Source organism: Homo sapiens, chromosome 1 (genome assembly GCF_000001405.40).
Source record: "Homo sapiens chromosome 1, GRCh38.p14 Primary Assembly".
Lineage (NCBI taxonomy): Eukaryota > Metazoa > Chordata > Mammalia > Primates > Hominidae > Homo > Homo sapiens.
The window spans coordinates 100,312,715-100,601,072 of record NC_000001.11 but is presented as its reverse complement, the minus strand read 5'-3'; the positions used below and the strand labels follow the sequence as shown (position 1 = coordinate 100,601,072).

Here is a 288,358-nt window from a genome sequence, read left to right as displayed (position 1 = left end):
ATTCCACAGAAATACAAACTACCATCAGAGAATACTATAAATACCTCCACACAAATAAACTAGAAAATCTAGAAGAAATGGATAAATTCCTCGACACATACATCCTCCCAAGACTAAACCAGGAAGAAGTTGAATCCCTGAATAGAACAATAACAGGCTCTGAAATTGAGGCAATATTTAATAGCCTACCAACCAAAAAAAGTCCAGGACCAGATGGATTCACAGCCGAATTCTACCAGAGGTACAAAGAGGAGCTGGTACCATTCCTTCTGAAACTATTCCAATCAATAGAAAAAGAGGGAATCCCCCCTAACTCATTTTATGAGGCCAGCATCATCCTGATACCAAAGCCTGGCAGAGACACAATAAAAAAAGAGAATTTTAGACCAATATCCCTGATGAACATCGATGCAAAAATCCTCAATAAAATACTGGCAAACCAAAACCAGCAGCACATCAAAAAGCTTATCCACCATGATCAAGTCAGCTTCATCCCTGGAATGCAAGGCTGGTTCAACGTATGCAAATCAATAAACATAATCCATCATATAAACAGAACCAAAGACAAAAACCACATGATTATCTCAATAGATGCAGAAAAGGCCTTCACAAAATTCAACAGCCTTCATGCTAAAAACTCTCAATAAACTAGGTATTGATGGGATGTATCTCAAAATAATAAGAGCTATTTATGACAAACCCACAGCCAATATCATACTGAATGTTCAAAAACTGGAAGCTTTCCTTTTGAAAACTGGCACAAGACAGGGATGCCCTCTCTCACCACTCCTATTCAACATAGTGTTGGAAGTTCTGACCAGGGCAATCAGGCAGGAGAAAGAAATAAAGGGTATTCAATTAGGAAAAGAGGAAGTCAAATTGTCCCTGTTTGCAGTTGACATGATTGTGTATTTAGAAAACCCCATCATCTTAGCCCGAAATCTCCTTAAGCTGATAAGCAACTTCAGCAAAGTCTCAGGATACAAAATCAATGTGCAAAAATCACAAGCATTCCTACACACCAATAACAGACAAACAGAGAGCCAAATCATGAGTGAACTCCCATTCACAATTGCTACAAAGAGAATAAAATACCTAGGAATCCAACTTACAAGGGTTGTGAAGGACCTCTTCAAGGAGAACTACAAACCACTGCTCAATGAAATAAAAGAGGACACAAACAAATGGAAGAACATTCCATGCTCATGGGTAGGAAGAATCAATATCGTGAAAATGGCCATACTGCCCAAGGTAATTTATAGATTCAATGCCATCCCCATCAAGCTACCAATGACTTTCTTCCCAGAATTGGAAAAAACTACTTTAAAGTTCATATGGAACCAAAAAAGAGCCCGCATTGCCAAGACAATCCTATGCCAAAAGAACAAAACTGGAGACATCACACTACTGACTTCAAATTATACTACAAGGCTACAGTAACCAAAACAACATGGTACTGGTACCAAAACAGATATATAGACCAGTGGAACAGAACAGAGGCCTCAGAATAATATCACACATCTACAACCATCTCATTTTTGACAAACCCAACAAAAACAAGAAATGGGGAAAAGATTCCCTATTTAATAAATGGTGCTGGGAAAACTGACTAGTCATATGGAGAAAGCTGAAACTGGATCCCTTCCTTACACCTTATACAAAAATTAATTCAAGATGGATTAAAGACTTACATGTTAGACCTAAAACCATAAAAACCTTAGAAGAAAACCTACGCAATACCATTCAGGACATAGGCATGGGCAAGGACTTCATGACTAAAACACCAAAAGCAATGGCAACAAAAGCCAAAATAGACAAATGGGATCTAATTAAACTAAAGAGCTTCTGCACAGCAAAAGAAACTACCATCAGAGTGAACAGGCAACCTACAGAATGGGAGAAAATGTTTACAATCTATCCATCTGACAAAGGGCTAATATCCAGAATCTACAAAGAACTTAAACAAATTTACAAGAAAAAATCAGACAACCCCATCAAAAAGTGGGCAAAGGATATGAACAGACATTTCTCAAAAGAAGACATTTATTCAGCCAACAGACACATGAAAAAATGCTCATCATCACTGGCCATCAGAGAAATGCAAATCAAAACCACAATGAGATACCATCTCACACCAGTTAGAATGGTGATCATTAAAAAGTCAGGAAACAACAGGTGCCGGAGAGGATGTGGAGAAATAGGAACACTTTTACACTGTTGGTGGGACTGTAAACTAGTTCAACCATTGTGGAAGACAGTGTGGTGATTCCTCAAGGATCTGGAACTAGAAATACCATTTGACCCAGCCATCCCGTTACTGGGTATATACCCAAAGGATTATAAATCATGCTGCTATAAAGACACATGCACATGTATGTTTATTGGGGCACTATTCACAATAGCAAAGACTTGGAACCAACCTAAATGTCCATCAATGATAGACTGGATTAAGAAAATGTGGCACATATGCACCATGGAATACTATGCAGCCATAAAAAAAGATGAGTTCATGTCCTTTGTAGGGACATGGATGAAGCTGGAAACCACCATTCTGAGCAAACTATCACAAGGACAGAAAACCAAACACCGCATGTTCTCACTCATTGGTGGGAATTGAACAATAAGAACACTTGGACACAGGGTGAGGAACATCACACACAGGGGCCTGTTGTTGGGTGGGGGGAGTGGGGAGGGATAGCATTAGGAGATATACCTAATGTAAATGATGAGTTAACGGGTGCAGCACACCAACATGGCACATGTACACACATGTAGCAAACCTGCACATTGTGCACATGTACCCTAGAACTTAAAGTATAAAAAAAAATAAAAAATAAAAAAGACATACCTGAGACAAGGCAATTTACAAAAAAAAAAAAAAGTCACTCAGCTGCTCACTATCTTCCAGTGCCTCTCCCCCAACTTCTGAAAGAGTAAAACCCTAGGCCCTTCAAGTTTTTCTGTAACCTGAGACTACTTCCCTGAACTCCCTCTTGCCTCTTTCCTTCTCATTCACTACGCTCCTGCCATATCAGTGTTCTTGCTCTTCTTCATGCTATTAATAGTCCTAATATAAAACAGCGACACTATTTTCTGCATCTGTTTCTTAACTCTTTCTATTCCCTGCCTAGTTCTCAAACTACATACAGCTTATCTCTCACTTCACATTCAGAGCCTGTTCAACGTAACATCATCAGAAGAGCCTTCTCTGATGCGTTATAAAAAAAATACCCCTCACCCTCCATCCTCCATCCCCTTATCCAGCCTTATCTCACTTGACAGCACTTATCATTGATTAAAGTTACATTTTATGGTTTTATTATTTATTAGCTGTCTTGGCCACCAGAATATGAATTTTAGGAGGAAGAAAACTTTCACTTTTTCATTTAGATAAATAAACCAGTCCTAGATCTGGGCCTGAGAATAAGGGTGCTTTATTCACATATAACTTTTTCAGAGTGGTAGGGACTTTGGAGGAAAAGGGACACCAAAGGAAGTGTATTAGTCATTGTGGGCTAACTGCTACAACAAACTCTAAACACTATGTAAGGAGACTAAACACAATGTAAGTTTACTCCTTGCTCATGCTGTAGTCCAGTGTGCATGTGCCTAGTCAGAGGGCCCAAGGGGTTACCAGGCTTTTCAGTCTAGTGTCTTTACCACTCACTAGGATCTTAAAGTCCTCCAGGATCCATTATATCTGCCCTGAAGATGAGGAACTGGAGAGGACATAGAGTATTCTATGGAATGTTTTCAGAGGCAGGTCTGGAAGTGATATAAATCACTTTCACTCACATTCACCAGAACTGAGTCACTAGGCCATATCTAACTTTGAGGGAGCCTAGGAAAGCAGTCTAATTGTAATTCCAGGGGAAAGAGGAAGTGGCACTCGGTGGACACATAGCATACAGTGTCTGTCATGAAACATGACCATTAGATGATGCAAAAGCTGATTTATAAAGGATGAAAAGTTACCCTGGAAAAGGAGGGTAAGTGTGTTCTAAGGGAAGGAAAAGGCAGATGCAAAAGCAAAAAGGCACAATAAATAATAACATATGTTAGGAACTTCCGTTGTAGATATGGCTGAATGTTTAATGTGAAATAAAAAGGCATAAGGTTGGGGAGATAAGAAGAATCTGGATCATGAAAGACCCTGTGTACCATAACAAAAAGTTTAGACTCATCCTAAAGGTATTGCGGAGGCACTGAAAGATATTAAGGGAAAAGATTGAAGGACAATACGATCAAATGTCTGTTACTAAAAGAATATAATTCTTATGGTTATATAGGGGGTAAATTTGGGATACAGAAAATGGAGACAAGATAATTAGATAGGTAACCATTGCAGAAGTACAAGAAACAACGTTGACAAATGGAAGCCAAGACTAAGGTAGTAGTTACATAGTGCTTAAGTTCTTTCTTCCCTCTGAAAAGTATCATGAGCATACTTACTGTCTTTGATGAGCTGAAGACTCTAATACTACTGAGGTCAGAAATCCATCTCATAGAGAGGTTAGCAAAGTCAAATTCTAATTGAATTTCTAATTGGATTTCTATTATTTATTAAAAAATACAAGTTGATATAAATGAATAAAGCTATTTTTTAATCACTGCTAAGAGATTACTGGGGGTGGAGTGGGCAGGGGGAACAGAATAAGGGGTATATATGAATTCTCACATTGATAGTGTGTGTAAAAGAGAAGAAAATGATGAACACCTCTTCAATATCCTTTGTGATAATATAACTTTAGTCAGAGAACAGATGAGAAGGGATAGATTGCTCATCATAACACTGTATTTAACTCCATCAGATAAATTAATATTATGTTTCAATTAAATAAATCATTAGGTATTTCCATAGCCACAACTATCAACATTTTCCAATTTTTCTCTTTATAAACTTTTCTTTTACCTGAATCATTGCTGATCTATCATAATTTTAATTTACAATAACTGGATGTACAGTCTAGATATTTTAAGGCTATGGGAAAAAAGGAGCAAGAAAAAACAATTTGCTTGTTTATTTTCTGCCCTGAAAAAACAAAAGCAAAAACAAAAACAGAAGGTTCCTAGAATGTAGAGGACAAATTAAAGCATCAGCAACACTTTTTTTTTTTTTTTGAGATGGAATCTCACACTGTCACCCAGGCTGGAGTGCAATGGCGCAATTTTGGCTCACTGCAATCTCTGCCTCCCAGGTTCAAGCAATTCTCCTGCCTCAGCCTCTGAGTAGCTGGGATTACAGGTCCCCACCACCACACCCGGCTAATTTTTTGTATTTTTATTAGAGATGGGTTTTCGCCATGTTGGTCAGGCTGGTCTTGAACTCCTGACCTCAGGTGATCCACCCTCCCTGGCCTCCCAAAGTGCTGGGATTACAGGTGTGAGCCACCACACCTGACCAGCAATACTTTTTAAAGCAAACTTTATAAATCTAAAATCACATTGAACAATGATACCTATTATATTGAAATGGTAGAATTATGGGTGATTGACTTGTTTTTCCTTATCAAGCTTCCTGTGTAAGAACATTTTTGTATAATATATAAAATATATACAGAATCACCTTGACAAACTGATTTTCAAAATTATCAGGACTCCTGGATTAAATTTTAGCATCACTGCTTTTGTGACATTGGGCAAGTTAATATCATTATTATCATTATTACTATCATTACCAGTAGTATTATTAGATAGCACTCAGCACATATTATGTACCAGTCATTTGATTAAGAATGTAATATATATTATCTCATGTTATTGAATATTTCAATTACTATCATTACCAGTAGTATTAGTAGATAGAATTCAGCACATATTATGTGCTAGTCATTCTATTAAGCAGATTATATATATAATCTCATGTTATTGATTATTTCAAAATATTTTTCTTAACCTATTTTTAAAAATGATAGGAGGTAACTTTAGCAAGATGGCAGAGTAGGAAGCCCTGAATATTTCCCCTCCCACTAGCAACTAATTTAGCAACAATTCACAAATTCCTTTCATGAGAAATTAAGAAACTAATTGAAAGTCTCTTGCAACCTGGGCAAACATGAAACCAGACTCATGGAAGCTAGTAGGGAGAGTCAAGACACCCTGTCACCAGATCCCTGCTCCTAGCACAACACCACATAATCAGGAAGATTCCCCCTAGCTCCCAGCTTCTTCCAAGGGAAGGAATGAGTTAATACATATCCTGTACCCCCAACTTTCTGAGGGGGCTTCCAAGAGGCCTAGTTTGTGTCTTTCTAGTCTTGGATTTATGACAGGACTGGCACAGTCTAGTGAGTTGAGGGAGGCATACAGTGGCTGAGTGGATTAAAAATCAAAACACAACTATATGCGGTCTACAAGAAACTCACTTTAGATTTAAGGACCTACATAGGCTGAAAGTGAAAGGAAGAAAAAAGATATTTCTTATAAATGGTAACCAAAGAGAGCAAGCATTGTCATATCAGAAAAAAAAAATTAGACATTAAGCCAAAAACTGTCAGGAGAGAAAAAAGGACATTACATAATGATAAAAGGGTCAATCTGCCAGGAATATATAACAATTATAAATGTATATGTACCCAACTTCAGAGAACCTAAATATATAAAGCTAACATTGACTGAGCTGAAAGGAGAAATAGATAGCAATAAAATAATAGGATACTTCAAAAATCCCACTTTCAGTAATGGATAAAACATCTAGATAGAAGATAAATAAGGAAACAAAAGATTTGAACAACACTATAGGCTAAATGTACCTAACAGATATATATAGTTCATACCACCTAACAGCAGCAGAATACACATTCTTCTCAAGTCACATGGAACTTTCTCCAGCATAGATCACATGTTAGGTCACAAATTAGATCTTAAAATTGTTAAGAAGACTGAAATAATACCAAGTATCTTTATTAATAGAGTGAAACTAGGTATTAATAGTGGAAAGAAAACCTGAAAATTTCACAAATATGTGGAAGTCAAACAAACACACATCTTGAACACCACTGGGGTCAAAGAAGAAATAAAAAAGAAAATCGGGGGGCAAAGAAAGATGATGGAATAGAAGCCTACACCATCCATCCCCCACTGGAACACCAAATTTTAACAACTATCTGCACATAGAAAAGCACTGTCACAAGAACCAAAAATAGAGTACCATCTCGGCCACAGTAAGGTAGAGCAAACAAGCAGGCACTTGGGGCCCCCAAGTTGAGACCTAGGCTCTTGGTCAGCATTTCTAGACCTGCCTTGGGCCAGAAGGGTGAGTCCCAAGCCTGGCACCATTTACTACAAGCTGACAGAAGAGACAATGGACTTTAAACAAACATCAGCACTGGTCCGACAGAACCTTCCAGGGACCAGTGGTGATGGTGGCCACAGGGACAGGCTACTCTGCCTGTGGAAAGGAAAGGCAAAGGCAGAAAGGACATCGTATTGTGGTTTGAATGTCAACTTAGCCACAGTAAAATAGAATATCAGGTAAAATGCTATTTTTTTTTATTCTAATCCCTGGCCACCAGATAGTATCTCTGGACACACCTGGGGCCTGGGAGAACTCACCACCCTGAAGGGAAGGTCCTTTGCTGTGCTGGCTTCAGATCTGACCCAGCCCAGTTCTAGTGCTGGTCGTACATCAATCAAACGTACGTTTGGTCTTTTCACATAGTCCCATATTTCTTGGCAGCTTTGTTCATTCCTTTTCATTCTTTTTTCATTCATTTCATTAGAGAAAATGAATAAAGTTTATAAAGTTTCATAAAATGAAACTTTATTTCATTAAGTCGATCTTCAATCTCTGATATCCTTTCTTCTGCTTGGTCGGTTTGGCTATTAATACTTGTTTATGCTTCATGAAGTTCTCGTGCTGTGTTTTTCAGCTCCACAGGTCATTTATGTTCTTCTCTAAACTGGTTATTCTAGTTAGCAATTCCTCTAACCTTTTTTCAAGGTTCTCAGCTTCCTTACATTGGGTTAGAACATACTCCTTTAGCTCAGTGGGGTTTGTTATTACCCACCTTCTGAAGCCTACTTCTGTCAATTTATCAAACTCATTCTCCGTCCAGTTTTGTTCACTTGTTGGTGAGGGGTTGTGATCCTTTGGAGGAGAAGAGGCATTCTGGTTTTTGGAATTTTCAGCCTTTTTGTGCTGATTTTTTGTCAACTTCATGGATTTATCTACCTTTGGTCTTTGATGTTGGTGACCTTCAGATGGGGTTTTTCAGTGATGTCCTTTTTGTTGATGTTGATGCTATTCCTTTCTATTTGTTAGTTTTCCTTCTAACAGTCAGGCCCCTCTGCTGCAGGTCTGCTGGAGTTTGCTGGAGGTCCACTCCAGACCCTGTTTGCCTGGAGCAGAGGCTGCAGAACAGCAAAGATTGACACCTGTTCCTTCCTCTGGAAGCTTTGTCCCAGAGGGGCCCCTTCCAGATGCCACCCATAGCTCTTCTGTATGAGGTGTCTGTCAACCCCTGCTGGGGGTGTCTCCCAGTCAATAGGCATGGGGGTCAGGGATCCACTTGAGGAGGCAGTCTGTCCTTTAGCAGAGCTCAAGCACTGTGCTGGGATATCTGCTGCTCTCTTCAGAGCCAAAAAGCAGGAACGTTTAAGTCTGCTAAAGCTGGGCCCACAGCTGCTCCTTCCCCCAAGTGCTCTGTCCCAGGGAGATGGGAGTTTTATCTATGAGCCCCTGACTTGGGCTGCTGACTTTCCCTGCCCAGAAAGGAGGAATCTAGCACAAAGTGCAGTCTGCAAAGTACACAAGCTGTGGGGATATGGCTGCCTCCCTAGGTTTGGAAGGATGTCCCAGAGAGCAGCAGGGCCCAGGCACAGAATGGCCTGCCACAGGAGTGGGTCATTACTGATAGCCCCTATTAGGACAACGCCTAATGAGGGCAGGACAACCTCCAACACCATAGACTGTTAAAGCCACCAGCATGCAACTCCAGCCTAAGAGAACCAAAGGCACCAGACTTCTACCCATGACAACTGCAGCATGGGCTGTACCCAGCAAAGCTATGGATGCTACTGGAAATTTAAGCACCCAACCCCAGCCAGTGTGTCTGGAAGATGGGAATTCCAGTCAAAGAAGATTATTTTGAAGCCTTAAGATGTAACATTTGCCCTCTTCAGTTTTAGACTTGGTCAGGACCTATTATCCATTTTCTTTCCTGTTTTTTCCTTTTGCAATGGGAATGTCTGTCCTAGGCCTGTCATAACATTATATTTTGAAAGCACCTAACTTGTTTGATTTCATAAACTCATAGCTGGAGGAGATTTGCCTTAGGATGAATCACACCTTTGAGTCTCACCCATATCTGATTTAAATGATATTCGCATGAGACTTTGGACTTGAACTATTGATGCTGGAATGAGTTAAGATTTGGGGGCCTATTGGGATGGAATGAATGTACTTTTTATGGGAAAATGATAAAATTTTAGGGGCCTACAGGTGGGATGCTATGGTCTGCATGTTTATATTCCCCCAAAATTCATATGGTCAAACTGAATCCCCAATGCAATAGTATTAAGAGGTGAGGCCTTCATAAAAATAGGTGAGTTTAAGTCCTTTGCAGGAACATGGATGAGGCTGGAAACCATCATTCTCAGCAAGCTAACACAAGAACAGAAAACCAAACACTACATGTTCTCACTCATAAGTAGGAGTTGAGCAATGAGAACACATGGACACAGGGAGGGGAACATCACATACCAGAGCCTGTCATGGGGTGGGGGTCTAGAGAAGGGATAGCATTAGGAGAAATACCTAATGTAGGTGACAGGTCGATGGGTGCAGCAAACCACCATGGCACATGTATACCTATGTAATAAAACTGCACATTCTGCACATGTACCCCAGAACTTAAAGTATAATAAAAAAATTTTTAAAAAATTAAAAAAGAGGTGGGGCCTTTATGAAGTGGTTAGGGTTGAGTCCCCATGCATGGGATTAGTGCCTTTATGAAAGAGGCCTCAGAGAACTACCTCATCCTTTCTACCATGTGAGGGCACAGAGAAAACGAGTCACCTATGAACAAGAAAGGAGGCCCTCACTGGACATTGAGTCTGCCGATGTTTTCTTGGACTTCCCAGCATCTAGAACTGTGAGAAATTTCTGTTGTTTTTAAGTTACGCAGTCTAAAGTATTTTGTTATAGTAGCCCCAATAGACTAAAATACTGGCCTTCCACTTAAAATTTTCTTCCCCTGTACCTGTCTTCCAGCCTACTCCCTCACTCCTGACAGGTCTCTGATTAAAGAACATTTCTCCTTGAGGCTACCCCCTTATGTCAAAACTATCTATAACCTTATCCTGCCTTATTTTTCATGAAAATAATAATCCTGCCTTATGTTTTCATGAAACATATCACCATCTAACATATCACTATCTAACATAATATGTACACATTTTTGTCTGTCTCCTCCATTAAATTATAAACTCCACGAGAGAAGAGATTTTTATTTACACATAGTAGATATTTACCACCTACTATGTAATGAGATAGTAATGAACAGTGAATGAGTGAATGAGTAAATGGATAGATAAACAAATGAATGAATAAAGTGCTACAGGAGTTCAAAGGAAGGGTAGGTTACTTCCTGACAAAGAAATAAAGCAAGGTTTATGGTGGAGGCAGCACGTGAGTTGGTTCTGGAAGAACAGGTAGAATTTGGACAATAAGAAATGGTGCATGGAGGCTTACCAAACCTAAGAGAGCTCATTATTTCCAAATGTAACTAAAACACTGTATAATCACATTACAAAATATATAAAAATTATATCATTTGAATATTAATCTTAATATCATAATAATAATGTGAATTACTAGCTAAGTCAAACATATTTTAAAATTGTTTTTAAAATGTGAAAAAGTGTTTGAATGCATGAGAGAGGAAGAAGTGGATAGAGACTTTTATAGAAGTTGTTAGCAGGGCCCTGGGCACACTCAAGGGCTTTGGAGATGAGTGGGACAGAAGTTGTGGAAAATGTGCCTTCCCTTTCTTGGTAAAATTATAACCCAATAATCCTTATCTAACAGGACTGGGGATATTTTTTCTTAATAAATTGATAGAAGAGAGGATTTTCTAGGAAACAAGGCAAGAATAAAAGCTTAGAGTTAAAGAAAATGTGTGTTTGTATGACTGCATACACGTGTGTGTATCTGTCTTTGTGTGTGTGTGTGTGTGTAGTGAAATATTGCTTAAATTGTGAGCTGTGCAAACAAAGAAAAAGTAGAGGAGCTGCATTTAGGCAAGGTAACAGTGGGCATGACTCCAGAGAGCACACAGGGATCAATAAATAATTATCTAATGGATAAATTCTCACGTATTTAAAATACTCTAAGGAGAATCTATCCTAGCATCTGTGGATGATTTCTTAATTCTCCTAAAATTCATTTATCTCCAACGTGAGAACCAAATTATGTGCTGATTTTATCTTCTCTATGGAGAAATGTTGCATCCAGAACAAATGTTATGCTGGAGGGAACCTTAGGGGTTGCTTATTTCAACCACTTTCATTCTCCAGTGAGAGAGTGAGTTTCTGAGATGTGTTGAGCCTGTTCAAGGTCACAAAGATGGTTAGTATCAGATCCTGGACAAAGAGCCCAGGACTTCTGTCTCCATATTCAGAATTTCTCCTCTACTAGGCTGACAACTACCACCATATTGCTTGTTTTACCAAATACCAAAGCAACTCAGGTGGCCAGTACTTGTTCGTGTATTATTTGGTACATCCTGCAGAGCTTAAATTCTGGCTTATACTTGACTTTCTTCTGGAAGTCAAGACTGGCCTAGCAATTGTTCATTTCATTCATTCAGTAAATATTTATGAGCACTTATGTGCAATGCACTGTGTTAGGTACCAGTGATCCAACAATGAGCACAATATTCATGCCACTGGATTCACAGAACTTGCATTTTGGTGAGGATGACAGAAAACAACAACAAATGAAATTACTAAATAACATAGTAAGTGATATGAACAAAACAAAATAGCTCTAGTACAAAAGAAGGCAACCTGCCTTAAATAACATGGCCAGAGAAAGTTGCTAACAAGATGTGTTATTTAGGCTGAATCTGAAATAGGCAAAGGAATCAGGAATTGGAGGAGGTTCTAGGTAGATGGAATAGAAAGAGAGAAGCCTTTGAGACAGCAAAGAGCTTAGCATGTCTGGGAAGCTGAGAGAAGCCCTGTGTGTCTGGAGTACAATGAGAGAGGGAGAGTGAACAGAGTTGAGGTCAGGGTGGAGGCAGGGCCAGGTCACATGGGACCTAGAGGTTCTGATTTGAAGCTTGAATTTTATGTCAAGTACATGAGAAGCCACTAAAGGGTTTTAAGCACTGAATAACATGATTTTATTTACATATTAATAAGAGTTTTCTATGTTAGGCACAATTCTTCTCATTTAAAAAACTAATTTAATCAAATGGAAAAAATACACTTAATATTAAGGCAGGTGCTATTATTCTCATCATTTTGTAGCTGAAGCAATTGCAGCACAGAAAACTTAAGTAACTTGCTTAAATTCACATATTTAGTAATAGGCAGAGGCAGGATTCAAACCTAGGTTGTATCTCTCCAGAGTATTCACTCTAAACCACTACACTTTTGCTTTTTATATAATCTTATTTGGTGTAATAAGGAAGGCGGCTATTGCAGAGGTCTAGGGGAGAAACAACAGTGGCATAAATTAGGATGGTGGCAATGGAGACAGAGAAAAGCTGCTGGATTTCAGATGTACTTTGGTAGTAGAATTTAGGACTTGATGATTGTATTAGTCCATTTTCATACTGCTAAGAAAAAATACCTGAGACTAGGTATTTTATAAAGAAAAAGAGGTTTAATGGACTCATAGTTCAACATGGCTGGAGAGGCCTCACAATCATGGCAGAAGGCAAAGGAGGAGCAAAGGCACATCTTACATGGTAGCAGGCAAGAGAGAATGAGAGCCAAGTGGAAGGGGAAACCCCTTATAAAAACCATCAAATCTCATGAGACTCATTCACTACCACAAGAACAGTATGGGTGAAATCACCTCTATGATTCAATTATCCCCCACTCGGTCCCTCCCACAACACGTGGGAATTATGGAAGCTACATTTCTAGATGAGATTTGGGTGGGGACACAGCCAAACCATATCAATTATGCAGCAGATATAGCCGGTGAGGAAAAGAGAGGAATGAAAGATGGCTCTTAATAACAAACCAGGTGGGTGGCACTGACATTTATTAAGCTAAGGAAGACTGGTAGAGACGAGAAATTAGTTGTAAGAGTAAAAAAAATAAAGAGTTTTGACTTAGCTGTTTTAACTTGGACATGTCAAGTAAACTTTTAGGTAAGTCTGGAGCTCAGAGGGATGGATATAAAAATTTGGAAGACATCTGCATAAAGAAGGTGTTTAAAGCCTTGATAATAGACAAGGCAACCTAGGGGGAGAGTTTAGAGAAAGAAATAAAGAGGGCCTGAGAATAATCCCTTAGGAACAGCAATATTTAAAGCTGTTTAGAGAAGAACAAAGAGATATGAGATGCTTTGGACAGTGAAATGGAGGGAGCAGGAAAGGATGATGACAGAAAATCCAAGACAGGAGAGGGCTTCTTAAAAAAGGCAGTTGTCACCCTGTCCTCCAACTGCCTAAGGTGCTGAAAGGAAAGGAGGCCAAGGGGAAGAAAGTGGCACCCACCCCTGCTGTCATGAAGAAGCAGGAGGCCAAGAAGGTGGGAAGTCCCTGTTTGAGAAAAGGCCTAAGAATTTTGGCACTGGACAGGATATCCCGCACGAAAGGGACCTCACCTGCTTTGTCAAATGGCCCCGCTACATGCAGTTGCGGCGGCAAAGGGCTATCCTCCATGAGCGGCCGAAAGTTCCTCCTGCCATTAACCAGCTCACTCAGGCCTTGGACTGCCAGTTACTCAACTGCTTAAGCTGGCCCACAAGTGCAATCCAGAGACAAAGCAAGGGAAGAAGCAGAGACTGTTGGCCTGGGCTGAGAAGAGAGCTGACAGCAAAGGGGCTCTCCCCATTAAGAGACCACCTGTCCTTCAAGCAATTTCAATACTATCACCACCGTGGTAGAGAACAAGAAGTCTCAACTGGTGGTGACTGAACACGATGAGGATCCCATCAAGCTGGTTGTCTTTCTGCCTGCCCTGTGTTGTAAAATATGGGTCCCTTACTGCCTTATCAAGGGGAAGGCAAGACTGGGACGTCTAGTCCACAGGAAGACCTGCACCACTGTCGCCTTCACACAGTTTAACTGGGAAGACAGAGGAGTTTTGATGAAGCTGATGGAAGCTATCAGGACCAATGACAATGACAGATATGATGAGATCTGCCACCACTGGGAAAGCAATGTCCTGGGTCCTAAATCTGTGGCTTACATTGCCAAGCAGGAAAAGGCAAAAGCTGAAACACTTGCTACTAAACTTGGTTAACCATACACTGTTGAGTTTTCTGTACAGAAAAATAAGAATAATTCTCCCAGGCAACATAATGAGATCCATCTCTATAAAACAAATAAATTAGCCAGGCATGGTGGTGTGTGCCTGTAGCCCCAGCTACTCTGGAGGCTGAGGTAGGAGAATCACTTGAGCCTGGGAGGTCAAGGCTGCAGTGAGCCATGATCAAGCCACTGCACTCCAGCCTGGGCAACATTAAATAAATAAATAAATAAGTAAATATAATTTTAAAAAAAATAAAAATTTGCCTTCAAAAACAGGGAGGTTGTCAACATGTCATATGCTGCTGAGAAGTCTAACAGGGTAAATTAAATCACCTATATCACTTGACTCCAGTGTCTCCACAAAGCTCTCATCCCTTAAGACACTTCCACTCAGCTCCCAGATGTATAAAAGTCCATATTTAGACCTCCATCCTTTTTTTATTACATTCAATGTCTCATGAGTGAAATATCAAATTGAGTCACTTCTAGCCCCTAGAGGGAATACATTTCAGATCATGTCTGGATATTGGAGATTTGATAAAGAAAAAGAGAGACAGAGAGGGAGAGAGAGATGAGTATGGGCTAGTGACAGTACTGTTAAAGTTGGAATGAGAGAAAGGCAGAAACAAGGAGCATGGAAGATATCAAAAGGCAACCGCAGCTATTTTACACATTTGTCTGGGGCCTGCTCACTCCACTGAGTCATTCCTGTTTCATGCTGGTATTCTGGCTGACATTTGGTTTGATACATGAGTATAAAATCTCCCTTATCCCCTTCAGGGGATGCTCTCTTTCTACCTGATACACCATTGGTAATGAAGTTCTTGATGAACCCTCTTCACAGTCTTTATTACATCTAGGATATTATATATCCTAATCTACTTGAGGTAGGATTAATGACATAATAAGGAACAAAACTTTTATTAATATATAAACACTATATGATGCTATCATTTGATTGATGGAGACATAGAGACTGAGAAAGATGTCCCAGGTGACTTGTATCTTCAGACCCACCCACAACCCAAACTAGACCAATCCACAGCCTTCAGAAGAGTGAGTTTGCCAGAAGGAGACTCTATTCCTAGTGGATACCAGATAGAGGTGGATTCCAGCTGCACACATGGACCTGAACCATTGGTGTTTAAATTCTCTAAATTCCTCTTTGATCTTTCACGGGTCTTGAGGGAAGAGTTAAGATTAAAACTGGTTCACCTTTAGTGTCAAAAATTTCCACAGTAAATGGGTTCCAACCACTTGATTGGGGTAAGGGGGCAAAAAATGCCATTTGTCAAAGTACTTAATTTTTTAGAAACCCTATTTTCATGTGTCTTTGTAGGAACAAAACAAAGGCAGCTAGTATCCTCTTTATGACTCATAGTTAGGAAAACATTGATGTTATGTAACAAGTGTTTCTTAACAATAGAAAATTCTCCTAAAATGAATGAACAAACTAACAAATTAATGAATGAAGGAAGAAGTTACACCACATATTGGCTTCTTATAGGAGTCACTTCCAATGACTGTGACTCTCTCTAGACTCAGAACAGGGTATAAGATTGGGACAGACAGGACAGGAATGCAGGAAAAGCTACAAGAGGTATAAACAAAGAGACCTTGGCCTCTGGGTAATGGGGGTGACTGTGCTCTGGACATTTGTCCTTGTGGAGTCTTTTAGGCAACCACAGCCAACTGTTCTCAAATCCCTTACCAGAGGATAAAATTTCCCTGACTGTGCAAAAATGAAGCAGCTGATAGCCTCCCTAAGGATGTATTTTTGAAAGGCAAGCATTTCGCCTCTTCAGAGCAACCCCCTTCAGAGAAGGTTAGCATTCCTGGAGAAGCTCCAGATTGCCCAGAAACTCTGTGTCCCTGGAGTCTGAACAGAGCAACAATATGGAGACAATTCAACAAGATTTCTTTAAAAAAAAAAAAAAAGCCTTTCATTTGATGCCTAGATGACTACAAAGAGGAAGGTAGCTGAGACACGTGAGGACAGTCGCTATTCCTAGAGCCTTGGAACTGCAGGAAGTCAATGGCAGAGCCAGAATTGGGATTTGGCTTTCAGGTGACTGTACCAAGCAGAAGTCCTCTCCATTTTTGTAATTAATCAGTGGCATTTCTATATAAGCCCTACATTGCTCCTAAATTGCCCTCATGGTACAATACATCTAATTGTTTGATGGATCTGCCTCATGGAAATACTGCTTTGAAAAGATCACATAGCCAAAAGTGAGAATAAATTGTCCTGCTTCAGGACTTTCTTCATGTTCTTCCCTCACCTGCAAAAGAAAGAACCCTCTTCCATCTCCACCTATGAACAGTGGTCATTTTGTCTAGAATTATCTTTTGTCCCTAATACTTTGAAGCAATGTGGGATAGGGAAAAAGAGTTAAGAAGTCAGATAACTGGTTTAGAGCCCCAACTCTACCATTTACTAATTACTTGATCTCAGATAAGTTCCTTAACTTAGCCTCGATTTCCTAACATGTAAAATGAATCTAAGAATGTGTACTACACAGAATTGCTGTGAGTATTGCATAAGATCATACACGCATGCTCTTCATCACGCTGTCGGCACTTGAGAAGCACTGTTAGTGCTGCTTCCATTCTGTTCCCAACACCACGATGAATCCAACCAGAAATGACTTTACATTTCCTACCCGTTCCCAGAGTGCTTCTTATTTACCAGTTTATAGAACCCTTATCTAATCTTGTCTCAGCCTCTCTACTACTCTAAAAACTCCTTGAGGGCATCAAATGTATAATGTACAATTTCATCATTTCCCTACTGCCCAGCATGCACATTCACATGAAAAGGGCTCAGTGAACATTTATTAAATAAATCTTTCTCTTTTATCGGGACAAATCAGTAGGTAGACCTTCCTCATATCATTCTTACTTCCTTTCCACCTGTCAGTCTTTACCTAGAGAAAGGAATAAAGAAGTCAGCCAATAAATGAGATGGAGAGAGGAAGGCACTAGCACTTATGGCATGCCTACTATGTGTCAGGGTTTTTACAGTCAGATCTTATTTATTTCTCACATCAAGGCTCCTTTAGCCCCGATTTACAGAAAGGAAACTGACTAAGAAATATAAATAATTTGCCCAGGCTTTCACAAATTATAATAGCCTTTTAATTACCTTAATTGAAATGGGCTCTGTGAAAAATGAAAAGAAATTGAGGGAGAGACACCAGGTTGGTTCCAGAGTCCCTAGCAATCATTAGTTCTTACCAGCTCTCTATTTTGCCAGACACTATCTACAAGTGACAATAATAACTGATTATCTGCTAGCAAGTTGGCCAATTTATAAACTGTCAATTTTTCTCCTTTAAAAAAAAAAAGCCCCAAAAAAGCAGCTTCCCAGAACCCACAATCCCCCTCTCTTTGCTCAAGTTCAAAATCCCATGGTTACCTTTTGTCTCATTCCAAAGTGCAAGGCCCTTTGCCCAGTTGAGAGATAGAGATGTTATTTTTAAGGCTGAACTTTGCACTCTCAGCAGTCCTGCCTTAGAATCAAGAACAGTCTGTTCAGAAGCCCCTGGGGCTTCACAATCCAAACAAACGTGAGGCTCAGGTTCACCTCCCCCATCTCAGAGGAAAGGGTCCAGAGAAGCACAGAAATGAAGCAGTCCTTCCCCAACACGAAAACTTCAGATTTCCCTCCAATGTTTCTTTATTTCCAATTTTTTACTTACTTAATAAGAAAACCTTATTTAGGTCCTAATGGTCTTTGGCATCCTCCTAAACAGAGGCAAGCACAGATTGTATGTGACATGAGGCAACTGTAGTAGCCTGGGCCCAGGGATCAGTGGGGTGAGGTAAGAGAAGGAGCCCAGTATCAGGGAGTAAGTGCCCAAGATTATTTTGAAATAAAAATCTAGAATCCACACACCTAGATATGGAGATTCTCTCAGGTTATATAGTCATGATGTCTAGGGTTTTTTTACACGGAGTCGAAGCCAAGTGGTTGATGTAGAAGCTGGCTCAAGTTGTGGAGTACTTACTACCCCTTCCATTCTCTTCTGTGGCCTGAACTTGTGGCTGGTTCCCAGCCCCTCACAGCCTCACAATCTTGGCTTGTCTCCTCAGAACCTCTCTGCTCCTCTCCTCCCTTTTCCATTTGGGGATTTCATTCAACACCACATTTATATTTTATCTCATAACATTTTCTTTCTCTCATAAAAAAAATGTTTATTTGAGGGTTCTGCTTCACTTCACCATTTGTTTCTACCTGTGAACCACATGAAATTCACCCTACATCCTTATATTTTCATGATTTTGTATGCCTATTTGAATTTCAAATTGCAAAATTTGATTTTACAAACACAAGATTTTACATCTTGGTTCCCAGTCCATGGGAAATCTGTCCCAAATCTCAACTATGTTTTTGGGAAACTGGGCCATGTTTCTATAGATCACTCTGAATTTAACCTCTGGACCAATAGGCAGGGTTTAGAGATCAGAAAATAGAAAAACAGAAAAATAGAAAAATAGCTCTAGCTTGATACACCTGGGGGAGCCTACCGAGTCCATCAAGATGAGGAGAGGCCACTGCACTTCCATTTCTATTGTTGAAATGAGTTTTATAATTGCATGAAGGAAGCCACACCATGGTTAAGTTCAGTGTAAGTTAATTAGTGGATAATAAATCCATAACAGGGTATTTTTTTAAAAAACCCAGAAGTATCCTGAATCATTATGTTCAGTGGCCAAAAGCAATTTCACCAACATATCCCTTGCTACTGCTAAAAAAGACCACTTTTCATAGAAGAATATAAGGCTAAAGAGATAAATGTGGCATCACTTATTTCATATGAGATGAAATGGTCCAAGGAAGAGACCAATCTATCTCCACAGAAGTGACCAGAGTCACTGAGAAACATTAGGGCTTTTTGCAAGAGACAGTAAAGAGGACACATTCTAAAATACTTTTTCTTTCTCTCTTTGTAAAAGATGAATGATATTTTTAACAAGTATTTGGGACCCAGGAATTAAAACTGTGGGATAAACTTGAAGGAGAGAGGGATGGGAGGCACATGCTCAACCTGAGAATGGGTGATGGGAGGAGTGGATAGAGAACCAAGAGCTTGCTGGGACTGTGGTTGATTTTCAGAGGAGATGGGGACTCTTGGGAGCAACTTTGGCTTGAGTCATCTTGATATTCTCTGACCTAGTTCTGGGGAAACTTGTACTGGATTTTAAAAAACTGAAAGACAAAGAGCAACTTCAAAAGAACCCCAAAGCATTGTGACACCTGTGGGAGAAAGATTCTCTCCAGACTTTATGAAAGAAACTATATCAACCACTAAGGATGAGGTGGCTGTAGGTGGCAGTCAGTCAGCTTCCTTTCACAAGTGGTAGCCACCTCAACCAATTAAGGCCATGAGGAAAGAGGAGTTCCTGTCAGCCAATTTGATCACTTCCTCAGACACTCTATCTTCCCCAGTAAGACTTTTCTAGTCAAAATTTCTCCACGTATGCAAAGTTCTCATTTGCAGTAAGCTTTGGAAACCCAGTGTGTTTTGGTTTCTAAGAGAGTTTCAGAGCTAGTTGGGCTCTAAGTCAAGCAAATTGTATTCATCCCTAAATTACCTGCTATTGTCATGCACAACCCTTGATTCAATTTTTTTAATTAATAGACTTTCTTTTTTGAGAAGTTTTAGGTTTACAGAAAAATTGAGCAGAAATACAGAGTTCTCATTTACTCCCTCTACCCTCCTCCCCACACATAGTTTCCCTATTACTACATTTTGCATTAGTGTGGTAAATTTATTACAATTGATGAACCAATATTGATACATTATTATTAACTGAAGTCCATAGTTAATATTAGGGTTCACTTTTGTATTATACAATTCTATGAATTTTGACAAATGTATGACATGTGTTCATCATTACTGTATTACACAGAATAGTTTCACTGCCCTAAAAATCCTCTGTGCTTATTCATTCCTCTTATTCATTCCTCCCTCTGTATCCCAAACCCAAACGCTGGCAACCACTACTCTTTTTATATTCTCTATAGTTTTGCCTTTTCCAGGATGTTACATAGTTGGAGTCATACAATGTGCAGCATTTTTCAGATTGGCTTTTAATGCTAGCAACATGCAATTAAGATTCATCCACTTCTTTTCCTGGCTTCTTTTTAGCACTGAATAATATTCTATTGTATGAAGGGATCACAGATTGTTTATCCATTAACCTATTAAAAGCATCTTGTTTGCTTCCAAGTGTTGGCGATTATGAATATGGCTGCTATAAACATCCATGTGCTGGTTTTTGGGTGCACATAAGTTTTCAATTCATTTTGAAGAATGCCAAGGAAGTATTCCATTCTGCATTGTATGGTAAGAGTATATTAGTTTTGTAAGAAACTGCCAAACTGTCTTCCAAAATCGCTGTTTCATTTTGCATGAATGAGAGTTCCTATAGCTCCACATCCTCACTAGCATTTGGTGTTGTTGGTGTTTTGGACTTTCCTCATTCTAATATGTGTGTAGTGGTATCTCCTTGTTGTTTTAATTTATAATTCCTTAATGACATATGATATGTGATGTTGAGCATTGTTTCATATGTTTATTTGGTGTCTATATATCCTCTTTGCTGAGGTGTCTGTTTAGAAGGTCTCTTGCTCATTTTTTAAAGGAAGTTTATTGGTCTTTAAATGGCTCAAATTGCAAGTAAACAAATCAGGTAGTGGCATCAGCCTATGACACATAATGCATCTTTATCAGCTGCCTTTATAGCATCTCGGTACCCAGAAGAGGAAAAGTCACAAAGCAAAGTCACAATGTCAGTGGTTAAATACGACTGCAATGAGTACATGTGGAGATTGCTGGGCCCCCTGGCCAATGTTACGTTGGTGACTTGAATTCTGCACATCTTTTTCCCATTTTTAAATTCAGTTGTTTATTTTCTTATTGAGTTTTAAGCATTCTTTGTATATTTTGGATATAAGTCCTTTATTAGATATGCATTTTGCAAATTTTTGTGGAATTTTTTCCATTATTTAACAGTGTCTTTCATAGACAGAATTTTCTAATTTTAATAAAGTTCTTCTCACAAATTTTTTCTTTCGTGGATCATACTTTTGGTGTTGAATCTAAAAACTTACTGCCAAACCTAAAGTATAACCTGGGAGTTCTCTGATGTTATCTTCTAGAAATGTTATAGTTTTGTGTTTTACATTTAGGTCTATGATCCATTTTCAGTTAATTTTTGTGAAGGGTGTAAGGTCTGTGTCTACACTTTTTTTTTTACATGTGGATATCCAGTTATTTCACCACCATTCATTGAAAAGACCACCCCTTCTCCATTGAATTGCCTTTGCTATTTTGTCAAAGATCAGTTGACTATATTTCTGCAGATCTATTCCTGTGCTCTCTATTCAGTTTTATTGATTTATTTGCCTGTTATTTTTCCAGTACCACACTGTCTTGATTACTGTAGCTTTATAGTAAGTCTTGAAGTTGAGTACTGTCAATGCTCCAACTTTGTTCTTCTTTTTCAATAATGGGTTGGCTATTCTGGGTCTTTTGACTCTTCATGTAAGCTTTGGAATTCATTTGCCAATATTCACAAAAGAACTTGCTGTGTTGTGAAGAATGACATCTTGATAATATTGCCTTTCTATCCATGAACATGGAATATTTCTTTATTTATTTAGATCTTGTTTGATTTCTTTCATCAAAGTTTTATTGTTTTCTTTATAAATATTCGTATTTGTTAGGTTTATATCCAAGTATTTAAGTAACTTCCTAAGCATTTTATTTTTTGGTATAAATCGTGTTGTGTTTTTAATTTCAAATTATAGTTGTTCATTGTTTGTATGTAGGAAAGCAATTGATTTTTGTAGATTAACCTTGTATCCTGCAGCTTTGTTATAATTGGTAATTCATTCTGGGGTTTTTTTGGTCAATTATTTGAGATTTTGTATATAAAAAATTATGTCATCTGCAAAGATAGTTTAATTTCTTCCTTTTCAATCTATATATCTTTTATTTCCTTTACTTGTCTTATTGCATTTTATGCTCTTCTCATGTTTGCTTCCTTCTGAACATTTTTTTCTAATGGCCATATTTTTATTGTTGACCATTAGCTACTAACTATGGACAATTTTCTTTCACTTGATTTAACATGCCTATAAAGCTCCTCTTATACTTTAGTTACAAAGTTCCAACAGGTGTGGTAAACCAGCATCTCTGGGGGCGAGTGATGTGTCAGGGAAATGACAAACTGAAATCCCTGCATTCCTGTGGTTTACGATTGGCCCAAACAATGGCTGAGGAGGCGTATTTGTAAGGGAGATCCAGCTCTGTGAAAAAGCATTTATGCTTTATCTAGATAAATAATTGTTTGTTTATTTATTCTAAATAGACACTTGATAATGTCCATTTTGTGGATCATGCAGGTGAAAATCCTAAAACACAATATCTCTCCTTTAAAAACAATTGAAAAATTCACTTTCACTTACATGGTAAAGCTTACCAAAATTGTGTTCATGTGAATGAAATATCACATGTCCACAGGCAACAATTAAAAAATTCAGCATTTCCATATTAGAAGAGAGTGTTCTCACATCTAGCAAGATCTGATATAGAAAATTGCTTAATTTGTTTTAACCTAGGACTGATGTGTGTGTGTGTGCATCTGTGCACGCGTGTGTATAGCCATTTTATAGTTTTCAGAATAGGGCTCTTCGTCTATACAGAGAATTTGATTAAACTTCTGCATCCTTCAACACTACAAGCTAATGCCTATTTTTATATGCCAATGAAATGCACAAATTATCTCTTTTTTAAGTGTAAATACTAATTAAGTCACATTATTATTATTGCTAAGGTAATATGCCAGATAGGATTTGCCGTAAACAGCACAGTTGAAAAACTTCATGTAATCATTAAGAAGGGTACAGCTACACTGGAAGTTTTAAAAAAAGGAAATAAACTGTGATTCTTTCTCAAAGGGATAGATCTGGAGACCTCTACTGCCAGCTCAATAATCTACTTGCAAATTGCAAAACAAAAGATATAAGGAAATTACAGGCTATCACTTTTATTTACAACCTCCTTTCAACCAGAGCCTATACTTACACTGCTACATCCAAAACAAATCTGAGGCTACTGATGCCACAGCCTCTAATGGGTGTATGACCCTGGTCAAGAAGCTCATGGCCTCTACCTCAAAGAATTATTGTGCAGAAGTCAGGGAGCTGGGGATGGGTGATGCTGGGAGCAAGAGAAGGATAGGAAAAAATTATGGAAATCCTTTTTGAAGATTCAAAATGCAATTGAAATTTCAATCGTAATCAAAAGCAGTAATAGGCTCTGCTAAATACCTAGGAAGGCCTGCTAAAAATACGTGAAGTTCATCGGCAGTTCAAATCTCAGAATTATTTTTATTTCCCAGCTTAGGCCTATCAGAACTGCCACGAAACCTTCAGTGGTTGCACTGAGAAGATAGTCTTGTCCGTGCAAGTGGACAAACATGTTCTTAAATCACAAAATGAAGCCAGAGGTGAAAGCAACTTGACAAATCTTTCATTGTATTCAAGGTTAAAATTACACAGTGTGGTGTTAATTGAACCTGAATTGGAACTTAACTAGCTTCATAATGACCTCTCTGAGTATCAGTCTCTTAACCTTTGAAATGGATTGTTTGTGAGGAATAAATGATATGAAATACATATATGTAGATATAGATAGATGGATGGATGGATAGATAGATAGACAGACAGACAGACAGATGGCATAGATGCACTATACTGTATACTGCCTGGCAAAGAGTCAATTCATTAATTGCTTTCTTCCCACTGTTCATACTACTGCTTTGGGTCATGTGTAAGTTCTCTCAATGGTTATTTACTTACAATGTAGCTGAACAAAGCTGCTTCCCACTGACCCACAGACACATGAAGATAAGACATTGACTGAAGAGAGGGAAGAATTTAATTTGGAAACCAAATATCTTCGAAATCTGTAATGCAGATGTAAGGTGAAATCATCCTGCCCTCTGGGATTGATTTAAACTATGCTGAGCCCGACCCCTCATTCAATAGAAGTTCAGTGCTCTGCCTAAAATTTCTACACAATTCCAGGGCTTATGTTTTCATGGTTACTTCTGGCTTCAAGTCCATGCTTCTGTTGTACTTTCAAACTAATTTGAGGAGTCTCCTCACTTAATATTTGCAGAAGTTTCTCCTTCTACTCCCTAAATGGCACTGAGCCTTCTTTGGCATATCCAGAGACACACCGATGTGCTATGCTGAGCAGACAGCCATTCATGTGGCATCTCAAAGGAACTAGCAGAGCCTGTGAGATATTAATCTTTCCTTCAGTTTCTATAAGTAGAAGGAAATAGTATAGAGATCTATCTTCCCACTAATATGTATTTCCTACCTCAAACTCCTAAGACGACAGAACCGACAATATAAGGTTTAAAATCAATGCTTAATTATTCTGGCAGTTTGAGTTTACAGAGAAAGTGATCCAAGTGCACAGAGCTTTCACATACCCCTGCATCCTAGCCTCACACATACTTTCCCCTGTTATTAACATCTTGCACTAGTAAGATAAAAAGGTAAATTTGGTACAATGGATAAACCAATATTGATACATTATTATTAACTAAAGTCTATAGTTACATTAGGGTTCGCCCCTTTTTTTGGTACATGCTATGGGTTTTGACAAATATATAAAGACGTGTCCATCATTACTGTATTATACAGAATAGTTTCACTGTCCTCAAAACCCCCTGTGCTCCACCAACTAATTTGCTGGAAAGTTCTTCTTAGCTCTGCTATTGCTACACCCTTTCCACATTCCTTGTCCTTCCCCACAACAATTTCTCACCCACTGCTTACAGGCAATTTGAAGTTTGCAGCTTTTCTCTGTCTCTTAATTTCACTGAAAAATAGCATGTAGGGTTTTTTTTTTTTTTTTTTTTTTTGCCTCTGTTCTTATTGCTTTGTGTGTTTTCTAACAAGAGAAGTGAGAAGACTTATCAGTAAGCTGCCACCATATTCCTCAAGGGGGCATGATTTCTGACCTCAAGGAATTATGCAATGACATTTCAAGGGGACATATAAATAAACAAGTGAGAGTGTACTAAACACAATTCAAGTCACTGAAAATTGCTCTTTTCTATTGCTATACATGGCAGTGGAGCATGATCAGGGGTAATTCGAGGATTTAATTTTGGAGGCAGTGGGAGCCCAGAAAAGGGCAGTTTCAAAAACATCAACAAAATACACCTTCTAAAAGTGAGTGCATCACCTGGGTAGACAAAGGTTGCCCCTAGGTAACAGTGGTTTATAAAAAATTGGAGAAGCCCAGGACTAAATATAGAACCACCCTCCAACTAGGTTAAAATCTGAGAGGAAAAGGAGGCATTCCAGGCCTGATAAAGAAACAAAAGAGGGAGTCCCTGAGCAGTGAAGCCTGGAAAGGTACCCCACCCTCTACCCCCATCCACAGGAATCTCCTAAAACGGTGCAAGAAAACTGAATTTGTTCCAATAGGAGAAAAAAGAAAAGAAATGTGATCACCATACACCAAGAAAACCAAGTAGAAAATACCAGTACAACTTTCCTACAGAAAATTAGAACTTACCAGAAAAATGTTACCATAAAACAAATTGAAAATTATAATCTGGCATTCCAACATAAGTTTTAAAAACTTAATGAAGCAATCACAAGTCTAAGGGTAGACCACAAAGAAGAAATACAAGAACTCAAGGATAAAAGGACCAAATATGACAAGAGTATATTACAGAAATTGGCAGGACTCAAGAAGGAAATGGAAGGAAAAAACAAAAGATAATTACAGAAATACAAGCTAAAATACAAGGAGCACAATGGAGAATAAACACCACATTAAGGGCCACAGATGATAGAAATAGGAAAAGCATACAGAATAATGCAGAAATAAGGAGATAAGAGATATTAAAAAAACTATAAAAGACAAACAAAAAGATTCAACCTGCTCATAATTGGAGTTCCCAAAGAAAACTCAAAAAATAAAGCAAAAAGTAAATAAATTTTTTTTAACTTTACAGTTTTTTTCCCCTTTTTTCTCATTCCTTTTTTTTTTTAACCTTTTATTTTAAGTTAGGGGTCCTTGTGCATGTTTGTTATATAGTTAAACTTGTGTCACAGAGTTTTGTTGTATGGATTATTTCGTCACCCAGGTATTAAGCCTAGTACTCATTAGTTATTTTTCCTGATTCTCTCCCTCTTCCCACCCTTCACTCTCAGGTAGACCCCAGTGTCTGTTCTTTCCCTCTTTGTGTCTGTGTTCTTATCATTTAGATCCCACTTATAAGAGATAACATGTAGTATTTAATTTTCTGTTCATCCATTAGTTTGCTAAGGATAATGGCCTCTAGCTCCACCCATCTTCCACAAAAGACATGATCTCATTCTTTTTTATGGCATGGTAGCTGAAGTCAGGTATCATGATGCCTTCAGCTTTGTTGTTTTTTTTTTTTTAACTACAGATTGCCTTGGCTATTCAGGCTGCATAGTATTCCGTGGCATATATGTACATTTTCTTTATCCAGTCTATCATTGACGGGCATTTAGATTGACTCCATGTCTTTGATATTGCAAACAGTACTGCAATGAACATACATGGGCATGTGTCTTTATAATGGAACAATTTATATTCCTTTGGGTATATACCCAGTAATAAGATTTCTGGGTCAAATGGTAGTTCTGTTTTCAACTCTTTGAGGAATCGCCACATTGCTTTCCAGATGGTTGAACTAATTCATATTTTCACCACAGTGTATAAGCATTTCTTTTACTCCACAACCCCATCAGCATCTGTTATTTTTTGACTTTTTGATAATAGCCATCTGCCTGGTGTGAGATGGTATCTCATTGTGGTTTTGATTTGCATTTCTCTAATAATCAATGATTCTGAGCTTTTTAAAAATATGTTTGTAGGCTGCATTTATGTCTTCTTTTGAGAAGTGTCTTTTCGTATCCTTTGCCCACTTTTTAATGGGAATTGTTTGTTTTTCTCTTGTAAATTTAAGGTCCTTACAGATGATGGATATTAGACCTTTGTCAGATGCATAGTTTGCAAATATTTTCTCCCATTCTGTAGGTTGTCTGTTCACACTGTTGATACTGTTAATAGTTTCTTTTGCTGTGAAGAAGCTCTTTAGTTTAATTAGATCCCATTTGTCAATTTTTGCTTTTGTTGCAATTGCTTCTGGTGTCTTTGTCATGAAATCTTTGCCCATTCCTACATCCCGAATGGTATTGCCTAGGTTGTCTTCCAGGATTTTTATAGTTTTGGGTTTCGCATTTAAGTATTTATTCCATCTTGAGTTGATTTTTGTACATGGGGTGAGGAAGTGGTCCAGTTTTAATCTTCTGTGTATGGCTAGCCAGTTATCCCAGCGTCTTTTATTGAATAGGGAGTCCTTTCCCCATTGCTTGTTTTTGTCAGCTTTGTTCAAGATAAGGTGATTGTAGATATGCAGCCTTATTTCTGGGCTCTTTATTCTGTTCCATTGGTCTATGTGTCTGTTTTTGCACCAGTACCATGCTGCTTTGGTTATTGTAGCCCTGTGGTCTCATTTGAAGTCAGATACCATGATGCCCCCAGCCTTGTTCTTTTTACTGAGGATTGCCTTAGCTATTCATGCTCTGTTTTGGTTCCATATGAATTTTAAAGTAGTTCTTCCTAGTTCTGTGAAGAGTATCATTGGTAGTTTGATAGGGAGAGCATTGAATCTATAAATTGCTTTGGGCAATATGGCCATTTTAATGATATTGATTCCTCCTATCCATGAGCATGGGATGTTTTCCCATTTGTTTGTATCTTCTTTGATTTATTTGAACAGTGTTTTGTGATGCTCATTGTAGAGATCGTTCACCTCCCTGGTTAGCTGTATTCCTAGATATTTAATTCTTTGTGTGGCAATTGTGAATGGGTTTGCATTCCTGATTTGCCTCTTGGCTTGACTGTTCTTGGTGTATAGGAATGCAAGTGATTTTTGTACATTGATTTTATATCCTGAAACTTTGCTGAAGTCATTTGAACGAGCTTTTGGGCTGAGACTATGGAGTTTTCTAGATACACAAAAATCAATAAATTTTTTATGACTGCATAGTATTTCATGGTGTATATGTACCACATTTTCTTTTTTTCTTTTTTCTTTTTTTTTTTTTTGAGACAGAGTCTAGCTCTGTCGCCCAGGCTGGAGTACAGTAGCTCAATCTCGGCTCACTGCAAGCTCCGCCTCCCAGGTTCACGCCTTTCTCCTGCCTCAGAGTTCCAAGTAGCTGGGACTCCAGGCGCCCGCCACTACGCCCAGCTAATTTTTTGTATTTTTAGTAGAGATGGGGTTTCACCACGTTAGCCAGGATGGTCTCATCTCCTGACCTCATGATCCGCCCACCTGGGCCTCCCAAAGTGCTGGGATCACAGGCGTGAGCTACAGCGCCCGGCCCACATTTTCTTTATTCAATCTGTCATTGATGGGCATTTAGGTTGATTCCATGTCTTATGCAAAAACAGATAGTTTGACTTCCTCTCTTCCTATTTGCCCTTTATCTCTTTCTCTTGCCTGATTGCTCTGGCCAGGACTTTTAATAACTATGTTGAGTAGGAGTGGTGAGAAAGGGCATCTTTTCCTTGTGCCATTTTTCAAGGGAAATGCTTCCAACTTTTGCCCATTCAGTATGATGTTGGCTGTGGGTTTATCATAGATGGCTCTTATTACTTTGAGGTATGTTCCCTCAATACCTGGTTTATTGAGATTTTTTAACATGAAGGGGTGTTGAATATTTTTTAGCTTTTAGTTTAAGTTTAGGGGTACGTGTGAAGGTTTGTTACATAGGTAAACACATGTCATCGGGGTTTGTTGTACAGATTATTTTATCACACAGGTATTAAACCCAGTATATAATAGTTATCTTTTCTGTTCCTCTCCCTCTTTCCATCATCCCCCCTGAAGTAGCCCGCAACGTCTGTTTTTTTTCTTTTTTTGTGTTCATAAGTTCTTATAATTTTGCTCCTACTTATAAGTGAGAACATGCAGTATTTGGTTTTCTGTTCCTGCATTAGTTCGGTAAGGATAACAGCCTCCAGCTCCATCCACGTTCCTGCAAAAGACATTATCTCATTTTTAATGGGTGCATAGTATTCCACAGTGTGTATGCACCACATTTTCTTTACCCAATCTGTCATTGATGGGCATATAGGTTGATTCCATGTCTTTGCTATTGTGAATGGTACTGCAGTGAACATTTGTGTGCATGTGTCTTTATGGTACAATGATTTATATTCATCTTGGTGTATAACCAGTAATGGGACTGGGGGGTTTAATTTTTATCAAAGGCCTTTTCTGCATCTATTTGAGATAATATGTGGTTTTTGTCTTTAGTTCTGTTTCTGTGATCAATCACATTTATTGATTTGTGTGTGTTGAACCAACCTTGCATCCCAGGGATAAAGCCTACTTGACTGTGATGGATAAGCTTTTTAATGTGCTGGGTTTGGCTTTCCAGTATTTTGCTGAGGATTTTTGCATCAATGTTCATCAAGAATATTGGCCTAAAGTTTTTGTTGTTGTTGTTGTTGTGTCTCTGCCAGCTTTTGTTACCAGGATGATACTGGCCTTATAGAATGAATTGGGGAGGAGTCCCTCCTCCTCAATTTTTTGGAATAGTTTTAGCAGGAATAGTGCTAGCTCTTCTTAGTACGTGTAGTAGAATTTATGTGTGAATCCATTTGATCCTGGTCCATTTTTGGTCAGTAGGCTATTTGTTACTGATTCAATTTTGGAGCTCATTACTAGTCTGTTCAGGGATTCAATTTCTTCTTGGTTCAGTCTGGGGAGGGTATGTGTCCAGAAATGTATCTATTTCTTCTAGAACTTCTAGTTTGTGTGCATAGAAGTGTTATTAATGTTCTCCGATGGTTATTTGTATTTCTGTAGAGTCACTGGTAATATCCTCTTTGTCACTTATAATTGTGTTTATTTAGATCTTCTCTATTTTCTTCTTTATTAGTCTAGCTAGCTGTCAATCTATTTTATTAATTTTTTCAAAAAAAACAGCTCCTATATTTCCTGATCTTTTGATTGGCTTTTCTTGTCTAAATTTCCTTCCATTCAGCTCTGATTTTGGTTATTCCTTGTTCTTCTGCTAGCATTGGGGTTCATTTGCACTTGGTTCTCTAGTTCTTTTCTAGTTCTTTTAGTTTTGATGTTAGGTTGTTAAGTTGATATATTTCTGACTATTCAATGTGGATGTTAGTGCTATAAGTTTCCCTCTTATCACTGCCTTAGCTGTGTTCCACAGGTTCTGGTATGTTATCTTTGTTCTCATTAGTTTCAAAAAATTTTTTACTTCTGCCGTAATTTCATTATTTACCCAAAAGTCATTCAAAAGCTGGTTATTTAATTTCCATGTAATTGTATGATTTTGAGCAATTATCTTTTTTCATTTTTTTAAATATCTATAGCATCTTTATTTGTAAAGCCTCAAACTGAAAACAACACAAATGTTTATCAACAGCTAAATGGTGAAACAAACTGTGGTATATCCGTACAATAGAATGGATAATATAAAAAAGACAGAGAAAAAAATGAAAAAGTACAAACTATTGATATGTGCAACAACATAGATGAATTTCAGAATAATTATGCTGAGTGTAGGAAGCCAGATTTTTTTTTAAGTCATTATGATGGTCATTTATTTACCCTTTTACAATGCTTCTGTTACTTTATAAAGAAAACTATTTACAAAGACAGACAAATTAACAGTTAATTCTTTAGCAGTTTTCAAATGTGTCTCATCACCAAAAGATTATTTTTAAGAGTACTATATAATTCCATTTATATAAAATTCTAAAAATTAAAAAAAAATCTAACATATAGTGGGAAAAAAGGGAGATTAGTGGTTTCCTAGGGATAAGCAGGAAGGTAAAGGGCATAGGGAATCTTTTACAGGTGATGGAAATATTCACTATCTTGATGTAGTAATAGGTTCAATGGTGTATAAATATGTTAAGATGCACCTACTTGTATACTTTAAATGTGCACAGTTTATTATATTTCAATTACACCTCAATAAAGCTATTAGACAAACAAAGACCTTTCTTTGTTTTTTAAAACCATCTTGAAAAGAGTGGTGTAGAGAAAATAGAAATAATGGTCATCTAGCAAATAATGAATATTCTAAACACCTGAGCTCTGCACCAGCTGCTATGGTGATACATATAAAGTAGAAAACTATAGATATAGATATAAATATAGATATAGATACTTTAAGTTCTGGGATGCATGTGCAGAATGTGCAGGTGTGCTACATAGGTATACATGTGCCATGGTTTTTTGCTGCACCCATCAACCAGTCATCTACATTAGGTACTTCTCCTAATGCTATCCCTCCCCTAGCCCCCCACCCCCTGATAGGCCCTGGTGTGTGATGTTCCCCTCCCTGTGCCCATGTGTTCTCATTGTTCAGCTCCCACTTACGAGTGCAAACATGCGGTCTTTGGTTTTCTGTTCCTGTGTTAGTTTGCTGAGAATGATGGTTTCCAGCTTCATCCATGTCCCTGCAAACGACATGAACTCACCCTTTTTATGGCTGCATAGTATTCCATGGTGTATATGTGCCACATTTTCTTTATCCAATCTATCATTGATGGGCATCCAGGTCTGTGCTGTTGTGAATACTGCAGCAATAAACATATGTGTACATGTGTCTTTATAAAAGAATGATTTATAATCCTTTGGGTATAAACCCAGTAATGGGATTGCTGGGTCAAATGGTATTTCTGGTTCTAGATCCTTGAGGAATCGTTGCACTGTCTTCCACAATGGTCGAACGAATTTACACTCCCACCAACATTGTAAAAACATTTCCATTTCTCCACATCCTCTCCAGCATCTGTTGTTTCCTGACTTTTAACAATAGACACCTGGCAAGGCTGTGCATGCTCCTTTCATTGCAGATCATTTGCTCACAAGATAAGAGCTTGTGTCTGTTTTTCCACAGTTTCAGCTCTTTCTCTACAGGAGATAAGACTCTCACCCAGGGCAATCTTAGCAGGTTTGAGCCTCAATATCTGCTTCTGAAGCTAGGCGATAGAATCCCTGAGTTCATCATGTTCCTTCATCACTTTGTCCACTGAACTTAGGAATACCCAACCAGCTTCATTATGTTCCTTGGTTCTCCACATATGGTCAAAGGTACAATGTCTAGAGTCACTAAACTCCTTGCCTCTCACAAACGATGAATCAGGAGTGTCAAATGCATTTATTTTGCATAACTCTCTAAACAGTTCATGCCAAGGACTATCAGTGTTCTCCATACTTTTAGTAGAGTCCTTAGCATTTTGGGGTCTAATCATATTAAGCAGCCAACTCCAGAAACCCCAAAACCAATTAAAGAACTCCATCCTTAATATTCTGTTCCTCTAGAACTCCACTCCTGGTACCAAAATCTGTATTAGTCAGGGTTCTCTAGAGGGACAGAACTAATGGAATAGATGAGATAGAGATAGAGATAGAGATAGATAGAGATAGAGATAGATGGAGATAGAAATAGAGATAGACATAGATATACACATAGACATAGACATAGACATAGACATAGACATAGACATAGACATAGGCATAGACATAGACATAGACACAGATATACGGGACTTTATTAAGTATTAACTCACATGATCACAAGGTCCCACAATAGGCCGTCTGCAGCCTGAGGAGCAAGGAGAGCCAGTCTGAGTTCCAAAACTGAAGAATTTGGAGTCCTATGTTTGAGGGCAGGAAGCATCCAGCACAGGAGAAAGATGTAGCCTGGGTGGCTAGGCCAGTCTCTCTTTTCACATTTTCCTGCCTGCTTATATTCTAGCCATGCTGGCAGCTGATTAGACTGTGCCCACCCAGATTAAGGGTGGGTCTGCCTTTCCCAACCCACTGACTCAAATGTTAATCTCCTTTGGCAACACCCTCACAGACACACCCAGGGTCAATACTTTGTATCCTTCAATCCAATCAAGTTGACACTCAGTATTAACCATCACAATTGTATAAAAGGGAAAACTGATCCAGAATATTCAACAATAAAATATCCCAATAAAATTATTACACTTTAAAGATTTAAAAGAATATAGAAAAAGAATCCTTTGGAAGTCAGGCAAAGAAAACAAAAGTCAAGTCACTTATAAGAAACAGAAATCCATTTGGCATTATATCTCTCATCTGTCACCGGAATACAGAGTAACAAAACCTATAAGACTCTCAAAAGAAACAAACTGTACATCAAAATTGTATATCCAGCCATGTTGTCCTTCAGCCATAAAGGCTATAAACAAATAGTTTTGAATTTTCAAAACTCAGCATTTATTGTTCATATAACTCTTTCCTGAAAAACTTGTAATGACTTTTTTTACTTTTTTTCTTTTTCTTTTTACTTTTTTACTTTTTCTTTTTCTTTTTACTTTTTTAAGGTGGTGTTTTAAATATTTTAAATTCCCATGTGGCTCACATTTGTGACTTGCATTACATTTCTTTTGGACAGCATTAATATAAGACAGCACCATGTACAATTAATAAATATAACTGTGCAAGACAAAAAAAATTCTGTTAGACAAAAACAAATAACAAATTCAGGAAAATATAGTTTCAGACCATATCACAGACAAGGGTTTATTACCTTGATATAAAAAGAGTTCCTAGAAATTGAGAGGAATTGAAAAATAATCCTAAAGTTAAAATGGGTAAAAGGTATAGACATTGAGAAAAAATATGGCCCCTAACAACCTAAGCATAATGTATTAATTATCACTTATAATGATGGAAATACAAATAAATTTACATTGTGAATTCATATATTATAATTTAGGTAGACACAATTCAAGAGTGACTGTACACTTTGTTGTTGATGTATGTGGAAAAACATATATTGCCTCACACATTGCAGATGAGAAGAACAATTTGGCAATATTTATCTAAATTACAAACACATTTACCCTTTGACCAAAGAATTCCCATAACTATCTTACAGGTATACCTTCACACATATTAAAACGTATCTGTACAAAGTTATTGCATCAATGTTTGTATTAAAACCTATTAGAAAACAGTTCAAGAGTTCACCAACAGGGGACTTATAAAATAAATTATGGTACATTTACTTGTTCAATGAAATACAAGTCATCTGTAAAAGAAAGAAGTTCTTTGTACACTGATATGAACAGATCTACCAGACTAATTAAGACCAAGGTGCAGAGAAGTCTATATGGTATATATTTTTGTTTGAGAAAGAGAAGAAAATAAGAATTATATAAGCTCGTATTTGTAAAAGAAACACAGAAAAGATATACAGACGGTAATAAAAGTACTTACTTGTACACGTCAGGGGAGTGGTGAGAGTGCACCTCAAAGACAAGCAGCAAGGAAGCCAGTGTGGAGTGGAGAAACAAAGGAGGAGGATAATAAGAGATGAGATCAGCAAGATTAATAGTGGCCGCATCACATGGTGTCATGTAGGTCCTAAAGAGGAAATTAGCTTTTAAAGTAAGATGCAATTCCATTAGAGAATTTTAAGCTAAGGCATGACATGATCTACCTTGTAGGTTAAAAGAAGCATTTTATGTGCTACATTGATAATGGATTGTAAAAGGATTAAGGGAAATAGCAGGAAACCCAATTAAGAGGCTTTTGTGGTGGTAAATGAGAGTGGCTTCGTCTAGGATGGAAGCAGTAAAAGTGGTAAAAATGGTGTATTAGTCCATTCTCACACTGCTATAAAGATACTACCTGAGACTGGGTAATATATAAACAAAGGAAGTTTAATTGACTCACAGTTCTGCATGACTGGGGAAGCCTCACGAAACTTACAATCATGACAGAAGGTGAAGAGGAAGCAAGGCAAGTCTTACCGTCTTACATGGTGGCAGGTGAGAGAAAGACCAAGAGCCAGGAAGTGCAACACTTGAAAACCATCAGCTCTCATGAAAACTCCCTCATGAGAACAGCATGGGGGAAACCTTCTCCATGATCCAATCACCTCCCATTTATCTTTCTGGGGTCTGGAGGACAGTGGCCCTCTTCTCACAGCTCCACTAGGCAATGCCTCAGTGGGGACTCTGTGAGGGGACTCCAACCCCGCATTTCCTTTCCACAGTGCCCTAACATAGGTTCTGCATGAGGCTCTACCCCTGCAGCAGACATCTGCCTTGACATCCAGGCATTTCCATACATCCTCTGAAATCTAGGCAGAGGTTCCCAAAACTCAACTCTTATTTTCTGCACACCCACAGACCCAACACCACATGGTAGCCAACAAGGCTTGGGGCTTGCATCCTCTGAAGCAATGGATGAGCTGTACCTTGTCCCCTTTTAGCCACAGCTGCAGCTGGAGCCGCTGGAACACAGGGCCCCAAGTCCCAAGGCTGCATAGAACAGCTGGGTCCTAGGCCTGGCCCATAAAACCATTTTTCCCTCCTAGGCGTCTCAGCCTGTGATAGGAGGAACTGCTGCAAAGATCTCTGACATGCCCTGGAGACATTTTCCCTATTGTTTTGGCTATCAACATTCAGTTCCTTGTTACTTATACAAATTTCTGAAGCCAGCTTGAATTTCTCCCCAGAAAAAAATGGGTTTTTCTTTTCTACCACATGGTTAGGCTGCAAATTTTCCAAACCCTTATGCTCTGCTTCCCTTTTAAATATAAGTTCCAATTTCAAACCATCTCTTTGTGAGCACCTAAAACTGAATACATTCAGAATAATCCAGGTCACATCTTGAATGCTTTGCTGCTTAGAAATTTCTTTGCCGGATACCCTAAATCATCTCTCTCAAGTTCAAAATTCCACAGATCTCTAGGGCAGGGGCAAAATGACACCAGTCTCTTTGCTAAAGCAAAATGCCACCACTCTCTGCATTTGAGCTTTCTGTTGTACATAAAAGGGTTATTTTGATTGTTTCTGTTGGTTTGTCTGAACTGGGGTAAGTTGCTCTCTTCTGTTCAAAAAGTGAGGTCAGGGATTTTTGTTTCCCTGGGTCCTAGAACAGTAGCTCCTTTGTCTAGCCCCTCCAGGGTTTACTTGACATCTTAAGGACTACAAAGGTTAGGATGAGTTCCTCTCAGTCCACAGCACCTGGAAATCTTCCAGCTACTTACATGTTTAAGAACTATAGGCTGAGATTTTGTGTCTTTTCAGAAAAATGGGTGAACTTTTCTAAGGGTAATTTAGAATTGCCGAAGCCACTTGGAGAACCTTTAACTTAGATAAAATAAGCTTATCTTAGAGGCACCTTGAAAAAAGGAGAATATGAAACCTCCCCAAAACAATGGGATACATTCTTCAATTGGTATAAAGAGGCTTCTGAAAGACAAAATGACTCTAGAATCACCTCTCTAAAAAATCCTTACAGCATGCTAATAAGAAAGTAAAGACCAAAATTCAGATTGACTGTACTGATGCAACAGAACCGCCTGTTAAATCTCTCTGCTTCTCTATATCATCTATTCCCTAATTATTCTGAAACTACTAACTGTTGATCCTTTGCTGTTTCCTCCAAACCGTTTCACCATAAAATGCCCTTTAAAATAAGACTTTCTAATGAACCTGGGGTACCAATCTCAGCAGAATTTAAACTTTTATCTCTAGCTGAACTCCAAGCCACATAATTTTCCAGACCTTAAAAGAGACTAAACTAAATTTAAACAAGAATTTTAAATTCCTTTGGGTGCTTATGATCCAGGAATCCCTGATTTATATCAATTTGTTTACGTGGTACTCAGCCCTGGAGGTATTCAAAAATGGCTTCAAGAAATGGATTGGAAGAATCCCATTAAAGATTTTGAAGATTCTGTTAAGCATGCTTCTAAGAGTAGACTAAAAAGAAACCATGTCTGAGGCTTTTTCTAAGAGAACAGATTGGTCCATGTCTTAGTCCATTTTCTGCTGCTGTAACTGAATACCTTAGACTGAGTAATTTATAAAATATAAATATTCCTAACAGTTCTAGAAGCTTGGAAGTCCAAGGTCTAGGGAGTGTACCTTGAGAGAGTCTTCTTGCTGTTGGAAACTGCAGTGTCAGGAGTTGGCACAAGGCATTACATGGTGAAGAGTTCATTAGAGATGGCCAAACTGGCTTTTATAACAAACCCACTCTTGTAATAACTAACCCACTTCCATGATAACCTATTAATCCATTAACCTATCAATCAATTCATGAGGGCAGAGCCCACATAACCCAATCACCTATTAAACCTCCTGCCTCTCAGTACTGTTTAATAGCAGGTTAAGATGAAACATGAGTTTCAGAGGGGACAAACTATATTCAAACCATAGCAAGGCCATAAACCAATCTTGCAAACAGAAAAAAGACGAATCTGCTGTGGATTATTGTTTCTGCTTAGAAAAAAATACTTAAACAGTACAAAATATTTAAACATTTTGGCCATAGTGGCCAAAATGATGAAGTGGCTATGTCAGCCCATTTTGTTAATGGGCTGCACATACAGATAAGTGACGTATGAAAGAAACATAAAGTAGAAAGCGAAGTGACTCCCATGACAGTATTACAATATTTAGCAAAACATTTTGGGAAAAACTTAGAACAAATAAAGTAACCACCAGACAAATAAATTGATGATTTTGTAATTACAGTCATTGCAGGGGCCTCAGCCTAACTTTAAAATACCTTTATCCAACAACTCTTTCAATAAAGACATTTTTCATTATTGTAAACAAATAGGACATTGGAAGAATTACCCATTAAACCCCTTAACACAGCAATCTAGACTATCAGACTGGAAACAAAAGGGAGATTCTGAACTTTCTGACTCCTATGATAACTGTCAATACTAATGGGGCTCCAAGGAATGGCAAGGTAAACCACTTCCAATAATTTCTTTAAATCAACAAACGGAAACTAAATTTTAAAAATAGAGAAATTTGTTCTGTGTAAGTAGACACTGAAGCAACTCTCTCCACTTTGAACTCCACCATGATAAATCAAGAACTTCTTCAGAATAATAAAAAAAAAAACTCAATGGTGGAAACTCTCTGAAATTCAAAGGTTTTTTTATTGGAACTCATAACTATCACCCTCTGCCCCTTCTCTGAAAATTATGCTTTTCTGTTAGGTAATAATACTGCCCTAGGTAGAGACCTGCTTTCTAAACTGAGAGGTCAAATTCAATTTTCCTTAGGAGAAACAACATTAGAAAGTCAAGATTTATTAGACACTGAAATATTATGTGTTTTCTAAACCCAAATTGTGCTGAGGAAACTACTAAATTTCATTAAAATATAGATATTATAGATGTCTCTGAAATTCCTGACACTCTATGGATATCTTCTTCTACAGATGTGAGAAAAATCAAAAGTGCTAAACCTATTAAAATTCAGATTAATCCTCCAAAATTGCTTCCTAAGTTGCCTCAATACTGTTTAAAACCTAAAGCCATAAAAGGGCTTACTCCTATAATAGAGGAGTTAATAAAAAAGGTTTGTTATTCCTTGTACCAATCCTTGCACTACTCCCATCTTATCTGTCAAAAAACTGCACAGATAAGAATGAAGACTTGTACAAGATCTTAGAGATATAAATACAATTGTTATTCCAAGATTTCCTGTAGTATCTAACCCAAACTCCCTACTGGCAAATGTACTCACTAAATCCAAATGGTTCACAGAAATGGAATAGACAAAGAGAATTGTTTACCTTTATTGTATTGTTGGAAAAATCAACAATGTATTTTGACAGTAATGCCTCAGTGATTTACCAGTTGATGAAATTTACCTTTAATCAATTCATGAGGGCAGAACCCACATAACCCAATCACCTATTAAAGGTCCTGCCTCTTCATACTTCTTACCAGTTTTACATCAGGATTTAAAAACCAACCCTGCAATTTCCCAGAAATTCCACTTGGTTTAATATGTAGATGATTTCCTTCTTTGCTCTTCATTCAAAGAGGACTCAGAAATTCATTTAATGTACAGTTGTCCCCAGTATTCCTGAGAAAGCTGTTCCAAGACCTCCCTCTGGCACCAAAATCGGAGGCTTAAGTCTCTTATATAAAATGGCATAGTATTGCCATATAATCTACACACATCCTCCTATATACTTTAAATCATCTCTAGATTACTTATAATACCTAATACAATGTAAATGCTATGTAAATAGTTGTTATATTGTATTATTTAGAGAAAAATAACAATTAAGAAGTTTGCACATGTTTACTACAGATGCAAATTTTTCTGTACATTTTTTATCTGTAGTTGGCTAAATCCATGGATGTGGAACCCAAGGATACCAAGAGCTGACTGTATTAGCTGAAACAATTAGCTTGTAAGGGTTATAAAGCCTCCCAAAATAAATTCCAACTCTTACAAGGAGTAGTACTTTCCCTCAGTCATGATTTATCTGCAAAAGGAATTTTTCTATCTCCAGAAATAATAAAAAAAAACTATCCAAAATTATCCTAAACCAGTGACTAAAAAGAAACTCAGAGTATTCCTTGAACTTTCAATATCTTGCGAGTCATGGGTTCCCAATTTTTCTTTCTTGGCCTCTTCACCCTATGAGCTGACCAAAAACAGTGCTCAGAGACCTATTCTTTGTGAAACAAACATTAAAAGGTTTTTACTGAACTTACATAGGTTTTACAAAATCCTCCCTCCTTAAGACTTCCCGGTTACTCTTCACGTTGTTTGTCCATGAATGAAACAATCAGGCTTTAAGTGTCCTTGCTTAGGAACATGGAAGAAAAAGTAGACCTTTGGCTTATTACAGCCTACAGTTGGACCCAATAGCTCAGGCATATCCAAATTGTTGAATAGCAATAGCTACAGCCACTAGAATTACAGAATCTTCTTCAGAATTGTTCAAGGAAATTACTATGTATGCAAGTTCCTCATTTTATAAAAAGTTTATTAAATACTAAATATACTCATGATTTTTCAGCTAGCAGTCTAATATCTTATAAGATCCTGCTTCTAGCTCCTTCAAACCTACTTATTATTTGATGTAACTCTCTGAACTCTCCCACCCTATTACCTTTACCTGACAAATAAGAGATTCACTATTGCGTTGAATTGGTTTTCCAAAATTTTACTCCTGAATTAGATTTACAAGACCCACTATTGAATAATCTACAGTTGATAATCTATGTTGATGGCTACTATGCCGTAAATTCTAAAAGAAAGTACTGAATTGTATATGCTGTTACAATCTGACACAAATTATTAGAAAGAAGAGTACTTCCTAAATTTAGTTACGCCCAACCTGTGGAATTAATTGCCCTCACTCAAGACTGTGAATTAACCAAAGATAAACTGTAAATATATATACTCATGTGCTTTTGGAGTAGTCCATTATTTTTGTATGTATTATTTTTGTATGGTATGGAAATGGGATTTCTTACATCTAATGGTATGCCCATAAAAAAGATCAGGTTGCTAATTTTCTTTCTGCACTATTGCTGTCTCTACTAGTTGATATTTGTTCCCTCAAAATATCATGTTGAAATGCGATCCCCAGTGTTGGTAGTGGGGCCTAGTGGGAAGTGTTTGGGTCATGGGGATGGATCCCCCATGAATGACTTGGCACCCTCCCAGTGGTAATGAGTTACTGTGAGATCTGGTTGTTTAAAATTAAAGTCTGGGACCTCCCTCCTCTCCTGCTTCCCCTCCTGCCGTGTGACACACTGACTCCCCCTTTGCCTTCTTCCACAATTGTAAGCTTCCTGAGGCCTTACCAGAAGTAGATGCTGGTGTCACGCTTGTACAGCCTATAGAACTGTGAGCCAAATAAACCTCTTTTCTTTATAAATACCCAGTATCAGGTATTCCTTTATAGCAATGCAAAACAAACTAACATGCCCAGATAGTGATTTATATTTTATTTTGTTTTATTGTATGACAATAAAATGTTTAAATTTTCCTAATTTTATTTGATTTTACTTTGGACAGAAAGGTTTTTCTGACACTTCAAACTAATTTAGTTGTCCATTTTGTAAATTTTCACAACACATCACACTTTTGCATTTTGTCATTTATCTGAATTGTAATGAAAGAACTGTGTTTGTAATTATTTGTTTCATGTTTCTCTCCCCTACTAGACCTAAGTCCCCTGAAGACAGCGACAGTGACTGTATAGTATACATAGGTACATAATAGGCTTGTTATAAACAACTATAACAAAAATATATTATGCCTCCTCCTGTCTCTGTGGGAAAGTCTAGTGGAGAAATCTTTAAAATGTATTTGACTTACAAGGAAAGCTCATTAAAACCAACTGTATATGAATCTTGCCTGCAGACTCTGATGAGATATCTTTATTTGCAGATGAAGCCTGGACACACTGTTAACAACACATGTGATGGAAATGCATCAGGATGGGGTATATTTTTAGCTACAGCAAATCATCATTCCTTTATGCGTTCAGATTTTCATCTCTGCAGATTAATTATCTGGTTCTTACATTTTTCAGAGTAAATTGAAACTGATTTTTCCTAATAAAGAAGGAAGATAGACTCTAAGACAAAGAGTATTTATCCTTCAATCTTCACCACAGCTCAGAGATTCAAAGAGCCTTTGTTGGGAGGCTTTTTTTTTTTTTCCTCAGAATAAGGATGGTCCTCCATGTTTTTTGTAACAACACTCTGGACTCGAACTTGTGTAGGGGAAACTCAGTCCAAAAAGAACAAAACAGAATTTGACTGTGAGATTAGTCAAGGACATGATGTTTTTCAATAACAAAATTGGTTAATAAGAAACTGGCATTGTACAGTTATAGGTTTTTTTTACTATATTTGTAAATATGGTTGCATTCTATAAAAATGAGTTATAGGCTCCCACAAATCAATGCAATTTATGTAACGGCCTGAAGATGACAAAGGGTTCAAAGCCAACTTAGAGAGCTTTCTGGGTTAACAAATGGTGTCAACAAAAGAGCTGAAATGTGATGTTAGCACAGAGGAAGTATTTCACAGAAAGAATCTCTATTTCATGGTGGTGGGGAGACTCCCAGGAGTGGGGAGTTAAAAAGATAATAGGAGGTTTATATTCTAGCTTCTCCAGGATGCAGGCAGACTGGGATTGGAGAGGGAATATGTAGCTTTTTCAATATACATTTTATATTTTTTAAAATATTGTTTGGTAATACAAACACTAAAGAGTAAAACTTGGTGTACATTTCTTAACTAATAGTGATATGAAGAAAAAGTTTCACAATCTCTAAGAAATTCTAAGATTTTTATGGTTAGTCAAAGAAAGCATAGGTCTAAAAATCCCAGTCATAAAATTGGCCTGAGAATGGAATAAGTATAAGGAATGTGGCTGGATCAGTGCAATCTTACCTTCTACCCCTTTTTTCCATATAATTATTTTAATTTCCAGTCAAACAAAACATTTACCATTTTGCTTCCATGTCTGTGGTAGGCAGAATATTGGCTCCCCCAAAAAAAAATCTCATCCCTATCCCCAGAACCTATGAATGTTACTTTACATGACAAAAAGGACCTTGTATTAATGTTACTTTACATGACAAAAAGGACCTTGTATTAATGTTACTTTACATGACAAAATGGACCTTGTATTAAGATTAAGGTTAAAGATTGTGGAGGTAGAGCAAGATGGCCAAATAGAACTCTCCAGTGAATGACCCCTTGCAGGAACACCAAATTAAACAACTAATTAAAGCACCTTCATAGGAACAAAAAAACAGGGTAGCAATCACAGTACCTAGTTTTAACATAATAACAAAGAAAGAGATATTGAGTGGATAGGAAAGATAGCCTCACATTGTCTACACTGTCCCTTCCCCAACTGCAGGCAGTGCAGCCCAGAGAGAATCTACATGGTTAGGGAAGGGAGAGCAAAGTGAGTGTTGAACTTTGCATTGGAACTAAGTGCTGCCCTGTCACAACAAAACATAACATAGGGCAGAATTCTGCCAGTGTCCACAAAGGGAATATTTATAGCAGCCCTGGACCCAAGGGGAATTCTCCACTCCAGTGGGAGAAACCCACATCCTGGTCAGCTTCACCACTGGCTGACTAAAGTGGTCTGAGCCCCCAGATAAATTTGAATGGAAGTCAGGAAACAAGGACTGCTGTCCTTGGGCAAGCCCCGGTGCTGCACTGGTCTTAGATGCAGGAAGCTTGGGATGCAACCCAGTGTGATACCAGTTCCAGTGGCCATAGGAATGCCTGTGTGCATCACGCTTTCCCCAACTCCAAGCAGTACAGCTCAGGGAGAGACTCATTCCACTTGGGGGAAGGAGAGGAAAGAATACAGAGAACTGTGTCTTGAAACTTGGATACCAGCTAAGCCTCAGTAAAATAAAGTACCAGGCAGATTCCTGAAGCCACCAATTCCAGGCCTTTGCTCCCAGATGGCATTTCGGGACCCACCCTGAGCTGGAAAGGAATCCACAGCTCTGATGGGACAGACCCAGTCCTGGAAGGATTCACCACCTGCTGACTAAAATGGCCTTGGGCCTTGAATAAACATCAGCAGCAGCCAGACAGTAATGGCCACAGGCTTTGGACAACCCCCAGTACTGTGCTGATCTGGAAGGCCATGGGCATCAGCTGTGACCCAGCAATGTGCCAGCTGTGGTAGCCATGGAAGTGCCCAATCACCTATCCTCAACTCCAGGCAGTCCAGTGCTGAGAAAAATTCCTTCAGATTGGGGGAAAGAGGGAAAAGAGCAAGAGACTTTGCCAGGTAGCCCGGGGAATTATTTCTTATCTTCACCAAGTCCGCAAAGGCTGTGTATGTAGGAATCTGCAAGAATCACAGCATTCTTGGGCTTAGGGCACTTCCTATTACTACAATGATTACAGTGACCATAGGCTTAGGTCACAGTACTCAATCCCATTTGAATTCTTGGAAAATCCTTTTAAAAAGGAAGGGTATAAACAAGCCCAGACTGCAAAGATTGGAATAAATACTAACTCTTCAATTCCTAGATATTGAAAAATGTCCATAACCATCAAACATCCAGGAAAATATGTCCTCACAAAGCAAAGTTAGTGCCAGAGATATGTGAACCCTCAGGCAGAGAATTCAAAAAAGATGTCTTGAGGAAATGTAACGAATTTTAACATAAGGAAGATAAGAGAAGGAATTCAGAATTTCATCAGAGAAATTTAACAAAGAGATTGAAATAATTTTTTAAAAATCAAGCAGAAATTCTGGAGCTAAAAAACTCAATTGGCAAACTGAAAAGTTCACCAGAGTCTCTCAATAGCAGAAGTGACCAAGCAGAAGAAAGAACTAGTGAAGTAAAAGACAGGCTATGTGAAAATACACAGTCAAAGGAGAGTGAAGCACTCCTACAAGATCTAAAATTAGCCTCAGTAAGGCAAATATAAGAGTTATTGGCCTTAAAGAAGATGCAGAGAGAGAGATTGGAGTAGAAAGTTTATTCAAAGAAATAATAACAGAGAGTTTTTCAAACCTAGAGAAAGATATGAATATTCAGGTACAAGAAGGTCAAAGAACACCAAGAAAATTCAACCCAAGTAGGGCTACTCTTGAAGGTCAAGGATAAATACAGCATTCTAAAAGCAGCAAGAGAAAAGAAGGATAACACACAAAGGATCTCTGATATGTGTGGCAGTGGACCTCCCGGTGGAAATCTTACAGGCCAGGAGGGAATGTGATGACATATTCAAAGTGCTGAAGGACAAAAATGTCCAACATGGAATATTATGTCCAGCAAAATTATCCTTAAAAAATAAAAGAAAAATAAAGACTCTCCCAGATGAACAAAAGCTGAGAATTTCATCAACACCAGACCTGTCTTACAAGAAATGCTAATGAAAGATCTTCAGTCTGAAAGAAAAATATGTTAACAAGCAACAAGAAATCATCTGAAGGTACAAAACTCACTGGGAAAAGTGAGTACATAGACAAATACAGACTAATCCAACACTGTGATTATGATGTATAAATCATTCATATCTTTAGTAGGAAATCTATAGACAAACCTATCAAAAATAATTACAATACTTTTTAAAGAAGTAGGCAATATAAAAAGTTATAAAGAGAAAAAACATAATGTCCAAATGTTGAGGGGATAAAGTTAAAATATAGATTATGTCATTTTTTTAGTTTTACCTTTACTAGTTTGAGATTTTTTCCTTCTTTTTTTGATGACAGTAGAGTTGTCATCAGTTTAAATTCATTTACTATAAGATATTATTTGTAAATCTCATGATAATCACAAAATAGAAGGCTGTAATAGATACACATAGACTGAAAAACAAGAAATTAAACATACTACCAAATACAATCACTTTAACACAAAGGAAGACAAGAAGGAAAGAATCAAGGAAAAGGGGACCAACAAAACAACTGGAAAACAAATAATAAAACAGCAGTAATAAGTCCTTACCTATCAATAATAGCATTGAATGTAAAAGGGCTGAATCCTTCAATCAAAAAACAGAGTGGTTACATGGATAAAAAATAAGACCTGTTTACTCTGCTGACTGTTCCTTTCGCTGTACAGAATCTCTTCAGTTTAATTAAATCCCACCTATTTATCTTAGTTTTTGTTGCATTTACTTTTGGGTTCTTAGTCATGAAGTCTTTGCCTAAGCCAATGTCTAGAAGGGGTTTTCCAATGTTATCTTCCAGAATTTTTATAGTTTCAGGTCTTAGATTTAAGTCCTTGATCCATCTTGAGTTGTTTTTTTTATAAGGTGAGAGATGAGGACCCAGTGGGAGATAATCTTCACAGTCAATATATCCGACAAAGGGCTAATATCCAGAATCTGCAAGGAACTCAAACAAATTAGCAAGAAAAAAAAAATAATCCCATCAAAAAGTGGGCTAATAACATTAATAAACAATTCTCAAAAGAAGATATACAAATGGCCAACAAATATATGATGCTCAGCAACACTAATGATCAGAGAAATGCAGATCAAAACCACAATGTGATACCACCTTACTCCTGCAAGAATGACCATAATCAAAAGTCAAAAAATAACAGATATTGGCAAGGTTGCAGTAAAAAGGGAACACTTATACACTGCTGATGGGAATGTAAACTAGTACAACCACCACGAAAAACAGTGTGGAGTTTCCTTAAAGATCTAAAAGTAGAACTACCATCTGATCCAGTAATCCCTCTACTGTGTGTCTACCCAGAGGAAAAGAAGTCATTATACAAAAAAGATACTTGCATATGCATGTTTATAGCAGCACAATTTGCAATTGCAAAAATATGGAACCAATCCAAATGCCCATTTCAATGAGTGGATAAAGAAATAGTGATAGATAGATATATAGATAGATAGATGGGTAGATAGATAGAGATAGATGATGATAGATAGATGATAGATAGATAGATAGATAGATAGATAGATAGATAGATAGATAATAGATAGATGATAGAATACTACTCATCCGTAAAAAGGAACAAATTAATGGCATTTGCAGCAACTTGCATGGAACTAGAGACTATTATTCTAAGTGAAGTAACTCAGGAATGGAAAACCAAACATCTTATGTTCTCACTCATAAGTGGGAGCAAGTTATGAGGCTGCAAAGGCATAGGAATGGTATAATGGACTTTGTGGACTCTGGGGAAAGGGTGGGAGGGGGGTGAGGGATACAAGACTACAAACTGAGTTCAGTGTATACTGCTTGGGTGATGGTTGCACCAAAATTTCAGAAATCACCACTAAAGAACTTACTCATGTAACCAAATACCACCTGTTCCTCAAAAACCTATGGAAATAAAAAATTTAAAAAAAAAAAGACCTAACTATGTGCTGCTTACAAGAAACACTTCACCTGTAAAGACACACATACACTGAAAAAGAAGAAATGGAAAAACATATTTCATGCAAAATGAGCAGGAGTAGCTGTATTTATATCATATAAAACAGATTTTGACACAAAACTATAAAAAGAGACAAAGAAGGCTATTTTATAATGATAAAATAAAAAGTGGTTAATTTAGCACAAATATATGACAATTGTAAATATATATGCACCCAATAATGGAGCACCCAAATATATTTAGAGCTAATGAGAGAGATAGATGCCAATAACAATAGCTAGGGACTTCGACACCCCACTTTTATCATCAGACAGATCATCTAGATAGAAAATCAACAAAGAAACATCAGACTTAATCTGCTCTATAGACCAAATGGACCAAACAGACATTTACAGAATATCCAACAGCTGCAAAATACACATTCTTCTGCTCAGCACATGAAATATTCCCAAGGATAGACCATATGCTAGGCCAGAAAACAAGTCTCAAAAAACAAAAAAAAAATTGAAATTGTATCAAGTATTTTTTCTGACGATAGTGGAATAAAAACAAGTGGAAACTTGTTTTTATAGTGGAACAAAAACAACTGGAAACAAGTGGAATAAAATATAGTGGAAATCAAAAACAAGAGGAACTTTGGAAACTATACAAACACATGGAGAATTAAATAATATGCTCCTGAATGGCTAAAAAGTCAATGACGTAATTAAGAAGGAAATGTAAGAATTTCTTGAAACAAAAGAACATGATAACACAACATACCAAAATCTATGGGATACAGCTAAAGTAGCACTAAGAGGGAAGTTTATAGCAATAATCACCTACATCAAAAAGGTAGAAAAACTTCAAATAAACAACTTAATGATACATCTTAAAGAATTTGAAAAGCAAGAGCAAATGAAACCCAACATTAGTAGAAAAGAAATAATAAAGATCAGTCATATATAAATGAAACTAAGACTACAAAAACATGACAAAAGATTAATGAAACAAAAGTTGTTTTTTTGAAAAGATAAACAAAATTGACAACTTTAGCCAGGCTAACTAAGAAAAAAAAGAGAGAGAGAAAACCCAAAAAAATAAAATAAGAGATGAAAAAGGAGACATTACAACTGATACCACAGAAATTTAAAGGCTCATTAGAGACTATTATGAGCAATTCTATGCCAATAAATTGGAAAACCTAGAAGAAATTGATAAATTCCTAGATACATATAACATAACATGACTGAATCATGAAGTAATCCAAACCCTTAATAGACCAATAACAAGTAACAAGATAGAAGCAATAATAAAAAGCCTCCAATTAAAGAAAAGCCTGGGACATGATGGCCTCACTGCTGAATTCTATCAAACATTTAAAGAAAAACTAATACCAATCCCAACTCAACTCAAACCAATCCAACAAATCAAGGAGGAGAGGATGCTTCCAAACCCAGTCTACAAGGCCAGTATTACCTTGATACCAAAACAAGACAGACACAACAAAAAAAGAAAACCACAGACCAATATCTCTAATGAACTTAGCTTCAAAAATCATCCACAAAAATACTAGCAAACCGAATTCAACAACATATTTTAAAGACCATTCATCATGACCAAGTGAGATTTATTCCAGGCATGCAAGGATGGTTCAACATATGCAAATCATAAATGTGATACATCACATCAATAGAAAGAAGAACATAAACCATATTATTTTAATAGATGCTGAAAAAGCATTTGATAAAATTTAACATCCCTTCGTAATAAAAAATCTCATCAAACTGGGTATAAAAGGAACATACCTCAACATAATAAAAGCCATATACAGCAAACTCACAGCTGGCACCATACTGAATGGGGAAAAACTGAAAGCTTTTCCTCTAAGATCTGGAGCAAGACAATGATGCCCACTTTCACTGCTTTTATTCAACATAGTACTTGAAGTCCTAGCCAGACCATTTATACAAGAGAAAGAAATAAAGGGCATCCAAATTGGAAAATAAGATATAAAATTATCCTTGTTTACAGATGACATGACCTTATATTTAGAAAAACCTCAAGACTCCACCAAAAAACTATGAGAACTGATAAAGTCAGTAAAGTTGCAAGATACAAAATCAACACACAGAAATCAGTAGCACTTCCATATGCCAAGAGCAAACAATCTGGAAAAGAAACTCAGAAAGTAATCCCATTTAGAATATCAACAAATAAACTATTTATAAATAAACTTATTTAACTTTTTTTCATTTACCCTGAGAATACTTGCTGGTGGTGTATGTGGCTGCAGTGTTTACCCTGAGATAACTTTGCCACAAAATGTCTCTTTTATTATTATTTTTGCATCACTCTAGTATACCAAATTTGGAAACAAAAGACATCATTCTATTTATAGCATTCTGGTTTTAGTAGTGGTATATCCATTTACAAAAGATAGTAATTCTCGATTGCTGCAAATGTCAAATCCCAGAAAAACTTAGCATTCCTACCACATGATGTTAACACTGTTCTCGAACAGTTGTTGGTTGAAGATTCATTTGATGAATCTGATTTTTTCAAAATAGACAATTCTGATGTTAGTTATGTTTAGAAATAACTCCAAGAACAGTTTTTATATTTTATTTTCACATTGAAAATCAGTCCAATTTGCTTCAGCCTCAAAGAGAGTGTTTATGTAAAATTAAGTGAGTGCTGGCAGCAAGCTGCACTTTTTTTCTAAACAGAAAAGAGTTAAAGAGTGAAAGATCTGTATAAGAAAAACTATAAGATACTGATTAAAGAAATTGAAGAGGCTGGGTGCAGTGGCTCATGCCTATAATCTCAACACTTTAGTAGGCCAAGTCAGGAAGATCAACTGAGCCCAGAAGTTCAAGACCAGCCTAGGCAATATAATGAAACTGCATCTCTACAAAAAATTTAAGATTAAGCAAGTGTAGTGGCATGCACCTTTAGTCCCAGCTACTCAGCATGTTGAAGTTGGGGGATTGCTTGAGCCCAGGAGGTCTAGGCTGCAGTGAGCCATGATCCTGCCATTGCACTCCAGCCTGGGTGACAGAGTGAGACCCTATCTAAGAAAAAGAGAGAAAAGAAGAAAGGAAGAAAGAAAAGAAAAGAAAAGAAGAAGGAAGGAAGAAAGGAAGGAAGGAAGGAGAGAGAGAGAGAGAAAGAAAGAAGGAAGGAAAGAAAGAAAGAAAAACAAAGAAAGAAAGAAAGAAAGAAAGAAAGAAAGAAAGAAAGAAAGAAAGAAAGAAAGAAAGAAAGAAAAGAAAGAAAGAAAAAGAAAAAGAGAAGACTGAAGAGGACACATCAGTGGAAAGATATCTCATGTTCATGGATTGGCTGAATCAGTATTGTTAACATGTTCATACTACCCAAAGCAATCTACAGACTTAATGCAATCCCTATCAAATGCCAATGACATTCTTCACAGAAGTAGAAAAAATTATCCTAAAATGTTTATGGAACCACAAAAGACCTAGAACAGCCAAAGCAGTCCTAACCAAAAAACAAAACTGATCACATTACCTGACTTCAAATTATACTGCAAAGCTATAGTAACCAAAACAGTTTGGTACTGGCATGAAAACAGACACATACACCAATGGATCGGAATAGAGAACCCAGAAATAAATTTATGCAGTTACAGCCAACTCATTTTTGACAAAGGCATCAAAAACATACATTGGGAAAAGGGAAGTCTTTTTTTTTTTTTTGAGATGGAGTTTCACTCTTGTCACCCAGGTTGGAGTGCAATGGCACGATCTTGGCTCACTGCAACCTCTGCCTCCTGGGTTCAAGTGATTCTCCTACCTCAGCCTCCCAAGTAGCTGGGATTAGAGGTATGTGCCACCATGCCCAGTTAATTTTTGTATTTTTAATAGAGACGGCATTTCACCATGTTGGCCAGGATGGTCTCAATCTCTTGACCTTGTGATCGCCTGCCTCAGCCTCCCAAAGTGCTGGGATTACAGGTGTGAGCCACCATGACCAGCCAAGGGCAGTCTTATATGGTGCTGGGGAAACTGGATATCCATATGCAGAAGGATAAAACTAGACCCCATCTCTTGCTACATGTAACAATCACATCAAAATGGATTAAATGATGAAATCTAAGACCTCAAACTATGAAACTACTAGAAGAAAACATTGGTAAAACACTCTAGGACATTGGTCTGAGCAAAGATTTTTTTTAGTAAGATCTCAAAAGCACAGTAATTAAAGCACCGCTAGAGCTGGGAATGGTTCTCAGTTTATAGTCAGCAAAAAAAAAACCATAGACCTGAGTCCTACAGTTGCAAGGGGATAAATTCTCAACTCAAATGAAGAAGCAATGGATTCACCACTTTAGCCTCCAGAAAGGAACCTAGCCTTCCAAAATTTTTATTTTAGCTTTCTGATCTACTGAACTGTAAAATAATAAATTGGTGTTATTTTAAGCCATGAAGTTCCTGGCAATTTGTTATGCCAGCAATAGAAAATTGATATAGTATCTCTGCTCCTTTCTCTGTGTTTACAATGCTCTTCCCTCTTCTATATTAAATCCCACATTCTCTGTGAAGCAATTCAGACTTCACTGATCTCTTCCTACTTTCTACCTTATAGGCACAAATACTTAGGGCAGCTAGTTATCTGTTCATACCTCTGTTCTATCTCCATAATGATATTGTAAGACCCGTAAGGACAAGGACGTAAAAATGGCCAAAAATCCTTTCCCTCCCTGAATCCGCCCTTGCAATGTGACTTTGAAGATATTCTTACCAAAAGGTGGAGTATATTTTTCTATCCCTCAAATCTGGGTTGGCCCTGTGACTTGCTTTTGCCAAGTCACATTAGCAAATGCAGCAGAAGGAGAAACTTGACTATGAGACCACCATCACGTAAGTAAGCCTGATCTAGCACAGTCATTCAAGTGCTAGTCCAGTCAACAGCCAGTGAAATGCCAGGCAGGTATGTGGACCATGGACCACCAGCTGAGTGCAAAATCACGAATGGGTTCAGATGAGACCAGTGGAAGAATCACCCATATGACCCCATTCAAATTGCTAACCCATACAACCATGAGCTAATCAATTTTGTTATTTTAAGTCAATGTTTTGGGATACTTTGTTAAGCAGCAAAAGCCAACTTATATATAACAGTGAGCTGTTTGTGAACATTTTTGATGATGACGATGATGATAATGACAATGACAATAACAATGATAAAGATAATAAAGAAGGCTGTACTCACTTCTAGTAAAAGAAGGTCAGTGGCATCATTTCCATATCCTAATGCCAGGATATTTTTGTTCTTATAAATTGATGGGTTTCAAAATTTTTGTTCAAGTAAATTGGAAAATGCAGAGACTAAAGATTTTAGGTTTATATACACTAGACTCAATTATAGGTCTTCAACAAATCCAAAATATCTCTGCGCTAAGCTTTTGTATTGGTAACTTGTAGTATATCAATCTAGCTCTCATGTGTCAAAACACTGGGAAGAGCCAGATTGTCACAGTGCTCTACCATTTCTGAACGTACAAATAAGTAGGCTTTGGCTTAGATCTGCTTGGGACTTTATCGCACCAGAAAAACTTAGCCAGGAACAATTTTCATAAAGGGTAACATTCACATGGAAGCCAGCCAGAGCTTATTTCTCATCTAAGCAGCGTTCTCTGAAATCTGTTCAACTCCATCAATGTCATCAAAAGTGTTGTACTTATAAAAAGTTTTAAGTTAATCAGGTAGCACAGCAGTCCTCAATATTTAGCCTGAGAAAATCTAAGCAAAATGGACTTCTTTCAGCCTATATTCCATTAAAGGTTTGAGGATGAGGTAGGAACAAAAGGGATATTAACAGGGATAAGTAGAAAGGGGGAAACAGCACTAAGAATATGGTATATTTATATTCCTATGCCCAAGGAGGGACATCCCTAGTCACCTAGGCTTGCTTTCCTATTGCTTGGTATCGGTGAGGTTTTTGCCAAGAGTAATTCTGGCTAATCATTTGAAGTGTTATAGCCCCTGGGCAAGAAAGATTTTGTCACCTCCAAGCAGAAGAAATATTTTACAATCATAGAAATTAGACTTGAAAGACATCTCAGAATTAATCTGGTGAAACTTCCACATAATATAGACATCCTTTCCAGAGATAATCCTCCACATCCTACTTAAATTTCTTAAACATTAAGGAAGTCACAATCTCCTGAGACAGCCCATAGTATTTTCAGCATCTATAAAGTTATTTCTCAAATTAAGCTGAAATCTGTCTCCTGCCCACTGAGTTAAAAAATTGCTTTTATTATTATTATTATTTTAAGAGACTGGATCTTACTCTGTCACTCAGGCTGGAGTGCAATGAGGTGATTATAGCTCACAGCAACTTCGAACTCGTGGGCTCAAGCAATCCTCCCACCTCAGCCTCCTGATAGCTAGGAATACAGGGTACGCCACCACACTTAGCTAATTTTTGTATTTTTTTTTTGTAAAGATGGGGTCTCACTATGTTGCTCAGGCTGGTCTTGAACCCCTGGCCTCAAATAATCCTTCCACCTTGACCTCCCAAAGTGCTGGGATTATAGGCATGAACCACTGTGCCTGGCCAAATTTTGCTTTTTGAACCTCATACCACACCTTTCCCCCGTCTTCTGTAGTCTGATGTGTTCACAAGCCTGGGCTTTTGAGTCAGCTGGACTTGAGCTCGACTATCATCTCTTTCCCTTGCCAGTGACATTGGGCAAGTCTAGCTTCAAAAAAACAGGATTTTTGACTATAAAACTGAAATCATAATATCTCTCTTATAGGGTTGTTGTACAATTTGATGAGGTAATGTACATAAAGTGCACAGCCCAGTGTCTGACACATAGTATGTTATCAATAAATGGAAGCCAGCATTATTATTCCACTTGCCAGTCTTCCAGGTATTTGAAAATAACTTCATTTTTCCATTTAGTCTTCTCTTCTCCAAACTAATTATCTCCTTCTTCAATTACACTTTAAATATGACCAAAATTATTCTTTCCCAGATCTGGAGACTACACTTGTCTATTTTAAATGATACCTGGGTAAAGCTCCCTGATACAACTGGCAGTTTACCTATGGCCAAAAACTGAGAGGAATTTCCTCTGATAAAACTGGATAGAAAAGCAGGTCCATGGCTCATTTGAGTCCCTTCCCCATAAGTCAGCCTGCCACTCCTGACTGCATCCTGGTTCAAAATCACAGCGTCTGTCCTTTGAGAGGAAAATGACATTTCCTCACTTCTCTGGTCTCCACGAAGAGGAATTTTTGCTTCGCACCCCTGGCTTCTTGCCCCATGGTTTTTTGTTTTTGTTTTTGATTGTTTATTTTTGTTTTTGTTTTTGAGACAGAGTCTCACTCTGTTTCCCACGCTGGAGTGCAGTGGCGGGATCTCAGCTCACTGCAACCTCCACCACCCGAGTTCAAGCGATTCACCTGCCTCAGCCTTCTGAGTAGCTGGGATTACAGGCATGCACCACCACACTCCGCTAATTTTTTGTATTTTTAGTACAGATGGGACTTCACCGTGTTGGCCAGGCTGGTTTTGAACTCCTGACCTCAACAGATCCGCCCACCTCGGCCTCCAAAAGTGCTAGGATTACAGGTGTGAGCTACTGCACCCAGTCTTGCCCCATGTTTACCCCTTGGAGGTAAAGTGAGTTACCTGGTAAATAGGCAGTAGCTACTAGTACAAGTCTTTCAACAGGGTGGAGCTAATTTAACAAGGTTTTAAAGGCAAGAGATGTGGTCTTTCCCTCCTCCCCTCTCCACTTGGACTAGTGACAGCTACTTGTTACTAGTAGGCTACTTGTTGCTACTGTTAGGCTACTTGTTGCTAGTCATTATGCTACTAATCAAATTCTGAAAGCATCTACCTCCAGACTTCTCTTGCATTATGCTTAAATGTCATCGGTGTTTAAAGCATTTTCAGTTAGGTAGTTTGTTACTTATAGTTGAACATATTCTAATTTTTATAAGCACTAATGGCAAATACCATCTGTCCCTAGGCCCCACTTTGTAACATCTTTCATTAGCTTACACTGTTTTTACATAGGTGAGTATGCATACACACATAAAAATACATATGTCAGTATATACTTTCTGATTATAATTATGTACAATTAAGTTTACATAGGAAAGAGTAGAAAGAGTAGATGAATACAGCAAAATGTCAAAGGTGATTATCTTTGGGAAGTGGAACTTTGGACGATATCTTTTAATGTTTCTGTACCTTACAACTTTTCTAGGAAAACAGACATTAATATTCAGGTAGAAAAAATAATGTCACTTTAAAAATAAAACTTTTCTAGGAAAACAGACATTAATCTTCAGGTAGAAAAACTAATGTCACTTTAAAAATAAAAATTTTTGTGCTAATTGCAGATTCAACCATGCTAATATTTCATAGAACTTTCATTTGGCTAAAAGCAGAGTATCTGTTACAGCATTACTATATGAAGGATGCTACATAGTTTTCTACTCCCTGAAAATAGAAAAATGGTAAAGGAGCCTAATTTATACCAGGAAAGATTAAAAATTAAAGCACTTTCTATCTAATAAAAATAGCAAGAAGCCATCCTAGATGATGTCTAGTACTTTTTTCAGGCCTGTTAGGCTTTGAAGTGACAAGGAGTCGTAAAGACATTCCCATAGTTATTTCTCCTAGCATTCCGGCAAAATTGCATGGCTATTGAATAGCAATGTTTAAGGCTTTTACAAACAAAAAAATACACAGTTTTTCTATGCAAGGCCCTGAGAAATAATTGCACATCTTAAGTAATTTGGCTTTGAATTTAAAGTAGTCATTAGGACCAAGACTTTCTATTGTTGCATTAGTCAGTGCGAACAGCGCTTGGATATGACAGGTGTATAAATCACCCTCGCTGACAGCACCAACAGCATGTGACTTACAATGCTGATAATCCCACAAGGTATTACTCTGGAATATCTTTTGGTAAGATATAAGGTGGGACCTAGGATTTATTCTTGGGTCTAGTTCATTAAGAGAACAATAAACATTCAAGGGAAAGGACCAAACCTTTTTTCTTTTAAAATTACTGTCTTCAACTATAAACATGTATTAAATATACGGTATATTTCAGAGAACTGGTTACAAAAAGATAGAAGACAGTATTTGCCCTTAAAAGTCAAAGGAATTGAAAAATAAAAACAAAACAAAACCAAAAACCTTTTCCTATCTGTTTTTGAAGACAAGACATGCACATTGAGAAAGAGACAATAGGAGAAGGGGATATGTGGTCAGAACAAAGTGGTACAGGCGGTTCTTTGGAGACAGAGCTTATGGCTGTGGTGGGAGCTCTAAGGAGGAGACAGAAACTAAATGAGTCTTCTTGGAAGGCAGGATGGAGGCTAGATAAGTGATGAAAAGTTAGGACATCCCAGAAATGTCTTTGGATACACCAAGTCTCAGACACAGAACATGGGCCATGTTTCAAAGGTAGTGTATACATCAACCAGGCAACAGCCAAGGATGCAAGTATGGGAGAGATAGGTTTGGGAAGTTAGGGAATGGCCACATCATGGAGAGAATTTTACTCTTGACTTTAAAATTCTTATTTTATCCTACAGCCCAGTATTTACAACCTCATGCTCTGCAGTCAAAGACTTGAATCCCAGCCCATCCATTTAATCATTCTGTGACCGTAGGAATGTTACTTTTCTTTCTTTACTTTTCTCCTTTTTTCTTTATTTTTTTAGTTTAGTTTCACTTTTTTTAACTTGTCATTATGAAAAATTTCAAAGATACAGCACAAAAGTAGAGAAAACTGTGCAATGAATGCCTCCCCATGTACCCATCACTCCCCTTCCACAATCATCAATATCCAACCTCTTGTTTTATATAAATCCATCCTACTCCCTCCTCACCATCCTCCTCACCTATTGCACCAGGCAGGATATGATTAAGTATCTGGGCACTCTGTGTGTGGCACCTGTTTAAAAAGTCCCTGAAGATGGGAGGGGCTAGGAAAGGATGCCTCTAGAGGGCGTATGTGCAAGCTGTATTGGAAGCAGTATTGCCCTTAGAGAATGTGGGAACCCAGCCTGGGTCTCAGGCCTTAAAAGCTCTGCTTCTGCCCTTTTCTGGCTACCCTTCCCAAAGGGAAAGAAGTCCCAATGAAATGTGCCCACTCAGAGCCTGTGCCTCCCGCAACAGGAGCTGGTACTTGGAACCCAGGAATTCCATGCCCAAATGGCTCGAGGCCACTCCCAGGGGATGCTCTGGCCCCTGCTTGTGTTCCACCATTAGGTCCCAGTAGTGGCAAGGTGGCTAGTGAGGGAATGGTTGTAGGCAGAACTGGGAATTGTGGGCTGAGTCATACACCTATGTATGAGGACCCTTGAGATGTTAAAATGGAGGGGGGAAGAAAGGGTCCTCCCACCTTGTTCCTGAAGACTGAGAGCTCCATCTGGAGCTCCACTCTTGCCCAGCAACCCACAAACTTTAAGGACAGGCCTCAAAAGTAAGGGATATCTACAATTTTTCTCAGTGTTCTTGAATTTAACTTATGCTACTGATGTCTTTTGTCAAGTCAGCTCCTAGGACTACTAAAGAGCCAGATGAGCATTGTCTGAATGCTGGGAGACAGAAGAAAGGTCACACATGAGACAGTGAAGTTGACCAATGTGGTTATTATCAGAAAAACAAGCTTGCACTGCCCATTAGTTTAAAGCAAGCTGACATTCCATTGGTAAGCAGGTCTTTTCAAGGACTTTCTCTATGTGAGGATTAAAATAAGCCCCTTCCCCCTTCCTCAGCCCCACTCTATCCTCCAACTGGGTCCTCCTGAAAAAAAAACAATACCCCCATTGTAGAAATTTTCTCCCTAATTCTGAGACACAGGAAAACTTGTCTGATCTTGGAACCCTCCCTGTCTTGTTTAAAACAAAGATCACCTGTGGATGCTTTTGTGAAAAACAATTCTTGTTTATTCACATACTACAATTTGGAAGAAGGGAAGTGCTAGGGGTAATATGTAATTCTATTACATCCTAGAATTTAGCTATTTAAAATGCAAGGGGAAGAGAGGCAGGTGCTATATGTCTTAACAGGCATATATCTAAAGGGAGAAAAAAGTAGAAAAGGCAAAATAGGGAAGCCCACAACAGCAATTAGGATTTTTTTTATTCCTGAGTGGATAATACGTGGTTTCATTTAAATAAAAACATGATCTCTGTTAATTTGTAAATCCAACAACTCCAACACTCACAGCTAGTGCCCTGGTAAGCCATTTTCAGACACATCATTACTACCTTGAAATTAAAAGTGAATCAGTCCTGTGGAGTTAATTACCAGTAAATTAAGCTAAAGTAGGTCTCCCATTGGCATGGAGCCAGTATAAGATGATTCTCAGTGCTAGCCAGAAACATTGCAAGATATCAAGATACCACTTGGAAAGCTGACTTCATATGCGTGGCAGATGTTTATAGGAATAGCGGGGGAAGTCATTCACAGCCATTTACAGTGAGAAACAGAGATAAAGTTCTAATTAAAAGAAGACCTTTTTGACAGAGACTTAGAAAAGCATCCCCCCTCCAGCCCCACCCCAAAAGGAAAATTCTCAGCTCTCTGTTGTTGTAACTTATTCCCCAACACTTACAGAAAGGAAATTTTACCTATTTCTCTTTGATGCTGGTATGTGGGCCTTATTTAATTATATAAAGTAGAAATAACTGTACAAACTAAAATTAGATAAAGCCAGCAAGAAGAAGTTACTTTCATCACTAGTGCTTTGGAATACCATATCCTCTGTTACAACGTTCTCAAGGAGGTATGCAAGGAAACCAGAGACAGAAGAAAAAAAACTCAGAATAGTTGTCTGAACTTTAATATTTGAATCAAGGAAAATGTGAACAGATGAAACTGTTAGTAAGAGAGAAATGGTGCATGCACAAAAGGGATAGATTAATAAAATGACAGCTGATTGTTGGTGATGAACATATTTGTTTTCCTTAACATGTCCCAACTTCCATAATTATTCAGATGTACAACAAGTGGTCCTAATGTCCTGGCTGAAATTGCCCAGGCGTGCAACAAAGCAAGCTGGTTTTGTTCCTGAATTATGCAGTTAACTGAGGCTGTTTGGGCCCAGATTTGATGTGGTAAGTAGTCAGAATGCTGACATATGATTATTAAAAATTATTAAAATTACTTTCTTCCCATTTTAATTTGATAAGGTGATTTCACACAATTTTGCATTTCAAATATTTCTAAGTAAATTTAGTAAACCAAAGATGAATATGACAAATCTCAAATAATATGTTTTAGAACACTTTCCCATTTGAACTGTTCACTATATATGACTGAGTTTATTATACCTCCTTCAACATATACGATATTGATGTTAAATGTCATGGTAATATATATGAACTACATAAAAACAGTGTTGCTTTCTAACGTGTGGCTTGTTTAAACCCTAAAAGAGCACAGCTGGCTTTGCTGAGCCAAACCATATTATTGATCCGTCTTGACTGTGATTCCACTTGTGAGATAAAGTCCCAACTGGGAGCTTTCTCATAAATTGGGTCAAGACAGGAAGAACTCTAGGTAGCCAGAGGTGTCTCTGTGTCTCTTTTCAAATAATTGAAGGCCATTTCTTCTGGTGTCTGGAAGAAGTAAAATATCCTTGTCTAACGGGTATTGCTTCAGTATACCACATGCCCAATAAGTTCTAGCATCTAGGAGCATGCAATAGCAGCTAATATTAGCTATGCAGTCATGGTATTATTAGTGTTTAATTATATCATGTGCATTGAGATATTTTAAATGTTAAAGAGAAAACAGAAGGACTTATTCTTCTTAGCAACCATTATAGTACAGAATGTTCAAAGCTGCAATCACATTCATAAGGCAAATAAATTGGTTACAAAATGAGGGTAGCAACAAGTGTGCATGCTATAGAAAATGTGAAACGGTACCTAAAATAGATAATCACCTTATTTGTTTTCAAAATTCCAGTGCTGGCTCTGACCATCAATTATCAAACTGGAAAATTTTCACTATAACACTCAACGCCAATTTTCAGTCTTAAGAGTGCGAAAAAAAAGGAGCATAAAATAATTTTTTTTCTCACTGGCTAAGATTCTACCTCATTTGAGAAAGACTTTATTAAAAACCCTTTTAAGAATAAAGGGCTTGAGGTCTTAATGGCAACTCATACTGGTGGGCACACCTAGGGCTTCACTGCCCCAGGGTAATATACAAAAACTAAATGGTAAGAGAAGCATCATCAAAGACAGGTTACTTTCTAAAATACTTTCTACATATTGTTTTCCTTCTTCAATGTTATTTCCTTTGGTTCATGCACACTCAAGGCGCTTCATATATAAGACGATGAAAGTGGAAAGGGTTATACATTATGAAAGCTCTTTTTCAAAAACAAACTGTGTGGAAATAAATTAACCGGTTATTTTAAAACGCCAGTTTGCAAGTTCTTCAAGTCTCTGGTGTTTTGACTTTAGGATTCCTCTAAAACACAGAAACAAAGGGTAAAAATCAGGTGGCCGTCCAAAATGACTTCGGGCGCCCCACTTAAAGAGACGCCTTGGTTCAGGTAGCCCGCTGGGGTCGAAGGCCCCATTTTCCCCCGATCTATCGGGCTTCGCGGCGGAAGTCTTCGTTCAGGCAGGGGATGCCCTAGGAGGGAAGGAGGCGACGGTGCCCAAGGACGTCGGAAGCCGGGGATCTCCGCTTCCCTCGGGCCCCGGCTAGGTTACCAGTGCTGGCCCGCGGCGCGGGTGCCCAGTTGCGCCTGGGACACTGCGGGCACGGCTGTGGCGGCAACGGCAGCGGCCGCCGCGTCGCCGACGCCCGGCAGGACTGAGCGCACGGAGCGGCGGAACTCCTCGTTCCTCCACGTGTAGAGCAGCGGATTGAGCGCGGACAGGGCGCAGCACAGGAGCCAGCTGGCCGCCTGCACTCCCCAGGGCACCGGCAGCGAGAAGCCGCTGGCCAGGCTCACCCACACCAGTGGCTGCGTGGCCAGCAGGAAGACGCAGCAGAGCAGCAGCACCGACAGGCCGCTGAGACGCCGCTGTGCCCGCCGCGGGTGCAGCGCGGGCGGCAGGGGCTGGGCCTGCGCCGGGTGCGCGGCGCCACCGGGGCCCGGCGCGTGCTGGGCGCCCGGGAAGGCGGCGGCGGCGGCGGCGCAGCCGGGCAACTGGTGCAGCAGGTGGAAGTTGAGCACGCTGACCCGCTTGACGCTGACACGCACGCGGCGCACGATGCCCAGGTAGCAGTGCAGCAGCAGAGCTGTCTGCGCCAGCAGCGCCGCGGCGGCCAGCAGCGCCGGGTAGTGGACTCGCGGTGGCGCGGCGCCGGGCCGCGGTGCCCAGGGCGGGAGCAGCAGCACGAGGCCCAGGGCGAGCGCCCAGGACAGCGCCAGCATGCCCGCCGTGTGGCGCCTCTGGTACAGCGCCTGGTAGGTGGCGGGCGCCCGGGTGATGAGCAGGTAGCGGTTCAGGGCCACGAGGCAGTGGGAGAGGAGGGACACCGTGAGTCCGAGGCCCAGCAGCCCACCCCGTAGCAGGCGGTAGCTGCCCCCAGCGCCGTCCCAGTCTGCGGGGGGCTCCGCAGAGCCGGTGGGCAGGAGCCCGAGCACCGCCTCCTGCGGCATCCAGAGGGCGCAGACGCTGAGGTCGGCGGCGCAGCCGTTCACGATGAAGGCGTTGCTGGTGGTCTGCAGCTTTCGGAAGGACGACACGAGATAGATGACCATGCCGTTGGCCAGCGTGCCCCCGATGGCCAGGCCCGAATACAGGAGTGACACCGGGATGCGCCGGCCCGCCCACGACTCCTCTTCCTCGCAGAGCAGCAGCAGCGAGCCACCGGTGGTGGAGGAGGTGGATGTGGAGGAGGAGTTGGTCATTCTGGCCAACTCTTCACACCTCCCTCGCTAGCGTCGGCTTCTGGCAGCGCGGTCCATCCTGACACTGTCCTGCCTGCCAGAAGGGCAAAGACATCCCTTCAGCCCTCTGCCACTGACACAAAAGGCTGAAGCAGAATAATGGGCTGGGGGAGGGGGAGAAAGGGAGCTCGAGGAGGAGGACGGGGGTGGCAGATGACAGGTGCCTGCCTCGGAAATGTCTCCAGAGCCAGGGGAAAGGCCACTTTGCATTGGATTCAGCAGGTATCGGGGAAGCCCTAGGACAGAGCAATACCTAAAACAGTCTCCTCTTCTCCCCCAACACACACACACACACACAGAGAGAGAGAGAGAGAGAGAGAGAGAGAGAGAGAGAGAGATATGTTGCCAGCTGGAGGACCTAGTTCCAGGAGAAAGCAGAGATATCCCAGCTGGGGAAAATCCCATGGGAAAGAGGTGAAGGTTACCTTGCGTTTAGGCTGGTCCTTAGCCGGTGTCTCAGGGGGAGGGATGCCGGGAAATACCTCCTCAGCAACAGCATCAGTGGTCCAGAAATCAACAGGAGAAACTCAGCTGGGATCAGTGCCAGGAGCAAGTGCCCGCTTCTCCCAAGCAGCATCCACACACATGGTCCTGGGCAGGAACTAGCAGCTGCAGGGAGACTTCTCAGCTGGTATCAGGGCTGGAGAAAGTAAAGTGGCGGGCTGCAAGCCCAGGCGGGTGGGCAGGCAGGCAGCAGCAGCAAGAATGCTTGGCTGCAAAAGCAGAAGCTGAGCTCAAGAGGAGAGCACCCTGTGCTCAGAAGCAGGAGTGGTGGCTGATGTGGTGAACCCACTCGAAGCTCTCTCCTGCTTAGTTATACATCATCCAGGGAAAAGACAGCCTTTCCACGCTTGGCATGAATTATTCAATAGCTTCCAACTTGTAAAAGGAAGAAAAATATCTTGCTCAGAAAGTCCTGTCGTTAACAAGTTTCTCTGTCTTTTCTCTCTCCCAATCACCTTATTTTTCATCCTGTTTCATTTTTCTTTCCGTCCTTTTTTTCCCTCCCTTCAATATTAGAATAAAATTTAATATACCCTAGAGTATTTCATCTCAGTCTGATGCATTTTGTGGGCAAGATTTTTCTGTGAGATAAATATATTCCCAGTACCCAGGACTGATCTCTTTATTCCCACATTTTTTAACGAGAATTACTTTATGCACTACTTGAAATTCATTTTTCTTTGGTAAAGTGGAACATAGACAATTATCCACAGAAAATCTCCATTCCTCAATTTAAATCGTACTTTCAGTGTTTTCTCATCAACAAACTCCTTTCCGGAGTTTGTTTTGTGTTTTAGTAATGAAATGGTTAGAGGGTAAAAATGAAATGGGCAAAAGATTTAAAGCAGATGTCAGTGGTACATCTAGACAATGGAATATTATTCAGTGCTAAAAAGAAATGAGCTGTCCAGCCATGAAAAGACATGAAGGAACCTTAAGTGTGTATCACTAAGTGACAGAAGCCAACTGGAAAGGACTACATACTGTATGCTACCAACTATGACATTCTTGAGAAGGCAAAACTATGGAGACAGTTAAAAAGACCAGTGGTTGCCCGAGTTAGGGGGAAAGGAGGAATGAATAGATGATCACGGAAGATTCTTAGGACAGTGGAACTACTCTGTATGATACCATAATAGTGGATCTGTGTACTTATAAATTTGCCCAAAGTGGCAGAATGTGAAACATCAGTGTAAGCCATGGACTTTGGGGAATGATGTGTCAACGTACATTCAATTGTAACAGACGAACCACTCTGGTGGGGGATTTTGATAATGGGAGAGGCTATGTATGCGAGGGGCAGGGAGTACATGGGAAATCTCTGTATCTTTCACTCAAATTTGCCATGAATCTAAAATTGCTCTAAAAAAATAAAGTCAATTTTAAAAAAATGTGTGTCAGGGGGAAAGCAAGAAACCTGAATAATCCACAGTGTGAACAAAGATGACTTTTCACTTCAGAACTTTTTGTCTTGTCTGTCTTGGAGATTTGCAGTCTGATGTTGGCATCTTCTTTGGTGCAAGTGTTCATTTATCCATTCCATGTGGGAATTTTTTCAGAAAAGGAGTTCTCTCAATTATTCACTGGAAAAGTCATGTATTTGAAAATGTAACTCAATATGGGAATATGGTAACATGGCATAATAGAAAAAAATGTTAGGTGGGGTTGCAGCACACCCAGATACTAAGCCGAGCATCCATCATGTAGCCTTGCGATGGATTATTTTCATCTTGTCAAATAAGTTCACAGTCAGTCACTTCAAAGGCCCTTTCTGTTAAAACTTTCTGTGAATCCCTATTCATGAATTTAGCATTTCTTCTCTCTAATTATGACACATGGCATATACCTCTTCTATCTAACATGCATTGCAGTTGTAGTTCTGGGTCATATGTCCCTAAGAGCAATGTTTCAGGAGAGAGGTCAAAACACAGCTTCTCTGCTTTTCTTTTTCTATTTCAAAATCAATATGGTTAGTTGATGACTTCAAGAACTCTGATGAGGATTAAGGATAAGCATGACTTGATAGATTTGGTCCAGCTAAGCTATATCTGAATGAAATTGGTTGGGGCAGGGGCAGGGGCCGGAGGGGGAAGTGAAAGAAAAGAACCAGTGACTTGCTATTCAGAGGGTTGAAGGTTTCGATATCAAGTTTACTGATGTAAATGAGATGAGTATTTGTCATCATCTTTTTGCCTATTGCCATTTGTCCTTATTGAGGTTTTGAGTGCATTAAGCACAGCAAGCCTGCATTTCTCCTTTCTAGTTATGACACATGGCGTATACCTCTTCTCTGTAACATGCATTGTAGTTCTGGCCCATATGTCCAGGAGTCTTTTCCACTCTGTCCCTAAGAGCAATGTTTCAGGAGAAAGGAGACTCTCCTAATCATTCATAGTTAAAACTTGCCATTGAAGTAAAGTTTTTTCTCTCACATTAACATAGTCCTAAAGGACTCTCTGATAGAATGTGGTGGGAGGGTATTCAAATTCTGGATCCCTGGTCCCAGCTGCCACTTTGTGTTGCCTTTGAGACGAGCAGCATTCCTGCTGAGGGACTCCAGTGCCTGGCAGTCACACACACTTCCTCCAAGACCATGCCTCCCTTAGCGCTGGCCTGACAGGGGCCAAATTTTTGTTTGTTTCTGGATTTGGTTTTCCTTTTGTTTTAAGTTAATGAACTTACATAATATAGGGTGGGAATTTTTTCTATCTTATTTCCAGCACCAGGTCAGTGCCTGGGACATAGTAGAAACTTAATCAATACTTACTGAATTAATAAGTGAATGGCAGTGTAAATGATTTCATTTATGTTTTCTCCACGGTGAAACAGTAATTCACTTTTATGAGCATCTCTTTCCTCCCACCTTCAGCAGGAACTTGCCCCATCAGTCATCTGCTTTCTGCTGTCTCTTGTCAGTCTCTCTGCTCTCCACTGCTTGCTCCCCTTCAGACTTACAAAAATGCTGATTTCACCACAACCTCATAAAACTCCCCTGGAACTTCACCTCCTTCTCATGGTGCCTACACACAGCTCACTTCCCCTTCCTGATGGAAGTGCTCATTTTCTCCTTCTACTTCTGATTTTACCATTGAATACCCACCCACACGGCCCTTAGCTCTCCCTGCTCCACAGAAACAGCTTTGGCCAAGGTTAACAGTAGCCTCTCAGTAGCAAATCGTGACTCCTAAATCCTTGCCCTCTACTTTGACTCTGTGAAGAACACCCTCCTCCTCAGTGCCATTTCCCTCCAGGTTTCCCTTTGCTTCTGTTCCTCTGTCTGCTCCCTTCCAGACTCAGTCTCTGGCTCCCCAGTGTCATGGCTCCTTTAAGATAGTGTTCCTGGCTTCTCTTCTTGGTTCTCTTCTCACCCTACTCTCTCTCCCTAATTGATCTCATCTGATTCCTGCCTTCCACTCTCGCCTATGGGTCACCCACAGATTCTTTCCCACCAAGCTTACTTCTTTCCAGAGTTGCAGACGTGTTGGAACTCTCCATTCGGCTGGCCTCTCTCCCTCCTCATCCCACTCATTCTCCTATGGTCACTGATTTGGTTAATAGTCCCCATTGTTACCCTAGTGTTTCTAATAATTCACTATCAAATATGGTGTTTGTTATAGTTTTCTGATATATTGTTTATAAGTTAGAGACATTTCTATCTATTTCTAGTATGACTTTTATATGAAGTGAATTTTTTTTTAGCTGTTGATGTAGTAGGTTACATTTGATATATTTTTAAAAGTTGAATCATCTTTGCATTCCTCTGATAAACCCTGTTTGGTTACAATATATTATCCTTTTAAAGATAGACTGTAGGATTCTATTTGGTAGTATTTTATTTAAGAGTTTTGCATCATAAGTAAAGCCCACTTGGTTTATTTTTCTTGTGCCATCTTGTCCTTTCTTAGTGTCAAGGTTAAGATAAAATTCCCCCCAGGAGTTATTTCACCACTGCTACATCCACATCCACATTCCAGCCCACAGAGATGGAGAAAGATGAAGGGAGGGCAGCCAGCTTCCTTTTTAAGATTTCAGGAGAATCATAAACATCATTATTTTCAATGCCGTCGAGTACATACCATATGTGCCAAGCCATGCTTTGAGTATTTTTTATCTGTTGTTACATTTATTCCTCATGCCAGGGTGACAAGGTACCCAGTCTCCCCCACCCCCCCCACCTAAATTTGCAGGGCAGAGCAGGTGTTCAAAAGGAAGTTTGCCTGCCAATGTCTAAATATTTTAAAATCATAAATCCAGCTATCAAACTATTAAATATGTTCTATTCTCCTAACTTAACAAATATACTTTCATGACAACTGGAGAGCCAGACTCAAATTTAGAATTCTGACCAGACACAATAGCTCACACCTATAATCCCAGCAATTTGCAAGGCAGAGGTGGGCAGATTGTTTGAGGCCAGAAGTTTGAGGCAAGCCTCAAACTGGGCAACATAGCCAGACCCTCGTCTCTACAAAAATTAAAACTTAGCCATTGTGGTGGTATGCACCTTTAGTCCCAGCTACTTGGGAGGATTGCTTGAACCCAGGTGTTCAAGGCTGCAGTGAGCTATGATTGCACTACTGCACTCCAGCCTGGGCTACGTAATGTGACCCTGTGTCTTAAAAAAAAAAATAGAATTCTCATCACACTCATGGGTTGTTCTGTGCTACCTGAATGTGACTTCTTTGGAGAGTGTGCCACTGGTCTGCAATTCACCCCCATCTCTCCCCACCCTCTGCTCTGTCATCACACGCCAGAGAGGCCTCATGTCTAATGTAGAACACTCTAGCCTGCCCAACTGAGTTCTACCCACACCACCGTCCCACAGCCACCCCTTGGCAACATCTCAGACCAAGGGTACTGGTAGGTATAGTCAGCCATCAGGACAAAGCCAGAAAGGTCCATGCAGACTTTGGAACCTGCTCATGGCTACTGGGCAGGGAATTCTAGGCCCTGCTACTGGATATAGTCTAGAAAGGGAATGAGCTCTAGGTGAACTTGTCCCTCAGGATCTATTCAATAGATGAGAAAACTGAGTCACAACAAGGTTAAATAACATGCCTAAGATCACACAGCTCAGAAGTAGCAGAACTGGGATTCAAATGCATGCTATTTGGCCCCATATACATCCACTATACAATACTGCCTCCCTTGGTAAAGTTCAATTTCCTGAACATGACTTAGCTGCTATAGATTACGCTGCTGTAACAAACTGATCCAAAACTACAGTGGTTCAAAAAAATAAATAACAGTTTATTTATCTGCCATGGGGGTAACTGAGCAGTCCGTGTAGAAAGCAGATCTACTCTACAAGATAATCTAGAAACCCAGGTGTCTCCTCTGTTGCCACTCCATCATCCCCTAGGGCACTAGTATTCAAAGTGTGGTCCCTGATCAGCAGCAGCGTCACTTGGGAATTTGTTAGAAATGGTCCCCACCCCCTGAATCGGAAATTCTGGAGATGGTATCCAGAGATCGGTGTTTTAACAAGCTCTCCAGGTGACTTTGATGCACACTGAGGTTTCCCCTGTCTACACGGCTGAAGTTATTTCACCACTACTACACCCACATTCCAGCCCACAGGAAAGGAGAAAGGCGAAGGGAGGGCAGCCAGCTTCCTTTTTACGAATGTGACCTGAAAATCTCAAACATCACTTCTGCACACATCTCCACAGCCAAAACTTTGGTCTCATGGCTGCTCCTTGCTGCAAAAGAAACTAGGAATGGATTGTCCAGCCAAAAGGCCACATGCCCCGCTAAAACTCCAGAGAGCAGGGAAAATGAGACTGGATACTGGGGCAGAGGGATGCAATTTGCAGGCTTATGACACAAAAGCCAAGTCCATTTTATCATTTGTTTTAAGCACAGTGCCTAGAGCCTACCAGCTTTGCAAGACCCCTTTAAAATGACTGCTATCTGGAAAAAAATTACTGGCTCTGAAATACAAAAGGAAAACTTTTAAAAAGGTAATATGTTATTAAATAGTCACCTGCAATTAAAGTCATCATTGTGTATAAATTACTTATGTGGAATTGGGGTGCATTTTAATATGTTTAATATATTGTATAATGGAGTCTCCAAAAGCATCCAGGTCTGCAGAAGCCTTGAAACAGCCCTGCATACGTTCCCACATGACCTCTCTGCCCCATCGCTCCCTCCTGTCACTCTGCTGCAGCCACTTGCCATCCCTGAGTGTGCCCCAGCCTCTCCTCTTTCCCATCCAAGCATCTTTGTTGACAGCATTGCTCGCCCCTTGGCTGCCTCTCTGCCCCTACACATGTGCTCCCACTTTTGCCCAGCTAGGTCCTACTCATCTTCCACGCCTGAGCTTAGACTTCACCTACAAAGGGAGTCTTTCTTGATCCCAGTGCTATGGTTTGAACATTTGTCCTCTCCAAAACTCATGTTGAAGCTTAATCCCCAATGCAGCAATATTGAGAGGTGCGGCCTTTAAGAGGTGATTGGGTTATGAAGGCTCTGCCCTCGTTAATGAATTAGTCCATTCGTGGATTCATGGATTAATGGGTTAATGGATGAATGAGTTATCATGGGAGGGGGGATCAGTGGCTTTATAAGAAGAGGAAGACAGACCTAAGCTAACATACTCAACCCCTTCACCACGTGATGGCCTGCACCACCTTAGGACTCTGCCGAGCGTCCCCACCGGCAGAAGGCCCTTGCCAGATGTAGCCCCTCCTTGACTTTGGACTTTGTCTCCATAACTGTAAGAAATAAATGTCTTTTCTTTATACATTATCCAGTTTTAGGTATTCTGTTGTTAGGAACAACAGAAAATAAACTAAAGTTGATGACCAGATTGCCTAGCCTGTGTGCCCCCAAAGCCCCTGAGTGTATCACTGCCGTGGTCTGACTTCTCCGGCATTGAGTATCCCCTCTCCAAGCGGTAAGCTAGTCAACGGTAAGGGGCCTAGACTCTCTTTTTGATTAGAGTACATGACATGTTGTAAATATTTAATCATGTGCTGACTGAATATGTCCCTTGGGAACCTTTATATGTGGGATCAAGATTTCAACCTCAATTATCTTTCTCAAGAGACACAACTCACATTAGTAGATCATGCCGCAGAGCATTGTATTTATTTTTCTAAAATACTTTAAAACCTTCATGTAACCACATCCTCCTGGTTTATGCTACCAGATTATTTTTAAACAGAGTGTTTGTTGAAAACACATCACAGAACCCCACACCTGATCCTGACAGGATCCAGTGTGGACTTTCCTGGTACTGAATTTCATGATCCACCAAAACATGATGTAGCAGCTGTCTCTCATACTTTGCGAAACCGAAGGGTATGTAGCAACAGTGAAAAAGTGCTCATTTCCTGTTGCCTTTCTCCCCTCTGTGCTGTTAGCCAAGCCACAGAGCAACCTCACTGAGCACAACACTGAGACTGTCTAAAATCCCATTTCCAACCCCAGCTGTATTTCTTCAGATCTTGGTCTCTCAGATATTACACAACTGAGAATTATGTTGATATGGGCCTCTTTCAACTCTATATTTTCCAAAAGAACAACATCTTTATGCTGTTTTATAGCCAGATTTGAGAGTAATTCAGCTGCACGTGAGCATTCACCATCACAAGAAACCATAGTGGTAGAGCTTTTTGAAATTATGAATTTATAGAATCATGAAGCTGCAATAACATAGTGTATTTCATCCTGAAATTCTTTGCCTGAGATATATGAAACCTTGTAATGATGGTTTTCAGCCTTCTCCTGCCCTACCAGACTTCAGAGGTTCGATAGCTTCACTCCAGCAGCAGCAGCTCACTATGGTAGTGATATCAGGGGACTACACTATACAGCAGTGGTTCTGAAATGGAGGTGATTTTTCCCCAAGCATACATTTGGCAATTTCTAGAGACATTTTTTGTTTTCAAAATTTGGATGAGGAGTGCTATTGGCATCTAATGGGTAGTAGCCAAAGAAGTTGCTGAGCATCTCACAATGTCCACACAGGACAGCACCCTCACAATAAAGAATTATCCAGGTCAAAATGGCAACAGTGCCAAGACTGAGAAACCCTGCCGTGGAAGTTAAAGGGTCAGGGTCAAATCCAGGCCCTGCTTGTTATTAGTCACGTGACCTGGGCAAGCTATTTCACTTTTACAGACCTCAGTTTTCTCATTTGTAAAATGGTGATAATGTCACCTACCTTGGAGGAGTCTTCGGCTTCCCAAAGTGGCCAGCGCTTACTCTGAGTGTGTTGCACTCTAAGTGTGTTGCACGTATTAGTGACAATGGTGATTCCTAACATGGGGCAAGGAGTGGAGGATAAAAAGTGACATGACTCCTCAACAAGGACAAATCTGAATTGGACAGGAGGCATATGAAACACAGATTCATATAAACCCCATTTTTCCCTTCAAAGAGCCACTGTCTGTCATATGAAGTTCACAAAAGCATTTTAAGGGAGCTGTGACCCTCCCAAATTTGGGTGCAAAAGTGTGTATTTGTGCATTTTTCTGGAGAAAAGATTGAATAGTTTTATTGGTTTCTCAAAGGAGTTTGTAATCTCAAAAAGATTAAGAATGATTGATATTGTATCTAAATACCTGTGTCCCTCAAAAATTCATATGTTAAAATCCTACCCCCTAAGGTGATGGTATTAGGAGATGGGAACCTTTGAGGGGTGATTAAGTCATGAGGGCAGAGCCCTCATTAATGGATTAGCGGCTTTATGAAAGAAACTCCAGAGAGCTAGATAGCCCCTTCTTCCATGTGAGGTCATAGCTAGAAGGTACTGTCTATGAACCACAAAACCCTCACTAGACACCAGATCTGCTGGTGCCTTAATTTTGAACTTCTCAGCCTCTGGGACTGTGAGAAAAAAAAAATCTGTTGCTTATAAGCTACCCAGTTTATGGTATTTTGCGATAGCACCCCAAACAGACTAAGGCATTATCTGATCTCATTTTATTGGAAAGAAAATTGAAACCCAAAGACAGTGAACTATTTACTCAAAGTCACACACAAAATGATGGAGTTAGGCCTTGTACCAGATGGTCCCACAACACTAAGACAGATGGCTCTATTGGAGTGGGCTAGGACATAGTTTCCCAAACACAATTCCTTTTTCTATCCTATTAATTTATAAATTTCTACATTGATCTTTTCTGAGTTAATTAAGCTGTGATCTTCAAATCTTCTCTACTTAAACAACTCGGGTTTTGTTTAGATCTGCAGGCTGGGTTCCAGAATCTGAATTTTAACAAGCTTTTTTGTCAAACAAGATTCTTTCCATGCTGGTATCTGAGAATCATTGAAGTGAAGGATATTTAGGCTGCTCTTGTTAGTTTTTGAGTGTTGATTTGTAAAGCTGCCAAGACATTTCTTTTCAGGATTACGTTTCCAGTTTTTCCAGGAAAACCAATTTGAGCTAAAATTACTTTGGCTTGGTCTCTGTCCAGAAGTGACTTTTTTTCCAGTAAGAAGTTTAGTATAGTCTATTTTTTGAATCTGCTTTAAAATATTTGTCTGATTGAGATAGGAACTAGATGAGGAGGGTTTTGTATTTTCAAGCATTTAGGAATTATTTCATGTAATTTAAGTGAGGACATCAAATTCATATTAAAGAGGGGTGTGTGTGTGTGTGTGTGTGTGTGTTCTCTCACATATAACACTGATGGGAAAAAAAGTTCATATGCTTTTAGGCAATTAGCCACAATTATCATCCTGCATTAGAGTTAAGCAGCATTGACAAAATCACAACATAACTAAGAAATATCTAAGATATTGTTCATGAAATTTTAAAGTCTAAATTATATTGATTAAGAAACAAGAAAACCAGGAGCTACCACCCTGTTTCTACGTCACTGAGGTCATCATTGATGGTGAAAAAAAATTACTTCTATTTGCTGTATCTCAGAAATAGCCTGTCTTCTCCCTGCTTCACAGCAAATTGGCACTCTCAATTTCCAGAAAACCCTTTCTCAGCTATAGTCCTTGAAAATTTTGAAATCCTTCTCTGGATACTGGGCACAACCTTCTGAGCCTCAGTGAAAGCAATGGCCAAATATGTGTTAGAAGCCTCTGCTGTGGAATTTCAGAGGTACAGTCATCACCCCATTTCTGCTGCTTATCAGACATCTCTTAGATATCCCTCAAACAGCATAAACCAAACTAAACTCCCTGTGCTTGCAGCTTGTTGGGGTGTGGAGTAGCAGTGATTCTCTGTGTGCTAAACACCCCTCATTTCATCCTAATCACCTCCACACCCCTCATGTGGTGGGAAGTCAGAGTGTGCGTATGCAGACCCAACTCCTCTGAGTAGAAGTTGCTCCTAAGGTTTAGGGTTCTTTCTCAGGTGGGAAAATGCAATATTTTGCACCATTCATTTGGCCATTACTCTGTACCACACTGTTTGCCAGTGCTGTCCTGGAATATCTCTGTCTTGCTATGCTACATGTATGGTAGATACTTGTCTTGTCTGCCCAGCAAACCCCTTCATCACATACTTTTTTTGAGTTAGAACCCCTATGGGTCAGAAAACTATTATCTTTCACTTGATTTCAAAGGGAGTTCCCTGTTCTCTTGTGAGCTCAGCCATTCAAACTCCCCACCCCACCCCAGCCACAATTTGTAGGTCCAGAGGTGATTATGAGTCCCTTCCCAGTGGTGTGGGTTCAGGGCTGACAGTCAGGCCAGTGTCCCTGGTGACTGAACCCTAAGTTGCAAAGATGTGGCCTCTGTTGGCATCCATGTTGTCATGAGATAGGATGTTCCTGCTAATTTGGAGCTCTTGGTTCCAGCTGTACCCGAGGCCCAGGCACTTACCATTTATTGGGTTCCATACACTTGTGCCTAAACCAGTTAATGTTGGGTTTCTCTCACAATCGAAAAACACCAGCGAATACATGATTATGCCATTTCCCCAAGTGGGTTGTGAGCTCCTTGAAGATATGGATGACGGCATGGGGAAGATACCTTCTCATCCTTGTCCCATTTATTTGTATTCCCCACAGTTCCTACTATCCCTTGAACAGGATATTAACTGATAGACGAGGGAGGACTATTTAGCCTATTATTTATCAACCTAAATCTCAATTTTTAAAAGCTATTCTGAATAATTAAAAATCTTATTGTCTAAAAGTTCCCCAGGGATAGGGGTGCAGGGAGGAATCCTAAAGAGACAATGTTAAATGGTTGGAAAGTTTGACTCCCCCTTCCCTTAAATGACATGAAAGTATTTAAGGTTGTAAAAGAAAAGAGAAGAAGAAGGGGGAGGAGGAGGAAGAAGAAGAAGAAAGAAGAAGGAGAAAAGGAAGAAGAAGAAGAACAAGAAGAAGAAGAAGAGCGAGAAGAAGAAGAAGAAGAGCAAGAAGAAGAAGAAGGAGGAGGAGGAGAAGAAGAAGAAGAAGAAGAAGAAGAAGAAGAAGAAGAAGAAGAAGAAGAAGAAGAAGAAGAAGAAGAAGAAGAAAAGAAGAAGGAGAAGAAGAAGAAAGTGAAACAAATAATTTGAGTCTCCTTTTCTCTGTATAGTGGTTCTTATTCCTACCGTGCATCAGGAATTACTCTGGAAGCTCTAAAAAAAAAATTAAAAATAAGTCTTAGGTCCCATGGCCCAAGTTCTGATTTAATTGGTCTGGAATAGAGCCTGGGCACCATTTTTTTTTCTCCAGAAAACTCTGGAATTTTTATTGTGACTATGGTGAATTTATAGATGTAAACGGAGAATACTGACATCTCGAGTTTCATTGGAAGTACCATAAATATGTTATCCCTTTCTATTTGTATAGATTTCTACAGCTTTATTGAGGAATGATTGATGTATAATAAAACTACATATATTTAATGTATAAGATTCAATTAGTTTGGACAGATGCTTATACCTGTGATACTATCACCACAATCAAGGTGATCAACATATCCATTATCTCCAAATGTTTCCTTGTGGAGGAAACACGCTTTTATTTTGGTAAGAGTACTTCATGTGAAAGCTACCTTCTTAACAAATTTTTAAGCTCACAGCACTGTATTGTTAACTACAGGCGCTAGGTTGTACAGCAGATATCCAGAATGTATCTGTCTTATAGATAACTGTAACTTTATAACAGGTGAACAGCTCTCTATTTCCTCCTTTGTTTTCCCGTCTGTGTTCCTCAGAAAACTGTGAACTTCAGCATAACGGTTTTAACTTTGTGTCTGTTGCTCCACAGTGGTCTTTCAATAAACGTTGCTGAATGAGGGACTGAATATCAATCCACAGTCAACTTTCCAATCTGTGTGGGTAAATATGAGTTCTTATATTTTATTCCCTTCCCACTGTGTCAATTTTTTCTGAACCAGCAATGTCCCCCACCAGAGGCAGTAGCCCGTTAAACCTCCCCGAATCTTTCCCAATACAGCTTGTTCGAAGTTCTGCTCCCCGTAGGAAGCTTTCCCAAACCAGAACTCTAGATGTAATGGCCAGAGCTCCACTCAAGAAAATGAATCTGCCGGGCGCGGTGGCTCACGCCTGTAATCCCAGCACTTTGGGAGGCCGAGGCGGGCGGATCACGAGGTCAGGAGATCGAGACCATCCTGGCTAACACGGTGAAACCCCGTCTCTACTAAAAATACAAAAAATTAGCCGGGCGTAGTGGCGGGCGCCTGTAGTCCCAGCTACTCGGGAGGCTGAGGCAGGAGAATGGCGTGAACCCGGGAGGCGGAGCTTACAGTGAGCCGAGATGGCGCCACTACACTCCAGCCTGGGCGACAGAGCGAGACTCCGTCTCAAAAAAAAAAAGAAAATGAATCTATGTAACCATTTCTGAAGAACTCAGATAAAATGTGAAAAGAAATACAAAGTGGAATTTTTAAAAAGGCCTAACCTATGCTTATTATGTTTCAGTTACGTGGGTTACAGCAATAAAAGGCATACAACCCTAATTAAGGATGTCACAGCTTAGTGAGAGAAAAAAAAATTATACTTTGCCAAACCCAGAGTGAGAAAGGCTTCCTGAAGAAGGTGGAAAGCAAGCTGACTACTGAAAGGATTGACTTTATGTGGCATGTGCAAATATGTAAGAAGGTGACTTAAAAGGTAAGAACAAATTTTTTAGAACTTGGTTTTTAAAAAATAAAACATAAAAAATAATTAAAAGTTTAAAACATTCCTAAGCAAGAGGGATACTTGTGCAGAGAAAGTTACAGATGCCCACAGACCTTCCACTTAGCCTAATCCCAAGAGTGAGATACCCTGGACTCCTCTTGTGAATCAAAATCCCCAGGCAGAAGAGTCTAAGGACATGACCTATGAGCAAGACATTTTGTCAGCTCAAAATGATCCCACTTAGATTGACGGCTTGGCATCTGTAGACTTGCAAAAGCTGTTAAGCCTTGGGGTAACTTTAATTATTCAATTACTGTAGGCCAAACAAGGTACTAAGTGCTACAAATCTGTAAGTAATCTATATGCTATCTTCTCATAGCCCTAAGATGTATCCATTTCTAGAAATGTTGTATCATTTTAATTTATATTTTTATCGTTTTAAGTGCATCATTTTAAAAGCCTCTGTTGCCTGCTTTTTTGCAATCTGTTTTTAGCTTTAATTTTTACTATCTTTAATTTTCTTTAAATTGCAGTATTTTAAAAACTGCATTAACTTACATTTTTATTTCTTTTACTTATAAATAACAGGGAGGTGGCATAGATACTGAGAGCAAAATTTTGAGACTAGTTTATCTCTTAAAGCAAATATGAGTTGGTGCATTTCTGCTACTCGTTTGGCCTGAAAGAGGTTGGAATATTGTAGACATCGGGTGGTAGCAGGTTTACTGTGGCCAGTAGAGTGTTTTATAAGGGGAAGCTGCACCACTTCCAAATTTATCCATTTGAAAACAAAACAGAAGCCAGAACTCTGGCCCATCTGGAACACTGGAGTCCCAAAACAGAGTTCCCGTCTCCTAGATCACAACTCTTCCCTCCACAAACAAGTTTTCTAAAAACACAGGTTTTGCGTCAACAGCCTGAGGGAAAACTGCACATTAATTTACATGGGCTTTAGTTACTACAAAATTAGTTGGCTGTGATCTAGGGTATACAGAAAAGTATCTAAAAATCAGGCCTGAGACTGTCTTGTGAATGGCTTGCTTGCAAGGTTGTCTTTGACTTGTGCCTGAGAACTTGACTGGTAAACGGTTCCCTTACACTGATATAAAACTTCTTCTGAATGATAAGTGTGGTTCATTGCACCTAGACTGTGTAAACAATATGGTTTATGTGGAATACCTGCTTTCCTTCTGGGCGCCTGGAATTTTGATCGTGCTCTTCCAAGGCTGCCCATGTGACCAGCCCCCAGTAGAAACCTAGGATGCTGAGTCTGTAACGAACTTCTTTGGTAGAAAATGTTTCACATTTGTCACACCTCCCTAATGGGGGAATTAAGTGTGTCCTGTGCGACTCCACTGGGAGAGGACTCGTGGAAGCTGGTGCTTGGCTTCCTCCAGATTTCACCCCATGTGCCTTTTCCCTTTGCTGATTTTGCTTTGTATTTTTTGACTGTAATAAATCTTTCCATTTAAATAAATCTTGGGTATAACTATACGTTGGGTCCTGTGAGCCCTTCTTAGCAAATTATCAAAACTGGGAATGCTCTTGGGGGCCCCCAATACACAGGGCTTTCCTGATTAGATAAATAATTAGATCCTGACTTAGTAACTGACTTTCATCTCTCCTCCAGACCAGATGAGTGAACTTTTCCTCTTTTGGTTTACCTTAAAAATTAACAATCCTAACTACTTGTCACTTAAACAGAAATCCTTAATTAAGGATAATTTGCCCCAACAGATTTGACTTTAAAATAGATCAAACTAAAGTCACAGTTTGTCAGCTTAGTAGATTTTCAAGGTTGCACTCAGCAGTCCCACTTCTTGTCATGACAGGGCAGCCATCTCAGGGCCAGCATCTCTGATTCACCCTCCAGAGCAATATGAGAGAAAGAGAACTCCGGGGCTGGTGCTCTATGGGGATGTGATACGAGACTGAGACCAGGGATTTTGCCACCAGTGTCTCTGCTAACAGATGTTAGCTGTATAGTTCGTGCAGTGTTGCCATCTGACGTGGTGCCCGGCCATTTAGTTGTTGGTCATTGAAGGCACCAAAATGGTAAAGTAAGCTACCAGCTGGGCCTCAAGCAGCAGGAAAAGTCTAGGATTGGTGGCTATGCTTGTGAAACTCATTGGTATGAAAAGTGGAGAAGGGAGAAAGAGGAAGTGAGTATTACACAAAACCTCAAATCAGAAAAAGCTAGGCCTCCCTTTCCAATCCTGCTGGTCACACTCAGCAGATGCAACATTACTTTACAACCCCAAGCTGCTTGAAAAGTTAACTGGTTACCTCTTTCCAGAGTTGATAAAACTGCCTGGAACATGCTTCTTGAAGTATGGTATCCAATTTATGTTTTTCCATTTAAAACAAAATATCTCTTTGCCTGTAAGGAACCTAGATTTTAAAAAATGGCTCCCTCTCCTCCATTGTTTTATTCATTTTTGGTTTTGTTTTTTACAAAGATCAGCTCCTTTCTTCTCAAGTCTGTGGGACCCCTGTGTCTTCCAAGTTTTATTTAACTTCCCAATACAAAAAGGCATATGTTATACTTACATTAGCTCTAGTAAAGCCCAGTTATATGGTAGGTTGGTAGGAGAGTAGTAGGTAGATAGATAGATGGATTCTTATAGTAATCTGATCTCTGGTTCCAATTTTGTCCTTCCACGTACTCGACATAATTATTTTTGGGGATCTGAATATCAAGACTGGCAATCTCACTTGGAGATAATCTTTTCTTCAAAACTGAGTAAAGTGAGTGCCAATGAAGAGTCCTGGAATTGACTAAAACTGTGTGTTTGGCATAAATATGCCCAGTCTGGAAAGAAAGGACAGATCTCCTGTGATGTCTGAGAGGCCTCTTTATCTCAGCTTCAAGTCTCAGTGTCAGTTGTCTTGAAATTCGATGTCCAAAGCCCCTATTTACTCTCCCTATGGTACATCTGCTTGGTTCTATGAAGCCACTTCAGATCCTTTTGGAAGACAGCCATAATATAAATAAAGAAAATACAGTTGGCCATCCATATCCATAGGTTCCACATCCATAGATTCAACCAACCAGGGATAAAAAATATTCAGGGAAAAAAAAATTGCATCTCTACTGTACTGAACATGTACAGACGTTTTTTGTCATTATTCCTTAAACAATATAATAACGATTTACATGGTATTACATTGTATTAGATATTATAAGTAATCTAGAGATGATTTAAAGTATACAGGAGGATGTGCATAGGTTTTATGCAAACACCACACCGTTATGTATAAGGGACATGAACATCCTCTGATTTTGGTATCCGCAGAGGTCCTGGAACTAATCCCCCATGGATATGGAGGGATGACTACATATTTGATAGATTACTACCCCCAAATCTTAAGTTTTAATGTAAATATTTGCAGGTAGAGTCATTTCTACAGTTATTACCATGCCCCATTCTTCACTTGGAGTACAACTTCTCAAAAATGCATGGTCAACTTGATTCAAACCAAAGCAGACACCGCAAGTGGTGATGTGATTTACTTTGATTTTGGTGGCGTGCAGGTTAAAACGAGGCATGCAGAGTGAGAAGTTCAGCTAATTTATGTTTGTCCACTTAAAACCTGTTCCAAATACATTTCGCATTAAAACTAGTCTTTTAATGTAAGTTTCTACTTGTACTTAGCAAAGAAAAGTTTAAAATTCTTGAGAAAAGCTATTTTTCTCCTTCTTGATATGATTATCATAATTCAATCCATAGAGAGGGAACTGGGTGGGAATATATTAACATTTCAATTCAGCTCAAAATAACTTAATACAATTATTTTCTACTTTCCATTATATGCCATAGTTGTCAACCCTATGCAACCTATGTGTAAATAAAGGAGTTTTCTGCTGTAAATTATATACTTCTGTAATTGGAATTGTCCCTAATTAATCTTCTGAGGAGACATACAGTGACCAAATTCTTGCTTTGCTAAGTGTTGCAAAGGGGACTCTGCCTTATGACTTTTGGAACGAGTACAGACTTCTTATATGACATGAAGCCCACGGAGTCCTGTTCAGCTTATATACTAACAACTGGTTTAATTAGACTCAACATATTAATGGTTTAACATGTCACTGAAGAAAGCATAGAAGTAAAAACAATTTTCAAAATACATTTGTGTATAGTTGGTAAATTCATGTTCCTGCTATATTTGAATCACATAGATAGTTTTCCCAGGTGTGTTTTGAGATTTATAAATCATTTTACATCTAAGGATAAAAAAGAAACAGGTAAACTCAATAGGTGAGAAATCTGCTGAAACCAGCTAATTGATTTGTTTTTTTTACTTTCTTTTTCATAAAAACCCAATCTGTACAAAAAAAGATTTCCTTCTGCCCTGTGAAACAGGTTCATTAATTCATAAGAAATCTCCTTCTTTAAGATGTGGTCCTATGAAAACCTTGGTACCCCAATTGTTTCATGCAGTGTTGTTAGGACAGCTATTTGCAGATCCCAATTCCAAATGTAAAACTACCTTCTCACCCACAAACTTTCCTTTGCATTCTAAAAAAAAAAAAAAAAAAAATTTAAGGAAAAAAAAACCTCAGAATCATCATAACCCAAAGAGATCCAGTTTACTATATAAAATATCTCCAATAAATAGTGTAGCTTCTTCCTCCCAAACTGACTTTTCAGGGCATAGATCCAACAGGTGTGAGGTTTCTTCTAACTGATTTCTATAATTTCTCATTTAGGAAAAATGGCATTCTTTTTCAAAAGGAACTGGTGATCAATCACACAATAGTCATCAGTAGTCATAAATGACTAAGCAGGACCCAAAACACTGATCAGGATCAGTATTTTATTGACAGTAAAAAAAATAAAGGGAAAGCAAGCAAGAACCTAACATTATATGATTTTTGTGAAATTCAAAGTATAAGGTTTCTGTGAGCTCACTGTCATGTATTTCAGGCAATGGCCACAACCTAGAAAGTCAATAAAAGCTAAACTAAAATCCAGAATAGAGATCTTGAAACACTCAAGGCACTGACCACACTGAACCAAAAATAAAATTATAAAGAGACTTCAGTACATTGATAACTCAAAAATTCAAATTATAAACACCAAAAAATAAGTAAATTGAATAAAACTTTTATTATTTATTAGCAGTGTATTCTTCTACACTTTAAAATAGAGCAAAATATCTTTTGGAAGATAAACTATTCATAACAAAATACATGTCAAACAATTTTTATTATCAGAGTAAAATTACTTTGCTATATACTTTCTATATTATATACATCCACTTCTTGGTGTGTCTATGTAGGCACATGTGTAAAGTAATTTTTAGACATATACATGTACATACATATGACACATATACACACATAATTATGGGAAATTTACAGTAGTCAACTTTACAATCATTTTAATAGCTTCACACAAATTAGTGTTCACAGAACTAAAACTGTCAACATGATTCCCTTTCCCCTACTTCTCAAATGTCATCTGAATTACTTTTTATGATAACTTGAAAAAAATACTGTCATCTTCCTATACAATTAACCAATTTTTATAATAACTCATAATAAAATATTTTACTTTTTTAACTTTAGAAAAGATACATAATTCCACTTATTTTAGTTTTTGATTCCTAAATCATACAATTCGTTTTTTTCATCAGTTGAGTGTAATTTTTGGTACTGCAGTTACTGAAGGTTAATTTAACAAACCTGAGTCAAACATTCATTCAAATGCCTTTTTTAAAAACATAAAACATGAACAAGATGTTTTGATGAAGCATATATAATAGACTCAAGGTACCCTCCCCTAATAAATACATTATAAATAACTCAATGGTTGGGAGTAAAGCACTTCATATGAATCCATTTAACTAGCACTTTCAGTGTCGAAGCAGTCCATTCTTAAGCAGCCTGGAAGGATATCAGGATGTAACGCTCCTCGATTCCTCATAGAAATGAAACCTACAGGCTTCTGAAGACCTAAATATCAGATCATACTTACATGAAAGGGCTGTGAGTACCTATAAGGGTCCTTTCATTTTCATAGTAGGTTCCAGATATGCTAGCGTGTGCAGCAGGGGGTTGTACCCTGTTTTAAAAATATCTCCTTTAATACAGAGAACTACTTAGCAGCATCTTTTTCAGTTTTTTCTCTCCATTGATTTAAAACTGATGTCAAACCATGTGTGATTACAGGCAACAACAACCTCATACCCAAAGCAGGATATCCTAATTGGGTTAAGAACTCTTTTGAAAGGAGGAAGGAAAAAAAAACATTTGGAATATTGAGTCATTTCATAGAGAAAAACCATGAAACCATGCTCTCAGAAGAAATATTCAGTGAATTCTGATCTTTCACTGCATGCTGTATTTTAAAGCCCCCCAGGATGCAAAACTAACTCAAATTGGCTCAGCAACAAAAACAATAGGAAAGGGAATTGTCCTAAATAAGCCATCCCATGCCATTATACTCTTGGTAGAGATAAACTTGGATAAACTCAGTGTAACTAAACTGACTTCCCAAAAGAATGAACTGACCTGCCATATTTATAGTGCGAGCATAAAAATCACTTTCTAAAAACTTTCTCCCTTACTTCTTCTTAATAAGAAGGAATTATTTATTCATTAGAGACAAAACCATACTAAAACTAAACAGATTTAAAATACAAATTTTTGGTAGCAAACAGCAGGAAAATCTAAATCAAAATATAGTGTAGTTTTTACATAATTTTATATATTTATAAATTTATCAAAATAGTCTTTTAAAGTTCACAATACATATATAATGTAACACTGTACATGTAAATATAATAATAAATGTATTACCAAAATACATTAAAAATAACCCTTCAAAATACCAAATTCAACATTAAAACTGTCTTTAAAAGTATGGAAATCTCCATAAACATAGTTTCAGTGCATTTATAGTAGTCATTAACCAGTTTTCTGTTTTCAAGTCTCTTGAAGGTGTTATCTTAGTGCTCTTTTTAATTTAAGGTAAGAAGGCAGAGATATTCTTCCAGCAAGAAGTTGCTTTCCCTCTCCACTGCTCGTCCAGATGAAGAAATTGTGTCTAAGAGAAGAACAGCTTTCACTGGAGTGGCAAGGCCTTAGTAATGAACATATTCAGACTGAAGGGACTGTGCAGGGAGAGACATAAACTGAGGTTAAATTCCATCACATGTAAAACTTCTAGCAAGTCATGCAGCTTCTCCCTTCCACACAAGACAGCTTAGAGATCAATGAAATAAACTAAGCCAAAACAGAAACAAAAAGACAGGAGACACAAAGCATTAGCTAGGTAAGAATGAGATATTCAATTACGCAAAGTGATTGTAAGAAAACTTTATATTTTAAAAGGTTTACTAATTTATTTATAGTGATTAAAAAATTAAGTTTTAATTTAAAAATCGGTAGGTAGCCTAAACTCATCTCTAAGCATTTCTACAATTAATGAGTTTTACTTAACAATATTAAAAGATACTTTTAACTAATTAAAGATTACTAGAATATACTTTGAGATGATATATCCTTAAATTTAATTCAGTACATATCAATGGCATGCTTCTAATGCAGTAGAATTAGCAGCCATTTAAATAAATTCCTTAAGCATGCTTGAATTTATAAATATCTTACACATCCTTTCCCTTAAGGGGAAATGAAGTACTACCAGCTTGAAATCTGATCTTAAGACCCAAAAACATTTATGCAGAAGAGTCTTGCTGTCGGAATTTAATAAACAATAGGCAATTTTCAAGTAAACCATACAAATTCTTCCACATCACATTAGATACTAACATATAAAAGGATTGTGATTGGGATATGTAATCAGAATGCCTGGGACAACAGACATAAACCAGGAAAAGATAGAGAGTTACAGAAAGTTTGCCAAACAGTTATTTTTTTTAGCAGGAAACAGTGATTAGAAAAAGGAACATAAATCAATCTAAACATTAACAAATTTTTTGCTCAATTCTTCCAATTAAATACCTGAGGATAACAAAGTTTACTTGATTTTCTAGTAAATGCCCTTTTCTCCCACCCAATAATTATTTCTCAAATTAGTCTGTAACATTTCATTAACAGGTCTAGTCAATTATAAGACAGGTCCATTTTGGTGATGATATAGGTTATCAGTAAAAAAGAATCTGTCCATTTTCCAAAGAACTTACAAAAGGATTCAAGCTATCTTTTCTCAGCTTCAAAACTGCAGTGAATTTTACACCCCATGAACAGCCAAATGGCTGTTCCTGAGTAAGTCCCTGTTAACACAGTATGTCAAAGAGTTATGGTCCCTGACCGCAAAGGGCGAAAGCCACAATGTCATAACAGATGTGAAATGAAAAGACAGCGGTGTCGACATTAAATAGTAATATACATAGTGTAAAGTTAACATCGTGCACCAGGAAAGGCTTAGGTGAGAGGTAGTAAGGGAAATGGGTGGTTCTCAAGGCTGCCAGTTTCAAGAGCTGTAGGAAGAATGGAAAAGGTTTGGCTATTGACTTTCTTGTATGTGGTTCATGCTAATACTTCAAAATAGGTGTGAGATGATCAAGAATCAGAGCACTATACTATAAATATACCTGAACCCACAGTGCGAATAAAAGAGGTAAGACCCTAAGAAAGTCCAGTGAAGTTGGTCAAAAGCCTTGAAGCCCATATACATTCCACTTGAGGGACGCCAGCTACCACACTCGCAATTAGAGCATAAACATTTTTCTACCTGCTTTTTCTCGGTTTCTTCTAAGTCTGGCAAGCAGTCAGAGGGCAGAGCCAGTTAAGTCCCCCAGCTATAAGAATGCCACAAAGGTATGTTGTGCGTGTATGTGTGTGTGTGTAGCTCAGCTAGTGCTTTCTTGAGAATATTTAACTTTTACTTTTGTTCCGATTAGTAAAGTTGTGCATGTTATCACTAACAGAAATCAGAAATTCTTCAAACTGCATATAACTTAGAACAAAGTTGTTTTTGCAAGCTCCATCAATTATCAATAAACAGAGATGTAGCAAATAAACATTAGACAAGCGACCTTTGTTAAACCAACTTTTTTATAGGGTAAAGTATTTCATATGTACATCAATATAGAGGGGCAAATATGTGTGTGTGCATATATTTATATATATAAACACACACATATATATATTCATTTATTTACATATTTATTTAGTGAATCACAGTACCCAGTGAACTGGAAAACAGAAATAGTCTAGAACATTTTAAAGATTTCTATTATTCATATGGAGAATATATTCATTAGTCTTCTATCCAAAGCCTTTACTTCCACAGAGCTCAAAAACTCTGGCTGGTGTTTAATCTAGGCTCAGATACAGCTCACCACAAGCCCCACTATTTCCTTTTCCAACCCCCTAGTTTGCTCTCTTATGTTGCCTAACTGGCCCTGCAGGCCTCTGCAAACAAATGATGACACCATTTGGCCAACGAATTGACCTTCTGTCCCACCAGTTCAATTCATTCAACAAATAATTACTGAACATAAGTTGTATCTATTAAGCACTAGAGGATAAAAATACAATACCAAAGTCCTCAAAACAAAACATGTTCCATGGTTTCTTTATATGGTATAAAGGAAAGTGAAATGAAAGATCAGTAAAAAGGGTTCAGCAAATTATTCTGACATCAGTATTTTGTAACAAATTAACTTCCTTTCATTTTCAATCTAAAATAAAAATCTTAATACAGATGCACTAAGGGGGCCACAGTGGCTCACACCTGTAATCCCAGCACTTTGGGAGGCCGAGGCGGGTGGATCATCTGAGGTTAGGAGTTCAAGGCCAGCCTGGCCAACATGGCGAAACTCCATCACCACTAAAACTACAAAAGATTAGCAGGGCATGGTGGCACATTCCTGTAATCCCAGCTACTCGGGAGGTTGAGGCAGGAGAATCACTTGAACCCGGGAGGCGGAAACTGCAGCGAGCTCAGATCACTCCATTGCACTCCAGCCTGGGTGACACAGCAAAACTCCGTCTCAAAAAAAAAAAAAAAGAAAGAAAGAAATGCACTAAGGGGAGAAGAGAATTGTTCAAGTCTCCAAGATCTATTCACTTAACAAAAGCATAACTAACACTGTGAGACCTTTCTATTCAGGGAGCAACAGTGTTGGATGACAGGAATATTTAAACTTCAGGTATCACATGGTTATCCTACGGGGTTGTGCTGACGGTCTCTCTGGGTCATTTGTACTCAGCCACAGTTGAGGAAACCTCAAGGAAAAACACAAGTACTCTCCATTTCAAATCTTAGACAGGTTAGATAGATAAGCCAGATGAGTGCCTGGTGGGACCTAATACACATCGTAACAAAGCATAACTTCATGCTTTTTTTGTAGTCACAGGTAGGACTACCAACTATATACAATGTTTTCCAAATGTCCATGTATTGTAAAATTACTAATATCCCAGAAAAGACTATAGCCAGTTACTGGCATTTTTAATTTTTATAGTAAAATTACATTTTATAGTAAAATTGCATTTGCATTTTGAATTCCATGAACAATATTATTGCTATTGATTTTCGTATTCAAAAATAGATTAAATACAACTAGCTGAACTTCTTAACAAATTAGATATATTACTTGACACATCAATTATTCTGAACTAGATATTTGAGTACTTCCTATATGCTAAGGACAGTTCTAAACATCTTATACATATTCACGCATTAAATGTTTCAGACAACCCACTTTACAGATGAGGAAACTGAGGCACAAAGCAGTAATTAGCCCCAATTCATGTAATTAAGAATTGGTGGAGCTGGAATTTGAACCCTAGCAGTCTGACTCTAAAGCTCAAACCCTTAGCTACCATAGTTTAATGTCTCAAGACAGCGAGCATTTGCCTTGTGATCACTACATATTCAATCCAACATTCTCTATCACCCTAACATAGACAAATAATGACCTTAGGCAAGATATGATTCTGAGTGAATAAAAAAAATTATTAAAAAATATTTGTTGCATTAAAAGATAAATACATTTTTGAATGATTTTCATCAGGCCTGAATTCAAAGAATTTTCAGGAATATTCTAAATTTAAAAGAAATTTTCATTATAAGAACATCCATGCTTAAGTATTATGAGTTGATTAAAGTTTTAATTCTGATTGGCCAATGTTTTTAGTTGTTACAATAATGAATTAATGAATCTGAAATACAAAATAAATTATAACAATGACAGTGAAGATGGTTATAAAGAAAGTGAAAATAATTTTTATACCTGAAGTACAAATATTATTTTAGAAGTTAGCCCTTGTTTATATAACCAAGAGATTTTAATTTCTCAAATATAATATTCAAGCTCATTTAATTAGTAAGCTCAACAGAGTTATAGTGAGTTAGGACCAGATCAAGTTTATTATGAATATGTGGTATTCTTATTGTATGAATACCATAAAATTAATAATGTAGCAATATTCAACCTGAAAAATAAGGATAAAATTGCCTTACATTTGCAGCCCCCAAAATTTTTATGTCAAAATATAAGCTTCCATCAAGAAGTCTTGTTCCCTGAAAGCAGTAAGATTTGACATAAAACAAAGTGTTAGGTAAGGAGATCAAGACAATTTGTTCTGTTCTGGAAATCTGCTACTAATCTGTTTTGGCAGATGTAGGTAGTAACTTTAAAATTTTAGCTATTCTGGAGGTGTTTCTTTTTTAAACAGCCCAGTTACCTAATCATGGCAGGAACATGTCTAATAATTACAGATATAAATATTGTACAGATGGTTAATAAATAAAACATGTTAGCTATCAAAAACAGCAAATTATAAAGAATAATGAAAGATTAAGGTCCTTGACAGCAAATGAATGTAACGATGTCTTAATGTTCAAATAACTTGAACCAAAGGATCCAATGGCCTGGAATGTTAGCATCCTACTAAGGTCAAAATCCTGATTCAAAATGTTCATGGACTTTTTTGCCACACTGACATTTTCTTTCCTACATTTTCCCCAGTCCTTTAAGGAATAAACAATAGTGTACTAGTTATCCCTGGTTTAAGTTCTAACCACAGAGGCAAAAAGAACCTAAAATAAAAATGGTTTGTTTTAATGTGATTGAAATTAAAGGAAAAAATACATGCTTGGCAACATGGTATTTTATATACATAACTATAGTGTTTTAAGTTTTAATGAACAAATACAACACTGGGGAAAAATAAATACACCCATAACTGCCTCTGTACTCCTATGTCTCTTTAAGCCTTTGTAATAGAGTTTCCAGTTTTTGTATTGCTCACAAATTAACACATAAAATGTGTGCATTGATACTTATTTCCATAACTGTGGTTTCACAATACTGAAAGTATTTTTTATTTTTTATTTCAATAGGTTTTGAGGTACAAGTGGTTTTTGGCTACATGGATGAATTGTATAGTGGTGAAGTCTGTGACTTTAGTGCACCTGTCACCCAAGTAGTGTATATTGTACCCAACATGTACAATACTGAAAGAATTTGCCTCTGTTAATATGATACATATTTCCTCCAATAACACTAGATGAAATGTAGCTGGGTATGGTTTTATTGGCATCATATTAAGATAAAAGGATGAAGGTTTGTGTTAAAATCAGGTTCGAAAGGTGTGTGTGCATTTTTCCATAGTGTTCTCTGTGCATTTCAGGGACTTCAAGACTTAAAAAGCCAATTTGGGCTCATTATAATGCTATATAAAATAGTCTTTCACCTTCCTACATGATTTTTAATAGATTCTTTTTTCTGGAGAAATTTAATATATGCTTTTCAACAATCACAAAGAGCTCAATTGTTAGATGACAGATTGTTGACACCCAGCTTGACTCAGCCAACCATTACATGAGTGTTTTCAGTTCATCTGAACACCAAAATTATATTGATGCAAACTCAGTTAAAATTTATTTTCTCTTATTTTAGTAAAGCCACATTTCTAGAAAAAAAATACACAACTCCCAGATTACCGTATATTAAAGCTAAAGCTGGAAACTTGTTTGTTTTCTGTTAGTGCTTCATATGCTAACAATGAGACCCAGGCTCCTAAACACTTTAACATTCACGAACCCAGATACATTATCTGACTTTTAGTTCAATAAGTATTTATTAGGCACTTATACTGTACTGTGGAACCTCAGGAAACAAGAGATGTTTCTGAGAAGCTTAAAGGAAAGCAGAGGAGAGAGAGAATCATGTATAACTGACTATAATATGAGAGTGTCAGCGCTCCTAGGAGAGTCGAGAAAGGAAGAGCCATTCTGTTTAGATGGGTCACAAATGCTTATCAAAAAGATAACTATCGAGCCAGGTCAAGAAATACAAAATCAAGCAGAGAAACAAGGGAAAGCAGAGTGGACTGCAAGTGCTAGGGTTCAGGCTTAAGGCAGGTCGTGCCAGGTAGAGCTGCTGGAGAGGAGGCTGGCAGGGAGGCACACAGCCCGACAGGGAAGAACCCTGAATGCCAAGCCAGGGGAGCCAGACTTGACCCAGTAGGCAGAGTGCAGCCACTGAACAAAGCCAAACATGAGAAGGATTTGATTAGCTCTGTGTCTCAGAAATTTAACACTGGCAACAGTATAGAGGAAAGATTAAAGGTAAGAGACAGGAAGACAGAAAGGGCTATGCGATAGTTCATGAAGACCCCAATTAAGGCAGCAGTGGTAAGAATGGAAGGACAGAGGCATTTTAGAGGGAGACTTGATAGGACTTAGTGACTGGTGTGACAAGGGAAAGGCAGGCAGAAGTAGTGTCAAAGCTGACTCCAAATGTCTAGCTTGGATGACTGGATGAATAAAGATGAGATTATTCGGCTAGGAAACCAAAGAGGAGCTGGCAATGGAAGGAACCTGTATTCTCTCTATCCCAGGTAACACCCAGAGGAAGCTGGGAGTGTAGGTCCAATGCTCAGGAGGTTACCCAAAGAGAAAGAGCCAATGTAAGGACAATCATTAAGGGGCAGGCTTAGGAGTAGAAGGACTAACAGGAGCCCATCAGATCTGGCCTTGAAGAAGTCGGCAGTAATCTGCGGGAGAGACTTTCACCAGAATGAGGGGCCACCTCCCAGCTGTAGAGCGGAGGAGTATCAAAGAGACAAGGGAGGGGGAAGTGCAGGCTTCTCTTTCCCCAAGTGTGGCCATAAAGGAGAAACTGTGAGAGGAAGACAGGGCCAAGGGAAGACTCCTCCCCAGCCCCCACCAGCCTACCAACTTGGATGTGCACATTTGCAGTTGAGGAGACCTGCAAACGGAGGGTAAGAGGCTGAAGATACAAAAGGAGAAGGAAGTGGTTAGGGCAACTTCATGAAAGATTCTGGAAAGAACAGTACAGGTAGGTAGAGTTATCATTGGAAAACAGTAGAGTTTCTTTGGAATTAAAAGGGAAGGAAGAAATGGATGAGTCCAGATGCAGATAAACTTTGAGACAGAGAAGAGGGAAGTTAGAGGAAATTACTTCTGATAAATTCTATGTTCTTAGCAGATCTCAAAGCAGGGTCAGCTGGCTCTGGAGATCAGGAAGGGGTTGTGTTGGTGAAAAATGTTAAAAAGTTTTGGAACAGCCAGGTGGGGAAGAGAAAAGGAGCCAAAAAGGGATAAAACAACTAATTAGGAGCACTGAAGGGCCGGGTAAATTAGAAACACATTTGAGATGGAGCCAATTGGCAAAGTTATAGGATTTTCTCCAACAGTGCTCACAGGAGAGAGATGAGGAACAGATACAACAGATGGTTGAATTGATCTAATTTTGGAGGCTGGTAATCAAGTGGTTACAGAATGTCCAAGTAGCAGTGAGAATGTTGGAAAAAGGAAGCAAAAATGACTATGCAGGCTGTAGAAGGAAAGAGGTGAACTGAGATGGCTGGGGAAACAGGCAGGGTCAGAAAGAGGTCATGGAGCAGAGTTAGGAGGAGGGGGAAATGTTTAAAGGAGGCTGGCAGGATTCAAGATGTCAGAAGCAATGTGCTAAGCAATAAGAAGGTTTATTCAATGAATTTTCAAGTGAACAAAAATAAAGATAACTGAGGTTAAGAAAGTTTAAAATAAGATCACTGTGACACCTTGGGCAAGTTATTGCCATTCTGAGTCTTGATTTCCCCATCTGTAAATAGCAGGTTAAATAAATAAGATAATGGATATAAAGTACCTAATACCATGCCAGGCACATAGAAGGTATTCAAGAAACAGTGGATGATGACAATGATTAGAAAAATGTTACAGTTGTCCAGAATGTTGGCAGTGCCCAGGCAGCTAAAAAGTAGAAGCAAAAGTCTTCCAGGGATGAAGGGAGGTGATAACAGTGATGAGGACAAAACGATATGAGTATCCTTGGATGATGTTTTCAAAAGACAGGAGAGCATGGAAACGAGGTTCCTAATAGGAAATGGGAACACAGCCTTTCCCCTCTTAACCATAAAGATTCAGGAGCTACCAGAGAGTAAGTAATGTGTACTTAAAGAGTAAATAAGGGAAAATGAGATAGAATGGGTCAACCTTATTTTGCTCACTTTCAAATTGAGACTTCATGATTTTCTCTTACAGTCTACTGCTTTTTCATAACAGAAGGCTGAAGGACTCACAACAGTCTGCCCAAGAGAGAAAAATATCTACTTCTAAACTGATAAAAACAGTTCTCTCCCACATATATCAACCTTTGAGTTGTTTAGACATTCACTATCAAGGAGAGCCTGCGTCATTTACCAAAGGTTTCTGTTACGGGCAAATCCAATGATTTTACAAGCAATGTGCACGTGGTGTCTGTGCTTCTTTGCACATGCATGCACATCCACATGTATGTGTATGTGTGTGTAAGAGGAAGGTGCAATAAAAATATGCCTTTCTAAGTTAAAGATCTGACACACATGTGCACACACAGTAAAATTCAAATTTTTGGAAGAAACAAATGACCTACACAGTATTAGAAAAGATGCAAGTATGGACTGAGTATACCCACAATCAAACAGGTAAGCATAGCTCAATGCCAGATGCTTTGGAGATAACAAAAATAAAAGACATTTTCTAACCTCAATCAAGGAATTCAGTGGGGATTCAAGGCCCACATCCACAAGATAGGTGACTCTCAACACAAAAGAGGGATGAGGAAGGCCAATAACCAATACAAACAGAATGACTTCAAAAAACATCATGATTGCTATGGTCTGGTGAGATTAAGGAAGGCTTCACAGAGGAGGAGGTTAGACTTAGCCCAACTCCTGATGGAAAGGAGGTGAGAAGCAAAGGGAGGGAGGAAGGGAGACCAAGTTGGGGACATAGCATGTAAGAAAAGCACAGAGGTAGGAGGAGCCATGCACGTTCAAGGACATAAGAAACTGCCTGGCAGAAGCAGAAGGTTCATGCTCAGGAGTGGAGGGATATGAGTTTGGAAAGCTGGTTGGGGAAAGCTGAAAAAGGCACTAAACAGCAAGCTGCAGAGACTGGACCTACTTCATGTCGAGATGGTACACTCCAAACTACCCTCTGGATGCATGCATTAAATATTTTTTAAAGATGAAGAAGAAAGAAAGGGCACAGCAGAAATTAAAAGCAAGATCAACATCTTTGTGACCCAGAAACAATCAAGACAGTGGTGGGACTCTGGCTACACAGCTGGAAGCCTGCAGAAGTGGCTGGGTGTTCCATTCATGTGGGTACATAGGTCGAAAGCCCCTGGCCTGAAATCAGGGGTGGAGTCAGGCTCTCCCACATGGGGAAGGAGGCTGAGAGAAATTGGGACCATTGCCCTCGGGCCAGGGCTGAGATGGAGCCACATCCCTGCCTGAGAAGAAAGCCTGGGAGGAGCTCACCAAGAGATGGAAGCCTGGGTCATTAAGGTCTGTTTCTAGACTGAAAGGCCTAGATGATCGGGCAGAGCCAACAAGAAGGCCAGCAGACGAGGAGGGAAAAACAGAGAGAGAAAGAGGAGAGAAACACACCAACACTCCCATCCCATCTGAACCTACCAACCAAATTCCCTAACACACAAGGCAAATGAACATTATGAGAACTGACGAAGTATGCAACCACAAGGCAAACTCTCACAGGATGAAATGCAAATAGCAAAGCAATATCAAAATGGCTTATCACCTGAGATCCTTCAAGTGAAAAAAATATATATATATATCTATATATATACACACACATATAAAAAGAATAAGAAGCCATAAAACAAAAACAGGCGGGCCCAAATTATAACAGATGGCTATCATAAGGATCAAATTAGAAATGCTGGAAAAGAAAGATATAGCCCCTGAAATCAAAGGTCAGTGGATTGGGGGATATACTCCAGAATGGACACATTAAAGAAAATTCACGAATTGAAAATAATAGGAGGAATTCAATCAGAATACAGCTAGAGCTTAGGAACTGAAAAATATAAAACAGAAGGTAAGATATATTGAGGACAGATTGAAAGTCTCCAATATAAGTTTGGGGGCTATTGGCTGGATGCAGTGGCTTATGCCTGTAATCCCAGCACTTTGGGAGGCCAAGGCAGGCAGATCACCTGAGGTAAGGAGTTTGAGACCATCCTGGCCAACATGGCAAAACCCCATCTCTACTAAAAATACAAAAATTAGCCAGGCGTGGTGGTGCACACCTGTAGTCCCAGCTACTCAGAAAGCTGAGGCAGGAGATTCACTTGAACCTGGGAGGTGGAGAACCTGGGAGGTGGAGGTTGCAGTGAGCTGAGATTGCACTCTAGCCTGGGTAACAGAGTGAGACTCCTTCTATTAAAAAAAAAAATTGTGGGGCTATTGCAAAAGGAGAAAATAAGGGAAATAAGGGGAAAGGCAGTAAAGCAATATCCAAAAAGATAGTGGAGCCGGGTGTGGTGGCTCAAGCCTGTAATCCCAGCAATTTGGGAGGCCAAAGCAGGAGGATCACTTGAGGCCAGGAATTCGAGACCAACCTGGGCAACATAGCAAGACACTCTCTCTACAAAAAAAAAAAGAAGAATGATGGCTGAGAATTTTCCATAACTAAAAAAGCAGCCCTAAGATTGAAAGTACACACTGATGCCAGGCAAGATAAATAATAATGAATCTGTATATAGCTATATTATGGTGAAACTACAGAATTTCAGGAAAAAGAGGAAAAATCTTATAATATTTGGTCTTATTCTTCAACCACAGAAGCTGTTAAACAAAGGCTTACATTAGGAAACTGGTATTTTAAGTGGATTCTGGCAGCAGTGCAAAAATAGAAAGGACCAGAAAAATGAGAGCAAATCAATTCTACCAGAAGATGCCTGCATGAAGTTTTTAATCTAGTGGAGGACAATGGCTTGTATGTATTTGTCTCACCTTGCTCTACCAAAAAAATACTAGGCTCAAGCTAGACACTTACATAAATATTAGCTATAGCTTTATTAATTGGATAAGTTTCCATTTCATTTAATTTCAGTTTTTAAGATACGGGTTCTCTCTGTATTGCCTAGGCTGGTCTCAAACTCCTGACCTCAAGTGATCCTCTCGCCTTAGCCTCCTAAAGTGCTAGGATTATAGTGTGAGCCATTGCACCTAGCCAGCTTTTATAGGTATATAAAAAGCACTTGCTTTCTTTTACTCCTAGCCAAAAAAATAAGATGCAAGATTAAAATAAGACTCTTTTCTATTGACCTAGTAGTATTATTGACACTACATAAGAAAGTATAAAATTAAGCTGAACAACCAGGGTGATTCATAACTCTAATACATTGAAAATATAAATTAATCCTTACCTATTATATATTTCTGATCAACCTTATCACTTAAAGCAAGTTTTATGTTTTCAAGTCTTTTCAAATGTACAGTCAAAAACAGCTGACAGGTTTTATACAGAAAAGTAACATAAACTACTATTTAACACTGGAAACTTAAATTATAGTTACATATATCTACAAATACTGCAAACATATAAACAGTTTATGTGCATATTTAAAGGCATCATCCGAACCATGCTGACCTCATAACAATTTGATGCTTTGTCAAGTAGCATTCTCAGGTCCCCTTGGGAAGGGAAAAAAAATCGCAATGTTGAATGAAGGCCAAAGATGTGGTTCAATACTGAGATTGAGCTCATGTTCTTGATATGTAGTTAGTATCCCTTAGCTGAAAACTTACATCAAATCTAAAGCAATGCCACAACAAAGAGGAAGGATGAAAAACCACAGCAACATAAATATACAACAAGAGGATAGAAAGCTAGTACCTTTAACTGTAATAAATATTAACACCTAGTTAATATTTAACAATATTAATATGAATTAATAAATGAATATTGATATAGTTTGGATGTTTTATCCCCTCCAAATGTCCTGTTGAAATGTGACTCCAGTGTTGGAGGTGGGGCTAGTGGGAGGTACTTGGGTCATGGCGGTGGATCCTTCATGAATGGCTTTGTGCTGTCCTCCCAGTAATGAGTGAGTTCCCACTCTATGAGTTCACATGAGATCTGGTGGTTTAAAAGAGCCTCGCACATCCTCCCTTTCTCTTGTTCCCTCTTGCCATGTGATACACAAGATCCCCTTTTGCCTTCCACCATGATTGTAAGCTTCCTGAGGACTCACGCAAAGCCAAGCAGGTTGTTGGTGCCATGCTCGTACAGCCCACAGAATTGTGAGCCAAATAAACCATTTTTCTTTATGAATTACCCAGCCTCAGGTATTTCTTAATAGCGACAAAAGCAGACGAATAAAAATGTCCTATTTAAAATCAGGACAAGATGACCAATTTTTAAAATGGAGAACAGGCAGAGGGAAAAGACAACAAGTTGATATCGGGAAACACTACTACATACCACTGGAAAGTATCAGCACTTTACTGGGAATGGATATTCAAACAATCAGTAAGTAGCTTATCACTGTCAGCACTAACATTATCCCAAAGTACAAATGAACCATGCTTTAGTGCACTGCCAATCACTCAGATTTTCATCAAACTGGTTATTTTATAAAGCTAGATTCTAATATTTTGATCTCATTCCAGGTCCTACTTTAAGGACCAATAATTCCTTAAAACACATACGTATTCTGCCTGATGTTAGAACACAGAAGAACTTAACCTATTCATAGGCTACCAAGATTGTTCTTACGTTTGTCAAATTTGAGGTGGAAAACATCCAGAGTCTTCATAACCAAAGAGCAGCATTAACCAACTGAGTATAAAAATGCTACTAACACTAGAAAAGAGAACTACATTTAAGCCAACTTCAACTATCATATAAGAATGCTGAGGGAAAGTAGGAAGCACACAATATTTCATTTCCATTTTGCTTTCAACTTTCAACCAAATGAGTATTTTAATTTTTAATTCCCTCCTGTGACCGGTACTGTGTTAGAAACCATGAACTATAAAAGAACTTTTTGAAATGTCTGCAAAAGAAGTTTAAATTTGGAGACAATTCTTACATACACAGACAATATGTAAACAAATATAGATGTTCATGTATATAATAGCATACATGATAAAATAAAGTATTAATTATAGGGTGGATTCCACTTACTGGGGAGAGCTTCACAGAAGACATGGGAGGTAATATATGTCTTTATTTAAAGATGAGAAATTGGTAAGGAGAGCAGGGGGCTTCCAAGAAAGGGCTTCCTAAAGACTAGCAGTAGGCATGAACACTGTGGGAGAAGAAAACAAGAGAATAAGCAAGGTAAATGCTGGTGCAAAGATACAATACTACAGAAATGCAGTACAGAGGGCCTGAAAGCTCAACAAAGAAAGTCAGTATTTATGTTCTAGCACTAAGGGACCACTGGTCATTTCTGAACAGGGAAATAAGATGTTGAAATCTATATCTCTTATCTGGCAATGCTTTAAAGCAGGGGTTGGCAAACTGCAGCTCACTATCCAAATGCAACCCACCACCTATTTTTGTTAATAAAGTTTTATTTAATATTAGCCACACTTTTCGTTTATGTATTGAGTTGAATAGTTGGGACACAAAGCTAAAAATCTTTACTATCTGGCCCTTTACAGAAAAAGTTTGCCAACCCTACTTTAAAGTAAGAATTAAAGGTGGAAAGAGACAAGTTAGGAAGATCATCAAAGACTCAAACACAACAGGGATGAGGAAGCAACTGAATGGAGAAGAAAGGAAAAATTCCAAGAGACAATGGCACCACTGACATTACCTACAACCTTCACTATGAGAATATCCCTGCAAATGTTTGAAGATTAAGATAGAAGAGTGCATAACAAAGCTTATTACAGGCTATAATAAGTTTCACTTATTTGTATAGTTTTATTATTAAAGCTACAGAGCATTCATTCATTTAACCATCCATCATTTTATCCAATCAACAAATACTTAATGAGTGCCTAATATATGCCATGCACAGGGCACATAACTATAAAAACCAGAGGCACCATCCCTGCCCTCACAAAGCATATAGTCTAGTGGATTATGCAAATTCTGAGTGAAAAAGAGTATTCTGATTTAGACCAAGGTGGGATGTAGAGAGGCTTATGGGAGAAGCAACATGAACTAACTCAGAGTTGGGGGTCAGGTAAGGTCAATGTAGATGACTAGTAATCCAGTGATTAAGTGTCATAAAAATAAAGCATAGCAAATATTCAAGACAGATACCACAAGTAATTTCAATTTAATAAAATACTTCCACCCCACCTACACCATAATCACATGTCCCTCATTTCTTAAGCATTTGAAAACTCCTCTGAGTGTCAGGGAGTGAAACTCATTTTTTACAGTAAGTGGGTCAACAAAAATGTAACCTTGTGTGTGTGCATTGCACAGGGCAGTAGAAACTGCAAGACTAGCAAAAGAGGACAAATTAATAAAAATAAAATCTGACTGTTCCTCAGCATTCTGTCACAACCATAAGGAATCCTTAACATTTGTTCTTGTTTTCTGTGTTAAACGATTTAATGACAGAATAAGGAAATCATTTTTACATTTTTCTGGGGGCTGAACTGCTGCAAAAAGTGAGTGAGCAATTGCAGCTTTCAAAAGAGATGCTAATTGTAGCTTTTAAAATATTAGATTCCCTCTAAATACCCATAACCCCCATCCCCTAAGAGTTTCTGGGTCTTTCTTAAAGGTTCTGGGAGGATATTGCCATGCAGACTTCATTTTCCTACCTAAGAATTTTAAAACATTTTTATTGAGTGATTTTCCTAGTTCTTCAAGGCTCCTAATCTCACATCTTCAGTAGTACTAGAACTAGAAGTATGATCTTATTTCGACAATAAACCCAGTATAATTAGACAAGCTGCACTGGACCATAAACAAAAATAACTCATAATCTCCTATCTTATTCCACACAAAGTGGGAATTTTCATCATAATTTAGCTTTTTGACCACAAGTCAGCAGAAGTAGGACTTGGAGCTTTCCCTCTCACAGGAGGTTTTCTAAGCAAAGTTAAAGGGGGGAAGGTCTGCTACAAAGACCTGCTGCTTCTTACTTCCAGGGAGGGTGAGAGGGAGGAAAATGTTGTGTTGATAATTCTATTTATAAATGCTTTTCTTTACAATAAGATGATAAATTTAGGAGGGAGGAGAAGGGAAGTGGCAGCAACTGCCCACACAGACTATTACTTAAATTGAATTATTTAAAAATCACTCTATTCTAGCCAGAAGAGGGACGAGGAGGAGGAGAAGTGAAAAGAAATAACAAAATACGGAACGAGACCCAAATCAAGTTATGTAAACATCATTAGGGGAGATTAACAATTGTCTAAAGAATTGCCCCCATGGTTCTACCAGCAAAGAGGAAAACAAAAAAGTAGAACATTATTCTTGTCAAGCTACCAATGCTACTGGCATTCAGCTATAAATGTGGATTACACAATACCTTTACGTATGTAATCTGCAAGGTATTTACATAGTCATGCATCACTTAATGACAAAGATACATTCTGAGAATGCATCCTTAGGCAATTTCATTGCTGTGTGCACGATAGAGTGCACTTATACAAACCTAGATGGTAGAGCCTGCTACACACCTGAGCTAAATGGTATAACCTATTGCTTCTAGGCTGCAAACCTGTACAGCATGTTACTCTACTGAATATTGCAGGCAACTATAACACAGTGGTAAGTATGTGTGTCTAAACATACCTAAACATAGAAAATAGACAGTAAAAATATGGTATAAAAGACTTAAAAATTGTACACCTGTAAAGGGCACTTACCATGGATAGAGCTTGCAGGAAGGGAAGTTACTCTGGGTGAGTCAGTGGGTGAGTGGTGAGTGAACATGAAGGCCTAGGACATTACTGAACACTACTGTAGACTTTATAAATGCTGTACACTTAGGTTATACTAAATCTATATTAAAAATTTTTCTTTCATGAATAATCAATTAACCTTAGCTTACTGTAACATTTTTATTTTATAAACTTAATTGTTTTAACTTTTGACTCTTTTGTAATAATACTTAGTTTACTATTTTTTAATGTTTTTATCAACTCCCAATCACTTGAAATTAACACTTAAAATAAGCATTGTATGTGTAACTGTACCAAGTATTTTCTTCCTTTACATCCTTATCCTATTTTTTTTATTTTAAATATCTTTAGTATTTACTTTCTAAATTTTTTGTTTAAAATGAAGACACAAACACACACATTAGCCTGGGCCTACACCAGGTCAGGATAATCAATATCACTGTCTTCCACCTCCACATCTTGTCCCACTGGAAGGTCTTCAGGAGCAGTAACACATGGAGCTGTCATTTCTTATAACAACAATGCCTTCTTCTGGAATACCTCCTGAAGGACCTGCCTGAGGCTTACAGTTAACTTTTGTTTTAATAAGGAGAAGGTGTATACTCTAAAATAACGATATAAAGTACAGTATAGTATATACATAGGCCAGTAACAGGTATTTATTATCAAATATTATGCACTGTACATAATTGTATTGCTAGATTTTTATATGGCTGCAGCACAGTAGGTCTGTTTACACCAGCATCACCACAACACATGAGTACTGCAGTTATAACCCTACGAGGGCTACGACGTCACTAGGCAATAGGAATTTTTCAGCTCCATTATAGTCTTATGGGACCACCATTGTATACATGGTCTGTTATTGACCAAAACATCATTAGGCAGCACATGACTGTATGATTATCTATATATCTCTAGCACTTTTTCTGAAAATGGAAAGATCTGCATTCTGATCCAAAAGAAGAGGCTGATCCACAATCGGTATGTGAAAATGCTGACTGAACTCAATGCCTGCTGGAAAGTATATGATTTATAAATATAGTTAGGAAAATGTAAATATATTATCTTTTTACATCTAATCCTTAGTTACATGGATTTAAGTTTTTATGATACCTATACACCCAATTTTTATAGTGGGATCATGGGATCAGAATCAGATTAAGGGGTAGATGGGCTGGCAATTTCCTGGGACCCTAATCTGTAAAAGAATCTAAACTAATGCCAAGGCCAAGCATGGTGGCTCATGCCTGTAAAATAGGACAGGGAACATCAGATATGCCAGGCTCCTCTTAGGGAATGGGTTGAGAGTGGACAGAGAGGGTAAAAGTTTTAAAAGAGGTCTCAGGTAGGGACAGGAGTGGTAATGAATCTAATGCAACCACACATGAACACACACACACACACACACACACACACACACACACACACACTGCATTCTCATGTTAGAAAACATCCTCATCCTCATGGTTTCTTTTTTTTTTTTTTTTTTTTTTTTTTTGAGAGTGGCTCTGTCACCCAGCTGGAGTGCCGTGGCACGATCTTGGCTCACTGCAGCTTCCACCTCCCAGGTTCTAAGGGATTCTCCTGCCTTATGGTAGCTGGGATTACAGGTGCGTGCCACCACGCCCAGCTAATTTTGTATTTTTTGTAGAGACGGGGTTTCACCATGTTGGCCAGGCTGGTCTCGAACTCCTGACCTCAGGTGATCCACCAGCCTTGGCCTCCCAAAGTCCTGGGATTATAGGCATGAGCCACTGAGCCTGGCCCATCCTCATGGTTTCTAAACTGTCAACTAAAGAAAGTAGATATCATTAAGAATGAACCATGGGGCTCCTGTTTTGCTGAGTGGGCCATACGCAGCACACTGCCACCAGCACCTTTCCTCCTCCCCTCTTCTCTACAGAAGCAGGCACTCCCTAGATGATGGCTGAGGAAATGTTTCAAGAATAGCAAGTGTGAAGCGACACCAGGCCAGAGCCTTCCAAGACACCCAGGGCTTGTTCATGCCCTGAGTACGATCAGTGTTGCAACACTGTATGTATATGTACCATGCTTCATATTTCCTTAATACATAGGATTGATTTCTCCTTCCTATTTGTCCTTGTTCCTCTCAAATCGAAACTCACATTCCTATAGATCTCAATACCCCTAGAGGCAATCAAAACAGGTTATTAAAGTAATTCATAATAGGAGTTTACCAACAGAGTTTACCTTACCAGGTATTGTTGATTGTTAAAGAGAGCTTGGTAACCTAAATAGAGATCTCATTGGTAAGATGTGTTTGGAGGTCTTCCCACCTTTCTCTAGAAGAGTGCTGGCTACTTTTAAACACCTTCCTGATACTCTGCTTGCTCCCCACCTTGCATCCCAGGTACCTACCTATAAGCCCTTCTTAGAAATATCTTCCACTTGCCACTTATTTTATTCTGGGTCAGTTCCTTGCAGGAGGTGAAATATTCAAGGGCCTAATGCTTAGTTCTAGGAAGATACTGTTCACTCAGCACCTTCCACGTTTCAATACTCCAAAATTAATTCACTGATATATGATGCGGAAAAAGCCATAATTCCCCAAACCAGCGCACCCCCAGCAAATGCTATCCACTGTATGAATCAGCTCCTGGCTTAGCACCAGATATTCAGAGTGATTGGAAACATAACTGAAAAGTAACTGAAGTCAACAATGCCCATAATCAAAAGAATGAAAGCTATTTCCCTTTTAAGAGAAACTACTTAAAAAGGAGTTGGGGGTAAGAAGAAAAAGAAGGAAGGAAGAAAACCCAGTTGTGACTTGGCGTTTACTTGAAGAGGAGCTAGCAGAATGTAGTGCATAGACAGTTTCACAGCACAGAGGGAAGGCATCGCTCAGAAGGCTTCCTTGGCACTATTAAATTTCTTTGGTGGCAGCCTCGGCTGGGAAGGCAAGGCACAGAAGTTGCATTCAGGGTTCTGAGGACCAGGAGGTGGTGTCTGCGCACTTACAGGGATAGAACGGCTCAGGAATCTCGCTGAAGAAGAAGAAAGCCCGGTGTAGGAGGGTCGGAGGATGGTGGTGTGCTCCTCTGTCTTGGCGCTGTGGGGGCCTGGGGGGCTGTTCAGGTTGCCCCCGTTGCTGTTGCTGCTTCTGTTGTACTGATTATTGTTGAGCTCAGGGTAATTTCTGGTAGTTGGCTGGGAGCTGCCATTCAAGAGGTTGGTAAACGGGCTGGCTGTGAAGCCTGCCTTAGAGGATGAGGAGGTCTTTTTGTTCTCTGGATCATCTGTTGCAGCATTCAAGTTCCCTAGAGAACTGGCTAGCCGGGAGTTTATGGAAAAGCTGAATGGAAAACACAAGTGAGGAGGGAAAAAACAGACAACAATGTACAATCACACAGAGCTCACGTTTCTAAAACACATACTCATGACATTAGGGGAACATGATGAAGATGAATCTGATCAATGTGAATGATGTCAGGATGGCTTCCTCATCACCCTTGGTGTTATGATAATATGTAGCCTTGAGTTATACATATCAAGTTGCTTTGTCAAAAGCAGTTAACTAGGACCCAAGAAACTGGCTAAAACACTTTGACTACAGATCTTGAAATAGAACATCACAGAGTTTTATTTACCCTGGGGTGGGAAGTAAAGGAAAAGGGCCATGTAAGGGGAGCATTAAAAGCAGACTTAAGTACATATTCAATCACATGACTACATCAAACATCCCTACCCATTTTGGTTAGTTCTCCCTTGCCTATACGTGTCAGCTGAGAAATGACAATATCATTTGTATATACAACTGAACTCCATTTTCTGGATCACACTAAGCCAGCTGCTCACTCTCTAGAAGAAGAGCACGCTTTGCACCATTCCCTCCACAACCTTGTCTCCTGCCTTCCCAAGACAGGAACGGAAGCCCCAGAACATCACAGGGTCTTCCGTGGTTTCTCCTCTTCTCCCTTGTCCCCTCCTCTGACAAAACTGCAGCTAAACTCATCGCCTGCTGCAAGCTTCCTTTACCTCAAACCAGCACCTTAGAAGAGGGAGAGAAAAATTACCTTCTTACAGTGGCACCCGAAGACAAAGAAGTTCTGTTGATCCTCTTGGCCGTTGCTGAAGGGGACAGTGCCATTTTTGATGTCTTCAAAGTAACTGCAGATCCTTGCAGGGATGAACTTAATCTTTGCGGAGAAAAATGGCAAAGTGTCACAATAAAGTAGTCTTATCTTAAACATTCAGCAACTAACTAGGACAAGATAAATTAATCAATCTTAAAGATATCATGACAGGTCCTAATAGTGATGACAGCAGCGGCAGCCACCACTGACACAGCACTAACTCTGCCAGGCACTGTTCTAAGAACCTTAAAGATGTCAGCTCAGCTTGTCCTTACAACAACCCTAAGAAGTAGCTAATATTGCTGTCCTTACTTTACAAGTGAGGAAACAAAAACACAGAGGAAAAGTTCCTCATCCAGTCACTCAGTTAGTGAACAGCAGACCTGGGATTCAAACCCAGGAGTCAAAGTCCTGCTCTTAGCCATGATCCTGTCTTCCTGGGCCACTGCCCTTCTTTGCCACTGGTATTCATTCCTCAGCACAACCTTAGATTCCACTTCTTATATGTCAAATCCATCCTCTTCTTTTCACCCTGCAAACTACCCTAGGCGAGGCCATCTTTATTTCTTATCCTTGACTACAAGTGGCATCTTTTAATCTTATTCCTAAACAATTCAAATTGTGAATAGCCTTCAGTGAATCATGTCACTTCACTGTTTAAATCATTTCATCTTTCCTCTGTGCCCACAAGCCTATAGAAACTCTTTGGCTTGGCATATGCAGCCCCTCCAAAATCTGGACAGGTCCTTCTTTCCACACTTTCCCATTGGACATCTCTATTCCAGCTACATAAGAATGCCTTGAGTTCCCTGAATGGGTAGCGTCCACACGTTTGTCCAGTTTGCACAGACTATTTCCCTGCCATGGCATTTTCTCATCTCCTTCCCATCCTCTACCTCTTATCTTCCATGTCCATTTGACCCACTTCTATCACACTTAGCCTTTAATGGTCCAATCAGCTGTTACCTCATCAAGCAAGCCTTCTCTGAGTTCCCAAGCAATATATGTTTCATCATATATTCTCATAGTAAATCATAGCTCTTATACCATATTGCGTCATCTGATATTTGTCTATCTCCGTTACCTGATGTAAGCTCCTTGAGGGCAAAGACTTCTCTCTCATTTCAATTCCCAGTGGCTAGCACAATGCTGGATTCTGAGCAGGTGCTCAATAAATATTTGCCAAGTGGACAAAAAGGAAAAACTGACTCAAATCTGGAGAGCCAGGGCCCAGTCATAATCTTAATACCAAATCTGTTTGATCCTAGATAAATCATTTAATATAGCTGAACTCTGTTTTCCTCTCTGCTAGAGAAAAGCTTATTTACTTGTAGACTCTTTCCTTCATTATCCACCCACCAAACAGCAGCTTAAGCTCATGTTTTGCCTCCAAAATAAAAATGGAAAAAGTTCTACAAAGAAGCAATTCAAGCTTCTCCAGAAGCTCCAGATGCTTAAGCCCTCTTTGAACTGCCCTCACTAAACAGTCCTAAACCTAAGAATGAATAAGAACCAGCAGGTGAAGAGCTTCTTTCCCCTATTTCATCAACACTCTTGGCCAAACATCTCTGCTGCTCTCACTGAGTGCCACACCAGATCGTGGTACCACTCCCGGAGGTTTCAGGGGACATTTTTCCACAGAACAAAACTAGTGTTTCCTCTTGAAAAGGAAGGTAGAGAAGAAAATAAGACTAGAAAATAAAGGAGGGGAACAAATGCATGCTGATTGGGAAAAAATAGAAAGAGGACCAATAAAAATGAAAACAATTTAAGCTAGATCTATCACTAGATCAAAAGGAGAAATGCAGAGCACCTGTAGTTTCTTAGAGACCCCCCTCCACAATGTGCTAAGAGCACAAAATACATTGATGTCTCTACCACCACCACACAGTCCTGTGGGCATGCCAGCAAAAAAAAAAAAAAATCCTTTTCATGGTGAGCATTAAAAATAAGGCATAAACAATATGGAAGAGAAAGGAAGCAATTTAAAAAGCAAAAAGCTGTGTACAGTTGATTTTCGTGTTTGAGGCTTGGGAAACATGGCTAAAAGGAAGCATATATTTACAAGCTACTAGACATTCAACCTCATTGGCAGTACCTGAAAGGCTGGGACACTGCTCTTGGATGTCCTTTTGTATCATCTGACCTGCGGAAATCAAAGACAGATGCTCACATATCACCAGGGCACACGTTTTCACAAAGACCACAAGGCACATCAAATGGTATCAAACCAGTAAAAATATTAAATTAGCAAAAGGGAGAAACCTTGCAAATGGATATTAGATTACCCAGAACCAGGCTTGCTATCCCCTTTTCTCATAATACTGCAGAAAATGATAACCTCATCTTTGAGCAATATGAACCTTTATTCCTTAGATCAGGAACTCAGTAAAGACCCAATCTGACTACAGTGTTATAGTTTCTCCCAGATTACACATGAAAACTAAATTCCCTGTGAATCTGTTTGGTGTTTACCATACCGGCAAAACATCCTTCTGCTATGTGTATCTCTTATTTATAAGTCAAAAAAATGTTGCTGCTTACCATTATATTAATTTGTGGACTGGGGCCTTGCCACCCAGTATATTGTAATTTTAAAAAATGATGATATTTACAAACGTTTGCACCTTTTGATTCCCCTTTTTTTAAACCCAATCTGAGCTATCAGCAGGTTTCAAATGTGATCAGAAGTCAAGTCCCATCATTGATTCTGGTGAGTAGTTTGAGACTTCAAAGTCAAGATGGCTTATAACTTTACAGGCACAGGTAAGAATTGCTTATTCAATTTTCAAAAATAGAAGGTAAAGCTGAGGAACTAGCTTAGATTGCCAGAGACTGGCATACAATACTTTTATATACACTATGAGTCAATACAACAGCCTCAGCACACCTGTGAGGATCCAACACAGGACAAGAAACTCATTCACAGCAGAAGGGGAGAAATCCAAACAGAATTTGAAACAGAGTCCCAGAGATAACTGCTTTGCAGCTTAAGGTAGAATTCCAGAGACTGAGATGGCAGCAGTTGCTTTCAATAAACTTCTAAACTTTAGCTACTCCCAACAGTGATAAAATAATCAATAAACAACACAAAATAGTAAACTTAGTATTTGTAGAACAAAATTCAAAACAGAAGATTACAGATTAAAGAGAAGATGAAATGTTCTATTCACAAAGGGAAGCACACTATAAATTGAAGTGTTTAAAACAGATCTACCTAAATGCACAGGATGGTGAGGTACGTGGCTGTCTCTGACTTTTTAAGGCACGTAGTTTGTCTCCCTGGGTTATACCATTTTTCATTTCCACATCATCATCTTCTAAGTTATCCTGGAAAAAAATACACGTTCCATAGAAAGGTCAAAATTTGGCTTTATATAGGTTTCTTAACAGACTACATATATAGATACATTTTATACAGATTATCTTAATATAGATTAAGTCACTAAAGGTACTGTGAATCAGCATTGTCAAAGTTTACACAAAAGAACACTCAACTATTTGCCAGTTCAACAGGCAACAAGTCAAATTCCAAATCAATGAAGCATGGGAATAGATGTGGTAGAATATACAAGGAGCTGTTTGTTACACTGGACAGCAACAGAGGAGACTCTCCTGCAGACACAATCATACGTTGGAATATAGCCTAGATACAGAAGGGCCCACAGATGCAGTACAAATATGTTTTTAGATACTACCAGGACCCATCACTGCAAATTCCATAACCTGTTTACAAAAATACAAGATAAAAATACTTTAGGATATCTATACAGTAAGTTATTAACACAGTAATCATGTAACACTAGTAAAAGCACACAAGCCCTTTTCAGAAGGATTTAAAGGACCATGTTCACTAGATCTTTCCTTCTGAAATAACTCTTTAAAGTTTGAAAAATAGAAGTACCATGCTAGTCTCTTCAAATGCTAGTCTCTTCAATAGCCCTGATGCAGGGGGAGGCACTGGTACCCTTATTATCGATGAAAAAAGGACATACTCATGGAAGTTAGGAATATTGCCCAAGCTCCCATAAGCTCTTAATGACCTTTGTGTGACTTCAAAATTAGATTTATTGTCCCAAGATGCAATGTTCTTTCTAAAATATATGCCATAGCACACTGTCATTGCACCAGTGAAGACTGTATTTTGCCTTTTTTCCTCAACTGAAAAATCAAAGTGCTTGGATTTGCTAAAATCCCTCCCAGCCGTAATAGTCCCCTCCCCTATTTAAAACTAGAACTCTTGTTTGATGAAAAATGTACTTCCATCAAGTCACATTTGAGTCATTTCTCATCGCAATACCTCCTCAATCCCGGCCACCTATGTTGGGTTCCACAGTAAAAAGATCAAACCTCACCATCACATCTCTGAGTTTAAAAAAGAAATAAAGAAATGCAAAGCACAAGGCCAGTGGGAAAGAAAGAATAAGGACAAAAGCTTCCTAGAGGCAATCCCTTAAAGAATGGGTGCAAGTGACGCAGCCCAAGATCCCAGGAAAGGTCGTCCTGTGCAAGAATACCAGCTCAACAGTCACAGGATCATGGAGTCTTCATGACAGAGGATTCTCTTAGAGTCTCAAGTTGCACTTCTAAAAAATCTCCAGAAATCAGTTTTACCATTCAGTTCTATCCATACAACCCCAATGGGGGAGGAACTTATTACCATCAAAGGAAGCCTGCAAGAACAGAAATCAGGAAGGTCTGACAGCTAGGCTTGCCAGTGGGATGGTGCACCTGAGAAGGTGAGCTTAGCTTCACTAGGCTGCAGTAAGCACTCAACGTGCTGGGATGTTAGCAGTTACTTAGCACAGAGCCAGAGTTTCCTGAATATGAGGTGAGGCCAAAAAACACATAGGTCCTCATGAGAATGGCTAAGAAAGCTTCTAGGAGGACCTGACAGAATCCTTGCCACAATCAGTTTCATTGTCAACTGGGTGCTTTTGTACCAGGAAAGCTTATTTGTTCCTCCAACTAGGAGGATCTTTATGTTTCCCACTAGAAACACCTTCAAAATTCTAAATATAAAATGATTCTCAACCTGTAATTCTAAAATTCAACCTTTCAGGTAAGTATAAAGGTAAAACAGATATAAAAATTTACCTCCCATACAATCTTTCTGAGAAAACTATTACAGGATATGCTCTTCAGGAAAAAAGGAAAGATAACATGAGATCCAAGAAAATTAGGGATCTAACTGAAGAATATGAAGAAGAGTTATAGAATCAGGCTATATAGTTCTGATCCTAGGACTTCACACACACACACATACCCACACACACACACACATACACACACACACACACACACACAGCAGGGCTAAGAACAACCAGTCCAAGTTAGAAGGGAGAAATGTCTTCAGGAAAAGAATGGAATTAGAATGGAATTTTGCTGTGTTGAAATTTTGAAAAAATTTAAAATTGTTTGGCACAACTTTTTAAAGCATTATCTTTTCCTAAATGCATAGAAAACTATGCAAATTTAAAAAGGCAATTAAGTCTAGGACACACAAAGAGAGCGTCAAAAAAGAAAACAGTCATAGTGTACTACTAAGCTCAACCGTGAACAATGTTTACATAGTAATAATGTGCACATTATTTGATTTAACGAATATAGTTATATTGGGAAGTGGTGGTGACAGTGAGCTAGAAGAGCTGCATCCTGTCTACAACAACCAGGAGGCAATACAAAAATGTCCAAAATTGATCAATTAAAAAACAGCAACATAAGCAAAGTATTTATAATAGAAATATGGCACTAAAAATAATAGTATAATTTTCCTAGAGGTTTCCCCCTTTGGAAGTGGGTCCAGAGATACAGAAAGGTGAGAAAGGAGACTGATATTTTTTGTTGCTAGAATTCAACGCTTGTTGATATTTTTTAAGCTGTGATCATATATTGCTTGAAAAGAATAAAAGCATTTTAAAAGATATACAGTTAAACAGAAAATTAAATAACAGTACATTTTAAATTATAATTACTTTGCATGTATTTTTCTCTCATTCTATTGTGAATCTTAAAGGTCAAATATTTCTGTAAATTATGATACATCTCAAAATCAGAAAAGAACAAAAATACTACAATACACAGCCATGCACTTAACTACCCAGATTTAACATACTTTTACTTCCTCCCCTCAAGTTTACTTAAACACCCTCACAGGAGCCACCGCATTGTCTGTGATGAGCCTCGCGGGCCACTGTTCTTCCCCAGCTCCTCTCGGGTGGCTGCGGTGGTGACGACCACGAGGGCAGAGGTGTTTTTTCTCAAAAAAAGGTATCTGGCTAGGCACGGTGGCTCACACCTGTAATCCCAGCACTTTGGGAGGCCAAGGCAGGTGGATGACATGAGGCCAGGAGTTCAAGACCAACCTGGCCCACATGGTGAAACCCCATCTCTACTAAAAATATAAAAATTAGCTGAATGTGGTGGTGCGTGCCTGTAATCCCAGCTACTTGGCAGACTGAGGCACAAGAATCACTTGAACCCGGGAGGCAGAGGTTGCAGTGAGCCTAGATCGCACCACTGCACTCCAGCTTGGGCCATAGAGACTGTCTCAAAAAAAAAAAAAAAAAAAAAAATATATATATATATATATATATATAGAGAGAGAGAGAGAGAGAGAGAGAGAGAGATGCAGATATATTTATGATATATTTTTATGTATTTAAATATATATGCATTTACCATATATATGGAGATATGTTTACCATATGTTTGTCATTAGTAATAAAGTATAGGTAAACAGGAAAAAATATTAAAACCACCTATATATTTACCATCAAAAGCAACACACATTAACATTCTGGCACATAGTCTTCCAGAATTTTCCCTGTGCTATATAAAACCCCCAACCTACTTCTTCCTTACAAAAAGAGGTTGTATTATATACATATGCTGCTTTGTAACTTTTTTAACTTAAAAAACATATAGTGGAAGTTTTTCAGGGCAAATTTTTTTAAATCTCTGTCGTTTTATGGCTCCATAAAATTCCATTGTCTAGATATGCCTAATTTTATTATTTAACCGATAGCCTAGGTTAGGCTGTTCTCTGTCTTTCATCACTATAAACAGCCTCAACAAACATACTCTTATATATACATGGTTTATGAAGACTTATTATTGCCTTAAGACAAATTCATAGAAGTGGAATTCCTTTTAAAGTCATCTTCCACATATGATCAAATTGCCCTCCAAAAGGCTGTACCATTGTAAATTCCAACTAGCAATGTTTAAGAGCTTTGTATTCCCTAAACGTTTGTCAATACTGCATACATTTTTAATACATTTGATAGGCATAAATAGCATCTCATCATTTAAATTTGTGTCTCTTCCATTTCTAGGGAAGTAGAATTTTTTTATGTTTACCAGCCAGGAGGGTTCCCATATTGTTTTATTTGTGCACATAGTATTTTGGTGATTTGTAAGAGTTCTTTACACCCACACGACCCCCCTCATTTGCATATATTGCATATATTTCCTCCCATTGATCACTGTGAGAATGAATTGGAGGTCAAGACTCGGGGGAGGGACACATTTAAGCGGCTATACAGTGGTCTGATGAGAGATGATGGACTGGATTAGGGTACGGGAAACCACATGGGAGTTCAGACTTGGGGAGAGGGAAGAAGGAGGAAAGATCCAGACAGGCAATATAGGTCTGAAAAAATCTACTAAAATGTAAACCGTACTATTTTTGTCTAAACTAATCTTCTTTTATTTTTTCTCTGTGGCCATTGTACAAAGTGTGGGCATTTTTAGGACTATGAGAGATAGAACATATAAACTATAAAATTCTCAGTGATTAATAAATAGCCTTCAAACTCAAGAAAAATAGTAACATTATTCAAAACATATTTACATTAAATTACAGAATTAAGAAACTAAAAAGCTATATGGAAAAGGACTTTGGCCTCCTGGAATACTGAATAAGACACACAGACATAAATATAATAAGCCTTATATTTATTAGGGGATTGATCCGATAAGATGTACCAGGTCATAAGAGCCTGTGGGAGGAAAATGTTTATTAGCAAATGCAGATATTGTGTGGCACAAATCAATCTCATGAGTTGGTAGCCAGGGGAGTGTTTGAAGACTTTTCTCATCAGGTGCTGTTAGGCCTCCTTCCTTATACCAGATTCATTCTTCATGATGACTAAAGAACACATTCACAAATGACAAATGAGGAGAACCCAACCTGGGCCTCCATTCTGCCCTTAGGCTCCAGCCCATCTCCCTACAAAATGCCAGAGCAGACTCTCTCTTGTCCTAAGCTAGTCCAGGAGAGGCAGATTCCCTGGAATCTGCTGAAAAGAAACAAAACCACTTGGCTGATGCTGGCAACAATGAAGAACCCTACCTAGTCCAGGGAAGACCCTCCTATCTTTGTCCCCCACAGGAAAGGGGTCTGCTCTCAGATGCCCCACTGCCCTTTGGAGGATTAAGCAGCAACTCTCTTCCTTTTGGATACTGGGCTGCCCTACATGAAGGCAAGAAAATGATATTTTAGTAATATCATTTAGTAAACTAAAATATTGTACCAAAAGAAGTACAATTAAAAAAAAAAAACATGAGTGATGACCTAGTGAAAGAACAAACAACAACATGAAGAATAAATATTTTATTCCACCAGTTGTTTTCTCTATGCACAATCGTGTCCACAGATTTCAGCTAGATAAAGTAATTGCTGACCAAAACCTAAACAAAATCGTGGCACAGTAAGCTATAGGAAAGGCTGTGGAAAGTCTCATTAAGAAAAGATCTATGAGATAGAATATAGCACACTAGGGAATAAAGATGGAAGAGTCCTAATAGAAAAATGACATAAATAGACAGTTTAAATAGAAATGAGTAAAAATAGAAGTCCAAGAACTGGAAGATAAAGATGAGAATGGAATTTTTAGCAGATTTTAATAAATTGGCTAGGAAAGGTGGCTGGGTCATCTCTAGAGTTCTTTTCAGCTCTCAGATGTTGAACCTATGAGATGTAAGTGCTGGGGAAAGGCAAAGATGTCATCTTTATAATAAGCTGCTTCTGATCAATAAAAAGTTTGAATTTATCAGAGCTGCCCACATCTCTCTTCTGGCTGCCCCATTCACTGCCACTGGTTGGGACCTTTAAAACCTGGACCTCCCCATCACCAACTCCCTGGCCTTCCACCCTCAGCCCTATATGACACCATAGCCAGAGTGATCTCTCAGCACCATGATTCTGTGTGCTGTCACTCCCCTGCTTAATAACCTCTGGTGGATCCCAATGGCATTCAGATTAGAACTGGTCTTCACTGTCATAATGGGGGAAAGAAAGGTGCTTAAAAAGCAGGACATTAGAGATTTAATTTTTACTTCATAGATTTTTCTAAGATGTACCCTGCTTATGAGTACTTGATGGATTTTATAAATCACAATGTCTCAAAGATGTAATTAAAACACTACATTCTTGTCTACTTGATTGTCAATTTGTATGAACTTGGCTGAATATTAGCAGCACCTGTATCTAATTAATATCACTAAGTCAAGAGCATCTACTGATTGGTATGCTAATATTGGACTATAGCCCTAGAGTAGAAAGACAAAATGTAAAAACCGTTGTAATTCCAGAAGAAGTTTATTAGTAGGGAATGGTTACAGTTTTGCTCAAAATTACTGTACATAATTTACTAAAGCCACAATGAAGACCTCATAGAGAGTTAGCAGAGTATAGTGAGAGGCCTCCCGGGAGGGTGGCTGAGGGCACAAACTTTGGAGCCAGAGCACAGAAGTTCAAATGACCACCTCACCATGTACCCAAGATCTTGGCCAGATGGTTTGACCTCTACCTCAGGTATGTCTCCTGTAAATGGGCCTAGTAACAGTGCCTATTTCATATGGCTACTGTAAGGATTAATAGAGTTCATTAATGTCAAGTGCCTAAAACAGTTACTGGCATACAGTAACTTCATGCTAAGATCCTGATTTAATATTTGCACTTTAAATAAAGTACTTTAAATTCTATCTTTTAAGATAACTCCAAGCCATAATGGACCCATAGGCCCCTAAATGTTAAAGTGAGCACTTATTGCTAGTACTATTTTGTATTTGAGCACATAATGCACTTGTGTAGCTTAGATTATTACCAATTTCATGTCTCTGTCCTTTTTTTTTCTCTGAAACTATAAGCCTTCTTCATCCATTCACATAATACTTATTAAGGCCTTTTGCCAAAAACAGAATCATGATGAAGACAAATAAAAGTCTCTGCCTTCCTAGAGAGTATCACCGAGCAGGGAAGGAGGCATGAGGACTGTGGGGGAAAAGTATAGTGCAAGGCAGGAGCAGGGAGCAGGGAGCCTAACCTAGACCCACAGGATGGGCTGTGTATATTTCATAGTGCCCAGCCCAGCACTGAAGTCCAGGCTCAATAAAGGTGAAGCCTCTATTTTATTTCTCATAACTCTAAGTTGGCAAAGAACATTCAGTAAAACCACAACTTAGTCCATCACTATGACCTGCAACATTCTGGTTGTTTTCCTTTCACCTACATCCTAAGCACTAAAAAACTGTATTTTTGTTTTTTGTTTTGTTTTGTTTTGTTTTGTTCTGTTTTGTTTTTGAGACCGAGTCTCACTCTGTTGCCCAGGCTGGAGTGCAGTGGCATGATCTCAGCTCTGCAACCTCCGCCTCTCGGGTTCAAGTGATTCTCATGCCTCAGCCTCCCAAGAAGCTGGGACTACAGGCATGTGCCATCACACCTGGCTAATTTTTTCTCTATTTTTAGTAGAGATGGGGTTTCGTTATGCTGGCCAGCCTGGTCTCAAACTCCTGACCTCAAGTGATCCATCTGCCTCAGCCTCCCAGAGTGCCAGGATTACAGGCGTAAGCCACCATGCCCGGCCTAAAAAACTCTATTCGAATTCTCCAAATCTGGTAATACAGAGCTTCCTAGTAACTAATCACAAGAAAATTACTGTAGGCCTAGAAAGAAAATAATAATTTAGAATCTCTGCTTTTAATCTTTTTTTTAAAAGTCAATCTCAAGAGGAATACTGCCTTTTTGCACTTTCTATATATACAAACTAAGTAAATCCAGAAATTCCATAGACTTTTACCCACATGCAACTTGAAACACATTAAATTCTTACAGCATTCTCAATCTATTTTCCCATGTGCAATTTATAAGAATAATAAAGACATCATTAACTCTGTTAAGACCAATTTTGAGTAAGCGAATTTTCCATATTCATGTGATATTCCAGAGCTGGCACCAGATAAGCATGGAAAGAAAAGTGCTTGTAAGAGTTACTTGCACAAAGCCATTAACTAGCTAATAAAGTAGTCCTAGGGCCCATACATGATGCTGTGTAAAATATTCACCATACCATCATTCTCTGGCATCTCTGAATTCTTTCATTTCTGCTCTTGAATTTCAGAAACAATAGCATTTCAATGGCTAAAACTAAAATAATGATGGGGGATGCTATGGTCTGAATATTTGTAGCCCCCAAAATTCATATGTTGAAATCCCAACCCCACAAGGTGATGGCATTAAGAGTTTGTTTGCCCTTTTTGCCATGTGAAGATGCAGAAGGTGCTGTCTATGAACCACTAGGCAGGCCCTCACCAGACACCAAATCTGTTGATGCCTTGATCTTGAATTTCCCAACCTGCAGAACCGTGAGAAATAAATTTCTGTTGTTTATAAGCTGCCTAGCCTGTAGTGTTTTGTTACAGCAGCCCAAATGGACTAAGACGGGGGAGTAGACTTATATACACTTATATTTAAAACTGTCTTATTTAAAATTCCAATCATATTGCATTCCTTACCCTCACAGTGATACATAAATGTTAAGTTTCTTAAATTCAACAAATTGGGGATTAAAAGAGTATGAGAATAAAACGTTCTAACTACCAGATGTTAACTTAATCAAGATTATGATATAGAAAGTACTATGTTCCTGCAAGGTAAATATGTTTCTCAGATAACGGGATTAACTTTATGTTTGTCTTTTCAGAGTTCATAACTCAAAGCCCTATTTACTTGTACTCAACCTGGGGAGGAAATGCTGACTAGAGCAAGAAAAAGGTATTCTTGCTTAGCTATATTATCATGTTAAAATCTTAGTTCAGACCCTTTCTTTTTATTTGCTCTTAATAGGTGAAACTGGAACACAGAGACAAAGAAAAGTCAACAAAGGCTCTAACATCAACATGACCTTGGATAAGGTGTACATTTCATCAGGACAGATGACTCGAATGGGTAAACTTAGTCACCTCATCAGCAGCCATCCTGGAGAACAGAGCACTGGGCTTAAAAATCATTTCTTCCAACGGTCTCCATCCTTTGTCCCTGAAAGAAAATTCATGCTCCCAATCTCCAAGCACTCTGGCTATCTTTCTTGCTAAAAAGAAATCTGTTTGGGATGCCAGTCATTAACCTAAGAGAGCTATGATGTGTTCCTTCCATTCTGGGCTCCTTGTGGGCTAAGCTTGAGCCACAGTATTTGGTTTAAGGCCCTTGTCCGGGTCTAATGGGTCACTGTCTAATAGAATGTAAATCTACACTTGTTGCTTCTATATTCTTTCTTTCTCTTTTTTTCTTTTTTACTTTTTTAGACGGGTGCTTGCTCTGTCGCCCAGGATAGAGTGCAGTGACGCCATCATAGCTCACTACAGCTTCGACCACTGGGCTCAAACATCCTCCCACCTCAGTCTCCCAAGTAACTGGGACCACACAGGCACACATCACGCTGCCTAGCTTGTTCCACTATTTTGAACAGGTCCTTTTTTTCTTTTCTTTTTTTCTCCTTTAGAGATATAAAAGTATAAACCAGATACTTAGCTTCACCTCAGGTATAACGTGGTAGAAAGACCTAAACTAGGAATTGAATGCCCAGTTGTCAAAGTGGCCCCACTACTAAACAACCCTGGAACTTTACACAAATCACAAATTTTCTGGGACCCCAGTTTCTTGTCTCTACAATAGTGGAACCAAACAAATGGTGTTTCAACGTTGTTTCTAGTTCCAAAAATGCTCATAATCCTAATTCTTAGTAAATCACTTCTATTTTTATTCAGAGGTAACAGGGTGTGATATAAAAAAACACAAGCTTGGACTCAGACAGACATGGATTGAACCATGTTTGACACTGAGGTTAGAACATCTCTGATATGCAATTTCCTTCCTATAAAATAGAGATAGTATTACCTAACTCACCAGGTAGTTATGAATATTAATCAGACAATATATATCAACTATTTACCGTGGTTTGTTTACAGTAGAGCCTTAATTTTTTTTTAAAAAAGTGCCCTAATCATGTTTTCAAGTTGGCACTTACTTTAGAAATCAGCATGAATTTGAGGCTTTCAAAGCACCACTTGTGGTATGTATTATTTCCTCAATTGTCACATTAAAATTTTTCTTCTTGATATTTATTTTAATTTTCAAATAGAAAGTTTGCTTTTCTGTTTCCTTTCTATAAATATTACCCCTTACCAGAGTAGCCTCCTTTATAATTTACTCCTTAAATTATAGCTTTTTTTTTTTTAAGGGCAATTGGTTTCTTTCCTCTGCTTCTTGCTATATAGACGGATGGCTCTACTTCTAAAAACTTGGTACTCGTGGCATCCAGAGAAAAGACACTGCTATGTTATATAGGTCCAACTGAGAAACAAATGCAGAACATCAGTTTTAAGAAGATAGAATCTCCTAGGGAAAACTTACCTCTCCAAATCGTTCCATGTTTTGTGTTTTTGAAAGATTTCCACCAATAGACATATCATCTAGGCCAGAAAGAATTTTATTAATACTTCCTTCACTGGATGGTCGATTTTTCAGTTTGGATCGGAAAATGTCTCCTTGGACCCACAACGATGCTTGTTTTCTGTATAAAAAACAAAACAAAACAAAACGACAAGAAAAAGTTATCTTTAAAACAATCTACTCTCATCTCAAAGGTATGATGTCTTATAAAGGAAAAGATTTAGCAAATAAGCATTTACAAATCAGACTAGAAAGATTATGATATCTTAGAATAAAGAACAATGAAGTCACTTTCAAAAAGCCAAAATAAGATTCTATATTAAACACAAATGTCATCCTCCAATATTTGTCTATATAGTTGACTGCTGAAGTCCTCAGATGCTTAGAACAAATTCCACAGCAATAAAGATTATGAGCCCATTTGTCTTTTAAATATAAATTTGAAACCTTCAATTTCTCAAATAGCAATTTGATATGCCTATTTATAAAAACAGAGAGAATAACTGGACTCAAAACTGTACATGAAAGAACTTGAGTTAAATGGAGATATTACCCAAAAAAGTATTGCATACCTACTTTTGGGTGGTACCATGAAAGGCCCTCACACATAACTTTAAAAACCTACTCTTAGAATCTAAAAGCAAGGCTTATATCCTCAATTAGATTGTCCTTAGAAAAGAAAATGTGTTTGAAGTTCATGTATAAACTTTCTTTCATTCATTAAGGCAAAATCACAACTGTTTTCAAAGTTATATGAAGATAATTTAAAATATGTAAGCAAAATGACATTCTGAGGATTTTATTTTTATTGGTGGGATCACCTTCATACATTTCCTATAAGATAAACTATTCCATAAAATCACTTTATTTCTATCCTATAACACACTGTACAGAATAGAATTAAACTAAAAACACTGTGGTTCGTCATAAAAAATATCAACATCTAGTGAAATAATTGCATCATCAAGGAGACGCCACCAGTAAGAACATAGATATTTTTTAAAGCAACAGGATTGAGTAATACTTTCTCACAAAGATTTCACATATCACATAAAATTCAGGTTAAAACGCTGATCATTAGAGAAATGCAAATCAAAACCATAATGAGATACCACCACACACCAGTAAGAATGGCTATTATCAAAAAGTTAAAAAATAACAGATGCTGGTGAAGTTGCAGAGAGAAAGGAACACTTATACACTGTTGGTGGGAGTGTAAATTAGTTCAACCATTGTGGAAAGCAGTGTGGCAATTCCTCAAAGAGTGAGACACAGAATTACCATTCGTCCCAGCAATCCCATTACTGAGTATATATCTTGAGGAATATAAATCATTCTACCATAAAGACACATACACGCAAATGTTCATGTAGCACTATTCACAATAGCAAAGACAAGGAATCAACCTAAATGTCATCAATGATAGATTGGATAGAGAAAATGTGGTACATATACACCATGGAATACTATGCAGCCATAAAAAAGAATAAGACCATGTCATTTATGGGAACACGGATGGAGCCTCCCAAGCCTGCACGTTGTGCACATGTACTCTAGAACTTAAAGTATAAAAAAATATATATATAGATATCTATATCTTTCGATATCTCTCTCTGTATATACATATATACACAGAGAGAGAGAGATAGGTTGAAAAGAATAAAAATCATGATTTTAAAAAAAGAGAAGATTCAGCTCTGTCATAAATAGTAAGAAATTCAGATAAATGAAACACACAGGTAGGACAGGATATAAGGATGAAAGACTGAATCCCTGTCTCTCAAGAAGGGATTTCTAGTTTAGGATGAGAAAAGCAAACAAATGAAGTCCGATATTATAAACCCTATGATCAGGATTTGCACAGGACCTCAGGAAAAGAGGCCCCTTACTCAATCTGATGGAATCAAAAAGAAGTTCCCCAACATTCCAGAAGTATCTGGAAAGATGAGCAGGACTTACCCAGCTAAGAGTATTGCCAAGCAAAGAAAACAATGTGGGCTGGAAAAATAGTGATATCAAAGAAAACAGCATGTTTATGAACATGAATTGTTTAATTTGGCTGAAGCAGAGGCTATGAGAGATGGGCCTTGCATGTCATCCTAAGGAATTTAAATTTGATACCAAAAATACAGGAAAGACCTTTTAAGAGTCTTTAGGAACAAAAAACAAAGTGAGAACAGAGGAGAAGGACATAAGAGGCTAGTTGAAAAAAATTCCAATTTCAAAAGAAGTTATAAAATGAAAATTCTGATGCTGCTGCCAACTTAAAGATGAAAATTACAAAGTGACAACTTTCACTTGCTTGGTTTGAAAGACGCAATCTGTCCCATCTCTGGAAAGGCTTGATTTGAACCTGAATATTAAAGATGAATAAGGTGTCAGAGCTGATTTGTGTGTTGCTAAGCAATGCTGTACGCAAGTGCTTCTTGAGAAAAAGCAGCACTTCACGCAAATTCCTTTTTATTGAAAATGCAAACCATGCTAGCTTTTATTGTGGTGTCTATTACTCCCTAAAAGCCTCATCTCAAACAAAAGAAGTAAAACATGTATTTTTAAGCATTTAGTATTTAAAAATCAAATCTTATGAAGCCAACACACCAGCTCAAAGTACATTCTCCAAGAATATAGTGCATTTTCTAAGACAGCATGAAATTTACTGACCCTCTGCTAAAAAGGGCATGTGCTTTAAAATGACAGGAAGAGATGTGTCTTGGTTTGAATAGAGCCTTAAGAAGTATAGCCAGTGCTGGGGTCCTTGTTTTCAGCCATGTCCTTGCCCTGGGTTAGTTGGGTTTAGGCTAGCCAGGCATGGGACATAAGAAAATAACGAAATAACTTGGCTTATTATGAGCCAAGTTACAGTTGATTCTGATCTAGAGCCTTCACAGGTCTTTTTTTACATCTGCTTTTAATATTCCTCTAATGAAATTCAAGTCAGTCACACTGTTATAGTGAATATTCCTAGTTCTGAGTCCAGAACACAATGGAAGCTGTTGTGCAGGCTTCTGTGTGTGGCTGACCTGTCCTCCTTCACTTCCCTAAGCCCAGCCCAATCCCATCTCCACACCAACCGAACTCTTTATCTTTATCCTTCTTCCATCCTGGACAATTTTCCCAAAAAACTCAACCCTGACCCCAAAGTCCATCCAAAGCCACTGTTTGGTCACTCCAAATAGAAACATAACCCACTCTCTAGCTTGGCCTAGGCCTACTCTAGCCATGACTTGAGTACCAATCTGTTTTGTGTACCTTCTATTCCACCAGCCCAGAGCTATTATGGAAACAGAGACAGTTCCTGGCCTAAAGAAGTGGGCTAACAAAATGGTCTACCTTGCTATCAAAGGAAGACAGATGGGAAGCAGTAACCAAGATGCAGGGGGCGGGAAGGCAACAGGTATTCAAGGAGTTCTTCAAATGCTGTGGTACAAGTGGAAGATTCACTAGGAAGATGTTTAGAGAATTTCTGAAAGCATAAGGGAAGGCAGTTAATTGTGAAACATACTAGAAAATGAAGCTAGAAGGAAAAAACTGAGGAAGGGAATTCTCCAAAAGATTCAACTAACTAAATCTAGTTTAGGTATAGAACCCTACAATCAGAAGCTAGATCATTGGAGTGTCATGCCAAAATGCAAACTTCATAACTAAGCCTAATATATCACTGCTTACTTTCTTACTGCTTACAATACCTTTTCCCCCATCTCTAACCTTTTTCATATAGTTTTATTCAGAGCACACAAAACAAAATAAACAAAAACCATTCATGGTAAGGATACAGAGAAACTGGACCCCTCGTGCATTGTTGGTGGGAATGAAAAATGGCACAGCTGTTGAGGAAAACAGTTTCACAGTTCCTCAGAAAGATAAACATAGAATTACCACATGATCCAGTAACTCCACTTTTAGGTATATACCCAAAATCATTGAAACTAGGGATTCAAATAGATACTTGTGTACCAATGTTCAGAACAGTTGCATTATTCACAATAACCAAAAGGTAGAAATAACTCAAACGTCCATCAACAAATGAATGGATAAATAAAATGGGATATATACATACAATGGAATATTATTGAGCCTCTAAAAGAAATTCTGATACATGTTACAACATGGATGAATGTTGCAAATATGCTAAGTAAAATAAGCCAGACACAAAACGACAAATATTGAATGATTCCATTTATATGAGGAATCTGGAACAGGCAAATTCATAATGTCAGAAAGTAGAATAGAGGTTTCCAGGGACTTGGGTAGGGGGTGGAGATAATGGTGATTTATTGTTCAATGGGTACAAAGTTTCTGTTTGGAATGATGAAACAGTCTGGAAATAGTGGTGATGGCTGCACAACATTGTGAACATATATAAAGTCACTGAATTATACATATAATAATGGTTAAAATTGTAAGGTTTATGTTATACATATTTTACCATAATAAAACATTAATTTAAAAAGTCAGTCTTCTATCTAGAGTAATAACTGGCATGAGTATTTAATAATAAATTTCTGATGCAACCACTGCCAAAGATTCTGATACATACTTAATTATCCTTAATACTTGAACCCATATTAGGATTTTATTTTTGCTTAGTCAGTAGTTCCAGTATCAACTGGCAGTCAACAAATGGATCAGATAATGCAGCAGTAACTGTTGAAAATCAGAAAATTCTATAATTGAGTGTTACTACAAAAATGTCATTTTCAGTAAATAGTGTAAACTCAAACCTATGCAGTATGCTTGTAATTCTAATAAAACACTGTATCTTGTTTTGTTAAATTCTGATTTTTATAGTATTTCAGATTATAATTTCTGTATTTTAGGAAACACAAAATTTTAAACCCTTAAAATAAATAATTAAAATTTTTTAGCCTATATTCCTTGACCTACTGCATGTATCTAAAAGAAAACCATAAAAGGAAATGGTACAGGTATGCAAAGGCACACAGAGTGAATATAACGGACTATGGAGACTCACAGAAGGTGGGGTCGGGGACAAGAGAGATTAAAAAGCTACATATTGGGTACAATGTACAGTACTTAGGTGATGGGTGCACTAAAATCTCGGAGTTCATGCTATACAATTCATCCATGTAACCAATAACCACTTGTATCCCAAAAGCTATTGAAATTTAAAAAAGAATTAACTTTTTTTAAAAGGAAATGATAGAAGTCAATCTCAACTAAAACTCAAACCATTAGTGTTAGACTTTTTCAAGCATTTTCCATTTTCTAAACAGATGTTTTTCATCTTATTTTTGCTAATTCCTGAAATAAAAAAGCAATGGTTTAACTATTAATTTCTGATCTAGCTCAATCCAATTGTGAAACTTACGAAATACTATTGGCACCAAATTAAGATGTAGCCTAAGTTGATATTTACAGAGTAAGGATGAGCCAAACACCCTTGTTATTGAATATGGTTCAGGGACCAGCAGCAGCACACCACCTGGGAGCCTGTTAGAAATGCACACTCTCAGGTCTCACCTCAGACCTGCTGAATCAGAGACTGCACTGAACAAGATCCCCCAACAATTCCTAGGCATTTTCATGTTTGAGAAGCACTGAAGACAATGGAAGGCTTGCAACAAAGTTAGAATTCTGAAAATATCCAACTCAGTAGAAGCTGATGAAAACATCTATTGTAATAAAGTAGAACAGGGGAATTTTTGGTTTATGGATTTAAGAATGAAAAAGAGTTCAACCATAATACTGTGCTTCATAAAGATAACCTCATTCAAAATGGAAGCTCTGCTTTACAGAGCCAAAACTTCCTGCAAGAGCCAGATTTAGGCTTTATGTGAGTTCTCTCTGTCTCAGAAGGAAATGTAAAACAAAAACAATGCCATATTGAGCCCCATAAATAAAGGATCTCCGTGAGCTGAAAATCCCCGTGGGAGCCCCACACTAGTCCCTCAATGATCCCTTTATAATGAATGAAAGCTTTAACAGATGATGATCCCCGAGGTCACAGATAGATCTATCTGTGATATAGGTTATCTGTCACAGATAGATCTATCTATCTGTGATATAGGTTATCTATCACAGATAGATAATGATACCCAAGGTCAGGGGAACATTCACACAGCAAATGTTCAATAAATAGAATCAACCAAGTTGTAAAAGCAGCCTGACTCCACCTTTATACTTCTAAAGGTTGTCTCGGAGGACATTGAGTCCAGAGTTGGCTCAAAAACAAAAAGATGTATTTTTACATCATTTTAAGAACCTTGAGGATGTTTGATAGAAGACACATTTGGGATTCAGAATGGTATTTTTGGTTTAAGAACTTCAGCTTTAAATAGAAGAAAAACACCTGATGGTTGTTTTGCAAATAGAGAGCTTTATATCCTTTAAAAGTTTAAATATAAAATTTCAGACTGTAACAAAGGAGAGGTCAGCCAATAAGTAAATTCATCAACAACTCAAAAGGATGCTAATAAACATCTCTCTTACTGCCAGTGAATAAGAGGGCTGCTTGTTTAAGACATGGCAATCAAGCACCTGGACATATTTTGGTCCTCAAGGACTAGGAGGATATGACAAACCAGCCTTTCTAAAGTCAGAGATTTGGAATTAACATTCTCTAAAAAGCACTGATTGACTTTTCACCTTTAAAAGAATACAATCACTTTAACTTGTTCAGTCATTTTTGACAGGTGAAAACCTAACAGAAAACGTTTTTACCCTCTTATTTCTTGCTTAATGAACACGTTACTTATTCATGCTTTTGCGTCATCATTGACTTCATACTCTTCATCTCTCTGATCATTAGTTAGTCTTCAAAGCCTTGTTTTTTTCTTTTTTCTTGAAATGTCCCTGGTACCCATCTCTAAATCTTCAGTCCAACTTCTATCCTCTTTTGATAAGTCCTTGTCTCTCTGAGATGGATGATAATAGCCTCCTTTTTAGCCTCTCTGATTCCAATCTCCATCCACCCAATTCATCTTACACATTGTTGCAACTCAAGCTTCCTTAAATAACACTTAAGTCACACGACTCCTCTATATGCTCTTATTCATCATACTTTCTAATTTGGAGTATTTGGAATTAAATACTCCAAATTAGAAAGTATGATGAATAAGAGAAGTTCAGAATATGCATGTTCATCACTAGGATCTGCATCTCCTGCTGTACATATTTGCTATCTATACAAAGCAGATGTATTAATTTCCTATGGATATTGTAAAGCATTACCGTAAATGTGGTGGTTTAAAAGAACACCAGTTTACTTTCTTACAGATCTGGAGTTGGAAGTCTGAAATCAGTTTCACTGAGCTAAAGCAGTGACAGTAGGCAGAGCTGGTTCCATATGGAGGCTTTGAGGAGATAATTTGTTTCCTTGCCTTTTTCAATTTACAGTGGCTGCCCATATTCCTTGGCTTATGGCTCCTTACTCCATCTTTAAAATGCATCAGTCCAATCTGTTTCAGTCATCACATCGGCTTCTCCTCTAAATGGCTCCCCCTGGGTCCCTCTTCTAAGGACACTGTGATTAATTGGGCCCACCCAAACAATCCGGGATAATCTCCCCACATCAACTTCCTTAACTTAATCACTTCTGCAAAGTCCCTTTTTCCATATACAGTAACATTCACAGCTGGTTCACAGGGATTAAAATATGCCTGTATTTGGGGAGACATTATTCAGACTGCCACAGCAGATTTCATGCCGAAAATTATAGGCAGACTAATTACCTTAAAATATAAGGCAATAACACCATTTCTGGAAAATAAAGTAGATGTACTTTTCCCTATTCTTCCCATAAGTAAAATTTAAAATCCTATATATATTTAAAAAAAAAAACAAGACTCTGAAAAATAGAAAAGAAAAAGGCAGATTGGTTGGAACCTTGAGACCTAAGTAACGAAATGGTGGTGAGTTCCTCGAGTTTTCCTTTTGCCTTATATAGCCTAGTCTTAGGGCTGAAGAAGATATGATTCAAAAATGCCAATAGAGCTGATTTTTTTTTCAACAGAGTCCTGCTGTGTCGCCCAGGCTGGAGTGCAATGGCACAATCTCGGCTCACTGCAACCTCTGCCTCCAAGGTTCAATTGATTGCTTCAGCCTCCGAAGTAGCTGGGATTACAGGCACATGCCACCATGCCCAGCTGATTTTTGTATTTTTAGTAGAGACGGGGTTTCACCACATTGATCAGGCTGGTCTCAAACTCTTGACCTCATGCGATCTGCCCGCCTCGGCCTCCTAAAATGCTGGGATTATAGGCATGAGCCACCGTGCCCAGCCCAGAGCTGATATTTTTAAAGCCCGAAGAAAAGCCTGCTCTGTCTAGTCAAAGGAACAGGAAAAGGGTATCCTAGTAGACAACAAAACATTTCAACAACTGCTCTTCTCCAGCCAAACCCCACAGGAAATAAACTGTGGCCCTAACCCTGCCAGCCAGCAAAGACTGAGAGGGGATCCTGGATTTCCACGCTGCCAGGCTATAGGTAGGCACCCCTTTACCCTTTGTCAATCCCTCGCCACAGAAGTGTCAAAGAAGGCTAAGTTGGGAGTCAGATAATGAGATCCCCCAATTTCGGCCCCACTCCTCACTAAGGTAGTAATGGTGGAACCTGGAAGTCCACCTCAACCAGGCAGTGACCAGCAACCCTCCTCTGTCAGCTGGAGTGGTGTCACAGGAGGCCTAGTGGAGAGTGAAGACTTTCACCAACACCCTTCAGTAACAAGGTGACCCCTATCACAGTGTCAGTGCAGACCCGATGGAAAACTAGAACTCCCACCTCCACCCACCAGCAACAAGAAGCCCCTCAGCCTTGGACATCAACAGAGGCTGAGTACAGAATCCAGATTCCTGCCTCCACCTGGTAGTAGCAATGTGGCAACCCCCTGCCCCCCAACCCAGCTGCCACCACCTTCCTCTGCTGAAGCAGTGTAAGAAGCCAGATACAACAGAATGTTTTAGTAAGATCCAGAGTCTCAACATACTAGGAAAATGTCCAGGTTAACATTTTCTCACATTGACATTGACTGAATGAAAAGAGATGATCGCTAAATGCCAACACCAAGATGACAGAGATGTTAGAATAATTTGACAAAGATTTAAAAGTAGCCATGATAAAAATGCCCCAACAAACAATTACAAAGACACATGAAACAACTGACAAAATAGGAAGTTTCAGCAAAGAAATAGATATAAAGAAAACCAAACAGAAAGTTTAGAATAGCATATAACCAAAATGTAAAATTCAGTGAGTGGGTTAAATGGCAGAATGGAGAGATGAGAGAATTTGTAAAGGGGAAGATAGAATAGTAGAAACTACCCAATCTGAATAACTAAGAGAAAATAAACTAAAAATAAAATGATGAAGAGAGTCCCAGAGAGCTGTGGGACTATAACAAAAACCTAACACTCATGTCAACAGAGTTCCAGAAGGAAAGGAAAAAGAGGACAGGGTTGAGAAAGCACTTAAGTAAATAATAGCTGAAAACCTTCCAAATTTGACAAGACATAAACCTAAACATTCAAGAAGCTGAGTAAACCTCAAAAAAGGATAATTCCAATGAAATCCACACCTAGACACATTGCCAAAATACTGAAAACTACAAGGAAGCAGAAGGAAATAATAAATATAAAAACATGAACCAATGAAATTAAAAACAAAAATATAAGGAGAAAATTAATGAAACAAAGAGCTGATTCTTTGAAAATATCAATAAAATTGTCCAACTTCTAGGGAGACTGACAAAGGGAAAAAAAAATACACAAATTACTAACATCAGAAATGAAGCCAAGAAAATCACTACAGGCTCTGCAAACATAAAGGAATACTTTAAAAAAAAAAAACACACTCCACAAACATAATTTTGACAATTTAGATGAAACGGACTAATTCCTCAAAAAACAAACTACCATAATTCACCCAATATGAAATGGATTATTCAAATAGCCTTATATCTATTAAGGAAATTGAATTCATAATTTTAAAAAGAAATCCCCAGGCCCAGATAATTTCACTGGAGAATTCTACCAAGCATTTTAAGAATTCACACCAGCTCTCACAATCTCTTCCAGGAAACAGAGAAGAACAATTCCCAATTCATTTCATGAAACTAGTATTATCCTGACACAAAACCCAGACAAAACAGACAAAAAAAAGAAAACTACAAACCAATGTTACTTATGAATATGGACATAAAAATTTTTAACTAACAGAGTTCAGCAATATATAAAAAGAATTACACACCATGACCAAATGGTGTTTATTCCAGGGACATAAGCCTTCTTCAATATACAAAAAACAATCGATGCAATCTACCATATTAACAATCTTAAGAAGAAAATCATGTGATCATATCAATCAATGCCAAAAAAGTATTTGACAAGATTCAACACTCATTCATGATAAGAACCCTCAGAAACACAGAAATAGAGGGGAACCGCCTCGACCTGATAAAGAACATCTATAGAAAACCTCAATTAACATACTTAATCCAGGTGAATGCCTGGATGCTTTCCTTCCAAGACTGGGAGCACGACAAGGATGTCTGCTCTTATCACTCTTACTCATCACAGCGCTGGAAGTTTTAGCCTGTCCAACAAGGGAAGAAAAGGAAACACAAGGTATATAGATTAGAAAGAAAATAAAATTGTCCTATTTGTGGATGAAAAAGCAATCCCCAAGAATTTGCACATACATACACACACACACACTCCCATATAAAACTCCTAGGTTTCGGGATACAAAATAAACAGAAAAATCAATTGTGGCCAGGCAGGGTGGCTCACACCTGTAATCCCAGCACTTTGGGAGGCCGAGGTGGGAGGATAACCTGAGGTCAGGAGTTCAAGACCAGCCTGGCCAACATGGTAAAACCCCATCTCTACTAAAAATACAAAAAATTAGCCGGGCGTGGTGGCACACGCCTGTAATCCCAGCTACTTGGGAGGCTGAGGCAGGAGAATCACTTGAACCCAGGAGGCAGAGGCTGCAGTAAGCCAAGATCGTGCCATTGGACTCCAGCTTGGGCAAAAAGAGTGAAACACCGTCTCAAAAAAAAAGAAAGAAAGAAAAAGATAAATCAATTGTATTTCTACATACCAGCAATGAACATATGGACATAAATACCATTTATAATTGCTAAAAAAAAATAAGTACTTAGGTGTAAATTTAACAAAAAAGGACTTGCATCCAGAAAACTACACAATGCTGATGAAAGAAATCAAAGAAGATCTAAATAAATGAAAAGACATATCATGTTTATGGATTAGAAGACTCAACAATAGTAAAGATGTCAATTCTCCCCAAATCGATATAGAGGATTAACATACTTCCTATTAAAATCCCAGAAACATTATCTGTAGATTTAGACAGGCTTACTCTAAAATGTATATGAAAAGGAAAAGAAAGTGGAATTGCTAAGAATATTTTGTTAAACAAGGAGAAAGTGGAAGGAATCACTCTTCCAATATTAAGGCTCACTATATAGGTCCAGTAATCAAGAGAGTGTGGCATTGAAGGAAGGAGACACATAGGTCAATGGAACAGAATAGAGAACAAAGAAATAGATCAACACAAATATATCCAAATGATTTTTGATGCTGCTATAGAAAAAATTCAGTGGAGAAACTGAATTTTCAACGAAAATGGTACTGAAGCAACTGGGCATGCATAGGCCAAAAAAAAAGAAGCTTGACCTAAGTCTCACACGTTATGAAATAAACAAAAACCTCAAAATCCATCACAGACTTAAATGTGAATGTAAAACTATAAACTTTTTAGAAAAAAAAATATGAGAAATCATTGAGTCTAGGGCTAAACTAAGAGTCTCAGACAATATCAAAAAGAAAAAAGTGATAAAAGGGATTTCATCAAAATTTAAAACTTTTATTCTGTAAAAGACCCTATTAAGAGGATGAAAAGACAAGTTATAGACTGAAAAAAACCTTGAAAAACATTTACCAGACAAAGGACTAGTATCTAGAATATACAAAGATTGACCTTAGTCATCAAGAAAAAGCAAATTAAAACTATAAAGCAAGTTATCACTTAAAAAATCTAATGGCTTAAATTTAAGAGACTGACAAACCATTGCTGATGAGAACATAAACAGGCATATCTACTTTGGAAAACTGTTTAATAATTCTAACTCTGAATGCACACATACCCAACTGTTCCACTCACAGGTATATCTCCAACAGATAGCTGTACCAAAAGATAAGAAATAGCTAATGAGGGTGAATCGCTTTTCGTATGTTTATTGGCCATTTGTACATTCTCTTCTATGAAATGTCTTTTCATGTTTCTTACACATTTTTTATCAGATTGTCTTTTTATTGTTAATGTGTAGGAGTGTAAGTATTCTGGGTACAAGTACAGTGCCCATTATTATGTGATGTAAATATTCTCCTACTCTTGTGGTTTTCATTTTCACTCTCTTAATAGTGTCTTTGATGAAGAGAATTTTACAATTTCAACTCAGTTATAGGTAATGCTTTCCATGTACCACTTAAGATATCTTTGTTAACTTCAAAGTATGAATACATTATTTTATGTTATCTTCCAGAAGCTTCACTGATTTTTCTGTCACATTTGAATCAACAACTCATCAGGAATTCCTTTAAAAAATAGGTTGTGAGATAGGAGCCAAGGTTCTTCTTTTTCCCCATATAGATATCCAGTTGACCCAGCAGAATTTACTAAAAAGACCTTTTCCTGTTGCTCTAACATGTCACCTTTATCATAAATCAAGTGTCTGTATATTTTTGAATTTGTTTCTGCACTTTATATTCTATTCTATTGGTTAATTTGTCTGTCTTGACACCAATATCTCAATATCATAATTGCTGCAGTTTTAAAATGAATCCATATCTGGGAGTGTAAATCCTCCAGCTTTGATCTTATTCAAGATAATCTTTATCTTTTCACTTATTTATATCTTCTTTAATTTCTCTCAATAAAAAAAATTCTTCGGTTTTCTGTGTAGAGATATTGCACATCTCTAACCTGAAGTTACCAGATACATTGTAAATGGTATAATTTTTTAGGTTTTATTTTCTAATTGTTTAAGGCTAGTATATGGAATTACAACTGATTGTGCTCCTGTGTAAACACAACCCAAGATAAGATACAGAACATTTCCAACACTCTAGAAAGTTCTGTCATGCTTTTTTGGGGGGTCAGTTTTCCCTGACACACCTCAGAAGCAATTGCTTTCTGATTTCTATCACCACAGAATGGTTTTGCTTGTTCTTGGGCTTTATCTATACAGCATGTATTATTTTGTGTCTGGCTTTTTTTTTCCTCTTACAATAATATGATATTCATCTATGTTGAGTATATCAGTAATTCATTCTTTGTTATTGCTGGCTAGTATTTCATTTTATGAACATATTATGATATATTCACTCATAAATTGTTGACGGACATTTGGATGATTTCTAATTTTGGGCTACTATGAATAAAGCAACTGTGAATATTCTTGTACAAGTCTTTGTAGACAAATGTTTCCATTTCCCTTATTTAAATACCTAGAAATGAAATCATTGGGTCATAGAGTTAAATATAGATTAACGTTATGAGAAATGGCCAAACAATTATACACCAATTGGTTAACACATGAGAGTTCCAGTTGCTCCATATCTTTGCCAGCATTTTGTAGTAAAACTTCTTTTTTGTTTGCCATTTTGGTTGACATAAAATAGTATCTCATTGTGGTTTCAATTTCTATTTCCCTGATGGCTAATGATGTTGGACATCTTTTCATATACATATATTACCTTCTATGAGATATCTGGCCAAGGCTTTTGCCCATTCAAAAATTAATTTTTAAAATTGCTTATTTATACTTTTTAATATATGTGTACAAGTCTTTTGTCAGATATATATACTGTGTGTCTTTTAATTAGCAGAATTTTAAAATTTTGCTAAAATTTCTGAAAACTGACTTTGTATCCTGCAATCTTACTAATTTCACTCTTTAGTTCTAAGTTTTTTTTTCTTTCTTTTTTTTTCATTGCACTGGTTAAGATTTCCAGTATAATATTAGAAGTAGTGAGAGTAGACACCCTTGTTTTGTTCCTGATCTTACAGGAAAAGCATCACCATTAAATATAATTTTAGCTATAGAGTTTTCATAGATTATTTTTATCTGAATGAGGAAATTTCCTTCTATTTCTAGTTTATTGAAAGTTTCTATTAAAAATGGGTACTAAACTTTGTCAAATTTTTGTACATCTATTGGGATAATCATATAATTTTTCTACTTTTTGTGTTAATTTGGTGAATTATATTGATTTTCTAATATTGAGCCATGATGGTCATGATGCACTATCTTTTTTATACAGCTGGATTTGATATGCAATGTTTCTTTAAGAACTCTGTGTTTATGATCATGAGGAATATTCACCATCTGTATATCATTTTGGAGGACTTTCTGTTCAAATCATTTACTCATTTTATATTAAGTTGTTTTCTTGAGTTTTGAGAGTTCTTTATATACAGCTTAAGTATCTATAAATTTAAAAGCCTTTCTTCAGCCTAGAGTGCCTTTGCCTCATAACTCTAATTTCTTCTCTTACTATTTTGAGATATGGCAGAGAGAAAGAGTATAATAGGGAGGTTGGAGGGAGTATGCAGCCATGAAACATGAGGGCTGTGTTATCTGACACCCTGAGAAAGCTAGGTGACCTTGACTGGTAGAATTCTCTGCTATATCTCCTCACCTTGCGAGCTGTACTTAGCAGAATGCCTGGGGCAATAGGTATAGCAATACCTATTAAATGACAAGCAATAATTTTAAGACATTGATTAAATGGCTTAAAGAACTAGGCTTAGGAGTATTTGGTTTTTTAACCCTAAGACCATTTCTTCAACTTCAGCAATTAGTATAATGAGAACCTGGCAGATACATGGCACAAAGCTCCAGGCTACAGGCACATAAAATGCAAAACAGAGAAATAGAGGAAGACAATGAGAATCTGATCAAGAATAAAGCTCCAAAATAACAGAATTATCTTATTTGTACCTCACGGGTAAAAAGAGAGAAATTCCTGTCTTTGTAATGATCCTGTCCTTGGATATTTTTTCTAATGCATTCATTAGACATCTGCATCATTCTTTTAAGCTAAAGTATAACCACTCATTTTTCAGCACTTCTTAATCAGTTATTACCTCTAGGACTGGCAACTAAAGTAAGTAATTCCTCAGCAGGCTCAAATCCTCTTAATCATTTCAGATGCTAAGAGTTTACTTATGGCATCTTCCTATGAAATTCATGATCGTTTCTTTACGAATTCACACATGATCATGATCATTAAAACTGGAAAGGAATAATTATATTTAAATTGGAAATAAATAATTATATGGAAAAGAATGCTATTCAAAAGAGAGCCATCAGCCAGGCATAGTGGCTCACACCCGTAATCCCTGCACTTTGGGAAGTCAAGGTGGGAGGATTGCTTGAGCCCAGGAGTTCAAAACCAGCCTGGGCAACATAGTGAGGCCCCCGTCTCTACAAAAAATAAAAAATTAAAATTAAAATAAAATAGAGTCAACCCAGCATAAAAAGAAAAAAAAATGAAATTTCAGTAAAAGATATCACTAATAGATAGTATTTTAGAGCTGGACTTAGATCAACCAGTACTAACTTCATCTTCTTGTTTTATTAATGAGTACATTGAGATACATTCTAACATTCTAAGAAGAAAGGATTGTGTCCTACAGGTTAAATCTCTCTCTCTTGGGCTGAGGCTGGACAAAAAGTTAATGAATGAATGGCTGTGGGAATAAATGAATGAGTGAATACATAAGTATTCTTCTAAATAATGGTCATAAAGCTAGTTAGTGGAGAGCCAGAACTAAAACTCAGTTCTCCTCCTTTTTTCTTCTGTGGTAACTTCTTGGGTATATTCATAAGTTGTACCTACATTAGCAGTTTAGTTAGTTAGTTGTCAGGAGAGCAGCAATCTTACCAAAATCACTGAGTGACCTTAATTGTGGTTTTTTTTTTCTCATTATGCTTTAAGACATGCAAACAAAAGAAAAGAATGAAAAGTGCCAAGTGGGATGTCATAAGAAAATTGCACTGTAGCCAGATCACACATAGAAAATGACAGAAAAAGGGTAGGCAGAGATGGCTCTGTGATTTTCTTCTCACTCTCACCTGATCTAAGAGATATAAAAGGTACAAAGTTAGAATGCATTAGCTGTCAAATCAACAATATTCTATTAGAGGCACACACTTCTCTTAACAATGCAGCCATTTTATAACCACAGGCTGACATGGTCCACAACCAGGGGAACAAGAGGTAGAAAGGATCAAGAACAGGATATAATGTGGTAATGGGGACAATATACTTACTCTTCCAGGAAGTGCTGCTGGGGTCCTATAATAGAGCCTGGCCGGCATATTCTAATCCAAGCAATTATTTCAGCATGTGTAAACCTGTAGTGTTTCATTACATAACAGGCTATCAATGTCCCTGTTCTTCCAAGACCAGCTGTAAGAGAATGAAACAGAATAAGAAATATAAAGTCTAGCAAATGCTACCACAAAAACACTGAAATCAAACCTTGCCCAGAAACTGCTCTGCATTCAAGTGTGATGATATTATCAACAGCTAATAAACATAACTGCTATCATGTAAAACCCAATTTTTCTTTAAACAATGAAAAGGGCAAAATGAAGGTGCCATAGATTTGGGGGCAAGAAAGTGATGTGATAAAAAGCAAATGGGTCTGGCAGCAGCATTACTGGCTGGAGTGGAAAAGCCAGAGATGGAAGCAAGAGAGATGAGATGGAAGGCTGGGGCAGGGAAGCAAGGGTGGCTGGGGGGTTGGGATGAGGGTGGAAAGGGATGAGGGTGAGCAACTGCAACAAAGATGTAAAGCTCAATTAGAAATCCATTAGGACTGGGTCACAGGGAAAGTTATAGGTAAGTGACATTTCTGACCTAGAAAACTGGTACAATGTTGACTTCATCCATGAAAACATTTAGTTAGAAAAAGAAAGAAAAAAAAATTGTGTGCATATGCGTGTGTGTGTGTGCGCGCGTGTGTAAAACAAAACAAAGTAGGGAAACATTGATAGTTTCATTTTTTACATGTTCAAGAATCTTCTGCTTTTGAGGGGACCTTTTGTCAGCTTTCCCTGATCAAACAATAAAGGTAGTCTTCTCTTATCTCCCAGTAATTGGGAGCACACAGCATTTCAGCAAATCTAAAACTACAGTCGTGTAGTATGTAAGTTCCACTAAGAAAGAAAAAATTAAACTATGACATGCCATCAATTTTAAGATCCATTCTAACTTCAGAAATGTTAAAATATGAAAAATGTATGTCTTTAAATCAGTGTTCCTCAACCTTTTTTACATTATTGTTCCTTCCAGGAGCCTCTTTAGATATTTTATTCCTAATCAGTCCCCATGAAATTTCACTGTCACAGATAGACTGCATATCTGTTTATGTAAATCTGTGCTTTATACAAAAAAAAAAAGTTTTTCATCCCACTAAAACAACAATTTTGTGTCTACAGATGCCTGACATTTCCTTCCCATTAACCCTTCTTTTTTTTTTTTTTTTTTTGGAGACCGAGTTTTGCTGCTGTTGCCCAGGCTGGAATGCAATAGTGCGATCTCGGCTCACCACAACCTCCACCTCCCAGGTTCAAGCGATTCTCCTGCCTTAGCCTCCCGAGTAGCTGGGATTACAGGCATGCACCACCATGCCCGGCTAATTTTGTATTTTTAGTAGAGACAGGGTTTCTCCATGTTGGTCAGTCTGGTCTCGAAGTCCTGACCTCAGGTGATCTGCCCTCCTCGGCCTCCCAAAGTGCTAGGATTACAGGCGTGGGCCACCACTCCCGGCTAACCCTTCCTTTTTAAGAAGTATTCATACTCTGTTTCATTAGATGAGGTGTGTGTGTGTGTTCTGTTTTAATCTGAAGGAACCCTTGCCCCAGATCAAACATCAATGTTCTTTCGAAGAGTGAGGTTTAATTTTGGTCTCAGTGGGGCTCTCCCTTTATGATTAAGATTTCTGCGTAATTTGCCTTCTATTTCACCCAGTGCCTATCGTTGTTAATTCCCTAGATGCCTGGCAAGACTATAGGCAACCGTATAGATAAAACACAGGTGACATCCTGGAGCAGAAGCCAGAGCCCAGTGAGTTTCCAGAGTTCTTCCTTCAAGTCACCAATTTGGGTGTCTATCTGGAGAGAAAAGGGCCTTCCTTATGGAGACAACACTCTCTCTCACTGCTCCCCACTGTGCAAAGACCTGGATGGCTCCCTCACTTAGGCTCCTGTTCACACTCACAACCAAAAAGGAGGTGCAGGAAATTTTCCAATTTCTCTGAAACTAAAGCAGCTTCCCCCTTTTAAAAAAGAGTCTATAATTTTGATCTATAAAAAGAACGCACTTAGCACTCAATAGTTAGGAGCTCTTACCACAACTGAACTGAATAGGAACATTTCACTAAGTTTCTATAAAAACTTTAACAAAATTTTTTAAGCATTTGTAATTAAAGGGCTCCCTGGCACAGCATGACAAGATGTTGAAAAGTGTTCTATTTATACCAAGTCAAACACCAATTGCTTTATAGTTCCAGGCATTTTCTGAAAGCCCTATAGAACATCGATAATCACATACTGGACTATCACAACGTTGCTGTATTTTAGATTATTATTTGTGGTAGAGAATTTCAAGAATTCATAGCCATCTCTTTTATCAACCACAAAGTGAAATGCAGATATTGAAATGTAATCCCCAGCAAATTGGTTTCTAGTTTATCTCTGTATAAAATACTTTACGTTGAGGCATGACATATTCATTCCCTTTTCAGTAGCCACCAAAGTTCATTTGACATAGGATAAGATTCTTTCTCCTTCCTTCTTTTAGTTCAATTAAAAGACTGAGTGCTGCTTGAATTCCCAGAAAACTAAGCTGACTTAATTAGGGCAGATGTCAAAATAATTAATAAGCCTATAGTAGATAAGTATGCTGTGAAAAGCAATACAGCTGTAATTAAACCAAAGGTGTAATCCTTATAAAAGAATCCTACGTGTGTGTGCAAGTGGAAGAAAATGAAATAACAATCTCAAAAAGATATTACCACATGTAAATGTGACTATCCTATACAAGAACTGACTTCAATGTTAAAGGTTCTGATTTAAAATAAAAACATCTACAATACAGACTGGGTACGGTGGCTCACACCTGTAATCCCCGCACTTTGGGAGGCTGAGGCAGGTGGATGACCTGAGGTCAGGAGTTCAAGACCAGCCTGGCCAACATTCTCCTGAGGTTAGGAGTTCAAGACCAGTTCTGGCCAGCAGAACCCCATCTCTACTAAAAATATAAAAAATTAGCCAGGAGTGGTGGTGGGCACCTGTAATTCCAGATACTTGGGAGGCTGAGGCAGGAGAATTGATTGAACCTGGGAGGCAGAGGCTGCAGTGAGCTGAGATCGCACCATTGCACTCCAGCCTGGGTGACAGAGCGAGACTCTTTGTCTCAAAAAAAAAAAAAAAGAAAAGAAAAGAAAAGAAATTTGCAATATAAAATAAATACATATATTTTTTAAAAGGTAAACATTCACAGGTCAAGGATATAGAGAAAATATCTGTAATAAGAATGTTTAACACCAGAGAGTTTTCTTTGCACAAGGTCTCTCAGGTGAGAAATACTATCAAGAAACACACTGAGTTTTAATGAAAGCTTTGCAGTTCTTCTCCTTTGAATGTGTCAATCCAAGATACGGATGGCTAATCCACAGATAAACTCTACGACGTAGTAATAATAAAACTACTTGAACTAAGAAATAAGGCCAAATTAATCTCAGGAAAAAATACAATTTTTATGGCACAAAACTAAAGTTTGAAAGAGAAGATAGGATTATCTCCTGCTAAACGTTGATATAAACGTTCCCATTAGCTCTCAAGTTCTATTGCTGTTTAAAATACGTGACATGTGGGCTTTTTCTTGGACCTGGGCAATACTGAACAAAATGCAATGGAAAAGCAAACAGGGTGCAAATGAATCACATGGGGACAAGCCAACACACTGGCACCCCACTGTGGCCTGAAAGCAGCACCCACAAATGAGCCAGCAAGTGACACCTTCCTAACAGACTCCACGCCAGAGACAAGATATCCCACAAAGCCAGGGCCCATCCTGCTAGCTAATGGGGAGGGTGGGGAGGGAGAGCTCTGCCCACCCAGGAGGAGGGAGCCTGGCATGGGGAGCCCTGCTCCAAACCCAGGCCACGTGCTGCTCATTTCCATCTCTCTGGGTCTCTGGGAAACCGCAGCTTCCCATTTTTGCTCACATGTTCACAAAGTACCTCCACCTACTCAAATCTTAAACATAGAAACAAGGGCCTACAAAACGGCATTTTAATTTCTGTCAGAACCAAAGCCATACTCGTCTGAATAAGTCAGTTACAGCAGCACTAGGCACATGAAAAGAACAGCACCCTCCCCAACACCTACTAGATGATTAGCATAAAATGAGAGGGAAACCGGGTCTAGACCCAAAACCATAAGCACAGCACCACCCAGCGACACTAGGAGGAGCTGCACATGAGGAACTCGAGGCTCCAGCCCAGGGCGGCCCTAGTGATTTCTCCTCGCTGAAATCAAAGACCCAGTAAAATATCTGGAATATTTCCAGTATTATCCATACCGAAAGATCTGGAATGGAGTGGATTTTAAGCCTCCTCGAAGTCAAACAAGCTTAGAGCAAATGGCATGTCATATTTTCTGAGTAGCTGACATGGGGTTGCCAGATAAAATACAGAATGCATGTTCCCTGCAATATTTGGGACATATTTATACTTTTTGTTTTAAAAGTATTCATTGTTTATCTAACTTTCAAATTTAATTAGGCAGCCTGTATTTTTATTTGCTAAATCTGGCAATCCTAAACCTTCTATAGTCTGAACAATTCCTGCCCCAAAGTATCCACCCCCAGAGATCAGAGATTTTTGCAAAACAAACTCTTTAAGTTTATTCCATGAGGCAGCATCACATCAGCAGCATTGTAAGCTAGCGGATTGCCCCTAGCAACAGGCATGGAAGACGCTCTGCTCCATGAAGCCAAAGACTAGGAGGGGAGGGAAAAGCAGAGACTGGAATGGGGGTCCAGATAACTGGGTCATAAAACAGAACCACGACAGTGCAAGAGGATGGAGAAGAGATGGGCAATTCTGAAAAAAAACAAAGGAGAGAGGAAAACTAACAACCCTTGTCTCTTGAGAATTTTACCTGTTTAAAGGTGTTCCTGCAGCCTAAAGACACTGCTACTGTGTTTCCCCTCATTGTGGCACGTGGGCCTGGAAAGGTAAGGTCTGAAAAACTGGCATATCAAGAAAGCCACACCACCACCAATTGTCCACACCCAAGCAATCGTTTCTTTAAGAAGGGGTTATTAAAATGAGTTTGTGTCCCAGTTGTCTGAAATTTAAAACCTCATTGTTTTTCTAAGACACTAAACAGGTTTTGTTTTATGTTATTTGCTCTTCCTTGGCCCGCCCCTTCGATAAGCACAGCCACCACCACCGAGGCCTTGCACACACCTTTGCAGTGAACGGCGATGGCCCCTTCGGTGTTCTCACAGATGTTCAGGAACCTTCGCACGATGTTGTCACTGGGTGTGCTGCCATCTATGAAGAAGAGGTCATAGTGCTCGAAGCCAGCGTCTGTGAAGCGCTTTGCCTCATAAATCTTTTTGTTTAGCCTCACAACTGCAGTCACATTATGCTTTTTGAAATAAGGAAAGTAGGCTTCAGGGGCGTGAAGAGGATAACCTAAAGGAACAAAGGAGCAGTAAGCAAAAGGCATGCATTTCATCTTCCACAACCCAGAAATACAAAACTCTCAACAATGAAGTGTATAAATCTCAACAAAGCTTGGGAGGAAAGTGTGTTGTGTGAGAGAAGAGGTCACAGCAAGCTCCTACAAGCATCAATCTGCATAACTGTAAGCACCACAGGAGGTTAAAAAGAAAACTTCTGTAAGTACTGAAAATACATCATTAAAGTTCAAAATCTCAACCTCTAGATTCGAATCCTGGGAGCATACTCTTCCCACTCCCAAGACAAAAGCATTCTTGAAGTAATCAAATGTGCATAACAGACCTAGAATGGTGACTTTATTCTCTCTTGAGCTTTATTCTCTACTTGACAAACAGTTTTCAACTACAGCTGAAGCTTTTTTGCCATATGTATAGTTTTAATTTGTAGTACAATGCTCCCCAGAAGCAATTATTATTAAGCACCTACTATGTACAAGTCACAATTGCGTATCATTTCAAATTCTCAAAACCATCTCTTAAGTATGGCTAATTCCATTTAACAGATTAAGAAACTAAAAGAGGGGGTGTTGGGAGGATATTGGTCAAAGAAAACAAAATTTCAGTTAGAAAGGAGTATGTCCCAGAGATCTATTGTACAACATAGTGACTATAATAACAATGTATTATATACTTTAAAGTCATTTAGAAAGTAAAATTTAAGTCTTCTCACCACAAAAAATGATAAATATGTGAATACTTAAGTAAGACTTGACTTAACCATTCTACGATGTATACATATTTCAAAAGTTGTTGTACACCATAAATATATAATTTTTATCAATTAAAATATAAATTTTTTTAGTTAAAAATAAACAATAACTTTTGTGGACACTTCCTTTTTTTGAGGGAGGAAGATGCTCCACCTTTAAATCCCCTTTTATTTTTGAGTGGCTCCACCATCATGTGAGTATTCCTGGGAGCTACACAGTCAGCTGGGTTACAGACCTAGCCTTAGCTAATCAGCCAAGGCAACCACTGGGGGCTTTGGCCTTTGCAGGCCTTGCAATGGCAGCTCCAAAAGTTCAGGGGACTAAGTTCCCAGCACACTGATGGCCACATCTGTAACCCATTCAGAATTCACTGAACCCTAACATACCAGCTGAGTGCAATTATCTCAGTTGGAACCCATTCATGATGGGAGGTTCCAGGGGTGGCGGCAGCCAGCAAAGTGAACCAGACTGTTTCCACGCTGTGTGCTTGGCTGTATTTCTTGCTGCCTTGGATCCCTGTTATGCTAGTCAGCTCTCAGCTCCAAGCCGACTCTTATGCTCTGTGACACTGGGGCTGGAGTCCATATACTACGCCCTACATTTCCCAGACTACCTTTCTATCTGGCTTCCTATTGGTTGTAAAAATGGGAGGCACTAAACCTCAACCTGAGGAGGAGGAAGGGAATTCTTCCTGTCCTCCTGGCAGCATCACTTCAGCAGCAGAAAACAGGAGCAGGTTCTGCTAACTCCACTTTTGTCCCTTTTGTCCCCCCAGCCTTAAAGGTACTAGCTGTTTTCTCCAACATATTCTGGTTTCTTCAGTGTTGCCTTTTTACTTTTTAGTCTTCTTTGAAATAAACTCCTTGTATTAAATGCTTTATGTTTGAAATGCCTAGTGTGGTTCCCATTTTCCCACTTGGGTCCTGTTCATCTTCTAAGCCTAGTTCTCCAGCCTTTTCTTAAAGTCTATGAGCTACCCAACATATTCCAAAAACTGCCTTTTACCAGAGTTGGACAGCCATAACTGGTACACTTGGCCAGGTCACACAAAGGATGAAGACAGAATTGGAAGGCAGGACCAATTAATCCACAGCTCAGATATGTGATTTTCACAGGCTATGTTGCTTTTGAGCAAACAGGTAAAACAGAGCTTATTTAAAATCTTCTGTGTAGAAACAATAACCTACACAAACATGGAGAAAACATGCTTTTCTAACTGCAAAAATCAAGTCTGTTTTCCTAGTTGGTTTACTTGCTCAAATTATTTCCCTGCAACAGATTTATAGCCTAAAGCAAAAAAAGAACTGTAGTTGGCATTAAGAAGTAACGGTTTTTCTATCATGTGAGGAATGGGGAGGAGAAGGGCTCATAAACACCTGGGCAGCCTGCCCTGGTGTGGCGGGCTGGTGAGAGCTTCTGCCTCTGGGTTGCTAGCATGCCTGGGACCTCCATGACAGCACCTGTCACACGTTGTGTTAGCAATTGGTTCAGTGCCTATCCCCTTCCTCCCTGCAACAAAGGCTGCAAGAATCTCTCTTTTCATATATGAATTTCCATCATGAGTAAATGGCAGCATAGCTAACATGCCTAAATAGACTATTAAGAGAAACGATGTATACATCTTTTGAGAAGAAAACACTGGACAGAAATTGTCCAAATATGGCAACAGGGCACTGAAATAATAATAACAACAATAATTGCACCTAACGTTTATCAAGCACTTACTATATGCTAGCCACTATGCTAAGTGCTTTATGTGGATTATCTCATTAAAACCTACAATTACTCAATTTCTGGTGCCTGGAAAAGCTGGCCCGTACACATACAGCTAGTAAGAGGTAGAGCCAGTATTTCAATCCTGGCAGTCAGATTCCAACACCCATGCTGGGGCTAATTTCAAGTAAGATTCAACTTGATTCTATCTGTTAAGACTCCAAATAAGAGAACATGATATGAACATGAGCGGTTAGAATTGGTGAGTAGGTTTTATAAAAATCCTTAAAACTGTTTAGAATAAATTATAACGAACAATGGAAATGTCCTATGACCTGTGAACAACTGTTTGTGGCTTTTACGGATGTACGTGAGTGCTTTTTGCGAGAGATTGGTTTTAGCAATGTGTATAATGTGCCGACCCAGAACTTATGGAGCCTTCATCCGACCCTTACTCCATCTGGCCACAAGATGGTGCGCTGGCATCACTGAACCACAACAAAGTCCTGGAGTTAAGCTGACCAAACACATGAACACGGTATCAGAGTCAAAAGAGATGTTTTTATTCATCTCTTCCCAGGCCCTCATTTTAAAGTTCGAAAACTGAAGAACAGCAGAGTCAAATGACTAGTTCACTCAGTCATTATTAAAAGTAAAAACTGCAAACTGAGCAGGCAAATGTAGAAAGACATAAAATCTGTTGATTAGGCCAGCTAATGATAAAAATGTAACCATAATACCTGCTATCTAATAAACGCCTATTATGTGTGCCCAATACTCTGCAAGGCACTTCACATAACATCTCTAATCCTCACTAGGTGCCTGCAGTGAGGATCATATTTCTCCCACTGTGATATATAGGAAAACTGATGCTCAGAGAAGCTGTGGAACTCACTGAAGTTCACGCAGCCAAAAAGGAATGGAGCCAGGCTTCAACCTGCCCAGGCTCTTTACTAAACGGGACACTGGGCTTCTCTCATTAAAGGAGCAGGCTGATGCCTCAAATGGTCGGGATTCTCAGTCTGAAGCTATCTTTCTCTCTCTCTCTCTCTCTGTGTGTGTGTGTGTGTGTGTGTGTGCGTGTGTGTGTGTGTTTAAATAGAAGTGAGAATGACAGTGACACTTAAGAGACATTTTTACAGAAAATCTGAAATCCAAAATATCTGTTTCATTCTGCTGTTATCCATCATTTATCAATTCAAAAATGTTTAACAAAAAAAAGTAGGGCTCTTCTCTTCCCCACTGTCAAAACAATGTGAATCAAAATGGCTAAAAGAAACTCCTAGTGTTCCCTATTGACACAAACACACACTTAAGGCTCTTATAATACATTCTGCCCAGATCCCAAGATTTTAGAGCTTCCTTTAGCTACCTCCTAGCAACAGCTACTTGATCACTTCTTTAAAACCTCAGCTTTTCTAACGAGCCTCTAAAATGACTTTCAGCCTCCTCAGAAAAACACAGGTTTCTCAATTCAAAAAAAAAAAAAAATTACCAAGACGTCACTGTAATTGGATCAGGTTTATTAATTCCATCACAAAATTATTTTCTCAACTTCAAAAAGCATTTACAAAGTTAAAGTACTTTACAAAAAAGTATAGTGAAGCTTCTAGTGAATATTAGATCTTAAAATGGAAATTCCAGTAAAATAGCAATATTTTACCAATGGCAGCCTTAAATGAAATTGTTCTAGGCATCATAAAAGCTGACAAAGGTGAGATAAATGTACTTTCAGATTTTTTTATGTCAATATGACAGGGCACAATACATGCATAGAATAAAATATGCATATAGAGCGATATCTTAAAGTGATTATTTCTTGATTATATGATGTTTTTAAAGAGTTTTACTCTTTATATTACTTAAATTTTCTAGAGTGAGCATGTACATCCTCTATAATAAAATTTAAAACAACACAAAATTCAGAATTAAACAGACCAATGTTTGAATCCACACGCCAACAATTACTGGCCTATGAACCTGGACAAGTTAGGTAATTCCTGTAAGCCTCCAGCTTCTCTTCTATAAAATAAATACCACCTGCTCCAGAGGGTTGTTCTGATCATTAAATAGATGATGTATATGCAAGAGGCTTAGCACCCTTCCTGGCAGGTAAGCGAATGGTGGCTATAATTTTTTCCCCATATTAAATATAGGACCAAAAATTGTTTTAAATATTTTTGACACTTATAACTTATTATACAAAATTGCGTATCCTTTTATCTAGTGATTCTATTTCTAACAATTTAGAGAAGAAACTACAGCTGCAAAAAGATGTATGAACATTTATGCCAACCACAGCAGTTTTTAAAAAGTGAAAAACTTCATCTGGTTAAATAGATGATGAAATTTAAAAAGGAAAAAAAGAGTAAGAATAAGAGATAAACAACTTAGATCTCATCCAAAAATAAATTAACAGGCTGGGCTCAGTGGCTTAAATCTGTAATCCTAGTGCTTTGGGAGGCAGGAGGATCACATGAGCCCAGCAGTTCAAGACCAGCCCGGGCAACATAGAGACCTCATCTCTACTAAAAATTAAAAAAAAAAAAAAAAACCAGCCAGGTGTGGTGGGCTGTGCCTTGTAGTCCCAGCTACTTGGGAGGCTGAGGCAGGAAGATCATTTGAGGACAGGAGTTCAAGGTTGCAATGAGCTATGATCACACCATTGCACTCCAGCTTGGGCAACAAAGCAAGAGCCTGTCTCTAAATAAACAAAAGCAAAAACCAAAAATAAATTAACACAATATGGCACAGTCATATGGTAGAACAAAATGCAATGCAGTCGTGGAAAATGATTACATGGATCTTCATTTACTGCTATAAAAAGAAGTCGTGATATGTTAAGTGAAGAAACCTGGCTGTAAGATATTAACTATGTTATGATGCCACTTTTGTTAAAAAAAAATTTTTTTCAAAATGCATGTATCCATAGAATATACAATGTCTATATACATAAAAACTTTTAAATGGCTTTTACAATTATATCTCTCAATTTCTCATTAAGAAAACGTAGTCAAACACATGAATCACAAATGGTGAAAGTCTTTCGACTTTGCCAAATACCCAACAACAAAACTACTACTGAAACAATATCCCTACTAACATTTCCTGGGCCTGAGTCAGATAATTTGCACAGAAAGCAGGTTTAATCAGTCTTATCTTGAAAGGCCAATTGTCAGAAAGCAGTTTCCTCAGGCTCTCAACATGTAATTCCTAACAACCCAAAATGACAGAGGTTAATTATTGAATGTCCAGACCAAAAAAGATTATTTAGCAAGCTTATAAGTAAGAAGATCAAATTCTGACTTCACCATAGAGGTATCCTGTTTGTGAGCTTAACTCTCTAGACCTGGATTGCCCATTCGCATGGTAAAATCATGATTCAAGCAGAGTTCCCTATTAAATATGTCACAGGTATGAAATGATAAGCATATTTATGAAAGCTCAAATTATAAAACCTAAATGCATGAATAACAATATACAATGAAACTAGATTCTAGAATATGATGATTAAAGAAAAATAAATCTTTTTTTTTTTTTAAGAGACAGGGTTTTGCTATGTTGCCGAGGCTGGTCTTGAACTTCTGGCCTTAAGCAATCCTCCCACCTCAGCCTTCCAAAGTGCTGGGATTGCAGGCACATGCCACCATGCCCAGCTGAAGAATAAATCTAGACCAGAGGTTTCAAGTTAGGTTCCCTCAGAACACTGGTATTCCACCTCTATGATCAGATAGAAAAAAAAAGGGGGGGGGATATTTTGTTCATGGATATTTTTTCAATTTTATGTACTTCTCTTGTAAATTATTCTTGAACCTCTGTTGTCTATCATTACTTGTTTTCTAGGGAATATTAGTAGATAGAAAAAATTAGTAAGTACAAAATAAGTCTTAATGGGAAAACTTGCATAGCTGATCATGTTTCATTCAAAAGGTTTATTTTTAGTTTTGTTTTTATTTTTTTCCTAAATATGTATGCCCATGGCAATAAATTATGCTGCAAATAAGTAGTTTAACCACTGTCAGCTAGAAAATTGTACCTAGTTGTCACAATGGAACTAAGTGTATCAGTGTAGTGGCAATGTTTAGGAGCCCTCCTCTGGTTTGGAGTACCAGTTCTGCCTATTACTTTGTGACCTTGGGCAAATTCTCTACTAATAAGGCTCAATTTACTCCTCCCTAAAATGCAGATAACAATATCTGTATCTCATAGAGTTGTGTTGAGTGTTAAAAGAGATAAATGCTGTGATCTGTGTAACTAGCACCTAAGTATTCAGTAAATGACAGATTGTCTTCATCATCATTATTCAACATGGTGTTACCCAAAGAACATCTTGATGTGTAGCACTCTACCAACAAATAAATCTGAGAACCACTGAAAGAATACAGCAATCTGCTTATGAGTTTGACCAGTTTGTTTCTCAGATTCTTCTCTAATAATTGGGGGTCAGGTAAAGTGAACATCCTATTTATGGCAAGCTAAAAATTTGTTAAGTTCTAAAACAGTGATTATAGCTCCACCTACTGGAAATACAATATTTAACACACTATTACTACTGTTCAATTTTTTAAATTATGAATAAATATTCTTTGGAGAATATTACCAAAGAAAATAATTATCTGAGGAAGTTAAGAAACTTAGAAAGATAAATCAAAATAAATGTTTGGATGGTAAAGGAAAAAAAAACCTACCATTCTCAATTTTGCTTTTAGGATGTGGTCCACTAAATGCTAAAAATTTTCCTGGAACAATCCAGTTGAAGTCACCATTTTCAACTCGCTGGCAGAATTTTGTAAGAAAAGAGAAGAAAAATATTTTATAATTCTTATACAATTTAGGAAACCCTTACAAATAAAACTGCTTTTCACTCTTAGTACTAATTAGACATACATGTAGACAAACATAGCTTAAAATAAAAACATGCACCTGATTCTCAAAATGCTATTTAGGAATTCAATCCGCTTTAGAAAAACTTGTGTCTAGACTGTATGAAATGTTTAGAAACTTTTATTTACGGCAGAGGTATTTTGCATAAAATGTTTGTTTCCTGGCCACTGCAAAGAAATGAAATGGAAACAAACATTGCTTGTCTTGGCGATAAATAAGAGAAAATGGGAAATATGAAAACTTTCCATGAATGTAGTAAACATATTTTAAACAATGAAAAAACATCTGTAAATATCAAGCTCCTGATGAATACACTTCCAATTTTTTTTCTCTTTTTATAGGGCTGTTATCTCTTGTCAATGCTGATTTTTAGAGGGGGAAATGGCAAAAGGCAGGAGCGAGTGATATTGGCGCATCCATTCCACAAACCAGAGTCAGCCAAGCTGTACTCTGGAGGATAACAAGATTCAAGCAAGGGACATACATAGAGTCAGGTGCTCCTCCACTCCAGCTAATGAGACACCTTGTAGGAAAGCCAACTGAACACAGCTGATCTTCCAACTGAATTTTCATGTGAAAACTCTCTTTTTAAAATGTTGACTTTTTAAATTAGGTTTTTAACTCCTGTGAAACCAAATAAAACATGCCCATTGGCTGACTTTGAGCACCAGTTATCAGCCTCTAGTCTAAACACGCTAAGAGATCCTCAGAAAAGGCTTAAGAAGACCAAGAAAGTAGCCAAGCACATTCCCATGGCTCCATCATCTCCCCCATTTTCTTCCCTTCCCCATGTGCCTCCGAACCATGGGACACTGGGGCACGAGTAAGGTTACCCCAAATTTTGCAGTCATTAGAAGGCATTTGTGCAATGCATCACAAAATATATATATCACCTCTTCACTTACGCTGTCTTTACCACCACCACCCCCTCCCCACCTACCCCTACCCTTGCCCTCCTTGTCTCCATCCTCAGGGCAGGGAAGCAATGTTGTTCTCTTCACTGGGCCATCCGTTACCATCCATATAAAAAGCTTTCTCCCCCCATTATATGGCAAGGACCTCAACAGTAGAAAACTGACCCAATATAGACTCTGTACTCTACCATAAGAACACAATAAATATTTGTTAAACAAATTGGAATATGGCCATCAAAAAAAAACTGGAGCCATTACTTTAATTACTTATATTACCCATTATCATTTCCATGAAAATCAAAACTTGGCTATAAAATATAATTGTCATTTTTTAATGCAGATTTTTTTCCCAGTTATAAAAAGTTATATGTGAAACTGTGCATACCATCTTATAAACATCTGAACTGCATTTAATCTAGTTGTAATAAACATAATATCTCCAGCTGGGCGTGGCGGCTCGCGCCTGTAATCCCAGCACTTTGGGAGGCCAATGCAGGTGAATCACCTGAGCTCAGGAGTGCAAGACCACCCAGGGCAACATGGTGAAACCCCGTCTCTACTAAAAATACAAAAAAATTAACCAGGTGTGGTGGTGTGTGCCTGTAGTCCCAGCTACTTGGGAGGCTGAGGCAGGAGAACTGCTTGAGCCCCAGCGATGAAGGTTGCAGTGAGCCGAGTTTGCACCATTGCACTCCAGCTTGGGCCACAGAGTGAGACTCTGTCTCAAAGGAAATAAAAAAAATATCCAAAATGCCCTAAGTAAAATCTAAGAAACCCTGAGTGTTATGATTGCACATGTGAAATTAAACCTCAAGCATAGCTTCTATTTATAACAACTTAAATAAAGAATCTAATTATGGCAATTAAAATTTGCTTGTTTAAATAAAAGTCTCAAATTAATTATCCAATATCTCTCAAGTAATTATTAAGCTTAACACAGTATTTGAAAATCCAAGAATAAAGGTATGCACTAATCATCAAGAGACTAAAACCAATTCTTTATGAACAATAAAAGAAAACAGGTTTCTACGGTCACTATTTCTGTATCCTTGACCACCAAGTAGGTTAGATAAATACGCTCTGCAATATCTGCTTATTTGGATTACAGAAATCCATTTGGTTAAATAGCAACCTTTTATAATTAATCATATGGAGAGAGGCAAGGGGATCCCTAAGATACATTCATTCACAGAACCAAAAGAATATGTTTGCAAATCCTCCTACCCAAAAAGATAAATAGTAGATAATATTGGGTTATATTCAGCAGCCAGGATAAGGCTGATGGAATAAACAAAAAGATTTAGGTCTTAGACCTAAATCTGAGAAAAAATTAATAAGGAAGTTACAGCTTTTAACTGACCTAATATAATATACGCTTACTTTGGTAGTCTTCCAAAGTTAATATTTGTGCCTTTATTCATAGTGAATTATACAAATGTCAATGTTTATCAATAATAAAATACTTTATATGACCCAAGTTGGTTTTTCTAATTAAACACACACATACACTTCAAAGAAATCTAGATCAGACAGGAACTTAAGGTACTTTCCAACCCTACCACATTTTGTAAACAAATACCTAAGCAAGGATGAGGCAAGAGTATGATATTACCACTTCTGATCTAAAGCCTACTACCTACCAAATACTATGCAAAAAAAACTATAGATGTTCTTCACTGTAAGAAAAATCCAAAATAAAAAAATCTGAATTCCTGAAAGTGATACATTTAGGTGTTGTTATTCACTGTGCTATAGGATTCTCCAATCTACAAAAGATTCACAGCTTTCTTTTGAATAACTCACTCTCCTGGTGCACTCAAAATATAATTTGACTAAAAAACATGAATTTTTACAATTCCTTTTTTTTATCTGGAGATGGAGTTGCATTCTGTTGCCCAGGCTGGAGTGCAACGGTGCGATCTCAGCTCACTGCAACCTCTGCCTCCGGGTTCAAGCAATTCTCCTGCTTTAGCCTCCCAAGTAGCTGGGATTACAGGCACACACCACCAGGCCCGACTAATTTTTTTGTATTTTTAGTAGAGACCGGGTTTCACCATGTTGGCCAGGCTGGTCTCGAACTCCTGACCTCATGATCCACCCACCTCAGCCTCCCAAAGTGCTGGGATTACAGGCATGAGCCACTGCACCCGGCCAATTTTTATGATTTCTAAGAAATGCATTTGTGACTCTATAGTAATGGTCACAAATACATTTTTCTGTCCAAACACTGAAAACTATTTGACCTTTTTACTACTGTAACAAACCTACAATAAGATAGAAAAGATAGTCTTTGAGGTTGACGATTACAAGGTTGATTTCCTATATCAACAGATGTGTTTTCTAGGAAAACATGCAGAAACAGTTTTGAAGCGCAATTCAACATTCATTTAGACATTTGCTGAGCCTTTATTATATATCAAGGACTGTAACTTGGTGTCAAACATAAAATAATAAAAAGCATTCTCTATGCTTTTACAGAGTCCAAAGGCAGGTGGGAATGACAAATAACAGTAACAAAAATGGCAGCAAATATGTGGATACCACTGACTCTGTGTTAAACACTAGTGTATTCTATACAACTTACTTCTCATAGCAACCCTATGAGGTAGATGTTATTTTCATCTTCGTTTTATCCATTAAAGAAAAAGTCACATTACACTTTGAACATGCGATACTAAAAGTATGTAAGAGGAATGACAGTGACACAAAGACTATTTTGAAATTTAATAAGGTAGAACCACAGTGGCATTTTAAAATTCATTTAAAAAGTGCCTTCTTTATATTTCCCTAACTTCTAAAACAACAAAACAGTGTTGACAGTATAGTTGTATTACATAAATGCAAATATGCTGTAAGGACAGGCACTTTATGAGCTTAAAGCAAAGTAAATATTTGAATTATTTGGTTTAAGTTGACATGCCATCTGGCTTTAAATAATAATCAAACTCTAGATTATTAATTTAGACTTGCTTTTGAGGGAGACGGTGTGGTGGAGCAAAAGAGGAGTGTCCCATGTGGATGACTGCTTCACCTCTGCTAGCATCAGCTACAGCAGGGAGACAGTGGGGTTGGAAAACATGTGGAGGCCCATTCCAAAAGTCCAGATCAGTGAACACCTCTGCTGGTACAACAGCAGGGTGCAAAAATCCAGTGCACATTTGCAGATGCCACTCCAATGTTCAAGACGCAAAGATGATTTGGAGTCAGCAGCACAAACATAGTTGTTGAAACTTGGAACTGGATGCACTTAATCATACAAAGTGTGTATAACCAGAAATCATGAGGTCCTCAAGAACCCCAGCAAATCAGGGTGGGCAAAGGAAGAGAAAGGATTTGAGAGGGAGGCTGAGAAAGATGGCTAGCCATGGAGGGAGGAGAAATCCAAAAGACAGCACATTATAAATCAGGGAAGGAATGCGAATTAGAGAGCGACCATAGAATAAACCAAGTAGGAAGAAGAACAAGCATGGCCACTTGGTTTTACGAACGCTTGTGTTAGCAGGAACAGTTTCAGTAGAGGCCAGACCATAATTAGAGTCGAGACTGCTCTCTTAAGAAGTTTGGAGATTAAAGAAGGAAAAGATACCAAACAATCATTAAAGAGGAAGAAAAAAAAGCCATGGGGAATTGTTTAGGTCAGGGTAAGTCTCAAAACATTTTATAGACTTAACCAACGTGAGCTTTGAACCAGCAATGGGTGTAACAGATACGGAAACACTGGGTCCCCTCACTTTTGCAGTTGCGGTGGCCAGGAAGTAATTTTGCTTCCTTAAACTTGAGGCTTTGGAGTGGTGTAATGAACACTACCAGACAGCTCCAGGAGAATGCTTCTTCTAATAGTTCTTCCAATATTCAAATTGCCACAGGAGGCGTACTTCCATAACTGCTCCAGGTGGTGAGGACATGCCCACATACTTGCATTCTGAGGACTGCTTGACCCCAGTCCTATGGCAGTCCCATTATTTCCAGTTCCATAATCCACCAACATGTAAAGAAGGCAGACCAAGCAGCATCCAGATTACATTTTAGTTTGCTGTACAAATTCTAATCCAAACAAAGTCTTGAAGCATCATAACTTCAGTGTTCAACAATATTGACTCCTGCTCTTGACCCAATGTGACTTGCTGAGAGACAGGAGGCCTAACAAACTTTACTATTTCTCAAGGTAGGTGCTAAAGAGCAATTGTTAGGACTCTACACCACCTGGTCAATCTGAAAATTTACTTATGCAGTGAAGGATGACAGAGTCAACCTGGAGATAGGTCCCCACTCACATATTAAACTAAATTGATGTTCCATACAGAACTGGTCTTAGATTAAAACATCTAGCAATCTGTGTTGTAAATAACTGACTTAGAAACAAAAAAAAAAAACCTCACTCTTGCAGCATAGATTGGCTGCTGATAAAAGAAACATCATTTGAAGAAGTTGTCTACCATGGTAAATTTGTCCCTTGGAATATTACTGCAAAATCAGAATGGATTCTTAATCAACATGTTTTAGGCACTTTCCACTGAAAACAGATCATATAAAATATCTTGAAATGTGCTATACTCCTGTTTTTAGTATTATTCACACATTTACTCATTAGTTCTTTCATTCCACAAATAATGACTGCCCACTATGAGTGTACTGTGCTAGTAGGTTACTTATTCAAACAAAGAAGAATAAGACAAAGTTGCTGCCCAAAAGTACCCGCAGATACAGGAAAGACACAGATGTGTAAACAGAGTACCACACAAGGCTACATGAGAAGAGCTTCCATGGGGTTGAGAAGGACTTAACAGTCAACCATGTAAATACAGTGGACCAGAAAGAAGAGCTGACAGGCAGGAGGAGGGAGCAAGAGCATGTGCAAAAGCTCAGAAGCCGCCACCGGGTAAGCTGCGTGGATTTGGGTATGGGGAGGGAGTGGAAAAGGACAAGGGTGGAGAGGAAGGACAAGCCCATGTCAAGAAGGGCCTTCTGTGCTGTAGTAAGGAGTCTGCATTTCCTCCACACCTTTAGTCAGTGTGGAGCCCATGAAGGGGAAATGATAAAACAGGGGAATGATATAATCAGACTTAATTTTTAAAACCTACACCCTGATAGTAATGTGAAGTCTTGATCGAAGAGGCCCAAGATCCAAGAAAGACTCAATCCCAGGCATCCAGAATGAACCCATGCTTTTTCACAAACAGTTCCCAGATGCGCTACATTGTAATGTGGCTAAAATAATGTGAAATCACTTTCTAGAATAGAAATGGTCTTTCCCCAAAAGAGCACCCTTTAGGTGAAGATAGCAATAATGATAACCTGTGAATTGCTTGAATATCTCAGGAACAAAATAGTCCACATTTCAGCCTGTCATGGATCAGTGAGAAATTTTGTATCACAACTAAATTGATAAGCATAAAAGTAGGGGCTTGAAGCAAGACTCAAATATGGCAACTTCTGCAGAATGAGGCACAAGAATACATGGATTCTATGGTACCAGGTGACAAGAGCAAAGGCTTTAACCCTACACATGGAGAGATGATATTACTGGTAGCCTCCTAAAAAACAAAAAAAGAAAAAGAAACATTGGGCCTAGCAAATATATGGAGCAAACATGAGGCATTTAATATCTGTTCAACAAATGAACTGAAAAGCTATGAGAATGAGGCCATAAGGAGCATGGTGTGGCTACTTGACTTTCAAATAAGAAATGTTCATCTGCACATCATTATTTCTGTAAAACAAAGCTTCCTAGCCAGTGTGACCAGAATGGAGCTGCCTGGGCAGACTGGAGCAGCCAGAGTCCCCAGGCCACTTGCCAACAGCTATGAGCTATCATCACAGGGTGTTGAGCAAATATTATCATTTTCTCCATATGCCATGATGAAAAAACAAAAGGAAGCCCTGTGCGGTGACTGTTGTCAAGGCAGTAACAGGTGCCTCTGTCATCAGGCCTGCAGGCCAAATGTGGCTCTAACTTCTATCAAGACAATGGTAAAGAAGTGGCCTGGGTTTGTTCACATTTAAAAGTATAGGATCAAGGCCACAATAGCTTGATATTCTGGAAAATATTCTCATAATTTTGTTTTTCACACCCAAAAAAGGAATGAGTTATGGCAGGGGGCAGATAATGGCAGCTAGAAAATAGCTCAAAGAAAAAAAGTCAAAGTACTTTCTCAGTTTTGAAGTCATTTTTCAACTTTTATCTCCACCTAATCCCCAAATAGATATTTAAGGAGACTCCTTGAAATTGCATGGGCTGAATTTTGAATGGGGTAATAAATGTAAGCCACAGTGATGAGGAACCTCCGATGTTGCCACTGAAGCACCATTTCTCTGCATTTCTTCCCCCAAACCCAACTAAGAACAGGACACTGCTACCGCATCACACTTCCATCATCAAACCATGGCAAGCCTTTTGGTAAATAGCGGAAAGCCCTTGGGGACAAGCAAAATAACAAACTAGAGACATAACTTCAAATTCTCTCTGATAAATAATAACTGCTTAACAGTAGCATCATGAATGATCACTGGTGTTTGGGCAACATCTTGTTTGGTAAGGACAGCTACCCCCCAAAAAAACAGAAGAAAGCTGACTGAAGGTAGACTCTGTATATGGGTGCCACTTCCAGGTCTTACAAGCAGAGTATCAGCCTACACTAGCATTCACCACTAACTTTACTACTGAAGAGCATAGTTCCTCACATACCTACAGCTACCTAATTTAATTGAATGTTCAAGCTCTATCATCTTCATTATTTTTCCCTAGGACAAAAGGTCAACTTTCATTTTTCTGAACTAGATTTGAAATGGCTAGATTTCAAAGGAGTAAAAGTTCTCAAGGTTCTCAAGGTACATATTCTTTGAGAATACCTTAAGAAGCTGTTGGAGAAGTACAAATGTTTTGACACTGATTCCTAGAGGAAGGTTTTGGACCACCATCTCACAGTTACTTTTGTGGACCTTCCCAGCATAGCTGCCCAAATTTCATGTCTGATCGGGGCAAATGTAAGGAACTGTACAGTTCCACAACAGCTTGCTAAAGGACCTGGAAAGACCACATTTTGGAAGATACTTTTCCAAGACGGAAGCCAACACCTGGTGTTGTTTATCAATACTTAATACAATGGGCCATTTTTAAGTCACATGAAAATAAAGCAAGAGCCTGAGGTATCTCACCTCGAGCTTTCTAAATAGAACAGGGCTTTGAAATTAACTCTCATGTGAACCACAGATCACATGAAGCAAGGAGATATAACCTAGGCTTCATGTCACACTGATGGACTATGACAGTACATTGGCTAGCCTGTCCTTACAGAATCCATACTCTAGCTACATGTGGCTACTATGCACTTGAAATATGGCTAGTCTAAATTAAGATATGCTATAGTATAAACTGCACACTGGAGGCCAGGCGTAGTGGCTCACACTTGCAATCCCAGGACTTTGGAAAGACAAGGTGGGCGGATTGCTTGAGTCCAGGAGTTTGAGACCAACCTGGGCAACATGGCGAAACCCCATCTCTACAAAAAAATACAAAAATTAGCAGGGCAAGGTGGCACACACCTGTGGTCCCAGCTACTCTGGAGGCTGAGGTGGGAGGATGGCTTGAGCCCAGAGGGTCAAGGCTACAGTGAGCCTAGGTTGCACCACTGCACTCCAGCCTGGGTGACAGAGCGAGACCCTCTCTCAAAAAAACACAATAAATAAAATAAATAAACTACACACTGGGTTTCTGAGGCTTAATTCAAAAAAAAATGCAAAATACATACATCATTAATAATTTTTGTATTGCTTACATGTTAAATGCTATTTTAGGTATATTACTAAATATGTAAACAACATATTTACAACAAGTAAAATGTATTGTTAAAACTAATTTCATGATATGACTTTCACATTTCTATTGGACAGCACTGCTTTAGACCCTGGAATTGCAGGAGGAAGATGCATATAACCTTTTGCAGGATGGGCAGAGGTTTATCTGTAGACTTTACACAACAAAGCATTTCCCACATTCTGTTGACCTCATCACTAGAAGCATTTATAAGTAGCACTCTTTCTATAAGATTCCCCTTTAATCTCACATAGAGATACAGTCTTATTGTTTTAGGCTTTTTTGGGGTTTTTTTGTTTTTTGTTTTTCTGAGCCATATCATTTACTAAATGTACTTTAGCAAAGAAAAGTTGCATCTTGAACATCCCCTAATCATCTAAGGCTTACAGTCTCACAAATTGCTGTCAACAATAAAATTTTGCTTTGAAAACTACACTGCCTTCACTGGAATACTGACTTTACTGGAGCTAATAAAATGTATGAATTCAGCTATTCCACAAGTTCACCAAATATCATACTCACTAGAACAGGGCAAACAGCAAGAGAAATCTGACAGGAAATGACTGGGCCCACAGATTGTCAGAAAAGAGTTCCTTTATTCATTTATTCCTTAAACATTTAAGAAATTAAGAAACTAAAAATTAAGAAATACCTACCACCTGCCAATCACAATAGTGGTTTTCTATTTTATAGGCTTTATAATAGAACAGATAAATCATTCTCAAAAAAAAGAAGTTGTTTGACAACATCAAGTCTTCACCAAAACTGACTGCTCCCCTCCCATCACCTAGATGGTTGTTGTCAAGGTGAAACCATGACTACCTTCTTGTCAGATTTTTGTTTGTTTGGCTGGTTGGTTTCCAAGAATAAAATTGCACTGTCTGCTTCAGGTTTTTCAAGATTTTTTTCAACTAACCCTCAGCATCACCATTAAAGTTAGACAGAGAGGAAGGAAGGAAGGAATAAATAAAACATCCACAAGTTTTCTCCTTGAATTGTTCCTTCTTCTCTCTCACCGCTTCCAACCCCCTCCTGCCTCCATCTCTCCTTTAATTGAAATGGCTTTAGTGTTTGGCTGTATATTTAATAATTAATACAATGGGCCATTTGCATTCTTCATGTTCATATACATGGGGCAGAGATCCAGGTTTTGGTGGGGTCTGAAACTCACCTAATTTGAGGGTCCATCTTAGAGTAAAAAATTATTAACACAAAATTGGGTATAGGACTGTAAAAGGTGCCCATACAAGTTGAGGGGGTGAGGCTCTCTAAAATTTAAGCTTCATTAGCTTCAAAGTAAGTCACCTCTGGTCATATAATGTAGACACCTAGATGTGTGGGCTAGGGAGTGTCTTACTATTGTTTGTTTTATTACAAAGATGGATTTTATTAAAGCACTCTTCCATATCCTTTCTCTTCAACAAACATTATAGAAATCATTCCAAGATAAGTGGTATAGCTCAATTCATTTTTTAAAATGACTGCATAACATTCAGTGATTCAGATGTACTACAAGTTATCTGACCTTCTTTCTTATAAGTACATATTCCCTTTGTTTCTAACTTGGGGATTTTAGAGGGGAATCTTACTTTGTCACTACTAAAATGCTTTTATGGTATTAAAAAAAACTCTCTTTGGGTTTTTTTCATAAATTGCATTAAATGTATTAATTTTGGGAAAAGTAGCAGCTTTATGATGTTAAGTCTTTCTATCCAAGAACAAAGTATATGTTTTTCTATTTGGTCATAATTCCATCCACAGGGAATTTGCAACCTAATAAGGAAAATTAGGCTTGTACACAAATAGCCATGATATAAGAAAAATGGAAAGTACAAATTGTAACACATGAAATTGAAGGCAGGGAAGAAGAGTACTCCAGAGGTGAGATGTAATCTGTGCAGGATTTTAACACAAACGAAATGGAGGAGCGGGAGGTTAAAAGGATGGGAATCTGGGAAAAAGCAACCTCAGCCAAGCAACAGGGATATTCAAGAAACAGTAACTAAGCAGTTTGAGGAGCTGGAACACAGAGTACGTACAGTGAAGTAACAGGAGATGGGGCTAGAAGGGTAGGCTGGAGCTCATCACAGCTAAGAATGCCAGGACAGGAGAGTTTATCCACATTTCAGCAGGGCAATGGGAGAAACAGCCGGTTTGGGGCCAAGAACAAGACAAGCAAGATGAGAACTCTATTTTAGGATCACTCAGGTGTGTGTAAGGCAGCCTGGGAGGAGAAGGGCCGTGCTCAGTTAGAGAACTATTAAAATGAAAGGTCCACAGGAAAAGACGTGAGACCTGAGTCAGAGGGAAGGAAGTGAGAACAGAGAGGAAAGACAGATATAATTAATACATCCTGTGGCACCAGTAGAAGTGATCCGAATACTCACTAGGTTAGGGAGGAAAACAGCAATGTTTCTAGCCTTGAGGCTGGGTGCTCAGTAGGATGGCAATGTGGTAACACACACAAAGCAGAGGACCATGTTTGGGTAAAAGATGATCAGTTTCTTTTCAGATATGTTGCATTTAACATGGAAACAGAATATCCAAACAGCCCTATTCTAGACTAGGGCCCCAAATGTGAGGGCTGTCCTTATCTTACTAAGGATAGAGATAAATTGTATTACTCCTCTGGGGAAACCCAACGGATGAGTTCACCTTCCGAGAATGTTGAACCTACTCACATTGTACAGGCTTCTCATCTTTCAGAAAAAGTTAATGACTTCTAGACTCCTCCTTATCCTACTCTGCTTCAACATCTCCTTACAGCGCAAACCAGCTTGGAGATAGCCTTTGCCTGCATTTTGAGCAGTCAAGACATTAATCAAAAGTCTTGTAATGATGCCATGGGGAAAAAAAAATTCAGTGAACTTTTAGAACTAAGTAAATTCAGCCATATTTCAAAATAAAATTTATACAACCAAAAATATTATAAGGGGGCTTGGCATGGTGGCTCATGCCTGTAATCCCAGCACTTTGGGAGGCCGAGGCAAGAGGATCACTTGAGCTCAGGAGTTCAAGACCAGCCTGGGCAACATGGTGAAATCCTGTCTTTAAAAAAAAAAAAAAATTAGCCAGACATGGTGGCATGCACCTGTAATTCCAGCTGCTTGGGAGGCTGAGGTGGGAGGATAGCTTGAGCCTGGGGAGGCAGAGGTTGCAGTGATCCGAGATTGTGCCACTGCATTTCAGCCTGGACAAAAGAGCTAGACACCGCCTCAAAAATAAATAAATAAAAGGTACAAATTCAGTTTTATTTTAAATAAAACCTGATTTCTAAAATAAAAGTAACATAATTTTACTACCCTACTAGATTTTTCTTATAAACTAAAGGTGCAAAGTGATTGTATATAAATGAGAGAATATATATAGATATGTTGTTTTTCCAAAATAAAATTTTGGTGACTCCTGATTCAAAGGAAATAACCAAGGCTGAAAGGACAAAACTGACCACTATGGAAAACTCCAGAATGCTTTTATTTAGCACCCACTCGATTTGCAATACATGAGTGTGACAGGGGGAAAAAATTAATCAACATGAAATTATGTTTTGTAAAAAAAATTAAATGTACAAACCTCATAATGTTCATATTCATCCACATCAAATGTCTCAAAGTCAAAAAATCCATGTTGTAATCCCTAAAAGCAGAATTTGAATTAGTTTTTCCATGCTAAATTGATAAACTCTACTCATCATTTCTGGAACTCCTACTTACAGAAATGATCCTCACTAATCTGAAGAGACAGCTTGAAACCTTTGATGTTTAATGCATATCTAGAAATCTTTTTATAAAACTGGTTATATTGCATTAAGACTGTCTTACTGGAACTAAAAAAACACTTAGAATAACATGAAAAAGCCCCACAAAAGATGCCTTGATTTCTAATTTACATCAGTTTTGTATGTAAAATTATATGTATACAAAATGAAATAAAACAAATTTATAGTTAGAACCTGTTGGGAACTAGACCTAACTATGACAGAATAGATCATAGTGATTAACTTCTTTGTTAGGAGAAGAAAAATCAATTATTCTTATGAGTTTTTGTCTTCCTTTTATCATAGGGAGATATTTAGCCCCCCAAAAAAACCCTGCATCTTTTACTGTTTTTTCTTCCTTAATATTTCTACTTAATAGGTCCTTAATAATATTTGATGAGAGAATATATATATTTATATATAATATATAGTATATATTTATATATACTATATATAATATAGTATATTTATATATAATACATAATATAGTATATTTATATATACAATACATAATATATATGTAATATTTCTTAATATTTCTACTTAATAGGCCCTTATTTGTTCCTAAAACTCTACCTTGGGAGAATCTGTTTCATGAGATAGTTTCTGACAAAGTAGAATTATACTTGACTGCTCTTACAATTTAAAAAAAAAAACATATTTTTATCACAAAGTAAAAGTCATACTCAGTTTTGTAAACAATGACTTAGAACTTTTAAAAACTATCCAGCTAGCTCAGATCTAATATTTTAAAGAGAACAGAATCTTTTATTTTATAAATCATGAAGCTATACAGATTACAACAGAATACAAAACCACAGGTACATTTAAAAGTTACATGATCAAGTCATTAAAAATAGAAAAAGAAACTAGCAAGCCAAGCTCCAGTACATCTATCAGTGTTTTTTCAAAACACAGAACATGCGCCATCAGCATCAGAAACACTTAGGGTAATTCATATGAAAGAAGCAGACTCCTGGGCCCCACCCCAGAACTATCAAATCATATTTGCTGTGGTTGGGGCCCAGGATCACCATTTTCAGCATAGCTTCCCAGGTGATTCTTAGAAATGCAAAATTCTGATAACACTGGTTTAAACAACCCCTACAGAATAAGCAGAACAAATTATTTAAATTAGTCCATTCTAAAAAAAAAAAAAAAACTGAGTTCATCCATATGCACCTTTCCAGACAAAAAAGTGAGAAAAATATACAAACTCTCTGAAGGATTCACTTTTTTTTCCTCTGTATTTTCAAAGGGTTTGCTTATATCCATGTATAGTAGTTCACATAACATGGAATATAAACTATACTTATGACAATGCCAATACATTAAAATCAGAGAAATGTGCTCCCTAAAAAGGCAAAAATGTGGCCATACTCTGTATAGGTTCTTGGAATGGTACTACTCGTTGCCACACAAAAATAGCCCAGAATATGGTGCCTTATGTAAGAGAATGAACTTACAGGAAATGTCTCAGGTGCTTAAAGACATGCTGCACAATCTATCAGATCCTCCAAAATCTCATTTGTCTTTGAGTTAACCCCAACATTTGATGAAACAAGTTTACATACCTTTCCTCTACAACAGGAAGGATGCCACAACTTTCTATACTGAGTTACTAATTACCATAATTACAGGCAGCGATATTCCAGTGTGAACTTTCTAAATTTTTTAAGTGTTATAAAACAAATGGCCTGTAGCAGATGGTAGAAAAGGCAAAATAATAATAGTGACGATAAATAAATTATTTTTTCCCTCAGGCATATTTTCCAAATGCTATAATCAACTGTTATATGTTGGGTAACGTCTCCATAGAAGCTCTTAACTGGCATTACTGGAAATGCACCTTGGTAATATTGTTGCAAGAGTGGGCTAGAGTATCTCTGTAGTTGTTTAAGTAGAAAGAAAAAGATTTGAAAACCATTTTAAAGTTTGATAGGGTTTAAATTCATTTTAAATTAAATAGAAACAACCATGTATAAAACAGGTAGCACATTTATCACACCAATTTTCTCAACTCAAAACACAGCAAAAATCAGTTTTATATTACATCCAAGAAATGAACTAGAATTGCTACTGATAATATATTTATAGTCCATGTGACATTATTATATATGTCCTATGATCAATAGGTTATGTAATATGTACATTCCTGACTGATAATAAACCATAGTTATATGTTCGAGATTATGTACTTTGAGCCCTCATTAGAATTTACAGTATAGCTTATATAACTTCTCAGATTGTGAATTTATGTTTCTAAAACATGTTCCGAGAGCTCTCAGAAATCTTCTAGTTTAACTTCTCCATTATATACAGAAATAATTAAATAACTATGACTTGGTTCTCAAACTTTGGAGTGCATCAAATCACCTGGAGAGGTTGTTCAAATACAGACCGCAGGGCTCCACCCCCAGAGTTTTTGTTTTAGTGGGTCTGGGGTGGGACCAAGCAGCAGAGGAGCACAGTGGCTTAGATAACTTCCTGACTCTCCCACACCAAGATCAAGCCTGATAATGAAGCTAAGCATGTGACAAAGCAATGTCACAGGCACTGCAGCTGATAGTGGTGATAAATCTGCCCTGGAACACAAATAGTTTAAACGACAAAGAAAGGCCCCTGCCACTCCCTCCTCCCAGTTTTTCCTGGTGTTTGTATTTTACAAATCAATCATCCTTCAAGAAGTGAAAAGCCTTCTACTTACTGGCTCCCCTTTCTTCCCTCCAATAACAAATAAGGATGTTGAGATTATTCCTTTCTCATATTTTTTTAAACTACTGTGTCAACTACAGCAAGGAGAATTGTTATTACCTTTCTGATTCCCTGCAAACAGTCGAGAATGGTGAGATTGTAAGTGCAATTTCCAAAGGAAGCATCCCTATAAACATAAATAAACTCAACATTAAAAACTTGCATTTAGAACATTCAAATAATAAAATATAACACCAAAGTCAGCTGGAGATGTGCTTGTTTGGCTTCACAGCTATCAACATGGTAAACTTATATAATACATTAGATCCTACTAATTAACTACCACACTTAACTGAAGCACTTCTGAAATTGCTTTAATCCAAGAGGCTGATTTAAGAGCCTGCGTTCCTGAGTCCGACTGCCTTAGTTCCACTTCCAATTCAACCAGGTACTGCACAGGAACTTAAGCAAGTTATTTTACCTCTATGCTGAATCTTGGTCTCCTCATCTGTGAAATGAAGTTAATGATAGCAGCTATCACTCATAGGACTGTTGTCAGATTATGTTTTTTAAAATATGTAAAGTCCTTCATATAGTGGCTGGTACATAGGAAGCACTTCATAAATATTATGACTATTCTTATTATTAACAGTGAATTGAACTGTTTGATTAAGTAAAACATTCATCATTGCAAGAGGTATTCTGGCAGAGGAATAACCTCCTGTCAGGAATATGATAAAAACAAGCTTAAAAGATAGGAGAGACAATGTATGTAGGCCAACAGAACCTAGCAGGTGTTTTCATGGATTAAATGCCATCCTTCCCCTACAAAAAAGAAAAGAAAAGAAAGAAAACAGGAAAATGTAGTCAGGCTTCCAAACAATCTCCTCTGAGCCACTGGGAGCCACGAGAGCTTCTAATGCACCATGAAGTACTCCTTCAAAAGGAGTGGGAACCTACCGTGGTGAAAATTGAGTGCTTCATACTTTATTTAAGTTTTTAGAGCAATTTAGCAGACCTGCTTTAGGCAACATAAAACTAAAGTATCAAGTTCAGGTCAGTTAAGCAAGAACTGGCACCAGAGCTTTAACACTACAGTGTTCCAAGGTGTCCGAGGTAGGAAACTTGACCTCAAGGCTCCAGGCTCTCTGCCCAGCCTCCACTGCTGACCCAAGAAACAGAGCAGGCAGACACCTATCTAGACAAAGTGAAAGGCACATATGGCAGCCATCAGGAAGGGGCCAGAAGACGTTCCAAGGGGAGAATAGACCTTTAAGGGCTTTAAGGTATAATTAACATAAAACCAACTTTTACAACCATTCAAGGTCACTTGAACCTATGGCTGCTAAGCCATGAAGTGAAATGTAACTTCATCATCCCTGAGTTTCAGCATCCCGAAAGCCTAACATAAAACTAGGAAGTTAGCAAAGCAACTTAACAGAATGCTTAAGTCCTGAAACTTCAATTATTCCAAATATTTATGTCTCATTTCAAAAGGAGGGATCTTTGTTTTTGTGTTTTTAAATATCATCTGAACTCACATGTCAGCAAAAAATAAAATAGCCCCCTTTTCAAATATCTTGTAAAAATGTAAACTATATGTTAGAAAGCAAATTTTAATGGGCTATGCCAGAGAAAAGAGTGACTAGGGATCTAAGAAAAATATTAGTTTATATAAACAACCATAAATTCCTTTGCAGACACTTGTCTTTGGGGTTCAGAGTCTCTGTGCCATGGACTCTCAGTGACCTGAGGAAGCCTGCGAACCCATTTCCTCAGAATAATGTTTTTAATGCATAAACTAGGATTAACAGAAAACTATTTCAATTACATTTAAATAAAGTTTAAATATGTATTTTAAATATACTAAAATACAAATTTGCAATACCCCAAAATGCACTTTTCAAATTAATATATTATATAACAAGATCTAGTGGCAAGTCTGATAACTGCCACTACAATTTTGAGGAAGGAATGAGCATAAATATTTTAAGAAATAATAACTGTAAGTGATATTAAATTGTCACTTATATTGCTAATGCTACTACAGTTTATTTACAACATTTATAATTGGATGTAACTTTATAATTGATAAGGTAAGGTCAGTAAAAATAAAGATATAATTTTTTTCTCATCTAAGTTCACTGACTCTCTGAATTCTCTTCCACAGACCCTAGATTAAAAACTACTGCTTTACGTTTTTTAAAAGGGGGTAAAAATTTCTTTATATTTAAAAAAAGTAAAAAAAAAAAATTACAAGATGTAGAGGTATCCCTTATTCTTTCAAGTATGTCTTCCCACCCCTAGACTCAGCTAAACAATGTCACTAATGTAAGCTACCAGAAAAAGTTCCAGGCCTATTCTTTCTGAATGTCTGCAAAGTATGGTGAGGCTTCCATGATACCTCCTACCCCATCACAGCCACAATTGTTACCAGTGACTAAAAGGAGAGCTCTGGTGACCCGGTGGTCAAATCTGCAGGCCTCCAAAGTTGGGAGGGAAAGTTAACATGCCATCCGACAGAACTAGGCAAGTCAGTCACCACAGGCTGAAAAGGCACAGAGAAGTTTACAAATTGAAATCTAATAAGGAATGCAATAGAATTTAGTCATATCCTCCAGATTGAGAGAAGGAAACGGCATGCCTTTTTTGAGCACCTACTGTGTCAGGTAATTTATATGCATAGCGCATTTAATCCTCATGACAGCCACATAGTGCCAACAGGTTCTCAAAATCTGTCCCAAAGACTGGACAAGAAAGAAATGGCTTAATCGTGGCATGTGGCTCATACGTAGTCACAGGAAAATACTATAACAGTGAAGGGACACAAGAACATGTTATGTATTCTCTGGGGGAGAAAGAGAGAAGATAAAGATGGAAGATTGAACCCATGCATCTACCGAACCCCACTAAAAGGAGATTTTTTTTTCTTTGAAACAGGGTCTCACTCTGTCACCCAGGCTGGAGTGCAGTGGTATGATCTTGGCTCACTGCAGCCTCCACCTCCTGGGCTCAAGTGATCCTCCAGCCTCAGCCCCTGAATTAGCTGGGACTACAGGCACAAGCCACCATGCCCAGCTAGTTTTTATATTTTTCGTAGAGCCAGGGTTTCACCATGTTGCCCAGACTGGTCTGGAACTCCTGAGCTGAAGTGATACACCCACCTCTGCCTCCCAAAGTGCTAGGATTACAGGTGTAAGCCACTGCACCTGACCAAAAGGTGAATTTTTAAAGGCTTTTGTTTTTTAAATGGAAACCAACAAAGACTAGGAGAATAAGAGAAGAGACAAAACAATAAAATTTTGAAAGCTAGAAATCATTTAGATGAGTGGTAAATAAGTTAGAAGACCAAGAAAACTGAATACTAAACTGACAATGAAAAAACTGAGAACCAGTTGGGCACAGTGGCTCATGCCTGTAATCCCAGCACTTTGGGAGGCCGAAGCAGGTGGATCACCTGAGGTAAGGAGTTCAAGACCAGCCTGGTCCAACATAGTGAAACCCTATCTCTATTAAAAATATAAAAATTAGCCAGGCATGGTGGCAGGTACCTGTAATCCCAGCTACTCGGGAGGCTGAGGCAGGAGAATAGCTTGAACCCGGGAGGCAGAGGTTGCAGTGAGCCAAGATTGTGCCACTACACTCCAGTCTGGGCAACAGAGTGAGACTCCATCTCCAAAAAAACCAAAAAAAAAAATGATAACCAACACAATTAATACCAGGTAAGTCTCAAAAGGCTTAGGAATTGGCAGCACTGTGTTCTCCTGGAAGTGAGGATAAAGGAAATGACTAAAATAAGATTGAAAGTCCATTTAAGAGGCAACATTCCCTCCCATTTTGTAAGTCAATTTTCCCTGTTGATTTTCCTCAACTCACCAATATAGTCGGGACCATCTAATGGTTGGCCCTGGGAGACAGAAAGATACCTGCCCCACATGATGTTCAAACTTGGAATTGGAAGATCCCTTCTAAGGAATTTTTTTCACCTGCATTATAACATGAAATGGAGGTCAGGAGTTAGGAAAACAGCAGACTACTGAACCCAAAAGTCCCCTCCTACTCTGAGGTTTTACCACCATACAACACCATTGGTCATCTCTTTATCTCTCTTCTGGATCCTTTCCAACAGAATTTAAACATTTTCAGGTCCCTACTAGCTCCAAAAAGAACAAGCCAACCAAAATTTTCCAAGCTCCACATCTTCCTTCAGCTTCCACCCGGTTTGGACTCCTCTCTAAAACAAGATTTCTCTAAAGAATTACTCCTTTTCCTTTTTTTTTTTTTTTTTTTTTTTTAGACGAAGTCTCACTCTTGTAGCCCAGGCTGGAGCGCACTGGCACAATCTTGGCTCACTGCAACCTCTGCCTCCCGGGTTCAAGCGATTGCCTCACCCTCCCGGGTAGCTGGGATTACAGGCGCCTGCCACCATGCCTGGCTAATTTTTGTATTTTTCGTAGAGACAGGGTTTTACCATGTCAGCCAGGCTGGTCTCGAACTCCTGACCTCAGGCGATCCGCCCACCTCGGCCTCCCAAAGTGCTGGGATTACAGGCGTGAGCCACCGCGCCCAGTCTCATCTTCCTTTTTAAAGTGTACAATTCAGTGGGGTTTGGTGTATTCATAATGTTGTACAACCATCACCAGTAATTCCAAAATATTTTTACTACCCCAAAAAGAAACTTTGGACTCATTTGCAGTCACTCCCCATTCTCCTTCCTCCAGCCCCTGGCAATCCACTAATTTATTTTCTGTCTGTCTGGATTTACTTATTTTAAACCCAGAGAACATTGTGCATGCATCATCTTAGCCTAATATGTCAGCAACAAGTAACTCCCTACTTTGCTCTCTTCTCTTGGTTCCTGGATTTTCCTTCTACCCTCTAAACACTACTTCCAACCTCCTTTGCAAAGTCATCCTTCACTTCCCAGTCTTTAAAAGTCAAACCTTCTCAAGGTTCAACTCTAGACCAAAATTCTTCTCACTCCATACTCTCTCTCTCTAGACCAGGGCCTCTAAAACTTTAGTGTGTATTGGCATCACCCGGATAGTTCCACAGACACAGGCTGCTGGGCCCCACCTCAAGTTTCTAATTCAGTAGGCCAAAGGCAGGGCCTGAGAATTTGCATTTCTAACAAGTTTCCAGGTGGAGCTGAGGCTGCCGCTAGAAAGGCATGTATTTTGAGAATCACTGCCCTAGACATCTCCATAAATTACCATCTATCTGCCAATGACCCTCAAATCTCTCTAGCACAAACTCCTTCTTAAAGCTTCAAAAATAGTACAGCCAACCACCTACATGGCATTTCCGTTCGGGTGTCTTAAAGATGCCTCAAACTCACTATGTAAGAAGAATCTCTTGAATCTGCTCCCACTCCAAAAAAAAACAACTGCAACGATAATCCAGTCTTGCAGCGCTCCCTGTCTGGGTAAAAGCTCCCACAGTCACTCAAGCTACAGGCCAGAAGTCTCACCTTTCTTTCCCCTTATCCTATCCCTCACTATGCACCATTGGTTTCACCTCTTAAATATCTCTTGAATGCATCACTTGCCAATTCCATTGCCACTGCCTTCCTACACCCACTCTTAAAACTTTTTAATGGTTTTCTTCACTGAAGCCAGAGTGATATTTTTAAAAGGCAAATCTAATCTGATCACTCTTCAGCTATAACCCCTCACTGACTTCCCATTGCTCTCAAGGGAAAGTTCAAATCTTCACTGTGGCCACAAGGCCTGGGGGTATCTGGCCCCATCTTCCCTGAGCTCCCCAGTAGCCACTGGGCTCTTCCTACAGAACCTGCACATCTGCAAGTCACATGTTCTTCCCTCTCACCCTCATCTTCCCACTTACCCTCCTCAACCTTCAAACCACCACGCCTGGCCACAATTCTATCTTTCTAAATGTGACTTCTGGCATACTAGTCAACTGAACTATACAGCTATTATACAGTGGTTATAAAAATCCACAACTATGACCATAGGAAGAATTTGCAGTCAATAAATAGTTCTTGAATGAAAAACTAAATGAATAATATTTAAATAGAAGGAGCAATTGGGACTTGTTGTTTATTTTGTGTTTAGTGTTTATTTTGCAGAAAAACAGCAGGAAAAAAATTAAGTTTAAGAAAACTAGAATCAACATCCACAATTAAATGTTAAAGAGCTTGTTTCACTGGTGTCCCAGCACTGTCTTATATAGGCTCTCAAGAGTGAACTGTTAAATATTCAGAAATTTTGAGAGCCCAAATCAGCAGTGGTAAAAGTATTTGTACCATGGAAATCAGCAAATACTTTTTACTTATAGAGCCAGTTTACCAACATACCACTGCTTGTAACCTGAGAATCTAAGAAATCACTCAGAATGAAGCAACCTTATAAATATTAATAATGGGAGATGAAACCAGAGATGAAAGAACATATTTACACAAAATAAGAAAGCATTTCTTATTATGAATAATGAAGTTACTCGAAGAAGAAAGAATGGAGAACAGAAGCACAGTGTCTACAATGTGGAGACTACATTAAAAAATACAAAAAGAGCTGATAGAAAAGAGACTAAGAAATTTTGGAAATGACTGTGATCTACAATTATCTTAAGTCCTTGATTCTCTAAATTCTCTGGGTAACAAGTAGTTAGGAGGTATGCAAAAATTGCAGAGCAATGGGTTGGAAAGGATCATAAAGGTCATCTAAGAACCCTTATAAGCACTGAACTGAATCCCCTCTTCACAACCTCCACAAGAAGATGAGCTTCTTAAGGACGGGAAACGTGTCTTTTATGTCTATTGGCCCAGAGTATAGTACAGTGTTGGGAAAATTAGTATGTTATAGATGTTGCTAAATGAATTAATACAGGAATGAATAAATGATCATTACCAAGAGTTCATTCAACTTATGCCTGAACACCTCTGGTGGCTAAGAACTATTGACCTTTTGAAGCAAAAATGTGTCCAGGCATGATGGCTCACACCTGTGATCCCTTTGAGAGGCCAAGGCAGGAGGATTGCTTGAGCCCAGTAGTTTGAGACTAGCCTGGACAATAGAGGGAGACCCCTTCTCTATTTAAAAAAAAAAAAAATTTAATTAGACAGGAGTGGTAGCAAGCTACCTAGAAGGCTGAGGCAGGAGAATTGTTTGAATTCAGGAGTTCAAGACTGCAGTGAGCTACAATTTGGCCACTGCACCCCAGCCTGCTAACAGAGTGAGACTCTATTTCTGAAAACAAATAAATAAAGGAGAAAGTATATAGAACAATCTTTAATTATGAGCTATGTACAATAGCAAAAACACTCTAGATCATCACTGTCCAATGGAAATATAATGCCATCCTCAAAAGAGAGCCTCATGTATAATTTTAATTTTTTATAACCATATTAAAATAAACTAACAAGAAAAAAGTAAATTTTAGTAGTGTATTTTGCTCATCCAATATATCTAGAATATTCTCATTTCAGCATTAATGAACATAATTATAAATAAGATATCTTACATTTTTCTTTTATATTAAATCTTTTTATTTTGAGAGACAGGGTCTCACTATGTTGTCCAGGCTGATCTCAAACTCCTGGCCTCAGCCTGGGATTACAGCTGTGAGTCACCACACCCCGCCTTTTATACTACATCTTTGAAATCCAATATGTATTTTAAATGTACAGTCTATCTCAGTTTGGACTAGACTGATTTCAAGTGTTCAATAACACATGTAGCTACTAGCTAACATACTGGACAGTTCAGCTGCAGACTATATTGTCCGTATACTTCAGAGCTAGACAATGCCCAAAATACTTTACACAGTTGTCCAAAGTACATCCTAGTTTCCAGCCTCTGAACAAATCTATGACATATATGTACCAGCTACAATAAAAGAAAGAGCTTATATCATTGAGACCTACAAGACGAAACTGTATTGAGAATTAGTAGGGAGGACAAAACCATCTCCCATTCATGAAAGAGCAAAACCACATGCCTCAGGAGGCAGGGCCCAAAGTTGAACGTGACCTGTACCTAACAACAACAACAACAAAAAAACAGAATCTCAGCTTTTCAGATTTAACATAAGGCTATACAGGAATCATTTTACTCATCTAAAGAAACAGAGATACATGAAAATTCAATTCTAAAGTCATGGCTTAAAAGGTCACCTGAAATCAGCAGAATAAAATCTGTCTAGAACTAGCAATAACACCAGAAAAACAGACCAAGACCTGTACTCTGGGCATTTCATCAACATCTGACTGACACCCATTTAACCAGTAATTTTTCTATTCTTTTTTTTTTTTTAATTTCAGAGACAGGGACTCATTCTGTCACAGCAGCACGATCATAACTCACTGCAGCCTCAAACTGCTGGGCTCAAGCAATCCTCCCACCTAAACCTCCCAGGCAACTAGGACTACAGATGTGTGCCACTACCCCTGACTAATTTTTATTTTTATTTTTTTTTTGTAGAGACCAGGTCTTACTATGTTACTCACACTGGTCTCTAACTCATGGGTTCAAGTGATCCTCTTGCCTCGGCCTCCTAAAGCACTGGGATTACAGGAATGAGCCACCCACACGGCCAACAATTTTTCTTTAAAAATAAAAATAATGGCAAATTGGTTTTAACTCAGGTATTTAAGAGCTTTTCATAACATTCAACAAAATAATAACTATTACTATGTTCATTAAGGTAAATGACTGCAATCTTATTCAAAACCATATTTATCAACTAAGGCTACTGGAAATATACCGTAAAGAGTACAAAAACTTTGGCACCTACCCTACTTCACTAAGTTTGGTAAAACTGATCTGGAACCCTAAAGGTAGGAATAAAAAAAAAAAAAGTAGTCTGAGCGAATTTTCGCAACACAAATCACCAAAGCACCTTCTTGTTCCAGCAGACAAAAAATAGAATAATATAACTCACCTCCATGTGAGTTCTTAATGGGTCATGGAGACACTTACACTTGTTTCTCTTCTCAGGTCCTGTATAGCGGAGCTTACTTAGCACTTTAACAAGAAAACTCTGACAAAGAGTCTTTTTTCATGGGGGTACACTTATTCAAAATATGCCCCAGCTGTTAAGAATGGATTCAACAGTTTGGACTGGAAAAGCCATCTATTTTCAACACTCAGGAAATTGGCACATCCCCACTAGTCAAAACTAACGCGAATTAGCTTCCATTATACCAAGCACCAAAAGCAAAAGTTTACTAAAGATCCATGGGGCAGAAATGACCCCAAAGATCAAGACTGAGAAACAGCGAGGAAAAGTTGAGAATGAAAGGAACATCTTAAAAGAGGATAAAATATTGTTTCCACAGTTTTGATACTCAAGAGGAAAGCACGGTAAGGAGAACTTTCCCTTTGAAGTACAGTTAATTGCTAAACAAACTTCGACAAAAATCACAATATCATATTTAAGCTAATAAAAATCTGGTTCAATGTTTTATGTAAGGAAATATATTTTATGATTACATCTAACGTCTACCAGCACATGTTTACTTTATGAAAAAGAAGGCAGCCTGATGCCAAGTCCTAAGTGGTTGACCAACTTTTTGAGCCTTTGTTTAAAGACCTACAGTGGTTGACCCTTTTGAGCCTTTGTTTAAAGACCTACAAGTTCTGGCATGCCCAGAAGATCTAAAATAATTACTTTTGAGATTTCCCATTAAGACTCAGCCACAGAGCTCAGCAACTGGGATATCACTAAGGGTCATCCCCCAAAACACAACAAACACCTCCCTCAACACAAACATTATGCATCCATTTTAATGACAGATGTCATAAAAGGATTGCCAGTGGGAGGGGTGTGAATCCTCTGTTAGAGAAGATTGTCTGGCCTCACAACAGCAAGAAAACTTGGATATTCCTGTTCACATTAAATAAAATACCATGATTTGATAAGCCATCTATTTCCAAGACTCTCAGGAAACAGCATAAAAAAAATGTTCCACAAAATGCTAGCATATTATTTTAATCCCAAGAGATGTTTTTTGTTCCACACAGGTGTGGATCAGGAAATATGCCTCAGAGTGTTTCAGAACAGGAGTTCTGCTGGATATTAATGGAAAGTATGGGGCAGGAGGAAGAAAATCAGTACTTTGTAAAATTCTGGGCCAGATGCAGTGGTGCATGCCTGTGATCCCAACTACACAGGATTTGAGCCCAAGAGTTCAAGCCCACCCTGGGCAACAAAGTGAAACCTCCATCTCAAAAAAACAAAAAGAAGAAAGAAAATTCTGGGTTATACAGAGCTAAACAGGTTACTTCATTACTCAGAACCATTCAGAATCTTTAAAACAGAAATTTGCTTTGTAAATCTCCAAGATGGAGAGTTTTAAATTTACTTGATATATATATATACACACTTGATATATATATAATATATATATAAATATACTTGATATATATATAATATATATATAAATATACTTGATATATATATATATATTTTGCCATGGTACATCTTACAGAGCAGGAGTTCTCAACCTTGACCACACATATTGGCATCATATATGCAGTTTTTCAAAATCCCAATAACTCTGACTTCACCCTTGACCAATTACAGCAAAATTTCTGGGCACAGAATCTAGGGATCAGTAGTTTTTTAAAGCTCCCCACGTATGCAGATAAGTTTGAGGATCAACATAACTTTGAGAAACACCTGTAAATTCTAGCCTCTTCTCCAAGCTTTAGGAAAAAACTAAAGGGATAAGACATCGAATGTTCACAGCTTTATTCCATTACTGTCAGCACATTACCCTACCTAACCTTACCTCCAGACTTAGTCATTATTTTTCATGCCATGCTCTCTGGATATGTCTTCAGAACTAGATCCCTGGATGTTATTTATTGTCAGCATAATTTTATTCCCTGTTTAATTGTATATGTCATTTTATTTTATATTTATTTATTTATTTATTTATTTATTTTTTGAGATGGAGTCTTGTTCTGTTGCCCAGGCTGGAGTGCAGTGGCGCGATCTTGGCTCACCACAACCTCTGCCTCCCAGGTTCAATCAATTCTCCTGCCTCAGCCTCCCGAGTAGCTGGGACTACAGGCACATGCCACCATGGCTGGCTACTTTTTTTTGTATTTTTAGTAGAGACAGGGTTTCACTTTGTTGGCCAGGCTGGTCTCGAACTCCTGACCTCAAGTGATCGCCCACCTCCCAAAGTACTGGGATTACAGGCGTGAGCCACCGCGCCCGGCCTATATGTCATTTTAAAAACTGGCTTTTAGGAGATTTAGGAATTATCACCAATACTAAAAAACGTACCAACCTGATACATATGGACCAATAAACAAAGAAATAAGTATAAAATGAATTTAAAAGCACAAGAGACATCTTAAATAAGAATTGTACAATTTAGATTGGTTATCTTTTCAATGTTTTGCGGGACTTTAAATTTTCACAAATACTGTTTTGTGAGCACCAACAATGTAGATTTGAAAACCACTGCCACTGACTGCCATGAAAACAATCTGGACATTCCACTAAGGGTCACTGGTCTCCTGGGGTTTTAGACAAGCTGAGATTAATACGACTTTGTTTGCTCAATAGTATACACTATAATTTAGTAGTACACTGAAAGGAAGAGAACCTAAAAAGATTCATACCTAGATTGTCAATTCAAACTCTGCTGAGTCTGACCCCAGAACTGAAAGGCCTCTTGTTCCCTTGAAGGCTAACTGCCAAGCCAACACTGAAAATGGATGACTCAAAGAATTAAGGTAGATGAAAAACACCCCTTTCCCCTGATTTTCACCTAAAGTCACTCTTAATCAACACATTGGCTATTCTCAGTAAAAGTGAATACAGTTTTTGACACACCTACCCTCCAATTCAACAGAACATCCTGAGACTGACTCACAAGTGACATCACAACACTCACTGCTGTCACACAAGCCAGAAATTCAACTATCTCTAAAGTCAACTATACTTAATTTAATCAAGAATAGGCAGTTAAAGCTACACAATTCTCGTTTTTTGTTAATTTTAACTAGGTGAATAGAATCTAAGTAGGAATAAAATCAGATCATTCTTTTGGTTATAATAATGTACCCATACTGTGAACTTCGTATTATATATACTACCTAACATACCATTATACAACCTATGCCATACGAATAAATAAAATTAGCACCTAAAATCAGTGCCTGAATTGCTGTTCTCCAGTTTTCATCCTAACATGAAAGGCATTCCATGGGGCCTATTCCTAACATCTTCTCCTACCCCCCCATTTCAGAGTTAAACCTCCTTCCTCAGTATTCCCATAACACCTCTCTCCTAATTCTAACAAAGCACTGTAACTGTTTTACACACCTATACATGTATACAGACTATACACTGAGCTCTCCTGCAGCAGGTACCAAGTTGTCCTAAACATCTTTTGATCCATAGGACTATCACAGTGACTGGCACTGAAAAAGCAATAAATATATTTTAGTATACTTGCTCCCTCAGGACACAATAGGAAAAGAACCAACCACAGCCCTCAAGAGAAGAGTCAGCCATGCAAACAAATAATTATAATACAAGGTGTTTGCTTTAACGTTGTATGTAGCCTTGTAATACATAAAATGTAATAGGGAATCACAGGCAAAGGACCTGCCAAGCCTCTCCAGAAAAATGAGGAAGGCTTTACAGAAGTGACTGCTCAGATAAATGTTTGCAAAGTGAAAAAAATTTGAAAAACAGCATTATTTAAATTCACAGTAGCCATAAAACTCTTTTATTAGAAAGAAACTAAAATATATAGCACAAATGGGAACACAGACATTTCAGTGAAAAGTGTATATGAACATACCAACCACACCTTCAACAAGCCTTCAAAATCATCTTCATTTTTAAAAAATTTTAAATAATAAAACAATTACATCCAAATAGAAATTCCTTTAAGGCTTCTCATTTTTAATTAAAAGTGTTAATATATCAGCAGTTGAAAAAATCTAGACAATGAAGACAAAAGTGTAATTTCATAAGAAATGGGATTTTTTTTTAAACCTGGTGATAATAAAACCCAGATTATAATGAAGGCCAACGCAATGATGGCTGCCCAGAATTTAGTATGAGGATGATTCTTGATAGAAGTCCATTAGTCTTAGTTGGCCTGAACTGTAGACTAAAAACAACTCACATCTTATCTTAGCATAATAAAAAAATTAAGTTTCCAGAAAACTAGTAGTATTCTTTCAACTAAATTCTTCACTAAATTATAAATGTACTACTTTGTGGTATTTTCTGTTTCAAATGTATGGTTTATGAAGATTCTAGATTTAGAAATGAAGCTTAATGTAAATACAACTCTTGGTATCCTAAGATATCAAAAAGATAGAACTTAGAGTTACATTCAAAGGCATACTTTTAGTAGGAAATGGGTGCATATCTTCATTTACTTATACGTGCATAAAGAAATTCTAGACTGATATCAAATCAACTAATACCAGAAGTTACCTGGAAAGGACTAGACAGATGAGGATCAAGGATGGGAGGGATAATTTTCACTTAAACCTTCCTATATAGATTTTTTAAATTTCTGAACTATGTTAATGTATTTATATTTTCAAATATTTACATAAAAGTATTTGAGTGAAAAATATTTGAAAAATAGGCTATAAATTTAGTATTTATGTAGAATTGAAATCAATTCTATGTTAAGTAGTATTAATTATCTTACTATCTTTTCTTCTATTCTGGTATTATTATTTTAAAATTCTAGTTCTTGACTGGGTGCAGTGGCTCACACCTTTATCCCAGCACTTTGGGAGGCTGATGCAAGTGGATCACTTGAAGCCAGGGGTTCAAGAGCAGCTTGGCAGACATGGCAAAAGTCCATCTCTACTAAAAATACAAAAATTAGCCAGGCATGGTGGTGGGGGCCTCCAATTCCAGCTATTCAGGGGGCTGAAGCAGGAGATTCTCTTGAACCCAGGAGGCAGAGGTTGCAGTGTGCCACTGCACTCCAGCCTGGGCGACAGAGTAAGACCCTGTAATAATAATTACTACTACTATTAATTATGTTACTAACAGTAATAATAGTATAATGCTAACAACAAGAAAAACAAAAACCAAACATTGCACTAGGCAGAAGGATAAATTTATTACTTCATTTGATCCTTAGTTTAGACCTGAAGCCATTTTACAGATAAGGAAACTGTGGCTGAGAGAGGATAAGTAATTTGTCCGAGATACTTATTTACTACAGACAGCAAGAAGCAGAATGAGGCTTCAAACTGCTTGAAGTTTCTCTGCCTCCAAAGTATATACTCCTAACCACTTTGCTTAGAACTTAGAATTATCAGCATTATTACCCCTTTCTGAAAAAATAGGATTATATTTTACAAAGGACTTTCAAAGTATAGGAGCCATTAGAAGTGGAAGGAAAAATAAGCTTTGTCTTCACCATTAAAACTTTCATCTACATTATCTGCCATTTTTTATTTGCCCTTCCACGGCTGATTACCTCAGACTCTAGGTTGATTCAGAATATTTTCCCCTCAGGGTCCAAATCCCAATGCCTTACTCCTTGACTTCACTTTAATTAAGCACAATAGGTGTTGCTTCTTCCCTCCCCATGTCTTACCCTAACAGCTACCTCCTGTGATCTCAGAAGCAGAATGAGAATCCCTTGACTCTTAAGGGATTTAGTCTTAATGTATTCATTCAAATATTCACTAAAAGTGCTTTTAAGTATAAGGCACTGGGGCCTGCCCTCTGAGAGTTTACAGCAGAATGAGGAAGACAGACAAGCAGAGTCTTCTCAGTCACTCCCATTCCTTTCGCTCATTGTGTTGGTTAATTATGGTAATAATAATAAGCAATAAGCAATACACATGCTTGCAGATTTGGACACACAAGCAAAAAAGGCAAAAATATTAGAATCATTCACAATTCTAGCAGAGGTAAGTGTTATGGGAGTTTTGATGTATGGTCCCTTCTACTGTATGTATGTATGTATTTATTTATTTGAGAAACGGTATCACTCTGTCACCCACGCTGGAGTGTAGTGGGGCGATCTCAGCTTACTGCAGCCTTGACCTCCCAGGCTCAAGCGATCCTCCCACTTCAGCCTCTCAAGTAGCTGGGACTACAAGCACATACCACTATGCCTGGCTAACTTTTGTATTTTTAGTAGAGACGGGGTTTCACCATGTTGCCCAGGCTGGTCTCGAACTCCTGGGCTCAAGCTATCCACCAGCCTCAGCCTCCCAAAGTGCTGGGATTACAGCCATGAGCTACTGCACCCAGTCCCCTTCTACTTTTTAAATGAGCTCAAGTTCACCCCAAATTTTTAAAAGATCTTCTTTTGATGATACTTAGAAAACACAGTAATGAGAGAAAGGCTTCCTGGGGATGCCAGTCAGATTTGTGTGCCAAACTGGTGATTTAGGGTCCCCACTAAACAGGTGCTCCTGAAGAATCTTAGAGGGTCTTATTCTATATCCCCGGCCTCTGACATGTGACCAGAGCTCAATCACTGCTTATGAAATGAAAGAATGAATGGATGAATCAATGATGTAGATTACTGAAATCCAACAAATCTTGACATGATTATTAGCTTATAAATGAGGCACTTTTTGTGCTTGACATAAACTGTAAAGATATAGAAAGGATTCAAAGAAAAAAATAAATTCCTACAAGAAGAAAGCTCTTTTATTCTTGCTAGCTAGGGGGATAAAACTCTACGAAATGAAATAATAAAAACTACCATCTCATTTCATTCCATATAACATAATGGTTATTATCTTAAGACAATTAAAAAACACTACAACCCAACTCTAAAGTGTCCAGCTCTGTAGCAAAAGTTTAACCCAAGTCTCACCAGGAGTTATACCTGAATGGAAGATAGGGGGGGTTTGAGCCAGACAGGAGTGCTCTGTAGGCTTCTTCTGGTGTCTTCTTTAAATAGATTACCTAAGACAGATAAATAGTAACATTTAGAACACCCAAGAATGACACAAAACTAATTACTCACCAAATTTGCATTTCACTTCCTCCACTTTGAGTGACAGCTGTTACGGTGATAGTGTTGATCTTTACAAAGCAACAACTTGCCAACATTTCCTTTTCAGCATGAAGCTGCGCAGCAGCCTTTGTCTTCTCCATGGGTAAGCTTAGAGACAGAGGGCAGATCCATGAAGAGGCCATCCCAGGCTCTTTACAAAGGCACACTGAACAGACACAATGGCAGCGACAGTTGTACCCTCATAATATACCGTGTGCTCACCAAAGACCAACGCACACCTCCCTGACCTTCATCGAAGACCTGAGGTGAGTTATTTCAGTGCCTGGTAAATTTTGAAAGACTTCTCACAGTGAGCACAATATCCATGGGGTATCTACTGAATTTTCAGCCTACTCTTGAGGAAAGCCAGTGTTGCTCTCTAGACACTCAATAAAATCACAATAAAATGGGTGAAAATGTGTATGGGTAAGAGTATTGGAAAACATATTATCTTGGATTTTGATACCAAAGCTACTTAAATCCCTCTAGTCTGACAAGATGAACTAATCTTAAAGACACAAACAAAAAAGGATTCCTTAAAACCAGTGAACAACTCCCAGGTAATATACATAGATACTGAGTATATAGTATATGCCAGGCACTGTATCAGGTACTGGCACCTCCCTTAATAGAATTTATGCTTGTGGGGCAAAGACAATAATCAACAAAAATAAATACAGTCTAAGGTAAATGCTGAAAAGTAAATAAACAGGGGCCTGGAAAGCAGCTACCTGAGTCAAGGTAGTCAGGGAGGGGTCTCTGGGTGATGTTCAGGGTAAGATCTAGACTCTAGATGGGGAGAACCACAGGAAGAGCTAAGGGGAAGGAGGAATGGCTATCCAGGCATGAGAATGACAAAGACAAGTTCCCTGAGGTGGGAAAGAGCTTGGTAAGTTGGAGGAAAAGGAGGTCAGTGTGGCTAGGACTGAGAGAAGAGGACAGGGGGCGGGAGAAAGCCAGGCAGTGGCCGGAATGTGAAGAGCAATACAAACCACTGGGAGAGCTCAATTTTATTCCAAGAGCAATTTAATTTTTTAATTCTGAGCCGATGGTCTTGGTCCTTTTCCTCTATAGTCAGAAACGAGCTTAATTCCTACAATCTTCTCTACCTAAAATTAGTGGCACTATTTCCTTAGTATGTCCCAACATCAAAACCCTATGCATTTCAATGACAAGAATGGCAGAGTCTTGGTTCTTAACAGTAGGGTTTTCCTCTACTTACAGACCTTCTTTGAGCTTTAAGCTATTTCACTAGGAATATATTACATGTTTACTTATTAATATTTCAGGACTAGAAAACGAGTCCATTCTGAGTTTTCTAAAGAAAGAAAAATAAAATAAATAGATTAAAAATACTAACTTTAGTAACAAAACCCCATATTCATTTGGCAAGTAAACATGAAGGTCTGATAAAGCACACACCAACCAAAGCTTATTGAGTGTGAAACAAAAAGCAATAGAAAGGAAATAACTAAAAGTGCTGCCAGACAAGAGGCACAGATTCTAAAAATGGAGAATTGTCACTCTAGTTGCAGCTCAAATAATTACAAAACTCCATTTAAACCAACACTAGCTCTAAAGACCATTTTCAGTAACCAACATTACAACAGGTTTTACTGTACCCTAAGGGGTAGGTTATATAACAGAATTGGTTATAATGCAGTGATTTCTTAAGCCTAAAGATGCCGCAGTATTTGAAAGGTGACTGGTTGCTAAAAGGGAGGGCTGCTTGTAGAAAGCTTCTGTGTGTGGATTAGATAATTAAAGCTTAGACAACAACCTTTGAAAAGCAAAAATGCATTTTCCTCCCCAGGAGCAATTACGTTAATTCCCTTTAATTTGGAGGGAGTCATTCTGCAAGAGGGAGGCACCAGCCCACATGGAATGCTTCTTTAGATTGGCTACCCCACAGGGCTTTGCTCCTCATCTTACCTGCATGACTTAGCACACATGGCCCATGTTCTCACACTGCAAGATGAGACCCTTTGTTTTTATTTTTATCCCAGTGCTCAATTATTAATAAGTGCAAAGTGAAACCCAACAGAGGCCATCTAAATTCCAGGAAGATTCTTGGGGCATCTTTTACAGGTTGACCTTTCACAACCTGAAGGTAGGTATTTGGGCAAAGTGGGGAAATGTTCTCCTGATGAGTGAGTGCATTACTGCATGAATGCATGCTGGGTCATTAAAATACCAAATTCGATTTTTCCAGGACAAAATATGTCACATATTCTTATGCCAGATCTTCTTAGACATGTCTGCTTATTAAAAAGAGAGAGAGGAGAGAGACAGACTAGGCTAGATTAAAGCTCAGAAGAAAAGTGACATTTAGTAAGAAAGGTAAGGAACTTTCCAAACTCGCGTTGTTGCTCTAGGATGAAAACAGAATTCGAACAGTGGGCTGACTCCAAAGCCCACAGCAATTTCATCATATCTGCCTGAAAATATAAACTCAGTTGGTAGCATAGGTCTGGAAAAAAGGTTTCCACTCTTCCAAGTTCCTAAATGCCATTTCATTCCATTTGATTTTAAAACTTAGGGGACTTCAAACTGTTAACAGTTTGTAGTCACATTTGAGGAAAAGGGCAGGGGAAGGATCAGAAGGAGAAAGAGGAACTTTCTACCTTATAGTTCTACTATCAACACATTGTCTTTTTCACAGACATACACAAATCTGTTTTTTAAATGTGAAGTAAGTAAATTAGTTATGCAATGTCAAATGTGTACTCTTTCTAAAAATAAAATCCATATTTAATGCTCGAAAATTTGTTGCCAGATATTCTAATATTTCTAAAAATATTTTTGCCTTCTCTCAGCAGAATCATAAAAATATTTTCTGAATGAAATTAATTTCAAAGCATCTTCTAAATATCTTGATTTTTTCTCTTGTGCTCCTAAGGGGAAAGAAAGAATATGCTGTCTACTTTTCTCGCTAGGTATTAACATATATAAACCCAAACCAGAACTTTCCCCAAACTTTTGACTAATACAACTTAACAAAAGCATTTGCACAGATAATGTTTGGTGTACCACATCATTTTAGTGGGTGGTACATGCACGACTTTGATAAAATTGCCCTACTTTTGCCAAGAAGTCCTAGAAACCATATTAATAATATAGCATTTAACATATACTTTTATTTTTAACTGAGCAGGAGTCACCCAATTAAAGTGACTTTTTTCTGTTTAATTAACTTCCAGGTACCAAGAACTTAAATAACTTTTAGTTTCTTTAATAAAAGCTTCTTAAAGAGCCAGTATCTTAACATATATATTATCAACAGCTATGAGGTTTTATTAAACAGCGTAATAAAATTTACCCTACTACAAACCAGCACAATTTATATTGTTTACCAGTAAGCCAATGTTGCCCATTAGTTAATCATGCACTTTCCCAACTTCTGCCGTAGGTACCACCATGTACTACCATTCATTCTTTTTAAACACACATTTACTTTTGACTTAAATCAATTTGATGTAAAATGTTTTATATCATTGCTATAAATGGGAAAACCCGCCACTGAGTCTATACATAAATGAATATTAAAATGCATAACTCTTATAATTTTAAATATTTGTGTTTACTACACCGTGAGAAACAATGTAACAAATATCAAGTCTGTACTAATTTTATAGAGGAACACCAGACCAACATGAGAAGTTATATAGAATCCTCTTAGAATTCATCTGCAAATACTTCTAAATCATTTTTTTAAACTAAATCCTGCAGTCATTAAATCCTTAATACCTGCTCCAAAATAATATGTGAATTTCTGAAGCATTTTGGAATTTACAACTGTATTTCTCTACTCAGATAATTCAACCTCTCTGATACACAAGGGGAGATTCTTAAAACAATAAATGGCTTCATAGAGAAGTCTCAACCAGACTCTGGGTCATGAATTTGCTAATGATCTTTCTCTGGGGACATTTGCCTCAAACTTTACTATGTTTTTAGCTTTGTTTTTAGGTGCTATTTTTCCTCCAAAAAAAAAAAAAAAAAAAAAAAAACCTTTTCAGCAAAGCATAACACACACACACATACACACTATATATATATATATATATGTGTGTGTGTGTGTGTGTGTGTGTGTGTGTGTATATATGTATATATATATGTATATATATATATATTTAAAAGTGAAATCTGTGCCCCTACATTAATTATATTTATATTTTGTGACTTGGAAAGTGAAAATACTCTTGAGGATTCAATTTGGCCATCTGAAAGAGTATTCTTCAATTTTATTTGTTTAATATTTTACTTGTGTGAAAAAGAGGAAACAAATGCTGACAATAGCCTTTCCCAGGTAGGTGCTGCCACTGGAACATTGGCACGATAGCTTTGAAATTAACATTTCAACCATGTCTTAGTCAATTAAATTCCTTCAAAATACAATTTCCAGAAAACTGATGTTACAACTTTAAAATAGTCTTAAAGCACTATGATTTACCAAATGTGGAAGACTTATGCCAAAAAAGGAGAGACTCCATTTACAAGTTTCAGACAACTAGGTTTAGAATACACAGAATACTAACTGTGGACATTACAAAGACATCACTATGATGTGTGCTTTGGGCTGAAGCCCATTAATCAGCAGAAATGCTGAGTCCTTTCCTTAGCACTGTGTAACTTACAATTATCATGCTTGCAAAACTGCAATTGAGGATGGGGGTGGGCAGATATAAGAAGAAAATGTTTCTTTTACTGGTGAAGCTAACCAGTGCAGAGCACTCACTTGGCTTGAAACTACCGCACCCTAACTGGCTGCTCCCAACATCCCCCTTTCTCATGAGGGGTTCCTCCCAGTCAGCCAGACCCAGAATCTCAAAAGTCATCTTTGACCTTGGCCTCTCCATCACGTGATAGCCACATCAAGTCAATACCCAGACTGATTATCTCTTCACAGTCACAGTCAGTCTCTCTCTTTTTATTTATTTTATTTTAGACAGGTTCTGGCTCTGTCACACAGGCTGGAGTGCAGTGGCACAATCTCAGCTCACTACAACCTCCACCCCCAAGGCTCAAGCCATCCTCCCACCTCAGCCTCCCAAGTAGCTAGGACTACAGGTACACACCACCACATTCAGCTACTTTTTTGTATTTTTCGTAGAGACAGGCCTTCACCATGTTGGCCAGGCTGGTCTCAAACTCCTGGCTTCAAGTGATCCACCCGCCTCAGCCTCCCAAAGTGCTGGGATTACAGGCGTGAGCTACCACTCCTGGCCATCCACAGTCTCTTTCAATTATGGGGTAGATCCAGGTTTGGGAGCCTGAAACACATCATTTGGGGAGCAAAGACGGAGGATACAAACATCTTTTCATATTTTACAAAAAATTTTCCCTTCAACAGCTTGAGAGACGGAACTAAGCAAGAAAAGGCCCTGAGTCTTAAATTTCATTAGTTCCGCAGTGAACTACCTGGACCTTTCTTCCATGACAATCATCATCACGTTATTTCAAACCCTTATCCAAACCCTTATCACCGTACTCTAGGACTAACACCATTTCTCTCTGCCTCCACCTCCTGCCTACTCCAGTAGTTCCAGAGCAGGGCTCGGAAAGTCTCAACCCTGCTCAAAAAGCCCAGTCCAGACTGCCAACCCTTCACCAAGATATCGTCCCAGCCTGCCTTTTCAGGTAAATTTGTCATTTTTCCTCAAATGAACCCTACCCGCTAGCCTGGACTCCTCACCCTTCCCTAAACATACCTGATATCTCTGGTATTTGAGGTTGTTGTTGTTTTTCTGGAATACTTTCCTCACCATTTCTACCTATTAGACCTATATTTCATTAGACCTAAACTCAAATACTATGTCCCATGATGCCTTTCTTCTCCAACTCAGAACCTTTTCCCTTACCCTTTAGACTCCAGAATATGACACTCAACTATAGGTGATAATGATCACAATAATGACAACAATAAAAACAAAAAGTTAACAGTATATACCATGTGCCAGGCACTCTTCTAGGCATTGTACATAACTTGGTTCATTAATCCTCACATCACCCCGAGTTAGGTTCCATTATTATTCCCATTTTCATTTTACAGGAAAAGCACTGAGAATTAGTTGCTCAAGGTCACACAGTCAGTCTGGCTCCCTCATAGAAACTCATAAGCACATCCTGATGGGCCCCTCACAGCTCTTTTGTAATTAGTTTCCTTTAGACTAAAGTGGAAAGCTTCTGGAGCTCAAGTAACCAAGCTTCCCATACCTTTATAAACCTTCAGATGCCTCCTGTCAGATAGATGCTCAGCAAAAAACCTATGTTTAATGAACAGCTACTTTAAACATATAAGGATAAGAATGCATCTACCCAAAAGGGTTAATTCAGCTTAATTAATAATTGGTGAATGAGATTTTAAAAGACTATATCACTACAACTATAGTGGGAATGCCCAAAAGAGGGGTAAAATGAACTTTCTCAGCCCAGTTGTATGAAAGCATCAAGCCAAATAGAGTCAATTCACCAATGATGTGCTTCAAGAGAAAGCAATAGACTGATTTTAAAAAATAAAAGCTCTAGGTCATATGATTTGTATTTGCTTATAGAAAGTATTTAGTCAAGGCATACTCCCTCATCCAAATATTCACTCTCCCACTTCCTCTGTGTCTATTCTGAAGCCACACTCAGCCACTTCCAACATGGGATACAACGCAGCCAGCAGGAGGTGGAACAGAGCACAAATCACCACAGATGACTGTAATTCAATCAGCATATATATTTACTTAACGCTTACAATTTGCACAGGAACCTGCACATATACGAGGGCACAGAGATAGTCTGAAATCTCCATTATGGAGCTTAAAGACACTGACTTCAAGGACTCTAAAGGGGGCTGGGAATGGCCTATGAAGTGACCAGACTCAACCTGAGCCTACCTTGCATCATCGCAGTGTTTAGATGCCACCTCCTCCGTTTCCTTGGGATCACAGCTCTAAAGTGAGACAGTCTTTTTGGCAACCCAATAAGATCAGGCCCCTGCCTTATGTTCTCAAAGCTCTCTGCCTTCTCCTTCAAATTCGTATACCAGTTTGTTTCTGTGGTTATTTGATTGAGCCTGTCTCCCCAAGTAGGCTGTAAGACTAATGACAGCAAGGTTTCCATCTCTTTTTTATCTGCAGGACTCAACACTATGCCTGGCATGTAGCACACACTCAAAAAATGATGGACGATTGCACAAATAGTGGGCGTTTTATACGAGGGGAAGCATGACATAGACACAGGTTCTTTCCCCATTAGTGGCATGAAACTAACCCTCTATGCTTCCATTGCCTTAGGTATAAACTGAGGATAATAATTGTAACTATCACATAAGGTTGTTTGTCGGGAAGAATAAATGAATTAATAATGTATGTAAAGTGCTCAAAATTATATCTAGCACATAGCTCTTCTACAGCAAGGGACAACAAAAAGGAGATAAACTTTGGTCCCAAAATGTTTTTTTTCCTTTCCACCATCTGTCTCTGGGTGAATCTGGACCCACACTGTTATTATTTCTCACACCTTCACCCTAAAGCCCGTCTATGTATACAAACATCAGAATATGAGGTTGTAAATGTCCCTAATAAGACCATGATTTAGTTCAACCCTCTGATTATAGAGTACAGATGTTGATCCTACTCTCAGTTCTGCCTCTTTAAACAGCCTCCCTAGTCTCCTGATGCCTTAGTATCAACATCCATAAAATAAATGCCACTGGTCCCTGCTTTACCAAACCCATTATCAAAATATCAGAAGATCCCTGAGGTGGGCCATGTCTTTCTGCAACAAAGTACATGAAATAAGAAGCGAGTTACTGTTACTAGCACTGTATTCATTTTTTCTATTTGAATGTCTCATGAACAAAAGAATTAGATTCCCAAGTTGGATTTGTTTTTAGGAAAGGAAAGCACTCACCAGTTACCTGCAAAGAATGAACCACACAAGTCCATGAAAAGAAGTCCAGCATAGAAACAGAAGTCCATCATAAAAATGCACTGCAAGGCAAAAAACTCTGCAAAAAGCTGAAACATAAAACTTTTAAAGTCTCTTCCTTGGCTCCCAAAACTTGGTTCTCAGACTTCTTAAATGTCAGGGCACTTAATTTATAAACTGTTTTTTCCTAAAGACAGCATTAATTGTGATACACAAACACAAACAAATTGTTTAATTTTGTTATTTTTAGCAACATTATTTTCTTAATCATTTCCTCCCATTATATCCAGTGACTCAGAAAACAATATCTACATTCAACTTTATAATTTTTTAAAAATAGGAAAAAGTTATACATTTCTCAAATGCATAAACAATTCCACTTTGTTCTAATTGCTTGTGGAAATAGAAATATTCAATGTTAATCACATATGAATTAGGAAAGTCAGTCTGATTACAAATCAGAAACACAACTGTATTTAAAACTTGTATTATATTCAGTCTATTTTAAATCTATCATGCTAAATAGTCTAATTAAAACAGAGTAAGAATGAATGTCTTTTGTTTCCTACAGTCTTTGGTTGAACATGTTGTAAAATAAAGTCATTCTTCCTGTTCTTCAAGTTTTGAGTCCATTATAAATCACAGATTATGAAGTCAGCAAAGCATAAGACAATATACCTGCTTAACAAATATGGAGGCAAGGCTAATCATAGAAGTTAAGCAGAACCTGACATCAGGTCTCTATAGACATCACTTATTTCTACCCTAAAAATACTTAACAATTTTCAGTATTTGAATCCTCATGAGAATGAGGTCTAGAAATGAGTATGTTTTTTGTTTGAGGTGCTGTTTGCTCTGAAATACCCTCATGTGACATCTCTTTACAGTTTAATTTGAAGCTGGGATTTAACATACAGTCAACAAACAGCAGACTTTATTTATTTGACAATTCGTTTAGAATAGAAATACTCTCTCACCCCTCTCATGGGTATAATTAGAGTGAAACCAGTGGGAGCTTTTTGATGGGCAATTTAGGGAGAATGGCAGACAATATTAGCCATGTGTGTCTTCCCATCTAATTTGATTACAACCAGAATTTTCATAATCAGCCTAAAAAGATATCCTTCCAGAACTGACAGCTACAGCCAGCACAAATGCACATCTCTTGCTAGCATTGTCTCAGTGACACAATGCTTCTCTTCTGCCTGAGGTGAGTTCATGTACCAGCATAGACCTCACTGAGCTGGTTGTGTGACAGTAAACTAGTCCAACCCCTTATAAAGCAAACAAAGGAAACACCAAGCCAATGTTCTTAACACACAGAAACCTAAAAGGACACGTTAATGGGGGAAAGGAGAAAATGTGTCGCCCCAAAATAACCTCAGTCCCTTAGTCTTACGCAAGCTGAGCAAAATACTGTTATGTTACAACATGCAGCTAAATATAACCCTGTAGAACATTTATCATTCATCATCAAAAGGTAGTCCTTATATAAAACGCAAAAACAGACTCACTCCAGAATATCACTTGAATAATACATACTCCCAAACTGAATGGTTTCATGTTAAAAACTCCTGGTGCTGAGTTTCACTGCTTACTTCTGGGTATATCATGAGCTTCATTTCATAAAACTTTCCAAATGAAGAAAGAAAATGAAAAAAAAGTATGTTATTTAAACCCAGGACTGAATTGGATCAAGTTTACAAGGCAAGGAACCATAACTTTGTAATGAAGATGGTGACGCAGATCCACTGTAACAGACCAGGACTGGATGTTTAAATCCTCTTAACACCTGTTAGCAATTATAGAAAGTCTTTAAATTGCAAATACATTATACTCCAAACATTTATCTGTAAAAGATAATATGCGGTTTTTTGTTTTGTTTTGTTTTCTGTTGTTGTTGTTTAAAGTAGAGATGGGGTCTACTATGTTGCCCACGCTGGTCTCGAACTCCTGGGCTCAGGCAATCCTACCGCCTTGGCCTTCCAAAGTGTTGGGATTACAGGCATGAGCCATTGTGCCTTGCCAAGGATAATATTTTGACTTCTGGAAATATTTTCCCAAAGACAAAATCTTAGGATTTTAAGTTTCCTAAGCTAGTCCAAACATGATAATATATTCACTATTATCATTAAAATCATATATCTAAAATAAAATGTAGTAGAAGACACTATTTTCAAAATTAAAACTAAAATAATTAAGTAAGTGTGTTAGTTTCTTAAGTTAATTATCTTCCCTCAATGCTAATACTTGAGGGAAAGCTAAATTAGAAAAACTTGAAGAAATCAAGGAATACATCTATAATGGCTTTAAAGTGAACCCTGAATTATTTCTAATGTTTTGATTGGTACTTAATTATATACAATTCTGCTTCAAAATGCATAACTTTCCTCAGTATTTGGCATTGTGATTACAGCTGATTTCAAATCTGAGGCAGTGGAAAGCAGGGCAAATATGAGAGGAAATTTTCTTGCTGTCACTGGAAGGAAAGTAATTGAGGAGAAAAGTGAACAAGAAAGATCATAAACTTTCTGGGAATAACAGGAGGAAGCCTACCAAACTTGCCAGGGATGGAACCAAACTTGTGGGGGTTGCTTCCCATGTACTTATGGCAACTTTAGGCAGTCTGTGATCTCCTCGAAGAGAGAAGGTGGTAGACCAGCAACCCAATGTATTTATTTTAGTAACTAGAGTATATACTTAAGGAACTGTACATAGAATTGTTTTTAAAATTAAAATTTTAAGAAGCCTTTTCATATATAGTCATTTTATTCTTTTTCAAATTTCAGGAAGTTTACAGGTGAGATGTTATCCAAACTTCTAACACAAAAGCCACAAAGCATGTGAACTAAATCTCAGGTCTAGAATCATAGTAACTTGTAAGCTACTGTTCTTTGAACTCACTGAAGAATAGAAAACTAACAATGCACACAAACAAGGAACTGGTTGTTCTCTTCCAGTATTTACAAGAGTTGTTGCTTAGAGAAAGCAGGAGAAACAAGAGTTTTGCCCATCAGTCAGGTGTTTGCAGAAAAGATTCTGTGGCAATTTTTCTGTGCATTAGCCCCAACTGTTCAAACATGTGCCACATGACAGTATTGTCCTTCGAGAAGATAACAGAAATTAATCATCCTTTTTTCTTTTTTCTTTTCTTTTTGACAGTTTCGCTCTTGTCACCCAGGCTGGAGCGCAGTGGCACGATCTCAGCTCACTGCAACCTCCATCTCCCGGGTTTAAGTGATTCTCCTGCCTCAGCCTCCCAAGTAGCTGCAGAATTAATCGTTCTTAAATGTGCATAGATTTTTTTAAGTAAACATGTTCCCTACATACTTTAGCTTACTAACTTCCACAAACAGCAGAACTGAAACAATTACAGCTTAAATAAAAGTAACTTAAACCCAATCAACAGATCCATTGCATACATACTATATATATATATATAATATATATATATAAAATATATATATATAAAATATATATATATAAAATATATATATATATATATATATATATAAAACATACAGGAAGTTCACCCACCTTCCCTGCAGTAACTGGGAACTTCCCTCCTATTCTGGCTCACTACTGTAGGCAGACCTCACTACTTCCAGAAAACAGCCCCCCTTCACCCTGGCCAGCAATTTCTCACCCCCATCTTCCTATGAGCAACAAGACTTGAATGGCAGGTTTCCTGGTAGTAAGGAAAATGAAGAAGGAGGAAGGAAAAGGAGAAAAACAGAGAGCTTTCCACAGTTCTACACACCAGGTAATTCATTTCTTCATTCAGCAAAGACTTACCAGTACCAAGCACCATGGATAATACCAAGAACAAAGCAAGTATGTTCCTGACCTCATGGCATATCCCTTGTATATCATTTCAGATCTAATCCCAGGAGATCCCCCACTTTAAGTACTCCTCACAAAAACCTTTAAAGGTTAAGTAATCAGAGCATTATGGCAGAGTAGCATAAGAGAAATCGGAACGATACAGATAACTGTACCATGGAGAGCTTCAAGTGACATTCTAAAAGGTGAGTTTTTAAAGTGTTTTTAAGTGTACGTCAGGTCATTTCAGCTCCCTAAGAGACCCACAGGTCACGAAGAATAAAATTCGAACTTGCTCTCACATACAAGCCCTAGCAGAGACTTTGGCCTCATCGCCTGCATTATAGCCTTTTTAGCCACAGCAGCTTTGTCTTGGTTCCTCAGCCTTTCCTAGTTCATTCCCACTCTAAAGCCTTTGTATGTGTTGTTCTCTGCCTAGAATGTTCTTCCTCTTTATCAGCATCACCACCCCAAAGAGGGCATCTCTGAACTTCCAATCTGAAGTAGCCAGCCAGTCACCAGCACATCACCAACTTGCCATTATCACTGACCTCTTATTTGTTTGTTTCTCCCAGCAAAATCTAAGCTCTGTCAGGACAGGGATTTTCTCTCTCTTGTCCATTACCATATCCTTAGAGCTCAGAAGGGGTGTCTGGCCCAGGTGCTCAATGACTGTTTGTTCAATGAAAGAATGAACAAATGAATCACACAAAAGGAGAGAGGAAAATACTATTTCCCATTAAAATGAAGAAAGAGTTTTTATTAGAAGGGAAGGCCACAGCAGCCCTCTACTACCCTCTTTTGACTAAACTTCCAGGAAATTCATTACTAAGTTTTGGGCTTCAGTAAGTCAGAGTCAATTTCTGTTACACACACCCAAAAAACTCCGACAGCCAACTAAGAAAGGAGGAAAAGGAAGGAAAAACAAACCAATAGGAGATTCCTTTCATTCTTGTCTGAAGAAAAAAAACTTTTTAAAGCAATAGGAGAGAAGTGATCAGAACACAGGAAGGAGAAAGAGATGGAACCAGTAGGAAAAACAAAAACAAAAATGGAGAGGGAAAGGTACACAGAGACAACAAGAAAGAGTGATAGAGGAGAAAAGAGGTAAGCGGTTATTCACACAACAGTGTTCCCTTGCACTATGGGTGTCGAAGTAAGCTGAGGGCTGCGAAGGTAGAGGCAAAGGACTGGAATGCCAATAATATAGGAGGCTCTTGGGCCTGTCAGTTCTGCCTCCTGTGACAAGTTAATTTATCCAGGTTTACCAGTATGGTGAGGATGGGGAGTGGAGAAGGGTGGGCTGGTTAGGTAGGTCAGGGAGAGATCTTCTCTAAGATGTATCGGTTCCTATAACTGAACAAAAAAAAATCACTATACAGCTCTACCAGAGCAGTTCTTCAGAGGAGAAATTATTCTCCGCATTGCTAGAGTAACACAGTAAAAGTCAGAGACCTCCAATCTCATCCTGAAGTTCTTGTACTTAACCTGAGGTCTAGATCAACCAATGTTCCTTAATAAAAAGGAGCAGGAGAGAGATAAAAATTTTTTAAATTGAATTAATAGCGAGAATTCGGTGATCACCATCGTGGTTAAATCCCCCAAATTTTAATTGTAATAAAAGGATCTTAACAACTTTAATTTCCTCTATTAATTCAGAAGTAAAATATTTTCATCAGTACACATGTGTAAAGTCTAATATACTTTTTAAACACAGCCCAATGCCAGGATATTCCAAATGTTTTTGGGTTTTGTTAAAAATTTATATATCTGGCCGGGCACAGTGGCTCATGCCTGTAATCCCAGCACTTTGGGAGGCCGAGGCAGGCAATCACGAGGTCAGGAGTGTGAGACCAGCCTGGCCAACATGGTGAAACCCTGTCTCTACTAAAATACAAAAATTAGCTGGGCGTGGTGGCATACACCTGTAATCCAGCTACCCGGGAGGCTGAGGCAGGAGAATCGCTTGAACCTGGGAGGCAGAGGTTTCAGTGAGCTGAGATTGTGCCACCGCACACCAGCCTGGGCAACAGAGCAAGACTCCGTCTTGGAAAAAAAATGATTTTAGAAACTTTTAAAATGTTATCCCCATTTTGTCACTATTTTCATTACATTTCAAAGATATGTTTCTTGGGGAAAAAAAACTAAAATAAAAATTTTTTTTTCTTTTTTTTTTTTAGCCAGAGTCTTACTCAGTCACCCAGGCTGGAGTGCAGTAGCACAATCACAGCTCATTGCAGCCTCAAAGTTTTGGGATCAAGCAATCCTCTTGCCTCAGCCTCCCAAGTAGCTGAGACTACAGATATGCACCACCACACCTGGTTAATTCTTTTTTATTTTTTATACAGACAAGGTTTCACTATGTTTCCCAGGTCCCAGGCTAAAAACTTAAAATTTGACTCTGGATAAAATACATAGCTTGCTGCTAAAACTCCAACTCACTTGCAAGTACTGATGAATTTCTCAAAATTTCAGACATTTTTGAAGGGAATATAAATACTTTACCACATTCAAACTGATGAGATTCAAGGATTCTCCAGTTCCTATTAGGAACTGATAACTATTAGGAGAGTTATCACATATTCCTACATTCTTTGAACAGGATGGGTCCATTCCTATGTTTTAACAAGCAGTTGATTTCAAATTGAAAGCCTTGCAACTGCAACCTTGGTGACAGGAGTCAAGGGCAGGACTGGATGTGAGATATGGAATCAAAGGAGATCACTTTGGAGCTTTAAGATTTGACAGCTCTGCCGTATTTTGAACTTGCATGGGGCCTGTAGCCCCTTTGTTTTGGCAAATTTATTCCACTTGGAATGGCTGTACTTACCCAATGCCTGTACCCCCATTGTATCTAGGAAGTAACTAACTTGCTATTGACTTTATAGGCTCATAGGTGGAAGGGACTTGCCTTGTCTCAGATGAGACTTTGGACTATGGACTTTCGAGTTAATGCTGAAATGAGTTAAGACTCTGAGGGACTGTTGGGAAGGCATGATTGGTTTTGAAATGGGAGGACATGAAATTTGGGAGGGACCAGGAGTGGAATGATATGGTTTGGCTGTGTCCCCACCCAAATCTCATCTTGAATTCCCACATGTTATGGGAGGGACCCGATGGGAGGTGTCTGAATCATGAGGGCAGGTCTTTCCCGTGCTATGTTTGTGATAGTGAATGAATCTCATGAGATCTGATGTTCTTAAAAAGGAGAGTTTCCCTGCACAAGTTCTCTTCTCTTATCTGCCGCCATGTGAGACGTGCCTTTCACCTTCTGCCATGATTGTGAGGCCTCCCCAGTCATGTGAAACTGTAAGTCCATTAAGCCTCTTTCTTTTGTAAATTGCCCAGTCTCAGATATGTCTTTATCAACAGTGTGAAAAAGGACTAATACAGGGGATAAGGAGATATTTGTTAAAGGATATAAAATTATAGCTATTAATAGATAGGGTAAGTTCTAGTGTTCCATACCACTGTAGGATGACTACAGTTAACAGTAATATATGGTTTCAAATAGCTAGAAGGAGGATATTGAATGTCCCCAACATAAAGAAATTATAAATGTGTCAGATGATTGATATGCTGATTGCCTGGATCCGTTCTGATCACTATATATCACATGTAGCAAAACCTCATTATGTGGGCAAAGGACATGAGCAGACACCTTTCAAAAGACGACATACATGCAGTCAACAAGCATAAGAAAAAAAGCTCAGTATCACTGATCATTAGAGAAATGTAAATCAAAACCACAATGAGACACCATCTCACACCAGTCAGAGTGGTTTTTATTAAAAAGTCAAAAAATATAACAGATGCTGGTGAGGCTGCAGAGAAAAGGGAACACTTATACACTGTTAGTGGCAGTGTAAATTAGTTCAACCATTGTGGAAAGCAGTGTGGTGATTCCTCAAAGACCTAAAAACAGAAATACCATTCAACCCAGCAATCGTATTACTGAGTATATACCTAAAGGAATATAAATCATTCTGTCATAAAGACACATGCACATGTGCATTCACTGCAGCACTATTCACAATAGCAAAGACACGGAATCAACCTAAATACCCATCAATGGTAGAATGGATATTTAAAATGTGGTACATATATACCATGGAATACTATGCAGTCATTGAAAAGAATAAGATCATGTCCTCTGCAGGAACATGGATGGAGCTGGAGGCCATAATCCTTAGCAAACTATTGCAGGAACAGAAAACCAAATACTGCATATTCTCACTTATAAGCTGGAACTAAACGATGAGAACACATGGACACAAAGAGGGGAACAACAAACACTTGGGCCAACTTGGGGATGGAGGCTGGCAGAGGGAGAGGAACAGAAAAAATAACTATTGGGTACTAGGCTTAGTACCTGGGTGACTAAATATTCTGTACAACATACCCCTATGACACAAATTTACCTCTACAACAAACCTGCACATGTACCCCTGAACCTAAAATAAAAGATTTTTTTAAATAAAAGCATTACATGTACATTTTAAAAAAACATCAGTATGTATCCCATGAATATGTACAATTACGAAGTCAACTTAAAAAATAAAAATAAATATAAATTTTTAAAATAGCACAGACAGACACTATGTTAAGTACTGGAGATACAAATACGAGTGAGACACCACTCCTATTCAACATAGTATTGGAAGTTCTCGCCAAGGCCATCAGACAAGAGAAAGAAATAAAGGGTATTCAAATAGGAAGAGAAGAAGTCAAATTATCTTTGTTTGCAGATGACATGATCCTATATCTAGGAGACACCATCATCTCAGCCCAAAAGCTTTTTAAGCTGATAAGCAACTTCCACAAAGTCTCAGGATACAAAATCAATGTGCAAAAATCACTAGCATTCCTATACCCCAACAACAGGCAAGCAGAGAACCAAACAGTGAATAAACTCCAATTCGCAATTAGCACACAAAGAATAAAATACCTAGCAATACAGCTAACAAGGGAAGTGAAGGATCTTTTCAAGGAGAACTACAAACCACTGCTCAAAGAAATCAAAGAGGATACAAACAAACAGAGAAACATTCCATGTTCACGCACAGGAAGAATCAATATCGTGAAAATGGCCATACTGCCCGAAGTCATTTATAGATACAATGCTATTCCCATTAAACTGCCACTGACATTCTTTATAGAATTAGAAAAAAAAACTATTTTAAAATTCATATGGAATCAAAAAAGAGCCTGAATAGCCAAGATGATCCTAAGCAGAAAGAACAAAGCTGGAGGCATCACGCTACCTGACCTCAAACTGTACTACAAGGCTACAGTAACCAAACAACATGGTACTGGTACAAGAACAGACACAAAGACCAATGGAGAGAATAGAGAACTCAGAAATAAGACCACCCACCTACAAACATAGGATCTTCAACAAACCTGAAAAAAGCAAGCAATGGAGAAAGGACTGCCTTTTTCTTTTTTTTTTTTTTTTATTTGAGACAGAGTTTCGCTCTTGTTGCCCAGGCTGGAGTCCAATGGCACGATCTCAGCTCACTGCAGCCTCCACCTCCTGGGTTCAGGTGATTCTCCTGCCTCAGCCTCCTGAGAAGCTAGGATTACAGGCACCCACCACCAAGCCTGGCTAATTTTTTTTGTATTTTTAGTAGAGACGGGGTTTTACCACTTGGCCAGGCTAGTCTTAAACTCCCAACCTCAGGTGATCCATCCACCTCTGCCTCCCAAAATGCTGGGGTTACAGGCATAAGCAAACGTGCCTGGCCAGAACAGCCTTTTTAATAAATGGTGCTGGGAGAGCTGGCTAGCCATAAGCAGAAAATTGAAACTGGACCCCTTCCTTACACCTTACACAAAAATCAACTAATGATGGATTAAATACTCAGATGTAAAACCCAAAACTATAAAAACCCAGAAGAAAATCTATGTAATACCATTCAGGACATAGGCAGGGGGCAAAGACTTCATGATGAAAATACCAAAAACAATTGCAACAAAAGAAAAAATTGACAAATGGGATCTAATTGAACTAAAGAGCTTCTGCACAGCAAAAGAAACTATCATCAGAGTGAACAGACAACCTATAGAATGGGAGAAAATGTTTGCAATCTATCTATCTGACAAAGGTCTAATATCCAGAGTCTGTAAGGAACTTAAACAAATTTACAAGAAAAAACCAAACAACCCCATTGAAAAGTGAGCAGGGGATATGAACAGACACTTCTCAAAAGAAGATATATTTGCGGCCAACAAACATATGAAAAAAAGCTCAACATCACTGATCATTAGAGAAATGCAAATCAAAACCACAATGAGATACCATCTCATGCCAGTGAGAACGGCTATTACTAAAAAGTCAAAAAACAACAGATGCTGGTGAGACTGCGGAGAAAAATGGACATGTTTACACTCTTGGCAGGAGTGTAAATTAGTTCAACCATTGTGGAAGACAGTGTGGCGATTCCTCAAAGACCTAGAGGCAGAAATACCGTTTGACCCAGAATCCCATTACTGGGTATATACCCAAAGGAATAAAAATCATTCTATTACAAAGATGCATGCACGTGTATGTTCACTGCAGCACTATTCACAATAGCAAAGACATGGAATCAACCTAAATGCCCATCAATAATAGACTGGATAAAGAAAATGTGGTACATATACACCATGGAATACTATGCAGCTATAAAAAGAAACAAGATCATGTCCTTTGCAGGGACATAAATGGAGTTAGAAGCTGTTATCCACAGCAAAGTAACACAGGAGCAAAAAACCAAACACTGCATGTTCTCACTCATAAGTGGGAGCTAAACGATGAGAACACACATGAACGCATAGTGAAGAACAACACACACTGTGCCTCAGAGGAGGAAGAGCATCAGGAAGAATAGCTAATGAATGATGGGCTTAATACCTGGGTGATGGGTTGATCTGTGCAGCAAACCACCATGGGACACATTTACCTATGTAACAAACCTGCACATCCTGCACATGTACCCCAGAACTTAATAAAAGTTGAAGAAAAAAAAATATGTAAGAGTTATCCCTTTACTCAAAAAGCTCATTCTTACAAGGGCGAGTGTGCAAAGCAAGTAAGTACAAGGAGCTCATCCTAGTAGATCATATTATGTGCAATTAATTGCAAAATGAAGTAAGAAAAGCTATAAATGAGCCATGTTCTAAGTCAGATAGTAAGAAAATGACAGTGAAGAGCTGGGAGGCAGAGAGTGAGGGGTAGGCAGAAAAACTAGGGAGAAAACATCAGGAAAGGTTTATCAGAGAAGGGAATTATGGTTTCTTAAATTAAGAAATTTCCCAAAGCAGGCCCACTAAATGACTCGTACACCCACTCTTGAAAGAATTGTCTGATTCATCCTACAGTATGTATATTCACATGGAAAGGCTTGTCTGTCTGCTCATTAATTTGAAACTATGAACCACAAATATTATTTCTTATTAAATAACTCTATGAGGTACTGCAGCCCTCCTAAAATATTTCTTTGAGGCTGAGGTTACACTTTCCCAGTCCTACTATTTAGTTTTTTGTTTTGTTTTGTTTTGTTTTGTTTTGTTTTTTTGAGACGGAGTCTCGCTCTGTTGCCCAGGCTGGAGTGCAGTGGCTCAATCTCAGCTCACTGCAAGCTCCGCCTCCCGGGTTCAAGCGATTCTCCTGCCTCAGCCTCCCGAGTAGCTGGGAATACAGGCACCTTCCACCACGCCCAGCTAATTTTTTGTATTTTTAGTAGAGACGGGGTTTCACCATGTTAGCCAGGATGGTCTCTATCTCCTGACCTCATGATCCACCCGCCTCAGCCTCCCAAAGTGCTGGGATTACAGGCGTGAGACACCACGCCAGCCATCCCACTATTTAGTTTTATTACCCATGAATTTGCTGTATAACTACACCCCTGGCTTTAAGTCCTCATCAATTAAAAGTTTGAATTTCCATAATGAAAATTCAAAGCCCCTACAAGCATTTGTTACGGGGGTTTGGGAAGATAGGCACAGGAAAAGCAAAGCTAAGGCAGAAGAGCAACAAGGAAGAAAATTAAGAAAGACACAGAGACAGAGTGTTGGTGACGTGGGAACCTAGTAGTTTACATGGCCACAGTCTGTTTTTTAGCATGGCAACCCTATTTTGAACACTAAAAATCTTAGAAATAACTGAACACACAGCAAACTCAACAGCAGTTGCAGTTAGCTCTTTTTTTTTTTTTGAGACGGAGTCTAGCTCTATTGCCCAGGCTGGAGTGCAGTGGCGCTATCTCAGCTCACTGCAAGCGGTTAGCTCTTCTTTTATTTAAAATTTCAGAAAGTGCTCATGAAGAGGGGTTTAATGAATTTATTCACTTTCCAAAATAGGGGAAAGGCCACAATTTTACTCACTCTATCAAATAGAAAACATTTCTTGAAATAAAAATTTACATAAATTAAAATTATTCAATCAAGAAAACCCTTATAAACCTAAGGTTTAAGATTCGATGTCTTGAGGTGAATGGGACATTATATAACTTTTCAGCCCACACTTAGAAACTAAGCCCAATGAGATACTAAAATGACAGACCCAGTAAGGCAGGCTCAGCGCTGGCTCCTCAGGGCCCACAACGTTGACCTAGCTACAGGCTTCTCAATCAAGGTTCTCCCAAACTGAATCAATGCACATTTTGGTTGCCAGGAAGAAGGGAGGAGTATGAGAGGGCTTTAAGGGTAACACAGTGATTCAAATGAAAGTGAGATAAGAAAAGATAAATCATATTATTTGAAGGCTTAAAACAAACTCAGATTTTCCCAAAAAGTCAAGTACCAACTGAATAAAAACCATCCAGAGACAGGTATGCATCTTGATGTTTAGAGAGAGCAGTCTTCAGAATACTTTCAGTTTTCCTTAAGCCATTCATGTTAATTGCAAACTAGCCTAGATGCAGAGCAATCAAACAATCACCTGCTCATTCAATGCCAAAAATCAATGCCCTAAGAACATTCAAGAACCTTCTGGATCTAAGCACAGTAAGTAGATTCTCCAATGGCTATGTTTTGCAGTCTGCAGGTTACAACCCATTAGTGAGCAGTGAAGTCAATTTGATGGGTAAAGACATATTTTAAATAAAATAGAACAGAATATAAAATATCAGTATGCTTTACACCTTGTAAGAATTGTTTCATGAACCTCTTGTTTCAATTATACATGTGAATGGCGTGTGTGTATGTGTGTGTACTAGGCTGCAATGTAAAATGTGTTTCTTATGGTGAATTACAGTGAATAAAGCTTGGAAAACTCTGTCCTAAGATACCAGCCCAACCTACTTTATATCATTCCTTGCTTCTCTTATCCCCCTATCACTCCTTGCACTTAGACCTACCCCAACACATCCATGGACATCACCAAAGTAAACATGAGAACAACCACCATTGTCCCTGGTTGGTACACGAAAGTTTTGGCAGTGTTAGCCCCATTAGCCAGAATCAAAGCTCAGAAGCTACCTGGAAAAGAAACTGTATGACTAGTGTATTTGAAACACTACAACACTGCTTTCTAAATAGAAAATTCTACTCTTCCACACTGCATGCTGTTTCTAATCTTTTTGCAGACTATTATGGTTTAGATGTAGTATAATATACCAAGACCAGCAGTGCTCGGTGACATGCTATATGACTGGATAAAGCTCCCAGCTAGAAACTTAGGGATCGGGGTTCTAGTCCTTCTCCATTAGCTGGGTTTGATCTTGGACAAGGTACTCGACCTCTCTGGGTTCAGATTCTCCAACTGAAATATGACAAAGCAGGACTGCAGAAGGGTTCTTCCTAGTGAGTGTTCTGTGGAGATACTTCACCAGTCTTGCAAAAGTGGGTCTTTTTTTTCTAATTAAGATGTTTATTTTTAAAACTAAAAGAAAACAGTAAACACAATCAAATACATTCAATATCAAATTTTACCATGCTGCAATTACCAGGCAGCCAAATAACCTCATTTTTCAAAAAATTTAAAGAATTACCTTCAGTTTCTGTATATATTCTAGTAAACATCTCATTGATTGGAAGCCTGTAGCTCTGCATGGGGAATACGTCTAAATGTGAGCCTGCTCTGTTCAGATATTTGTATAAAATGGAACACTGATAGTCCTCACTCGGGTAAATGCCAGGTGAAGCCTAGGTAGACATGTACAGAACATGCTCTCATATCAGGCACGGCAAACAATTTCAAGTCACACTCTGATAATGGATAATGTCTTCAGGGCTTTGAGTACCTCCTTTCCGATTTTTTTTTTTTTCATAATGAATGCATGCAGCTAAAAATTTTCAAGATCCAACTCTAATTAAAAATTTTCTAGTATTCCTCTTTCAAGCATATGAATTACTTCTTTTTTTTTTTTAATGGAGTTCTGCTCTTGTTGCCCAGGCTGGAGTGCAATGGCGCGATCTCGGCTCACCACAACCTCCGCCTCCCGGGTTCAAGTGATTCTCCTGCCTCAGCCTCCTGAGTAGCTGAGATTACAGGCATGTGCCACCATGCCTGGCTAATTTTGTGTTTTTAGTACAGACGGGGTTTCTCCCTGTTGGTCAGGCTGGTCTCGAACTCCCGACCTCAGGTGATCCGCCCACCTTGGCCTCCCAAAGTGCTGGGATTACAGGCATGAGCCACCGTGGCCGGCCCCATGAATTAATTCTTAACTGGAAATTATCCTGAGACTGCAAGGATGGCTGTTAAAAAAATCGTTGACACTTAGTAGCAAATACTTATATGTATAAATAAGTAGTTTCACCTATTGAGAAAAACAGAAACAATGCTGAGAGTAAAATTAACATTATTATCCACAATATTAATTTCAAATGTTTGTATGTACAGTATTAACAAAGCCCATTTCAGTTCTATATAACACACTTTGTTTTACTCAGTAACTTTAAGAAAATTAGTTAATGCTTTGCAACACTGATTCTTGCTGTTATTTTTACAATTAGTACCGACTTCATAATTTATCTTTAAGCACATCACAGGTTTTAAATTACTCCATATTAAACTTCCACAAAACTGTGGAAGTCAACCAAGACTTATTTATCAATTAAACAGTCATTCATTTCACAAACACTTATTGAACGCTTAGGATGTGTCAGACATTGTTCTAGATACTGGGGCTATTGTGGAAAATAAGACAAAGTCCTTTCCCTTAAAGGGAGAGATAATAAACTGGTAAATAAATAATTTCAAGTGCTAAAAAAAAGTACATCCCCTTAATTCAGTATATATTGTTTGAAGTAGCAAAAACCGCAATTACTTTTGCACCAACCTAAAATGAAACAAATGGATGTTAGCTTCTTCACACAGAAAGTATATGTTATTCCAAAGCTACTGATAAGATTCAGAAATTTGTGAGTAAATTACTGTAAGCATACACAGTGCATCCCTACTAAATATATAGTACTAAATGCAGTGAGTATGTATGCCTGTGTGTGCAGCTGTGTATGTGTATATAAATTTGAGAGCTTATTTACAACACAAAGGAAGTTTATTATCAGGATGCCAAAAGAAAAAAAGAAAAAAAAACTGAAAAGATTGATGCACCTTAACTTGATAAATCTTCCAGTAATGAAAAGCAAACAGCTAATTTTCCTCGCCCACAGCTAAATGAAACAGGCAAGAAAAGTTAAGAGGTGACACTGCTCTACCCATATGCAGAAGGCTAACAGAATGTCCAGTCTCAAAGAGTCTGAAATTGAAAATGCTGTATGAGTTTAAGGAGCCTGATCTGTTTCAAAGCCACCAAAAATACAAGCCTACAAAGATAAAAGACTGGCCCATTTACAGGCAACATCACAAAAGAGTTGCCTATCAAACTACAAAAGGAAGGAACTGCAAACAGGAAATTGCCCAGCCCCAGCCATGTGCCTCCCCTCCCTTCCTCTCCACTAACTTCTATAAGCAGAAGCAAACACTGCCGTTAGATTTACCAACAAGCCACAGAGAAGGATGACAGAACACTAGTAGCTGACATCTAATATATTATTGGTTCAATAAATATTTAAAGTAAATGCCTTTATTATTTTGAACCAACTTTTTGATAATTTTACCTACATTTTAAATGACATTTATTTAATCTACAGTTTTTTAATGTCAATGTAAAGTAGTTCTGAAATCAGAATTTACAGAATTGTGAGTCAAAATATAAGCAAAATAATATACTTGGTCCAAACAATAAAAACAAAAACAAAATCACAGTTAATTGTCTGGGTATATCAGTGTCCAATGATTTAAACACACACACTGTAACCACTTTTAAATAATACTGTTCTGTTAAAATTTCTGTATACTCAGCAGACGGCTTAATGTTCAAAAATCAATAGGTCCATTATCAGCAGTTCCAATTAAGCACATTTATATTCAGGTATACAGAAGTATTTAATAGAGCATTCTGACATTCTAATGAGTAACAGCAGGAAAGGTCTATGGACTTCCTAATTTTTTACAGAAACTTGGACTGATGGGCATGATTTCTAGTAGTCTGTATCTATTGAAACAAATAGACACAGATAAAATGACTTCATCTTTTTTTTTTTTTTGAGTCAGGGTCTGGGCTGGAGTGCAGTGGTGTGATCACAGCTCACTGCAACCTCAAACTCCTGGCCTCAAGCAATCCTCCAGCCTCAGTCTCCAGGTAGCTGGGTCTACAGGCTCCCACCACTGTACCTGGCTAACTTACTTTTTTAATGGAGGCTAATAGCACTTATCCACTCTAAAATGGTCTAAATATAGGAAACAAATATAAAAACACAAAGTTTTCAAACAGTTAATAAATCTATAAATAAAAACATGAGAATAATCAACCTCATTAATCAAAAAAATGATTACTAAAACAATGAGGTAGCATTTTTCACCAATTAAATTTCTAAAACTGTAATGTTCATACCCAATATGCAAAGTTTACATGAAATTGGAGATTTCACATAATACCAAATTTAGTATAAACTTGCTTAAGTATAGCAATATGCTCCAAGAGTCTTAAAAACTCTGAAATTTAAAATTATTTACCCTATTTCTGGCACTCTAAAGACAAAAATCCACGAAAAGAAACACTTATAATATAGAAAGAGATGTGTTACATTATAAAAAATTTTGAAAGAAATCTAAAATGTTAAACAATGGTATTCTCTCTAAATGAAATATTATTTGGTCACCTGAATAGCAAAATGGCAAAACATACATAGGCTAAATTTTAAAAGGCTCAAAAAACTACACTGCAATCACACCTAATAAATAATTCAGGTTTAGAACTGCGAGAGAATTTTTCCACATTTCTTCTACAATGTGGTTACTCCACTTTTTAAAGTTTTTTTAATTGTAAGGGAAAAAAACACCCCTATCTTCTCATTAGATTATCCCCTTTTCAAAACGGACATTTAAAATAAAATTAAATTAAAAATTTAAAATAACTAGTTTTCTTCCAGCCTCCCTTCACTCCCCTACCACCAGAAAAAGCATCATCACCTTCATGCTATTCTCCCTGTCTGATGGTTCCTCAGCAACCTGGCCTGCTGGGATTGACCATCTTGGAACCTCCCCTCTCTCCAGGTCTGAACCCAGCCCTCCACACCCACACCAACAGGCAGGGAGTCATTCACCTTAGTATCCTCAACTCCAGGAACAAGGCCTGTTACATGAAAATACCTCAAAAAAACATTTGTTAGATAAATTCATATTTACCCAATTGTACCTATTGCCCGCTTTAAACAATTGTTTATTGCTCACCTGTCCCACATTTTAAGCTAGGCATTGTTTATATGTATATATATTTTATTCCCTAGAACCTACCATAGTGCTAGGAAGGGCTCATAGTAGCTAAACAAAGATTTACTGAACTAATGAATACCTGACTACAGATCTCACAAATTCATTTGGTTTAAACAAAATATTCCCTTAAAATAACATCCTTGGAGAGAAATATACTCCTACCTTCCAGTGAATTATACTAAGCAATAATCAGATTAACAACCATATGAGTGTTGTTACTGAGCCAAGGAAGTATTTAAGTGAAAAATATGATGGACAAGAGGAAGATGGGCAGACAGAAAGAGGGGAAGTAGCTGTCCGATCATCAGGGAGGTAGCCCAAAGGGTCTACGCACAAAAGTGAGTGATAGGAAGTAGGAGACTGGGTCAGAAAACTTTGTGGAAGGCCACACAGCTTCCCTGCCAGGGCCACCAGACATTCCTAAGTGCATACAACGTCAGACACTGCACCGATGACACCTTTATATAAATGACCTCCTTCAGTCCTCACCGCAAGTAAAATAGGGTATTATTATGCCTATTTTAAAGATGAAAAAAACAGGAGTTTGGATAAGTTAACTTGCTCAGGGCATACAACTAACAATTGGATTCAAAGCCCAGTGAGCCTGTGGCTATGTTAAAGTCATTGCTCACAACCACTAAGCCAAATGGAGAATGGCTTCTTTGCAATTAGTCACAGACTTAGCAGTAGAGTATAACTACTTAGGTCTTAAGTGTAGTCTACAAAATAAATAGCCAACACAGACATGGTTAGACAGTCTAAAAACCTCAGGCTTGTTATTCCCAATTCAGACATGACATCTGGTTCAGGCTAGTCTCAGTTAATCCACAATGTAGACCTCTAATTTAGCAATGCAAAGACTTAACAAGTGGGTAAGGAAAGTATATAATGTGGCTACCACCTCTGTTTAAGCATCCTCCACATAACAGAAAAAAAAACTGTATTTCTTTAACTCTGAACTTAATTTTCTAAGCTATACAGTCACACTTATTTTAACATCTTCTCATACATATTATTTTCCAATTCTTCAGTCACGGTGACCTGATCCAAATTCTCCTTGACCTAGGCCTGCAAAACTGAAAACAATATAGTAACACAGGTACTAGTGAAGACTTGGTCTTTAAGCACATGGCAAGAACCTAATTAATTCATACTCATAATTTTAAAAAGCCATCTTTTTCAAACTCATATCAGAGTGTTTTAGATGCTACAATGATCTAAACATCCTAACTTCAAAACTGCACTGAGTGTTGCCCTGGAAGGGAAACACCTTTCTGACAAAGCTGGTCTCTTCTTAAATCTGAGCCTTCCATCTCAAGGAGCACAATGTCACAATGCAGGGGGTGAAGAGATGCTCTACTAGTAGAGGCATCCCTAAAATGGGTGCCTAGCATCTGCTAAGTGTCACTGTGGTCTCCAGTGCCCACATCATTCCAGCAACCCTGGCTTTAAGATCACTGAACATGATGGTCTATATCAGGGTGTCTAATCATTTAGCTTCCCTGGGCCACATTGGAAGAAGAAGAATTGTCTTGGGCCACACATAAAATACACTAACACTAAGGATAGCTGATGAGCTTTAAAAAAAAAAAAAATCTCATAATGTTTTAAGAACGTTTATGAATTTGTGTTAGGCCACATTCAAAGCCAGCCGCAGGTTAAACAAGCTTGGTCTATATTTTATCTCCTTTTTGATCCTTATGACAGCTCTATGAGAGAAAGCATAAAAAGTCTCCCCCCACTTAGATATAAGGAAATAGAAACACAAAAGCTGTGAAATACTTGAAGTCATTATCTAACAGAGAAACCAAAAGTGCCACAAGATGGCACACTCAAAAGTAAGCCATGGTGTTTGTGGCACAACAGTTGAAAAGTAGTTAATGCCACTGAGCTGTACATTTTAAAATGGTTAAGACAGCAAGTTTCATGTTACGTATATTTTACCACAAAAAAATTGGGAAAATACAAGTTTATTTTTTAAAAAAAGGCTAGGTAGTGATGTAATTTTGTATACTTGTTACTACCCTTGGTCTATGCTCTTTACTTTGATTCTGTATCTTTAAAAACCAAAGTTGGCTCAGTCATGACTACAAATATTCTGGTAAAGGGGAAGACACCACTTTATACCTTACGTCCAACTTCATTATTTTCAGGAGTTTCCCATATATTACCTTCTTTCTTTCATGTTTTGTCATCCCATTATTCATTCACTCAAAAGATACTTACAGAGCACCCATTACATACCAGGCACAGCTCTAAATTGATAGTGTTCAAATACTGAAATAGTTCTATACCAGTTGGTAAATAGCTGCAGCCCACAGCACACCACTCCACTCCACACTGGCCATCCTAGTCTCTTCCTTGGGACCCACGCCCACCCCCTAGGCCCTAGACTTCCCCAAGATTCAGCAAAGCAAGAAGCCTCCAGGACCCTGTCCCAGCTTCCAACTCAACGGGTGAATACCCGGCCTAACCCCTTGTTAAATATTTTATCACCCTCCACACACAGCGACGAACAAAACAGATAAAGTCCTTACCCTCTAGTCTGGGAAAGAGATAATAAGCAAGTAAATGCATAAACAAAGTAATTTCAAATAGTAGCATGCTGTAAAGAAAATAAAGCAACAAAGGTCTAAAGGATGACTAGGGGTGGAGGTAACAGGGTAGAAATTAAGAGAAAATCTCTCTGAGAAAGTAACATTAGAAAGAGCCAGGCATGCAGAGGTCTGAAGTAAGAACATTCCAGATAGAACAGAAATATCAAGGCTCTTTGGTAGGAACAAGCATGGAATTTCAGTTAGAAGTCCAGCATGAGGGGAGCAACTTGAGCAAGGAGACCACAGAGGTAGAGAGGGTCAGATCAGAAAGGATCTTAATGGCATTGGTAAGGATAAATTTTATGCCAAGATCAGTGAGCAATAACAGATTTGAAACAGGGTAATGACGTGATCTAATTTACAATTTTAAAAGACTACTCTGACAGTTGTATGGCAACTAAATTAATGGGAAGCAAGAATATAAAAAGGAGACAACATATAAAGCTGTGGTCATAATCCAGGTGAACAATGACAGTGGCTTGGGCTAGGTGATAGCAACAGAGATGGAAAGATACATTCTGATTCAATATGTTTTAGAGGTAGAGCTGACCAAACTTACGAATAAGTAGAATGTGGGATGAGCGAACAAAAGAAATCAAAATGACTACTCTTTTGATTTAGCAAGTCACTGATGGTAGTCCACTTACTAAAAAGGGAATGACTTGGGAAATAAATACATTTAGGGAGAGAAGGAATAAAAACTTCTGTTTTGTCACAATAAATTTGAGGTATCATTTAGATGTATAATATGGAGCTATCAAACAGGCAGTTGGATATTTGATCTTTACAATAATCCTGTGAAGCAGATAAGGAAACTCAGGTATTATCCAAATTTTACAAATGAGAAAACTAAGGCTTTGAGAAAAAGGTTTGTCTTAGTACAAAATACTTTTATTAGTCAGTCAATGCCACTTAACAGAGGGCCGATTCCACATTTTAGGAACAGGAACACCTTCACTCTTAAAGACTTCTGTTTGATAAAATATACCTACCTACCTAGCTTGCCTCATGTAAGTTACATGGCTGCTCCGAAGGTAAAGGTCTTTTGTATCCAGAGAAGATTCCCCCAGAAAACGGACACTTATCCAACTAGCAACATTTAATATATGTAAATTTTAACTGAGATATATGTATAATGGATATTATTGACTATCTTACAAGACTGTCAACAAGTAAATACATACAAACAATACGAAGAAAGGCATAAAATTCTCTTTAAGGATCCACTGCCAATTTTTAGTTCCGTGTGTATTAAGGGTTTGTGTCAAAAAGCCCTCTGGGGAATACAGTTACAAAATTAGAAAAATCAATTGGGACATGACCAGTTCAAGAATAATCACTTCACACTGCTTCTCAAGACTGTAACTAGTGTGTAAGACAAGCTCATGCTGTACTCAGCACTTCTTCCACCATGCTAGGACTGCTTTTTCCCCTTTTGGTTGCTTTAAAGTGGTGGAAACTTCTCCATCAGAAGACATATTTTGTCACAGAGTATTTTGTGACAAGCTCAACGCATCTAATTTAATCCTTTCAAAGTTCTAGAGGCACCCTGCTAAAATGAAGAACCACACTAAACAAAACAGGAAGAATAGGTGTTAAAAAGGAAAGAAGAGGTTGGGTGTGGTGTCTCACATCTGTAATCCCAGCACTTTGGGAGGCCAGAGCAGGGGGATCACTTGAGGCCAGGAGTCCTGAAGCCAGGCTGGGCAACAAAGCAAGGCACTGTCTCTACAAAAATAAAATGAAATTAGCTGGCTGTGGTGGCACACACCTGCAGTCCCACCTTCTAGGGAGGGCTGAGGCAGGAGGATCGCTTGAGCACAGGAGTCTGAGGATACAATGGTCTACAATCGCACCAGTGCACTGCAGCCTGTGGGGCAGAGCAAGACTCAGTCTCAATAAATAAATAAATAAATAAGTAAGGAAAGAAGAGAGAGAAGATGCAAGGGAGGGAAAAAGGGGTAAAGAAATGAGAAGAGTAGGGCAAACCTGAGGTCCCCAGAATGGCAGGCACAGGTTTGGTGGCTGGAGAGGTTGAGGTGGATGCACTGCTATATATATATATATTTTTTTTTGCGGTGGGGAGGGGGAACAGAGTCTCGCTGGGTAGCCAGGCTGGAGTGCAGTGGCGCAATCTTGGCTCACTGCAACCTCCCACTCCTGGGTTCAAGCGATTCTCCTGCCTCAGCCTCCCGAGTAGCTGGGACTACAGGCTCGCATCACCACGCCCAGCTAATTTTTGTATTTTTAGTAGAGACATGTTGGTCAGGATGGTCTCCGTCTCTTGACCTTGTGATCCGCCCGCCTCAGCCTCCCAAAGTGCTGGGATTACAGTCGTGTGCCACCGCTTGATTGATATTGACCACTTGATCCATATTTTGATCAAGGTTATGAAGCCTCTGGTGTGCAGGAAGCAGCTGCAGTGCTGGTGGAGAAGTAAACTCGCAGATACCAACCTACTATGAACTACCTGAGATACCTGACAGTCCTGGATTATTCTGCTTTTGAAACTGACATGATGAGAAATGAATTTGAGAGACTGGCTGCTCGACAACCAACTGAATTGCTCAGTATGAAACGATATGAACTTCCAGCCCCTTCCTCTGGTCAAAAAAATGGCATTACTGCATGGCAAGAATGTGTAAACAATTCTATGGCCTAGTTAGAGCATCAAGCAGTTACAACTGAGAATCTGAAACTAATGTCACAGCATGGATGTAATGCCTGGAAAGTATACAATGAAAATCTAGTTCATATGATTGAACATGCACAGAAAGAACTTCAGAAGTTAAGAAAACATATTCAAGATTTAAACTGGCAGAGAAAGAACATGCAACTCACAGCTGGATCTAAATTGAGAGAAATGGAGTCAAATTGGATATCTGTAGTAAGAATTATGAGACTGAACGGACTATTTTTCAACTAGAAAATGAAATCTATCAAATTAAACAGCAACATGGAAAGGCAAACAAAGAAAACATCCGGCAAGACTTCTGAAAAGACAATTTCGCGGGTAGAAAAGTTGGGCTCTCACAAAAGGCATCTGAACTTTTAATGAACTGTTAAGGACAACAGCAACTTCCCAAAACCATTGATGTTTAAATGTTTAGAAATCATAGAATGTGTGGGCTGCTGCGGTAATTCTATTTGTATATCTCAACAGAATTAAAATGTCTAGCTTGGTGATATTTTTATAGCCATAAAAAAGAAAAACCTTTAGGCTTTCAAAATAAGTATGACTTCAGAATAATATTATGTCACAGAATTAATTTTGAGCCATGTGGGCCATGTTTTGTATCCAAGGATCTTTATTCAAAACTTTCAACATGTACAGGAAGTTGGAAACTTTTGGTTTATTACCTTGTCTAATAAAGAGATAGTTCTAAACACATTCTTGATTACCAAACAAGACCTCAGAAACACAGTGACTATACAGAGTCATCGTTACCATCATCATCATAGATAACTGCTATATCAAGCTTAATATGTGCTGAACACTGTCCTGAACACTTTGGGTAGATAAACCAGACGAATATGAATAAAAATCATTTGGTCCTCACAAAAAAAAAAAAGAAAGACGTGCGAAGAGTGGCAAATGACCTCTTCTTGATGGCAATCCTTTATGAGAAAGGATCCACAAATAACACGCTTACAAAGCATCACAAAACCCTGCAGGAAAAACACGTTTGTTTACAGGGCTTGAATCCAGAAATTAGTACAGTCTTTTTCCATATTTCAATCACAGTGTCAATCATCAATTTCAAATGAGTAGTCATTATCAATGTAAGGTAAAAAATATTCAGCTTACCAGAACTTCACTGAACCTTCATGCTAACTGCCAGCTTTTCATGTATGCTCTTAAAATAAAAGCAATAGCCTGGCTGGCACTACAAATACTCTCAGTATCCTAAGAACTGAAAGGAAATGTAGGGGTCATTACATCCAACCCTCTCATTTTGCGGATAAGGAAACTAAATAAAGCTGAGAGAGATAAAGTGCATCATCACAGAGCCCTTCAAGATGAAAAACATGTTTTCTGACTCTTAGACACTATTCCTTGTACTATACCATGCTATCTACAGAGCAAGAAAGAATGCTGCCACAAGGGGTAGGCCAAGGGTTTATTGCAGCTACATCAAGGGACAAAAGGTGGGCAGGGCTGGGCACCTCAGTGCTACAAGCAAGGCCCCAGCCCACAGCCTGGCTGACAGTCTGCCACTCTTCTCAGCCTGCACCCTGCAATAGCTGACAGCTTTTCCAGCAATACTGCTGGGCTTTTTCCCCTAGAGCTTTTGGGTTGATGGGGCAGAGTTTGAGGTCTAGTAGCTGGTGCCCTCTTCCCTCAAGGTCCTTAGAATGAGGCCCTTGAAAAGTCACTCAGCAGGGTTGCTTCCATGGCTTCAGAGGAGCACGAGCCCTCCCCAAGGATGAGGGGAAATGATACCTCTCTGCTCCCTGCCTTTAAACCAGCATATTCCCAGCTGATATCACACATATCCCTGCAAGTATGTTTTAGCTCTGATGGTTTCTGCTTTCTAAGCTTTTGCCCAATCACAGCATATATAGAAAATTCCAGAATCACCACCTAAAACTCTACAGCATGGTCATGTGGAATTCATACTGACATGTTAGTGTCTGCAGAGAACAAAATTTCTAATTGAAATTAGTTTTGGAAAAGTCTCTTGTAGTTATTAGGGAAGCTATAATATATGCAGGATTTATATTCAGTTTGCCTACTGCAAACAATTGTATAAATTAATGAATGGATTGATAAAAATAATAACAATCCTCCCCTGTGCAATCTAAGGTTTCCTCTTCTCCCAAAAAACGAACACGTCAAGTCTTTTAAAATCTTCCATAATATCATATTTCATGCATTTAAACATACACACATGCACACACACATTTTTTTTTCCTAGAAATGTCCTTGGTAGGTATTCTTTTTATTAAAATACCTATATAACTGTGGAATTCAAGCTACATATTGCAGTTTCAAGATTCTCTCATTAACTAGTAGAAAATAAAATCTAAAGAGTAAACATTCCACCACTGCTAGTCCATATTTCTCACTACAGATCAATTCCCAAACTGCTAATAATCTCCACCGTCTCTCAATCCCACTGAAAAACTGGTTTGGATTTTCTTTGACAGTGTTAGCATTTCACTGGCCTGATTATAGAAAATAATCATGAAGAAGGTACTTACTGCATAGGCACCTATCAAAAATGCTGCATTTGCTCTTTTCCGTTGGTCAAAACAGGTGTAGTGCACTATTTTCTTTCTTGACAAACTGTATGACTAGAAAGAGGAGATAAAAAGAGTTAGTGTAACCATAGAGACAAAGTTAACATATACAGAAGGCAAACATCATCTCTTAACCTTCAAGATGTGCTACAACCCATAAAATTTAACAACTTTCAACTTTAATTTCTATGGCATTTGAGGGTTAGAGAATTACTAGCTCAGATTTTGTACAGCCCAATCATAATGTAAGAATCAACAATATAATTAATATCTTTCTCTCCCAGAAAAGAAACTAATATGGTGGAAAATAATTAAAATATTGGCATCTCTATTAACTGGAAACATTTTTGACTATTTATTCTAAATCTTCTACAGAAAGTCTCTTCACACTTTGTTACCCCCTACATGCCACTCCAACTCCCAGGAATATTATCTATAGTTTTCATATAACACAATTTTTTAAAATGTCAACCAGTTTACTATGATCTCCAAAAAATCGTATTTTTGAAGACCAATATTAGTATTTTATTTCTGGGATGTTATATAACAACCCCCTTTTAATATCTGAAAATACTTGGTTAATGGAAAAATACCATTAAAAAATTATATCAGCAAACATCTTAATACAACACATTACAATAGCCATCTATTAAATTCATGAATTCAGACAGTTATTAAGCACCTGTTATATGCCAGGCAATATGCTGCATGCTCAAGTATTTAACTAAGTTCAAAATAATCAACATGGTATGTTGTACACATGCTAAACATGAAAAGAAATGACAAAAAGATCTGGTAAAATGAAATCAAATTATTAATCAAAACTCGAATAAGTATAAGACAATGAGAACACAATGTAACTCAATGAAATCTGCTTGATTTCCTCACTTTTCAAAATTTATGTATTTTGACAATTGATTTTCTAAATATAGGTACATAAACTGTCTTTAATGAGCTAGCAAAAAAAACACAGGCACAAAAGTACATTTCAGTATTTGTCTATAAATTCACATTGACTATAAAAGCAGCTTTTTCTATCTTATACATTGACTACAACACACAGAAAATCCCTGCTTTTAGAACCTCTTTAAAAAAGGTAAATAGAGCTCAACTATGTACTTTTCTTGATCCTGCTATTGTCTACAAATTAAAAAAAAACTCTTCCATCTCTGAAGCCCGTTCTAAGATGAAACTGCAACACTCTGGCTTTACCATGTAACCACAGAAAGTGTATCCCTCCAATGAGCCAGGAAATCTTCACTCCAAGTCAGGCATTTCTTTTATAACCAAAAATCATATATATATATACACATATATATATATTTTTTTTTTTTGAGACAGATTCTCGCTTTGTCACCCAGGCTGGAGTGCAGTGGCGCAACCTCGGCTCACTGCAACCTCCGCCTCCCAGGTTCAAGCCATTCTCTTGCCTCCCATGCAGCTGGGACTACAGGCACCCACAACCACGCCCGGCTAATTTTTGTATTTTTAGTAGAGACAGAGTTTCACCATGTTGGCCAGGCTGGTCTCGAACTCCTAGAATCACATTATCTGAAAATGGCTGTACCCTTTTATCTTTTACCTTTTTTTTTTTTTTTTTTTTTTGAGACAGGGTCTTGCTCTGTCACCCAGCACCCAGGCTGGAGCGCAGTGGCATGATCTGGCTCACTGCAGCCTTGACCTCTCAGCCTCAATCGATCCTCTCACCTCGGCCTCCTGAGTAGCTGGGACCACAGGCACATGCCACCATGCCTGGCAAATATTTGTATTTTTCGTAGAGGTGAGGTCTTACCATGTTGTCCAGGCTGGTCTCGAACTCCTGGGCTTAAGTGATCCACCTGCCTTGGCCTCCCAAAGTGCTGAGATTACAGGCATGAGCCACAACACCCAGCCAGTAGTGCCCTTTTTATTAAACTTTTAAAAATTAGTATGTAAGGCCAGGTGTGATGGCTCATGCCTGTAATTCCAACACTTTGAGAGGCCAAAGCAGGAGAATCACTTAGGGCTGGGAATTTGAGACTAGCCCAGGCAACATAGTAAGACCTCATCTCTACAAAAAGACTGGATAGGAGTATCACTTAAGCTCAGGAGATGGAGGCTGCAGTGAGCCATGATCACACCACAGCAGTACAGCCTGGGCAACAGAACAAGAATTTGTCTCAAAAACAAACAAACAAAAATCAAACAAAAAAAATTAGTATTTGACTCAAAGAAAGTATCTTATTGCCAATGCCCTTATTTCCTGACAGGTTTATACAAATACTCCTATGAAATAAAGAGAGAACAAAGGCACAGCATTTAATTCAGCTCAGTTGAGTTGATGCATTGAAGTTACCTAGGGATGTAAAGGTTACAACCAATGGTGCTGACACTTGATTCTTTGCTTTCTCAATTTGGAACTACTGACTGCCTGAACATTGCCTTTTTCTGTTTTATTTCATTGTCTCATTGTCTGTTGGGTGGTTGGTTGGTTTTGCCACTTATTTGTTCCCCATCAATAAGTTATGTTTGATTTACCAAAAAGGAAATAAAGGCTCTTCAGACCTAAGCATCTCCTATCATCTCTGAATTGCAAATATCTAAATACTGCCTTACACAGGCCAGGCTCTCAATAAACATGAGTCAGACTGAGCATAGGGACTCGACGCTCTTATGGCTCCCAGCCTCTCCCTATTTACATTTCCTAATTCCCTAAAATACCTGTGGGGAAGAAAATATCAACAGTCTATCTTCAAGTCTGGATTATCATTTTTGATGCTCTTTTCTACTAAGAATTTAGGTTTTATGACAAACTACTGCTATTGGTTAATAATGTGAAACTGTATTTATTTTACAAATCTACTTGCTGAAAGGGACAAGTTATAGTGCTGTTCTTTCATCACTGATGCTTATTTCTTCCTTGGGTTTTTTTGGAGGGGGTTGGGGGGAGTAGAATCTTTTGTGTTTACTTGGTTTCGTTTTTTCTCTCTCGCATTCTAAAGTATATAGAATACAGAGACTTATCCTGGAACATGAGCCATAAAACTAAAGGACAGAACTCTGAGGAAGACTTTCTTTTCACTGTATAGCTATAAATATTATTTAAGTAAATATAATACAAATTAACACTTTAAAGATTTTAGAAGAATGCTTAAACTTTATAAGCTTTCATAAATTACATCAGATAGAGAATGATCTTCACAAAATCTTCCTAGAAACTTTATTTTAAAATATTTCCTATGAGAAACTCCCCACAGGAAGCAAACATAACTGACTTCTTTTTAGAGCTTTCTGCCTGATTTTTAGGAAAATGTTTAAAGCTGCTAGCATTTACTTTGCTTAGGTATTTTTGGAATTCAGTTTCCTCGGTTAAGTTTCAAAAGCACACCAGCCAAGAAATGATTTCCTGCTTAGCGAAGCTTGGCCAGCATCTCCGAGGTCAAATCACTGAGAGGTGAGTTCTCTCACTCGAGGAATCAAAACGAATTCAAAGTTAATGAGAGCAGAGAAAAATCTACTAATCTCAAAATTAGACCTTGTCCTAATTTCCTAATTAATTTTCTAATTAATCTCAAATTTGCTAATATCAAAATTAGGCCTTTTGCTAATGTCTTTCCTTTTCACAACTGGGCCTCCCTCTTATGGTCATCCTGGCCCACAGTTTTCTACCAGTGATGCTGTTCAACAGAGAAGATACTTTGGTATTGGAATAAAAATTTGAGGGGTAACAAAATATTTTGTCCGTTGTTTAGCTGATGTTTTATATGAGTGGGCTGATTTAAAAAAAAAAAACTCTTTAATGTTTTTTCCTCTCAAATTTTAAGCATGTCCCCCACTTAAAAAATACTATTACATAATCAAAGCACCCTAGAAGAAGCAATACTAACACCCAGTGGAGACATCGATGATTGAAGTACCTTCTATGGAACATTAACTTCTCTTTTGAGATCTTTCATGGAAGAACTTTACCATGCAGACAAAGTCACAGTTTGGAGACAATAGGACAGGACTCTATGTATGAGCCCAGTCAATGTTTTCTCAGATTCTGCCCTAATATCAGGAGAATATCATGCCTCTAAATTGGACAGTGGCCTCTTCCTTACTCTGGTCTGTCTCCTCTGTAGCTGGGACCACAGGAAGGTGTCACCATGCCTGGCTAATTTTTGTATTTTTAGTAGAGATGGGGTTTCACTATGTTGGCTAGGCTGGTCTTGAACTCCTGACCTCAAGTGATCTGCTCACCCCAGCCTCCCAAAGTGCAGGGATTACAAAGCAAATATGATGAGTGGGCCCTTCAAGGAGAACACTTGCAAGGTTACATCATAGCCACAGGCTTTCAATGAGCTACCTGCTCTATTACAGATTATTTTCTGCTTTACACAAGAAGCTCACAGGTTACAAAAACACTGTATGCCATAGCAAAGTGAAGTTTAAAATTGGTCAATTCCAATAAATACAGTGTAAATATAAAATAGAGAGGGTCACAGAAAGAATACTGAGACCTCTGGACTATTTGCCAGCTCTGTAGCAGCACAGCACATGACCCATTACAAATCACAATCTGCAGCCAGCCACTATCCACCTTATGTTTTAGATTTCTATCTTGAAACTGGAACAAATACTCTTCTTTTTTTTTTTTTTAAATACTATCTCACTCTGTCACCCAGGCTGGAATACAGTGGCATGATCTTGGCTCACTGCAACCTCCACTTCCCAGGTTCAAGCAATTCTCATGCCTCAGCCTCCTGAGTAGCTGGGACTACAGGCAGGTGACACCACGCCTGGCTAATTTTTGTATTTTTAGTAGAGATGGGGTTTCACCATGTTGGCCAGGCTGGTCTTGAACTCCTGACCTCAAGTGATCTGCTCACCCCGACCTCTCAAAGTGCGGGGATTACAAAGCAAATACCCTTCTGAACTTTCTAAACTGAAGTGGACATAGCCAGCCCTCTATAATAACCGCAACAACAGCTCGCATTTATTGCTCACTTGTGACATTCCACCATTATCCAAAGCAATAGGAATGGCACCAGAGGGGTCCAGTTTAATCAGACACATAACGTCTCCCAGACTAGGGGTCCTGGGCAAGGCTAAAATATAATGAGCACACTGTGTTTTACAAGGAGAACATAAGCCCAGAGTCAGAGAGGGCCTTTGACGAACATTTACACAGTAAGAGTAGTAAGCAGGATCAGTCCAAAACTTTCTCACAGAGCCTGATAATTTGTGTAAATCTTAATTATGAGGCCATAACAAGTTTCATGCTTCAGAATTTGAATAATTCTCAGGTTGAATTGGTCAATAGTACTAAGACTTTTCAGAAATAACTAAATCTAACTCTAAACCACATTATATTATTATTGTATTATATTTCATTCTCTTAACAGATTGGTTCAGAATCACCTGCAGGGCTTATTAAAACACAGATTGCTGGGTCTCACCTCCAGAATTTCTGATTCAGTAGGGCCTGAGAATTTACATTTCTAACAGGTTTTCCAGTAATGCTGACACTGTTGGTCCAGACACCACACATTGAAATCCACTACTCTAAGATATGGCTAAATTTTGGAGAAGCACTACATAAACATGTAACTGGTCCCACCCCTGGGAATCTTTTATATGAAGCTAAAACACTGTCCATCTGGTCAAGTAGTCTCGAAAGAACTCTACATTCTCTTAAAAAGGAATTCTAAATCATGCAATAAGCCTTTTAAAAGCATTTTACAAAAAACACATTTCCCCAGATTCCTCAGCAAACCTTATTACAATTTGTAAATTCATGCATTCCAGGTGATAACACCTTAGGAACAAGTCCCTTTAATGATTCCGTAATTAAGCTGCCTTAAATGTCATTATTCCAGAAGTTCCAAATTCAGATGTTCTCAGGTGCCAAGAATCTGAAGTGGGGCAGCTGGTAAATAAGAAAAGCATTCCCTATCCAAAGTGCAGTAAGCTCCAACCTACTGCTCTTGTGAGGGAATCTGGGTGCAGAATGGTCAGATACTGCAATATTTAAAAGAAGACAAAATTGAAGCTTTCATAAACTGCAGATGTTGACTATGAATTAAAATTTTTTAAACAGTGTTTAAGCTCAAGAAAACATGTCTGTGGACAGAATGCAGGCCACAGGTGACCAATTTGCTAAATCTGGGTGCCAGGATACTGCGGCTGAAGAAGGTTCTATGGGTTCCATCAGCATGAATTGAGTAGCTGTTGTGTGTCAAACACTTTGCTGAGCAATGCAGTGACAAGGGGAGAAGAAACCCACTCTCTAACCTCAAAGGCTAATGAATATTTAATGCAAAATATTGGCCAAGGCTTATTAAAAACAGAGGAGAATAACTGTATAGGATGCATTTACAGCACACAAGGACCAATAAAATGATACTAATTACAGGTACAGTAAGTGTTTCATTTAACAAGGAAAAAATATAGTAGATAAAAGGTGGAATTTAGTATTGACTATCAATTAACATAATCAAACCTATAGAAATTTCTGTATTGCTTACCTGAGAGTCAAAGTTTTGCCCCTGTTATGTAAATCATAAGTGTATATCATAAATACTTAATGGTACTTATAAACCAAAGTACAATGACTGCTATGATAGAACAATACAAATTAAGATAAGGGTATTGACCCCAGACATTTTCTATCTTGGAAAGAAAAGCTATGTGAAAGGTTATATTCTAGTGGGATCACTCCTTGTAAAACACAAGCCACAGCAACTTGGAGAGAGAAAAAAATAATGACAAGCTGCACAAATAACAAATAGCTCAGGCTACACTTGGATTATGGCAACAAACACAAATCATGCACTTGTTCAGCTTCAGTCAGGAGAGCACAAACTACTTAACCATTCAATAACAAAAGGTGATGCAATTAGGCTCAAAGCCAAAGCCAAAAAAAAAAAAGAGTTAAAGGTCAATTTAAAGAAACACAGAAAAGTAAAATCTTCAAGTTATTTGGTTAGAATGCTGTATTTAATTAAGCTGTATGAATCAGTCTGACTGAGCTAAGGAAGACATTAATGCAGCCTGGATAATATGCTCTTTAATAAAAATAGAGCCCATGCACCTCCTAAACATGCAAGTTCTGTCAATGATCATGGTCATATTAAGGAGATCACAGCACAGGGACCGCAATGACCAAGGCATCATTCTCTTACAGGTGGCTAGGCTAGCCCAGTAATGGCCGCAGCAATCAGCATCTCCATAGCAATCAGTGGTCATCTCACTGCAAAAGCGATAAAATGAGCAGGTCTTCCTGTGAGCAGCCATGACCTTTACAAGTTTTACCTCCAACTTTCTCAGGAAAGGAATACTCTGGAAAATGTTCTTTGGCTGTACAAAACAAAATATGGTTTATGTTTTTTATTTAGTGCCAAGATGAAATAGATCGAATCATTTCTTTAAAAAGAAAAAGGTGTCTCTGTGTGGCCCACTTTGTTTCAAACCCAATACATTTCATTAATGAAATGGCACATTTGATTAAAGCAGAAGTCAAAATGTCAGAGAAAAGTTGCTCATGAAGATGATTTCATCGTGTTAATAATCAATAATTGAAGGCACGTGGGATTCTCTATAAACGGGGTTCTTCCTGCCTGAGGATTCCTAACAGGCATAAGGGGTTCTTGCCTTGCAAACTCGGTATATGCTCGCTCCTATGGGAGTTGACATTGCTTTGGAGCCCCTAGAACCTCTTTAAACTACATGAACTATCTCCAGAATGTAGCTTGCTTTTCTTCCCCACAAACCTATGAGCCAGAAACAGAAAAGAACCACATGAAGAAATCTCAACATGTTTTTGTAGTTATAATAGGGTGGTCTAGTCATTACATCAAAAGAGTTCTGGTGTATATAACCCCCGATAGGGTGGCAGGTGCCTGGTTTACAGGATAGGATTATGGCACTGATTCATTCAGCAACAAGGACATTCCCTAAGCCCCACCATCTGCCAGGTACTTCCAATGCTTCAATATAATGGTTGGTTTCATGATACCCACCCACTTCCCCTTTTACCCTGAAAGGGCTATATGGGATGTTTTGTAAATTTAAAATTACATTTCTGTGAATACTCCTTTAATCCTTTTTTAAAATAGTCCTCAAGATTACTGTAATTATCCTGTTGATTCATAACAGCAGGTATTAAAAAAAAGAAAAACCACTGCCCTAGAAAATGTCCCCTTTTTTCAGAGACTTTTTTTTTCTCCAAGCTCAGGTTTTATTTTTCTCAGAGGAAAATGAAATCAATAATTAAAACTGTATTGACGGCCAAGCACAGTGGCTCATGCCTGTAATCCCACCACTTTGGGAGGCTCAGGCGGGAAGCTAGCTTAAGCCCAGAAGTTCAAGACCAGCCTGATCAACATAGTGTGTCCCTGCCTCTACAAAAACTAAAAAAAAAAAAAAAAAAAAATAGTTAGCTGGGTGGGGTGCAGAAGTGTGCACCTATATTTCCAGTTAGTCAGTTGACTGAAGTGGGAGAATCATCAAAGCCCAGGAGTTTGAGGCTGCAGTGAGCTATGACTGCACCATGGCACTCCAGCCCAGGTGACGCAGTGAGACCCCCTCTCAAAAAAAAAAAAAAAAAAAAAAGAATAGAGGAAGGTATTCAGTTTTTTCAAAATACCACAACTTTGTCTTTTGTTAGTAAAGTCTTCTTTTTCAGAAGACTTTAGCCCAGTGTTCTTAGCATGTCTGTGTCAAGGATCCCTCTGAGAACCTGAAAAAAAGCCATGAATCCTCCCAGAAGAAAAATGTAAATACATACAAAATTGTATAATTTCAAGGGTTTATGGATCCCTTGAATTACCAGAATAATAATTCCAGCTCAAGGCTATCAATCATTGATGACATTTAACATTAAATAACATACACAGTTTAACAAATTGTTCTCACTTCAATGCATCTTCCCTCTTTTGATTGCTTCCCCTATCCTAGGGGAAAGACCAAACAGCAACCTATTACTGCCTAATTCCTAGTACTGACAATTTTTTAAAGTACAGTTTAAATAAGCAGCAGGTTTTTTATTGGTGATGATGCATTTTATGTTTGGATTTTTAATCTAAGCATATGTTTGATGGGATAATTTTCCATTCTGATTGACATAATTAAAATAAGGACATTGGGAATAGAATGCATATAGACACAGAAACACAAAAATAGCGATAAATCACCAACTCAAATCATCAACTGGAAAAAAACATCTTCTCATTTCAAAAATGAGAAATTTGGGATTGGAATAAAATGTACAGCAAAATATTACCTATCTATATAAAGCACAGAATGAGGAAGAAAAATCACACAAGCTTTCTTGGAAGGAATAAAAATTTCCAAACTAAAAAATGAAATGTGCCTAAAAGAACTGGGAAATCACACAAGAGAAGAATCCTAAGACGAAGTTACTAGTTAACACAGTGCGAAATTACTCAGAGAAGTAAAGGAGTTTGAGGATCCAGCAAGTGCCATCAGATTCAGCATTTAAGACGTTATTAGAGCAGTTTCGGTAGAGTAGGGAAGGCAAAAGTTAGATAACAAAGGGTTAAGAAATCAGCACACAGGAAGGATGGAGGCAGGCTCTTCTTCTGAAACCTCTGGAAGCAAAAGGAGAAAGGGGGATCTGCAAATGAAGGGGATCATGACAAAGTCAAAAGAAGTCTCTGTGTGTCTGTTGTCCCTGCACTAGGCACTGAGAACACAAAGATACATGACATCCTCCACCTTCCACCCTCTAGAAGCTCATAGTCTAGTGAGAATGACAGGTGCAAACAGGTAATTACAATTCATCAACGATACAGATCTGCACAGAGAATGATGGGAAAACAAGGGAGGCACCCTCAATCCAGTCCAAAAGGACAAGAAGATGCTTCCTAAAGGGTGGTGGCTGGACAAGGTATTAAAGAATGAAGAGCTATCAAGCCAGAGGGTAAGGGCATCCCAGTCAGACTGGTCTTCATGAGCAAATGCATGGAACAGCTGGTATGGTAGAGTAAAGTGCAAGGCTGGGAGTGGCAAGGGTACTGCTGCTTCCCAGTAAATTAGTGCATGAAATCATCCACTGGGAAAACAACAAGGGTGAGAGCTGGCAAGGCAGAAAGACAAGAAAGCAAAGTACCCAAGACCTTACTGAAGTAAGTGACCATGGGCTGCAGGCAAGAGACATCAGCAGGGTGCCAGTGGACTGAGAGAACAGGGAGACTGAAGGTCTAGCAATCCCAGTAGTGTGAGAGGGACAGAATGTGCAAAGTGAGTAACAAAGGCATTTTCCAAGTGGGAGAATCTGGAGTCTGGGTTCGTGGAAGTGAAGCAGACAGAATGGCCCTAACACTTACTGGAATGAAAGAGGCAGAGGAGCCTCAAAGTCAGCGTGGGACAACAAGGTCAGGTAGCTGGGGCAATGCTAAGAGTGAACAAAGGATGACTGTAAACCAGAGGCTATGGTTCCTACTGAAGGTGGAAAGAAGAACAGGAAAAATGTGGTCAAGAGCCATGAAATCTAGCCCTGACTTTGCCTGCTGCACTGGGCAAGTCACACACCTTTCCCAGGCTTCCCTTTCTGAGTCTTGACTAAATGGTCATTTAGATTCCTAAAATTATATTGGACAGCTTTCCCATATATAAACAATAGCTTTAAGGCTGAGAAACAGGTGTTCATCGATTTTGTAGAAGAACTGTCTTTATTATATTCCCTATCAGAATTCACAAATGTTACATTGGTAACTTTATTATGTATAGGACTTTAAAATGTACAAAGCTTTTACATATTGATATAGTTTGGATATTTGTCCTCTCCAAATCTCACGTGATCCCCAGTGTTAAGAGGTGGGGCCTTGGGTCATGGGGGCAGATCCCTCATGAACGGCTCGGTGCCATTCTGAGGGGATTGAGTGGGTTTTCACTCTTAGTTCCCCCAAGATTTTGTTGTTAAAAAGAGTGTGGCACCTCCCTCCCCTCTCCCTTGCTCCCTCTCTTGCCATATGACATGACTGTTCCCCTTGACCTTCTGCCTTGAGTGAAAGCTTCCTGAGGGACTCACCAGAAGCAGATGTTGGTGCCACGATTCATGTACAGCCTGTGGAACCATGAGCTATATAAAACTCTTTTCTTTATAAATTACCTAGCCTCTGGTATTCCTTTATAGCAATGCAAAACAGACTAAGACATGTTTTCTAATATAATACTAACCACCACCCTGTGACAGTTCTATAATTCCTATTTTACAGATGAAGAAACTAAGATTCCACAAAACTGAAGCAATTCCAACTTTGGACTGGTACAGTAAATCTTTTTCTCCTAATTAGAGATTCTATGTAGTATGCTTCATTGAGACAACTCATGACTTATCAACATTTGGGTTTTTAAAATTCAATCATTCAGCAAGTAATGCAGTGCCCATTAATTGTCCTAAAGCTACATATGTCATTCCAGACAACCAACAGATTACCTTACCACTAAAATGAACCAAGGAGAGTGTTTAAACTTTATTAATAATGTCGAAACACAGCATTATAAATGAAAGCAAATAGAAACAAGTTTACATACATATACTTACCATACTGTTCAGTGTAGAAAATGGTAGAAAAAATACTCTCAACTCAACCCATCTACTCTTCTGCAACTGCTATAAGTAGAACACTGAGTCAGACCAGTGATTTTACTTTCCTGATAATGACTCCTTTCTCTTTGGCTACCCTAGATAGTACTCGGTTCCCAGATTAATTATAATACCCAATTCATACCAACTACATACTAATGACTAATCAAGACAGCAAAGAAATTCCTTGGTCTTCAAAAGAAAAAAATAGACTTCCATTATTTATTAATTATCCTTTTCTTGTTTACTCAGCCATTAAAAGTTCATTTTCTATAAAAAGGATATTATTTACTTCCTAGGTGATTGCAAAAACCTCTATTTTACTTTCTAAAATACTGGCTTCTTTTCTTAAAAACAGATCTGGCTTAATTAAAGGAATTTACATGTATCTTTTCAAGTCAGACAACTTTGTAAGTTAATTCCTACAAAAGTTGAGTAAAACAGATTTTATTATGTTGGTTCAAAAGTAATTGTGGTTTTTAACATTAAAAGTAATTATAAAAACCACAATTGCTTTTGCACCAACCTAATATGTTATATGATTATTGATTCTTTTTGGTATAATTCCATGTCCACCTCTCACTTTGAAATCAATGGCAAAAATTTGTAAATTCATAAGGATACAACATATTCTACAGGAAATTCTCTATCAGACTGCTTTTTATACCTAAGTTCATTAAAAACCAATCAAATCAAAAAATAATCACAGAACAGTTAATATGTCCAAGGCATTGTACTATGTAACACCAGTAACATTTTACCCAGCAGAAAGAGCAAAATACCTGAGCAATATAATTTAGTATTTATCCTTAAGAGTCCTCTGTATAGCATTTTGTCTTTCAAACTGAAATAGTAAAGATCTTCATTTAGAAATTGGAAGACAAGGAGATAAATATTGCTTTCTGTGTGATAAAATAAGTTTACTAAAACTAGGTATATAGATGAGTTTCCTCATATGCTTGAAGAAGAAAAAAAAAGCCACATGCCAAAATCCACATAAAAGTACAGAAAAGGAAACCAGATACCCATGTGAAATCAAAACTATAGATGAATACTAAATGTATGACCAGAATTCTATCATCTCAGGTAAATTCCATTCTCTGTTGCTGCTGGTTCATCAATCTCACCTGGCTGTTAACTACACAGAACATTTAAGAAACATGCAAAAAATTTCAATCTTGACCAAACAGAAAATGTTATGCACACAGCTCCAGCCATGATAAGCCCTGTTCATCACTTGGAAACAGGGTCTACAGGCATATCTGAAGGTTTCAGAAAAATTATCCTAGGAGGGAATTTGATAGAGACTCATTAACAACAGCCTAAAAGGATTTGTGCTTTCTTTCTTAGATCACTATTCCAGTGACTTCATTCAGCTCATATTGCAATTCATTCTGAAAACTGAAAGAGGTTAACATGTCCTTTGTGGTATAATCAGGAGGATCACTTTCAAACTCTAGGTGAACTACTCACATAAATTTCCAGAGATCAAGATCACCTGACTAAATGTTTTGTGCACACCAACCCCACTGAGCAGATCCTATGGTTCAAATGTTTTAATTCCAAATTATAAATATCACTACAATACTCACTTTTAGTTTCTTGTTTAGTTTGCAGCAATATCTGTACACCATTGCCAAGTTCAGCGGTCCAAAATCTGCATAGAAACTAAGATACAAGAAAAACAAAAAACGTAGTATTTAGTCAAAGTATAATTTTCAGTAACATCAATGTTCATCTTTAATTTCATTAAATTTACAATCAAATTTCAATTATCTTATAACTAATCTGATCCATGGTATAATCCAAATAACTAATGGTTTCGTCCTAATGCCCTCTAGTTACTCTAACTAGTCTCTTAATAGGGAACTAGTGGCCGGGCGCGGTGGCTTATGCCTGTAATCCCAGCACTTTGGGAGGCTGGGGCAGGCAGACTGCCTGAGGTCAGGTGTTCGAGACCAGCCTGACCAACATGGAGAAACCCCATCTCTACTAAAAATACAAAATTAGCCAGGCAGTGTGGTGCTTGCCTATAATCCCAGCTACTCGAGAGGCTGAGGCAGGAGAATCACTTGAACCCGGGAGGTGGAGGTGGAGGTTGCGGTGAGCCAGAGATCGCACCACTGCACTCCAGCCTGGGCAACAAGAGTGAAACTCCATCGCAAAAAAAAAAAAAACAGAACTAATTGGACAGTTTTAAGTTCCACCTCCTTTTATCTGCCTGCCAGACCATTTAAGTAAACACACTAAAGAACAGGCAAAGAAAGAACCAACAGGAATATAACAAGTACATGGCCTGTACTACTTGCTTTTATTTCTTTATCATATATTTTAGTCATAATCTTACTTGTGTACTTTGGATTCCAACTATTCCTCTCAAACATAGCTCACAATTCTCAAGTATCTTAAATCCAGTGGTATTTTTTCAGTTTTCGTTCTCCATGAACTTTCTGTATTATAAGACACACTGGCTCCTCCCCCTCTCTTCATCCCCTAACATCTCCAGGATACAGTCATCAATCTGTAGATCTTCTCTCTTAGCCAACATCATGAATTTAACTGACGACCCTATGGAAAAGTGATGTCTCTTCCACTTGAGAGCCAGTGTCAGTCTTCTCCATCTCGGCTACCTGCTGGGTCCACCATCTACAGGCCCTTCCGTCACCTGGAACTCAAAATATCTAAAACTCAACCCATCTTTCCTTCACATCATCCCTCCAGACAAAAAAACACTTTGCTTCTCCCAGTCACTCAGGCATTAAATCTCTCAATCACAGTAGGCCAACAAATAAATATTTAATTCTGATATATCAAACAAGCTACTACTATAATTCATCCTTTCCCTTTCTCTTCCTATTTTGCCAACAGAAGTCCAGATCCTTTTCATCTCACACCTGTACTTTATATATATATATATACTTTAAGTTCTAGGGTACATGTGCACAACGTGCACATTTGTTACATATGTATACATGTGCCATGTTGGTGTGTTGCACCTATTAACTCAGCATTTACATTAGGTATAGCTCCCAATGCTATCCCTCCCCCATCCCCCCACCCCATGACAGGCAGGCCCTGGTGTGTGATGTTCCCCTTCCCATGTCCAAGTGTTCTCATTGTTCAGTTCCCACCTATGAGTGAGAACATGCGGTGTTTGATTTTTTGTCCTTGTGATAGTTTGCTCAGAATGATGGTTTCCAGCTTTATCCATGTCCCTACAAAGGACATGAACTCATCATTTTTTATGGCTGCATAGTATTCCATGGTGTATACGTGCCACATTTTCTTAATCCAGTCTATCATTGATGGGCATTTGGGTTGGTTCCAAGTCTTTGCTATTGTGAATAGTGCCGCAATAAACATACGTGTGAATGTGTCTTTATAGCAGCATGATTTATAATTCTTTGGGTATACACCCAGTAATGGGATGGCTGGGTCAAATGGTATTTCTAGTTCTAGATCCTTGAGGAATCGCCACACTGTCTTCCACAATGGTTGAACTAGTTTACAGTCCTACCAACAGTGTAAAAGTGTTCCTATTTCTCCACATCCTCTCCAGCACCTGTTGTTTCCTGACTTTTTAATGATCGCCATTCTAACTAGTGTGAAATGGTATCTGATTGTGGTTTTGATTTGCATTTCTCTGATGGCCAGTGATGATGAGCATTTTTTCATGTGTCTGTTGGCTGCATAAATGTCTTCTTTTGAGAAATGCCTGTACTTTTTAAAATCTCTCTCCCCTTCCCAATCATCCTGTATTCCAAGAAAGATATTAGTCTTCATAAAGTCTCAGTTCTCACATATCCTCCCACTATTCAAAAATGTTTAATGGTTTCTTACTGCCTTTAGAATAATTCCTTGGCCCAGCAATCAAAGCCTTACACAACATTCCCCTAGCTTCCAGGCTGACCTTATCTCCTGAGAGGTCCCATAGGAAATCTGCATTCCAACAAACATGTCCATTCCTTATTCCCAAATATTCTAAATGTATTCTTTATCTAAGCCTCCACTCACATCGGTTTCCTTGTCTAGAGTGTCCTCCTTTTCTTTCTGCTACACTCTACCTTGCTCAAAGTCCAGTGCAAATCCCACCTTCTCCATGAAGCCTTTCCAATCATCCTAGGGAACACCTTTCTCTCAAAGTTTTCAAAACTTACCGTCTGAGTCATTCGTTTAGTCTACTACATATACTACTAAATATTGCAAATTATTTTAAGTATTGATTCTACTTAATCAACTACAATGTAAGTCTCTCTGTCAGGGACTGTATCATATACTTATGATTAGAAGAATGTCCTACAGGTAATACAAAAGCAGAAACAAGTATTCATTATGAAATAGTTTGTTCATTAATGCTTTAAGTTCAATTTAGTCTAGACCACAAATTTACTAAATACCAACACATTTCCAAAATCCATCCCCAAAAGACCTTTGAATTAGTCATTTAATTTTTTTGCTGCCACCCAAATGACACTATCATAACTATGTCATTACATTACATAAAATCTGCCAATAGCCACTTGCCTTAGATAAATAAAGAATGCTGAATTTGTATATTTCATCCCTATTAGGCAGGTTGGTAATATTTTGAAATTTATATTACAGGTGGCACCAAATTTAGCTGTCCCTTTACACAGGCTTCATGAGAAGAACACAGAGATGCATCAGAGAAATGCAAATCAAAACTACAATGAGATACCATCTCACACCAGTTAGAATGGCGATCATTAAAAAGTCAGGAAACAACAGGTGCTGGAGAGGATGTAGAGAAACAGGAACACTTTTACACTGTTGGTGGGACTGTAAACTAGTTCAACCATTGTGGAAGTCAGTGTGGTGATTTCTCAGGGATCTAGAACTAGAAATACCATTTGACCCAGCCATCCCATTACTGGGTATATACCCAAAGGACTATAAATCATGCTGCTATAAAGACACATGCACACGTACGTTTATTGCGGCTCTATTCACAATAGCAAAGACTTGGAACCAACCCAAATGTCCAACAATGATAGACTGGATTAAGAAAATGTGGCACATATACAACCATGGAATACTATGCAGCCATAAAAAATGATGAGTTCATGTCCTTTGTAGGGACATGGATGAAATTGGAAATCATCATTCTCAGTAAACTATCGCAAGAACAAAAAACCAAACACCGCATATTCTCACTCATAGGTGGAAATTGAACAATGAGAATACATGGACACAGGAAGGGGAACATCACACTCTGGGGACTGTTGTGGGGTGGGGGGAGGTAGGAGGGATAGCATCAGGAGATATACCTAATGCTAGATGACGAGTTAATGGGTGCAGCACACCAGCATGGCACATGTATACATATATAACTAACCTGCACATTGTGCACATGTACCCTAAAACTTAAAGTATAATAATAATAAAAAAAAAGAAAGAAAGAAAGCAGCAGTGATTTGAAATAAAAGTTCTAGACTCATTTCTTAACTTCCCAGTGTGGTGTTGTATTGTAAATGTAAACAAAATACCCACGAATCCAAAATGAACTATACCTATAATCCCCTTACTGACCAGTCCAAGACAAGTCAACAAAAACTAACTCAAAAGAACCAAAATGAAGAGTATAGGCATATCTCATTTTATTGCACTTCACTTTATCATGCTCACAGATAGTGCATTTTTTTACAAATTGAAGAACCGTGGCAACCCTGCATTAGGCAAGTCTATCAGTTCCATTTCTCCAACAGCATGTGCTCACTTCATGTCTCTGTTTCACATTTTGGTAACTCTCACAATATTTTAAATTTTCATTATTATTGTATCTGTTATGATGGTCAGTGATCTTTGATATTACTACTGTAATTGTTTTGGGTCTCCACAAACTGTACCCAAATAAGATAGCAAACTTAATTGATAAATGTCATATGTGTTCTGACTGCTTCACCAACTAGCCATTCCCCCATCTCTCTCCCTCTCCTTGGACCTCCCTATTCCCTGAGACACAACAATATTGAAATCAGGCCAATTAATAACCCTATCATGGCCTCTCAGTGTTCAAGTAAAAGCAAAAGTCACACATGGTTCACTTTAAATCAAAAGGTAGAAATGATTAAGCTTAGTGAAGAAGGTGTATCGAAAGCCAAGATAGGCCAAAAGCTAGGCCTCTTGCTCCAAACAGCCAACTGTGAATGCAAAAGAAAAGTTCTTGAAGGAAATTAATAGTGCTACCCCAGTGAACATATGAATGATACAAAAACAAAATAGCTTTATTGCTGATATGGAGAAAGTTTTAGTGATCTGGATAGAAGATGAAACCAGCCACAGCATTCCCTTAAGCCAAAGCCTCATCCAAAGCAAGGCCCTAATTCTCTTCAATTCTATGAAGGTTAAGAGAGGTGAGGAAGCTGCAGAATAAAAGTATGAAGTTAGCAGAGGTTGGTTCATAAGGTTTAAGATTTATGGGAGGAAGTCAACATATTAACATTCACAGGAGTTTGAAAGATGTTGATTCCAACGCTCATGAATGCTATTGAGGGGTTTAAGATGTCAGTGATGGAAGTAACTGCAGATGTGGTGGAAATGGCAAGAGAACTAAAATTAAAAGTAGAGCCTAATTGCTAAATTCTCATGATAAAACTTGAATGATGAGTTGCTTCTCATTCAACTTTATCATGCTCACACCTTTTGCTCATGAATGAGCAAAGAAACTGGGTTCTTCAGATGGAATTTACTCCTTTTGAAGATGCTGTGAATATTATTGAAATGACAACAAAAAAATTAGAATGTTACACATACTTAGTTGATAAAGTAGCCCCAGGGTTTGAGAGGATTAACTCCTATTTTGAAAACTCTAAGTAAAATGCTATCAAATAGCATCTCATGCTACAGAGAAATCTTTCATGAAAGGAAGAGTGAATCAATATGGCAAATTTCACTGCTGTCTTATTTTAAGAAATTGCCACAGCCACCCCAACCTTCAGCAACCACCACCCTGATCAGTCAGCAGCCATCACACTGGGGCAGGGCCCTCCACCAGCAAGAAGATTACAACTTGCTAAAGGCTCAGATGATCATTAGCATTTTTTAGCAATAAAGTATTTTTAGTTAAGGTATATACATTGCTTTCTTAGACACAATGCTACTACACACTTAATAGACCACAGTATAGTATAAACATAGCTTTTATATGTACTGAGAAACCAAAAAACCTTGTGTGACTTGCTTTGTTGCAGTATTTGCTTTATTGTGGTGGTCTAGAACCAAACCTGCAATATCTCCACAGTATGCCTGTGTATAAATATGCATCTACCAGTATTGATTAAGGTAACCTTTTTTCTAAATAAGAGATTTTCTTATCCTTGGGTTAATGGAAGCAACACTTTTGACTAATATAACTTGTTTTTTTTCTACTTGTATATGAATATTGACACTGGTAGAATTTGAAGTTTTAGCTATGGTTATTTCAGCTTTTTAAACTCACTTTGAATAAATTTTGGGAAAGCAAAAATAATTCAAGTTATCCATAAAAATCCTCCAAAAACCAAATCCAGCAGCACCTCAAAAAGTTTATGCATCACGATGAAGTAGGCTTCATTCCTGGAATGCAAGGTTGGGTCAGCATATGCAAACCAATAAATGTGACACACCACATTAACAAAATTAAACATTTTTTTAAAATGTGATCATCTCAAAGACACAAAAAAAGCTTCTGATAAAATCCAACATCCGTTCATGGTAAAAATCCTTAACAAACTGGGCATCAAAGGAACATACCCCAAAATAATAAGAGCCATCTATGACAAACCCACAACCAACATCATACTGAATGAACAAAAGCTGGAAGCATTCCCTTTAGGAGTTGAAACAAGACAAGGATGCCCACTCTTACCACTCCTATTTAACACAGTACTAGAAGTCCTAGCCAGAGCAAGCAACCAAAGAAAAAATAAAAGGCACTCAAATAGGAAAATAAGTCAAACTATCTCTTTCCACTGACGATATAATGATATACCTAGAAAATCCTAATGACTCTGCCAAAAGGCTCCTGGAACTGATAAACAACTTCAATAAGGTTTCAGGATACAAAATTCATGTACAAAAATCAGTAGCATTTCCATACACCAATAATATTCAAGCTAAGAGCCAAATCAAAAATGTAATCCCAGTTACAATAGCCTCAAAAGAACTAAAATACCTAGGAATACATCTAACCAACATGAAAGATCTCTACAAGGAGAACTACAAAACACTGCTAAAAGAAATTACAGACAACACAAATGAAAAAACATTACATGCTCATGGATTGGAAGAAACAATATGGATAAAATCACTATATTGCCCAAAGCAATCTACAGTTTCAACACTATTCCTATTACACTACCAGTATCATTTTTCACAGAATTAGAAAAAAAACTATTCTAAAATTCATATGGAACCAAAATAAGGCCAAATAGTCAAAGCAATAAGCAAAAAGAACAAAGCCAGAGGCATCACATTACCCAAATTAAAACTCTACTCTAAGGCTATAATAACCAAAACAGCATGGTACTGGTACAAAAACAGACACATAGAACAATGGAACATTATAGAGAACCCCGAAATAAACCTGTACACCTACAGCCATCTGATCTTCAACAAAATCAACAGAAATAGCACTAGGGAAAGGACTTCCTATTCAATAAATGGTGCTGGGATAGCTGGCTAGCCAAATGCAAAAGAATGAAACTGGTCTCCTATCTATCACCGTATACAAAAATTAACTCAAGATAGATTAAAGATTTAAATGTAAGATCTCAAACTAAATGTCCCAGAAGAGGCCAGGAGCCGTGGCTCATGCTTATGAAATAGCACTTTGGGAGGCCAAAGTGTGAGGATTGCTTGAGCTCAGGAGTTTGAGACTAGCCTGAGCAACAAAGGGAGACTCCATCTCTACAAAAAAAAAAAAAACTTTAGGCTGGGTGCAGTGGCTCATGCCTATAATCCCAACACTTTGAGAGGCTAAGGCAGGCCGATCGCTTGACCCCCAGGAGTTCAAGACCGGCCTGGGCAACATAGCAAAACCCCATCTCCTAAAAATTACAAAAATTAGCTGGGTGTGGTAGTGCATGCCTGTAGTCCCAGGTACTTGGGAGGCTGAGGCAGGAGAATTGCTTGAGCCCGGGAGGTCGAGGCTGCAGTGATTTCTGATGGTGCCACTACACTCCAGCCTGGGTGACAAAATGAGACCCTGTCTCCAAAAAAAAAATTTTTTTTTTTAATTAGCCAGGTGTGGTGGCATACATCTATAGTCCTAGCTACTTGGGAGGCTGAGGCAGGAGGATCACTTGAGCCCAGAAGGTCAAGGCTGCAGTTAGCCATGATTATGCCACAGCACTCCAACTTAGGTGTCTCAAAAAAAAAAAAAAATTTTTAGAAGAAAACCTAGGAAACACCATTCTAAATATCGGCCTCAGGAAAGAATTTATGACTAAGTCCTCAAAAAGCAAACATTGACAAGTGGGACCTAATTAAACTAAAGAGCTTCTGAACAGCAAAATAAACTATCAACAGAGTAAACAGACAACATACAGAAGGGGAAAAATATTCGCAAACTATGTATCTGACAAAGGTCTAATATCTAGAATCCATAGGAATTTAACAGTTGAACAAGAGAAAAATAACCCCATTAAAAAATGAGCAAAAGACATGAACAGACACTTCTCAAAAGAAGAAACACAAGCACCTAACATATGAAAAATGATCAACATCACTAATCATCAGAGAAACACCAATCAAAACCATAATGAGACACCATCTCACACCAGTCAGAATGGCTACTATTAAAAAGTCAAGGCTAGGCAGTGGCTCACGCCTGTAATTCCAGCACTTTGGGAGGCCAAGGTGGGCGGATCACGAGGTCAAGAGATCAAGACCATCCTGGCCAACATGGTGAAACCCCATCTCTACTAAAAATACAAAAATTAGCTGGGCGTGGTGGCACATGCCTGTAGTCACAGCTACCTTGGAGGCTGAGGCAGGAGAATCGCTTGAACCCAGGAGGCAGAGGCAGGAAAATTGCTTGAACCCAGGAGGCGGAGGTTGCAGTGAGCCGAGATTGCGCCACTGCACTCCAGCCTGGCGACAGAGCGAGACTCCATCTCAAAAAAAAAAAAAAAATGTCAAAAAACAACAGATTCACACTGTTGGCGGCGGGAATCTAAATTAGTCCAGCCACTGTGAAAAGCAGTTTGGAGATTTCTCAAAAAAACTTAAAACAGAACTACCATTCAACCCAGCAATCCCATTACTGGGTATATATCCAAAAGAAAATAAATCGTTCTATCTTTGCAGCAACATGGATGAAGCTGGAGGCTATTATCCTAAAAGAATTAATGCAGGAATAGAAAACCAAATACCGCATGTTCTCATTTATAAGTGGGAACTACACAATTGACTACTCACGGACAAAAAGATGGCAACAATAGACATGAAGGACTACTGAAGTGGGGAGGGAAGAAGGGAGTAAAGGGTTGCAAAACTAACTATTGGGAACTATGCTCACTACCTGGGTGACAGGATCATTTATACCCCAAACCTTAGCATCACAAAATATGCTTGTATACAAACCTGCACATATACCCCTGAATCTAAAATAAAAGTTGAAATTTTTTAAAAAAGAATTCGTCATCAAATTCCAGTTTCATACTAACCATTACAATCCAACTTCAAACTCAAATTCAAAGATGTACAATTTCTAACAATCAGATTGGCTTAGCCACATGTACTTTTGAAAGCAATATGGTTCACATATGAACCTATTTCACCAAACACCAGGAAATAAAATTGGCATACTACAATAACACAGGAGAAAGTAAATCAAATACAAACATTATCCTTAAGTTGATCTGTACTCTCCAACATGGTAGCCACTAGTCATGGCTATTTAAATTTAAATTAACTAAGGTGAAACAAATTAAAAATTCTTCAATTATTTCAAATGTGTTCAAAAGCCACACGTAGCTAATGGCTACAGAATTCAACAATGTTCTGCACTGATGGACAATACTGATCAAGATGAAAAGACATATCAAAATAACTATAAAAGATAAAAGAAATTACCAAGTACCATAAACGAAGTATAGATAAAATGTTTGAAGACAATATCCTTTCCCTACAAAGGCCCAATTATTTCCCAACAGTGAGAATAGGCCCTGGTAATTTTTATCCTGTTTTGTTCAAGAGGGTCATATTTCCAAAAAGCCAGTTGGGACTTGGAACATAAGAGAATGGAAAAATAGGTGAGGATCTAGTTCCCACCCTCCTTCACTGTCTCTCAAAAAGACAGGCTGTTTTAAGAGTAGGCTGCTATCCAAAGATAGCAACAATGAAGAAGTTATGCCTCTCTTTTGGCAAGAGCCTCAGGTTAAAGGTAGAAAAAAAATAAGCAATCCTAACCCAGAGGACTTCCCACCCCACAGTATGTTGAAGCTCAGTGGGCCAGCCTTTATATCCCACAAAAAGACGGATGAGCTTCAAGTTACACTAAAAAAATTCAGTCAAAAGTTTTGCACAACCAAGAGCAATTTTGAACAAGTCTTCAAAAGTCAGAATTGTCACAAATATAAAGCCAACAAGCTCTATCTTATCTTAAGGTCATTTGATACAATACTTACACTTGTAAGACTATTTATGTATTTAAAATAATATAGTCTTATACATATAGTTTTCTAGCTTACTATTAATAAATATATTTTTAAATGTCAAGATCATTGAAAAATTGCTGATAGTTGTTCACACCATGCTGGGTTATCACCAACTTTGGTATAATGAAATACTGTGAATAAAGAAGACATCTTCCAACAACATGCTCCTTTGTAAGAACCTTCTTCACCAGAGTTGAGGGAAAAATGAAAACATACTTATAATACATACTATTAGCTAGAGGGAAATTCAAAATAAAAATTAATTGATAATCAATGAAAATAATCAAATGTGCTAGATTTATTTGGGCAGCTTGGAACAAAAGCAGGGTGGAAGAGGAGAAATGGAAGGTCATCAACCTGGGGATAGTGAAAAGGGAGGAGATGGTAGAAATAAGTACTTCAGAGACTATTCAGAAATCTGAGGGCTGAGTGCACTCCTAAACTTGAAGTTAATGACAATGGACAGAGTCTTCTCCACTCTGGCATTTCCTAGGAAAAGGCTTCCAGAGCCACAGCCAAGCACGGGTCCCCACTTTGTCTTGGCAGAGGGGAGTAGTCTTTTGGTCTCATGTGGCCAGGGAAAAACACGGACATTTTATTATTTCAGAGTACCCGTGCGTTCATCTCCAAATGAATTAACAAATGAACGAATGATTCTCTCCACCTATTTGCAGATTTCTTCTAAGAAGATTGGCAAATTATGGGTCAATGCCTACAATGAAACTCATGAACTATTAAGGGAAAATCGGTCCATCCATCTTTTTATTCAGTAAGTGTAAATAGCTAAAATCAAACCCTTTTCTGTTTTGACAGGAAAGAAACTAAAAGAATTGGAGCATTTGGAGTCCTGCAAGTGGAGGAGGAAGGAGGTTCATCTCCTTACCAGGAGAACAAAGAAACAGGAGCCCAAGGATCAGAGCAAACATTCACAAGGGTAGGATCACCCACCACCCCACAGGTGCAGGTCCTACAAATTTGAAGGGACATAGAAGCTGGGCCTAAAAGCCTTGCTGTCATACTCAACATGTGCAGCTCTTCTCACAGATTTATGAAGTTTATGATGTACCATTATTTTGTCTTCGGTTTTTCTAATAAACTATAATTTAAGTGAGTCAATTCCCAGAGGAATCATTGTTTGAAGTATTGTTATACCTTATTCTACACATTAGAAGCTTCATGTGAAAATTCCCAACACCTCAGCAAAAAGATAAGCTACATTCCAAGAAGTACTCATTCATTCAACAAAATTTATGACTACCTATTCTGAGCAAGGCATTACTAGTTAGCATATTCATCACAGAGTACTTGCAATACAAAAAAAATTAACTGCTTTAAAAACAGGATGAATAAATTCTATAAGATCGTTATAAGGCATGCCAACCTTTCAATGTTTTACCAGCACTGCTGACGTTTTTTGTCTCTTCATTCACTTGCTCACTCAAATAGTTACTAAAAGCCTATTGGTCACCAGTCCCTACCCACAAGGAGCTCACTATCTACTGAGAAGACAGGTAAAGACATTATTACAATGTGATAAATGCTAAAATAGCAGTATCCTCCAAAACACAATGAGACCGTGTGTGTGTGTGTGTGTGTGTGTGTGTGTGTGTGTAAAATTTTGTTGAAATTGATCAGCAATGCCTCTGGGCCACACATTACCTAACAGTTTCCCTATCACTAGAATACTATCCGCACCCCTCCAGTCAGATGATAAAGTTTCTGTATGAGACGTGATTATTATGGCTGAACTCATAATGATCACATTTTAAAAAGGTCCTAACTGCATAACAAATACCAACCTCAGATGAGGGCACTAGTCTGAGTTTTTGCTCAAGCCCTTTAGCATAACCACCCACAGTCACACTGATGCCAACTTCTTGGGGAAGAGTTGCTGCACATCTAACAAGCTTCCCACACACACAGCAGTCTGATGCAGAACTAAAGATCACTGGGTGCCAAAAGGTTCCAGTCCCAATTTGGTCACTCAGTGTCCCTAATCTGGTGTCGTAGCCTCTCTGGGACTCCACGTCCTCATCTATCAAATGAAGCCACTGAATTAGATGGCTCCTAAAGTTCTTTCCAGCTCTTATGTAATATCATATATCACAGTTCTAGCCGCTATATAGACTCTACAGAGTCTATGACTCTAGTTATCCTTATTGGACAAACCCATTCAACTGTTCAAATGTTTCTCAAGGTCTACTTGCCCTATTTGATGTTCTCTGTTCTGTCTGTCCTCTCAGTGCATTGGGTCTGGGTACAGAAAACATTTCCCTCAGAGTGTCTCCTCTTTGAGGAAGGAAAAGAACACAACTTTTTCCATGAAATTCACTGTTTTCTGCACAGCCAGAAAGCAAACCCACAGACTACAAAGCAGCTACATGTATTAGGAAACTTATCATCTTTATTACTTACTTGTCTGCAAAAAGTCTGACATTTGTTGAGATCATAAAGGAAGGAGAGAACCCCAATATCAACTATCAATCCTGTCCCTTGATGCATTGTCTAGATTTCTAAGAAAGTTCAGGTTTACAACACCAGAGGGTGAGGAACCATTCTCCACTTATTACCTTCTTAACCCGAGGTAAATACTGGTCAGGTCAGGTGTCAGCTGCTGTTTCTGTAAAATAAGTGAGTGCTTTCACTTTGCCTTAAAGCCAAACAACAGACCAGATGGTATCAAGAAACCTTCCAGTATCAGGGTCTGTAATTCTAACATCCCTCGTTAGAGAAGGTCAGTTAATAAAAACTCCCTTAGAGACTCAGATTAACGAAAACAAAAGGAGACTTCTTCAGGAATGCACTGGGAAAATTAAAATTCACTCCCACAGAAATATTCTCAAGCAGTGTAAATTAACTCCATTATTCAATGGCTAGTACTGAAGGCAGGAGAGCTATACAGACAGTATATGCAAAGCTTTGTTAGAAAACAGAATGATGAGCGATTCCCCCATACATAAAAGGCTAACCCTCAGATTTCATAAAGTGGCTGAGGCTCTCAAAAGGAAAATAATTACTCTAAAATTTGTGGTGAGGATCACAGGGCCGGGGGCAACGGCTCCGCCTGTAATCCCAGCACTTTGGGAGGCCGAGGCGGGCGGATCACGAGGTCAAGAGATTGAGACCATCCTGGCCAACATGGTGAAACCCTGTCTCTATTAAAAAAAAAAATACAAAAATTAGCTGGGTGTGGTGGCATGCACCTGTAGTCCCAGCTACTTGGGAGTCTGAGGCAAGAGAATCGCTTGAACCTGGGAGGCAGAGGTTGCAGTGAGCCGACATCGGGCCACTGCACTCCAGCCTGGCAACAGAGCGAGACTCCATCTCAAAAATAAAAAATTAAAAAAAAAAAAGATGATCATCCATAATGATGAAGTCTGTGTATGACAGAAAAAAAGTAAATTGTGATCAATAAATTTTTTTTTTGTGACAGGGTCTTGATCTGCCACCTAGGCTGAGTGCTGTGGCATGCTCATGGTTCACTGAAGCCTCGACCTCCTAAGCTCAAGTGATCCTCCCACCTCAGCCTCCAGAGTAGCTAGGACTACAGCCATGTGGAACATGCCTGGCTAATTTTTGTATTTTTTGTAGAGACAGGGTTTCAGCATGTTGCTCGAGCAATCTGCCCACCTTGGCCTCCCAAAGCGTGGAATTAGAAGCGTGAGCCACTATGCCTGGCCAGTAAATTCTTTAAGAAGGCAGAAATGTATATTCATTTTAGAAAGGTTTCCGTAAATTATTCAAATTATAAAACTTTGATATTTCAGAATGTAATTTTCCAATTCTCTGTAGAAGCTGTCTCACTGAAATGCCACATATCCAGATACACAAAACTGAATAAATGCATTACTAAAGTACATCAATCATGGGGACCAAATTTGAAATAAACTACCTTTTCCAGTTCTCAAAAGAAAATTAAATTTTATAAAAAAAAAAAAAGAGAAGTCTAAACTGGCAAATTCTTCAATTTGTCACTAGGATGTGAAAATATTTAAGACCAAAAAATTAAATTAACAATAAAGGAAATATCTTATTCAAATTTATAGTTTACACAAATTATTTCTTATAAAGGAATTCACTGTCAACAACAAATAATTGTGATCATTTACCAGATGTTTTTGATATACGAGTTAAAAAGAAATTACTTAGGCAGGTACTGAGGGTTCGGGAGCCCTCGGTAAGGGTTTCCTTTTAATGAAAAGCAGCCCTAAAATCATTTTCTCTTTTAACAAACAGCAGCCTGTAAAAGAGAGCTGCACACGTAAACAAGCAAGCTGGAAACTTGCACAGGTGAATGTCGGCAGTTGTGCCAGTAGGAATACTACTACCTGGGACTAGGCATGTTCAAAATGGCAGCTCCATCTTCTCTTTTTGCCAGCCACATGTACAGTGAGGAGCAGACAAGACGGCACTGGCCGAGTGGAAAGTCCATTTGCATAATAAGATTAGGGTGGGGTGATCAGCCTTCCCCACCCACTACGTAAACGTCACACCTGGTTGAACCAATCTGCGGGCCCTATGTAAATCAGACACCGCTTCCTCAAGCCAGACTATAAAACCTGTTGCGGTCAGCTGCAGGCCCGCTTTTCCCTTTGGACTCCTCTGTCTCACAAGAGAGGGAGAGCTACTCTCTCCTCTGTCCTTTCTTCTGCCTATTAAAGTCTCTGCTCCTTAACCCACTCACGTGTACCTATTGTTAATCTTCGATGAGATGAAGAACCCCGGGTATTTACCCCAGGCAACAATGCTGCTTCATTTTCAAGTTGTCAAGAACTGGGGATGTTACATATTTTTAATAAATAGAGCAATATTTTTGATGACTCTCAATCCACATAAAATTCTTTGGTGCTCCTGGAAGTATTTCGTTGATTAAAACAAACCAATATATTTTTTAAGTAAATTGAAACTAAAGCTTTAAAAAGAATTATTCACAGCTCTACTTTGCTTCAGTAATGTGAATTGGAACAACTTAAAATGACAAGACATAGGAAACAACCAAAATGACCAAAGAGAGAAAAATGTTCAATACAGTATGGTATATCCTTTCCCCGAAATATTATTAATATAGAGACATTTATGGTGATTTTGAAAAATGGCATTGGTTTACAATGCTCATGTATGATTAAAAAAATCAGCATTTAAAACTGCATATACAAAATTATGCCAATTAAAAATTTATAGCACTGTAGGTTTGAATTTCTTCATTGTAGAAAAGCAATATTCTTTGAAAAATTAAAAAAAATATTTCTAAGACACAATGAATTTCACAATTCAGTATAAAAAATTCAGCTCAAATCACAAAGCCAGAAAGGAACTTGAGATCAGTTGTGCCACTTACCTCCCCACATTTTAAATATCCAGGACAGACACGGTCTATTTTCCGCTTAAAGATCACAAAAGACAAAGACTCCATTATAATGACCCCCTTTTTACTTCCTATCTCCAATCCTCAAAACAAAACAGAATAGCAAAAAGGCAGTTTCCTTCTGATTTACGTACCTCACCTACTTAAAGGTGTCCCTCTCTCCCAGTCACCCAAGCCAGAAACTTTGAATTCACCTTTGCTTCCTCCTCCCTACCCGCATCTGCTCAGTCCCAAATCCAGTCAACCAATTCTTTCCAGCCTCTCCCCATCTGGCCTTTCTTTCCCCACTGCTGCAACCCTAATCCAATTCTTCCATAGCCTAACTGACCCCACCTTCGAGCGATGGCAGCACTCGTCCTAAAGTAGAGCCCTGGTCACTCTCTGCCATTTACAAGCAAGCACAATTTACTGACATCCAAACAGTTTTCCACAATCCAGTCCCCAACTAAGTGACTGCTGCTGTGACCTGTGACTCCTCTCCATTCAAATATTATTACACCTCCTCTAACAGAATCTTGCTATTCCCAAACACCTCTTGTGCCTTTTCTCAGGACTCTGCCTGAAATCTTTTTCTTTCCTTTCTTCCTCATTCACTTACTCACTCATTCATTCATTCAACTAAAATTTCTTGAGCCCCATATCTATGCCAGGCACAGTGCTAGGTGTTGGGACATAATGGTGAGCAAAAACAGGTAGTACTGGTCCTCACAGAGATCATAAAATGTACTCTTTGCTATTATACACCCTTCAAAAACTAGCTCAGTGCTTATCACCCTGGGTAGCAATAATCTCTTCCTTTCTTGAACTCCTAACACATACATTTGCAGCTTTGGTCATGTATTATCCTGTACTGCATGTGTTTCTACTTCCTTCTTTACAAATACATATCTCCAAAGCATTAGTACAGTGTTCTGCATCAAAATCTATCCCATCTAAATACTAAGTTTCTTGTATAGCAATTTTCAACCACTTATGAAAGTTTTAAGTTATGCTTTTCACTTCCCATAAAAATGTGTCAAGAGTTTTGTGAGGCTTGTGTTTTAGTTTTTAGTTTTTTTGTTTTTTGTTTTTTGTTGTTTTTTTTTTTTTAAGCACAAAGGGGTATTGAGCTGTGGCTAAGTAAAAGTCATTTACTTCTGGCTTGGGAATGTGTTTATGAACTTACAAATGAGAACATCTGATGTCTTAGGAATCTACTTCAAACAAAATAATGAAGCCGCCCTGTGGTGACCTGGCACAGAAAGAACTTGGAAGGCTGACAGCTCCCCACTGGGATCTCCTGCAGCCCACTTGGAGCTCTCTCTCAGGCTGCATGATTATGACTAGCCCTGTTAAGATAACTCTCCTTAGCACCTCGGCTACATTTTTTGTTTTCACAGCCTTATCTCAAGCAAACTGAAAAAACAGAGTAATAATTTATCATTATGAAGATTAGAGATCAACTCTACACCGAATGCCTAAGAGGTCAAAACAGCAGATATTTAAATAAATCATTATCTAGAAGGTAAATTTGATTCCCCTGGATTACAGAATTAAGAACTGTGGGCCAGGCACGGTGGCTCACACCTGTAATCCCAGCACTTTGGGAGGCCGAGGCAGGCAGATCACTTAAGGCCAGGAGTTCGAGACCAGCCTGGTCAACATGGTGAAACCCTGTCTCTACAAAAAAATACAAAAATTAGCAAGGCATGGTGGCATGCACCCATAATCCCAGCTATTCGGGAGGCTGAGGTGGGAGAATTGCTTGAACCCCGGAGGTGGAGGTTGCAGTGAGCCGAGATTGCCCCACTGCACTCCAGTCTGGGTGACAGAGCAAGACCCTGTTTCAAAAAAAAAAAAAGAACTAACTATGAATGTACACAGATATATCTACTTCCTCTTAACATATACTACATCATAACACTGGCTGTCATGTGTTCAAAACAGAAGGTGAAAAAGGCTAGGCACAGTGGCTCATGCCTGTAATCCTAGCACTTTGGGAGGCCGAGGCAGGCAGATCACGAGGTCAGGAGATCAAGACCACCCGGCCAACATGGTGAAACCTCGTCTCTACTAAAAATACAAAAAAAAAAAAAAAAAATAGCTGGGTGTGGTGGTGCGCGCCTGTAATCCCAGCTACTCAGGAGGCTGAGGCACGAGAATCGGTTGAACCCAGGAGGCGGAGGTTACAGTGAGCTGAGATCGCACCACTGCACTCCAGCCTGGCAACAGAAGGAAACTCCAACTCAAAAAAAAAAAAAAAAAGAAGAAGGTGAAAAAAAGCAGCCCTGAACAATATTACTTTTCCAAGGTTTGGATGAAGAGAAGAAAAAGGGGGGAAGAAACTATAAACTACCATCTTTTAGAAAGTAAACAGTTTTCTGAGGGTTTTTTTTGGAGAATACCTTAAAAAAAAAAATCACCTTAAGTTACACCAGGTAAGCAGCCAGAACATTTCACCAGACAGCCTACAAAAGCAGTTATCATAGGCTTATAAAAACTGGGCTTCTTTCGTTTTCACGTGTCCTACAATTAACTCAATTTCTTTCCTCTCTTTCTTTTTGGTAGTGCACTGATAGGAAAAAAAAGGCAAAATTATACCCCCCAAAAGTGAAATTACAAAGAAAAATGTTTAAATTACCACCACACATTCCCAGATAGGAGCTGGTCATAGTTTGTGCATATACTGTCAGTGGCACATTTCCCCCAAGAGCCATCACCACCCAAGTTAGAGGGATCAAGTCTGTCAGGAAGGGGCAAAGTTGTCCCATACCCTCCCCATTGGCATCAGTCTCAGGCCAACTGGGAAATGCCTGGACTCCAGGGTGGACTGCCTCTGGCTTGCATCCCTGCTCTGCCTTACCAGCTCAGTGACCTTAGGCAATATACTTCCCTCTCTGGACCTCTACTTCCTCCTTTGTTAAGTAGTGATAATAACAGCATCTAACTCCTAGGCTTGTTCTGAGGATTAATTGAGTTAATGTGTGCGTGTAAACCACTTAGAACACTGCCTGGCACAGGGCTATACATGTTAGCTGCTGCTGCTGCTGCTGTTGTTGTTGCTATGGCTTTATTATTATTCCCACAATGAAATTTGTCTCGAGGTTCAACCAAATCTCCTCTTCTGTCTATATCATAGCAATTTATAATGAGAATTGAGGTTCTAAATGATGACCGTAAGGCTCTATCAGATCATATATATGTGTATGTGTGTATATGCTTAAGTGGCATTCAACCTTCCATTAAATTATCCTACTTGCTATACATTTAATTTGAAATAAAAATTTAAAAACCAAAAGGGTTTCTCCTGACCTACCTCTAACCTAAATATGCATTCCCACAAATATTTCTAGGCAAGAGTAGTTTTTCCATGCTTCTCTCATAAATATTCTATGTTCACATTTTGACTCAAAACTATGCTATAGACAAGATAAAAGAAATCATTTTTCTATAAATTACTTATCCAAAACTTCCTGGATGCATTAATATCAGGCTGCTTTAATTAAGTTTAAATGAAAATTGAATGTTTTAAATTATTTAAATCTTCCATTTAGCTAATTAGTTCTCATTAGAGGCTGCTCATTCTTAACATGCTAAAACATTTGGTGAAATTCTTCAAGTCACTTCAGAAACTGCTTAAAATTCAGTCCCTAGAGTTTCTCCCTAAAGAGCTCTTTCCTGCACTTTCAATACCTTTCTTCACAACTCAAAAAGAGAAGAAATGACAATGGACAGGCTGAAAATGAAGACCCTATACACTATCCTTCCCAGCAAACTGGCTTTCTATGCCATGAACATCCAACCCTACACCCATGACCACCACTAGGAGGGGCACACAGATGTCATAACAAGTAATATATTTCATTTCACTAACTTTTTAGCCACACAAAAGTAAGCCAAGTTATTAAAAGTAAGCGCCTGTTTGGATTACGGGGCCCAATTCCAATACCAAAGAACAAGCCTTTCCAGGGAGTGGTGTGTTATTTGTAGCTTAATCAAATGCAGATAAATCTTCTTTGAAAGGCTCCCTTTTTGTGGAGCTATTTTTGTACCACTAGTGTGTTAGCCTATACTTTGATTTTAACTCTGACCTGTGAAATCATAACCCAAGGACAAAGGATGATTTCTTATCATCCTCATTTTATTAAAGCTGCCCAGGCCTTTATAGTAATAAGTTCTGTTTTAAAAAATCAAGCAGATAATTCAAACGTTCACTTTTAATAGCCTTACCTCATGAGGCCACCTCATTAAATTTTCTCCACCAGCATCTCAGAAGGTTGACATTTCAATCATGGAATGCTGTCCTCCTTTCATAACTAAAGAAACATCTGCGCAAAACACAGCTGTGGCCAGAATATCCACAGCCTAATATTTAAAGAGTCTACTTCCTGATTCAAAAACAATCGCTTCTAAGGTGATAATTTAGCCAGAAAAGCAGCATTTCTTTCTTTTTTTTTTTTTTTTAAGAGATGGGGTCTCACTATGTTGCTCAGGCTGGCAGGCTGGCTTTTCAGTTCAACTGCAGGCCTCAAGCAATCCTGTCGCCTCAGCCTCAAGAGTAGCTGGGACTACAAGCACACCCAGCTGGAAAAGCAGCATTTAATTTAAACATTCAGCAAATAATTACACAGTACAAAGGCCTGTGTGATAATGAATATAAATATATTCTTCTCCTCAGAGACATGCACATTATGATGTGATAGTCAAAATCTTTCTCGCTGTAGGACGTCCTCCAGACAGAGCCCGGGTTACTAGACATCCTTCTAGGGGCTTTGCAGTCTCTCTCATTCTATACTTCCCCAAAGTGGAGCTGACGAGATGGAGTCAGTCCTTCTCCCTTTCTCCTTTCCCCTTCAGTGTTTGTCCACCTCTTTGTTGCGTACTTCCACCTTCCCTTGCTCCTCCCATCCTGGTTCTACTTGTGAAATACAGACCTTGAGACCTTCTCTATCTTCCCAGAAATCGCATCATTCTCACAGCTTTATTAGTCTCTTTGGGAAAATTCCCAAATTTAAGAACCTCAAATGTATGTGATATCTAACAGTGATGTAAATATCCCTTAAATTTCTTAAATTCAATCTGGCCAAAATGGAATGCCTGATCTTCCCACCAAAGCCAATTATTCCACCCTCCTTCCTTATTTCAGTTAAGAGCTCCAGTAGGCTCACCACAACCTAAGCTGTCTTAAGGACTTCTTTGATCCCTCTTTTTCCTCAGCACCCCTCCACGCCACCCTCCTGTGTTGCCAGGTCACATGGCTTCAGATCGCTTCTTTCCATCACCATTGTCACCATCCTAATCCAGGTACTTGTTTCTTTCCCCTGAATTTTTTTTTTTTTTTTTTTTTTTTTAGACAGAGTCTTGCTCTGTAGCCCAGGCTAGAGTGCAGTGGCGCAATCTCAGCTCACTGCAACCTCCACCTACCAGGTCCTGGTTCAAGCAATTCTCCTGCCTCAGCCTCCCAAGTAGCTGGGATTATAGGAACACGCCACCATGCCCAGCTAATTTTTGTATTTTTAGTAGAGACGGGGTTTCAACATGTTGGCCAGGCTGGTCTTGAACTCCTGGCCTCGTGATCCACCTGCCTCGGCCTCCCAAAGTGCTGTGATTACAGGCGTGAGCCACTATGCCTGGTCCCCCCTGAATTTTTTTAAGTGGGCTCTTATCTCCTTAACAACCCCTCTTAAATGATGCTACTGTATTAATTTTTTGAGAAGGATATATGTCCTCTGCAACTAGATGACTTGGTTTCAAACTCCAGCTCTGCTACTTTTACTTCTGTGACCTTGGGCAAGTGACCCAGCTTCTCTATGCCTTTTTGTACAATAAGGATAATAGTGCCTGTCTCACAGAATTGTTGTGAAAACACAATGAATTAATAGTTATAGAGCACCTAGAACAGCATCTGGCACACATTTAAATGCTCAATAAATGTTTCCCATTGTTTGTAATTAGCACAAATCAAGTCATACCATGGCTGCCCCAAATCCCTCAAGAGTCCCATGGTGTACCAAAGAAACTGCAGGTTTCTCACCCTGACATTCATTCTGTCCCCAGCCAACATCTCAATTTCACATTCTCCATCCCCTACATGTTCCCTGAATACACACCAGGCAAACTGGAGGACTTACTGTTCCCTGAACACACGTCCCAAGCCTCTCCCCTCCTCACACTTGCTGTTTTCCAAGATCCCTCCTCTCATGTCTCTGCCTGATAAGACCTTGTCCATCCTTCAAGCCAATCTTAACTCTTCCACGAAGCCTTTGCTGAACGCTTCCACCAGATGTGCCCCTACCTGCCTGTGAATGCCTCTCCTAGCATAGAGGTTGTATTTCTCTTTGGGCAGGTATCTTTCCTATACCTCAAACTGCAGTTCTGTTATTTTCCCTACAGGCTTGGAGCTCTTTGAAGGTAACATATGCATTCAACATTGTTTTATTCTCTGCATCACCTAGCACCATGTAATATGTTGGGGTAACAAAAAAGATGGAGTTGGAGGTGTCAGAGCCACAGCCATTACTGTGGCACAGTAGGGTAAGTTCAAACTAAGAAAAGTACACACTCTGCCCAGGCTGAAGTCCTCATCGTATTTCAAATGTCAATCCCAACTCACAATATAAATTGGATGGATTCTCCAGCAAGTCTTTCCTTATAAGATACCAGAAAAACAGTAGACTATAAGAGGAATATGATTTGTAGGCCTATCCCAAAATACCAACATGAAAATCACATTAAAAATTTCCCTCATCTATCAATATTAAAATCAAAAAGCCATCATGCACAGTGTTTAGTTTGGCTTAATTTTCTGCTAGATCTACCACCTAGCAATCCCAAGAGAAGTGACTCAGATCTCCATGGCTAGAGCTCATTCAATGACATATTAACAACCACTGTACTGTAGAATTGAACATAATGATATATACACCATCCCCACTCTCAGACTCATGAGAGACCCCCAAAACCTAAAATCACAAAAACAGAGGCACAACAATGCACATTCCCAACAACAGAGTGAACACTCAATAAACACTGCTGGCAGTGACATCATCCAGGTACACAGCCGCACATAACTCCATCCTGTCTAGAAGCAGAGCTGTAATCTGACACCAGGGACTCAGACCTCTTTGCCTCAGCAACTCTGGGCATTCATGAGCAGCAGCAAAGGGCTCTTTCATTCCCACTCTTACTTTAGCCATTCAAGAAGCATTCTCCTCCCAGCACCACTAAGAGAAATGTCGCAGACCTCAGTTTCAAGAACCTCTATGATGAAGTGACAAAGATTGTTTTCCCCCAAATAAAAGATATGCTCTTGAAGGTCCAGAACACTTACTCTTCGAAGACCTGGTAGTACCCACAAATCCTTAGGCAGAACTGCCAATAACCTTTCTAACAAGACAAGTCCAAGGAAGCTAATTATGATTAATTTAACTATGTTCATTTATCTGCACATTTGGTAAAGATAACAAGTAATTTAAACGTTTAAAATAGAATATATTAGACTCCTCTGAAACACCAGCTCTTTTCATAAAAGTACATAACCAAGTCAATTCAGCCTTCTTATTTCTTATTATCTGATACTTTTACTGAATAAAGATTTATCTCTCTTCAATTAATGTTTTACTATGCCTGAAGTATTAAGATATCTTTTTCCTGTAGATCAGTGGTCTTTCACAGAAAACAGTTCCCTACTTTTATTTTACACTCTCAAATCCTAATCCCACAGAAGCAAAGTAATCAAAGAAAATAAATCAGCACTGCTATATCATTTCCTTAGAAGCAAAGAAAATAATATCAAAAAGTTTGGGGTACCCAAATAAAAGAATCAATAATATGTCAGATAAAATGTTAGTCATAAATGTGACTCTGATACAGCTCCCCGCAGTTAATGTGTCCCACTTTCTGAAAAAGAGCTGCACAAACAAAAACATCCTGAGATAGAACAGAAGTCTTGTAAACTATAAAGCTCAAGCACCTGTAATACATGCACTGCCCTGTACCCTATGGCCACTCCATAAATACTTAGTGACTGATTCACAGGCCAATTACTGAGTCTGGCAATGACAGTGTGTCTCCCTGGTCCTACTCTGGGGAATGTTAGGAATCTCCAGTTGCTGTTTGTTGTGGTGGTAGGAAGAACTAAAACAGATAGATGTCTAAAAGAACTGAAGTGTTGAAAGGTTCAAATTCTGTCAATTTTCTCTGAACTTCTCCCCAGGCACCTGAGTCTTAAAAAATTGATATTGTTACTCGTATCATTGGGGGGGAAATGAATAAAACTGCCATAAAAGTGCATAGTGTTTCCTCGTCAAAGAACAAGCTGAATGGCCAAGAGAAAAAAAAACAAAACATAAACTTACTTTTCATAGACCAGCTCCTCATCGATGGAGAAATAGTGGGTATTTACTGTGCTTTTTGGTCTATTCCTTAAAGTAGCAAAATATAACCGATCTGAAAGACAAGTTTAAAAGACAGAAAAAACATATGAGAAGTAGAGAAGTGGAAGTGAAGGTGGGTGGTAACATACGAAGGATCACAATTTAAAGACCCCATTAACACGTGGAATTCTTGCAGAAACCTCATCCCTCCCAGAAAGCTAGAGACTCAAGAGCACAACAGTTAGGCAAGAGGAGGACCTGACCGAGGAACTCAGCGGGGCTCAGAGCACCCACATTTCCCTTGTTTCAGGCCAGCAGAGTAGGCAGGAGCTGGGGGTACCCGCAGAACTGGAGGTGCAAGTTTGGTTCCCAAATCTCCAGACCTCAGCAGCTGCGAGAAGGGGAAGAAAGAGGTGAGCCTCCCGACGCAGCTTCGGAGATTTGAAAAAGAGGAAGGGAGAGAGACTTGGGGGGTGTGGTTGGGGGTGTCCCGAAAACCGAAGCCTGCGATGGTGGAGTAAAGGTGACCGGTGAGCATCCGGAGCAGGCTCCCCATGAGCTGCTGAGTGCCGGAGTACGGGCAGAAGCCGGTGCTGTCCCATTACGAGGCCGAGAGGCCATCCGAGGGAGCTGCAGAGGGAGCAAGGGACACAAGAAAGAGAAGCCGGAAGCAGGGGGTCCTCGGAGAAAGGAGAGTCCCTAGAGGGGACGAGAGCGCGCGCAGCGGCTGCAGGACACTGGCAGCCTCAGGAGAAGGTGGGGACAGTGGCGCGGGAAGTGAAGAGTTGGGGGCAAGAAAGCGTTGGAAGATGCGGGGCGGCTGCTCCTCACCTTTCATGAACTCACAAGCCCCGATTAGTTCCCCTGACTCCGCTGCCATCTTAAGCGAGATACGCACGGGGGAGGGCTGGGTCGTGGCCAGCTGAAGTCACTCGCCCCCGGGGGCTTCCCCACTGCCCAGGAGCCAGGAAGCTCACAGTCCCGAACAACAAGCCTGGCCGAGGGAGGCAGCAGGCGCCGAAGGCGGAGGCGGCTTCGGGGTCAGCGCGCCGGGCGCCCCGGGGACATTCCGAGGGGAACCCGAGCTCGCTCCGCGCGGGGCGCTCACGCCCCTGGCTGTGGCCGCTCCTATTTGGACTCGGCTGCTGCAGCTGCTGCTCCGCCGCCGCCGCGCCTGGGAAACGCAGACCAGCTCTCAGGGCAGGGCAAAGTCTTCCCCCGGCTTCCAAAGTGATCATGGAGGAGGAGACTTCTGGTCCCGATCGCGCCCGTGGCTACTCGAGCGGCAGCCGGGAGGACTTCAGTGCCCGCGGGCTGGCAGCAGCTGCTCCGGATCCTCCTTCGCCACCTCCTTTCAGCAGTTACTCTTCCTCCTCCTCCTCCCCCTGGGTCCGCCCCCAGACCTTCCTCCCCGCCCTCCCTCAGCCCCCTCCACTTTCACGACTCCGCGGCCATCCCTTAAAGGGACAGCCCCGCTCCTTTCTCCGCAGCAGCCCCAGTTACCAGGCGCCCCGCGGGTCACTAGGAGCCGGTTGCTAAGGCTTTGTTGCCGTCCACCAATTGCTGTTCAGGAAACGGGGCCCTCGGCCCAGGGGAGCGGGCGGGGCCTGTAGGCCAGAAACTTATGAATGAAACGGCGGGGTTGAGAGTGGACATCGCCAAAGGCGCTGTCGCGGCCTCGGAGGCTAGGATGTGCTGGCGCCCCCTTTCTTTTCTGCACCCTCTAAGTCTTGTCCCACTCCAGATTTCTTTTCTCTCTCTCTCTCATTCTCTTTCTTTCTCGCCCACTCACCCATGCTCTTCTAAACTCTTGTAGGGCGCGCGCGCGCGCACACACACACACACACACACACACACACACTCGTAAAAACCTCAGATCTCCGTGCCCTGCCTCGCCTCTAGCTAACATTTCAGCCACCCCCCACGCCCAACACTGAGGGGGTCTGCATCTTTATAAAAAATACAATTGAAAAAGAAGCACCAGCTCCTAGCTCACAGTACATGTATTGGTTTCCTCTACACATACCAGACTCTGATATAACTTGTACTTTGTTCTCACGGGACAAAAAGTTTCCCATCTGGTTCTCCACGCCCTCTCATCTGGGCCGCCAATGTGAGCGCAAAAGCATCACAGATGCCTAATCTTTACAGTGCTCCGGTCCCGGAGGGGCGGGGCGAGACCGCTGAGCCAGCCTGGGCGGGCGCGGAGGGAACAGGAGAGAGAGGAGAGTCCACTGGTCCAAGGAGGAAGGTTAACACAAAGGAATTTCTTTACATAGTCTCAGCTGAAGCGCTCCAGGCAGGAGTCCCGCTAAAAGAGGCCATTGACTTGTCTCTGCGAGGCTCTACGTACTGTTTGAACAACTTGAACGCTGGGCGTCCTAAGGCTGTACCTAATCAGAGTGCAGTCCCTTCCATACGAAAATGGCGCTACAGACCGACTATCCGAAGAGCATGCGCTCTGAGAGGTCTCTCCAGAAACAGCAAGAAACTTGTGGCGGCGTTTTCCTTCGCAGTCGCTTGTTGACCTCTAGGGAGAAAGGGGGCGCACCCGTGCAGAGCTGACTGAGGGAACCAGCCCTTCGAGGGCCAATTGCAGGTTTTGTTTGTGGTTTTTTTTTTTTTAATGTGTGTTTTGTTTTAGACAGGGTCTCGCTCTGTCACCCAGGCCGGAGTGCGGTGGCTCAATCTCTGCTCACTGCAATCTCCACCTCCCGAGTACAAGCGATTCTCGTGCCTCATTCTCCCAAATAGTTGGATCTACAGGCGTGCGCCACCACACCCGGCTAATTTTTGTATTTTTTGTAGAGACCGGGTTTTGCCATGTTGGCCAGGCTCGTCTCCAGTTCCTGAGCACAAGCAATCCGCCCTGCCTTGGCCTGCCACAGCGCTGGGATTACAGGCTGAGCCACCGCGCCAGGCCTCAAATTATTTTATTGAAAAAAAATCTAGTATTTCTTATATGAAAGATAGGGAAAAACAAAGTATATGAATCTCTCGATAAACTTGCCCACTTTGTTTAAAAGGCTAAATAAATCCAAAGATGTTGTTGTATTTCCGAAGATGCTGATTTAAAATTCTTGCATAATCTAAATTCAAATTCCCCAACAATTTTTCATTAAAAAGTGCGTTAGAAATAGAAGTCAGAGTTCTCATTCAGTTCATAAACTTTTAATTGCACAAAGTAAATAGTCTAATGAACTCCAATCTACACTTTCAGAGAAGCCAGATATAGTTGAACACCTTCTTGTTATTTTCCAAAATGAATTTACAAAAATCTTTTATATAACTCTCCTGCTTAAAATTGTGATCATGAGGAATGAATTATGACCTAACAAATACAAGTCCTTAAATTCAAATGAAAATGTTTATTTTTCCTTAGCATTTTTACAAAGATAATAAAACTCTGTAAGTAATTAATGTTTTTTAAAATATTGCATGGGGCTGGTCATGGTGGCTCACACCTGTAATTACAGCACTTTGGGAGGCCAAGGCCTGCGGATCACCTGAGGTCAGGAGTTCAAGACCATCCTGGCCAACATGGCGAAACCTTGCCTCTACTTAAAAAAATACAAAACTTGTCTGGGCGCGGTGGCTCATGCCTGTAATCCCAGCACTTGGGGAGGCCGAGGCAGGTGGATCACCTGAGGGCAGGAGTTCGAGACCAGCCTGGCCAACATGGTGAAACCCCCAACTCTACTAATAATACAAAAAAATTAGCCAGGAATGGTGGCACACACCTGTAATCCCAGCTACTAGGGAGGCTGAGGCAGAAGAATGGCTTGAACCTGGGAGGCGGAGGTTGCAGTGAGCCAAGATCGCATCATTGTGCTACAGCCTGGGTGACGAGCAAAACTATGTTTCAAAAAAAAAAAAATACAAAACTTAGCCGGGTGTGGTGGCACACGCCTGTAATCCCAGCTACTCGGGAGGTTGCAGTGAGCCGAGATAGTGCCACGGCACTCCAGCCTGGGCGACAGAGAAAGACCCCGTCTCAAAAAAAAATTAGCCAGATGTGGTGGCGGGCACCTGCAATCCCAGCTACTCATGAGGCCGAGGCGGGAGAATGGCTTGAACCGGGAGGCAGAGGTTTCAGTGAGCTGTGATTACGTGATTATGCCACTGCACTCCAGCAGTGCAGTGTCTCTGGGTGACAGAGTGAGACCCTGTCTCAAACAAACAACAACAAAATTGCATGGAAGGAAGTGTCAGTATAATCAAATCTCTCTAAGCCATTCTAAATGGTATAGAAAATTCTACAAGAAAAATATGAACTAGATAATGCACACACAGCACACGTATAATACATACCAAGGTTCTAATGAGATCATAAAAACACTTTATTCTCTCAGTTATCCTGAGGTCAAAGTTCCTGTTGGTTGTAGTTTCATAATAAAGGCATACTTTTACAGTCTACAAGGGAAGATAATGGAAGAAAATTTTCCAACCACGAAACTTGATATAAACTTAAGGAATGGACTTTTAAGAAACAATAAAGGCGTTTCACATATAAAGGAAATACTAAGAGAGTTTACATATCGCTCAACTGCACAAAAGGAAGGTAATATTACACACAGAAATTCAGCAGGTAAGTGTAAAAAGTGTCGAGTTTGAAAACAACGCCTTTTTTTTTTTTCTCTAGACGGAGTCTTGCTCTGTAGCCCAGGCTGGAGTGCAGTGGCACCATCTGGGCTCATTGCAACCTCCACCTCCCGGGTTCAAGCGATTCTACTGCCACAGCCTCCAGAGTAGCTGGGACTACAGGCATGTGCGCCACCACGCCGGTTAATTTTCATATTTTTGGTAGAGACAGGATTTCACTATGTTGGCCAGGCTGGTCTCAAACTGCTGACCTCAAGTAATCCGCCCGCCTCAGGATCCCAAAGTGCTGGAATTACAGATATGAGCCACTGCACTCGCCCTGAAAATGACAAAATTTAAATCTAACTCCTCAACCATTGCTTGAAAACTGCTTCAACTACCCTGCAACCCGTGCTTGTGCACCTGCAGTTCTAGAAAACTCACTGCTGGAGGCAGCTCTAAATTATGTCAAAAGCCACTAGTTCTAATTCTGCCTGGAGGCTGCAGGACCTATGATCACCCTTACTCATGACAGCTCTTCAAAAATGCAAAGGCAGTTTCCTTGAACACCTTCCATTTCTCCTTAGTCTTCCCCAGATAAATATCTCCATTTTCTTCTACATTGTCTTATATTACATGGCTTCAAGCCCCTCACTTTCCAGTCCAGTCTCTGCCCATTTGTCCAATTGCTTACTAAGTGGGTCCCAGAACTGGATGCAGACTAGTGATAAACTGGTGTGGCCAGTTCTAAAAAAAGAAAAAAGAATGGATGGAAGATTCAGATGAGAGCAAAAGAAATGAAAAACATAAAAGAATTAAATTTTATCATTTAAACTGGTGTAAGCAGTTCTGAAAGAAAAAAGAATGGATGGAAGATTCAGATGTGAGCAAAAGAAATGAAAAACAAAAGAATTAAATTTTATCATTTAGCTTCAAGAAAAGGAAAATATTCTTTTTTTTTTTTTTTTTTTTGAAATGGAGTCTTGCTCTGTTGCCCAGGCTGGAGTGCAGTGGCACAATCTTGGCTCACTGCAACCTCTGCCTCCCGGGTTCAAGCAATTTGCCTGCCTCAGCCTCCCAAGTAGCTGGGACTACAGGCGTGCACCACCATGCCCAACTAATTTTTGTATTTTTAGTAGAGACGGGGTTTTGCCATATTGGCCAGGATGGTCTCGATCTCTTGACCTCGTGATCCGCCCACCTCGCCCTCCCAAAGTGCTGGGATTACAGGCATGAACCACTGCACCTGGCGGAAAATATTCTTTCTTGCTGGAAGAGGGCAAGGAAAAATGAGCTCAAGATTGTCAAAGGCCTGACAGCTGTGTGGTTTACATATTGTATTATTTTAAAATTATCATCATTTCTTATTAGAATGTATCATTAGAACATACTCTTTTAGTTGTTTGTTCAGTAGTGATACAAAGTTACCAAAGAACGTAAAGAAAATATAGAATACATACTTTGAATTCTTTCTGTAAATTAATTTTCAGATTAAGTATGAAACGTAGTAAAAACCTGTGCCACTGAGTAATTTGAAATTCAAGGTAATTTGAATTATTTATTCATATACATATTTTGACAATTTTTGATCCCAAAAATAATTTTAAGCAGCTTTTAGTAAAATACATGTAATAAAAAAGTTATTACAGTAGAACCAGAATACCAAAAATAGATAGCATGACTCATAAACGGTTCTGTTCCAGAAGTCTGCCCGCAAATGATAAGACCTTAGCCTAACCCAGCCACATTCTGTATCAGACAAATCACCAATGCCTGTTTAAGAATTCCAAACCAGAATCAAAGAAGTAAAAACCAGAAGGGACCTGGGAGATCAGCTAGTTCCAGTTTTCAAACAGACTCCATCAAACTCAAGGGATTTAGCACAGGCCCAATATGGGGGTAGGAGTGGAAGGCAGTGGATGAGCACTCAAGGCTTCTACACAATAGTTCCTTTATAAAAGGTTATATGGCAAAATAAAAGAGAAAAAAAGAGAAGGAGGTAACTGATTTCCCAAACTCACATAGCTGGTGGAAATAAGACCAGTATTCATTATTTGCTGTAGTATCAACAACCTTTTCTTAATTTTTCCCTAGTGAGCTTAAATTACATTGTTTAACTTATAGATTATTACACATTAGCCATAAAGTGTCAATAATAATGTATGCATAATATCTAGAACTATTTTCTTCAAGATATTTAGAGGAAATATTGAAATAATCTCCGAATGAAACAATATAAGATGTTGCATTATCTGCCATTGCTATTGTTTTTGTGTGGCTTCTATAAAAATTTCAATTGTTTCTAACCCTGTGATTTATTAATGGAATGGTATACCAGCATTCTACAAAATACAGTTTAAGAAATACTGGTATAGTGAACATTAAGTAAAACAAGTCAATTCAATATTCATCTCCTTCTTGACTAATGCAGTCAATAAAGAATGGTGCAGTTTTAGAAGGTAAAAGAAAGTTCCATGAGGTCAATATACTTCAGAGTAGTCAATTTATTGTCCAGTTTGCTATACTTAACAAACAAGTTAACAACTCAATACATTTTTTAAATTTTACAGAATTTATCCATCTATATTTATTTGTCATTACTACTTTTTTTTTTTTTTTTTTGAGACAGAGTCTCGCTGTGTCACCCAAGCTGGAGTGTAGTGACACTATCACAGGTCACTGCAACCTCAACCTCCTAAGCTTGAATGATTCCCCCATCTCAGGCTCCAGAGTAGCTGAGACTACAGACATGAGCCACTGCATTTGGCTAATTGTTTAATTTTTTGTAGAGACAGGGTCCCACTATGATGCCCAGGCTGGTCTTGAGGTTCTGGGCTAGAGCCAGTTTCTCCTGCCTCGACCTCCCAAAGTGCTGAGATTGCAGGTGGGAGCCACCGCACCCACGCCATTCATACTCTTTTTACAGAAAAAATAAGTGAACATTTTTACTCCAAAAATAGATAATATTCCCCACACCACTCTTCTCCAGCCATCACCACCATAGCCATGCTGAGAAATATTAGTGAGCTACACATTGTAATCTAAAGGTTTTTTTTGTTTTGTTTTGTTTTGTTTTGTTTTTGAGATGGAGTCTTGCTCTGTCACCCAGGCTGGAAGTACAGTGGCACAATCTCAGCTCACTGCAACCTCTGCCTCCTGGGCTCAAGCAATTCTCCTGCCTCAGCCTCCTGAGTAGCTGGGATTACAGGTGCCCACCCCCACACCCAGTGAATTTTTGTATTTTTAGTAGAGACAGGGTTTCACTATGTTGGCCAGGCTGGTCTCTAACTCCTGACCTCATGATCTGCCCACCTCGGCCTCCCTAAGTGCTGGGATTACAGGCGTGAGCCACCACCCCCAGCCGTAATCTAAAGTTTTGAATGTTCACTTCCATGTGCACATTTAATAATGTTTCTACTCTACATATTTCTAGCAGGAAAATAATAGTAGTTAATAGTTCGGTTTCATTTAAAACCAAGCACAGCAATTTACATCTCAGTTCTTACATTGGTTGCCTATCAGGTAGGTATATTATTATTTCCATTTTATAAATGAGGAAACACACAAAATACATGCTCAGTATGTATTTGGAGAATGTATAAATAAATGAGTAATTAAAATGTGAGGAGATGAACTCATGTGAATCATCTGGATTCATAAATCAGTTACTTTGTAGCCTGGAGTAGTGGAAAAAATGCTGGATTTGTAATCAGAAGCCTGGTTTTCAGGTATCTCTCTCCCACCAACTGTATGCATTATTTTGGACTCTGTTTCTTCTGATATTAAATAGAAATTATAATAATTTCTAACTCACAAGAATAACAGTAAAATTAAATGAGAGTGTCATGCTGAGATGCTAGACACTGTGTACAAATGTGATGCTGTACAAATACAGCCTAGCATTTATATTAATAAATACAAATATTATTAATATTAAGCATAGATTAAGAACTACTAACTTGTTTCCAAAATCTAATTTTCACAAGTCTCAAATGAATACGACTATTTGGATCTAGGTATTGTAATTTAATTGACTCCTAGCTAACAGCATAATTAAAATATACACTCACAGAGAAGTCCTTTTTATCAACTGAAGACAATTCCACAGGGTACAAGTTAATGTCCTTCTTCATTTCTGATTGCCTGTGATGATATGCCTGTCTCTAGAGTGTGATCAGGGCCAACAACCCCATTCAGGCATCCTCAATGGATTCCTAAATTCCCCTGCTCTCACTCACGTTCTTTCGGTCCTTAGTGTTCCAGAAGCCTGGGACACAAATGTTGTGCCCTGTGGTTTCCATGGTGACCCTTGACACACTTTTGGAACATATGTTTTCTGATGCCTAGTCCTGTGTAGAAACTCTAGAAGAAAATTATAATTTCAATAAACAGGAGACCTTTGGTTTCCATTTTTCCAACCAAAAATACTACATATGTATTGAACATATTATTAATGGTTGTTCTTGTTGTTATTAACATCAATAATTGTATTGATTCCCATGGGAGAAAAAAAATCACACTTCATATCTTCCACATACCAAGCCTTCCTACATGGAGTCTATGTTTTCTTCAAATGATATCTAAAGTAATATACCTGTATTTCTTAATGTAGGATAACAGTGATATGAATAATGTAACACACAAAAATAATGTCTACTTACCCTAAAATATATGTATTTTAGGTAAAATATTTCTCTTCATACCTATGTTTTATTTCCATAATATCAAATATACATTTTCTTTATATTTGTGTATTCATTCATTCAGTAAAAATTTACTATCTACTATTTGTCTGGCTCTGTGCTAGGTGCTAGGATTGCAACTGAGAATAAGGCAGAGTTCTATTCTTAAGGAAGTTACATTCTAGAAAGGGTTATGGATGAGCAATCAGGTTCCATAAGCAAGATACATGCTAGGCTGAAGTAAGCACAGAGCAGAGGGCTGTGTGGGCTGCATCAGACCTGAGGCATGAGGAAAGGGTTCCCTGCAGAATCCTTGTATAGACTTGAAGGTTGAATAGGAGTTAGCTAGGGGGAGGTAGCCAAATAGTAGAGAGAGCAAGGCGGGAGGGTACGTGGAAGGAGGAAGACACACAAGAGAACCCCAGGCGGAGGGAACAGTCTATACATAGGCCAGGAAACAGTAGAGAGAAAGGCCAGTTCAGGATTTGAAGCAGCTCCATTTGGCTCCAGCCCAGAGTATAAAAGAGAAGAGGAAGAAAGATCTTGGTAAGTTAGTCCAAAAATTTGGACTTTATCCAGAGGGCAATGGGGCACCAAAATGAAATACAGTTGACCCTTAAACAACACAGGGGTTGGGAGCACAGTTGCATATCCACATACAACTAAAAGTTAACAGCCTACTTTTTACCAGAAGCCTTGTCCATAACATAAACAGGTGATTAACACAGATTTTGTATGCTATATGTTATATATATGTTGTATTCTTATGATAAAGTAGGCGAGAGGAAAAGCAAGATTTTTCCAAATTATCACAAATCTCCAAAGATTTTCCTATATTTACTGAAAATAATACATGTGCAAGTGAACCTGTGCAGTTCAAATCAATGTTGTTCAAGGGTCAACTGTACATTAATGAGGAAAAGCCTAAAATCCCCAGGCTGGGATTTTAAAAATTGACAGAAAGAGTCTGCAAAATTGTTTAACTAATTGTAAATAGATTGGACTTTACTCCATGAATCCCCCCAAAATCAGAATTATAATGGGAATGTAGACAAACGCCCACAATAGCATGTTTCATTCTTTCTTTTTACCTCTCACCATTAAAAAGACAAAATACAACTTGCCTGGTTTTTGCAGAACATGATTAAGTACTTAATGGGAAGAATTGTCTTAGATTCCTGAAATTTAATTTGCCTGTGTTGGTGATAAATGTAGATAAGATAATATAGATAACTTCTAAATTGTAACTATTTTGAGTAAAAGGACCCTAAGCAAATGTAAAAAATAGAATATATAAGAATTACACTTTAGGCCGGGCATGGTGGCTCATGCCTGTAATCCCAGCACTTTGGGAGGCCAAGGCAGGTGGATCACCTGATGTCAGGAGTTGGAGACCAGCCTGGCCAAAATGGCGAAACACTGTCCCTACTAAAAATACAAAAATTAGCCGGGCGTGATGACAGGCACCTGTAATCCCAGCTACTAGGGAGGCTGAGGCAGGAGAATCACTTGAACCCAGGAGGCAGAGGTTGCAGTGAGCCAAGACTGCGCCATTGCACTCCAGCCTGGGCAACAAGAGTGAAACTCCGTCTCGAAAGAAAAAAAAAAAGAAAAAGAATTACACTTTAAAAATATATTATAATTAACTAACAAAAGTAATTTGGCATATGTAAGAACTTGATTTCTAAAAACCTTCTTTAAAAACTTTTAGAAATAATAAATTAATGTGAATGATTTGATTATTTTACATTGTAGAGGGCAAGTTAATGGTCCTTAAGGTATATGGAATAAAAAGAAAAAAAATCAGACCAGCACTACATGACATGTGCCCTGGGTCCCCACAGGGGCAGCCAATCCCAGCCTTGCTCATCTCCTCTTAAGTGAAAAACCATTCACCAGTGTGGAGATATAATTCTTATCTAACAAGCTCTATCTGTCTATGTATCATGGTGCCTTTCCTGGTGCTCTGGGACAGTTTGCTTAGTCAGGTTTTCCTGATGGACTTTAGCTCATCACTGCCATTTAAAGCATTTCTCTGAAAGTGACTTTAGTTCATGGAGCATCATTAACCAAATATTACCCGCTTGCTGGCAGGAAGACACACACACACATAAAATTTGACAAGAAGACCGCTGATTTTCCAAGCTAATTCTTTCCTATCACTTTAACTGTTCCTGGTCAGAACTTTGATTTCTGTCCCTAAACCTCTTCCTCCTCCAGACTTAGCCAGGTCAGTACATACTACCATCATTCATCCAATTGCTTAAGCCAACTCCAAGTTAAAAGTCACCTTTGGCCGGGCACAGTGGCTCACGCCTATAATCCCAGCACTTTGGGAGGCTGAGCTGGGTGGATCACTGGAGGTCAGGAGTTCGAGACCAGCCTGGCCAACATGGCGAAACCCGTCTCTATTAAAAGTACACAAATTAGCCAGGCATGGTGGTGCGTGCTTGTAATCCCAGATACTTGGAGGCTAAAGCAGAAGAGTCATTTGAATCTAGGAGGCAGAGGTTGCAGCGAGCTGAGATCACACCAGTACACTCCAGCCTGGGTGACAGAGCGAGATTCCATCTCAAAAAACAAAAAAAGTCACCTTTAATCTAACCGCCACATCCAGTCAATCCACATGACTTGCCTCTCTGCCTTCATATTGTATCCTGAATTCTTCTAATTTTATCTGCTTGGCAAACATCATCCCTTCCCCTGAACCTCTGCAATAGTGAAGAGCTGCAAAACTTTCATTTGTGTTTTGATCTGCAGGTAGGTCTCAAGAACTGTGGTCCAGTTGGAATTCTTCCACTGTTAGGTCCTTTAAAGGTCAGTGGGGAGGGGTTATTTATTTTAGTCAGTTCTTCCCTTCATAATTTCAAGAAGGTTGAAGAGTTACCTAGGTGTCCACTGCCTATGGTTGGTCTGTGATATGAAGTCATTGCCAAGTCTAGCTGCCTCTCCTGCCTTGCCTTACACATCCCCAACTCTGAATGCTGGGGCCTTGTGAACCCAGACACACATGCTGTCATGTGAAGAACGTACTTGCTTCCTCTCCTTTCCACCATGATTGTAAGTTTCCTGAGGCCTCCCAGTCATTATTCCTGTTAAGCCTGTGGAACTGTGAGTCAATTAAACCTCGTTTCTTCATAAATTATCCAGTCTTTACAGCAGTGTGAGGACGGACGACTACAGTTCTTGATGAAAAGATGAGTTAGTTCTTTCTCTCTCTCTGTCATGCTGTCTTTCTCCTTCTACTTTTCACCATGGGATGATGCAGCAAGGAGACCCTTGCCCTTGGACTTCCCAGCCTTCAGGACTATAAGAAATAAATCTCTGTTCTTTATAAATTACCCAGAGCCAAGTATTCTACTATAGCAACACAAAATAGACTAAAACAGAGGGGCTTCTTTGCCAGTTCATCAGTTGTAACCAACTATGTATGAATTACAATGGTGGGCATGGTTTATGCACAAACTGGAACCCCTGCTACTTGGTCATTCAGGAAAAAAATGATAAGGGTAGATGACAATAGGCATAGAAGGCCAAATTCAAGACATCTGTAGGAAATACAATTGACAGGATAGGCAAAACAGATGTAGGTAAAAGTTGAGGGGGAAATGAAGAGCCAAAGATAACTCCTAGAATTGTAACTCTTTCACTGACCGGCTGGTGATGCCATTTTCTAAAACAGAAGTGCAGGCTATTCATGGGAGGAAAAATGAACTCAGTTGTACTATCTAGAATTTGAAGTATCTGCTGGACAATGAGATGAAAATACATGTTAAGCACTTTAATGTATAGATTTCATGCTCAGGAGAGGCAGATGGGCTTGACTGACAAGTTTCAGATTCTCCAAAGGTTAGGCTCAATCTACATTGCGGAAAAGACAAGATAAGCATAGTGAGGTGATGAAGAGCATGTCCTCTAGAGACAGACTGAGTCCAAGTCCTGATCCCTCCACTTACTGCTTATGAGAACTTGGACAAATGACTAACCTCTCTGTGCCTCATTTTCCTAGTCTATAAAATGAGGATAATAAGAGTATCTACCTCATAACACCATAAAAATGAAACCAGTTTGTTTGTGAAGTGTTTAGGTCAGTATTCAGAACCTAGTAAACATTGTGTCTATCTCTTCCGAATAAAAATTTTCTCCAAGGAAGAGAGTATGAAATGAGAGATGAAGAAAACTAGAATTAGCCATGGAGAATATCAACATCTTAAAATGTAGGTAAAGAAAAAGGTATTTTTGATGTGGATAAAGAAAGAGGTATTCTTTTTTTTATTATTATACTTTAAGTTTTAGGGTACATGTGCACAACGTGCAGGTTAGTTACATATGTATACATGTGCCATGTTGGTGTGCTGCTCCCATTAACTCGTCATTTAACATTAGGTATATCTCCTAATGCTATCCCTCCCCTCTCTCCCCACCCAACAACAGGCCCCGGTGTGTGACGTTCCCCTTCCTGTGTCCATGTGTTCTCATTGTTCAATTCCCACCTATGAGTGAGAACATGCAGTGTTTTGTTTGACACATGCACACGTATGTTTATTGCAGCACTATTCACAATAGCAAAGACTTGGAACCAAGCCAAATGTCCAACAATGATAGACTGGATTAAGAAAATGTGGCACATATACACCACGGAATACTATGCAGCCATAAAAAATGATGAGTTCATGTCCTTTTTAGGGACATAGATGAAGCTGGAAACCATCATTCTCAGCAAACTATCGCAAGGACAAGAAAGAGGTATTCTTAAAAGAAAATGATAAGCAGCAGCTCCAAACGAGCTTTCTTTTCTCAAAAGACACCAAAACTGACACACTGAGACACAGAGGTGATAAAATATCAAGACCTAACTCCTGGTGCAAGATTCTCTGCAAGTTTAATGGGCTGTCTCTCAAGTAATTTTTATTTATTTATTTTTATTTTTATTTTCTTGAGATGGAGTCTTGCTCTGTCACCCAGGTTGGAGTGCTGTGGCGCAGTCTCGGCTCATTGCAACCTCCACCTCCTGGGATCAAGTGATCCTCCCACCTCAGCCCCCCAAGTACCTGGAACTACAGGCACATGCCACTGCACCCAGCTGATTTTTTTTTTTAATTTTTTGTAGACACAGCGTCTTGCTATGTTGCCCTGGCTGTTCTTACCCAGACTGGTCTCAAACTCCTGGGCTCAAGCAATCCTCCCACCTGGACAGTGCTGGGATTACAGGCTTGAGCCACCATTCTCAGCCTCTCAAGTAATTTTGGAAGTACAGTGTAACATTTTTAGGTTCTATAGGAGTAGAAAAAGGGAAGTATATCTTTAGCTACATTAAAGAGGGAATATTCAGTAATCCTTATCTACTTATAAAGAAGTTTCATATTTTAATAGTAATTGAGTGTGTTGTATTGGGAGAAATCAGTCTCTCAAGAGAAGTTAAATAACTACTCTGACCATAAAATAATCTGTCTACCTTACAGATCCTAGGTTGCATAATTAGCATTCATAAAGTATTTTTAAAAGAAAATCACTTATGAGCCCTAAGCATTACTGTGTAATTAATAATTTCCTAGACTTTATTTGATTAGAGATTACAGATGCAAAATTTAACATACCTGGCATGAAATCAGACTTTCGCTCTCATCCTCATATTCAGCAATGCTCATAGTGTGCTAATGCCATCAAAATGCCAGAAAAAATGTGCTTTTAAAAATAATTTAGTTTTTGGTAGTTCTCTACTGTTTCTACTCACATTTCCAACATCAAATGTGTAGGAATTTTCCATACCAAACAATTCTCCAATTCTCTGCCCACATCAATTGGGTTTCCTACAGTTCAACTTAATTGTAGGACACCCAGTTGGCGTGAGCACAGAAGTTACCTGGAGTTACCTGACACTATTTACATGGAGTTAGCATCAGATCTCACAAGTTAAAACTTCAGTACCACAAGACTGTGTCACTTCAGATGCCAGTTGCAAGTTCCCAGGTTACCAAAAGTAAAATTCTAAGCCCCCCAACAAACTGAATGGACCCCTCCTCTCACCCAAAGTCATTCCATAGTTAACCTGAAAAACTAGATCAGGCTGTGATGGCAAAGGAGGGGTCCAAACATGCCTCATTATACCCTCCTCCCTTTAGAATTCAGGTACAACTGACCAGTATTAACATTGAAACAGAGACCTAAAGATTGACCGAATAGACTCTTGTAGCAATAAGATACCAACATGACAGATAGCTAACCTTGAAAGGAATCAAAGTATTTTACCCCCAGATATATTTCTTTGACATATTTTGAAATGGCCCTGCAAAGCTGTCTATTGTGGGGAAAATCTACTTTCTGTAGAGAATCCTCTCCCCCTTTCCAGGTCTTTTCCCTGATCCAGGAGAGAATTAACTAAGAGTCTGGCACCTTTTTTAAGTCTGATAAAAAAAACATTTACAATCTAATCTCTCTGAAGCCTGCTACCTGGAGGCTTCCTCTACATGACAAAAACCTTGTTCTCCACAAGCCCTTATCTTAACCCAGACACTCTTTCATTCCTTTCTATTGATTCCAGGTCCTTTTTTTTTTTTTTTTTTTTTTTTGAGGTGGAGTGTCATTCTTGTTGCCCAGGCTGGAGTGCAATGGCGCGATCTTGGCTCACCGCAACCTCCGCCTCCCGGGTTGAAGTGATTCTCCTGCCTCAGTCTCCCCAGTAGCTAGGATTACAGTCATGTGCCACCACACCCAGCTAATTTTGTATTCTTAGTAGAGATGGGGCTTCTCCATGTTGGTCAGGATGGTCTCGTCCCAATCTCAGGTGATCCGCCCACCTCGGCTTTCCAAAGTGCTGGGATTACAGGCATGAGTCACTGCGCCCATCCTGATTCCAAGTCTTTAGATAATAACTTAACTTTTTCGACCAATTGCCAATCAGGCAATCTTTGAATCTGCCTATGACCTAGGACATCCCTCTCCCTACAAGTTGCCCCGCGTTTCCAGACCAAACCAATGTACATCTTACATGTATTGATTGAAGTTTTACATCTCCCTAAAACATATAAAACCAAGCTATAGTCTGACCACCTCAGGCACGTGTTCTCAGGACCTCCCTGGGGCTATGGCATGGGTCCTGGTCCTCAGATTTGGCTCAGAATAAATCTCTTCAAATATTTTCCAGAATTTTACTCTTTTCATCACCATTACCTATCACCCATAAGTCAGAGTTTTCCACAACCCCTTCCTCAGATTCAGTAATTTGCTAGAATGGCCACCAAACTCAGGAAAGTATTTTACTTACAATTACCAATTTATTATGAAGAACTCAAATCAGGAATAGCCAAATGGAAGAGGCATAGGGAAAGGTATGGAGGAAGGGGCACAAAGCTTCCATGCCCTGTGTGCACACCACCCTCTCAGCATCTTCATGTGTTCACCAACTCAGAAGCTCTTCAAACTTTGTCATTTAGGGGTTTTTATGGCAGTTCCACTATGTAGGCATGGTTGATAAATCACTGGTCATCGGTGATAGAACTCTGTCTCCAGCTCCTCTCTCTCTCCTCCCCAGAAGTCCTGAGGTGGGGCTGAAAGTTTCACAAGGTTAGTTGCTCTGACAACCAGCCCCTATCCTGAAGCTATTGAGGGGTCCCCCAAAAGTTACCTTAGTATGGTTGGAAGAGGCTTATTATGAATAACAAAAGATGCTCCTATTTTTACCACTAGGGAGCATATCCAAGTCTTGCGGGAACAAAGCATGTTACTGGTAGCAAATTCATACAGGTAGATAGCAATCTCAATTCTTGCCTTCTCAGAAGAAAGAATTTGACCAAGGGGGCATAAGGCAGAGTGAGGGACCAAGATAAGTTTTAGAGCAGGAGTGAAAGTTTATTAAAAAGTTTTAGGCAGGAATGAAAGAAAGTAAAGTACATTTGGAAGAGGGCCAAGTGGGCGACATGAGAGAGTCAAACACCATGCCCTGTTTGATGTTTGGCTTGGGGTCTTATATGATGACATGCTTCTGAGGGTTGCATCCTTCTCCCCTGATTCTTCCCTTGGGGTGGGCTGTCCGCATGCACAATGGCCTGCCAGCAGTAGGGAGGGGCCGCATGCACACAGTGTTTACTGACATTGTGCACATGCTCATTTGAAGCATTTTTCCCTTAGCAGTCGAGGGCTTAAACTCCACCATTTTGCCTCTTAAAGTGCATGCTTGAGCCCACCCACCCAACTTCTGAGATCTTACCTGGAAGCAGCTAATCACTAGTTTCAGGTGTTTCCTATCTATTGAGAGACTGCCTTTCCCTGGCGCTGGCTACAATCAATGATTATTTAGAGAGAAAGTTATCAACTGCATGACCATCATCTGATGGTCACCTGATGTTCCTGGTTGGGCGGTGGGTAGGGAGGTCTCATGCCCTGCTCTTGTCTGCCTACCTATAGTAACACTATCGCCCCTATCATTCAGGAAATTCCAAGGGTTTTAGAAGTTCCATGTCAGGAACTGGGGACAAAGATCAAACACATATTTCTTATTTATCACAGGTAGAAAAAGAAAAGAAGCCTAGGAATTACTTGCAAAAGGAAGCTTTCTGAGTCTTTCCATTTTCTAAAGACTTTGTTGCATTTGCCCAAAATTATTTAAGAAGGGGCCTTTAACTGCAAATATGCTAATTATAAACTGAAAGTATTTATTGTGTAGCATGGTGCATTTGAGCTTTATTAAGTTTTAGATTAAACCTAAATACACAGTGTCTTAATTTAATTTAAATTAAATTAAGATTTAAATTAATTTAAATCTGCTTCCCCAAGAAGCAGATTTTGAAACAAGAATTCAAGTGCAAGTAATTTATTTGGGATGTACAAGGAAACCATCTGGGAAGTGAAGAAATGGGGCAAGGAAGTGAAGGCAACTAATAGAGGGTGTGTCCTTGAGCCTAGCTACCACTGGCTTGGTGTGATATAAAACCACGAGCCTAAGAACTATCCCCACAGGAGCTGTGATATTTATCCACCAACTCCTGTCACCCATTGGTGGAGGGCTGCTCCTAGGGGTGTTAATTTCTGAGCATTTCCTTTGGTGCATGCAGGATTCAGAAGTTCTTAGGCACAAAGATGCAGATATTGGCAGGTGGAAGTCTTGGAAGCCAAGGGGAAGGGAGCATACAGTGTCAACGATAACAGAAAATCAAAATCAGAAAGAACAATTGTCTTTCGTTTTCTCAAATAGAATGTGGTTTTTCTGTTGCCTTTCATGCAAAAACTCCTCAAAATTTTTCTATCTTCTCTGCCTCTAATCCTTCTCCTCTCATTGTGTTTTTAACACACTCTAATCAGGCTCTGTACCCACTATTCCACCAGAATGTTCTTGTCAAGGTCACCAGTGATCCACAAGATGCTAAATTCAATGGCCAATTCTTAGTCCTCATCTTACTGGACCTATTACTAGCATTGATTGATTGATCAATTGAAACAGGGTCTCACTCTGTTGCCAAAGCTGGAGTGCAGTGGCACACTCATGGCTCAGTGCAGACTCAACCACTCCTCCCATCTCATCCTCCCAGGTAGCTGGTACCAAAGACGTAGAGATGGGGTCTCCCTATGTTGCTCAGGGACAACAAACTGGTCTCAAACTCCTAGACTCAAACGATCCTCTTGCCTTAGCCTTCCAAGGTACCGGGATTACAGGCATGGGCCACCACACCTGGCTCTATTTAACCGTTGTTTGCTTTCTCCTCCTCTGATCACTTTCCTTAATTGGCTTTCATGACATCATAGATCCTGGTTTTTGGTTTCCCTTCTGTCTCATGGGCTGCTGCTTTTTTAGACTCTCTCCTCATTTTTTGGGCTTTTTAAATTTGGAGTACCCAGGACTCAGAGCCTATACACTTCTCTATCTCAGCCACTCCCTTTGTGATGTCATGTAGTTATATGACTTTTAACTGTGATCTATATGTTTACTTGCAAATGTTTATCTCCAACCCTGACCTCTCTACTGATCTCCTGACATATATTTAACTGTATGCTAGACATTTTCACTTAAATGTCCAAAAGACCTTTCAAACTTAGTGTGTCTCAAAACAAATTCCTGATCTTTCCTCTAAAACTTGGTCCTTATGCAATCTTCCTCATCTCAGTTGATGACAACTTCACCTTTTTGGTGGCTTAGGCCAAAAGCCTTGGATTTATCCTTGACTCCCCTCTTTGTCCTATACCACATCTAATTTATAGCAATCCTCTGTTACCTCTATCTTCAAAATATATTCAGAACTGGAACAGTACTCCAGCAAGTGCCATATCCAAGCCACCATCATCTCTGAATAATTGCAAGAATCTCCTAGCTGGCTTCCCTCAGAGCAGCCAGAGGGATCCCTTTAGAATGCTAAATAAGGTCATATCACTTCTTGGCTCAAAAACTCTTTAATGATATCCCAAATCATTTGGAGTGAAATCATTCAGAACAAAAGCCAAAATCTGCTGTTGTTGTGTTTTCTTGAGACGGAGTCTCACTCTGTCACCCAGGCTGGAGTGCAGTGGTGCAATCTCAGCTCACTGAAACATCTGCCTCCCAGGTTCAAGCGATTCTCTTGCCTCGGCCTCCCAAGTAGTTGGCATTACAGGCATGTAGCACCATGCGTGGATAATTTTTTTGTATTTTTAGTAGAGATGGGGTTTCACCAGTTTGGCCAGGCTGGTCTCGAACTCTTGACTTCAGGTGATCCACCCGCCTCAGCCTCCCAAAGTGCTGGGATTACAGGCATGAGCCACCGCACCCGGCCAAAAGCCAAAATCTTTAGAATGGCATGTAAGGCTGTAAGTAACATAGACCCCCGTTACTTCTCCAACCCCATCTCCTATCACTCTGCCCCATATTCCTATTGACTCCAGCGATATTGGTCCTTGCAGTTCCTTGAACATTCCAGACACTCCCATACAAGGGTTCTTACCCTTGCTGTTCCCTCTGCCAAGGGCACACTAACTCACCTTCTTTGCTCAAACGTCATGTTCGCAGTGAGCACTCCCTATCTCCCTTCCTTGATTGGTTTTTCTCCACAGCACTTGTTATTTTCTAACATACTGGATATTTTACTTATTATTTTGTTCATTTTCTCGCCACTAGATTACAAATTCCACTCAGCAAGAGTTTCTGCCAATTTTGTCACTGCTCAGAGCCTAGAACAGTACCTGGCACATAATGGTTACCCCACACATATTTTACCTAGTTAATGAAATGGTTTAATTAATTAATTAAACTTATTGACCTCATTAACTAGTTAACTAACAGCAAATGATGAAGACTGAAGTGGTTTGAGAAGTGACTGGAAGGTGAGGAATATGAGGCTAATCATATTCCTTTTTTCTTTTTTTCCAAGACAGGATCTCACTCTGTCACTACACTCAGGCAGGACTGCAGTGGCACAATCATAGCTTGCTGCAGCCTCAACCTCCCAGGCTTAAGTGATCCTCCCACATCAATCTCCCAAATAGCCGGGACTACTGGCATGCACCACCACACCTAACTAATTTTTAAATTTTTTTTGTAGAGACAAGTCTCATTATGTTGCCCAGGCTGGTCTCAAACTCCTAGGCTCAAGGAATCCTCTCACCTCGGCCTCCATAAGTGCTGGGATTACAAGTGTGAACCACTACATCCAGACAAAAACAACACTTCTAAGAAGCTTGGGGCTGGGTGTGGTGGCTTATGCCTGTAATTCTAGCACTTTGGGAGGCCAAGGCAGGAGGATCTCCTGAGGTCAGGAGTTCAAGAGCAGCCTGGCCAAAATGATGAAACCATGTCTCTACTAAAAATACAAAAATTAGGTGGGCTTGGTTGCACACACCTGTAATTCCAGCTACTTGGGAGGCTGAGGCAGGAGAATTGCTTGAACCCAGGAGGCGGAGGTTGCAGTGAGCCAGGATCATGCTACTGCACTCCAGCCTGGGCAACAGAGTGATAATACATTAAAAAAAAAAAAAAAAAAAAAAGAGTCCGTTATGGTTGCTGCTGCCCTGAGGAGGATGAGGGGGCCCGCACAAGCAAAACTGCTGCCCAAGTCGGCCATCCAAGCCTTTGCGGGGCTGGTGCGGCCGCTGGTCTTGGCGCTCCTCCTTGTGTCCGCCACTCTATCCAGTGTTGTATCATGGACTGATTCACTGATTCAAACTGTACTCAACTCAGATATTTCTACCCCAAATGTGAATGCTTTAACACATGAAAAACAAACCAAATCTTCTATTTCCCAAATCAGTACCACCCTCCCTCCCACAATGAATACTGAGAAAAGTGGAGGAGCATCTGTGGCCCCTCATCCCTCACCTACACCTCTGTCTCAAGAGGAAGCTGATAACAATGAAGATCCTAGCATAGAGGAGGAGGATCTTCTCACGCTGAACAGTTCTCCATCCACAGCCAAAGACACTCTGGACAGTGGCAATTATGGAGAACCAGACTATGGAACAGACTATGGAACCAGACTACTGGACCACGGGCCACAGGGATGACGACGAGTCTGATGACACCTTGGAAGAAAACAGGGGTTACATGGAAATTGAACAGTCAGTGAAATCTTTTAAGATGCCATCCTCAAATATAGAAGAGGAAGATAGCCATTTCTTTTTTCATCTTATTATTTTTGCTTTTTGCATTGCTATTGTCTACATTACATATCACAAAAAAAGGAAGATTTTTCTTCTAGTTCAAAGCAGAAAATGGCGTGATGGCCTTTGTTCCAAAACAGTAGAATACCATTGCCTAGATCAGAATGTTAATGAGGCAATGTCTTCTTTGAAGATTACCAATAATTATATTTTTTGCCCTGTGATTTGAGTTTGCTTATTATGTAATTTTATTTGCTTGACTTTTTATATGATATTGTGCAGATGTTTGCCATAGGCAATTGGTACTTAAATGAGAGGTGGGTCTCTCTTTTGCCTTGGTGCTTTGGAAATTAAATGTCATAAACAAGGAGTATATAATTTTTTGATCTGTACTTTTAGAGTTGAGTTTAATCAGGTGTCCAAAATGTGAGTTAAGCATTACCTTATATTTACACTGTTAGTTTTTATTGTTTTAGATTTATTATGCTTCTTCTGGAAGTATTAGTGATGCTACTTTTAAAAGATCCCAAACCTGTAACTAAATTCTAACATATCTGTCACTGCTGACTCACATTCATTCTCTGCCATTCAAATACTATTTTTTAACCACACATTTTTTTGTGGTCCCAAACTGTAATGTACAAGGATATGTGTGATAATGCTTTACATTTGAATAATATTTTTTTTCCTTCCAAGAAAACTGCTTTGGATATTTTTAGATAATTTAAACATAATTTAGGATAACGATATTGCTCAATCTGACCACAATTTTAGGTAAAACATTAAATGTGTCAAGAAATCTTGGCAACAGAGACTCTGCAGCTTGCAGTGGACATACATAAAACGTTACAGAGATACTATTTTTTTTGGTTTGAATTACTATGTTAAATTTAGAAGTAGAAACTGTGATAAAATATTAAATACATGTACAGTTGCTTTTAATTAGCAATTGATTATAGCATGGGTTCCTCCAAGGTTTCAAGCACTGGGCAGAGTTTAAAATTATACCACATTTGTTTACTCCATTTATTATTTTATAGTGAATTTGAATAAATCTTATGGGCCATTATCACTTAAATAATACTGTATCTAGGTCTTTCAAATTAAAATTATACCTGAATGAAGTTGTTTGTATACATAAAGTATATTTGTGTACAATGACCTTTTTTCCTCCACGCTTGTTTTCTTTTGTTTTTGTTTTTTATGGCAACTGGAAATTATTTACTATATTTCATTTGTGTCTATCTTTCTATAATAAAGAACTGATCAATACATAAATATGTGATTTGAACCATGGTTGACTTACAAGTGTCACTACAACATTTCAGAAAACATAAGCCCTAATATATGTTAAGCAGGGCCCAGGTGAGCCAGTGGGCTTGTGCTTTCGGTAGAGCTGGAAGAAGGCCGTCCATCCTGTCTCTAGGGTGGACAGTGTACTTTCCTAACAAGGAAGGGAAGCACAATGGAAATATCTCTGAATTGTTTTATTGCAGTAATTTTTTTCAATCTGAAACTGTATTATTTAATATTTTGAATAAGATTTTAAAAAATAAATGGCAAAGATATGTATATATACAAAAAGAAGCTTGGATGAGAAGGGAAAATAAAAGATAGAGCAGGGTCATGAGAGTGTCGAAGAACCAAGAGAATTGTTTTGTTTTAAGTCTGATATCTTTGAGCACCCTGGTAGATTGAGGGAGAACAGCATGAGCCACCACGCCTGGCTGCTAAAGGCAATACTTAACCAAATGAGTATAACTGTCTTTCTATAACATTTTTCTCTTACAAAAAAATGTGGCAGGCCCACAGAGGATAGTTTGCTAATTGCAACGCTTAAGATTACCAGGGACTAGGTACGAATGAGCACAAATGTAAATGAGTTTGTGAATTGGATGGTCAGGTGGTAGAAATGGTATACTTGTTTAATTCTATTTTCTCTATGAATTAGAGTCAAAATCATTTGCTAAGAAGGAGTAGGACAAGGTAGGGGATTTGTGGCGCATAGTGAGTATTCGAAATACCTGCAGAAAAAAAAGGGGAACAAAAATATCACCTAACTAGATTAGAAACGGGTCCACACAGTTGTGGTCCATCACCACCAGTCTGGGGAGCAAATGTCAACTACCTGAAAGAGAATACCCAAAGCCAGGTATTGTGTTGGCTGCCTCCCTAGGATCCAAGTTCCTATTCTTCCTCCAATAGCACCCTAAATTTTCCTTTGAAACATTTGCTCTTCGACCACATAGTTGTGGTCATATTAACCTCACTCATCCACCTCCGCTCTAGTGGTGGGCCCTGGATGGCTTGGCCAATCAGCATTGTCCACCCCTGACACTGGTCACAATGACTGAGGTGGGAATGAAGAAGGCACACAATTTGAGCCAAAGAGAGAGAGAGTGAATCTCAAACTCTGTGTCAGAGACCAAGTTCAAAAGCACTGTTCTTTTCTGATGCATGATGTGGGGAGCAAATGTAACATCTAGAATTGTAGTTGCCATTTTGCCACCAAGTGGAATCCAAGGATAAATCCAGCCATGAAAGATCGAGCGGAGAGAGGGATAGAAACAGGATTTGGTTACATCACTGGGTCAAGCGGTACATGATGGAATTTTTTATTTTGTGAACCACAAGATTCTCCTTTTCTTTTGAGCCCATTTGAGTTTTATTGTCTATAACTAGCTATCTGAGAGTCCTAAGGGACACACTTTATTGTTTTAAACATGTGATCTGAGGATTATTTGCATAATTACCTCTGAGGGAGAGTACCAGTATTCCTCATTGGTTAACAAACAATCCAGATGAATCTTTTGCATGTAGCCTTTAAAAATAAGAAAAATTTGCTAACATATAAGTATTCTAAGGGGCCTCAGAGGCTGGAAATTCAAACTTTAATTAATTCATTAATTGAACAAATATATATTGAGCACCTTCTTTGTACCATGCCCTCTTCTTGATGTTGTAAATATAGCGGTGAATAAAACATATACAAAAGAATTCTTGCCTTAAGGAGTTTATATTTCAGGTCAGGGAGAAAGAAAGAGGGAGGGAAGAATGGTAAACAAAGAATATACCAGATAGTGGTAAGGACTATGAGAAGAATAAAACTGGGTTTAAGGATACAGGGCAAGGGGGTGCCATTTTACACAGGGTAGTCAGGGGAATCTTTCTGATAAAGTGTTATTTTGGCAAAGACCTGCAGGAAACAAAGGAACGGGCTGTGCAGATATTTGGGGAAACATTTTTCCAGGTACAGGAAACATCAGGTGCTAGTGAGGTGAGCATTCTTAGGGGAGTCAAGAAAGATCAGGGTGGATAGAGGCTTTGGCAAGTCTTTGGATTTTAATGGTGTCTAGGCCTATAGAACAAAATCCACATTCCTTATCAGAAATTTGAGGCCCTTGGCCATCTGTCCCCCACCACCTTGCAAGCCTGTCTTTGACCATGTTCAATGTGATACCAGTCCTCTTCCACACAGTGTAGCTCTTCCCTGGACATATCATGCCCTGTACAGGTTAACACCTCCCATGCCATAGCTTTGGGATTGTCTAGAATGCCTAGAATGTGCTTTCCACCATCTCTACCTGCTAAAATTCTCTTAGTCAAGAACCAGCTCACATGCTGCTTTTGTCGCATGTAATCACTTCCTCTTCTGTGTTCCTATAGAGTTTTATCTGTACCTCTCTTGGGGAGTGAGTGCTCATCACACTAATGTCTGCAATACAGCATCTCAGCCCACAAATGCCATCCCCACTAGATTATGCAATGTCTATTCTTCTTTAAACTCCCCCAAATATACAGTGCCTTGGATGTATTAAATCCTTGCCAAATTTGTTACATAAAAATGTGAGGCATACCTGGGGTACAATGAGTAATCCAGTGTGGCTGGAGCAAAGTATGAAAGAAAAGAAGTTTGGGATTTTCAAACCAGAAAAACATGCCAGGTGCAGTGGCTCCCACCTGTAGTCCCAGCACTTTGGGAAGCCGAGGTGGGTGGATCACTTGAGTTTAGGAGTTTGAGACCAGCCTAGGAGTTTGAGTTTGGGCAACATGGCAAAACACTATCTCTATCAAAAATACAAAAATTAGCCAGGTAAAGTGGCCTGGCTATAGTCCCAGCTACTTGAGGAGCTGAGGTGGGAGGATCACTTGAGCCCGGGAGGCCAAGGTTCCAGTGAGCCAAGATCACCTCACTCCACTCCAGCCTGGGTGACAGAGTGAGACCTTGTCTCAAAAAAACAACCACACACACACACACACACACACACACACACACACAAATAATGGAGAGTTTCTACCATTGTGCTGAGGCATTTGGAGTGTTACAACACAAACCTGTGCCTCCAGATTCCCTGATCTTCCATTTGTGGTAAATAAAACTAATAATGTTTTTACTTTTTTTTTTTTTTGAGACAAGGTCAAGAACTTGATATCTGCCGACCTGCATTTAAATTCCAATTAAGCTACTTTCTTATCAGCTGTGTGACTCAATCCAACCTGTATTATTTTAATGTAAACTACACTTTTCCCATCCATATATTGGGTATAAATAAAAGAGCTGGCTGGGCGCGGTGGTTCATGCCTGTAATCCCAGCACTTTGGGAAGCAGTGGCAGGTGGATCACCTGAGGTCAGGAGTTCAAGACCAGCCTGGCCAACATGGCGAAACCCCATCTCTACTAAAAATACAAAAATTAGCCCAGCATGGTGGCACATGCCTGTAATCCCAGCTACTTGGGAGGTTGAGGCAGGAGAATCACTTGAACCTGGGAGGCGGAGGTTGCAGTGAGCTGAGATTGTGCCACTGCACTCCAGGCTGGGCAACAGAGTGAGACTCTATCTCAAAATAAATAAATAAATAAGATATTACACAGATGAATGGAGAGATTACAATTTAAGGCAGCCAGTACTGAGCTTAGCACATTGCAATCAGTTAAGAGGTAGGTGCTATTATCACAACCTTATCATTCAGATTGGACTATAAGTACCTCTAGTGTCAAACAGGGTTTGCCGGCAGTAGCAGAAAACATTTCTGGAAGCAGGATGAATAACGGTGGATCCTCTGAAAGCCTTTCTGAAGATTCTAAAACATAAAGCTATGCTACTGATCTAAACTATTGACCAGCCATGAATTTTTGAGATAGTTAACCTCTCTGTGACTTCTAAAGGACAAGAGAGACAAACAAATAGAAACCCCACCAGACAACCATTTACCACTCCAGGAATTCAGATAAGTTATTAATGAAAGTTTCTGTGAGACTTATTAAACTGTATGAGAGAAAGATGATATATCAGTTTTGATAACAAGCAGGAAAAAGGATGCTTACCCCCCAAAATATTTTTACCTGTCATCCTCCCTTATTATCAATTAGATGATAATAGATAGAAGAAAGAAAGAAGGAAGGGAGGAAGGGTGGAAGGGAGGGAGGGAGGAAAGAAGGAAGGAAGGAGAAGAAGAAGGAAGGAAAGAAGGAAGGAAGGAAGGAAGGAAGGAAGGAAGGAAGGAAAGAAAGAAAGAAGGAAGGAAGGAAAGAGAGAGAGAAAGAAAGAAAGAAAAGAAAAGAAAAGAAAAGAAAGAAAGAAAAGAAGGGAGGAAGGGAGGAAAGGAGGAAGGGAGGAAGGGAGAAAAAGAAAGTCAACATCCCTAACATTTAACCCACTAGAAACCGTTACTGGCCCTGCATACAAAGGCATTTTCCACTCACGGTGAGCCAAACAGATATGAATTCCAGGTAAGCTACTCTTATTTATTTTTTTGAAACAGGGTCTCCCTCTGTTGCCCAGGCTGGAGTGCAGTGGTGCAATCATGGGTCACTGCAGCCTTAATCTCCTGGGCTCAAGCAAGTCTCCCACCTCAGCCTGCTGAGTAGCTAGGACTACAGGCACACACTACCATGCCTGGCTAATTTTTTTTTTTTTTTTTCATGAAGACAGGGTTTTGCTATGTTGCCGAAGCTGGTCTTGAACTCCTGGGTTCAACTAATCCTCCTGCCTCAGCCTCCCAAAGTGCTAGGATTACAGGTGTGAGCCACTACATCAGGCCATAAGTTACTCTTTCTAAAAACGAAACAGCCAAATCTATAGGCACACACACATGTATTTGTCAGAGCAAGTCATTTCAGACACTTACTGGACCAGAACAACACCCACTTTCCACTAACCTGCGATTTGTGGGGCCCATACTTCTTCTTCTTCATAAGGATATCCACCTGGGCTATAAGGACCCCACATATTCTGAGTTACCTTTTCATTCTTCTGGATGGCACAAGCCTGTTGTACTCAGGTGAGAAGGACAGAAGAATTCCACCCTATCACATGGGCAGACATGGTGTTCAGTTTCCCTCTATCAGTTAGATTTATAGGGTTCGGGAACTAGATCAAATTACAGTGGAGGAGTGTTCAGACATTGTAATGCAAGTAAAGGTATGGATGACAGCGGGCTACTGCTTTGCCTTCTGAAAACACCAAATTTGGTGAAAAGTTCGATCCAATCCTATTTTTTTTTTAATCAGAAACTGACTGGGGATTCTTAGAAAAGCAGAAGTGTAAAGTAATGAAAAGTAAAGCCAAAATAATAAAGTATAAAATAATGAAAGCTGAATGCATCAGAGCCTATTAGCTTGCTTCTGCTGTTTGTAGTACTGTGGTTTATTCTGCATCAACATAACAATAGCTGAATTAGATATGACTAACAGTGTTTGTTGATTCTGTTTAATTGGGTCAGATTAATTTGTCAACTGCACAATCATGTGGGAAAACCATTACTCATATAAACTAGATGTTGATGTTTTAAAATGTGAAATTATTTTTTCCCCAAATTTGTGTTGACTTCCATATCGTTATGTCAACCTCTCTTTCCCCTCGGGCTTCCAACAGATGCCTATAACCAAAAGAAGATCACTAAAGCAATTTCTAATGAGCTAAGGAACAGCCGAAGGGAGAGCCTGGCATCTGAGTTAGAGAAGTTAGACAAACAGTGGTGGTAAAGAGTGAGGAGTCAGACTTCCTGGGCTCAACTCCCTGCTCTGGCATTTACCATCAATGAGGTCTTGGGCAAGTTTCTTAATCCCACCACACCTGTTTGTCCATCTCTAAAACAGAGCGAACAATAATACCCACTTTATTCGGTTTTGATGATTAAATTAGGTGATCAATTTAAAGTGTTTACCATAATACCTGGCCTATAGTAAGTGATCAGTTAATGCCAGCTATTAAAAATAATAATAATAGATACCAAGCTAAAGGCAGCTTTCCTGACAGTTGCTTTCTCAGAAACGTTCAGATTAACATATACACCAATATATATGTATACATGCACTAGCCAGAGATTCTCAATCCCAATACTACTGAGATTTTGGACTCTATATGTCCAAAAAAGATAGGTGGAGTTAGTGATGATACTAAAAGCGTATAGTGCCATGTGAGAAATTTCTTCTAGGGCATAGCGTTAGGAAAAACTGTATACTCTCCTTGCATTGTAGGGTGTTTGGCAGCATCCGTGACTTCTAACCACTATGTAGCACTTTCACAGTTGTGAATCCAAAAATGTCTCCAGATATTGCTGAATATCTCCTGGAGCAGCAACATCCCCAGTTTGAGAACGACTGCGGAGACCAATTAATAGCTCCTATTAAGGACACGTCATCTTTGTCATATCACTCTTGCCTAAAGGTCCAGTCAACTATGTTCACTAAATGGTAAATAAATCACACCCCAAAAAAGCTACTTTAAAATTACTTCTTCCTTTGATATTAAGTTAACTCTTGTGAAGAGAATGTTTGTCGTGTTTACCTCTGCATTCTCACTGCCAGGCACACAATGGACAATGAATGAATGAGGAATGATTGAATGACTGAACACACCTTTAAGTTTTTTTTGTTTTGTTTTGTTAAACAACTCTGGGCTGGCACAGGGGCTTAGGCCTGTAATCCCAGCACTTTCGGAGGCCAAGGTAGAAGAATCGCTTGAGCTCAGGAGTTCAAGACCAGCCTAGGCAACATCGGGAGCCCCTGTCTCTATAAAATAAATAAATAAATAAATAAGTCGGGTGTGATGGCATAAGCTGGCTGCTGAGGCGGGAGGATTGCTTAAGCCTAGGAGGTCAAGGTTGCAGTGAGCTTCAGTCATACCACTGCACTCTAGCCTGGACAACAGAGTGAGACCCTATCTCAAAATAAATAAATAAACAACTCTGAGCAGCGTTTCAGTTTCCTCCCTCTTAGACTCCAGGCAATACACAAAGGAGATAAAGACTGCTCACACTCCCATACACTCACATACTGTGAGGAACCATGGCCAACTAGGCCAAGCTGAGTCAAGCTCTCAGGAGCAAGGGAAGGCAGGAGCACCCATTCCACAAAGCTTCAGGGTGTGGAGCCAAAGGCTGACCATGGATTATCTCCAGGATACAGTGCCAAGGACCTAGCTGGAGAAGTAGGTCCAAATAGGTCAGTAAGAAAGAATGCCTGCAGTTAATCCTGATATGAGAGGGGCAGATCCAGGGGAGTCATAGAGCAGGCAAAGAACAGAGGATTAGAATAGAAAGTGGCCCATAAAAAACCCACAGACAGGCATTTGACTGGATTTTAGCATGTTTCAGATCCTCTGTGATGTGTTCATTTACAGGGCCCAAGATGGAATGAGACCCAGAGTCTGTCATTTATTGTTTGAATTAACCCTGCTAACTTCATGTTTATTACTGTTTTAACCAATATACTCTCTCTTCATCCAAGTTCATGATAAACATTCTGAACAAAACTTTTCCTTCGAAACTACTATTATTTCCCCAGTGGCCCATTAAATGAAGATATTTAGTTATGTAGAGAGCAGAGCAACTTAATAATGAAATAATACATGAATCACAAAGTTCAGCAAACAGAATTACCAAGTGAACATCACTTCAAATATTTTCATATGAACCAAAAAATGATGCAATTTTACTAGGTGATTGCATGATATTTCCAAAGCACACAAATGAGGATTCTTAAATCCCTAGTTATTTGCTACTGAGATACAAATTGCTAAACAAATATACAACTCTCTTTAGTCTTGTCATTTACACTCACTGTTTCCTACATACTCAGTGCACAAGTTAACCATTAGCTCAATTTTGATTCAACTACAACTTTCTTTTTGGCTTTGTGCCCTTTATTATGCAAAGATAGGTGGAATTAGTGATGATAATATAAGCTTATAGCGCCATGTGAGAAATTTCTTCTAGGGCATAGTGTTAGGAAAAGCTACATACTCCACTAAGGAAATAGAAGGCTTGGGGAGGGGAGGGTTTGGGAGGTATTGGAAGGGAAGTCAAGGGGAGAATAGCCAGTAACATATCATGTCTCTCTTTTTACTTTCACTAGAAATCCTAGGCCAAACTTGAAACTCAATTCTAGTAGTTCATTTGCATACTACTTTTATGCCTGGTCATGATTTCTACTCTAGTTTTTATTTCTCTGGGCCTGATTTTTAACTCTTTATTTGTAGTTTACCATTTTATGGTCTGTGTTTATTTTAAGTCACCATAAATACATTACAAAATGAGGAATGGTATGAATGAAAATTAAATAAAACTAACTCAATTGCATATTATATAAATAACATTGTAAAACAAGAGGCAGGATCAGCATTAGTGATTAGTCAAACAGCATAATGTAAAAGACATAAGCATTAGAAAGCTCATAATTAGAGTCTTTTTTTTTTTTTTTTTTAGTTTTGAGGGCTTTCTGATTTTTAGGATTCCTGATAAAAACACAGAATCCCTTTTCAGGAGGCTAAGGTGGGAGGATCACTTGAGGGGCCAGGAGCTCAAGGCCAGGAGTTGTAGCCTGGGCAACATAGCTAGATTCCTGTCTCTTTTTTTATTTTTTATTTTTTATTTTATTTTATTTTTTGAGATGGAGTCTCGCTCTGTCACCCAGGCTGGAGTGCAGTGGCATGATCTCCACTTACTGTAAGCTCTGCCTCCTGGGTTCATGCCATTCTCCTGCCCCAGCCTCCCGAGTAGCCGGGACACAGGTGCCTGCCACCACACCTGGCTAATTTTTTTGTATTTTTAGTAGAGACGGGGTTTCACCGTGTTATCCAGGATGGTCTCGATCTCCTGACCTCGTGATCCGCCCGCCTCGGCCTCCCAGAGTGCTGGGATTACAGGAGTGAGCCACCGCGCCCGGCCAACTCCTGCCTCTTAAACATATACTCACACTCTCTCACAGAGACACACACACACACACACACACATACACAGAATCCCTTTGGAGGGTTAATAATTTAAGGCTTTATCACTTTGCAGCTAGCCGAGGACTAGCTTACATGTGTAGGATTATGCACATGAGAGGATGCTGGTAAGAAAATATACAGATAGGGCATGAAGGAGTGTCAAAGATCAACCACACTTTACAATTTTAAAACGGGGCTGCTGCAGCCACTAGGATCAGCCAGGGAGTAGTCTATGGTTTCTTTGTGCTGTTATATCAATCAGTCATTGCCCACTTACAGCCCTACTGAAGGGGAAGCCTAGCAGCCATGTTTTACCTCAGCAGGAGTCAGTCCTTGACCAGAGGGCAGTCGACTCTCGCTTCCATCCTAGCCTAGGATAAACACAAAAGATTTGTGTGTTAGTTCATTCTTGCATTGAAACTAGGTCATTTATAAAGAAAACAAATTTAGTTGGCTCATAGTTATGCAGGTTGTGCAAGAAGCACCGCACCCACATCTGTCTCTGGTGAGGGCCTCAGGAAGCTTCCAGTCATGGCAGAAGGCAAAGGGACAGCAGGCAAGTCAAATGGGGAGAATGGGAGCAAGAGTCGGGGGAGACGCCAGATCTTATGTGAACCGAGCGATAACTCTCTCATTATTGTGGGGACAGCACCAAGTCATTCATAAGGGATCCACCCCCATGACTTAAACACCTCCCATCAGCCCCCTCCTCCAATGTTGTGGATTACATTTCAACATGAAATTTAAAGGGGACAAACGTCCGAACTATGTCATTCCACCCATGGCCTCTCAAATCCCTTGTTCTTCTCACATTGCAAAATACAATCAACCCTTCCTCACAGTCTCCCAGTCTCAACATATTCCAGCATCAACTAAATCAAAAGTCCAAAGTTCAAAGTCTCATCTGATACTCAAGTCAAATTCCTTCCACCTATAAGCCTGTGGAATGCAAAGCAATTTCTTTACTTCAAAGACACAAGGGGAGTACAAGCATTGGGTAGACATTCTCAATCCAAAGGGGAGAAACCAGCTAAAAGAAAGGGGCTACAGGCCCCACACATCTGAAACCCAGCAGGACAGACATTAAACCTTAAAACTCCAACATAATCTCCTTTGACTCCATGTCCCACATCCAGGGCACACTGGTGCCAAGGGACAGGCTCCCAATGCTTTGGGAAGCTCCACCCCTGTGGCTTTGCAGGGTACAGTCCCCATGGCTGATCTCACAGGTTGAAGTTGAGTGCCTGTGGTTTTCCCAGGTTCAGGATGCAAGTCAGTGGCTATATCATTCTGGGGTCTAGAGGGCAGTAGCCCTCTTCCCACAGCTCCACTAGTCAGTGCTCCAGTGAACACTCTATGTGGGGACTCTAATTAATTTCCTCTTAGCACTGCCCTAGTAGAGTATCTGTGGGGGCTCACCCCCATGGTAGCCTTCCACCTGGGCACCTGGGGTTTTTCTATACACCCTTTGAGATCCAGGTGGAAGCTGCCAAATGTCCTTCACTCTTGCATTCTGTGCACCTGCAGGCTTAAAACCATGTGGAAGCTACCAAGGCTTACAGCTTATGCCCCCTAGAGCAGTGGCCTGAGCTGTACCTGGGGCCCTTTGAGCTGCAGCTGGAGCTGAAGCAGCTGGGATGTAGGAGCAGTACTCTGACACTGAACAGGGCAGTGAGGCCCTGGGCTTGGTCCCTGAGACCAATCCTTCCTTCGTAGGCCTCTGGGCCTGTGATGGGAGGAGCTGCCTAGAAGATCTCTGAAATGCCTTTAAGGCCTTTTCCCATTGTCTTGGATATCAGCACTTGGCACCCTTTTAGACACACAAATCTCTCTAGCAAGTGGTCGTTCCACAGCCTGCTTGGATTCTTTCTCTAGCACAGGGCCAGGTTGCAAATTTTCTAAACTTTTACACTCTGCTTTCCTTTTAAATATAAGTTCCAACTTTAAGTTATTTCTTTGCTTCCACATCTGATTACAGGCAGTTAGAATCAGCCAGGCCACATCTTGAACACTTTGCTGCTTAAAAATTTCTTCTTCCAGATACCCCAAGTCATCACTCCTAAGTTCAAACTTCCTTAGGACATGAACACAGTACAGCCAAGTTCTTTGCTAGAGTGTAACACAGGTGACCTTTACTCCAATTCCCAATAACTTCTTCATTTCCATCTGAGACCTTATCAGCTTGCTTCACTGTCCATATTTCTATCAGCATTTTGGTCACAACCATTTAACCAGTCTCTAAGAAGTTCCAAACTTTCCCTGATCTTCCTATCTTCCGAGACTTCCAAACTCTTCCAACCTCTACCCATTATCCAGTTTCAAAGCTGCTTCTACATTTTCAGGTATTTTTATAGCAATGGCCCACTTCTTGGTACCAATTTTCTGTGTTAGTCTATTATTGCATTGCTAAAAAGGAATACCTGAGACTGGGTAATCTATAAAGAAAATAAATTTAATTAACTCATGGTTCTGCAGGTTGTACATGAAACATAGTGCTGGCATCTGCTTCTGGTGAGGCCTCAAGAAGCTTCCACTCATGGCTGAAGGCAAAGGGGGAGCAGGCGAATCACATGGCAAGAGTAAGAGCAAGAGAGGGAGGAAGCGCCACACTCTCTTAAACAACCAGATTTCTCTTGAACTCAGTGTGAGAACTCACTCATTACCATGAGGACAGCACCACGCCATGCATGAGGAATCCACCCCCATCACCCAAACATCTCCAGGCCTCACCTCCAAAACTGGGAATTACTTTTTTTGTTGTTGTTGTTGTTGTTGAGACAGAGTATCGCTCTGTCACCCAGGCCGGAGTGCAGTGGCATGATCTCAGCTCACAGCAACCTCCGCCTCCCAGGTTCAAGCCATTCTCCTGCCTCAGCCTCCTGAGTAGCTAGGATTACAGGCACATGCCACCATGCCAAGCTAATTTTTGTATTTTTAGTAGAGACAGGATTTCACCATGTTGGCCAGGCTAGTCTTGAACTCCTGACCTTGTGATCCACCCACCTCAGTCTCCCAAAGTGCTGGGATTACAGGCGTGAGCCACCACACCTGGCTGGGAATTACATTTCAACATGATATTTGGAGAGGGCAAACACCCAAATGATATCAATATGCTATTTAGCCTAATTCAGCATCAGATCCCAAAAACATGAGTGGACTCATTGCTGTAATAATATTGCTACTACAAAACTTTTCTATTATATCAGAACAGGCATATATGAGTTACATACAAATCTCATCTTTTTATTTTCTTTTTTTTTTTTTCATTTCTTGGATAGATAATGCATGAACATAGTTCAGAATTCAAAAGGGACAGTGAAAAGTATGCTTCCCTCTCTCATCTACCTAGACCCTGTTTCGATTATCCACTGAAGGCAACACTGTTTCTAGTGTTAGCTTTCCAGAATTTTTCTATGAATTATAAAGATGTATAGTCTTATAAGCCTGAAAATTGAATAATCTTTTTTTTCCTTTTTCTTTAACCTACTGCATCCAGTTAATTCAAAAGTCCTAAATTCTATTTCAAAAGATTTGTGCATTTTATCAATACTGTGTCAGCATCTTTACATGTCTCCCTGACTCTGTTAAAGAGGAGAAACACTTTCCATGTAGCTACCAGAGCAATCTTTTCCATGTTGTGAAATACATCATAAAATATTAATATTATATAAAGATATATACAATATATGAGATATATATATATATGCATACAGCATACATGCTCTCTTAATCTGTTCTGGTTGCTATAACAAAATAGCTTCAACTGGTATATTTATAAACAACATGAATTTGTAATTCATAAACAGCATAAATTTACTGCTCACAGTTCTGGAGGCTGGGAAGTTCAAGACCAAGGTGCCAGCAAATTCAGTACCTGATGAAGTTTCCTTTCCACCATAGAAGATGGTGTCTTCTCTGTGTCCTCAAATGATGGAAGGAGCAAAACAAGCTCTCTTTTCTCAAGTCTCTTTTATATGGGCACTAGTCCCATTCATAAGAGCAGATCCCCTCATGACCTAATCACTTTCTAAATGTCTCAACTCTTAATACTATCACATTGGGTATTAGGTTCCAACACAGGAATTTGGGGGAATACCACCATTCAGACCATAGCACATACAAAATGGCATATATGATTTACATACATATTTTATATAAGACAACATTTCATATACCTATCACCCAGCTTACATCATAAAATATTACTAGCACTTGGGAAATCTACTTTATGCCCTTTTTTGGCTCACGTGTTTTGATGCTCTGTTTTCAGGCACATACACATTAAGGATTATTTCTTCTTAAAGAATTGACCCCTTTATAATTATGTAATGCCACACTTTATCCCCAATAACTTTCCTTGCTTTGAATTCTCCTCTATCTGAAATTGATATAGTGATTCCTGCTTTCTTCTGATTGGTGTTAGCGTGGTATATCTTTCTTATCATTTACTTTTAATACATGTGTCTTTATATTTAAAGTAGGTTTCTTGTGGACAACATATAATTGGAAATTTTTTTTATCCTTTCTGACAATCTTTGTCTTTTAATTGGTGCATTTATACCATTGACATTCAAAAAGATTCTTGATATTGTTAGATTAATAACTACCTCTTTTGTTACCATTTTCTATTTTTTGCCCTTATTCCTTATTCCTATTTTGTCTTTTACTCTTTTCTGCCTTTTGTGGTTTTAATTGCACATATTATATGAACTTTATTTTGCCACATTTCTTCTTTGTGCCCTTTTTTGACAGCTTGCCTTTCCCCCCTTCTACCCTAGAGTGATTGCTTTTCTAGATATTGAATTCTCTCATTGTCTTAGAATCAATTTATTGCACCCCAATAAAATAAATGTATAGTTTTGCATGCTTTTGAAATTTTCATGAAGGGAATTAAACTGATTGTGTGTTTTTGTGACTTACCTTCTCAGTTCAAAGTTGCTTTGATATTTGCCCATGTAGCAGTAAGGCATTGATTATTCCTTTTCACTGCTGTATAATATTCCATTATGTGACAACACCTACTTTTCTTTAGCCATTCTTCTATCAATACACATTTCAATTGCTTGCAATTTTTAGACTATTTCTAATAATATTCCTATAAATATTATTGTAAATATATCCTGATGCATACATATGAGAGTTCACAGTTTATATATCAAGGAAAGGAATTTTAGGTTATGGACATGTACATCTTCAAATTTCCTGAGTAATATCAACCTTTGTTCCAAAGTGATAGACTAACTTACACTTCCACCAACAGCACATAAGGGTTCCCATTGTTCCACATTCTTGCAAACACTACAGATTTTAAAACACTACAGATTTCAAACTTGGCCAGGCACAATGGCTCAGGCCTATAATCCCAGCACATTGGGAGGCCAAGGTGGGAGGATCACTTGAGCCCAGGAGTTTAAGACCAGACTGAGTACCTTGTCTTTTACAAAAAATTTAGCCAGGTGTGGTGGTGTGCATCTGTAATCCCAGCTACTTGGGAGGCTGAGGCAGTGATAGTAGCAGGAGGCAGACAGATTCCTAGGCAGACAGGGGTTGGTCCCCAATGAAACCCAACCTTCAAGCCAAAGACAGCCAGAGCCTGAAAACTGGGCTGCTAGTTCTGCGTAGAGTCCATAACCCGGAGTGAGAACTTCCTCGATGCCTTTTAGCCAATCAAATGGTGTTTCTTCCAGGCTCACTCATGGACAAATCAGCATGCACTCCCCAACTCTGAGCCCATAAAAACCCCAGACTCAGCCACACATTGGGACTACCCTGCCTTCAGATAGGGGCTACCCACTCTGGGTCCCCTATCCTGTTGAGAATTGGTCTGTTGCTCAATAAAACTCTTCTCCACCTTGCTTACTCTCTGTTTGTCCATGTAACCTCATTCTTCTTGGACGCAGGACAAGAACCTGGGACCCATCAAAAGCCAGGTGCAAAAGGAGCTCTAACACTGTAGCCCTCCTGTGCTCTGCTGGCACTGACCAGCCACCCCACATGATAAGAAGTAGTGGCAGGACCAGGCCAACCCAGGAGCCTCAGGACAAAGCAGGGTGGCAGGGCTGAATGAGTTGTAACATGAATGAGCTGAAGCATGTTCCTGAATGGCGGGCAGTGACATGCTCCCATTCACCAGACTACAAGGGAAGAGCTGCAATCCTTCTCAGGGCCCAGACCTTGGGACTCCCCAAGCCAGAGCTATGACACACTGTAACACCCCCTTGCAGTCACAAGTGAAACTCAGGCAGAGGAGCTGCCAGCCATAGAGTTTTCCAAGTGGCAAAGTGGCACTGAAAGAATCTTATGTCAGCAGGAGGACTACTTGAGCCCAGGAGTTCAGAACCATAATGGTCAACATAGAGAGACTCCATCTCTACAAAAAAATTAAAAATCAGCAGGACATGATGATGTACACCTGTAATCCCAAGCTACCTGGGAAGTTGAGGTGAGAGGATCACTTGAGCCCAGTAGTTTGAGGCTGCAGTGAGCCATGATCACATCACTGCACTCCAGCCTGAGCCACAGAGTGAAACCTCATCTCCTAAAAGAAAAAACTTTTGCCAGCTTCTAATAAGTGCAATATGGTATCTCATTGGGATTTTCATTTTCATTTCCATGATGATAATGTGATCAAGCATCTTTTCATGTCTCTTTTAAGTAGTGTTCTGGCTGCCTCCCACAAGTGTTTACTTATGCAGTCTTTATTATCATTCAGTTATAAGTATTTTCTAATTTCTATTGTGATTTTCTCTTTAATCCATGGATTAATTTCTGAATGTATAGCATTTTAAAGGTATATTTTTGTTACTGATTTCTAACTTAAATGCATTGATGTCACTGAACGTGTTCTATTTGGTATTCATTCTTTGAAAACTTTTAAGAATTTGTTATACGAATAAGCATATGGTCAATTTTCATGTATGTCCATGTTTACTTAAAAAGAATGTGTATTCCCTAATAATTGCATGAAATCAGTTGAATAAACATATTTTGAGTTTCTACCAACTTCTAGGTCTCTTCTAGAGTTGATCACATGGCTTTTAAGAGCTCTTTGAACCTCAGAAACACAAAGATGCAGGTTGCACCTAACCTCATCATTTTGGCTGACATCTACCTTAAAGTAAAACCCTTGGGGAAGAACATTATAATTAACTTCTGAAAAAGAAGAGAAATTAGGATTAAGTAGAATTCAACTTCCAATAAAGGGGAAGTGAGAAGAGGAAGAAAATTAAACTTCTCTTAGCTCATAAGAGAAGGGGGCAAAAATCAAACTTCACAATGGAAGTCTCAAACTTGATATTATCCATATCGTAGCCAAATTCCTTCAAACTATATCTGAAAATCCTCTTTTTCAACAGAAAATTGTTTGAAACATAATGGTAGAAGGATTAAGCAAAGGAAGAAACAAAACCACCATTCCCTCACATCTGCATGGTATGATATGATATGATATGATATGATATGATATGATTGCCTAAATAGAAGATACAGAAGAATCTACAAATTATTAGAATTAGTAACAGTATGGCAAATGTGCTGATTATAAGATTAATATACAAAATTGTACACAACATCAACAAAAAGTTAGAAAATTGACATTTTAAAAAGACATATCCAGCCACTACACATCTTTTAGAGTGGCCAAAATCCCAAACACCTACAACATCAAATAATGACAAGATTGTGCAGCAACGGGAACTCCAGACATTACTGGTGGGAATGCAAATGGCACAGCCACTTTGGAAAACAATTTGGCAGTTTCTTACAAAACTAAACATACTCTTACCATATGATTCAGTAATCACATTCTTGATATCTACCCAAAGGGGTTGAAAACTTCTGTTCACACAAAACCCTGTACATGGGTATTTATAGCAGCTCTATTAATAATTGCCAAAGCTTGGAAACAAGCAAAAACAAGCAAAACGTCCTTCAGTAGGTAAATGGAGAAATAAACTTTGGTACATCCAGAAACTTAACTGAATTTCACTACGTGAAAGAAGCCAGTCAGAAAAAGCTGTACTGTATTGGAATTATACAGTATAGCTTTTGAAAAAGACATTCTGAAAAAGGCAAAACTATGGAGACAAGAAAATGATCGGTGGTGACTAGAGACTGGGGTTGCGTGAAGGAGGGAGAGATGAATAGGTGGAGCACGGAGGAATTTTAGGGCAGTGAAACTATTCTGTATGATACCATTGTGGAGTCCCGATGAGTAAGCAACAAAAGGCAAGAACCCCAGGTGAGGAAGAACAATGAACAATTGTTCTGAGAGATGGCTAATCACAAACAACATGAGGACACAACAATATTCCTGGGCACAGTGACCTCAACCACTGGCACAATGATTGGTTCTTCATGTAGCCCCCTTCAGCACTATAAAACTTCCCAATAAAACTTCCCTCCAGCACCTGCCTCTTTGCAGACAGCCCGTTCTCTGCTGTGCTGCCCTTTGCATCCTTGCGACATATTTTCGTACCCTCTCTAACAAATATGTCTTTCTTTACCTATAACTGTAATGGTAAATACTTTTACCACCTGTGACACTGGCCCTAGCTAGTTGCTACCTGCAACAACCATCATAGTGGACATATGTCATTATACATTTGTCAAAACCCATGAAAGGTACAATACCAAGAATGAATCTTAACATAAACAATGGACTTAGGATGCTAATAATGTATAACTGTAGGTTCATTGATTGTAACAAATGTGTCACTCTGCTGCAGGATGCTGCTATGGGGAGTGTACTAGTCAGAGTTCTCAAGAGGAATAGAATCAATGGGATATACATATGTATACCTACATATATATATATGTAGCCCATTGATTCTATGTATATCCCATTAATTCTATTCCTCTAGAAAAACCCTTGTATATATATGAGAAGATTTATTATGGGACTCAATCATTCAATTACTTGAGGACAAGAAGTCTCATGGTATGCTGTCTGCAAACTGGAGAATCAGAAAAGCTGAAAAGTTGGTGGCATATTTCAATCTGAGTCTGAAGGCCCAAAAACCAAGAGCTCCAATGTCCAAGAACAAGAGAAGATGGATGTCCCAGCTCAAGAGGAGAGAGAAAGAAT

General features: G+C 38.8%; 2 protein-coding genes, 1 long non-coding RNA gene and 3 pseudogenes across 9 annotated transcripts, besides 16 other annotated features; 4 read left to right on the top strand and 2 right to left on the bottom strand.

The window, feature by feature from the left end:
- On the top strand, window positions 13,613–14,469 carry RPL7AP17 (ribosomal protein L7a pseudogene 17; annotated as a pseudogene).
- Window positions 17,856–18,000: an enhancer, noted in NCBI's record as "145 bp enhancer 127 fragment used in the MPRA reporter construct; PK_construct_2081". NCBI's record gives its function as "activates an SV40 promoter by MPRA in HepG2 cells {active_cell/tissue: HepG2}" and the evidence as "EXISTENCE:reporter gene assay evidence [ECO:0000049][PMID:23512712]".
- Window positions 17,921–17,934: a transcriptional cis regulatory region, noted in NCBI's record as "HNF4 motif; enhancer activity is reduced when this motif is scrambled". NCBI's record gives its function as "necessary for full MPRA enhancer 127 activity {active_cell/tissue: HepG2}" and the evidence as "EXISTENCE:site-directed mutagenesis evidence [ECO:0005528][PMID:23512712]".
- Window positions 59,052–62,934, bottom strand: GPR88 (G protein-coupled receptor 88). Its single transcript, NM_022049.3, has 2 exons — window positions 62,571–62,934; window positions 59,052–62,179 (listed from the first exon to the last, which is right to left on the bottom strand). The coding sequence occupies exon 2, from the start codon at window positions 62,104–62,106 to the stop codon at window positions 60,952–60,954; it is 1,155 nt and encodes a 384-aa protein (NP_071332.2). The 5' UTR covers window positions 62,107–62,179; window positions 62,571–62,934; the 3' UTR covers window positions 59,052–60,951.
- Window positions 60,812–61,660: an enhancer, noted in NCBI's record as "H3K27ac-H3K4me1 hESC enhancer chr1:101004969-101005817 (GRCh37/hg19 assembly coordinates)". NCBI's record gives its function as "activates a minimal SCP1, AML or CMV promoter by ChIP-STARR-seq in naive H9 embryonic stem cells {active_cell/tissue: H9 hESC(naive)}" and the evidence as "EXISTENCE:reporter gene assay evidence [ECO:0000049][PMID:30033119]".
- Window positions 61,373–61,542: a silencer, noted in NCBI's record as "silent region_1121". NCBI's record gives its function as "represses an Ori minimal core promoter by ATAC-STARR-seq in GM12878 lymphoblastoid cells {active_cell/tissue: GM12878}" and the evidence as "EXISTENCE:reporter gene assay evidence [ECO:0000049][PMID:35858748]".
- Window positions 61,661–62,510: an enhancer, noted in NCBI's record as "H3K27ac-H3K4me1 hESC enhancer chr1:101004119-101004968 (GRCh37/hg19 assembly coordinates)". NCBI's record gives its function as "activates a minimal SCP1, AML or CMV promoter by ChIP-STARR-seq in naive H9 embryonic stem cells {active_cell/tissue: H9 hESC(naive)}" and the evidence as "EXISTENCE:reporter gene assay evidence [ECO:0000049][PMID:30033119]".
- Window positions 61,813–62,212: an enhancer, noted in NCBI's record as "active region_1384". NCBI's record gives its function as "activates an Ori minimal core promoter by ATAC-STARR-seq in GM12878 lymphoblastoid cells {active_cell/tissue: GM12878}" and the evidence as "EXISTENCE:reporter gene assay evidence [ECO:0000049][PMID:35858748]".
- CDC14A (cell division cycle 14A) lies at window positions 80,796–256,072 on the bottom strand. 6 transcript variants are annotated; one of them, NM_001319210.2, is made up of 17 exons: window positions 248,070–248,567; window positions 247,221–247,311; window positions 223,452–223,527; window positions 210,249–210,341; window positions 176,772–176,851; window positions 161,075–161,141; window positions 158,077–158,139; window positions 145,581–145,668; window positions 138,192–138,422; window positions 132,979–133,117; window positions 116,622–116,781; window positions 106,143–106,255; window positions 105,024–105,071; window positions 102,866–102,988; window positions 101,811–102,144; window positions 96,136–96,259; window positions 80,796–82,822 (listed from the first exon to the last, which is right to left on the bottom strand). In NM_001319210.2, the coding sequence occupies exons 1-16, from the start codon at window positions 248,116–248,118 to the stop codon at window positions 96,182–96,184; spliced, it is 1,833 nt and encodes a 610-aa protein (NP_001306139.1). In that variant the 5' UTR covers window positions 248,119–248,567; the 3' UTR covers window positions 80,796–82,822; window positions 96,136–96,181. The 6 variants fall into 6 exon arrangements, with proteins under 6 accessions (NP_001306139.1, NP_003663.2, NP_001306140.1 ...); NM_003672.4 differs by lacking the exon at window positions 96,136–96,259; NM_001319211.2 differs by lacking the exons at window positions 80,796–82,822; window positions 96,136–96,259; window positions 248,070–248,567 and adding an exon at window positions 255,890–256,072 and having other exon boundaries at window positions 101,613–102,144.
- Window positions 114,946–115,240: an enhancer, noted in NCBI's record as "tiled region #2368; HepG2 Activating DNase matched - State 5:Enh". NCBI's record gives its function as "activates a minimal TATA promoter and a strong SV40 promoter by Sharpr-MPRA in HepG2 cells {active_cell/tissue: HepG2}" and the evidence as "EXISTENCE:reporter gene assay evidence [ECO:0000049][PMID:27701403]".
- Window positions 136,936–137,025: an enhancer, noted in NCBI's record as "active region_1383". NCBI's record gives its function as "activates an Ori minimal core promoter by ATAC-STARR-seq in GM12878 lymphoblastoid cells {active_cell/tissue: GM12878}" and the evidence as "EXISTENCE:reporter gene assay evidence [ECO:0000049][PMID:35858748]".
- Window positions 138,304–138,925: an enhancer, noted in NCBI's record as "OCT4-NANOG-H3K4me1 hESC enhancer chr1:100927704-100928325 (GRCh37/hg19 assembly coordinates)". NCBI's record gives its function as "activates a minimal SCP1, AML or CMV promoter by ChIP-STARR-seq in primed H9 embryonic stem cells {active_cell/tissue: H9 hESC(primed)}" and the evidence as "EXISTENCE:reporter gene assay evidence [ECO:0000049][PMID:30033119]".
- LOC105379827 (uncharacterized) lies at window positions 177,001–191,937 on the top strand. Of its 2 annotated transcripts, none has more exons than XR_007066254.1 (3): window positions 177,001–177,208; window positions 182,483–188,890; window positions 191,892–191,937. It is a non-coding gene; the product is annotated as an uncharacterized LOC105379827 (long non-coding RNA). The 2 variants fall into 2 exon arrangements; XR_007066255.1 differs by lacking the exon at window positions 191,892–191,937 and having other exon boundaries at window positions 182,483–188,625; window positions 188,741–190,306.
- On the top strand, window positions 207,415–208,237 carry BCAS2P2 (BCAS2 pseudogene 2; annotated as a pseudogene).
- Window positions 247,441–247,690: an enhancer, noted in NCBI's record as "active region_1382". NCBI's record gives its function as "activates an Ori minimal core promoter by ATAC-STARR-seq in GM12878 lymphoblastoid cells {active_cell/tissue: GM12878}" and the evidence as "EXISTENCE:reporter gene assay evidence [ECO:0000049][PMID:35858748]".
- Window positions 247,731–248,040: an enhancer, noted in NCBI's record as "active region_1381". NCBI's record gives its function as "activates an Ori minimal core promoter by ATAC-STARR-seq in GM12878 lymphoblastoid cells {active_cell/tissue: GM12878}" and the evidence as "EXISTENCE:reporter gene assay evidence [ECO:0000049][PMID:35858748]".
- Window positions 248,621–248,670: a silencer, noted in NCBI's record as "silent region_1120". NCBI's record gives its function as "represses an Ori minimal core promoter by ATAC-STARR-seq in GM12878 lymphoblastoid cells {active_cell/tissue: GM12878}" and the evidence as "EXISTENCE:reporter gene assay evidence [ECO:0000049][PMID:35858748]".
- Window positions 248,701–248,790: a silencer, noted in NCBI's record as "silent region_1119". NCBI's record gives its function as "represses an Ori minimal core promoter by ATAC-STARR-seq in GM12878 lymphoblastoid cells {active_cell/tissue: GM12878}" and the evidence as "EXISTENCE:reporter gene assay evidence [ECO:0000049][PMID:35858748]".
- Window positions 249,291–249,340: an enhancer, noted in NCBI's record as "active region_1380". NCBI's record gives its function as "activates an Ori minimal core promoter by ATAC-STARR-seq in GM12878 lymphoblastoid cells {active_cell/tissue: GM12878}" and the evidence as "EXISTENCE:reporter gene assay evidence [ECO:0000049][PMID:35858748]".
- Window positions 249,381–249,810: an enhancer, noted in NCBI's record as "active region_1379". NCBI's record gives its function as "activates an Ori minimal core promoter by ATAC-STARR-seq in GM12878 lymphoblastoid cells {active_cell/tissue: GM12878}" and the evidence as "EXISTENCE:reporter gene assay evidence [ECO:0000049][PMID:35858748]".
- On the top strand, window positions 268,448–269,473 carry C5orf15P1 (C5orf15 pseudogene 1; annotated as a pseudogene).
- Window positions 275,185–275,767: an enhancer, noted in NCBI's record as "OCT4 hESC enhancer chr1:100790862-100791444 (GRCh37/hg19 assembly coordinates)". NCBI's record gives its function as "activates a minimal SCP1, AML or CMV promoter by ChIP-STARR-seq in naive H9 embryonic stem cells {active_cell/tissue: H9 hESC(naive)}" and the evidence as "EXISTENCE:reporter gene assay evidence [ECO:0000049][PMID:30033119]".

What these genes read in the sequence shown, in the direction of transcription:
- CDC14A (NM_033312.3), bottom strand. Translation starts at nt 248,118, where the DNA reads ATGGCAGCGGAGTCAGGGGAACTAATCGGGGCTTGTGAGTTCATGAAA. An exon ending in GTTTGCAGGGAATCAGAAAG is followed by an intron (nt 158,140 to 161,074) that starts GTAATAACAATT and finishes TTCTGCTTTTAG; the next exon opens with GGATTACAACATGGATTTTT. An exon ending in ATGAATATGAACATTATGAG is followed by an intron (nt 145,669 to 158,076) that starts GTTTGTACATTT and finishes AAATTCTGCCAG; the next exon opens with CGAGTTGAAAATGGTGACTT.
- GPR88 (NM_022049.3), bottom strand. Translation starts at nt 62,106, where the DNA reads ATGACCAACTCCTCCTCCACATCCACCTCCTCCACCACCGGTGGCTCG.